This window comes from Scyliorhinus canicula, chromosome 7 (assembly GCF_902713615.1).
Source record: "Scyliorhinus canicula chromosome 7, sScyCan1.1, whole genome shotgun sequence".
Lineage (NCBI taxonomy): Eukaryota > Metazoa > Chordata > Chondrichthyes > Carcharhiniformes > Scyliorhinidae > Scyliorhinus > Scyliorhinus canicula.
The window spans coordinates 44,503,661-44,764,530 of NC_052152.1; the positions used below are offsets into that span (position 1 = coordinate 44,503,661).

The 260,870-nt window shown below is 45.5% G+C and overlaps 2 protein-coding genes and 1 long non-coding RNA gene across 9 annotated transcripts in view; 2 read left to right on the forward strand and 1 right to left on the reverse strand.

The window, feature by feature from the left end:
• The window catches only part of LOC119968914 (POU domain, class 2, transcription factor 1-like), a 249,117-nt gene extending 244,551 nt beyond the window's left edge, over nt 1-4,566 (forward strand). For all 5 annotated transcript variants that reach the window (XM_038801893.1, XM_038801894.1, XM_038801895.1 and 2 more), the window contains one exon: nt 1-4,566. This exon is cut by the window's left edge. The gene's annotated coding sequence lies outside the window, so the exon portion shown is untranslated.
• Nucleotides 4,567-12,702: 8,136 nt separating this feature from the next.
• On the reverse strand, nt 12,703-179,281 carry cd247 (CD247 molecule). 3 transcript variants are annotated; one of them, XM_038801902.1, is made up of 8 exons: nt 179,127-179,281; nt 39,268-39,371; nt 36,306-36,374; nt 28,538-28,627; nt 24,396-24,437; nt 22,629-22,685; nt 20,757-20,792; nt 12,703-15,212 (listed from the first exon to the last, which is right to left on the reverse strand). In XM_038801902.1, exons 1-8 carry the CDS (start codon nt 179,182-179,184, stop codon nt 15,129-15,131), a joined length of 540 nt encoding a protein of 179 aa, XP_038657830.1. In that variant the 5' UTR covers nt 179,185-179,281; the 3' UTR covers nt 12,703-15,128. The 3 variants fall into 3 exon arrangements, with proteins under 3 accessions (XP_038657830.1, XP_038657831.1, XP_038657832.1); XM_038801903.1 differs by lacking the exon at nt 179,127-179,281 and adding an exon at nt 89,354-89,495; XM_038801904.1 differs by lacking the exon at nt 179,127-179,281 and adding an exon at nt 88,810-89,015.
• Nucleotides 133,621-134,554, forward strand: LOC119968917. Its single transcript, XR_005461265.1, has 2 exons — nt 133,621-133,910; nt 134,040-134,554. It is a non-coding gene; the product is annotated as an uncharacterized LOC119968917 (long non-coding RNA).
• Nucleotides 179,282-260,870: the final 81,589 nt, after the last annotated feature.

Below are 260,870 nucleotides of genomic sequence, written 5' to 3' on the forward strand. Positions count from 1 at the left end.
ACCACATCACCAATATTTATATTCCTGAAGAATAAACCTGATGGTTACATCTGTCCATATTTGCACTTCATTGTATCAAGAATTATGGAAACTAAAGCAAAAGAGCATAAAATAATATGTAGATATACTTTTCGGTGGTCTTTTACATGTTTTCTGTAGATGAATTCTGTATATGACCAAGAAAAAAGGGATACTGTTATCAATAAGTAAATTTCATGATTTATTAACTCATTATCTCTGATGTGTAACAACTCAGTGGGTGTAACTAAGATTTTCAACTGCGTTGAACTATCCCCACATGTGCATGGTGTATTTCTTGTACAATAAGACTGCAGCACAGGTAACCTGCGGACGTCCCTGTATTCAGTGCACCTTAATGCAGTACCACAGTTGAGTGTGTTCACATTTATCCTAACAACAATTTTTTGAATTAACTTCTGATAGATGGTTACAAATGTCGGACCTTTACCAGTGCAAATATTCAAAAACAACTATACCTAATGTGAGGTGATATCATCTTCTACTAATTGCTATTAGTTCTTGGCAGGTTGGAATAACCAATCCTGTTTCAAAAAACCCTAAACTGAAATTTAATTGATGGCAACTGAAAAGCTGAAGGAAACTTCCATCATGGTGTCCTGAAGGGTTTGTTGCTCTGGGGCAGTTCTCCTGAAATAAATGCTGAACATTTCCACAGTAATAATAAACAAATCTATTGCTATTATGGTAGTTGAAATTGGTGATTTATAGAATGCTGTCTTCAGAAAAATCTAATAGACTCTGATAAATATAGTTTGCATAAACAAATGTTAAAAACCTGTTTGTCGGACTGTCACTTTTGTCAGAGTGAACTTTTTCAGCAATTTGAATAGAAGGTTTAAAAAAAGACCAGAATTTGTGTAAAAGCCAATATTTAATGGACGGGAGATGGTGCAGGATAGTGCAAAATAAATCACTGTTTGATCTTGTGGAGGATTGCAATACTTGCTTTCCAGTTTCCCAAATTTACCAGTAGGTAATTGAGCTGGTCATAAGCCTCTATAATTAAGAACAGTTGCACTGAATTTGGTCCGTATATTTTTGCATCAGTCCAACACAAATTCAAAACTTGGTAATGAAGACAACTTCCTGTGATGTACTTCTGGGTGCATGGCTTGAAGCTTTTCCAAAAAGCATCACAATCTTGATCTGTAATTGGAAACCTCTAGCCTTGATGAACTGTAGGTGAGATTTCAACTAATTTATAGCAGCATTACTTCTCATTGAGTGATGGCATTGCTTTATATGAAAACTGATGTAGCAAACATTTACAGTTCTCTATTTGTGAAAGTGTTGTCACAGAGCTATTTAGAAAGGACTGATCAAATTAGACAGATTTGTATGCTGCTTATTGAAAACCTCTTGAATGCTCTTTTACTCTTAATGGAAATTAAGCAGTTCTTGATAAAACATTATACTGCATTGGAGAGATTATTACAGGAAGGGAATGTCAGGGCAAGGTGTAAGAGATTAACATATCCAGCAAACTAAAATTGTTACTGTTGGCTTTGTAAAGAGATCCAGTCCCTCCATTTACCAAATTAATGCATAAGTAAAGTTCTACATCTCCATTTAAGTAATAGTTTAAAGTTATAATCCGGTTCCTTATTTAATGTAACACAAGATGATTGTACAAAGTGGCTGTTCAAAACAGCTTGACAGATAGACCTTTATAAATTAGCCCATTATTGGGTAAAGCTCTCGCTGTTTAATTTGACCCTGTGCTTCCACTTTGTTCAGGTACCAATTCTGTTTTCCTGTTGCATTCTGACGATCAGGATCTCCCTGATGCTCTTATCACCTCGGCAGTCTGCTCCATTGAGTGTTAGTGTGATCTAAAAACCCTTGTCCTCAGAATGGGTTGATTTGTTACCTGCCGACCTTCAATGATTTCCCAAAACCACAGATCTAAAGAATTTCAAAACAATTTAAATGAGATCTTCACTTTTTATGTTAAACTGATCTTTTACAGAAGCAGTTTTATTAAAATGGTGAAAAATAATCACGGTTCCCAAGAAATGTTATTGTATTATCGGTGATTTTAAAATAAACCCAACAGAATAATTCTGACAAGGTACAGAATGGAGCACTAATTAATAATTTACAGAAATAACACAACTTGTTTAAAATATCTAGTGTATAACGCTAGAATACAGCAAGTTTAACTAGTTTATAAGAAAAAGTATTACCACAGTAAAAATAGGTGGTAAAGTTTCAAATACTGCACCCATATGTGTACTGTCTATGAATATGAAAAACAAATTGTATTTGCCATTGATTTGCTCTTTGGCGCCTCTAGATGAACATCAATGTCAGTTTGCTAGCAGAGAACTTATGAATAGACAATTGTTCATCAAGGTATGGCTGTGTTGCCTGATCTAAATTAATTTGTATATTAGCTATTGTGACTATTAGATATTTCACTTGGTCAGTTAGCACTTTGTTTAAAATGGCTAAGAATGAAAATTTGGTAGGAGCAATAGTGAGTATGAAAGAGGCAAAATAAGAAAAAATGTTAGGTGAACATTTTACACATTTATATCAACAAGCTAGAGTCATCAAGGTCTATCCATTTTTAAAAAAAATCTGACTCCATGGGATTCAGAATTGTTACATCACAGGATGATATGTCTTTTTATTACTGATGCAGCAGTTTAACCCAGACCTAACTGCAACATTTACTGTGAACTTTTTAATACACTAAATGGCATGATCCTTTTGAAGAGTGGTAATGAAAAATTTTAAATGGTTCTAGCCTTTGAGGTTAGAAGCAGGAATGTGAAATTACATTGTGTGTGAAGTATTTCCAATGATAAACTGGTGTGAATGCACACTTCATTGTAATTGTCTACTGACACATTGCAACAGTAAGGCATTATTGTTAAGCATTGATTTGTATATTGCTGTGTACTGGTATAACCATATGAACTTAAAATGTACAGTATCATTTCTGGCTCGTAATAAACTCAATTAGAAATGCAAAGGTTAACTTTTGGGCAACTGTAAGGACTAAATTGTCAGGATATTAAATTTTACACTTTGACAAATTTAGTTATTTGATTTTATTTAGTGTTTTTGTTTATTTCTGTTACTAAATATTCTGCCCTGTTTGGTGTTAGGTTTTCTAAGTACTTCATTCATTCATTCATTCATGAATGACATAGGTACACATTTGCAGGTCTTTTCAGTTGTGTCTTTTTTCATTGTGTATTTAATCTTTTAACACATTAGTATAAATTTAACTGGAATCGATTAATTAAATCTCAATGATGAAGGGACCTTTAGTATACTACTGATGACTTCAGAAAAATATTTTTTGTCAAATTTAGTTGGGAATTTTTGGGAGATTTTTGCCTTTAAAGGGCTTCAACATTTTGAATAATGGCTGAACCTAAAACAGCGTTTGGGTTCAGAATGAACATTGAAGTAATTGATTATCATTTTTCAAGGCATCAGAAGTAGGCAATTACTTTCAACATTTAAAATTTAGTGGTTATGACATGATCATTTCACTAACAATAGCAATGTGGTTGAGCAAAAACAGTACCATTAATTAAGTTAGTTGGACGACTAATTTGGGAAGGAAATTGAATGTGATGAAAGATTATATACTTCAAAGGATTTTATATCAACAGATGTAAAGATTTACTGCTCTTGATTAAGAATCTATAACCAAGCTTTTATCAATTTTTACCTACCTTTTCAGATTTTAGTTTACAGATTCCTATCTATATTTTCCTCTAGTCAATTAGCTAACTCTGCAGGTCGGGAATGAATCTGCCTCCCTAACATGGAATGCTGTTACGTGCTTTATTTAGAAAATTGGTTCACAAAATATGCATAAGTAGTTAAATCATCAGCCAACATATAGGTAGAAGTTTGAACTGGAACTACGAACCTGTATCGGGAGTTTCAACACAGGAGCCAGAAAAACAAACTGATCTAAATTAGCAGATGACAACTATAACTGAGCATAATTTTCCATTATTCCTAATCAAGATGTGACAACAGCATTCCTTGAATATAATTTTTTTTTAATTGATTTGGCTGATTGCACATATTTCTGATTTTACATGATGCTGCCTGGTTTTAAGATCATGTTAAATGGCTACTAGTCTGGTCTGCTGTACATTGGATAAATATTTGAGCTTTATGGTTTTAATTTATTCCCCACCCTTTTAATTTAAGAAAAAATATCTATTCAAACAAGAGCCTATTTTTCTAATTTATTATGAAACCGGATACACAGCGATAGGTATTCATGATGAACTGCTCAGTTGTATTAGAAATGCAAATTTAACAATATTGCTTCTGTCTGCATTAAGGCACTGTTTGGTTCTTTACTTCCCTTTTCAAAATCAGTTCCATTGTATAGTGAATAATTGCAGATAAAGCTGTCTTCAATAACTGCCATGAAATAATTCCATTGCAGCTAGATTTTTTTTGTATTGTAATGTGGTCATTTTATCTAATATTTTGTATTCATTTTTGTAATGGCGTCTTGATTCATTAAAAATCTGACTCAAATGTTATGGTAAACTTAGTTATTTTCTGCCTACCTTCGTGCAGTCCGTTCTTTTGAAGTTGGCAAATATTGAGCACTTTATTTTATTTTTTTAAATAATTAATCTTAAAACAGATTAATCATAAGAAAAACATGTACCTTATGCCTTCAGGCAGTTGAATTCAAATTTGAAAATATAGTTGAAATAGTACCAGAATTAATCTTTTTTTTACCAGAGCAGCACTGTTTACAACAATCCATCCGCAAAACCTTCAGCACATCCTCAATTGTTACACTTTTAGCACAGTGCCAACTTTAAAAAAATTATTTTGCAGGATGTTGGTATTGCTGGTTAGGCCAGCATTGATTGGCCATCCCTAATCATCAAGAATGTGGTGTTGAGGTGCCTTTTTGAACCGCTCCAGTTCATGTGGTGCAGGTGCACCCACAGTGCTGTTAGGAAGGTTGTTCCACAATTTTGCCCTAACAACAGTGAAGGAACAGCAATATGGTTCTAATTCAGGATGGCACATGGCTTGGAGAGGAGCTTGCAGGTGGTCATCTTCCCATGCGTTTGCTGCCTTTGCCCTTCTAGATGGTAGAGTCACAGGTTTTGAAGTTGCTGCCGAATGAGCCTCAGGTCTGCAGTGCATTTTATAGATCGCACACCCTGGGAGTGAATGTTGAAGGTGGTGGATAGGGTGCCAATCAAGTGGACTGCTTTGCCTTCAGTTGTGTTCAGCTTCTTGAAATGTTTTTGGAACTATACTCATCTGGACAAGTGGAGAGTATTCCATCACAGTCCTGACTACTGCCTTGTAGATGGTGGACAGGCTTTGGTGAGTGAGGATGTGAGATATTCACCAGAGATTTCCGACTTCTGACCTCTCGCAGCCACAGTATTTATATGGATGGTCCAGTTCAGTTTCCAGTTGATGGTGACCCTTTCCTTCCAGCCCCCGGCAAGATGTTGGTTGCAAGGGGTGATAATGCCACTGAATGTCATGGGGAGATGGTTAGATCACCTCTTGTTGGATATGGTCATTGTCTAGCACTTGTGTGGAGAAAATGTAACTTGCCACTTGTCAGTTCAAGCCTGGGTATTTTCCAGGTCTTGCAGCATTTGGGCAGTGACTGCTTCAGTATCTGAGGAGTCGTGAATGGTTCTGAACATTGTGCAATCATCAGTGAACATCCCCACTCCTGACCTTGTATAGAAGGAAGGTCTTTGGTCAAGCAAGTGAAGATGATTGGGTTTAGGACACTACCCTGAAGACGTCCTGAGACTGAGACGATTGACCTCCAACAGCCACAATCATCTTCCTTTGTGCTAGGTATGACTCCAACCAGTGGAGAGTTTTCCCCCTCTTTCCCATTGACTCCAGTTTTGCAAGGGCTCCTTGATGCTATACTTGGTCTAATGCTGCCTTGATGCCAAGGGTGATCACTCTCACCTCACCACTTGAGGACCTCAACTCACTTGTCCATGTTTGGAGCAAGGCTCTGATGAGGTCAGAAGCTGAGTGGCCCTGCCAGAACCCAAACTGAGCATCAGTGAGCAGGTTATAGCTGAGTAAATATTGTTAACAGCTTTGCCAATAACCGCTTCCTTTACTTTGCTGATGATCACGAGTAGACAGTAAGTGCAGTAATTGGTCAGGTTGGATTTTTCTTTTTTTTGAGGACAAGTCCTAAAAGTAAATTTTCCACATTGCCAAGTAGATGTCAGTGTTGTGGCTGTACTGGAACTGCTTGATTAGGGGCACAGCTATTTCCAGAGTACAAATCTTCATTAGTACTATTGCTGGAATATTGTCAGAGCCCGTAGTCTGCAATATCCAGTGCCTTCAGTCATTTCTTGATATCATGCGGAGGAAACTAAATTAGCTGAAAGCTGGCATTTGTGAACCTGGGAACCTCAGAAGGAGCAGAGATCAGTAATCAATCATCTGGCTGAAGATTGTTGCAAATTCAGGCTCATCTTTGGCACTAATGTGCTGCCCCCCATCATTGAGAATCACGACCAATAGATGTCCCAAAGTGCTTTACAGCCAGTGAACTACTTTTTGAAGTGCAGTCACTGCTGTAATGTCGGAAACATGGCATCCAACTTGCACACAGCAAACCCCACAAGCAACAATGTGATAATAACCAGATAATGTTTTTTGTCATGTTGATTGAGGGATAAATATTGGCCAGGGCACCAAGAATAACATCCCTGCTCTTCTTCAAAATAGTGTCATATAATCTTTTACATCCGGATGAGGAAGCAGAAAGGATCTCAGTCTGCTGCACATCTGACAGTGCAGCACTACCTCAGTACGGCACTGGAGTATCAGCCATGATTTTTGTGCCCAGGCCCTAGAGTGGGACTTGAACCCAGAACCTTATGACTCTCGATGAGAGTGCCAGCAAATGAGCCACATCTGACACATATCCACCTTCTTCCTATCCCACTTCTCCACAGCATGTGAAAATGTTAAAAATATTATGAGTAAAAGAAGTTCCAAAGGTTTTTGTGACCTTTCCTTAGGCCATTTGTCTATAATTTTAAGCAGCAAGCCATCATGTTCAATAAACACAAAACTGCACAGGGAGCATATGTAAATTATTAAAATTAGCTGACCCCATTAAATCTGGTGAGCTCCCTTTCCAGAATGTGTTTGCATGGACAATCTTGCGGTCATTTCTACCACTGAGCAGCTTCATTCTTCTGAAGTTATTTTCCAAAGAGTAAGTGTGCTTAAAAGTCATTCTGCTATTGCATCTTTGATTCAGTGCAATAGGTTAAGTTGCACTGCAATAAATTATGATGCAAATTCCATAAAGGGAAATTATTGATGTCCTCATAAATGTATCCCTTTTCCACCATTCAAAAGATATTTTGGTTGACAATTGTAGAAGAGAACTAGAAACAATTTATTGGCTTAACTTCACAAGTATTTATTTCATGTTGTGCAATTGATAAATATGTAGCAAAGTAACCAAAAAACATGAAATCGTACTAGATTCCAACAAATAGTCTGGCACTTGACCTTGTATCCCAGGGAGGCAGGCTGCTTGTGGTGCTCACAGCTTGTCTTTCCACCAAGACTATCCCAACTAAAACATACATGAGTTGAGCCTGCTACATTGATCTGGGCAGATCTAGAGTGGTGGGCCTAAATTAAAACACATTTTCAAGTCCTTTAACACCGGAACAGGCAGATGAATGAGTCTTGTGTGCACATCAATGGGTGTGGAGGTGGATGAAGACTACAGTGTGATTTGACACTCTCCAGACATCATGGTTTGCCATGCCATTTGGTAAAGGTTGCTAACCCATCAAGATTGTGCAGTTGTCACCTGCACACTGACTACCTCGTTGAAATATGTCATGTACAGTCCTCTGCCAGGAACACCAGAAACCGCTTTGACGACAGGCAAGTGGCATCGGAAACATGGCTGTGAACTGTAGAACTTTAATTGCAAACCTGTATATCAGCAGTGGTTTCAAAATGTACCTCAAACATTGGCTTTCCCAAATTGTCCTGATTAGAAAATTGTACTCCGTGGAACCACTACCCTTGCAGTTGAGAGCGCACGAGTAAAAAATGCAAGAATTTCAGTACCCGGAATGTTGCTTTACAGACGAACAAAATAGCAAATGCCCTGAAAGGAAAGCCACTATAGATTCTCAGGAACTTGCAAAATATATCTACTGTTTCTGCTCTCAGTGAATCCTGACACCCAGCACAAGACCAGTTTAGAGAGGAAAGAGATGGGTACACTTTTTTTTCTGGAAGAAAAAACCAGAGAAGGATCATCTTACCCACTGAGTTGGGTTCACCATCAAAAATAGAATCACAGATATATTCACAGAACATCCAACTGGAAGTGATGAACAGTTCATGACTCTATTGCTTTGACTTAATGGCTATCAACAGACCACAATCATAAGTGTCACTTTCAATTCCACTGACTAAACAAAATAACTCTTATGCAGATCTGTTCACGCAAGACAAATTGATTCAACTGAGATTTTAATGCCAGAGTTGGAGTAACAGTACTGTCTGGATGGACACTATCTGGAAAAGAAGGGTGTGGACATCAAATGCAAAGATCTTCTCACCAAATGCACTGACCATAGCTCACCATCACAAACACACTCATCAGAAAGGTAAATAAAACACAATGTGGAAACATCCCCAATCCAAAAGCTCCTAGACTATGTCATTGTCCATGGCCAGTGTAGGAAGGATAATGCAAATGTTTGCTGGACAGACCAAATACTTGTATCCTTTACCTTGAGCACAAACATGACACCCAAAAACTGAAGCTCCTCCAAGAAATTCAGTAGAAGATTTAACATCTTTCTCTGGGATATAAAAGCAACAGTTCCATCTGCATCTTTCTGCTCATCTCGCTCTCACAAACTCAAATGATGCCAGTGTGCAAGGGCTTTGGGGCAAGATCAGATCTGCAATCCAAGAGACATACACCCAGATCCTCAGATTGTAACCTCTCATGCAATCAAGAATGGTGTGATGAGAAGAATTCTCGGTCAGAAATGGCAAGTCTTCAATACATGTCAAAATCTCTACTTCACCGCGGAAATGAAAAGAATGCTTGCTACTCAAATCCAAAGTGCAGAAAATGATCTGCATCATTGCGACGTATGCGACGGGTAAAAGCCAGTGAAATCAAACACCACGCAGGCCAGCGTAGAGTCCCACTCCCTCCAAGTTGAAGATGGCAATGCCATTGTGACCTCCAATTTCTAGATTATAGAATAATGTTTGAACGCCCAACCCACAAAATACAAAGTTGTTTTATTTATCCAAATACTGTATCTTCCATGTTTTCAAAGCATTGCACTGTAGTAAAATGCCAATTGGCAAAGTCGCACTTTATGCTATAATAGGGGAGGCTAAGAATATGAAGATAGATTGGAGCTCAATCACAGAAGGTATCCTTCCCGCAAATACTCACCTACCAGGGTCCACACACTAAGCAGTCATTAAACACTTATGACCATCATGGCCTCAGAAAGTTGTATCTCTGTCGGATGGTGTTGGGGAATATCCCCAACTACTCTGAAGAACGGCTTCCTGCTTATCACAGAAAATAGTTTTGCCTCTACCACTTAAGATCGCCACTGTTTTGATTTCTTGACAACTAAATTCTGCCCAGGAAAGGAAATTACCTTTGCCATGTTAGACAGGTAGCTGCTCATTCCATGAAGAAGATCACTACTCTTTCCTTTCCAGGGGGACTTCACAATTCATAATCTTCCCAATTGAACCATATAAATAAAAATAAAACCCACCAAACACCAAGGTTTTAACCTTACCTTCCTAGCGGAATCTGGGAGAGTAGACAGGTAAATGCCCCTTAACATCGGAACCCAGAGCAGGAAAATATAAGGTCACAGTTGCAGTGTCTCCAGTGATGCATCTGAGAGTTATGGTGCTTTTAAATTTGGGAAGCTGGTGTTTCTGGACTGGAGAGGTTACAGTGGACTCCTTTCTCAAAGATGATGCAGCCATCCAAGATAGTTTCAAGGAGCACTACCAGAAACACATCAATTGGGAGTCAAAAGTAGTGGACAATATCACCAACACACTCAACAGCGCAGGAGATCAAGTTTGGGTTTGCTGCTAACACTTAATGAGATACAGAAGGCTATCCAACAGATGAACAACAAGGCATGTGGTCCTGGCAACATTCTTGGAGAGAGCTATGAGGCTGGTGGTCTAGTTTAAACTCTCGAAATTATTCGCAAAAGTTTGGGAAGAAGATACACTACATCACGACTTCTGCAATGCCATAATTATTTTATTCTTCAAGCAGAATGATTAAAACATTTGTGAAAACCTTTGAGGTTTATCCCTCTGTCCATTGTGGAAGATTCTAATGTGAATTCTCCTGACCCACCTCCTACCATTAGCAAAGATTTTCTTCCAGAGACCAAGTGTGGTTTCCAGCCATCCATGGGTATCATCGTTCTTCGACAAAGCCAAGAAAATTGTCTGAAATGCCAGAGTGTCTACAAGGCCTTTATTAATTGGCCTTTGACTCCATTACCTGTGAAGTGATTTGGAGAGTTAAATAGAATCATAGACTCCTCCAGAGACGTGAATTTCCAGCAAAGTTTCTGACTATCTTGAGTCTCCTGAATGACAGTATGACAGCAAACATGTTTTGCAATGGATTAGGGACTGAGCCCCTTCATAGTGGGATGGGCAGAAAGCAAGGCTCTGTGATTGTGCCAACATTCAGACAACCCTCAGCCTTGTAATTGAAAATATGGAAAGATGTGTCATTTGAAACATGGAAGTCTGGCAATATCTGGTCTGAGGGAAACATGAGAGGATACAGGGAAAGATCCCACGAAGGGTTAATAGCAGCTGCAAAGAACAGGATTATAAAATGCAGATTCCTTCTCCCAAAAAAGCAAACACAGGATTTTTGTATGAAGCTAAAAACAATTGGCTCACACTTTCATTGAAAGTAACTATCTTAGTAAGCATCTGGAAAAGCATGGATGAGAGTTTCAGTTGAGCTAAGTGATAAATGTAAACCTTTCAAGTTATAACCAAGTGATTTTTTAGCATACAGCTAAAAGCAATGTTTCACACCTTCATTGAAATTAACTATCTTAGTAAGCAGCTGGAAAGGGAAGGATAAGGTTCAGTTGAATTTGGTGACAATTCTAGGTGTGAGGTTCTGCCAATATCAGGTAAGAGACTATCAGTCTACGAGAAACATAATTTAAAGTCAAAATCAAAGTCAAAATTATGAGCTGAGAACACAATTGAAAAATAAAACTATAGAAATGACAGGAATTAAAAGTAACACCTCTTGAAACCAAAGCATCTTTGAATATCACAAAGGAACTTTGAACATCACAAAGGAAACCATGTAATCAGAGACCTGAGAGGTGAGGTCATGTCAAAATGAATACTTAGTTGTATTAGAATGTTTATATCAAAGATACTTTTTACATTCAAAATGAAATAATAGTTACTTTACAATAAAGTCATAAAAACTTCATAACTGTTAGAAAGAGAATATAAACCCAGAGACCAGAGCAGGAAGAACCAGAACTCGGAGAGAAGTAACAAGAGAAGCAAGCAGATTCAGCTTGCAGCCAGCTCGGTCATGGGAAAGATAAGACATAGCAGCCGAGCTAAAACAGCTAATACATCTAAGGAAGACTAGAATTTAAAGAGGAGGCAAAGTCAGCTCAGAGATAGCCAGCTCTCATAGCTCAGTACATGGGATCGACAAGACATAGCAACCGAGCTAACCAGCGAATACGTCTAAAGAAGACCAGACTTTAAAGAAGATTGATTGTCAAGTTGGGCCTGAAGGTCCTTTCAACCAACCAGAAGGATCCAGAAGCAAGATCTTTTTACCTTTCTGTAAAGAAAGTGATTGCAGCTTTTAAAAGAAAAAACATAATAAAATAACTTAATTTAACTTGAAACAGTGGTTATTCCTAAGTCTACTTTACTTAGCAATGCGGGACCCAGGATCGATGTACTAAGTGGTAAGTAGATGAAATCTTCAGTGAAGGTATGGGTTATATCGGGGGATAACTTGAAAATATAGTTTGACCTGAATAGCACCCACTGAAGCCTGCATCGGAGTCAGGGAGTGAGAATCCCTGTTCACCATTTAGAATTTTGGCCCTTTTTAGTATAGGGGGAATTCTAAGAATAGTGGTGAGTTTTCAACAATAGCCTCCAGCTCCCAATATAAAAGGTTTGCTTTCTCAATCAACAAAACCAAAATCCTCCACTGGCCGTCCACCAGACAAGCACCTATTGTTATTGATGGGGTGACTTTATAAGTTGTTAATCATTTCCCATATCTCAGCAGCTACCTTTTTATCAAAAGTTCACCATCTCAAGAGCATATTATTTAAGTCTTGCCTGTTTCAGAATTTATGCTATTCAGTGGAAATACATCAATTTACATTACACATTCTGTATACAATGCTTTCGTAGCTCACAGTCAATTTACCAAAAAGCATTTTGATATTCTAACTGTTCTAAAATTTGCATTGATTTTGAAGTTATGTCAACTAATTGGAACAGCTGTTGAGCTTCACTAAAAAGGATTTCCAGATAATACTCCTTGGGAATAAAAAATCAAAGAACTATTAATATTCAAATCAACATTGTTAGCTACCCTTTTTTAATACAGGATGGTTGACAGGCATTACAGACAAAACATCTTAAATACATAAAACTGTAAAATTAACAATGACTAAAAATTATTTTAAACAACTGAAAAATGACGCAGAAAATTAATCATATCTCACTCAGTTAGGCCCACATTCAAAATAAGTTAACAAATAGCATCCTGGAGTCCCTGTTCAAACTAACAATCAGATGGGGCGTTACATTTCCTAAGAATTAACATTTTATGTTAATTTCACCATTTGTAGATGTTCAGGTTGCCCATTCATTTCCAAACAATAAATGAATCATTCTGCCTTTCTCGATCTGCCTGTGTGTTAATTTAGTTATGAATAAATCTTTGATTTGTTCATGGATATGGCTTTTCAAAGCTCTTTTTACTGAGTATTGAAAATATAATGCTAAGATTATGGTTGACGTGATCTGATTGCTGCAATTATTCATAAACAAAGGAAGCTGCTTTTAAAAACAACCAGGAACTTTCAGAATGGAAAACAGAGCATTAAAGTAATTAGTGGTAGCTGTAGTTGAGTCATCTACTCATTATGAAAATGTTGCCCTGAAGCAAAAACTGAACCTTAATTAGTAAATTAATTTTAAATCTTGATGCGACCATAATAATCGTTGAATTTTAAAGCACAGAAACATGCCGTCCAACCCATCATGTCGATACCGACTGAAAAAGACCTATCTGACCTAATCACACTTTCCACTTCTTGGTCTGTAGCCTGTAAGCCACAGCACCTCAAGTGCAAAGTGAAGTATTATTTAAATGCAATCTGGACTTCTGCCTCGACCACCCTTTCAGGCAGTGAGTTCCAGAGTCTCACTCCCTCTTGCTGAAAAACAATTTACTTCACCCTACTCTCTTCCCTCCACCTATAATAAATCTATGCCCTTGGTTATAGACCTATCTGCCGAGGGAAATAAGTCTTTCCCACTCTCTTTATTTAGGACCCTTATAATACACCTCAATTAAATCTCCCCTTAGCTTCCTCTGTTCCGAAGAAAACTGAAAGAGCTATCCAATTAGTCCCACTTCCCCGCTCTTTCCTCATAGCCTTACAAACTTTCCTTTTCAAGTAAATTTCTTTTGAAAGTCACTATTGAATATGTTCCATTGCCCTTTCAGGCAGTGTATTTCAGGTCCTCATAACTTGTGCATTAAAAGAAATGACGCGTACATGAGCTCAGTAGCCATTGCATTTCTTGTATTGAATACATGGGCAACAACTAGAACATTTGGCCAAAGATCCCATGAGTAGCAGAAAATACTGATACAATAAAGACACACAACTCTGAAAAGCACTTGGGTGATTTGAAAAGTTTTATTCTTTTTCTTGCATTTTTGAATATTCCTGATAATTTCTCAACTATTTTTAAATAAATATGTATTCATTAAAAATGCGTTGTCTATATCTTTGTTACTTTGTTAGCCAAGTTCAAAGCCAAGGTGTTGAAACAATGGATGGAATTAGAACTAATGCTTAAAGCTTTTATTGTGGCTAAATACTTATTAGGAACTCTAAATATTTATTTTTTAAATTCTCAATGCTGAAGTCATTTACTTAACACTATATTGTATTTAGCCAACTTAAAGTTTTGAGGACTTTGGATAAATTATGCTTTGCCTACCAACCCAAGTGCTTTACTTTGTCACAAGAAAAGTGAGCCTAAAATGTGCAAGGTAACATCTAAAAACCTATTCTCAGACAATTTCACTGAAAGATATACAATCTCACTGAAGTAAATGAATTCAATTACTAGCTAGAAAAATGTTTACAATTGAAAAAATCTTGTTTCTATGCATTTATAATATTTACATTGTTCTTTATCTGTATAATTGTTTTCATACTCGACCATTCCAAAAATGTCTGTTCAGATTCGGATTCAATTGATTTTTCATAAAGGGATTGAAATCCCTAATTCTGCTTTGATGTCATCTCTTTACTTTTTACACTGTTAGAAACTGTTTATCTTGTAAAACACCTGTTTACATTTAGATATATTTGTTTCTTATATTTTAATATTTTCAGTTCCAGTATAGCATAGCATTTTATTATGACCGCCTATGCAAAAATGCAACAAAAAATGTAACTTCCAAACATTCGTGTAGGCTTAGCCTATCTTTTCCACGTTACCTGAAAAGCTTCAACCAACACAATATGACCCACAGAGGCAAGTCAGCTTGCAGGTGCTGGCACAGTTATTGTAAAGTACTTTTACAATATATTTTTTTAAGATAATGTAAAAAAAAAAATTTTAAATAGGTTTTGTTGGTAAATAATATTGTTGGGAACAATTTCCAGATTAGCAATAACGTTCTGCTGGTCGAATTGAGTTAATCTGAAAGGCTTTCCACTCTTGGTTGTCCTTGCAATAACAATCTCAGAATCTCAGCGACGAGGATGTGGAGGCACGGTTGGTAATTGCTGCATTTGCAGTTGGTCATATGTGTCTTGTGTAGCTGCACTCAGTCCCTAAAAATAATTGCATTAAATTGTTAGCTGATTGGGTGTATCAAAAAGAAATACTTTCATATTAATGTCCACAATGTTCATGTCCACAGATCTCTGAAGGTTGCCACTCAAGTGGATAGAGCCATGAAGAAGGCTTATCGTGTGTTAGCGTTTATTAACAGGGGGCTTGAGTTTAAGAGCTGCGGGGTTATGCTGCAACTATATATGACCCTGGTGAGATCACATTTGGAGTATTGTGTGCAGTTCTGGCCACCTCATTATAGGAAGGATGTGGAAGCACTGGAAAGGGTGCAAAGGAGATTTACCAGGATGCTGCCTGGTTTGCAGGATAGGTATTATGAGGAAAGGTTGAGGGAGCTAGGGCTTTTCTCTTTGGAGCGGAGGAGGATGAGAGGTGACTTAATAGAGGTTTATAAGATGATGAGGGGGATAGATAGAGTGGACGTTCAGAGACTATTTCATCGGGTGGATGTAGCTGTTACAAGGGGGCATAAGTATAAGATTCAGAGTGGGAGATATAGGAGGGATATCCGAGGTAGGTTCTTTACTCAAGAGAGTGGTTAGGGTGTGCAATGGACTGCCTGCTGTGATAGTGGAGTCGCACACTTTAGGAACTTTCAAGTGGTTATTGGATAGGCACGTGGAGCACACCAGAATGACAGGGAGTGGATAGCTTGATCTTGGTTTCGGACAATGCTCGGCACAACATAGAGGGCCGAAGGGCCTGTTCTGTGCTGTACTGTTTTATGTTCTATTAAATTATTTTTCACTGCAGGGATAATCCATTGATGCCCTGTAGGAAACTCAGGCTTGCAGAGAATGTTGGTCAGAGATAACTACAGGTGTATAGCCCTGATTTTCCACCAGACAATTCCTACAGGGGCATATCACACCACCATGAGCACAGGATTACAAAACGTTACTTTGTTTAAGGAGTTTCTAATTTTAATTCTTAATATTGGGCTGGATTACAAAGTTTTCCAATTCAATTCACTGTGGAGCAAGTATGTGAAGAATGTAGTGTAAAGTGCGTAAGTCAGGAATTTGGTGAGAATCAGAATTCGGTGCAGAACGAGAAGCTGATCAATTGCTTCTAATAGATTGATTTATGTAAGCTTCCCGCAGCAAGTATTTAAAGATTTTGGCCAGTGTTGAAGTTAAATGCTTAATGCACGTTAGTCTGTAGACAAAGAAACGACTTAACAACAAACTAAAAAGCGAAATATAAATAATCTGTCAAGAAATAGCAGAGCATGTTGTGTGTCTGTGGTAGTTTGTGGACAGCAAGACTGTCCCAAGTGAACATGTCTGCAGCAGATGTCTCTATCTCTAATCTGCAGCTCCAGCTCAACACATACAGAACAGTCGGCAAGAGATCAGGTTTGGCGATTGCCAGGAGCTAATTTGAAGAATAGAACCTTAAAGGGTTATAAACCCTGGATTATTACCCGAGACACATGCAAATTGGCATTGAGGCAAGTATATTGGGGAGGCGAACACCTGATTTAAGGAGTGGTGTGAGAAAGAATATTTCCATTTCATGGGACGCTGGCACCAGTACTGGGACAGTAAGGGAGCACTATGCTGGGTTCCACTTGCAACAGGCTGGCACCAGAGTCCAAACAAAAAGAATAGATTAGGCAGGTGCAAGGATTTAAACTAGTAAATGTGCCGGGGGTGGGGCTTGGGCAAAGGTGTTAGAGACAGCACAAATAATTGTTCAAAACCAATCAAAAGTGTAAAGAGTAGAGTAACCTTGGAAATTTATGTTTTAGGCACTACAGTTAAAAGAAAAACTAACTGATGTAAACTGTTTAAACCAGAAGAGACAAATCAGAAATAGAGGTGAAACAAAACATTAGAACAGAAGCACAAGTTAGGGTATATGGCCCAAGTAAACATTCTTGTACAAATATTTGGCCAAAAGGAACACACTGAGTGAATTGCAGTTGCAAGGACTATATTATTCATGCAAAACAGTAAGATCCTAGTATATTTTGTTTCCAACCATAAGGTCTATGGGGAAGGCAGGATAAACAAGCTGGGGGTGAGTAGCCTTGGTGATTAAGGATGAAAATATTTCAAGTAAGAGGATCTATCAAGTGATAAGCAAACAGAGGAGACTGGACAATATTAAGAAATTGAAAGGGATTTAACACTGTAATGGGAGTTGTTTATAGGCCCCGTGGTAGCTGCTGTAAATTAATAGATTGTGTAAATACAGACATTACACGAACGTATAGTCACGGCTAAGTGGTTTTAATGGGAGATGTAACTCATACAGACTGAATAAACAATAGCACATGACAGAAAAATGGTGAGTTTTGTGTGTGTCTGGGATAGCTTTCTGTAACAATAAGGGGCAGGCTAAATTAGATTTTGCATTGAGTCACATTTAATTAATAGCCTAATAGTGCATGAACATTTGTCTAATAGTAAACAGAACATGGTGGGGCTCAACATAGTTTTTGAAAGGGAGAAACACAAAACAGTTACTAAGGGCGCTATCTACCAGCCTCCCAGTGGCAGTGTTTAACACTGGTTTCCACAACCGTGGAGCAGGCATACAGCACTTGGGGGGAAGGAGGGTGTCCCAGGTAATTGGGGCCTCTGGACAGGCTGTTTCTCCCAATGCCACCTGGGCACTGTGGCCCTGCCAACCTGGCACCCTTGCAGTGTCACCTGGGCACCCTGGTGATGGCAAACTGGGCAGAGCCAAGGTACCCAGAAGGCATCTTGCTCAGGACGGAGATTGGGCGGTGGGGTGTGGAGGACTCTCAGAGTCCCTAATTAGTATATTGGGCATTGCGGGAGTCCAGAGGCCGGGAAATCAGGGTGTCATCTCCTGCACTGACGGAGCCTTAAGTGTAGCCTTGCCGAGGCCCAGTTAATAATGGGGTCGTTCTTGGTGTTCCAAGCACCTTGCTAAATACACCCAAAACGGGGCTTTTTTTTTCCATTCGATCTCTCTCACTCTAAAGGTGCGATCCAATGGCTATGCTGTGCCTAAAAAGCAGCTTGCCACGGCATAGCCGATGAAAGGTGTGGGGTGCCCTGCATGAGTGTTGGGGCAGTGCCGGAGGGACCAGGGAACCTCCCGTACTGCATTCTGGGGGTGGGTCGGGGGTCGCTTCAGGTGCCTCAGAGATCAGGGTGCCATTTTTAAATGGTGTCCCGATCTCTTGCTACACCGGAGAGTTCTGGTGAATGGAGCTCTCCAGTACACATGTGCGGCCTCGGCTGTGCAATCCCCACTGAGGGTCTGTATACAATGCGATTCGCATTCTGCAGACATGTATTTCATGGTGCTACGAGCGTCAGGGAACACGTGGCTAAACGCACTTGCTGTGGGACTCTGTTCCTAATTAGTTGAATTGAGCCCTAAGGTACAGGTGAGGTGACTTTCATGGAATGTGACTGACACTCCACGGACAATGGGCAAATCCAAAACAGGTTAAATGACAAGATAACAGATGTTTTAAATCAGAACCAGTTCATTCCTGAAGAGACAGGTGCTCTATCTGCAAAAGAAAACACAGCCATGGCAACTAAAGATAAAGAGACAACATAAAACTAAAAAAGCATGCAAAAGTACAAAAGCAAAGCGTAGACCCTGACCAATTGAAAAGACACAAAGAACAGGAAAGGATGAAACCACATATTGAGCTATAAAAAGAGTATAATATAAAAACCTTGCAATGGATACCAAAATCAACACAAAAATATTTTAGTGATGTTCAAAAGATAATTTCTTGAAAATTGATGTGATATTTTCAATAAAAATATGGTAATGGTGGACACACTGAATAATTAGATGGTGGACACACTGAATAATTACTTTGCATCGATATTAACAGTTGAAAAAGAGGTCAGCGTACCAGACATTCAAAAAAAAATCCAAGATTGAATCAGATATTAAACAAAATTAATGTAAACTAACAATAATGTAGGAAATAATGGGCTGCATTTAACAAAACGGTGTACTTCTCACACCTGCCTCGGAAAGAAAGTTGATCGGCAGCGGCCAATAAGCCCGCCACGCAACCATAACATGCTGGAGAGGGACTAAACTAGCTAAGAGTGGGACTTCTGCCCCTCATTGGGAAGAAGTCCCGCCTTTGAGAGCTGTGGTCGGAAGCTCTTGCATTCCTGGCAGCCCCAGGGCTCCGTAGTGGCCGCTGGCAGGACTACAGGAAAGAGTGTAATGATAACTGCAGATCAGTAAGTCCTGGGCTTTTAGTGTGGGGATGGATCCGAGACCCCAGGGATCTGGGTTTTGGAAGGCAGATGGTGATGGTGGGGATGTTCCTGATGCATACCCCTCCCCAAATGAGATGTCCCCTTTCCTGCCGTTTTTCATCAAAGCCACAAAAAACAGCCTGCACGTTCCCGCCCATGCCAACTGCATTATGGTGTGGGCAACATAAGCCCGTGAATAGGCAAATTAATCTTTGATTAATCATGTAAATATAGTAGGCAGATGACCAATTTTGGCACTAACTCATTAGTGTATTCTGGGGGTCAGTTTGGGGGTGGGCAAGAGATCGTGGGCTAGCCGCATAATATATTATGAGGCCACCCACCATGCAACTGAAATCACATCCAGCAGGGGGCTGTAGAATCCAGCCCAAATGCCAGGTACAGATGGTTTCCATCCCAGAGTTTTAAAGGAAGTGAGGAAATTGCAGATGTCCTAATTATACCAAAGTTTCATTGATTTAGGAAATGTTACTTTAGGTTGGAAAATTGTGCATGTCACTCTCCTTTTTTCAGAAAGGCGAGAGAGAAATCAGTAAAATATAGACCAGTTGGCCTAACATCTGATATTCGGTAATTACTAACATACACAATGAAGGATAGGTAGGGTAACTGACCGCCTTGAAAATGTTCAGTTCATCAAAATGAACCAGTATGGATATGTGCAAAATGGTTGATGCCTGCCAAAACTGATTAAATATTGTGAAGAGGTGACTGAAGGAGTGAAGCAGGAGAGTGTCCATGTGCATTAGTTATATGTATTTCCAGAAGGCATGTGAGAAAGTCCCTCATACAGACATGGCTGAAGTTGTAACTCATGAAATTGGTTATTGAAGATCCAAAGAAACTTGGAAACCAGCTACATGGGTCATCATTTATTGTGCCTGTTCATGATATTTTTTATCATAAAGGCTAATAGAATACTGGCATCTAGAGGACTGGAATAAAAGGAGGTGGAAGTCCTGTTTCAGCTATTGCAACGTCCTGCTTAGACCATATCTAAAGTACTGTGAGCAATTCCGAGCACCATATATTAGAAATAATATATTGAATGAGGTTAAAGACATTGGGAGTTGCAATGTTCGAGAGAAATTTGAAAATGAGAATTTTTAAATTGAGGTATCGCTTAACCAGGAACCAGTGTAGCACAAGGGTGATTGATGAATGGGGCACAGTGCATGTTAGTTAAGTTTCCACTAGGTGGAAGATGAGAGGGCAGCCTAATGGCTTATTTATCAATTGTATGTCTTCTTCTGAAGGCAGCAACTCTATTAATTTATTTCCTACCTGGTAAATATCATTCCCTCCTTTGCCTCTTCGCTTCTGTTCAGGAAGAAAAACATACAAATTATTCCTAAAGTGCATATTTATCAGTTTCACGGCTAAATCTCTGCTAAATTTCACATGAACACACTTGAGGATAGATTGTCCAAAGTTTTTGCTCACATGTGACAACTTGCATCTTATGAACATCTACCAGAAAATCAGAATGAGGTACAGACAAGGTCCTTGAATAATTTACCCTTTGTGGTTTTCACTGAATCCTAAAAGCGCAGAAAGCCGTTCTACCCATAATGTCTGCATCGGGTCTCCAAATGAGCAATTCACATAGTGCCTTTTTCTATAGGTCCTCCATATTTTTCCTTTTCAGATAACAGTCTGAAAGATGTTTCTGCAGATGTGCCATAGAGAGCATCCTCTCCGGCTGCATCACAGCTTGGTATGGCAACTGTTCGGTCCAAGATCGCAAGAAACTGCAGAGTGTGGTGAACTCGGCCCAAAGCATCACACAAGCTTGCCACCCTCACATTGATTCTGTCTACACCTCCCGCTGCCTCAGGAAGGCAGACAGCATTATCAGAGACCCCTCCCACCCAGGCATTGCCTTCTTCCAGACCCTTCCATCAGGCAGCAGGTACAGAAGTCCGAAGACCCACACATCCAGACATAGAGGAACAGTTTCTTTCCCACAGCTACAAGACTCAACGACTGCCCCTCAGACTGATCTGTTCCCTGTAAGAACACTACTCACGATGCCCTATGCTGCTCGTGCTCATGTATTTTCTTTGTTTGGCCCCTTGTTCCATACTGTCACCAATCACTGTTTGTCGATGTACCATTTGTCAATGTACTCTGTTGCTTATTCTTTTTGTCTACTCTGTACGTACTGGGGCTGGTTTAGCTCACAAGGCTAAATCGCTGGCTTACCAAGCAGGCCAGCAGCACGGTTCGATTCCCGTACCAGCCTCCCCGGACAGGCGCCGGAATGTGGCGACTAGGGGCTTTTCACAGTAACTTCATTGAAGCCTACTCGTGACAATAAGCGATTTTCATTTCATTTCATTCATTTCATTTCATTTCATTACTGTGTACATTCTCCGGTCGCAAAAAAATACTTTTCACTGTATTTCGGTACATGTGACAATAAATCAAATCAAATCAGTCTAATTTATTTTTTATTGCACCCGTCACACTCTTGTTCCCTTTCCTTTCTATTCTTTATTCTTATTTCTTAGTCCACGCCATGCCTGCCTGTTAAGCTTTTCAGTTGTATTGTTGCATTTTCTCTTATCATCTTTCCCAGCATCCACAATTAATTTGAAAGCATCCTATCAATATTATAGGAAGCAAGCAGTCTGCTGAGATTATTGGTGCATGGAGGCACAATTTGTGGTCCTGGCCTTGCTAGACCTGCTATCTAGCTTTCAAGACTGAACATCTCTTATCTGGGATTTCTTGGTGTTGAAAGATCTGCTAACTGAAATAAATTAATAGTGACATAAATAATGAAGTAGTATGTGTGCATATCATACAAAAACGACACTATCTGCACTGGAGGCAGTGATCTGTACACATTTGCACTGGAGATGTAGGCTGTGCAATATTTATTCAGTTGGTAACATAAGCTGAACAAATTAAAACTGTCTTTGTCACTAAAATAATTTCTTCTTCCCTCCAAACTCAATCCTTCTGCTTTGATGGGAATGCAACTTATTTATTTTGTAATACGCAAATGCATTGATAGTGAGAAAGACAGAATTAGACATGGTAAATAGCTTTTAACGTGATGGACTAAGTGACCATATAATTTATAATTGGTCATAATTATTTACAGGAAGTTACTATAATCTATGCATGAATCAGTACTTCTGATCATACCTGCTGAGTTGGTTTGAGTTCACCATAAGGCTCACTTCTGTTCTTGGGATTCAGTTTCTGCAAACAAAATAAATTTTGACCCTCCGGTTAAAATGCAGATCAATTACAAATGAATGTACCTGTCAATGCAATTCTACCTCGAAGGACAAAGGCAGCAGATGCGCTGGAATACTGCCATCTGAGTTTCCCTCCAAGCCACACCATCCTGACTTGGGACTATAACTCAGTTCCGTCAGTGTCGTTGGGTCAAAACCTTGGAACTCCCTTCCGAACAGCACTGTGAGTGTACCGACTGTCTGCATCGGTTCAAGAAGGTGGCTCACCACCACTTTCTTAAGGGAAATTAGGGATGGGCAATAAATGCTGGTACTGGCCTAGCAAGTGACACCCACATCCCATGAAAGGATTTTTAAAAACACACGTTAAGAGATGTGCAAAACAAGTGCAAGCTCATTTTGTTCTATTGAATGCCAATTGTTTTACATGGCATCTTCTTCAAACATGATCAAGAATTACAATGTAGATGGTCATTGGTATAGCTGTACTAATCTATGACACCTGGTGGATGATGCACACAGCTGATTGACTTGAGAGCTGACAGGGAATTGTGCTACAGGGATCATTAGGGTATTTTGAATGGGGCAGGTGAATAGGGGTGGAGGGGTGATTAGATTAAAATTTCAAAAATCTACCCAACTCTTTCAGGCCTCAAATATACCCACTTGCAGTTTTGATAGTGAAGGGTTCAGGGACACGGGCAGCTCACAAGATGATCCAGATATGCTAATGAGACTGCATGCTTCAAATTTTGACCCTTATGTCTGCAGAGTGGGTTTCACAGGGTTTGGAAAACCCAGCAGCTAAAGTGAGGTGAGAAGAACCAGCTCCATCAGAAATGAGCACGGAATGTAGAACAGGAGTGCATCCCCAAACTCACTTTCCTTCCCTGTGATCGACCTCCCAACCCACATTCAAATCATACTTCCCCATTTCAATCAATGATTCCCACTTCTCCCCTCCCCAGCTGTAGCCTTCCATCTAATGTCTTCCCACCTGTCAGCCAGCCAAACTCTCAATGTGGTTGGACGCCAGCCGGAAAACAGAGAGAGAAAAAAATTCAGTAGGACCAACATTACTCCTATTTCAAAGATTTCCCAGCCATCATTACGCCCCATAATTCTCAGAATGAGATTTGAATTAAGTTCCACAACTTGCAATATTCTGCACATGCCCCTCGGGGGTAGGTGATGATGAATAGGTTTTACATCAGAATCAAAACATACTTTTGATCACATCCTTCACACTTCAGTGGTATAGGGGTATTGTAACTGAAGTAGTATTCCGGAGACCCAGGGTAATACCATGACGACCCACATGGCAGATAGTAAAATTCGAATTGAATAAAATCTGGAATTAAAAGTCTAACAAAGACCATGAAACCAATGTCGTAAAAAGCCACCTGGTTCACTAATGCACTTTAGTTGACTCTTAAATGCCCCCTCAAGGGGCAGTAAATGCTGCCCCAGAGTAACAAATATTTGGGATCGGGAGTCCAGCCAACAGATTCTGCTCCTTCCCACGTTAGTCACAATCCAGCAGAATATCTTCATTACAAGTCAGTTGGTAGATGATTCAACTTTGTGCCAGCTAAATACTAAGAGTTAAAAGTGTGTGCTATTATTATGTTGTTTTACTAGGGAGGGACTAGTTTAGACAGTAAAGATTCTGCAGCATGCATAGTCATTTCTTAAATTCCGAACTACTTACGGAGTAGGTGTCATTATGAGCCGCATCATCTCTCCTTTGGTTCTGTTAAGAGAAAAATAAATAAATGTTATATATTTAACAATGTTTTGCGCAGTTAATACATTGCGTACAGAAAATGAGACTGTTGACTCCCTGGCTACCTTAAGGGATACTGCAGCACTTGCATGTTTCTGGTAGCATGCCCCATTTATATGTATATCAGCATCCTAGGACTGCAATTTGCTATTATTGGTTGGAAATGGTCAGAGCGTGCACTAGGGGTGATAGAACCAAAATGGTGCCCTGCAAAGGTAAGTTTGTAATTTTGCCCTATTCAAAGATCCACCCTCCACATTAATGACCAACTCCTGCATTTACATTGCTGTCAAATGGGACAGTCCGATATCGGCCTGGCCTACTACTGTGAATAACATCAGAATACCTGTTTGGCTCCTCGCAGCTCATAAAAGCCATGAGACATGGAAAGCAATGCTTTGGGTGGACTGCTGTAGGTAAAATCAGACTATTTTGCACCATTGGGACTACATAATCCTTTAATCTGGAACAGGAATTGGACCAGCCAACATCCAGTTTTAACAAAGATGTGATAGGTGAGCAACCAATCACTCACGGGAAACAGGTTGATTATTTAAATATTATAATGAGGTACATAGAACATAGAACAGTACAGCACAGAACAGGCCCTTCGGCCCTCGATGTTGTGCCGAGCAATGATCACCCTACTCAAACCCATGTATCCACCTATACCCGTAACCCAACAACCCCCCCCAACCCCACTTAACCTTACTTTTAAGGACACTACGGGCAATTTAGCATGGCCAATCCACCTAACCCGCACATCTTTGGACTGTGGGAGGAAACCGGAGCACCCGGAGGAAACCCACGCACACACGGGGAGGACGTGCAGACTCCGCACAGACAGTGACCCAGCCGGGAACCGAACCTGGGACCCTGGAGCTGTGAAGCATTTATGCTAACCACCGTGCTACTGTGCTGCCCCTGCTACCGTGCTGCCCCACAGGTATGTGCCTTCACTTTACCAGTCAATCTACCAGAGGCAGCCAGGTTTTTCGGGAATCTCAGCATCTCAAAGCAGGTGACAGGGTCTGAATCCATGAAGTAAATGACTTCATAGTGCTGCTTTTGGGTCAGAGCAAGAGTGTTTACTGGATTAGTTTGTTCGCTGCCCTACCAACGCTACCATCAAAACCACCATGGGACCCTCCCCCACTTCCCACAATCAGGACTCCCCCAATACAACTATTGCTGATCAGCCCTGCAAAGAAGACTTAATGCTCGAAAGGCCTAGGGCCTGTCAACCTGGCTGCTTGAGAGCAAGAATTTCATTTACAGGAACCGTGGAATGATACATTCAGGAAATACACTCTTCCTCGTTTCCCAAACCCTTCCCCCTAACACTAAACAGCTCAGCTTCAGGCTAAAGTAACCTGCTTTCCCCAGATGTGAGGTACACACACCGCTCTCTCCCCGCATTCCACTGTGGTTTATGGTTAGATGGGGGTTAGGTGTGCACAACTTAGTATTGATTTTTGTGTATAATGTCTGTTCTTTCTACATTTTCCGCTCTTGACATACTCAAATAGGTAAACACTGAATTACTCAAGAATTTACTAATGAAAAGACAGCTGAAAGTAAGAAACAGTGACACTGCCCCATTAGTCACCGAAACCAATATTTTAAAATTGATTTACATGCATATCTTTTGTCTTGTTAACTAGAACACGCTGGGAGAAATTAAATTTTCAATTTGCATTTTCCGTATTATCCGTCATCTCATGTGGGACTGAGCAAAAATCTGCTGTTCTTTCTTTCAAGGGCAAGAATCTATTTCCAGATCCATTGTCCTTCACTTACTGCTGACTTCACCTCCTTTTCTAATTTCATCTTTTGCCAATCTCCTCTGACCTTCCCATCTGATAATTCAAACAATCCATCCTCAGCTTCATCCACGTTCACGCCAGCTCAATGAATGCATGCTCAGTACAAATGCTGAACTATTCTGCTGCCTTTGCTTCCACAACACTCTTCAGCCTCTCTGCTTCATCTGGATCCTCTCTTTGGCCTGTAACACTCTCCGTCTTTTTATCGAGAACTGTCAGTGTGATAATCAACCGCTTGTCAATTCCATCATGCAATTGCTCTGGTCTTTTTTCCTCTGAACTTTGGCAAGGATATCTATTCCCCATTGCTTTCCAGTGCCTGTCACTGAAAGTAGATAAATGTGATGATCCAACCACTGTATATATGTGTGCTTGCAGTAGGGGGATGTATGGCCGTACCTGTATTACAGGTTTCTATAGCCCCTACCGGCTAGCTCCGCCCACAGGGAGCTGTATTAATATTCGTAAGTTTCACTGAGATGCCATTCTACAGCTGCCGCCGGAGGAATAGCATCTCACTGTAATAAAGCCTCTCTTGTACTTCACTCGAGTCTTTGTGTACAATTGTTAGCGCCACAATACCTTTGAAAACTGGATGATGATATCCCTTGTGGAGTAACTGATCTGAAGTCACATAGATAAATATTGTCTACTGAGCAAACATAGTAGATGGTTCCTAGTATGCTCTGGAGGAACAAAGGAACAGTGCTTTCTTTTCCAGCAGTTCAATATCTCCATACAAATAAGAACTACCTGTGAATCACTCTAAATCTTTTTTTCTGAATAATGGAGCAATTGTTGTTATGGAATAAAACCCCTTTGCACTGGCCCTGTCAAAAGCCGTGGTTATCTATTATTTGGAGGCATTCATGTTTAGTGGGTTACATATGGCCAGTACCTTGGCCTGAAATTCTTGCATGTTATAGAATCTTAATGGGCTAAAACAAGACCTGGAAGCTCAAAATAACCAGATCTTTCTCTTCAAAAGGGACTACAGAGATTATCATTAAGTCCTTTGCTGGAATCTTGTGAAGGATTTGTTTCACAACGCAGCTGGAAACCTGGGAATCTACAATGGTATATATCAGAACTGCATGTTATCCTCTGCAGTCACCTGAGCTCTCCAGCAACTGGATATCTTACTAGGAAACAATGTCATTAATATGCTACTAATTGAATCAGCACAATATTTCATCTAATTTACTCTCGGAGAGGCTGTTTTGTGCTTTGCAGCAGTTTCAGAACTCGCTGACATGCAAATATACTGTGAATATGAACATTTATGTTGTACACGATTTGAAAGTTCAGGGAAATGTTGCAATGGAATTATTTTGAAAATATTCAGTAGCACAGTGGGTAGCACTGTTGCTTCACAGCACCAGGGTCCCCATTTCGATTCCCGGCTTGGGTCACTATCTGTGCGAAGTCTGCATGTTCTCTTCGTGTCTGCATCGGTTTCCTCCGGGTGCTTCGGTTTCCTCCCACAAGTCCCGAAAGATGTGCTATTAGGTAATTTGGACATTCTAAATTCTCCCTCTGTGTACCTGAACAGGAGCCGGAATATGGCAACTCGGGGATTTTCACAGTCACTTCATTGCAGTGTTAATATAAGCCTACTTGTGACACTAAGATTACTATTAATATATTCAACCTTTTCAGCTTGCCAAATAACTTGCTGTAATTATGCAAAGGTTCCTAAAATGCCTTCTAGATATTTTAGAAAATTCACATATATAGAAATTTGAACACCCATCCTCTTCTACCTCCCAATGAGTACTGATTGTAGTGTTGCTGTGGTCCAGTTAATTCAGGGAGTTAGCATAGCCTTGGCGGCATGTGCTTTTACATGCATGCTGTGGTCTGGAGCTAGGGATATTGATGGTTGAGGTTCCAACATACTTTCCATCACGTGGCTGACCAATAATTTCTCCCATTCTTATCGCTTGCTATTAGTGTGTGATCGAAAAATCTGCAAGTTGACACTTAACATGGCCAAATAGGTCCTGGGGTGGAAGTTGAGCCCGGAGATTCTGGCTCCAAGGCAGCAAAGCTACCCATTGTGCCACAGGAACCCCTTAGTACTGTTTGTGCAAATAACAATTATAGATAACCCTAAGCATCCCAGAAATTGTTATCTCAACATTTAGCAAGATTGCTTTTAATTTTCCAGTTGTAAAATTGTTGTTTGCCTGTCTTTGGAATCGATTATTGCTTTACAAAAGATAGGTTAAAACAACATACCCTTTTTGCTCCAATTCCAGCCTCTGTGTCTTGGTTCCTGTTCTTCAACCTGAGGTGCGAATAGTCATCTTGATCTTTCTTCTGCAAGGGCTGCAAAAATGATAGAAGTTCTGATTACCCTGACAAATTCTCCCAACTATAATAAAATCTATTTCTCGGAGGTTCAGATCAATCATGTTAACCATCTAAATATTATCCTCGGGCTTGTTACTCCATTAAAATTTGATAAATAAACCGAAGAGTATTTTTGTTTCAAATTGAGCAATGACTGAGAGAAGCTGACTTCTAATGCCAGTGTTCTGTCAAATGACGTCTACTAAACTTTCAGCAGATCTCCTGTTGAAAATTTTTATAAACCATGTTTGACACTACACTGGCATTAGAAGTCAGCTTCTCCACTCTCTGTTTTTCGGCAGATTACTTGGATCTGTGTGTGTCAGTGGTTTGCCATAGGGTGTTGCTATCTTTACTTGCTCTAAATATGGCAGTCAATAAGGTTGCCCTTCTTTTATCTAGATATTGATATTATATTGCTTTCAGAGTCGCCAGGTATAAAATGATACCGCCACAAGGTTCAACCGGGTATCGATCAAAGAGCCAAACAACCAGTTAGTTAGTTCAAGATCAATGGTACTTTATTTACACAAGATTAACTTACACATGCAACATTAACATTACGAGCTAAACTACACCTAACAGCTATGACAACCTGTACTTAACTTCAGGCACCTGGCTTAGGTCAGAGGAATAGTGCCCTTTATTCAAATCGGGAGAATGTGCAAACTCCACATGGACAGTTACCCAGGGCCGGGATTCAAACCCGGGTCCTCAGCACCGTAGTCCCAGTATTAACCACTGCGCCACATGCCACCCCTAGGGATCCTATCCTGACAAGGTACCAAATGGGTACCAAAAAGTGACAATTCTCCAGCTTGGAAGCTGGGATTTTAGACCTCTGTCCTAGCATGTGTGTTGAGTTGACCACTAGCTGTAATGTACCACTAGCTGTCTCCAGTGCCTTTGTCTTTCCCAAGCTGGGCCCATGGCAGTAGATATTTTGTGACCCACAGCTGTGACCTGGTTGGTAAACATCAAGGCATGTCCAGACAATGTGCATAAGATGGCATTTTGTGAGTTAAGCAAGTTCAACATCAACATTACTGCTCTCTTAGAGACCAGACTGGCTGACACTAGATCAAATAATGAAGCCAATTATTCCTTCTACTTCCATGGCAAAAGTGCAGGTGATCATCGTAAACATGGAATAGGCATTACTGTCAACAACATACAAGACCATAAGACATAGGAGCAGAATTAGGCCACTTGGCCCATCGAGTCTGCTCTGCCATTCAATTATGGCTGATATTTTCTCATCCCCATTCTCCTGCCTTCTCCCCATAACCCCTGATCCCCTTATTAATCAAGAACCTATCTATCTCTGTCTTAAAGACACTCAGTGAATTGACCTCCACAGCCTTCTGTGGCAAAGAGTTCCACAGATTCATCACCCTTTGGCTGAAGAAATTCCTCCTCATCTCTGTTTTAAAGGATCGTAGCTTTAATCTGAGATGGTGTCCTCTTGTTCTAATTTTTCCTACAACTGGAAACATCCATCCACATCCACTCTATCCAGGCCTCGCAGTATCCTGTACATTTCAATAAGATCCCCTCTCATCCTTCTAAACTCCAACAAGTACAGATCCAGAGTCCTCAACCGTTCCTCATACGACAAGTTCTTCATTCCAGGGATCATTCTTGTGAACCTCCTCTAGACCCTTTCCAAGGCCAGCACATCCTTCCTTAGATATGGGGAAATTCCTCCTTCCAAAGTGCATAACCTCACACTTTTCCACATTGTATTTCATTCGCCACTTCATTGCCCACTTTCCTAGCTTGTCCAAGTCCTTCTGCAGCCCCCTTGCTTCCTCAATACTACCTGTCCCTCTACAGATCTTTGTATCATCTGCAAACCTTGCAACAGTGCCTTCAGTACCTTCTTCCAGATCATTAATGTATATTGTAAAAAGTTGTGGTCCCAGCACAGATCCCTGAGGCACACCACTAGTCACCGGCTGCAATCCTGAAAAATACCCCTTTATCCCCACACTTTGCCTTTTGCCAGTCAGCCAATCCTCTATTCATGCCAGGATCTTACCCTGAACACCATGAGCTCTTAACCTATTTAACAGTCTCCTAAGCGGCACCTTGTCAAAGGCTTTCTAAATAAGTCACGTCCACTTGTTCTCCTTTGTCTCACTTCCTTGTTACCTCCTCAAAGAACTCTAATAGATTTGTCAGACATGACTTCCCTTTGACAAAGCCGTGCTGACTCAGTCCTATTTTACCATGCACTTCCAAGTACTCCGCGATCTCATCTTTAATAACAGACTCTAAAATCTTACCAATGACCGAAGTCAGGCTAACCGGCCTATAATTTCCCATCTTCTGCCTCCCTCCCTTCTTAAACAGTAGTGTTACATTAGCCACTTTCCAGTCCCCTGGGACACTTCCTGCCTCCAGTGATTCCTGAAATATCATCACCAATGCCTCCACAATTTCCTCAGTTATCTCTTTTAGGACCCTGGGGTGTAGTCCATCCGGTCCAGGTGACTTATCCACCTTCAGACCTTTCAGTTACCACAGAACCTTCTCCTTAGTAATGGTCACTGCACTCACCTTTGCCCCCTGGTTCTCCTGGAGCTCTGGCATCCCACTGGTTTCTTCCACCGTGAAAACTGATACAAAGTAAATATTCAGTTTGTCTGCCATTTCTTTGTTTCCTATTATTACTTCTCCAGCCCCATTTTCTAGTGGTCCAATGTCTATTTTTGCCTCTCTCTTACCTTTTATTTAATGAAAAAATCTCTTCTTATCTTCCTTTATATTACTAGCTAGCTTGCACTCGTACTTCATCTTCTCCCCCCTTATTGCTTTTTTAGTTGTCCTCTGCTCGCTTTTAAAGGCTTCCCAATCCTCTATTTCCCACTAATCCTTGCCACTCTGTGTGCTTTTTCTTTAGCTTTTCTGCTGTCGACATCCCTCATCAGCCATGGCTGCCTTGTCCTCCCCTTAGTATGTTTCCTCCTCCTTGGGGTGAATTTCTGTTGTGCCTCCCTAATAACCCCCAAAAACTCCTGCCATTGCTGTTCCACTGTCTTCCCTGCTCGGCTCCTTTTCCAATCAACTCTGGCCGGCTCCTCCCTCGTGTCTTTGTAGTTACCCTTATTTAATTGTAATACCGTTACATCTGATTGCAGCTTCTGCCTCTCAAACTGCAGGTTAAATTCTATCATATTGTGGTCACTGCTCCCTAAGGGTTCCTTCACCTTTAGTTCCCTAATCAAGTCTGCCTTATTACACATCACCAAATCCAGAATTGCCTGTTCCTTAGTGAGCTCTGTCACAATCTCTTAGACATTCCACAAATTCCATTTCTTGGGATCCACTACCAACCTGATTTTCCCAGTCCACCTGCATATTGAAGTCCCCCATGATTATTGCAATATTGCCATTTTTACATGCATTTCCTATCTCCTGATTTATTTTCTGCCCCAGGAGACAGGACTGCTGCTAGGGGGCCTGTACATAACTCCCATCAGGATCTTTTTACATTTGCGATTCCTCAACTCTACCCACAGAGATTCTATGTCTTCTGATCCTATATCGCTCCTTGCTATCAATTTAACTTCATTTCTTATGAACAATGCAACTCCGCCCCCTTTGCCCATCTGCCTGTCATTTCGATAGGACATATATCCTTGGATATTTAGATCCCAGCCCTATCCCCTTGCAACCACGTCTCTGTGGTGCCCACACCATCGTACTGGCCAATTTCAATGAGCGCAACAAGCTCATTTACCTTGTTCTGTATACTGCGCGCATTTAGGTACAACACCCTCAATCCTGCATTGGCCACCTCCCTTTTCACACTCTCTTCAGTCACTGTACCCTGTACTGTGGCCCTTTTTGATTTTTGACTATGGTTTCACTGCCTTACACTTTCCCCCTTACTGCTTTCTGTTTCTGGCCCCATTTTACTTCCCTCCGACTTCCTGCATCGGTTCCCATCCTCCTGCCACATTAGTTTAAACCCTCCCCAACAGCTCTAGCAAGCACCCACCCAGGACATCGGTTCCACTCCTGTCCAGGTGCAGACCATCCAGTTTGTACTGGTCCCACCTCCCCCAGAACCGGTCCCAATGCCCCAGGAATTTGAATCCCTCCCTCTTGCACCATCTCTCGAGCCATGCATTCATCCTATCTATCCTGACATTACTACTCTGACTAGCTCGTGGCACTGGTAGCAATCCTGAGATTACTACCTTTGAGGTCCTACTTTTTAGTTTAACTCCTAACTCCCTGAATTCAGCTTGTAGGACCTCGTCCCTTTTTCGCGTATGTGCACCACGACAGCTGGCTGTTCTCCACCCCCCCCCCCCCCCCCCCTCCCCCAGAATGTCCTGCAGCCGCTCCGAGACATCCTTGACCCTTGCACCAGGAAGGCAACATACCATCCTGGAGTCTCAATTACGTCCGCAGAACCACCTGTCTATTCCCCTTACGATTGAGTCCCCTACCACTATAGCCCTACCATTCTTCTTCCTGCCCTCCTGCGCAAAGAGCCAGCCACGGTGCCATGAACCTGGCTGCTGCTGCCTTCCCCTGGTGAGCCAACTCCCTCAACAGTATCCAAAGCGGTATATCTGTTTTGCAGGGAGATAACCGCAGGGGGCACCTGCACTGCCTTCCTACTCTTGCTCCTTCTTTTGGTCACCCATTTTCTATCTCCCTATATTGATGTAGGTATCTGGGATGCCTGTCGTAATCTCTAAATGCCTCCTATCTCTTTGTCTATCAGGTGTAGGTTTCGTCACCATCATCTGCACTTATCCACCAACCTTCTATTGCAATGGTGAAATCAAAGATTGCTTCTCCAGCACGCTAGATGATGTTCTGGAATATCTCCCACATGGAGAAAAGTTATTTGTCCTGGGACATTTTAGCGTAAGAGTTGGATCAGACTGAGTTTCATGGCAAAGGTCCCTCAGTCACCATGGTGTTGGCAAGATAAACGGAAACAGACGTGGCTATTGAACTTTGTGCACAATGTAGATTTTGTGTTGCTAACAGGTGTCATGATGAAATCCTAGATCTGGTCACTGGCACCAACTTGATCTGATAATCACAACAGAAGTCTGATCTGTCCAGCATTCTTCACACACTTATCACAGTTCAAACTGTGATACTGATCATTTGTCAGCAGCATTACTGAAAGTGCAATCACAAAAAATACACAAGTCTAAGCACAATAGCGTTTCACATATCAACATTCCATACTCAAGCGAAGACGATAAATGTCAGAAGCTCTTGGGCAATCCCTTTCTCCTGAGGGCTCACCAGGTAACTCTGATGAAGCATGGAACTGTGCAGTCAATCATCATTGAATCTGCAATAACCACGTTTGACAAAGGAAGAAACAGGAACAAAGATTGGTTTAAGACTCGCCTTGCAGAAATTACTACTGTTCTTGAAGCAAAGACGGCAATTCACCTGGCTTGCAATATGCCTCCTAATCAGGGTAGCATGGTGGTTAGCATAAATGCTTCACAGCTCCAGGGTCCCAGGTTCGATTCCCGGCTGGGTCACTGTCTGTGTGGAGTCTGCACGTCCTCCCCCTGTGTGTGTGGATTTCCTCCGGGTGCTCCGGTTTCCTCCCACAGTCCAAAGATGTGCGGGTTAGGTGGATTGGCCATGCTAAATTGCCCGTAGTGTCCTAATAAAAGTAAGGTTAAGTGGGGGGGGTTGTTGGGTTACGGGTATAGGGTGGATACGTGGGTTGAGTAGGGTGATCATGGCTCGGCACAACATTGAGGGCCGAAGGGCCTGTTCTGTGCTGTACTGTTCTATGTTCTATGTTCTATATGTCGCAATCTTATGCTAGCCAAAGCACTTCTGCAAAAAAACAGCCAAGTACCGAGCCAATAAGTATAGGATCAATCTATATGAAGAAATGCTGCTGTTAGTGGCACCAGTAATCTTTCTATGACAGTATCAAAAGAGCACTGTCACACCATCACCAAGGTTGCTCCTTTCAAATCTGCAACTGGGGAGGTATTCACTAACAGGGACAAGCAAATGACCCGCTGGTTAGAGCACTACTCTGAGTTATACTTAAATGAGACTGATATCTCTCTGCCTGTGCTTGATGATCTTCTACGTCTACCTGTCACGCATGAGCTTGATGCAGAATCCTCAATACTTGAGCTCCACAAGGCAATTGACTCCCTAGTAGAAAGGAAAACACCTGAAAAGGATAGAATATCAACTCAGCTGCACAAGTATGCAAAGTTCCACCTGCTGTCATACCTCCACGACCACCTCCTCTGCTGGAGAGAAGGTTCTGTCACACCGGATATGCATGACACAAGCACCATCATGTTATACACCAACATAGGTGCTCCAGGGAATTGCAACAACTACTGGGACATCTCACTCTTCAGCGTTACTTGGAAGATCTTTACAAGGGTCAAGGTAATGAGGTTTTATTGACTAACGAGAAGAATATTCCCAGAGGTAGAATGTGGCTTCGGAGCAGTAGATCCACTGTAGACATGACAGATGATCAGGTGGGAAACGCCAAAACCTATCAAGATTGAAAGCCAAGACTAAAGTGCAGCATAGCCTGATAAGAGAACTTCTGTATTCAAATGATACTGAACTAGTTGTCCAGACAGATGACCAACTCCAAGGTCTCATGAATCGCCTGTCCCATGCTTGTGTGATGTCCTCCTTCATAAAGTCATAGAGGTTTACAGCATGATAACAGGCCCTTTGGCCCAGCTTGTCCATGCCACCCAGTTTTTACCACTAAGCTAATCCCAATTTCCCACATTTGGCCCATGTCCCACTACACCCATCTGGCCCATATAACTGTCTAAATGCTTATTAAGAAACAAATTGTACCCGTCTCTACCACTGCCGCTGGCAGCTTGTTCCAGACACTCACCACCATCTGTGTGAAAAAAGTGCCCCGCTGGACCCTTTTGTATCTCACCTTAAACCTCTGCCCTCTAGCATTAGACTCCCTACTTTTGGGAAAGTTGTTGACTATCTTATCTATGCATCTTATTATTTTATAGACCTCTAAAAGATCACCCCTAAGCCTCCTACGGGAATAAAGTCGCAGTCTATCCAGCCTCTCCTTATAACTCAAACCATCAAGGCCCGGTAGCATCTCAGTAAATCTTTTCTGCACTCTTTCTAGTTTAATAATATCCTTTCTATAATAGGCCAGTTTCACTGTGTTGACAAAACACTTAAGTCATTTGAGAGATTTGTGCAATAACAGGATGGGAACTGGTGAACACGGGGAAACAGTGAAAAACGCAGATCTATTTTGGATTCCTCAAAGCAGATGGAATTGTGTTGGTCCAATTAATTTTCAGCAGTAAATATTACAAACAATACTCTGTATGTACGTTTGCCCCACCTTTATCTAGAGCCATCACCAAAATGGTGAGTAATATTTCCGGTAAAGGTGAATGATTTCTGGGTGACAAGCAACTGAACACTGATGCAGCTCAGTGTAAAAATGCACCTCAATACACTCAGGGTTCAGGCCCTTTATTAGTAGTGGGACACAATACCTTCATGATGTGCATAGCCACAGGGATAACAGCATTCTGATTTGCGTTAGGTCTAATAAATTGTATAACACAGCAACAGTCAAAGAGCTAACCGATTTAAGGAAATGAAAACACATGCTTACTTGATATTGGTCTTCTACCTGCATTTGGTTTGCAGGAACATCTTCATTTTTACCTTTTACTTTGGAGAACTTTGAGAACAAAATGAAAAAGAACATTTTGCAAAAATTAATTGAATTTACTAATCCCATTGCCTGCTGTAAATATGTTGCTAATGTAACTAATGAAAATAACCAGTTGGATCCTCATGCTCCAAGAAATTCTAAGTAAAGTCCAAATTTTGCAATAAGAGCAAAATATTGTTGATACTGGAAAACTGAAATAAATAGAAAATGCAGGAAGTACTCAGCAGGTCTGGCAACATCTGTGGACAGAACCAGAGATAACGTTCTGTGTCTGCATGACTTTAGCTCACTGGGCTAAATCGCTGGCTTTTAAAGCAGACCAAGCAGGCCAGCAGTACGGTTCGATTCCCGTACCAGCCTCCCCGGACAGGTGCTGGAATGTGGCGACTAGGGGCTTTTCACAGTAACTTCATTGAAGCCTACTCGTGACAATAAGTGATTTTCATTTCATTTCATTTCTTCTGAGTTAAAGAGAAATGTGATGGACTATATACTCTTTGAATGGGGGGGGGGGGTTGGAGCAAAATAAAAGGTCGGGGGAGTTGGGAGAGATTGACAAAGGTGTCATGGGCAGAAGATAAAAGGAGTGGTAATGGTGGCATATGGGCGATACGGTAGCACAGTGGTTAGCACTGTTGCTTCACAGCATCAGGGACCCAGGTTCCTGGCTTGGGTCACTGTCTGTGCGTAGTCTGCATGTTCCCCCCGTGTCTGCGTGGGTTTCTCCCACAAGTCCCAAAAGACATGCTTGTTAGGTGAATTGGACATTCTGAATTTCCCCCCAAGTGTACCCGAACAGGCACCGGAGTGTGGCAACTAGTGGTTTTCTTAACTTAATTGTAACTTAACACAATAACTTAATTGCAGTGTTAGTGTAAGCCAACTTGTGACACTAATAAAGTTTATTATTGTTATAAAGTTAAGATGGCAGAATGTGTTCATAGCAGAACAAAGGTCAGCACTCTGTGAAAGCAAAACGTCAAAACAAGTGACCGCTGTGGGGTGCCAAACATTCCTTTTAGGTGAAGCAGTGGTTCACTTGCACCTTCTTCAGTTTGGTCTGATGTATACTCACCGTCCGGCTCTCATGCCCATACGCCCATCCTTGACCTGCTGCAGTGTTCCAGTGAATCCCAACACAAACTGGAGGAGCAGCATTTCATCTTCCGATTCGGCACTTTACAGCCTACTGGAATCATCATTGAGTTCAAGAACTTCAGAGGGCGAGCTCCCTCCTCCATCTTCACCACCTTTTTTCATCCAATTTTTAGTCCCACCCCCAGACAACCACCCACAAGACTTCCTCTCACTTTTTCTGAAGTTTCGCTTTCACAGACCACAGACCTTTGTTCTTCTCTTAACACATTCTGCTCTCTTACCTTTATGTCACGATGTGCACCTTCTGTAATTTTTAACACTGCTATTAACACAGCCTTTGTCTTGTGCTCATGGCACCTTGTCAATCTCTACCGAGCTCCCACCTTCCCCTGACCTTTTATTTTGCTCCACCTGCTCCACCCCACCTTAAACATCCATCACATTTCTTCCTCTTTTTCGCTCTGAAGGAGTCATATTGACTCTAAACGTTAACTCTGTTTATCACTTCATACATGCTTCCAGAGCTACTCATGCATTTTCTGTTTTAATTCCAGATTTTTCAATTTGTTTTATGTAATGAAAAACCAGTATCCCAACAGGCACAGTCTTCCACACTTCCGCATTACCAACAGTTATCAACAGTTATGCTTATATGGGAAGGTGGGGGTGGGAGAGAATTTGAAAATACATTTAAATTAGGCCACTTTCCTGTTACTTCTTACAACCAGCGTAAGGGGTGGAAAAGAACTGGTCATGTTTACCCTTTCAACCCCAATTCCTATGTGGCCCATGGAGTGCTGATAGGATAAAATAATTGGGAAATTACAATAAACCGTGCACTTTCACAAAATATCTTGCACTAAAAAGGCATTGTGTTCAGGGGGGGGGTGAAATTTGAAAAGTCTCCAAACATCCTGATTGGATTTTGAGTGATGATAAATAAGTTTTTTTCTTTCACGAGTGCTATCTTGGGTCTGTAATACAATGTAAAAAGAAGTATTTTTCTGCTAAAATGAATGTGTTAATTGTTGTTGACTGATGATGAGGTCCCGGGTCTACTTGCTAGCTTGTCAGAGATACTAACCTGCACCAGGAAGGGAACAAAATACTCCCATCGATGAATGGGCAATCATCCCCTTTTTGTTTTGAAACAAATGTACTTTTAATCTGTATGGTTTTTGTTAGTTTAATACTCGGGAAGAGGTGAAGCACTGAAACCTCAGGATAAATACTCTTTGTGCACTAGTAATTGCCACAGCTGCCTTTGGGGGGGAAGAAATCAGCAGGACTAAATCATGCTGCAATAAAGCAGGAAAAATGAAAAATATATCTAATTAAAAAAGAATGCTTTATGTGCTTCGGGCCACATTCACATTGTTTGAAACATCTATACAATAATTGGAGCAATTGAGGGAGTTTACTTTTACATTTTAAATATTCTTTGCTCTGATGTCTTGTTTCAAGTTAGATTACAAAATTCACAAAATCAAAAGAACCAGAGAGCCTCACTACCTGGATAATTTCATTAAGGAATCACCGTGCTCTCCCACTCAATGCTGCAGCACATCAACATCTAGATTGTGACATCCACTGGGAATACTGCACATGAATCATGGGAGCGATGTCGATTGATTTTCTCCCCATACATTTTGAACTAGTACATTGTCTGTCCATTAGAACAAATTCACAATGATGCTGTAGAATGACCTGGAGACATGTGCACTGTTCCTCGTTTCTAACAAATATTTAATTTATGGTTCCTGTAAAACTCAACAATAGCATATAATGGCAAATGACTTACCCTCAGTTTGAGGTAGAGAGCGGTGATTATAATCCCATACACAAAGAGAATTCCATCGAGAATATAACACAATCTAGGGTCACTCAGCTCCATAACTTCCGCATCTGTCGAAATGGCAAACAGTAAGCCCAGTCAGCCATATTTTCAAGTGTTTTTTTTATATTAATTGATATCTGGAAACCTTCTTCACTAAATATCCCCAGTATCCTGTCCATTTTAAGCTTATAACAGATTGAAATACATTTGCGAATGCATTGAATATTTAAAGCTAACTCGAATGTGATGATTGTTCACACAGTATCAGATGATATCACTTGATCATAGTGAAATAGGGGCTGGTTTAGCTCACTCAGCTAAATCGCTGGCTTTTAAAGCAGACCAAGCAGGCCAGCAGCACGGCTCGATTCCCGTACCAGCCTCCCCGGACAGGCGCCGGAATGTGGCGACTAGGGGCTTTTCACAGTAACTTCATTGAAGCCTACTTGTGACAATAAGCGATTTTCATTTCATTTATCATTTCAAATAGGGAACTCTGGTTAAGGCAACGTACACAGCAAGATACAAAGTAGATGGCATTTGGCATTTCCACAAGTAGGTTAAAAACAAGGAGCATTGTTCATGGAGAGATACACTTAAAAGTGCGCTTCGCCATGGGGCAGGCTTGATGGACCAGCTGCCCATCCAATTTGTATACATGTATTTCCATGTCCGTAATATAATCTGCTTCTGCCCTTGCATTATCCTGTCTGCTGCTGAGACCCTCATTCACCCTCATCTGTTCCGAACTTTTCCAGAAGACTCGCCCATATTCTATAAATTTACACTTATCCTAAACAATGTTTTTTTGCAAACATTTTATTGAGGTATTTATGATTTTATAACAATAACAGAAGAAACAGTGTACATACAAATATAAACACAATGCAAAGGCCGTCTTCCTCTCTCACAGGTCCCACCTTTCTTACACACTAATCTAAGCTAAACTGGACCCTAAACCACCCCCCTCTCTGCTGACAGTTAATTTTCCCTAAAGAAGTCGACAAACGGCTGCCACTTCCGGACGAACCCTAACATTGACCCTCTCGTGGCGAACTTGATTTTCTCCAGACAGAAAAAGCTAGCCATGTCCGATAGCCAGGTCTCCGTCTTCGGGGGCTTTGAGACCTTCCAAGCTCTAATAAATCCATCTCCGGGCTACCAGGGACGCAAAGCCCAGAATGTCTGCCTCTTTCTCCTCCTGGATTCCCGGATCTTCCGAAACCTGGAAAATCGCCAGCTCTGGACTCAGTGCCACCCTTGTTTTTAACACCTTGGACATGACATCCGCAAATCCCTGCCAAATTCCCCTAAGCTTCGGGCATGCCCAGAACATATGAACATGGTTCGCTGGTCCTCCCACATACCTTACGCAGCTGTCTTCTACCCCGAAGAACCAGCTCATCCGGTCCACTGTCATGTGAGCCCGGTGAACGACCTTGAATTGTATCAGGCTGAGCCTGGCACATGCTGTGGACGTGTTGACTCTACTCAACGCATCCGCCCAGAGACCATCCTCTATCTCTCCTCCCAGCTCCTCCTCCCATTTGTGTTTCAGCTCCTCGGTCTGCGTCTCCTCTGACCCCATGGGTTATTTACAAATGTCCAAAACCCTCCCTTCTCCCACCCACATTCTGAAAACTACCCTGTCCTGTATCCCCCTTGGTAGTAGGAGCGGGAAGGTTGAGACCTGCCTGTGAAGGAAATCTGCAGGTACCTAAACTCATTCCCTCCCATCAATTCAAAGTTATCCTCCAACTCCCTCAGGCTGGGAAAGCTCCCCTCTATAAACAGATCTCCCATCCTCTCGATCCCTGCTCTTTGCCATCTCCGAAACCCTCCATCCAGCCTCCCCGGGGCAAACCGCTGATTATTGCAGATTGGGGACCAGACCGATGCTTCCTCTGCTCCCATATATTTCCTCCATTGCCCCCAAACTCAGGGCCGCCACCACCATGGGGCTGGTGGAGTACCGTGCCGGCAGGAACGGCACAGGCCAATGCCCCCAAACTGGTGCCCTTACATGATGCTGCCTCTACTCGCTGCCACATCGACCCCCCCCCCCCCCCCCCCCCCCCCCCGCGCCCTCCACCCACTTCCTGGCTATATTTGCTGCCCAATAATAATTACTAAAGTTCGGCAGTGCCAGCCCGCCTTCCTCCCAGCTATGTTCCAGCATCACCTTTTTTACTCGCGGGGTCTTACCCCCCCCCCCCCATACAAAGCCAGAGATCACCTTATTTACCTGTTTAAAAAAGGCCTGTGGGATAAAGATGGAGAAACACTGAAAAACAGACAAGAATCTCGGGAGGGCCGTCATTTTCGCTGTCTGTACCCTACCAGCTAGTGATAGCGGGAGCATGTCCCACCTTCGGAAGTCTTCCTTCATTTGGTCTACTAATCGGGTCAAATTTAACTTATGTAGCCGTTCCCATTCCCGTGCCACCTGGATGCCTAGGTACCAAAAGCTTCCCCCTACCACTCTAAACGGCAGATCCCCCAATCGCCTCTCCTGCCCCCGTGCCTGGATCGCGAACATCTCACTTTTCCCCATGTTCAATTTATAACCCGAAAACCAGCCAAATTCCCCCAGAATCCTCATAATTTCTCCCATCCCCTCCAGTTGGTCAGAAACATATAGGAGCAGGTCATTTGCGTATAACGAGACTCTGTGTTCCATCCCCCCCCCCCCCCCTCCCCCGGAGCAGCCCCTTGAGGCTCTCAGCGCAATTACCAGTGGCTCTATGGCCATTGCAAACAGCAGTGGGGAGAGGGGGCATTCCTGCCTCGTCCCCCGGTGCAGCCTGAAATAGCCCAATGTCAATCTGTTCATCCGTACACTCGCCACAGGCGCCTGATACAGCAGCCTAACCCAGTCGATGAAGCCCCGTCCAAATCCAAACCTCCCCAGCACTTCCCACAGATAGGTCCATTCCACCCGATCAAATGCCTTCTCTGCATCTATTGTGACCACTACCTCTACGTCACTACCCTCTGGGGGCATCATGATCACATTCCGCAACCTTTTTACGTTGGCCGCCAACTGCCTACCCTTAATGAATCCTGTGTGGTCCGCCCCAATCACGTCCGGAACGCAGTCTTCTATCCTTGAGGACAAGAATTTAGCCAATAGTTTGGCATCAATATTTAATAAGGAGATTGGTCTGTTGGACCCGTATAGCTCCAGGTCCTTATCCCGCTTCAAGATCAGTGAGATTGTGGCCTATGACATAATAGGGGGAAGCGCCCCTCTCTCCCTAGCCTCATTGAATGTCCTCATCAGCAGGGACCCCAGCATCCCAGAGAACTTTTTATAAAACTCCACTGGGTACCCGTTTGGTCCTGGGGCTTTACCCTACTGCATGGCCTTCAGCCTTTCTTCCATCCCAATCGGGGCCCCCAGCCCTTCTACCAACCCTTCATCCACCTTCGGGAGCCTCAGCCCCCCTAAGAATTGCCTCATCCCTTCCGGCCCAGCTGGGGGTTCCGACTCATACAGCCTGCTATAAACTCCTTAAGCGCCATATTAACCCCTGCTGAATCTCCGACCAGGTTCCCATCTCTGTCCCTCATTTTCCCAATCTCCCTGGCTGCCTCCCTCTTTCTGAGCTGCTGTGCAAGCATTCTGCTGGCCTTCTCTCCATATTCATATATCGCCCCCCTCACCTTCCTCAGCTGCTCCACCGCCCTCCCTGTGGTTAACAAGCCAAACTCAGCCTGTAGCCTCCGTCGTTCCCTTAAAAGCCCTGCCTCTGGGGTCTCCACATATCTCCTGTCGACCTGAAGTATTTCCCTTTTCAGTCAGTCCATCTCTGTTCTGTCTACCTTCTCCCTGGGGGCCCGTATCAAAATCAGCTCCCCTCTGGCCACTGCCTTCAGCGCTTCCCAGACCATTGCAGAAGAGACTTCCCCCGTGTCATTAACTTCCAGAAAGTTCTGGATACATTTCCTCACCCACCCACACACCTCCTCATTCGCTCACAGTCCGACATCCACTCTCCTTGCCCACCTTTAGGTACCCTCCTTGCCCACCTGTGGGTCCACCCAGTGCGGGGCATGATCCAAGACCGTGATCGCTGAACACTCAGTGTCCACTACCCCATCAGTAAAGCCCTGTTCAAGATGAAAAATTCAATCCGGGAGTACACTTTATGCACGTGTGAGTAAAAGGAGAACTTCTTCACTCTCGGCCGCCCAAACCTCTACCGGTCCACTCCCTCCATCTGCTCCATCAATCCCTTTAGCTCCTTTGCCATTGCTGGCACCCTGCCTGTCCTTGAGCTCGACCAGTCTAGCCTTGGGTCAATGACTGTGTTGAAGTCCCTCCACATGGCCAACATATGCGAGTCCAGGTCCGGGATCTTCCTCAACATCCTCCTTATGAACTCCACATCATCCCAATTTGGCACATACACATTCATGAGTCCCACCGCCAGCCCTTCCAGCTTCCCACTAACCATGATGTAATGGTCTCCCACATCTGCAACTATTCTTCCCACATCGAATGACACTCGTTTATTAATCAGGATCGCGACTCCTCTAGTCTTTGAGTCCAGCCCCGAGTGAAATACCTGTCCAACCCATTCCTTCCTTAATCAAATCTGATCGGTTACCCTAAGATGCGTCTCCTGTAACATTGAAATGAAATGAAAATCGCTTATTGTCACGAGTATCCTTCAATGAAGTTACTGTGAAAAGCCCCTAGTCGCCACATTCCGGCGCCTGTCCGGGGAGGCTGGTACGGGGGGCTGCCACATCCGCCTTCAATCCCCTCAAATGCACGAACATGCGTGCCCTCTTAACCGGGCCATTTAGCCCTCTTAAATTCCATGTGATCATCCTGGTTGGAAGCTTCTCCCCCCCCCTCGCGCTGATCAGCCATCACCTCCTTGGGCCAGTCTCCACCTCATGCCCCGCGTATTCGCAGGCCTGCCCCCAGGCAGCCTCCGTCCCCGACCTCCCTTTTGTCTCTATTCTCTAGGTCCTCTACCTTCTCCTGGAGCCTTTTCTGCTGGTCTCTCAGCATCCCCACCTCCACCTTCACTGCTGTTTGGTGTTCCTCCTGGTCAGCCAGCGCCTTCTCTACTTTCTGGATCACCCGATCTTGAGCATCCAGACAATGTTCCAGCCGAGAACTCGATTCCCTAATCGGGTCCAAGCATTCCTGTTTCTGCTTGACGAAGCCCTCCTGAATAAACTGCATCAACTGCTCTGTCGACTGCTGGGTCGTCGAGCCAGGACTCCGGTCATCCACCATGCTTTCTCCCGCTGCAGCTTCAACCCAGGCCTTCTCTGTTTGCCTATTTCTTCCTTTGCGAGCACTCCTGGTCCACCTCTCCATGCACTGGTGTGGGACTCGTCCTCACAGTTACGTCCACTATCAGTTTTCCAAGTAAAATCCGAGAAAAAATCGGGGAAAAGGTCCAAAGGTCCGACCCGAGCGGGAGCCACCAAATATGCGACCTACTCCTTCATGGCCGCCACTGGAAGTCTATCCTAAACAATTCTATCTGTATCCTATCCTGAAACAGTTTCATTCACTAACAATCCTCTTCTTTCTGACCTACACGAGCCCCCAGTTCGCCAACTCCACAGAAATTAAAAATTCTCATCCTCATGTTTAAATCCATTCATGGCCTTGCTCATCCCTGTGTCCGTAACTCCCGAACTCGCTATTCCTCTGACTCTAGCCTTTCATATATCCTTCCCTACTTCACCTCATCTTTGGCAGTCATGTCTTCAGCCACCTAGGCTCTGTGCTCTGGAATTCACTCTCTGAACCTAACCACCTCTTCTTCTACTCTTTTAACTCATTCCTTAAAACATTCACTAATCAAGGATGTGATCACCTCTCCTAATACTTCCCTTTTTGGCTTGGTGTCCATTTCTCTTATTGCAACACTGCATTCTTTATTGATTTGTTTCTGGAACGTTAGCATCATTGGTGACACCATCATTACCATTCCTAATTGTCCTCAAAGGTGGGGGTGAGCTGCCTTCTTGAACCTCTGCGGTCCACACGGTGTAGGTACATCCACAGTGTTGTTCGGAAGGGAGTTCCAGGATTTTGACCCAGCGAGAGTGAGGGAATGGCAATATGCCAGGGGCTGGTTTAGCTCACTCGGCTAAATCGCTGGCTTTTAAAGCAGGCCAGCAGCACGGTTCGATTGCTGTACCAGCCTCCCCGGACAGGCGCCGGAATGTGGCGACTAGGGGCTTTTCACAGTAACTTCATTGAAGCCTACTCGTGACAATAAGCGATTTTCATTTTTCATTTCATTTCATTTCATTTTCATTTTCATATGCTTCCAAGTCACAGTGGTTTGTAGCTTGAAGGGAAACCTGCAAATGTAGGTGTTCCTGTGTGCCTACTGTCCTTGTCCTAGATTGCAGAGGTCACTGGTTTGGGAGGTGCTGTTGAAGCAATCTCGTGAAACACTTCAGGATGGTTTTCTATGTTAAAGGTCCTTATATTTGTGACATTTATTGGCAAAGCTACTTGGGAAGTATTTGGTGGAGGGGATGATGGTCTTACCCAATAGCTGAATAGCTGGCAAGAGCTCCATGTGACCACTGTATTAAGTGCCACTCGGGCACTGAACTGCCCGAGGGTGGGCTTTCCCTGGAATCAAGAACCTTGGAGGTGGAAGTCCCTCTGCTGAGGGCTGCCAGCATATCAGAGTTTGGCAACTTTATAGAATAGTAGTGCCATCAGGAGGTGATGGCTACTGCTGGTAGGGCACCGACTTAAGGTCTAGTATCCTCGCCCGATACCAGGTCACTGTTGAGTTGCAGGGTAGGGTTCACAAGGGAGGGCATACACGAAGGGTCAACAGCAAGGACAGGGGTGTGGTTCTCGGTAGCTACCTCGTCCCTGAGCCAGGTCCCTCAATTAGGGCAACGTTGTACTTTGTATAAAGTACCTTTGAATGAGGGACCTCCCCGAGGAGGCCTTAAGCAGCCCTGCACACGTTTGCTTGTCATGTCCCCTACATGGCAAGCCCCCCCCCCCCCCCCCCACCTGCTGCGTGGCCCCTACCAGCTGGACCAGTCATATAAATACTGTTGCTACTCTACTGATCCGCCTGCCATTGCTGAAGGCTCATGCTCCTAATCTGGATGTAAATTCTGCTGCAGGTGATTTAGCTCCTTATTTCCCAAAGCCACCCCACCATCTACAAGGCTCGCCAGGAGTGTGATGGAATACTCTCCACTTTCCTGCATAAACATGCAAGCTGTGCCCAGCATACCCTCTAATTCTATCTTTTACTCTCGTTCTATGCTTCTAAAACTTAATTCTAACTCTTTTAAACTCTCTAACAATGTTCTTATTCAATTACTTACAGATTTAGCAACAAAAGGTTGTGAATGTAGCCCAGTCCATCACGCAAACCAGCTTCCCATCTATTGACTCTATCTATAATTCCCGCTGCCTCAGAAAGGCAGCCAGCATAATTAAGGACCCCACGCACCCCGGACATACTCTCTTCCACCTTCTTCCGTCAGGAAAAATATACCAAAGTTTGAGGTCACGTACCAACCGACTCAAGAACAGCTTCTTCCCTACAGCCAAAGACTTTTGAATGGACCTACCTCGTATTAAGTTGATCTTTTCTCTACACCTTGCTATAACTGTAACATTATATTCTGCAGTCTCTCCTTCCTTCCCTATGTACGGTATGCATTGTTTGTACAGCATGCAAGAAACAATACTTTTCACTGTATACTAATACATGTGACAATAATAAATCAAATCAAATCAATGCCACTTGATTGACACATTATCCACTGCTTTAAACAATGACTCTCTCCAACACTGACTCATGGTGGCAATGGTGTGTACCGTCAACAAGATTTGCTAAGACTCCTTTGATAGCACCTTCCAAACACAATCTCTACCACCTAGAAGTATAAGGGCAGGAGGCAAATGGGAACACCACTGTGTGCGTATTTCCTTTTATGTCTGAATCATTCTGGCTTTGAGCTATATCACCATTGCTTCACTGCCACTGGAGTAAAAGTCAGTGTTATATAGCGAGGTGATCGACAAGACAGTGTTGAAACACAAAAGAACTAAGGCAAACTATATACACCAGACAGCAAACCAAATACAAGGGTCCTGTTCACATGACTCCCGAGCTAACTCTAATCAAGCCCCAATGGCCAGAATCGTGCCTAAACTCCAGATAGGCTTACATTCGCCTGCTGTGTCCCCATAGGCTCTAGGTCCGTCACGTGACCTGTAAAGTATCGGCCTTTCAACGGTCCATGCTACCATATTACTCCCCCCTGAAGTTCCCTTTCAGATCCCTGAATTACAGAAACAGATATAATCTCCTTTACGTGCAAAATAGTTACAGTAAAGGTGCTTAAAACAAAGTTCATAAGGTAAGTCTATCAGGTGACTTCCTAACTCTTGCCAAAGGTCTCAACTTGCTTTTCCAGATTAGGAGCATGAGCCTTCAGCAATGGCAGGCAGAGTACAGTTCACAGGAGGTTGTGCTGACAACCACATCAGCTCCCTCCGTGGCTCTTGAAGAATCCTCTTGAGAGGATCTCTCATCTAACGCACCGCTGCGGTAAGTGGTACACAGATAACTGGGTCTGAGTCCACAGGCTCCTTTTCAGGGATGGTGGATTCACTCCCCAGATGATCAGCATGCTTTCTAGCCTCAAGGCCCTTTAGGTATATGACATAGCATACTAGCCCAGTCCTTTTAACAACTCTTCCAGGCAACCATTCCAGTCCTCCACCAATGTTCCACACATTTACTAAATTGTCTAGAACATAGAACAGTACAGCACAGAACAGGCCCTTCGGCCTTCGATGTTGTGCCGAGCAATGATCACCTTACTGAAGCCAACGTATCCGCCCAATACCAGTAACCCCCCCATTAACCTTATTTTTTTAGGACACTAAGGGCAATTTAGCATGGCCAATCCACCTAACCCGCACATCTTTGGACTGTGGGAGGAAACCGGAGCACCCGGAGGAAACCCACGCACACACGGGGAGGATGTGCAGACTCCGCACAGACAGTGACCCAGCCGGGAACTGAACTACAGTCTACTTGGAACGATCAGTCCATCTTGGGTGTATTGTGACGGGTGTGCTGTGAAGCTTGCTTAGCCTCCACCCTCCCCGACAAATTGTGAAACATAATGCCGAGCCAGGTCCTGAGATGCCGAGGTTGTAGGGTTGTGGCCCACAAACAGTAAGTAATATAACTTTTTGTTTCTCTTCCGTCATTATTTCATTGGCAGTGAAAAAGTCTTTTGACATATTAGCTCCAGCTTTCGACCTCCAGATCAAATGGATCAATTTTTACGACAGTGGTGTCACTATCAACTGCAGTCGATCTTTTACTTTAATATTCTGAGAGAGCTTTTTTCACCAACCCCCCACCCCACATCCAAATTTTTGATGATTTCCTTTGACTAGTTTGTTTTATTCTTGTCGCCAATGTTATAATGCGAAATGATCAATGAGGCAGCGTTGCAACAGAAAATAAGTTTATTGAACTAAGGCGAACCTTATACACTGGATAGCACAACTAATATATACACAGGTCTTGTTCCCATGACTCCCGGGCTAACTCTCACTAAGCCACAAAGGTCAAAATCACCCCTAAACCTGATAGGCTTATGTTTGTGCGTTGTGTCCCCATAGGCTCGAGGCTTGTCACGTGGCCAGTGAAATATTGCCCTTAAAGGGGCCACGTTACCACAATATGGAACTTCTGTATTAAAAACACTGTGGTTCTACCTACACTGTAGACTGTAGAGGTTCAAGAAGGCAGCTCACTACCCCTTCCCGAGAGCAATTAGGGATGGGCAATGATTGCTGGAGCTGCTGGAAATGCACACTTCTCACGAACAAATGAAAAGAGATAAAATGGCTGTGACCACATGCCGAGCAGTTGGTGAGGGAACCCCATCTGCCCCACAAACACCGCCTTCCCTTGACGTACCTGGAAATCAGGGTTATCACTTCCAACTCTGCATTTGTTGTTCTGAATTTAAAAAGGTGCTACCCATCTCCCTTTCTTCCTTGTTTTCTCTTTTCTGTTGGCTGGTGACACCAGGAATTTGGAGGAAGTAAATGGGAAGCCCCAAGACGAAGCACAGGGACTAGGAAGAGAAAATTTGAGTCATCAAAGGAGTTTACTGCGATTGGAAACGAATGGTTTTGAACCACTGAAGAAGAGAGAGTGTGTCATCTAAACCTCAAAGGGGGAGGAAATATGTGGTGGATCCCAAATTAAAATGATAATGAAGTGCATGTGGGTGTCTGCTGAGAGGAGCAGCAAGAACCATTGCATATTAGTATTATTCAAATTAAATTTATTTTGGACCATTGATTTGGTTGTTTCCAGCCTGTGCTTTGTAGATGCTTTGTGACCCACCAGAACCAGTCTGCAAGCATTGCGAGCATAGTGTTCACTTTAAATGTCTTCTTCCATGACAATTCTGCTTTCTCTTCCTCCTTTAATGGAAGACAACTCCGAGAGCCATCTTCCTATATCTTACAAAATGAACATTACTCGAGTGTAAACCTCGGTGGTAAGTGCCAACAGACTATTCACAAGACCAAGCTTGCCCACACATAGGAATCCCAATACGAATCACTGGATATCGCCTCCCTAAACCAGGAGTTTGTAGACTAATTGTGGCACCTTTACATTTGCCCCAGCTGAAATTTGTTGCATCAGAAAGTTTTGGCTCAGCAGTTAACTACGTAAATACACTAAACCAGAAAGATATTTCTAAGAGAATGAACAGTACAATGTCCACAAGGAACACACTTAGAGATATAGGTAGATGGTGCAATCATTTGGATTGGTCCTTTGGGCAGAATTCTACATCCTCATCGCACCCAACTTGGAGTCGAGACACGACGGTTGAATCCTGTTCACAAGCTTCACCCAGCGCCTGGGATTCAACGGCTGCGCCTGCGAGACCTCAACCAGGTGCTGTTTAGTATTGGTTCACACAAACGTGAACCAGGCTTGATGGCACCGTGGGGCGGTGGGGGGGGGGGGGGGGGGGGGGGGGGGGTGGAGCAGGCCTCGTAGGCGATTGGGGGCCTCTGGGTGGTCGGGGACAGGGCAGGGTGGCACCATAGAACTCACCCAGGCATCCTGGCACTGCCAGCCTAGCACCTTGCCACGAGCACCCTTCTCTCAGCAGACACCCACATGCACTTCATTATCATTTTAATTTGGGCTCCACCACATATTTCCTCCCCCTTTGAAGTTTAGATGACCCACTCTCTCTTCTTCAGTGGCTCAAAACCATTTGTTTCCAATTGCAGTGAACTCCTTTTATGACTCAAATTTTCTCTTCCTAGTCCCTGTGTTGTCAACCTTTATCGTTGAATCCCGCCCTTTATTTCAGATGGCCTCTTGAGCTTATTGATCCACAGTAACAAAGCAACAGTTCTGAATTTCCATACCCTTCTCCAGATCTTCCACATTAACTTTACGGAAACCCCGCAGAAACCGTACCAACAGACCATTTTAATCTTCTACTATTTCTGTGGGGAAGGAGCCCCATTGATTTCCTGCTGGAGAACTCCTGAGGAAGTTCCAAGCCTCCAAATCTTAAGGCTCAGAAATCACATCATCATTTTGGTCAAAAGATATGAAAGAGCCAAATTGAATGTAATCTGAAAGATTTTCATAAGGCTTATATGAATCAGAGGTTAATCTGTAAGGGTTAATTTTTTGGGACATATTCTAGAAGCTGCTGTTCAGAGAGATTCTAACCTTCATTCTACATAAACCATATTTGAGAATATCATAACCACAACTAGATATTTATTGTTTTCTGTTGGGCTCTATCCTGTTAATCTTTAACGGTAGCACTGTGGTTAACATTGTTTCTTCACAGCGCCAGGGTCCCAGGTTCGATTCCTGGCTTGGTTACTGCCTGTGCTGAGTCTGCACGTTCTCCCTGTGTCTGTGTGGGTTTCCTCCGGGTGCTCCGGTTTCTTCCCACAAGTCCCGAAAGACGTGCTGTTAGGTCATTTGGACATTCTGAATTCCCCGTCCGTCTACCCGAACAGATGCCGGAATGCGACGACTACTGTGAAAAGTCACAGTAACTTCATTGTAAACCTACTTGTAACAATAAAGATTATTAATTATTAAATTAAAAGAAAAAGGATTAATTAGCCTTAAATGTACAAAGTCCTATCTGAATTTGCTGACCATGTAATGTTGCAGGATGCTCGTGTACTGCGAGCTCCTGGCTCCTTGTCTGTCAGAATGTTATTGTTCCAATAGAGCCAATCTGACCTTCAGCCATCTTCAAAGTGGCGACTGAGCATTTGTAATAAATCTTATGCAATGGGTGACGTTCCAAAACTGTAATGTGTTGGAATCATATTGAGCTTCTTTCCTGCATTTTATATCACTGAAATTTCTCAATTAAATAAGCTCTGAATCACTGTTAGCTATTCACAATTGTATGTAGAACATTGGAAAATATTCATTTTGAACATATATATGGCATAAATATACAAGCATTGCATGATTAAAGGACATATCGAGAGGCTATATGATTGGGGAACATATACTTTTAAAGCAATTCAGGAAACCCGAACAATGGGTTTTTCAGACTCAAGCAACCACATCCTTTTACCAAATAATAGTGTTATATCTCTGCCTCCATGCTGCTAGTCTTTTTAACTTGTGTCTTTGATGTAAACCTGTCCATCAAAGTGGCCGGAAATACAAAGTCAGTATGTTTAGCTGACTGTTTCTTTCTTCAACAGACAGATTATGCTACAGATAGCGTCCAACGATATATGCTAGTGTCATACAGCTGAGAATGAGGCCAACTGGCCCATCACACCTCTGCTGTCTCTATGAAAGAGTTATCCAATTAGGCCCAACCAGCTGCCCTTTCCCTGCTTCACCACCCTTTGAGGTAGAATATTTCAGATCACAACAACTTTTATTTTAAATTCTCCGGATCGCCCCCTTTTGCTTCTTTTGACAATTACCTTTGATCTCTGCCCTTTGGTTAGCCACCCTCCTGCCCGTGCAAACAATTTCTCCCAGTGTCCTCTTCAAAACCCCTCATCATTTTGAACATCTATGTTAAATCCCCTTCCAGCCTCCTCTGTTCAATGGGGGACAATCCCAGCTTCTCTAATTTCTCTACATCCCTCAGAAAATTCTAATAAATCTCCTCTGCATCCTCATCCTTTCTAAAATGTGAGGCCCAGAGTTGGAAATAATACTCCAGCAAAGGACTTCAGTGATTTATAAGGACTTATAATGCAACTTTCTTGCATTTCTACTCCATGCCTCCTCTATTGGAAAACTCGAGGATTTCATACGTTTTTTAAAAAATGCTTCTCAGCTTATCCTGCTGGTTTCAAAGACTTGTGTAGATAACTTGAGTCCCAGGTTTCTGTTTTTAAATTGTATATTTAGTTTATCTTGCCTCTTAATACCAAAAACATAATTTCACTCTTCTCTGTATTAAATTTCATCTGCCATATGTCTACCTATTCCTCCAGTCTGTCAGGCACAAATTTCCCTTAAAAGATTCATATTGGCCGGCATTTATTACTTTCCAAGTGGTAATCAATGTTATCCATAAGGTTGGCGTTGCCAAACTTGCTTCATTATTATTGGGTGGCAAATGTGGACAAGGTACGGCGGTGGTGGGAAGGAGAAGGGGTAGAGTGGGTTAGGATGGAGGAGGAATCTTGTAAGGGGTCTAGTTTGAGGGCTGTGGTGATGGCAGCTTTGCCAATGGCTCCGAGAAGGCATTCAGGGAACCCAGCGGTGCAGTCCACAGTGAAGATATGGAATCAGCTGAGGAGGCATTTTAGGGTGGAAGGGATGTCGGTGCTAATGCCGCTGTGCGAGAATCATGGGTTTGAGCCGCGGGGTATGGATAGTGTATACAGGAGATGGAGGGAAGTGGGGCTGGTCAAGGTGAGGGATTTGTATCTGGAGGAAGGGTTCGCCAGTCTGGAGGAGTTAAGGGAGAGGGTAGAGCTGCTGAGGGGTAATGAGTTAAGGTATCTACAGGTTAGGGACTTTGCACAAAAGGTCTGGAAGGGGTTCCCTGGATTGCCGTGATACTGCCGACTGCTGCTTCCGGATGTGGAAGGGGAGGGAAGAATTGGGGATATATATGAGTGGCTGGGGGAGCAGGGAGGCGAGCAGGTGATGAAGATCAAGGAGAAATGGGAAGCGGAGTTGGGAATGGAGATCAATTGGGGAATATGGAGTGAGGCACTGCGAAGGGTAAACAGGATCTCCTCTTGTGCAAGGATGAGCCTGATACGTTTTAAGGTGGCGTACAGGGTGTATATAACTCGGGCAAGAATGAGTGGGTTCTTTCAGGGGGTAGCAGATGAGTGTGAGAAGTGTGGGCAGGGGCCAGCGAATCAAGCGCACATGTTTTGGGGTTGTGAAAAATTGGGAAGATTATGGGCGGGTGTGTTTGCGGTCTTCGCCAAAGTAGTGGAGGAGGGAGTGGACCAGGACCCTTTGGTGGCGATATTTGGGGTTTCAGAGAAGCTGGAGCTCATGGAAAGGAGGGAGGCCGATGTCATGGCCTTTGCCTCTCTGATTGCACGGTGACGAATTTTGCTGACGTGGCGGTCGGCATCGCAACCGGGGGTAGCTGCTTGGTGGGGTGACCTGTACGACTTCCTGTGGTTAGAGAAGATAAAGTATGAGTTAAGGGGCTCAGCAGGGGAGTTTGAGAAAAGGTGGGGGATATTTGTGACCGTGTTTGAGGAGCAGTTCATCGCAGGGGAGCACGGGGGGTGGGTTATGGGGAGGGGGGGGTGAAAAAGGAGAAAAATCTGTACAAATTGTATAGTTGATTGTTGGGAAGAATGTATCCCGGGGTGTTTATTTGCTGTAACCTACTTTGATACAAGTTTAAATAAAATGCATTTAAAAATGTTATCCATAAGACAGAATTAGGCCATTCGGCCCATTGAGTCTGCTCCGCCATTCAATCATGGCTGATATTTTTCTTATCCCCATTCTCCTGCCTTCTCCCCATAACCCCTGATCCCCTTATTAATCAAGAACCTTTCTTTCTCTGCCTTAAAGACACTCAGTGATTTGGCCTCCACAGCCTTCTGCGGCAAAGACTTCCACAAATTCACCATCCTCTGGCTGAAGAAATTTCTCCTCATCTCTGTTTTTAAAGATCGTTCCTTTAGTCTGAGATTGTGTCCTCTGGTCTAGTTTTTCCTACAAGTGGAAACATCCTCTCCATGTCCACTCTATGCAGGCCCCGCAGTATCCTGTAAGTTTCAACCCCGAACAGGCACCGGAATGTGGCGACTAGGGGCTTTTCACAGTGACTTCATTGAAGCCCACTTGTGGTAATAAGCGCTTTTCATTTCAAGATCCCCGCTCATCCTTATAAACTTCAATGAGTACAGACCCAGAGTCCTCAACCGTTCCTCATATGACAAGCTCTTCAATCCAGGGCTCATTCTTGTGAATCATAGAATTTACAGTGCAGAAGGAGGCCATTGGGCCCATCGAGTCTGCACCGGCTCTTGGAAAGAGCACCCTACCCAAGCCCACACTTCCACCCTATCCCCATAACCCAGTAACCCCACCCAACACTGAGGGCAATTTTGGACACTAAGGGCAATTTAGCATGGCCAATCCACTTAACCTGCACATCTTTGGACTGTTGGAGGAAACCGGAGCACCCGGAGGAAACCCACGCACACACAGGGAGAACGTGCAGACTCAGCACAGACAGTGACCCAAGCTGGGAATCGAACTTGGGACCCTGGAGCTGTGAAGCAATTGTGCTAACCACTATGCTACTGTGCTGCCCTTGTGGACCTCCTCTGGATCCTTTCCAAGGCCAGCACATCCTTCCTTAGATACGAGGCCCAAAACTGTTCACAATACTCCAAATGGGGTCTGATTAGAGCCATATTCAGCCTCAGAAGTACATCGCTACTCTTGTATGCTAGCCCTCTTGACATGAATGCTAACATTGCATTTGCCTTCCTAATTGCCGATTGAACCTGCTATTCTACTGTCCTTGAACATTTCCCCACCACTGATGTTGGGCAGACTAGTTTATAATCATTGGGCGCAATTTGACCACCATGTTGCGCCTGGCAAGGATCTGGACACTCCGGGTAAATAGCAGGAAAGGCCAAAATCGAGATTACGCGAGGCACAAACTATTTTGTGATTCACCCATGATGCTCCCGATGGTAAATTCCTGATCTCACCCAACAATGGTGAGCATATCATTAATCTTCATTTGCATTCATTTCAATCTCATTAGCGAGATTGAAGCTGAATGCAGCGGCCTCTCGGGAATTAACCGACTCCCCAGTGAGAAATCACACGGGCGTGGTTTAGTGCTCCTTTTTAAAAACATGAAGCTGGCAAAATAGCAACTTCACAGCGCAAGGCTAGTGCAGATGAAGAATTGACCTTGTTAGTTGTTAGCTCCTAATAATCATAATAATAATCGCTTATTGTCACAAGTAGGCTTCAAAGAAGTTACTGTGAAATGCCCCTAGTCACCACACTCTGGCGCCTGTTAGGGGAAGCCGTTACGGGAATTGAACCTGCGCTACTGGCATTGTTCTGCATTACAAGCCAGCTATTTAGCCCACTGTGCCACAGTAGCACAGTGCGTTAAGGGGGATCATTATATGGTCTGAGGTGATTGTGCAGAGCAAACTTTCCAACACGACTGGCTTGGAGGGTGGACTCAGAGAAGGCGGCACAGTGGTTAGCACTACTGCCTCACAGCGCCAGGGATCTGGGTTCAATTCCGGCCTTGGGTAACTGTCTGTGTGGAGTTTGCACGTTCTCCCGTGTCTGCTTGGGTTTTCTCCGGGTGCTCCAGTTTCCTCTCACAGTCCAAAGATGTGCAGTTAGGTGGAATGGCCATGCTAAATTGCCCTTAGTGTCCCAAGATGTGCAGATTAGGTGGGGTTATTGGGAGTGGGCCTAGGTAGGGCGCTCTTTCAGAAGGTTGGTGGAGACTCAATGGGCCCAATGGCCTTCTTTTGCACTGTAGGGTTTCTATGGTTCTCTATGGGAGATTTGAGGTTCCTGGGTGGAAGCCCTAACTGATTGTCAGTTTCCCTCCTTCTCCAAATCCTTACAGATACCAAAATGGATGGTGGTGTCAGTCCCGCAGAGGCTGCCCTTGTGGTGCTGGTGGCAGACCAGGTGGCCAGGGGCCAGAGAAGGTGGCAGTAGTGACGACACAGGCTGGAGGCAGAACCCCATGTGCAGGGGGCTGTCGCACATCCTGAAGACCCGGCCACCCATCACACCGAGGAGGAACCCAGAGGGGAAGGCCAGCGAAAGCCCAACATGTACAGGCGTTGTTGGTCTTTCAGTGCGATGACGGACAGCATGTGCCACAGGAGACTCCGTCTCAACAAAGAGACAGTGGAAGTGGAGGGAGGTGGGACTGGTGAGGGTGAGGAACTGGAGGATTATGGAAGAGGTTTGAGTTGCTGAGGGGGAGTGAATTTATATATATGCAGGTTAAGGACTTTGTAAGAAAGGAGTGGAGGACGTTTCTCAGCTTGCCTTATTGGAGCAATTACTGCTCCCGGGAGAGGGTAGGATTGGGGGTATTATACAGGTGGGTGGGGGAGTGGGAGTGGGGGTAAATAGGCTGGGGACTGTGGTACAGAGCGAAGCGTAGGGTGAATTCAACCTCCCCTTGTGCAAGGATGAGCAGTGAAGCAGTGTTTGGGACATTATCTAACATTGTGGGGGTGGAGGTCAGGCCAGACCCAATGGTGCCATTATTTTGGATATCGGAAGTGCCGGAGCTGCTGGTGGGGGAGGGGGCTGATGTTGGGGTGCCACAGTAGCACAGAGCCAGGTACCCAGGTTCACTCCCCAGCTTGGGTCTCTGTCTGTGCGGGGCCTGCACGTTCTCCCCATGTCTGCGTGGGTTTCCTCCGGGTACTCCGGTTTCCTCCCACAAGTCGCGAAAGACGTGCTGTTAGGTAATTTGGACATTCTGAATTCCCCGTATGTGTACCTGAACAGATGCCGGATGTGGCGACTACTGTGAAAAGTCACAGTAACTTCATTGTAAGCCTACTTGTAACAATAAAGATTATTAATTATTAAATGAAAAGAAAAAGGATTAATTAGCCTTAAACGTACAAAGTGGCTTCCTGCCATGTGCGAAAGTTGAGAACAAATGTGCCGATTGATTTGACATGAAAGGAAGCATGTATTTAACTTCTAGATTCCTCCAGGGATTCCCCAGCCCTGCCCTCATCAATATGTGTTCGTCTCAAGATCGCTTCATTAATCAGAAAGCCAATGCGGCTTTTCTGATGCTGCTGAATTTCCACACTCAGTGTGGCTTCATAATATTTTTGTGTTCACTCATGAGCTATGAGCTATCACCCACTTACATCAAATTGTTTCCATTTATTGTTTTGTTTGAACCCCCCCATAAGACATAATACGGACATAAAGCAGAAAGGAGAAAAGATTGAGGCTACCGTTATGGAACAAAGGTACAGGCAGCAATTTAACGTAGTTAGTCCAGTTTTCTTGATGTCATCTATGACCTTTCTCCTCAGTTAGGTTAAATGTTTAAACATGGTGCCCACTATAAACCTGTACCCATGCGTCCATTTTAGTCAAATTGTACCTACATCATGAAGTTAAATACAATTTTAACTAATATATACAGACTTGGTAAATCTTTATTAAAGCTTCGATGAGGTAGGTGCAGTGAGAAATCTTTTCAGAATTTCAATTCAAATTAGACATGTTTTCTGATTGTTGTGCCTGTACGACTGTGCAGCAGAGGTGTTTTGTGCCCAGCTGCTGTTACCCACAGACCCACATTATCCACCCCTTTCCAGCACCAACACACATTACAACACTCCAGTATTTACCACCTACTGGAGGCACCGCAGCAACTCGCCATGCAGCCAGTGCCACCAGGTACAAAGGCATCAAAACTAGGGGAATACTGCCACTTCCAAGCTCCCCACAATCCTGACTTATACGTACCACAGTCCCTTCATTGTCATTGAGCCAGTTCTGTAACTATAATAGTATAAGATTCTTTAAAAAAGTCATGTTCACTGTAGGTCATGCTTTCAGTGGTACTGCTTGAAAGAACGTGTACTGGAGTGATCAATGCAGCAAAGCCTGATTGCTTATAATTGGCACTGAAATGGGTTCAGCCAGAGTCACAGTGCCTTTACGTGAGTCAACAGACGTCTTCTCAGCAGAGAAACCGATGTATAACTGTTACATCTGCTACCAAGGCACATGGAACTATCATATGTGCGGCACAGTACACAGTGGTTAGTACTGTTGTTTCACAGCGCCAGGGTCCCAGGTGCGATTCCTGCTTCGGACACTGTCTGCGCGGAGTCTGCACGTTCTCCCTGTGTCTGCATGGGTTTCCTCCGGCAGCTCTGGTTTTCTCCCACAAGCCCCATAAGATGTGCTTGTTAGGTGAATTGGACATTCTGAATTCTCCCTCAGTGTACCCGAACAGGTGCCAGAGTGTAGCGACTAGGGGATTTTCACAGTGACTTCATTACAATGTTAATGTAAGCCTACTTGTGACAATAATAAAGACGAAAGGCTATTATTGTTGCTTTCACCTCTCTAATTGCCCGGTGAAGGAGCTTGCAAAATTGCGGGTCGGATACACTGCCAGGGTTGGCGGCCTGGCTGGGGGACTTGTATGATTTTCTCCGGTTGGAAAAGATTAAATTTGAGTTGAGGGGGATCACGGTGGGGGTTGTTCATGACAATGTTTGAGGAACTGTTTGTCGCGGGAGGGAGGGGGAAGAGAAGGGGGTAGAACGGGGTGGAAATTATACAAATTGGACTGTATTTTGTATATGTTGCTGTTTTTTATATATGTTTGGAATAAAATACATTTTTGAAAAAACAAAGAGACTGTGCAGCACCTGTGCCATGTTCCTTGCGGACTTGGCACCCACGGAGGAGGAGGAGGACACCTGCTCCCGGTGGCCGTGAAGGTCACTGCAGCCCTGAACATTTATGCAACCGGCTGATTCCAGGGCTCGAGCGGCATTTAACAAGCTAAAGCCCACAGGTGCCTCTGGGAGGTCACGGATGCGCTGTATGCGCAGGCATCTAATTACATCACATTTGAGCTGGATCCGGCCTACCAAGATGCCCAGGCTGTTGGATTCTCCGCCATCCCCAAGATGCCCCAGGTCCATGGGCAATCAATGGCACACGTGTTGCCTTTCACACGCCAGGGCATCAGGGAGTGCCCTTTATTAACAGGAAGCGGTTCCACTCCCTGAATGTTCAGTTCGTGTGCGACCACCGTCTCTATAACATGCATGTGTGGGTCCGCTACCCAGGGAGCATGCATGACCGCTACATCCTGGGGCACTCTGATATCCAGTGCGTCTTCGAGGACCACCCCAGTATGACTAGTTGGCCCTTGGGGGGGACAAGGGGTACCCGCTGAGGTCCTGGCTGATCACACCGGTGCGGAGGCCTGAGACTGAGGCAGAGACTGATATAATGAGGCCCTTACTTCCACCCGTGCTGTCATTGAGCAGTGCATCAGACTGCTCAAAATGGGGTTCCGATGCCTGGAGCACTCTGGTGGTGTCCTACAGCTCTGCTTTGTGGTGGTCTGCTGGGCCCTCCACAATCTGGAACAGCAGTGGGGCAACATGCTAGAGGAGGGATGACATGTGACCTCGTGTGAGGAGGAGGACGACCAGGAGAGGCTGGAGGACAAGCCCGAGGAGAAGCCAGAGGATGGAGGGCAGGGAGCGGCAAGGGTCTGACCGGAGGACCATGGAGGCCCTCATCCTCATCAGATTTTCACAGGACTGTTTCCGTCAGCTCCCCACCCCCCCTAATCCCTCCCCGCCAAACCTCCTCCCCCCCATTTCCGTCCTTCCCCCTCCCTCATTTCCCTATTCCCTAAACCCCCCTCCCTTATTTCTCTCCTCCCCCTTCTCCCTTCAATCCCTCACCCCTATTTCCCTCATTTTCCTTCCCCACCTCGCCAATCGTGCCTAAAATGACACATTGAAATGTTTCCATTAAATGTTGCCCATTGTTTTTATCTGTAAGCCCTATATTTTATAGGGTGTAATGTTTGTAAATTTTCAATCCACTGGCACCACTCACATGTTCAAGGAGGGATTGAGGTTACAGCCTGTGTTATTTCTCCTCTTACTTCCTTTGGCAAACTAAGACTCATCCAATCAGGATCAATAACTTTTCTACTTTGTGCTGCCGATCTGTTAAGCAAATCCACTCCCTATTTGTCTGCATGCCACCTCACCTACCTGCCCGCACCCTCTTTTCTATGACATTGGCAGCATCCTCTTATTTTATGAATACAAATTGCAAAGTATTCTTTGAGTAATTTAGCCATGCCTTCGGCCTTCACAAGATGATGGACATGATCCAGTGACCCCGTTGCACCCAAATTGGGCTCCATGCCGGGCACCGGACCGATCCAACTCGCTCCGCCCAGCATGACCTAAAAGGTTCATTTAAATACCAGGACGCCGGATTCACCAGGAGCCCGGGACTCCGTAGCTGGACCTGCGAGCCCTCGCCGGGCTGCCGTTTAATACTGGTTCACACAAACATGGACCAGGCATAACGGCACTTCAGGCGGTCTCCCAGTCCATTGGACACTTCCAGGTGATCGGGGACTGGGAAGGGTGGTAGTCTGCCATTCCCCCTGGCATCTGGGCACACTGTCAGTGCCAAGATGCCAGCGGCACTGCAAGAGTGCCAGGGTGGCAGTGCAGGTTGCCCGGATCTCAGATTCTAGGGGTCGGGCCCAGGGGTCCTTGTCTATTGGAGGGAAGGTGAGCGGGTGTTCTCAGGCGCCTCATCAAGTTGGCGGGTGTGAGTTGGAGGAGAGGGTTCGATAAAGCGAGGGGGGGGGGCCTGAAAGGGAGAGGGGGGAAAGATCAGAGTCGCCGGTCAAAATGGCGGCTGAATCTGCAAACAACCGCTCTTACTTGCGAGATCAGCTTGCTAGCAGTCAAACTGCGGCCTGGGGGGGGGGGGGGGTTATTATTTGAATGAGTGTAAAAACAAATGTAAAATCTTCTTATTGCCATTTTCAAAATTATATACATTGCTGTCCGTTTTCATTCACTGTACAATACAGAAAGACTTGTCCTTTTCTTCCCTTAAATGTTTCTACATACAATCTGTTGCCATCCGCTTTGGCGTATATCCTCCCCGCCCTTCCCCTCCCCAGCCTGTCTCAGGGCCAGGATTCTCTGACCTCCCGCCGGGGGGCGGGAATTGCGCCGCACCGGTCGGCGGCTGCTCACAGCGGCCCACCCCGGCGATTCTCCGGCCCGCGATGGGCCGAAGTCCCACTGGTTCTTTGCGAGTCCCACCGGCGAAGATCAGACTAGGTCCCTTACCGGCGGGAGCTGGCAGCATGGGCGGGCTCCGGGGTTCTGGGGGGGCGCGGGGGCGATCTGGCCCCGGGGAGTGCCCCCACGGTGGCCTGGCCCGTGATTGGGGCCCACCGATCCGCGGACGGGCCTGTGCCGTGGGGGCACTCTTTTCCTACACATCGGTCGTGTCAGCCTCCGCGATTGCCGATGCGTAGGTGAACCACCACTCGTGCATGCGCGGGGATGACGTCAGCAGCCGTTGACGCTCCAGCGCATGCACGGACTCTCGCCGGCCGGCGGAGTCCCTTCGGCCCCGGTTGGCGTAGCGCCAAAGGCCTTCCATGCCAGCTGGCGGGGCACAAACCACTCAGGCGCCGGCCTAGCCCCTGAAGGTGCGGAGGATTCCGCACCTTTGGGGCTGGCCGACGCCAGAGTGGTTCTCGCCACTCTGTCCCACCGGGACCCCCCGCCCCGCTGGGTACGGGAGAATCCCGCCCCATGTTCTCGAACAGTGTGGTCTCCGGGGACCTGTGATATCCAACTGTCTCTTTGCGGAGGAAGTGTTTTATCAAAGGTCCCTCATTTCTTGTACTGTCGGCAATTCCCATTCTTCCATCAGTTGAATGGTTGTAAATTGAAAGAAGGCAAATGTTATAGGTTTTTAAAAAATTTAGAGTGCCCAATTCATTTTTTCCAATTAAGGGGCAATTTAGTATGGCCAATCCACCTGTCCTGCACATCTTTGGGTTGTGGGGGCGAAACACTCGCAAACAAGGGGAGAATGTGCAAACTCCATACGGATAGTGATCCAGAGCCGAGATCGAACCTGGGACCTCGGCGCTGTGAGGCAGCAGCGCTAACCACTGCTCCAACATGCTGCCCCTTGGCAAATGATATGTTGCCCTTCATAGCGAGAGGATTTGAGTACCGGAATAGAGATATTTTACTGCAATTGTACAGGGCATTGGTGAGGCCACACCTCGAGTATTGTGTGCAGTTTTGATGTCCTTATCTGAGGAAGGATGTTCCTGTTATGGAGGGAGTGCAGTGAAGGTTTACCAGGCTGAATCTGGGATGGCTGGACTGTCATATGAGGAGAGACTAAGTCGGTTAGGATTATATTCTTTGGCGTTTAGAAGAGGATTGGATTGGATTTGTTTATTGTCACATGTACAGAGGTACAGTGAAAAGTAGTTTTCTGTGAGCAGCTCAAACAGATCATTTAGTACATGAAAAGAAAATATAAGAAAAAGAAAATACATAAAAGGGCAACACAAGGTCCACAATGTAAAAACATAGACACCGACATCCGGTGAAACATACAGGACTACAGGAGAGTAAGAGGGGATCTCATAGAAAGTTAGAAAATTCTGACAGGATTAGACAGGGTAGATTCAGAAAGAATGTTCCCGGTGGTGGGGGAGTCCAGAACAAGGGGTCAAGATTGAGGATAAGGGGTAAACCTTTTAGGACTGAGGTGAGGAGAAATTTCTTCACCCAGAGAGTGGTGAGCCTGTGGAATTAATTACCACAAAAAGGCGTTGAGGCCAAAATGTTGTGTAATTTGAAGAAGGAATTAAATATAGGGATCAAGGGATATGAGGATAAGGCTGGATGATCAGCTACCATCATAATGAACGGTGAGCAGGCTCGAAGGCCAAATGGCCTCCTCCTGTATCTATTTTCTTTGTATGGATCTAAGAGGCCAAACAAAACAAAAAAGTGCCACAGTCCAAAGATGTGCAGGTTAGGTGGATTGGTCATGAAAACTGCCCCTTCGTGTCCAAAGATTAGGTGGGGTTACGGGGAAAGGGCGAGGGAGTGGGCCTAGGTAAGGTGCTCTTTCAGAGGATTGGTGCAGACCCAATGGTCGGAATGACCTCCTTCTACACTATAGGCAGCTGCAGCTGCCGAGACACACCCTGCTAAACGCACCAAAGCGGCCTTATCATTTATCTGCTAAGCTGCGCTCAATATATTTTTTTGGTTCCTAACCATCCCCATTTGTCCTTAACCATCTTTATATTACTTATATGTTTATAAAAGATTGTAATGTTGCAGTGCCAGTTGTGGCCCTGATGGCACTCTTGCTTCTCAGTCATGGGGCTGCATTTTTGAAGCGGGGCCCAGGGACCTGATACACAAATGAATTCCAGATCCCGATCCTGTGTTTGAACTGTGGCTCTTATGATGGTAGTTTTAAATGTAAATAGGATGATTGAGGAGGAGGTGGGCTTGGTATCTTTTGCCTCCCAGAGGTGGGAGTTGCCAGTCTACCAAAATGCAGATGGCAACCATGTTGGTGGCTGCCACTGCCTGTCCGAAGAGAACAGCCAGCTTATGAAGTGACCAGGATGATAAAGAGGGCACAAAGTTGCCATGGACACCAAGTAGACGGACAGCAAATTACCTCATTCTAGCTGACCCTTAGCTTTCACGAAAGAAAGAAAAAAAACATCCTTCCACCTCATAGCAACTGCAACAGCAGAAGTCGCTATTCTGAAGGAGCACAGCAAGAAGTCTTACAACACCAGGTTAAAGTCCAACATGTTTGTTTCAAACACTAGCTTTCGGAGCGTTGCTCCTTCCTCAGGTGAATGAGGAAGAAGGAGCAGCGCTCCCAAAGCTAATGTTTGAAACAAACCTGTTGGACTTTAACCTGGTGTTGTAAGACTTCTTACTGTGCTCACCCCAGTCCAACGCCGGCATCACCACATTCTGAAGGCGTGCAGGGGAGTTATCCCTTGTGCCTTAGCCAATATTTATCCCTCAATCAATGTCATAGAAACTGCTAAGTTGGTCATTATCACACTGCTGGTTTTGGGAGCTTGTTGTGCACAAAGTGGCTGCTGCATTTCCTACATCAGTGACTCAGCCAACAGAGTGGGTTCAATTCCCATACCGGCTGAGGTTATCCATGAAGGCCTCTCCTTCTCAACCTTGCCCCTACCCTGAGGTGTGGTGACCCACCAGACAGCTCGAAGAGGAAAGCAGCCTATAGTCCTCTGGGACAGTGGCAACATTTATACTTCAAAAATACTTCATTGGCTGCAAAACACTTTGGGGGCAATCTGTGGTCATGAGAGGTGTTAAGTGTAGTTCCTTTCTTTCCCTTTTATGCTACCCACAAATCGGTACTTCTCTATTTTATTATGCATCTGATATTTATCATAAGCCTTATTTCCTGTTTCATTTTAAATTTCTATATCCTTAACTACCAAGGAGCTCGAGCTTTGAGTGACTTTCCTTACCCCTTTCTACGAATGTGTCTAGTCTGTAAACGATGAACCATCGACTCTTTGAAGGCCTCCCATTGTTTCATTTACTGCTTTCTTGGCAAGTCTTTATTTCCAATCCACCTGGGTCAGGTCCCTTTACAGTTCATTGAAATTAGTCCTCCTCCAGTTGAGTATCTTCTCAAATTGGTGGATATGTTTTTGTGCACACAGTTTTCACTGCCTACGTTTATTGCTAATTATAAATCTGATCTTTTCAAACCTTTGTATCTCAGTCAAAACTGAACATCCGAATGTTATTAAACTCTTTCTGTTCCCTGGCCAGGTCTGAAGACATGTAAAAATCTTTGGCAATATGCTCAAAATCAATAGATTGAGATATCTCCACTTTCTGCAGAGGTGACATCGGAAATGGTAGGCAAGTGAGGCTGTGAGCACTTCCGCCACTTCTCAAAACCATTATTTCCCCAACTTCACTGCCACCAGTACCGACAGGGACACAAGTCTAAACCTATTTCTCTTCTGCTGACCTCTATTACTCTTACTCCTGGAAACTGCCTTGTGGAAGGCGTGACAGATCTCAGTATCAGCAGTAATGGCCCCAATTTATACAAATTCTCTATGCATCCACTTCCATCTTTCTTAAACTGCTATCCTGCCCATTCACATATCCACAACATTACGATTGCATGATTTTACCATTTCCACTGTGGCAGATGTTCATTTACTAAAATAATTTCACAGATTCTCCACAAAACTTTGCTCCCTGAGGTTATAAACTCTAAATGACAGAGTGAGCTGTTTATCACAAAATAAATATTGCTGGAAAGAGAGACGTGTCTCCGCTTATCATCTTGCACCCATTACTACAAACAAGAATGCTAAATTTTAAATGCTCACAATCTCATACTATCGGAGAAAAGTCAACTCTGATTGGCTCAGGTGTTGCCATGGAGAAAGCAATGAGGAACCAAAGGCTCCCAGAGCTCCGAGGTAATTCAAGAAAGGTAAAAGACTTTAACGTGTTGCTTTCATGTACAGAGAATTGGTTTCTGCCTATGAATATATTCGATTTCTAGCAGGCATAAATAAGCCACATTATGAGCTTAACTGGTTATCTTAAATTGGTTGTTAGCGGAGCTATTGCTGCATTCAGGATTGTTCAGTAAGTACAGCCTGATCACTTTTAACAATGTTCAAGTTCTGTGCTGCCAAGTGACTGTTTACAATACATAATTGGCTGTCGAACAATTGAATGAAATTTAGAATCAAGAATCACAGAATTGTTACAGAGCAATAGGAGGCCATTTGATTCATCTTATTTGCATTTGCACTTCAAATGAGCAATTCACCTGGTGTCATTGCCCTCATAACCCTGAACATTCTTCCATTACAAATAAAAGAGTAATTCCCTTTTGAATGCTTCACTTGAATCTGCCATTACCACAGTCAGGCAGTTCATTCCAGACCTTAGCCACCCACTGTGTAAAATTGCTTTCCTCCATGTCACTTTTAGTTCCTTTACCAACTACTTTAAGTCTATATCCTCTTGTTCTTAATCCTTTCTCGCGTGGGAACAGTTTCACCCTATCTATTCTGTCCAGACTCCTCATGATTTTCGATACCGCTATCACATCGCTCAGCCTTCTTTTCTTTAATTCCCAACTTCTTCATAATTGAAGTTCCACATCCCTGGAACCATTCTCGGGAATCTTTTCTGTATTCTCTCCAATGCTTTCACATCCTTACTAAAGTGAAGCACCCGGAACGGGTCGCAAGACTCCAGCTGAGACGTTACTAGTATCCTATATAAGTTCAACATAATCTCCTTGCTCTTGCACTCTATGCCCTTATTAATAAAGCCCAGAATACTGTATGCTTTATTAACTGCGCTCTCAACCGGTCCTTCCACCTTCAATTATTGTGCACATATACACCCAGGTTCCTCTGTTCTTGAACCCCCTTTAGAATTGTACCCTTTATTCTATGTTATCTCTCCATCTTCTTCTTACCAACATTCAAACTCTAAATTTGAAATTATAATGGGAAAGAAGAATTCTCCAAAATTGGTTCTTTGTTGACTGGGTACTTCATATGAAGTCCTTTATCCAGTCTGTACATCCAATGTGGTCCTCTTCTGCGTTTAAAGCATGAAAATATCTTAATGGAATCTAATTTAGGTCAGTGATGTCTCTTCTCCCTCTTTGTACTTTAAATAAGATCATCCAATGCTTGGATCTTCAGATTTAATATAATCGAGTAGGAGTATCAGAAATAAAAATGCTTGAAAGACAAGCTGTCTTGATTTATTTAAATAAAGAAGAATTTTCCCAAGAATTATACATACATCCCAGACTTGAAAGTCCCAGTAGATTAAATTTTTATAGAAACTGACAGGTAAATTCAGCAATTTCTCATTCCCAGCATTGAAGACAGAGCAACACAAGCAAAAGGAGCATTAATCAGCGATAGAACTTTAACAGCGTTAGGCCTAAACGCCTGAACCGTACCCACTTCAAACACGGCCTAGCACTGGGGTCATAGGCTCATTGCATTTGCCTTTCTACTTTGCAATAACAAAGCTGGATTGAAAAGAACAGATACAATTAATTCATATCTATTTCAAGAAATGTAATATGGAAAAAGGATTTTTCTTTCTACTTCGTCAGTCTGATATTTTGGAGCTAAATCATTTAAGGACCTATGAATTAGAACTCAAATATATTTTTCTTATGTGCTTCAAAAGCAGCTACATTGGCAGCATAAATTATTCAAAAACTGGAGGAATCATCTTTTTTTAAAGATCTCAAGAGGGACTCCTTACCAGAGAAAACCTTGCAGAGGAATGTTCTGTGGTCCTCTTCTGCGTTTAAAGCATGAAAATATCTTAATGGAATCTAATTTAGGTCAGTGATGTCTCTTCTCCCTCTCTGTACTTTAAATAAGATCATCCAAATCCTATACACTTGAATGCAATCACAAGCCTTGACTCTCCCTCTTCACAGTGGAGATTTATTTTTGATACATCAGGGATCACATAAAATGTACCTGCCGTCATCCAATGGACTCATAAAAACAAAGGCTCAAGTCTAGGATCTTGCAACCCAGTAGTTAGCAGTGGTCACCAGTCCGACAAAGGCTGGTGGACTCTATCATGGAGGCTGACCGCCAATATTCTGCTGCCCCAACGCTGGAATTACTGATACACAGAAAAAACTTGCAAATGCAACTTGAATTGATCTCCACGAACAAAGTGCCGCATCAGTCACCACGATCTAGGGGCACCTTCTATGAACATGGGGAGAAGATGAGACAACTTTGTGCGCATCAACTCAAGAAGCAGGCAGCCTCCTGAGATATTCCCCAGATTCGGAGCAAAAAAGGGAATCTAGTCTCAGCCCCTCCCCAGGTAAATGTGGCTTTCAGTGCATTTTACCATGAGCTATATGTGTCAGAGCTTCCTCCAGATACATCAGACATAATGAAGTTTCTAGATGGTTTACACACCCAGACCATTGAGGGAGTAAGAAGCGGGCACTGGAATCCGCCTTAAGCCCAGAAGAAATACAGAAATGTATCGGTTGGCTGCAATCTGGCAAAGCCCCCAGTCTTGACGGCTTCCCATTTGAGTTTTATAAGAGGTTCTCAGAGCAACGAATAACTTTAATTTTGGACATGCTCAATGATTCACTGTCTAGAGGATCATTCACTCCTTAACACAGATGTTAAGATACTGGCGAAAGTCCTGGCAACGTGGATGGAGTCATGTCTTCCTGATAGAATTTCAGAGGATCAGACAGGCTTTATCAATTTCCCAATCGCCCAATGTCCGACGTCTCTTGAATATTGTCCTACCCCCCTCATCTGCCCAGGAACCTGAAGTTATAGTATCTTTGGATGCAGAAAAGGTGTTTGATAGGGTGGAGTGGAACTTCCCTTTTGAGATCTTGGATAAATTTGGTTTTGGCCCTAAATTCTCCTCCTGGGCTCGTTTGATGTGCAATTCCCCAAAAGACAACATCCACACGAATATGACCTCCTCCGAATACTTTACGTTGGGAAGGGGCGCTAGACAGGGCTGCCCCTTTTCTCTGTTGCTCTTCACAATGGCCATTCAACCTCTGGCGATAGTGTTGAGGTTGTCAGAGGAATAGAGGGGAATACACCAAGAGGGGGAAAGGGCGCTGGACCTCACTATACGCAGATGACCTACTTTTATATATTATGGATCCAGTCTCCTCAATAGAAAATATCATGAAGATACTCATGAGATTTGACACATAATCAGGCTATAAACTAAACATCAGTAAAAGTGAGTGTTTCCCAGTAAGCTCAATAGCCAGAAGGGCTCAGCTGGGTTCGCTCCTGTTTTGCCTCTTGCCCTTTAATTTTCGATATCTGGGGATCCGCGTGGCCCATAACTGGGCCTTACTCTGCAAACTCAAGCCTCATTATCAAGATAAAAATGGACTTAGAGATGGATTAACCTCCCCCTCTCCAGCGGGCAGGATCCAAACTATTAAGGTGAATGTCCTACCTAGGTTTTTGTTCTTATTACAAAGTATCGCCATTTTTTCACCCAAAGCATTTTTTTATTACGGTCAACAAATTAATATCGGCGTTTGCCCGGGCAAATAAGAGGCCCCAGAGTCCGCATTGCTCTGCTTCAGAGAGACAGAGGATCAGGATGCTTGACCCTCCCCAATATCAGTTTTATTACTGAGCTGCCAACATGCAGAAAACCCAAAATGGCTGACTGTCCTGAAATCAATCTAGAGTAGATTAGGGGCACGGTCTTGTGCCACAGCCTCCTCCCTACAGGCCATAATTACTGCACCGCAGCCCTTCTCCCCGGGAGGTCTTTCCTCGAATCCTGTGGTGATTCCATCCCTCAGGATTTGGAAACAGTTTTGGCACCACTTCAATCTCCTCTCACTGTCCTCACTTATCCCGATATGTGACAACCACCTCTTTGTGCCGTTGGATTTGGATCCATTATTCAGATCCTGTAGAACGTGAGGTTCTGGTGCACTTTGGTGATTTATTCCTAGATGGAAGCTTTGCCAACCTTGAAAAACTCTCAGACAGATACAATCTGTCTGGTCCCAACCTTTTCCGTTTTTAAAAAAAATTTGGGATTTCTCACGCATGTTTTTTTCATCCTTCGCCCTGTCTCCCCCTTCGTCCCTGAAGGAAAAGGTACTGGCCTTGGCACAGCAGGGGGGAGGGTCAATTTCAGATCTGTACAGACTCATTCTATCTTCAGATCCTGCCCCTTTGAATAGAGAATATGAGAAATGGGTGGTGGAACTAGGCCCTGTGCTTACTGAGGAGGCTTGGAGAGAAGCCCTCTACAGGGTGAATTCCACTTCATCCTGTGCCAGACTGAGTTTGGTTCTTCGAAGTGCGACATAGAACACATTGGACAAAGGCAAGGATGAGTGGATTCTTCAAGACGTGGAGAACAAGTATGTCCGCTGTTCACTTACACCAGCAAACCACACACACGCGTTTTGGTCTTGACCTAAGCTTGCTGGATTCTGGGCCTCCTTTTTTGACATAATACCCAAGATTTTGCAGACAGCCTTAGAACTGTGCCCACTGGTTGCATTATTTGGGGTTTCGGACTCCCCATCTTTCTACTCGGGAGTGAGGACGGATGGTCTTGCCTTTGCCCACTTAATAGCCAGGAGGCGTAAATTGCTGAACTGGAGATGCCCCTCTCCACCCAAGGCATTGGCCTGGATGGAAGACTTGATATAGGTCTTGCATCTGGAGAAAGTGAAATATACCATCAGAGTCTCAGTGGGAAGGTTCTACCAGAGATGGGGGCCATTCATTTAATTCTTTAAGGATCTGGACATGTCAAAGGGCTGGGGGAGAGAGGGGGGAGGGGGGGGGGGGGGTAGTAGACAGTGCTAGGTTAGTATTTGGCTGTTTATCAAAGTTACATTGTGTGTGTATTTTTGGTTGAGAATCATAGAATTTACAGTGCAGAAGGAGGCCTTTTGGCCATCGAGTCTGCACTGGCTCTTGATAAGAGCACCCTACCCAAGCCCACACCTCCACCCTATCCCCATAACCCAGTAACCCCACCCAACACTAAGGGCAATTTTGGACACTAAGGGCAATTTATAATGGCCAATCCACCTAACCTGCACATCTTTGGACTGTGGGAAGAAACCGGAGCACCCGGAGGAAACCCATGCACACACGGGGAAGAACATACAGACTCTGCACAGACCGAATCAAGTCGGGAATCGAACCTGGGACCCTGGAGCTGTGAAGCAATCGTGCTAACCACCATGCTACCATGCTGTCCTTCTAGGAATATTACTATTTATATTTGATAATTCAATAAAACGTTTATTTTTTTTAAAAAGTGGTCCCCAGTCACAATTTAACTAGTCAAAGTGAACTAGGAACATTCACTGACTCCAAGAGGAAAATGTGAAATTTCCCCTAATCTCAATCGAAGGGAATAAACCGTAAAGAAATATGATTCTCCAAGTGCTGGCCTCTGCTCCAATTGTAAAAATGCCATTCAACTGATTCAACTGTAAAGTGTTGCATTGCTTCACTGGATCCTGTTGCTCACGAGCAAGGACTAATCCACCTTGATACAACTCGCTCTCCACACACAGTGAATCAAGTGGAGGTCACATGTATGTTTTAATGGGTGATACATATAAAACAGTCTGTAGCACTGTGAAGTAGCATGCTGGCACTGTTTCTTATCTGAGACATATCTTCCTAACAGCCACCACATTAATATTTTGCCCTTGTAAAAATCTTTTCTTTCTTTCTTCTAAGACCAGAAGATGTTGGAGCAGAAGTAGGCCATTCGGCCCATCAAGTCTGCCCGACCATTCAATAAGATCATGGCTGATCTGAAATGATAAGCCTCAACTCCAATTTTCCACCTTATCCCCACAACCCTTGATTCCCTTACTGGGTTATGGGGATAGGGTGAAGGTGTGGGCTTAAGTAGGGTGCTCTTTCCAAGGGCCAGTGCAGACCCAATGCGCCAAATGGCCTCCTTTTACACTGTAAATTCTATGATGATTAAAAGTCTGTCTATCTCAGCCTTGAACATACTTAACAACGCAGCCTCTACAGCCCTCTGTGGTAAAGAATTCCACAGATTCACTCTGCGAGAAGACATTTCTCCTCAATTCTGTCTTAAATCGACGCCCCCTTACACTGAGATTGTGCTCCCTGGTCCCAGACTCTCCCACAAGAGAAAACATCCTCTTAGCATCTACTCTGTCAACCCCTGAGAATCCTATATGTCTCCATAAATTTGCCTCTCATTGTTCTAAACTCCAATGAGCACAGGCCCAACCTATCTCCCCATAGGGAAGCTCCTCCACACCCGGGATCAACCTAGTGAACCTTCTATGGACTGCCTCCAATTACATAAGGGGGCCGAAACAGTTCCCAGTATTCCAGGTCTGGTCTAACTAGTGCCTTGTATAGTTTTAGCAGGACTTTCCTATTTTTATACTCCATTCCCTTTGAAATAAAGGCCAACATTTCATTTGCCTTCCCTATTGCCTGCTGAACTTGCATTCTCGCCTTTTGTGATTTATGCATGAGGATCCCCAAATCCCTCTGTGCTGCAGTTTTCTGCAGTTTTTCTCCATTTAAATAATATTCAGCTCCTTTATTCTGCCTACCAAATTGCATAACTTCATATATTTCATCTGCCAGGTTTTTGCCCCACTCACCTAGCCTGTCTATATCCCTCTGCAGACTCTTTGTTTCATCCTCACCAGTAGCCTTCCCACCTATTTTTATGTCATCCACAAACTTGGCAATAAATACCTTAAATTCTCCCTGGCATGTTCATCATACTCTCTACAGCTTCACTGTATGGATTAAAGACTCTTCAGACATTTTGGGCGGAATTCTCCGCTCCCGCGATAAATCGGGAAGGCCGTCGTGAACTCGGCCGAGTTTCACGACGGCCTTGGAGGCCGCTCCTCGCACCTTATTCACCCCCACCCGGGGGGCTAGGAGCGGCGCTCCGTTATTCTCGGCCGCCGGGCCTTGACGCTTGCGTCAAGGCGGCGTGCCGAGAATGACGCGACGGCGCCGCCTAAGTGACGTCAGCCGCGCATGCGCGGCCGGCCCCAACCCGCGCATGCGCGGTTGACATCACGATGGCTGACGGCTCCAACCCGCGCATGCGCGGTTGCCGTCTTCCCCTCCGCTGCCCCGCAAGACGTGGCGGCTTGATCTTGCGGGGCGGCGGAGGGGAAAGAGTGCGTCCCTTTGAGACGCCGGCCCGACGATCGGTGGGCACCGATCGCGGGCCAGTCCCCTCCCGAGCACGGCCGTGGTGCTCACTCCCCTCTCCGCCCCCCACAAGCCACATAAGAGCATCTGGCGCCCATGTTCACGACGGCAGCGACCAGGTGTGGTTGCCGCTGTCGTGAACCGGTCGGGAACAGCAGGCCGCTCGGCCCATTCGGGCCGGAGAATCGCCGGTCGCTGTGAAAAACGGCGAGCGGCAATACGGCGAGCGGTGGGGGGGGGGGGGGGGGGGGGGGGGGGAATCGTGGGGGGGGGGGGGGGGAAGGCCAGGGTAGCGTGTCGTGAGTCGCCCAGCTCTCCTGCGATTCCCCCACCCGGCATGGGGAGCGGAGAATCACGCCCTTTGTTACTCCAGCTGATTCACTAGTAGCAATTCAAAACTATGCAACTTCACATCATCCTCAGCCCTCCATCCTCCTGAAATGTAATTTCTCTTCAACCAACAAACTTTTACTATATTCTATATTACAATTATTCTAATATAGAATCATGGAATTTACAGTGCAGAAGGAGGCCATTCGGCCTATCGGTTCTGCACCGGCCCTTACAAAGAGCACCCTCCTCAAGCCCACGTATCTACCCTATCCCCGTAACCCAGTAACCCTCACCTAACCCTTTTGGACACTAAGGGCAATTTATAATAGCCAATCCACCTAACCCACACATCTTTGGACTGTGGGAGGAAACCAGAGCACCCGGAGGAAACGCACGCAGACACGGGGAGAATGTGCAGACTCCACACAGACAGTGACCCAAGCCAGGAATTGAACCTAGGACCCTGGAGCTGTGAAGCAACTATGCTTACCACTATGCTACCATGCTGCCCAAATATAGAAAATACTGTAGCCTATTTAAGCATAGCAAGATTGCACAAATAGCAGTACAATAAATGAGCAGATAAACTATCTTTTAGGTATTGGTTGAGGTACAAATGTTAGCTGAGTTGGGTTTTCCTCCTTCAGCTAATGTTATGGGATCTTCCACACTCGCCTGAGAGGAAAGGCATGACCTGAGTTTAACATTTTACCTGAAAGACTCACCTCCCAAAGTGTGACATTCTCTCAGTACAGCATGCAAGAAACAATACTTTTCACTGTATACTAATATATGTGACAATAATAAATCAAATCAAAATCAAATCAAATCAGTATTGCACTGAAACTTCAGAGTTAATTCACAGAATTCCTAGTGATTATTCAGAACCAGTTTCTGGACTGATATATTTTGGAACCATCGCGAGATAAGTAAGATTAGTAATGAGTAACAAACTGGTTCACAAACTGGCTGCAGGATAATTTATTTGTGAATGGTGACATAATCTGATTGAATTTTCTATTCTGTTTGAAATGGAGAAGCAAACTTTGCAGTCTAGAGTTTTAAATTCAATTGAGGTAACTGCAGAGAGTGAAAAATAATTTAATCACAGTGAACTTGGCCGGTCTATTAATAGGTACATCTACAGATAAACAGTGCGAGGCATTCAAAAAAACTCTTGATTCAATGAAAAAGGAAATAAATGCACAGTGCACGCCGATCAAAGCAAAACCTCCACTTGGGATAAACTCAGCAGCTACAGGCCAGGCGGCCTGTTGTCAGTGGTGAGAAAACCATGGCCCTGGACAAAATCATTAATAAACAAAAGCCAGCACACATTTATTAAAAGCAGATGGTCTGTCTGAGTTCTGTGTTGAAGTGACAGAGAGGGTTAATGAGGGCAATATGTTTGATGGTGTGCATTTAGGTCGGGATTTTTCAGCCCTCCCCACTGGCATCTTGCAGTCCCGCGGAAGTCCACCTCTCCACGGAAATTTCCCTTGACTTAGGTGGGGCCGGAAGATCCTACTGCCGGCCAATGCTGAGTCACCTCCATCGCAGGAAACCCTGCCCCCGGGGGAGGGGGTGGTGGGGGGGGGGGGGGGGGGGGGGGGGGGGGGGGGTAACGGTGGCTGGAAAATTCCAGCCTCAGAATTTCAAAAGGAATCTGTTAAAGTACCACATAAATAGCTTATTGGCAATATCAAACACCATGGGATTATTGGGGCAAGCAATGTGTGGAGACAGAATTGAGCTCAGGCAGAAGATAGAAAGTAGTGTTGAATGGTTGTTTCTCTGACTGGAGGAAAGGCCTGGATTTTTGGTCCTAGGTCAGGAGTGCAGAATCTGGACAATTCCCAATTCTGCAAACAAGAACGTGACAAGATGCCCCAGGAGGTTACATTTCTGATCCCAGAAACTCATTGTCAGAGACCCCACACACCCAGGCTTTGCCTTCTTCCACACCCTTCCATCAGGCAGAAGGTACAGAAGTCTGAAGACCCGCACATCCAGACACAGAAACAGCTTCTTCCCCACAGCTACTAGACTCCTCAATGACTCTTCCTTGGACTGATCTCTTCCCTGTAAGAACACTATTCACAATGCCCTAGGCTGCTCTTCCTCATGTATTGTTTGTTTGGGGCAGCAGGGTGGCACAGTGGGTTAGCACTGCTACCTCACGGCGCCGAGGTCCCAGGTTTGATCCCAACTCTGGGTCACTGTCCGTGTGGAGCATGCACATTCTCCCCGTGTTTGCGTGGGTTTCACCCCCATAACCCAAAAATGTGCAAGCTAGGTGGATTGGCCAAGCTAAATTGCCCCTTCATTGGAAAAAATGAATTGGGTACTCTAAATTTTAAAAAAAATGATGTATTGTTTGCTTGGCCCTTGTTCCGCACTGTGACCAATCACTATTTGTTGATGTACCATTTGGCAATGTACTCTGTCGATCATTCCTTTGTTTACTGTGTATGTACTATGTACCTTCCATTGGCTACAGAAAAATACTTTTCACTGTACTTCGGTACATGTGACAATAAATATTATTCAATCAATCAATGGTCCAGGGGCTGTTCACTAAATTCAACACTTTAATCTCTTGTATAACCAAGCACTGAACTTCCTAGTTCCACTTCAAAGAGTATAACCACTTGGAGCTGTCAACTAAACTGTGAACTGAGGGGCGCCCAACTGTGATAATGGAAGATTGTGAAATTAGTTATGCAGCATTAATCAAGTAATGAAAGCTCAACAGAGTGAAATAACAAACACTAATTGTCTTAAAACACTGCAGACAGTTTATATTATATTTAAAGGGCAGATATTTTAAATTGTTTGACAACTTGACAGTTCCTTTTGATAGTTGAAACGAGCTTGACAGTTCCAATGCGTTTATGCACTTTTGACGCATATTCATGTCTGCTTTTAACATCTACAAACGACAATTATCTCTCCCAAAGGATGCTTCCCAAAGAGTTTCCCAGGAGCATATCCAAATGGGTATTTGCATTTCCAAACGGGTACCCCATTTGCCTATACAATTCTGCAAAGCTTAGACCTGCTCTAAAGTAGAACAAAGTTCAAGAATACTATTAACATATATCTTAACATAATCACCAAAGCAGCACCTGAGCTGAGCCTTGAGTTATCTTCATTAAAATCTTTGATGTCAATGTTACTATGGATATGTTCTTTGTGATTTTTACTCTAAGTCAAGCAAGGGCACGGCCGAACATAAGAATTAAGAATTGCAGTAGACCATATGGCCCCTTGATGCTACCTTTAATATGATCATTCTGTCTCAACTCCACTTTCCCATTCGCTCCCCATATTCTTTGATTCCTTCAGAGATCAAAGGTCTATCTATCCTTGCCTTGAATATAAATTCACCTGATGAAGGATCTGTGCTCCAAAAGCTAGTGATTCAAATCAAACCTGTTGGACTTTAACCTGGTGCTGTAAGACTTCTTACTGTGCTCACCCCAGTCCAACACCGGCACCTCCACATCTTGAATATAAGGCCATGATGTGGAGATGCCGGAGTTGGACTGGGGTGAGCACAGTAAGAAGTCTTACAACACCAGGTTAAAGTCCAACAGGTTTGTTTCAAACACTAGCTTTCGGAGCACTGCTCCTTCCTCAGGTGACCCTTACTGTATTGAATATAAGGAATGGTGGAGCATCCACAACCTCTCCCCCCCACCAGAGTAAAGAATTCCAAAGATTCATGTTTGTTTGAAGAAAGCTCTCCTCACCTCAGTCCTAAATAATTGACCACCTTGTCCTGCGATTCTCCCGTGTTCTATATTCCTCAGTCAGAAGAAAGTACCATCCCTTCAGCATCTTAAATGTTTCAATGAGATCACCTCTCATTCTTAACTCCAGCGAATATAGACCAAATTTATTCAGCATCTTCTCATAGAACAGCCCTCTCATTCCATGGATCAATCTTCTGAACCTTTGCTGTATTGTCTCACTAAAGCTTTGTACAATTGTACCAAGACTTCCTTATTCTTCCAATAGAGGCCAATATTCATTTTGCCTTCTTAATTGCTTGCTGTAACTGCATGCTGCTGTTCTACATTCCTCGTACAGATACATCCAAATCTCTCTGAACAACATCATGTAGAATTTTCATGCTTTTAAAAAAATATTCTTGTTTCTAATTCTCAATACCAAAATGAACAACCTCCCACTTCCCCACATTATACTCCAGCTGCGCAATCACTCCCTGTCTGCCTATTTATGGCCTCACAATTTACATTCTCACCTGGCTTTGTATCATCAGTAAACTCGAATGCCTTACCCTCTAAGTCATTAATATTATAATGTGGAGATGCCGGTGCTGGACCGGGGTGGGCACAGTAAGAAGTCTCACAAATCTGTATGGTTCCCTACAGTTCCCCACAGTGAACCGAATGTGTTTAAGCGGTGCCCTATGCAGACACCATGACAATGGCTGAATGGACACCGTGCAGCAATTGCAGGTAGGAGTGCTCCCTTCCAGTTGGAGAACATTACAGCAGTCAAGGGCATTCAACCTCCCATCTTCAGGTAAACATTCTCCAAGGCGGCCTTCAAGACACACGACAACGCATAATCGGCGAGCAGAAACTGGCAGCCAAGTTCCGCACCGATGGGGACAACCTCCACCGGGATCTCGGGTTGATGTCACGTTACATGTAACACCCAGCATACTTCCTGGGTTTGCAGAATCCTACTAACTATCCTGGCTTGAGACGATTCGCATCTCGATTACCTGTGATTATCGCTCACTCCACTCACGCTGTTTGTTTACCTGTAAAGACTCACTTTCCAACCATTCTTCACATTCCAATCAGTAATTATCTTGTACTTGTGTCTCTCTATATATGCTGTGATTGTGAATCTGCCTCCACTTCACCTGCTGAAGAAGCTGTGCTCCGAAACCTGATTTCAAATAAACCTGTTGGACTTTAACCTGGTATTGTTAAACTTCTGACTATTAATAGTATGAATAACTGTGCCCCCTGCACTGATCCATGGAGCACTCCAACCTGCAAACTTGAAAATGCTTCATTTAACTATAACCTTCTGCTTACTACTCATTAACTAATCCTCTATCCAAGCTAGTATATTGCCTCAACTCCATGAGTCCTTGGGCAGGATTCTCTCACCCCGGGGCCGGGCCAGAGAATCACCGGGACCGGTGCAAATCGCGCTACGCCACCCCAACGCCGGTCCGCTGATTCCCATAGAGCGGAGAATTAGCGCCATTGGCGCCGGCACGGTCGGTGCAGCGCCAGTCAGGGGCCGCTCTACAGGGGCCCCCTGGCGATTCTCGGCGCGGGGTCGGAGAATCCCGCCCATTACATCTCCCGGCTCCCCTTTATCAAACCACTAGTAACATCCTGCAGAAATGGTAATAAATTTGTCAAACGCGATTTATCTTCAGAAAATGAAGGGCGGGATTCTCCGGGTCCCCAGCCGCGTGTTTTGTGGCGGCACACTGTTCGATGGCAGCGGGATTCTCTACTCCCACCACTTATCAATGGGAGTCTCCACTGAAGCCACTTTACACTGCCTGGAATCACACAGGTGGGGGTGCACCAGCTGTAAAGGAGGATCCCAACGGCCAGAGAATTCCGGCTCATGTTGACCGTCTGATCGATTTTCACAGTGTGTTAAGACTTCCTTAATAATAGATTCCAGCATTGATGTCCTATCAATTACGACGAGACAAAAGTAGAGAGTAATCGAGGCTTTATTACGCAGAGATGTGCAGCCTCCCGCAGCTGCTGCCGAAATGGCTGTAGCTCGGAGAGCCAACACATTTATACTCCAGCAGGCAGGGATCTACCCCCGTACCTGTAGTACAGGGGCCTTACCGTAATACCCTCGTATGCAGTATATAAGACAACAGTGGTGACTACCATAAGCATTTTCTCAACAATTGACATCCGGGTAACTGGCCTGCAGTTCTCAGTGTTCTCTTCCTCTCCTTTCTTGTACAGCATTATTACATTTGATAACTTTCAATCCACTGAAACCATTCTAAGATCTGGGGAATTTGCATTCACCATCCGTACTGCAAATTCTTTTAGAACCCTAGGATTTGTTTATAGTCCCATATATCTTTTTCTGCTAAAACTAATTACTCTGTTTACACCAATTGGTTACCCACTACTTCTGAAATATTGGGCAGAATGTTTCCCTATTATTTCAGTGTGTCAGTCCCTGACTGAAACTCAGCATGGAGCTCTCCAGCTACACAGCTGAGTTTTTATTCCAGATTTTGAGTTTCTCTGGGAGGAGAAAAACCAGTGAGAGTGGTTTACACTGTCACTGTGTCAGGGTGGGCCCGATAGACTGCCGAGGCCAATCACAGAAACATACACCCTTCCCCCATCCCCGCACAGACACACCTCCCTCCCCCATAGACATTTACCCCCCCCCCCCCCACCACCGTCAGCATTGGTGTTCTCAACCCCACCCCTACCACCATTGGCATCAGGCACTCACCCCCACCACCACAACCAGCATTGGAGCCTACCCCCTATCCTCAAAACCATCAGCATTGCGGCTCTCACCTCTCCCCATCTCCACCATCAGTCATGGTGCACACCCTCCCACAACCACAAGCACCATCAATGGGGGCTCCTCCCAAAGAAAAAACATAACAAAACCCTGGCCCCAATGGGGTTCTTCAGAGGGTCCTTCCCAGCACAGGTGGCACTGCCAACCTGTGTGGGGCACTGCCCGGGCATGTCCCTATACTTTGTGCTCCCCGGGGGAGGACCTCGACTGAATATCATTTTTCAGAGCCGGTTGTAAACCTTATCGACGTGATGTCACATTGGCAAGTGAAGGGGATCATGTGACGGGGGCTCAGCAGGTATATTAAATAGAGGCTCCTGCCCATTCTGGGCATTAACCTTGTTACATCACCGGTGAAAGGCGTGGAAAATTGGAAAACCCAATCTTGCTGGAGGGAATCGCATTTTCCGATTCTCGTGGGATTCTCCAGCTCATCTCCATTCTCACTGATGGCTAATGTGGGTTGAAAATCCCCACCTTAATCTGTGAAGACCAAAACAAATATTTGTTTCACTGTGTATCAATGGTGGAGGGAGTAAATGTTGAAGATGCTGGATGGGATGGAGATCAAGCCTTGTCCTGGACGGTGTCAAACGTCTTGAGCATTGTTGGAGCTGTACTCCTGCTAACAAACTGCGAGCATTCCATCACACTCTTGACCTGTGTTCTGAAGATGGTGGAGAGGCTTTGGGGAGTCAGGAGGGGCGTTAATCGCCTCTGAATTCCTAACTTTTGACCTCTTGTAGCCACAGTGTTTATATGACTGGTCCAGTTTAGCTTCTAGATGCATGGCATTAAGGGTAAAGTAGTAGCATGGATAGAGGATTGATTAGTTAATAGAAAGCAAAGAGTGGGGATTAATGGGTGTTTGTCTGATTGGTAATCAGTAGCTAGTGGTGTCCCTCAGGGATCAGTGTTGGGCCCACAATTGTTCATAATTTACATAGATGATTTGGAGTTGGGGACCAAGTGCAATATGTCCAAGTTTGCAGACAACACTAAGATGAGTGGTAAAGCAAAATGTGCAGAGGACCTGAAGCTGCAGAGGGATTTGGATAGGTTAAGAGAATGGGCTAGGGTCTGGCAGATGGAATACAATGTTGACAAATCTGAGGTTATCCATTTTGGTAGGAATAACAGCAAAAGGGATTATTATTTAAATGATAAAATATTTTTAAAAAGCTGCTGTGCAGAGAGACCTGGATGTGCAGGTGCATGAGTCGCAAAAAGGTGGTTTACAGGTGCAACAGGTGATGAAGAAGGCACATGGAGTTTTGTCCTTCATTGCTAGAGGGATGGAGTTCAAGACTAGGGAGGTTATGCTGCAATTGTATAAGGTGTTAGTGAGGCCACACCTGGAGTATTGTGTTCAGTTTTGGTCTCCTTACTTGAGAAAGGATGTACTGGTGCTGGAGGGTGTGCAGAGGAGATTCACTAGGTTAATCCCAGAACTGAAGGGGTTGGATTACGAGGAGAGGTTGAGTAGACGAGGACTGTACTCGTTGGAATTTAGAAGGATGGGGGGGGGGGGGATCTTATAGAGGCATATAAAATTATGAAGGTAGTAGATAGGATAGATGCGGGCAGGTTGTTTCCACTGGCGGGTGAAAGCCGAACTAGGGGGCATAGCCTTAAAATAAGGGGAAGTAGATTTAGGACTGAGTTTAGGAGGAACTTCTTCACCCAAAGGGTTGTGAATCTATGGAATTCCTTGCCCAGTGAAGCAGTTGAGTCTCCTTCATTAAATGTTTTTAAGATAAAGATAGTTTGTTGAAGAATAAAGGGATTAGGGGTTATGGTGTTCAGGCCGGAAAGTGGAGCTGAGTCCACAAAATATCAGCCATGATCTCATTGAATATCGGAGCAGGCTCGAGGGGCCAGATGGTCTACTCCTGCTCCTAGTTCTTATGTTCTTATGTTAATGTAGTCAATGGTAAGCCCAGGATGTTGATAGTGGGAGATTCAGCGATGGTAATGTCTTTGAATGTCAAGGGGAGATGGTTAGATTTTCTCTTGTTGGGAATGGTCAGCGCCAGACACTTCTTTGGCCGACTGTTACTTGCCAACTATCAGCCCAAACCTGATTATTGTCCAGGTTTTGATGAATATTACCACTGATTACTTCAGTATCTGAGAAGATACTGGACATTATAAAATCTTCTGACCTTACGATAGCAGGAAGTTCATTATGAAGCAGATGAAGATAGTTCGATCTAGGAACCATCCTGAGGAACTCCTGCAGTGATGTCCTGAGATTGAGCTAATTAACCTTCAACAACCACAACCATCTACCTTTGTGCCAGGTATGACTCCAACCACTGGAGAGTTTCCCCCCCGATACCCATCGACTCGAGGCCTGAATTTTTCAGATGGATTTCCTAATGTATGGCACCCAAACTGGACACAATACTTCAGTTAAGGCTGAACCAATGTCCTATACAAGCTTAACAGAACTTCCTTGCTTTTAGATTCAAAGTCCCTAGTCATAAAGCCTAAGATGCTGTATGCTTTATTAACCACTCTGTCAACCTGTCCTGCCATGTTGAATGATTTATAGGCAGGTCCCTCTGCTTTTGTACTACCCCCCCCCCCCCCCCCCCCCCCCTTTAGAATTGTTCTCTTGATTTTATATTGTCTCTCTGTGTTCTTCCTTCCAAAATGAATCATTTCACACTTCTCTGCGTTAAATACCATCTCACAGCTCCGAACAATTTCATCTGAATTTAATCATACAATGATACAGCACAACAACAGGTCATTCAGCCCACCACATCTGCGTCCACCCTTTGAAAGAACAATCAAACCAGTTCCACTCACTTGTCCTTTCTATTTCAGTATTTATCCAATTTCCCTTTTGAAAGTTACTATTGAGCCAGCTTCCACCATCCAGGGATGAGAAACTTCAGTTATGAGGATTGATCAGAGAGGTTGGGATTGTTCTCCTTGGAGAGGAGAAGGCTAAAACGAGATTTGATAGAGATGTTCAATATCATGAGGTGACTGGATCCAGTTGATAGGGAGGAATTGTTCCTGCTTCTAGAAGAATTAAGAACGAGGGGGCGCAGACTTAAAGTGATTTGCAAAAGAAGCAAATACGATGTGAGAAAAAAACATTTTCACACTAGTAGTTGGGGTCTGGAATGCTCTGCCTGGAAGTGTGGTGGAGGCCGGTTCAATCGAGGCATCCAAGAGGGAATTAGATGATTACTTGAATAGAAAGAATGCGTAGGGGTACGCGGAAAAAGGTTGGGGAATGGCACTAAGCCATAATGCTCATTTGGAGAGCTGGTGCAGACACGATGGACTTTAAATCTGTGTCCATGATTACAGATCCACCTGGTACTGGCAGCAGATTCTCCTTGTTTACTCTACCAAAACCCGACAAGATTTTGAACAGCTCCCTTAAATCTTCCCTTGATCTTCTCGGTAAACAATCCCAGCTGCTGTAGTTTCTGAAAATAACTAACGTTTTGCATCTTTTCTACCATTTTAGTAAATCTCCTCTGCACCCCAACTGAGGCCTGGTGGGGAGCTGTGATGGATTGGCTTTCTGACTCTGGGGCCATTGGGGCATTTTATTGAAGTGAGGCTGGGAAGCTAATTGAAATATGCAATGACCCTAGTAAGGGCCATTTACTGTGCTGTCAACACAGGGAGTGAGTGGGTAGTTAGGATACTCTGATTGATTGGAATTAGCTCTAGCTTTAGGACCCAAGTGTAGTGCCCAGAATTAAGCTGAATATACCAGTTGAAGCCTAACCTGTGAGCTATAAAAATTCTGTATCACGATTTTGCTTTTAAACTCTATACCACTGTTCATTAAACCAATAATCCTGTCTGCTTTTATAACCAAATTCTCAACTTGTCATACTGCCCTCAATGATTTTTGTACTTCCTCAGATTTCTCTGTTCCGACACGACATATAAACCATTTGGTCTATATTGCCTCTCGTTCTTCTTCCCAAAATCCATAATTTGACGCTTTTCTGCATTAAATTGTAACGGCAATGTTTCTGCCCATTTCACCTGTCCGTGTTCTTCTGAAGTCTCTTATGATCCTTTTCACTGTTTAATGCATTTCTGAGCTTTATGTCATTTGCAAACTTTTAAATATTAGTCTGATATCCAAGTCCAATAAACCTATTATGTAGGATTATTACATGCTTGAACTTTGGCTTTGTTGATAACACGTACGCCAGTCTCTGAATTGGAAGGTTCTGCGTTCAAACCCCAATCCAGAACTTGAACACAAAGATTAAGGGAATGTAACAGTGTCCTATTTGTCATCTTTTGTATGAGATAATAAACCGATAGATGCAAAAGATCCAATCTTAACATTTCGAAGGGGAGTTATCACTGGTGCCCTGGCCAACATTTAGTCCTCAATGAACATCACAAAAACAGATTGCCTGATCATTTTCACATTGCTGTTTGCGGGAGCTCGCTGTGAACATATTTTTTGTTTGTTCCTAAATTACAACTCTTCAAAAAATACTTTATTAGTTGTACAGTGTATTGAGATGTCCTAAATGCAAACCCGTTTTTTTATTTTATTGTATCAATATCTTTTGTTAGTCCGTATGAAAAAATATTAACTGGACTACCCTTCTCAATCCCCTCCGTTACTTCAGCAAAAAACTCAAACAATTTGTCTTTAACAAATCCATGCTGACCATGGTTTGTTACCCATATTTTCTGAAGTGACAAATAATACTGTGTTGGATTATTGTCTCTCTAAGTTTCCCCATTGACATAAGGCTGACTGTCCTCTCATTGCCGGGTTTGTTTGTCTCCCTTATTTTCTTTTGAGCAGAGTGTCGTAGTTGCTGTCTTGAAGTCCCCTGTCACTGCTCCCATATCTAAGGATGGTTGAAAGACAAGGGTTGGAGCCTACAAAATCTCCACCCTTATTTCCCTCAGCAACGTCGGTTGTATCGTATCCCATCCAGGTGACTTTATCTGCTTTGAAGACTGCCAAATTTAAGTACCTCCTCCATATCTACTTTTTAATCCTGTTCAATATTGCCACTACCTCCTCCTGTGGGAGAAAGAATCCCCATTCTGAGTATTGAGCGTATCAGTGAATGAACTAGACGGTTATGCTCAGTAATGAAATCAATTTTGCAGGTACCTAAGTGTGGCTATGATGTGGAGGTGCCGGCGTTGGACTAGGGTGGGCACAATAAGAAGTCTTATAACACCAGGTTAAAGTCTGACAGGTTTGTTTCGAATCACTCACTTTCGGAGCACTGCTCCTTCATCAGGTGAAGGAGGTGAAGGAAGGAGCTGTGCTCCGAAAGCTAGTGATTCGAAACAACCCTGTTGGACTTTAACCTGGTGTTGTAAGACTTCTTACTAAGTGTGGCTAAATTGAGGAAATATTTGACTTCTTAGGGAGAAACAACAATGCAAAGTAACTGTGCAGATATTTTACTGTGTTTTCAAAATATTAAAATAAAACATTTATGAGCCTCAATTGTCAGATATCCTAAATGTTTTGGAAGGGAGTTGGCTACAAAACCTACTGCCGTATCCTCCAAGATCATTTTGGAAGGTGGTGACCGGAAGCACTTCCTCAAACCCCTCACCCTGCACACTTCATCTTCAACTCCAATCCTAAACCTTGGATTCAGCTTGTGATGAATCAGTTCCCCATCCTGACCCCCATGTTAGTGGCATTGTTAATGGTTCCTTTTACTGGGCCACTGTTCCTGATCACGTGAAAATTGCTGCCATCAATCACTTTTTCAATTGTATACCTAATTAATCATCAAACCATTGTCACTACCTGTTTCATGCCTAACTGGTTTCCAGCCTCTATTTTTTGATTAAGCGAGCTGAGTTTAACCAATTTTATTTTAGTTAATTAGCTTTAACACAAGGTTACATCTCGGCTGTTTCTTTCTTCAATCTACATGTCACTTAACTGAGTCAATGTGTCACCTCCCCACCTTATCAGCATTTAGTTCAAATATCTATAAACACCTATTCCATCTGAATTTCACTCAATTTTATCATGAAGATGCTTTGAAACTTTGTGAGCTTCTGCCTTCCTTGTGGCATAACGCATTTCTCGCTGTTTGCAGTATGTTTTCAGTGTGGTTTAAGAGAACTTTCAAAAGCATCTTAATTGCGGTAGGTTTATGTGAGTGGAACTACCTCTAAGCTTGTGGATTTCCTGTGTAGTAATGGAGCTCTGCACCTTATCATAGTTTCATCTACCACCCAAGTGCAGAGCTGGTTGACAAGCTGAGACACCCACCTTCTTTGCAGAGCAATCACTCCATACATCTGCTTTTCTCAGCAGTGCATACAGCTTGACCCTCAGCAATGGTGTGGCGGTGTCCGAGCTTCAACATGGACACCATTCATATTGGATTACAAATTTGAGACATGTTGCTTATAAGTGAATCCTGGGGCAAGCAATATGTCAGAAAAAAAGGCTGCTATCTAACTATGGCCATAACAAGAATTAGTTGAAATCTCTTCAAGTGTCGTTGAGAATAAGCTGGAACCAAATGAAATGTGCTTATGACATCAGACAAGCATATACAAAAGTGCCCTTTATTTCTATGCTGTGTTTGTAAGGGCTGCATGGGCATTTTCTACAGAGGAAACAATCCAGTTTACTTACAGAGCTGAAACGTGCATCGAGACACAAGATGTAAAGAAAAACTTGTCTTCTCACTGAAAACAACACACCCGATATTTGTACAAAATAAAACACTGCTGTCAAAATAACCTGAGGAAACTAAAGAAAATTCTATTGTTCTTTTCTAGTGAAAATATACACTTTATAGTTTGTCAAAGCAAACTTGAACCTAGGCACGCAATATTGGAAAGAAATGATTTGGCCGACAAATTCTTATTTTTGGGACGGTGTTGCAGTGTGAACTAATTTACTTGATTGTTATTCGAAGTTCACAGAAAATGTGACTGTCGTCTGGTTGCAAGGTTCTCTGTGCCATCCTCAGGGTAAAGATGCACTGCCTGTTGGGCCCTTATCAGGAACACATGAAACACTGTCTTCAGTGGCAAGAAAATCCAAATGAATTTAATTTCACCAATTGAACCACAGTTTCCCAACTGGGTCAATGTCCTCGGTTTCTCACATCAGCTTATTAAAAAATAATTTCTTGAATCTGGAGCCCAGACATCTTAACACTGCTAGAAGTGTGCTAGGATAGAAATTCTATTCGCCACTATTCTCCCGTAGTGATCGCGTCTCCAAATACCAAGAACAGGATCATGGAGTCTGCAGCACTATGGTGCAGTTGGAGGAATGCAAAGTGGCTACTTGATGCCTCAAGAGGTAGAATCCAGGGCCCAGATTAAGCGGACGAGAAATGTTCTGAAATTCATCCCGTAGAATGACAGGGCCGTTCAGCAACGTAGTGATCGATTATCATCGGGCTTTGCATTCTTCGCTAACCCAGAACCTCCTCTGGGCTTTGCATTATGTAGTGGACAGAAAAAAATCCTGTCAGGTTCTATCCCAATCCAAGTTCAATAGTTTAGATGGAGTGAAAAGTCAGTGGAGATAAATTGCAATCCCTTTCCAGAACTCCAGTGGAATTCCACCCATACCCAACCAGATTTCTAAGGTTTGAATATTTGTCTGTGGTGTATTTACATGGCCCGCTGTGGAAATTATGAATTCCTCAACAGCTTAAATGTAGCCTGTGGTTTTAACAAACATATCGCAGGTCCAAGTCTAAACCCCAAATTCACTTGCCAATGCTGGGACAAATTCTACCATCTTTTTGTTGGACTTCTTGGCATAGAAAGAACGACTTGGATTTATGTCGCACCTGTCACAACCAAGGTCCGAAAGCATGTAGGCACTGCTGTAATGAAGGAATCACAGCAATCAATTTGCACACATTAAAAACAATATGATAATCACCAGGTAATTTGTTGTGATGTTGATTTTGAGATGAATATTGGCTAAGACACTAGTGATTAACCCCCCTGCTCTTCTTCAATATAGTGCCATGAAATTTAGCTGGGAAGGCAGATGGGGCCTTTGTTTAATGCCTCATCTGAAAGATGACATTCCTTCAGTATTGTGCTGCAGTGTCAGCCTTGACTTTTGTGTTCAGGTTGCAGATTTTGACTTAAATGCACTACCTTCTGACTTCGAAGCAAAACTGCTCCCAACTGAACCACAGCTGAAAGGGCTTAGTGACTTTTGGAAGTTAAAAATCCTGACGATGGTCTGCCTCTCCACACTCAGAGTGAATGGAGCACCTTTGTGAACACAGACTGTGGATTCGACTAAAATCTGTTTCTACCGGGCAGAAATCAGCCTGGAATGTTTCCCTTTCTATATCCTCAGTGATTTAGTCAAGGGTTTGTGAAATTCATTTACAACTTAAACACACCAACTGAAGGGACTTAAACAAATCCAGAGCCAAGCTTTGAACTCAGGCCATGTGTTTTAGTGTCCAAAAATCCGGAGCTGTTGTTAATGGGCTCCTCTTAACCCTTTTTGGATTATATTCAGGTATTTATCTGTGTCTCAGTTCTTTTCCAAGGATACGGCATTTCTGATCAGTGTTTCAGTAGATAAATGACATAAAGCACATTGAACAGACGAAACAATCAATATCATTGAATAAATATTTAGTGATTAAAAAATATCTTGCTTACCTGAAATAACTGAACCATATATTTCACAGGATCTTGTTTATGTACCAGCTTTTAAATCAGCTTTAACTTGACTGCACTATCCTTCATTAATGAACTTAGAAACACCTCAAACTAATTACAATCCCGTGCTCAAAGTAATTGTGATGGAATATATCAGCTTGCATCTTATGCACGAGTATTGCTGAAGTCAATTGACGACAAATGAGTATTTTTGTTGAATTGAGTGGAAACTAGAACCTAAACCATTTTCTGTCAACGCCCACTGTATTATTTCCTGTTAACCGAGAATCATAAATTCCTGTTAAAGTACATTATTGTGTCTACAATGTGTATCTTAACTTGTTTGCGCACCAAATGACACATCTCGTATATTTTTTAAGTATACTGATAAGCTATGGTGATTTTTTTTCCAAAGAAACCTTAAAATTGTACATCACTGCTTTCTATTTCAAAACCGTTTTAACACCCAGAGAGGTGCCATTTTAAAACATTTTACACTGCATTTAACAGAGTACGCTATATATTTATTTCCTGTCAAACTTACCTGCCAACACTTCAGTACAAATTCTTCTTCAGCGAATATTTAGAAGGGTAAAACCATTAACGAAAACCAAAGCTGGCACACCATCTGTTCTAATGGCACCAGGATACGTCGGGGTCCAGGTGCACATTGGGACATCAGTACGACCCGGAAGTTCTGTTTGCCCTTATTGTCTATGTGCAGTCATTTATGTACATTTTCAGTTCATCAAAATTTTAAAACAATGTACAGGGCCGAATATTCTTTCACATTTAAGTAGCATTTAATTTTATATAACAATGAAATATTCTATCTTGTGTATCGAGTAGCCTTAAAGAGGCAATCTTCCCAGCAAGATCCCTTTTTAAAAATCTGATATGATTGACATTAAGCCTCCTCTGGCCTGTTCATTTATGTTCAGAGTCTTAACATATTTTTTGCAAACAGTAAATGTTGATGACATCCTCTATATTGAGGAGGGACTTGGAGTGGAAGATGAGGGAAGTAGATTATTACAGATACAGTTATAAATGTTGGGTAATTGACAGAACAAAACATTATGATATTAAAATTCATGATAATCATAACTCTTTGGAGTTACATAGTTAAAAAGGGGTCCTGGCAGTGATTAACTCTTTAAGTAATTACAAGCTTCAAAGTTTACCAGCCTACAATTAATAAACTTTAATTATCCTAATATAGACAGAAGACAAAAAAAAGTAAAGGTCAAAGGGGATGAAGGAGTTTCTAAAATCTGTACAAGAGAACTTTCTTAATCAGTGATTCTCTGGCCCAATGAGGAAGGCAGCAGTGTGGAATCCTGTTGTCAGAGGTGGAGTTAGGTATGTATCAGCGGGAGAAGATCCGGGAAATAATGATTGTGATATATGGACCGTAACAGTAGAAAAATCAAAAGTGAAAATACCCAATCAAGGGAAAGACAATCTCAGCAATTTGAGAGGGATCTAGCTCAACTGGACTGGAAGCAAAATGTGTCCAAATTGTAAATGAGCAATGGCAAGGTGGAGATAGTTTGGGTACAAACCAAGCATATTCACATAAGGAGGGAAGATGTGGCATCCAATGTTAGAGCTTCCTGGACCACAAGGGAAAGAAAGATTAAAATAAAATTGAAAAGGGCAGCACGGTGGCCTAGTGGTTAGCACAACCGCCTCACGGCGCTGAGGTCCCAGGTTCGATCCCGGCTCTGGGTCACTGTCCGTGTGGAGTTTGCACATTCTCCCCGTGTCTTCGTGGGTTTCGCCCCCACAACCCAAAAATGTGCAGAGTAGGTGGATTGGCCACGCTAAATTGCCCCTTAATAGAAAAAATAATTGGGTAATCTAAATTTAAAAAAAAAAAAATTGAAAAAGGGCTGATGAAAAATGTCAAGTATTGGATATAATCAAAAACTAGGGAAAATACAGAGAGTGCAGGAGGAAAGTGGAAAAGGATACAAGTAGTGCAAAAGAGAGGATAAGAGACGATTAGTGTGTAACATGAAAGGAAATTGAAAAATGCTTTATTAATACAAAAGTACAATGAAAGTTAAGGGAAAGGGTGGCTAGATTAAATGTAAATATGCCAGTGGAGGCTGATGCTATGATTTAGGTACTGCATCTGTCTTCACAAAAGAAATTGATTAACTAGTAGTAGAGGTGAGGAATAGAGATATTGGATAGGATGAAATTCGATTGGAAGGAGGTGCTAAATAGGTAGGCATCACTCAGAGTAAACAAGTCAGCTGATCTAGGTGGGATGCATCCTCAGTTGCTGAGGGAAACTAGGCTAGAGATATCAGAAGCTCGGACCACAATCCTTCAATTCTTCTTGGATATGGGAGTGGTGAGTGTAGTATATGGCCGAGCATTTAAATGGATAATGGGGGCTGAGTACAGTACTGCCCACACAATGATGGAAGAGAACATGTTTAGTGGAAAATTTAGTGGAATTCTTTGAGGACATTACCAGTGCAGTAGATAACGATGGATGTGGTATATCTGGATTTCCAGAAAGCCTTTGACAAGGTGCCACACAAAAGGTTGCTGCATAAGATAAAGATGCATGGCATTAAGGGTAAAGTAGTAGCATGGATAGAGGATTGGTTAATTAATAGAAAGCAAAGAGTTGGGATAAATGGGTGTTTCTCTGGTTGGCAATCAGTAGCTAGTGGTGTCCCTCAGGGATCCGTGTTGGGCCCACAATTGTTCACAATTTACATTGATGATTTGGAGTTGGGGACCAAGGGCAATATGTCCAAGTTTGCAGATGACACTAAGATGAGTGGTAAAGCGAAAAGTGCAGAGGATACTGGAAGTCTGCAGAGGGATTTGGATAGGTTAAGTGAATGGGCTCGGGTCTGGCAGATGGAATACAATGTTGACAAATGTGAGGTTATCCATTTTGGTAGGAATAACAGCAAACGGGATTATTATTTAAATGATAAAATATTAAAGCATACCGCTGTTCAGAGAGACTTGGGTGTGCTAGTGCATGAGTCACAGAAGATTGGTTTACAAGTGCAACAGGTGATTAAGAAGGCAAATGGAATTTTGTCCTTCATTGTTAGAGGGATGGAGTTTAAGACTAGGGAGGTTATGTTGCAATTGTATAAGGTGTTAGTGCGGCCACACCTGGAGTATTGTGTTCAGTTTTGGTCTCCTTACTTGAGAAAGGACGTACTGGCGCTGGAGGGTGTGCAGAGGAGATTCACTAGGTTAATCCCAGAGCTGAAGGGGTTGGATTATGAGGAGAGGTTGAGTAGACTGGGACTGTACTCGTTGGAATTTAGAAGGATGAGGGGGGGATCTTATAGAAACATTTAAAATTATGAAGGGAATAGATAGGATAGATGCGGGCAGGTTGTTTCCACTGGCGGGTGACAGCAGAAATAGGGGGCATAGCCTCAAAATAAGGGGAAGTAGATTTAGGACTGAGTTTAGGAGGAACTTCTTCACCCAAAGGGTTGTGAATCTATGGAATTCCTTGCCCAGTGAAGCAGTTGAGGCTCCTTCATTACATGTTTTTAAGGTAAAGATAGATAGTTTTTTGAAGAATAAAGGGATTAAGGGTTATGGTGTTCGGGCCGGAAAGTGGAGCTGAGTCCACAAAAGATCAGCCATGATCTAATTGAATGGCGGAGCAGGCTCGAGGGGCCAGATGGCCTACTCCTGCTCCTAGTTCTTATGTTCTTATGTTCTTATGTCCTGCACCTGAGATCAGTTGTTGGACAGAGCTGTGTGCACAAGCATGCATGGAGTCATCTCCTTGCTTGAACCCTTTACTGTATATATGTGCACAGTTCTTGTAGTTAAATACATACAGTTAACCTACTAGAAAGATTTCATTAAGACCTACCGAACATCCAACAACCTACAATCTGGTGGCAGTAAACGAAAAACTCAAATCCTTCGCAACAAATGCACAGAAAAACTAAAATCCAGCAAGACTAAATAAAATATGAAGAATCATCCTGGCTTGAAGAAAAGCTTGGGAAGCAGATGTACAAATGAAAATTACTGGGGGAAAGCTCCAAAAAAGACTTGTAAACTGAAGACAGAAACGTTAACTTTCTTACTGCAGCAGAAAACTCCATAGGTTCTCTTGAAAGACCAACTTTCATTCCCAGAGTGCAAAATTAGCAGATCTAGCAGGGCCAGTTAAAACTTTCAAATTCCAGGATAGAAAAAGGTCCGAGAAACATTTAAATAGTTGTGGTCACAAATTGTCACCTGAGAATGTTCCCGAGTTGGTGCCTGAACACATGGCATCCGAGTTCACCCCAAAAAGGAAAATAATTAATTAATTAATTCATTGATAAGAATCACAACTAAAGAATTAGCTTTAAAGACCAGCAGGCACCAGGATTTAAAAATGTAACACTCCTAACACATAGTGCGGAAAGGGAGAAGTCTGCAGCTAATCGATCCAAGGAGCCATTGTTCACATTTTCTCAAGGCTGAGAGAGAGAGTGCCATTACAATGGAAACCCGCCAAAACTGATAAGTTCAGGAAAACCCTTTATCTTCAAATGAATGTTGGCACCATTTGAATGTCTGCAATTTCTTAAAACTGAACCTACGCTAAGATTTTTAACCGTTGATCAAAAATCCAATTTACCAGGTCAGTTTGGACACATTAAAGGGCCAAACCTTGTGGAAAATTGCACGTCCTGGAGAAGAGAATTTTTAAATTACCAGGTTACATTTTGTATAAGTGGAAAGTCAGAAAACGCCCAGATTCATACCTTTTTTACTGGTTTGGTGCATTTTCTGATGCTAATGCAGTACATTGATGAATCCTCAACCAGTTTGATGAAATATTAAAAGCCTTTGATTAATATTTTAATATTCAACTTGTGGAACATGCAGAGCTTTAAAAGAGGCATGGAAAACCCCAGTAAAGTGGCAAAACAAAAACATGTTTCTAGCCAATAATCGAGCAAACCTCATGAGAGAACCAGAAAAAAAGGGAACTTTCTGCATGTCTTAAAGATATGACCGCAATTTAATGGAAAAGTTTCGAAGTGTGGTAGCGAGCGGGAACTGCTGCGAGTTCTTTGACATTTGAACCGGCGAGGCGATCACTGGTATCAAACGTTAATCGGTCCACTTATCGAGGTACCACGGGCTACACGCTGCAAATGATAGTCCCGTTGGTTGATTCGCTGGGATAATGCCTGCCAGCTCCCTGCAAACAAGGGGGAGCACAGAATCATAGAATTTGTACAGTGCAGAAGGAGTCCATTCAGCCCATTGAATCTACACTGACCCTCTGAGAAAGCACCCCACCCAGGCCAACTCCCCTGCCCTATCCCCGTAACAGCACCTAACCTTTCTTGGACACTAAGCTGCAATTTATCAAGGCCAATCCACCTAGCCTGCACATCTTTGGACTGTGGGAGGAAACCAGAGCACCCGGAGACACGGGCAGAAGGTTGAAACTCCGCACAGTCACCCAAGGCTGAAATTGATAGGTCCCTATCACTGTGAGGCAGTAGTGCTAACCACAATGCCACTGTGTTGCACAGCATCCCACACAGCTCGCAGCCATGCCACCCTGGAGGCTAGCCCCATGATTCAGAAATGCCAACCTGGCCAGGTTGTTGGACGCAGTCGAGTGCAGACAGGATTCCCTGTTCTCCTGAAGGGTTGATAGGGTCAGCCACAAGGCAGTCAGTACTGCCTGGGAGGAAGTGGCAGCGGCCGCCAGCTCAGAGAACGTCACCAGGAGGACCGACACCCCAGTGCCGCAAGAAGATCAACAACCTCCACCGGGCCGCACGCGTGTGTTGGCACTGGTGTGGTGGTATGATTAGCATAGCTGCCTGCCATTGGTGCAGAACACCGGCTTACCATTGGCCCTGGTCGGTCATGTGCCTCTCGACCGGTTGGTTGAGACCAGTCATATGACGGCTTCCCGATTGGTCGAGAGGCTGAGTTAACCCCGCCTCCAGGGCGGGGTATAAATACCTAGTACTCCCGGCGGTCGTCCTTCTACTGTAATCGACCGCAGGGCTAACATCTAGTAGATTAAAGCCATACTTTTGTTCAGCAACTCGTCTCACGTTCAATTGATGGTACATCAACTGGCTGCACACACCCACGAAACCAGAGCACCCGGAGGAAACCCACGCAGACACGGGGAGAACTTGCTGATTCCGCACAGACAAGTGACGCAGCGGGGAATCAAACCTGGGACCCTGGCGCTGTGAAGCCACAGCGCTAGCCACTTGTGCTACCGTGCTACCCACAAAATCTTCCCATTTCAAGTGTTCAATGTCACTATCGAGCCTCCACAAATCAGATTTAGCACAGATCGATACAGAATAAAATTTCCTCTACTCTCCTGTGGCAAGTTGCCACAGCCCCAAATGCAAAGGTCAACAGGTACCACAAGATGCCATTTTGTTCATTTCTCACATCAGCCACCGTGTGACTTCTTTGAAATGAAAAATTAAAATGAATGAAAATCGCTTATTGTCACGAGTAGGCTTCAACGAAGTTACTGTGAAAAGCCCCTAGTCACCACATTCCGGCGCCTGTCCGGGGAGGCTGGTACGGGAATCGAACCATTCTGCTGGCCTGCTTGGTCTACTTTAACAGCCAGCGATTTAGCTGAGTGATTGCTGATTGGTGCCAAATTAGGAACGTTTTTGTGTTGTAGGAAGTTTTACCCAGCGTGGCTGTTAGCCCCTCCCTGGTCGCAGGATCGGTGACGGTTCGGCGCTGGATTTGGCGTCATAAAACGCCTCAGTTCCCACGCTGGCGTCGGCACTTAGCCTGAAAACCGGTGAATCCAGCCCATGTGTTCAATCCTACTCGGGATTTGGGCACGTAGTCCAGGATGCCACTTTAGTGTGGTATGAAGTGCTGCACTGCTGTTTTTTCAGATGACATGTTAACCAAGACCCTATCCGCTTGCTCAGCTAGATGCAAAAGATGCCATGGTGCTGTTGAAGGAAGTGAAGGGAGTTCTCGAAGTGTTCTCGCCAGCATTTATCCCACAACCAATACCACCAGAACTGAATTACCTGATCTTCTGTCTCATTCCAGTTTGCGGGAACTTGCTTTGGCTCCAGCATTTGACAGTATAACAACAGCAAATTTAAAAATCATCCAGTTGTTGTCCCTGAACCAATCCTGCGACTGTGAAGGATATTATATAAATGCAGGCTCTGCCAATTATTTTAACAAAGTCACAAATGCTTATTTTACAGGGATTACTAATGCTGCTGCAAATCCTACCTGTATATTATTCTGACATTGTATTTAAGCAGTGCACTACCAAGGAATCTCAACTCCCAAATGTTTTTGAAATATGTGACAGAAATAAATGCTGAGTTTGTCAGTCTGTTTAGTGCTTAACCAAAAAAGAAATATATAGAATTTTGGTGTGACAGCAAACATGCATATTGAGGAAATTATAAAGGGCATTTGGTCCTCACAGGTTTTAATGAACAATATTTTCCATGCTTACGCATTTTTGCATGTGAAGTTGACATAAACTCCACTGCAGTAATGACTGTGTATTTTTTAACTTTTTATCAAATAATCCATTTTCTGGTCATGTCAGCAGATCTCATAAATTTCTCAGAAGAGAGTTGGAAACATTGTTGGGCTATCTTTCTCAGGTTTGTGTAGCTTTGCTGTAGAACACACCAACGTACTGTTCACCTTCTAACACTGATAGCTGCATTTGTCAGGAACAAAATCCTAAACATAAGCCTGAATCTGCAGGCAAGTGGCACTCAATTAGAATGTTGGTCCTTCATGATGTAGGCATCCTCCCTGCCACTCCATCACAGTCAGTCAACATACCCCAGGTGGTAATGAAAGCAGGCAGAAGAAATATAGCTGACAGTACTATCATTGGCAATGACAGCCCTGTGTCACACAATAATCTTTATTATTGTCACAAGTAGGCTTAAATTAACACTGCAATGAAGTTACTCTGAAAAGCCCCTAGTTGCCACATTCCGGTGCCTATACAGGTACACAGAGAGAAAATTCAGAATGTCCAATTCACCTAACAAGCACATCTTATGGGGCTTGTGGGAGGAAACCAGAGCTGCCGGAGGAAACCCATACAGACACAGGGAGAATGTGCAAACTCCGCGCAGACAGTGTCCGAAGCAGGAATCGAACCTGGGACCCTGGCGCTGTGAAACAAAAGTGCTAACCACTGTGCCACTGTGCCGCACATATGATAGTTCCATGTTCCTTGGTAGCAGATGTAACAGTTATACATCGGTTTCTCTGCTGAGAAGACGTCTGTTGACTCACGTAAAGGCACTGTGACTCTGGCTGAACCCATTTCAGTGCCAATTATAAGCAATCAGGCTTTGCTGCATTGATCACTCCAGTACACGTCCTTTCAAGCAGTACCACTGAAAGCATGACCTACAGTGAACATGACTTTTTAAAAGAATCTTATACTATTATAGTTACAGAACTGGCTCAATGACAATGAAGGGACTGTGGAACGTATAAGTCAGGATTGTGGGGAGCTTGGAAGTGGCAGTATTCCCCTAGTTTTGATGCCTTTGTACCTGGTGGCACTGGCTGCATGGCGAGTTGCTGCGGTGCCTCCAGTAGGTGGTAAATACTGGAGTGTTGTAATGTGTGTTGGTGCTGGAAAGGGGTGGATAATGTGGGTCTCTGGGTAACAGCAGCTGGGCACAAAACACCTCTGCTGCACAGTCGTACAGGCACAACAATCAGAAAACATGTCTAATTTGAATTGAAATTCTGAAAAGATTTCTCACTGCACCTACCTCATCGAAGCTTTAATAAAGATTTACCAAGTCTGTATATATTAGTTAAAATTGTATTTAACTTCATGATGTAGGTACAATTTGACTAAAATGGACGCATGGGTACAGGTTTATAGTGGGCATCATGTTTAAACATTTAACCTACCTGAGGAGAAAGGTTATAGATGACATCAAGAAAACTGGACTAACTACGTTAAATTGCTGCCTGTACCTTTGTTCCATAACGGTAGCCTCAATCTTTTCTCCTTTCTGCTTTATGTCCGTATTATGTCTTATGTGGGGGTTCAAACAAAACAATAAATGGAAACAATTTGATGTAAGTGGGTGACAGCTCATAGCTCATGAGTGAACACAAAAATATTATGAAGCCACACTGAGTGGAAATTCAGCAGCATCAGAAAAGCCGCATTGGCTTTCTGATTAATGAAGCGATCTTGAGACGAACACATATTGATGAGGGCAGGGCTGGGGAATCCCTGGAGGAATCTAGAAGTTAAATACATGCTTCCTTTCATGTCAAATCAATCGGCACATTTGTTCTCAACTCTCGCACATGGCAGGAAGCCTGCTTTTGCTTCTGTGAGGGTGAGCAAAGTGACTGCCCACCAGGTCACTGCTTTTCATGAGCAGGGACTGCAAATGATTTGTGCATGTCATGCAACGCCTAATGTTCAGCAGAAGTAAATTATTCAAAAGCTAATTTAAAGTCTTGTGCATGCTGCACTACACTGTTTTTTTTTTCTGCAGATGACAGTTCTGCCGACATGGATACACAAGCAACGTAAACAGGCCACTGTCACTGTTGACACTGCAGGTGCACACCACCAGAAGATAGAGATTCCAGTGTCACATCTGACACAAACAGTAACACAAAGCAGATTGCATTCGGGGCTACAGGAGCTGTTGCCACAACAATAAAGGCAATGAAACTGCTTTCTAACTGTTTGTCTGTCAGGACATTCTCCACGCACCGGCTTCAGCAGCTGACTGAGAATTAATCCTGTTTGACAATGAGCAAGGTGAACAAGGTTAATTTTTAGTGACATTTTAATACATTGTCCCAAAATATCATCACTTTGACATCAACGTTCCTCAGGCTGCCAGGGTTGTGCTCGCTAATGGCCGCCAGTGCTGATGCTGCCAAAGGGCGTGAGTCTAGTGAGGAGCCACCTAATTAACATGTATCCCATGGGCGCCCCTCCCCACGGAATACCCCCCCCCCCCCCCCAGAACAGTGCTGGAGGCACTGCCAGGGTACGGCCTAGGAGTAACTCTCTCCCCCCAAGGGCTGTACTCATCTGTGCACTTCCTGCAGTTTCTTCTCTGCAGGTACACGTTGTGGGAGGCTTGTCATGATTCACATGGACAGGACCTCATGCCAACATGAATGGACAATCCAACGGTGTTGGGGTGCGGGGAGGTGGAGGGAGGTACTTTCAGGCATAAAGGCCTGTTAATGATATGTAAATTGATGCAATTGGAGATCCCGACTTTCAATGTCAGGATTCTTGTAACACCATTGGTGCGGAGTAGGGACGATCGATCGGGGAAATCCAACCGGTGTAAAAGCCGCTTTGGGACTCCTGGGGGATTTTCCAGCCCCGTCGCTGTTTACACCTCCCCCCCCCCCCCCCCCCCCAAAATGGCAGCAGAACACCCCCCCCCCCCCCCCCCCCAACAACATTTCAGGTCAAAAGTTTATCAAAATAAAACATCTGCTTTGCCCTCCACAGATACTGCCAGACCTTCTGAAAACTTCTAGAATTCCTTGTTTTTATTTCAGCTTTCCGGTATCTGCTGTATTTTGCTTTAGAACAAAAATAAACTGCTCACTGTGTTATTGCAAAGCAGATGCGGCATTTGCCTACATAAGTCACTGCAATTCTTCACATATGAAACGATTTGAGATGCTACTGAGAGATATGATAAGAGCCTTCAGCTTACTTCAGGTTTTGAAGTTTGAGCTGGAAACATTCATTAATGGGGGTGGGGATCACTGACATTTAATATCTGTCCTGACTTGAGCCCGGAATTCTACTATTTGTACACTTGATATTTTTGTCCCCATCTGCTGGACCAATGGCCCCGATAATAAATCTCAAGAGATACATTTGGAAGGGAGCATTTGATAAAGGGTGTGAAACCTGCAAGAAATCCCAGTGTGCTGGTTTCTGACATTTCAACACTGAATACACGACAGCAGGCGGGGTACAGAAACAGGTCTCGGCTTCTTAACTGGAACATTGAAAGGGCCAATCCAAGGATGGAATTTGGAGCAGTTAAGATTTGCAACAAAGTGAAGAAGGTCCTGGACAGCACCAATATTTAATGACGTACCCTTTGGTGCATTGCCTAGTGGAGTAAGGGGTAGACGGAGATATTTCCCTCGCAATAGGAGAAAGAAAGCTGCTGCAATGAAGAGGGTCTGGCTGCAGTTAGCTGAGGAGCTCAGCAGCTATAGTATTGTGTTATGTTCATCGACTCTGTCCTGGAAACACTTTAAAGGCCTAACCAGATCAGGCAAGGTGAGTACAGTTACACACGCAGGTTGCGATCATGGCCATGCAGATTCTGGATCTGTATGGCACTTTAAATAGGATGACAGGCACCTTAGCCTTCACATTATTGCTCCTTACTTATCTGCATCAAGCTGTATTTCAGTAGAGTGATAGGAGTGTAGTTTGCTAGGTCCATGCGAGGGATGATGGTGAAAGGGGACCTGTGAATAGAGCAGCCACTCAAAGCGCTTTCACTGCTCACCTATCTCCCCTTAGACTTTGTCCTGTATGCTGCCTTGTTAGTTAAATCTGGCCCGCACTGGTGCAGTTGGAACAATCTTTGTCTGGGACCTCATGAGCTCCAAAATCCAGAAGATATTCTGTTAAAAGCATGTTAGGAGACAGAGCAGGAATAAGCTGTTTTCCCTTCCCTCTGTTGAGGCTGCTGGGTTTCCACCATATTGATGATGTTGGAAAAGGAAGATTCAATCATTGTAGTGCAAAAGGGAATGCACAGAAGTATTTGAAAAAATATGATGTTTCCAAGCTTCCATTACTTAGAATTATTTTTTTTTTATTTGCACCACCTCTCAGTGTTGCCTATTCTTGGCTGATGGGTGACAACTCACGGTGGCGTAGTGGTTGGCACTGCTGCCTCACAGCGTCAGGAACCCGGGTTCAATTCTGACCTTGGGTGACTGTCTATGTGGAGTTTGCACGTTCTCCTGGTGTCTGTGTGGGTTTCCTCCCACAGTCCAAAGATGCGCAGGTCAGGTGGATTGGCCATGCTAAATTCCTCTGACAGCTCTAATCCTCACTGCTCCACAAGATAGTTCTGAGTGCAAAAAACCACAGTCATTCTGGAGATCCTCCTTGACGAGGACTGAAGGATTGCAACATGCAAGACCTGTCCAGGTACCTGAAGCACAGTTTTTGTAAACTGATCGATTGCTGATTGTCACATTTGTTGTACCATTCCTGGGCTTCATTTGTGGGGCTCCTCAAGAATGGCATCAATGAAGAATGAAGAGGATATCTTTTTTCTCTTAGCTGACACCCTCAATCTGACATCAGGGAGCTTGGATACCTGGAGGGTGACAATATTATGTAGTCTCCCTGGGAAACTGGTACAAAACTTTACTTTGGTTGCCACATCACAACATTGATTGACTAGAATGCCATTTAGGAGTATTCCTTGTTGCCCTGGGTAAATGAGGATTGCTACCTTTGCGCAGTTGAACCCTTCACCTGTGGGAAGCTGGCCAGAGACACAAACCTGGGCATGTACTCTGCCAACTAATGCCAAAGACAAAGCAGACATAATTACTGTCCATAGGAAACAATTCACTCGTAACCTGCCTTATGCATTTAAAAACTACCAACTGGGAAGTCCTGAATAAGTTTCTGATGGCATTCTGGAAGATGCACAGACAAAACGATTGAGGACAGTGATGTCTATCCCATCCACTTGATGATGCATGATCACCAGATCCAGTGGAAACAATTTTCCTTTTGGAGGTTTACTGGTGTCTGCCAACACCTGGAGCAACTACGTCAGCCTCTGCAGGTACTGCTCTTCGGAGAGACCAAAGAAGCTGACCCCTGTGTCACGCAGGATGTGCCTATTGTGAACATGATTCCTCTGGTGTTCCCCTCGCTACTAATCATTAGCAGCTCTCTCCACAACAGGCTGCTGCTGATCGTCATGTTGTTCCTTGACCGAAGTCCAATCCAGGGCAGGTCAGGTGCCACCCATCACGAGCTTGACTCTCAATACCTCCAAAGGGAACACATTAACGTCTCAATACAAGTTGGGGCCAGTTTAGCTCAGTTGGCTGGACCGCCGGTTTGTGATACAGAGCAAGGCCAACAGCATGGGTTCAATTCCTGTACCAGCTGAGGTTTATGCCACACCTTGCCCCCTTGCCTGAGGTGTGGTGATCCTCAGGTTAAATCACCACCAGCCTGCTCTCCTCCTCAAAGGGGAAAGCAGGCTACGGTCATCTGGGACTATGGCAACTTTACTTAATTTTACTTACAATACAAATGGTCTGAACAAACCGTTTCACAGTGGGAGGTGAGAGAGCAGCTGTGAGCACTGAATATTTATCAATGGTCAATCTGCCAGTCTTTGATGAGTCCCAAGGATTATGCATTCCATCCTCCTGCCTTTGTTTCAATGACAAGTTTCAGGAAACCCTGGATATATGTGCATACCATTCACATGCTGGTGTAAATCTTGTTCAGATTGCCTCATTTAAATATCATAAGCAGTAACCTGCAGAGGGTTAAGCACAAGCTTACTTTGGCATGGGGCATGAGCAGGACCTTTACAACTCACTTTTTAAGAGATCCCCTCATGCAGACCAGGCTTCACGACTCCTCTGGGGGACTGTGAACCACAACTCTTTAAAAACCTGGTGCGACTCATTAAAAATTATGGAAGAGTTAGTGCAGTCCTAGTGGAACGGCCATGCCGGGAGTGCCGGCTGTGAGCTTTCAACAGGAACCAAAAGCCAATCCCAAAAATCAGACAGCCTGGATATGGGGTTGGAAATCCCAGAATTAGGCCCCATCCATATTTTTAGTCACCTTGATCGGCGGAATTTCAGCCCCATTTGCCTATTCTATTAAAATTGTTCCCAGTTTGGGTGTTAGTGCAGCAGGGAACTGATAGTCGAATATTCTGTTTCAGCTCATTTGAATCATTATGCATAGGTGCTATTGCTGTTATGCTCCTGACCAGAGAGCCGACCTGACGTGCAAATTGTGAATGTGTATCTGGACTAATTTATGTTTCAACTTTTATCTTTATTTCCTGTGAACACCTCAGCACTATTCCCATGATAACGTAAATCTGTGATTATGGGGACAATTTTAACTTGGGCGATAGTGTAAGACAGACAATATCGGGTCAGCAGGCTAAATCTCTCGCAGTTTTCATTTTCATTATCAGTACATTGCCCCAATACGAAATTACCCTCATTGACTTTTCATATGGGCAATAAATGCTGGTCTTGCCCATGGCACCCATCTCCCATGAACGAATGAAACAATACAGCCCATAAATTAATATGCCAATTGACTCAACGTTGCTCACCCTGGCTGCACTGTGCATGTTTACACTAAAGCTCCAGTTGTTTGAAGCTCAGCCCACAGTGTGAAACTTCATTGGTGGTAATCGTAGTTTGCAAGTTGAGGCCTGAGGCCCTATCAACTCCAACATTTATAAGAGTCTTTGTGATGCAAAGATGGAGGGTAAAGAAGGTGCCTGTTTCATCAAGTAGAACTTTAATCTTGAAAATAAATTCTAATTTTGATAATTGCTTTAAGCTCCAGGTACTCACTTTGGGGCTCGCCAATCAATAAGCTTGCAATGAATCCAGCATTCAAAAGTTTGATTTCCAAAGTCCTCTGTTCCACTACATTTCTCCACACTTTCAAAAGACTTCTTACATCAACCTCTTCAACCATGCTTCGTCTTTCGCCCCTAACTTATGTCTCTTCGTTATTTTATAAAGGCACAATTAATTTGCTTTGCTAACCTATACAGCAACAGACGTACAAATCATTTTAAACATTGAATAGACTCCAGAGAAGACAGAGTGCGTGTAGCTTAACATAATTCTGTCAAATTCTCATCATTGGATTTGAAAAATGTTCAAGCAAGTATTTGATAGCGTATTCATTAAGTGAAAAGTCCATGTTAAAATAATCTTGGTGATTGTGCTATCTGCTAAGAGCACATATGTTGACTTATTTAATGTGGATTGCAGACCAAGCAGGCCAGCAGCACGGTTCGATTCCCGTACCAGCCTCCCCGGACAGGCGCCGGAATGTGGCGACTAGGGTCTTTTCACAGTAACTTCATTGAAGCCTACTCGTGACAATAAGCGATTTTCATTTCATTTTTCATTTCATTTCATTTCATTTTCGGATTGAAGATATGATTATTACAAAACTTAATGTGAGTTATTTATATATGGTTTGGTTAAATAAATAACAAATGAGTAGATTTTGTTACAAAATGTGCAAATACCGTGGTTTGAATGTATACAGACTTGCAATTATGGAAACAACTTCTGTTAATAATTTGAGTCAAACAAACTGGCATGGGTTCTGAGTACAATAAATGAGAGGCGTTAGCTATCAAGATTATTTTGTTAACAGGAAGAAACTGTTACAAAAATCATAAATTGTGCTACCCATCACATACAGCGGTTTATGCATTTTAGTGATATCACTGAGTTTGGATACATAGAGTAGATATTAAAATGTAGATAATGGAAAAGTAACAATTTTGCTATACTTCATTTTCCATTGCAAAAAGCAAACTGTATATCAAAGATAACCAACAGATTTATTTTACATTTATAAAAGAACTCTCAAGGTGATGTGTTTAGTATGTCTGAGTGTATTATTACTTCTAAGGGTTACAAGCAAGCATGCAATATATCCCTTTTAGGAACATTTTATAGTGACTCTCTTTTGATGAAATTTGCTATTATCATGTTAGCAGATTGCAAACTTTAAAGAACGCTCGATTTAAATCGTGTTAGAAAAATAACATTTTGAAATTCTTTTTTAGCTTCTTAAACCCTAACTTCTTTTCTTTCAGTCAACATGTAAAACAATATTTTTGTATATTTTCACAATGAATAAAGCAAGATAAAAATAGAAAAGTGTACAGAAACAATTAATTATACACAGCAATGCTGGCAATTAATTTAGAACATAATCTGATCTCGCGGCAACAATGCAAAATCAATCTTCAAAGTTAGTTGATGTCATTATGAAGCTGTTAAATGTTTCTGAGTTACTTTTGTAAATGTACATATGCCAATCACTAGAAAATAAATGGATCAAAATGTTAGTTTATTATAAAATATATACAACGCATGTATCAAACTGACATACTTCTTAAAATTAGTTCAAATTGTTTATTTGTATTGTTTCTAATGCTTCTCATTATAAACACATTTACACTTTCGGGCAAACAACTCTCATTGACCAATCATTGACAATCTTATTTCGCACTTCAAGGTGCTGCCAAACTGTCCATCTGACTTTTATGGTCAGATAAACTCACACGGCATTACCGGTCATTTAGTACTTTCCACTTATTGTATGTAGTATTTTAGGTTAAAATCCTATGCAATGCAAGTGGGATCCTGTTCTAATTTTGTTTGAAATATCAAAGATACATCAAATAAAAATGAAATGTGGAAAACGGTCGAAATTTGGCTTTCCGATAATGGGCCACTACTCTTTTCTCATTTGATTCAGGTGCAACATTCTGTGGTTTTATTTCAAAGCTTTAAAACATTAACTGCATTGTTCCTCTAGATGCCAGTTTTTGTGTTATTGTTCAACTTCACTGTGACTCTTTCTGAAAATTTCTAATGGGTCTATTTAGACTTACAAAACAAACATTTTGAATTTAGGACATCAATATTCTGTATTCGATCACTTAAATAGATTAAGCTTATTATTTGATTAAGGATAAGTACATGTAAACCTATCTGGTTATAGCAATATTGTAAGAGCACCAAGTTAGATGAGCTGTAACAAACATATACATTTGATTCAGAAATAGTGAATGAACACTGAACTCAAAATATTTAATTGGGGATTTTAAAAAATTAAGGCGGACAAATAGTTTTAACCATTTAGGAAATTGGCAGCAATTTTGTACCAGCGTCTAAAATATAACCAATGTAAACTACATCATGGTTTAAGAATATTATAACTGAGAAATGTTATTTGGCCCATCAGGATTTCTCAAATACATAATACGGTCAGACATAGACATTGATAGAAAATTCTACCTGCAGGTGTGTGACAGCAAAGAAGCGTGGTTGGAAAAGTGGGTCATCTAGTACTCAACTTAAACACGACAGAACAAACACTATATCGATCTTATTGTTAAATCTGATCTCTTCTTTCATATTTTGTACATCAATAGTATTTTGAATCATATTAATCACATTCTTATTTTTGGTTGTATGAAGATTAGGTTGAGCTTCTGTGATTTATGGGGAGTAAGTTAAGACTGATTGACATTTTGCGTTCAGGCCATTTAACCACCTGTCGTACGAATGTGATGGCATCAAAAGCACATAAGAAACTTTGTTAAATCCTACACAATTACCAATTTATGTGAATAAAATCATTAATTTGTTAAAATGATTAGGCTTTTTTCAACTATCTGTTAACTTTCTGATTTCTTCCTCTAGTTTGTGGAGGTTTCTAGCATGTTCGAAGAGGTTCTCTTGATCTAATTATACATAAGTTTTTATTTTATTTTAATCTGACAGAAATGGAACTATTAAGACCCAGTGAGATCATTTAAGTTGGGGTATAAGACTAAAACGAATTGGCAAAGCAAAACAACTAGCCAAAATTTTAGCTCAGTTGGCTGCACGGCTGGGTTGTGATGCAAAGCAACATCAACAACCCGGGTTCAATTCCCATACGGGCTGAGGTTATCTCAACCTTGGCCCTCGTGTGAGGTATGGTGACCCTCACGTTAGATCACCACCAGTCAGACTTCTCTAAGCAGACAGCAGAAAAATTAGATGAGGACTTTTATTATTTGCAAAGAAATTTAATGACTGACAAAATCCTTTAGGATTCGACACTTTGCCACAGTTGTAATATGAAATAGCGCTTCTATCAGATAAGTATATTTGCAACAAACAGTTTTTTAAAGAAAAGTAGTTATTTAAAAAGCTTTTAACATTTATACATCTGCCCTTGATGTGACATTAACAACACCTTTTGGTAAACATTAAAATCTTGTAGCAATGTTTTAACAACACAGATTGGTTAAAAAAAAGCTTGGTGCAGACAGCTGCTTACTTGGCATATAGGGTATGATCAAGAATGATCTTAATGCAGATGATGCATTAAGATACAGATTATCAAAATGCAGATGGGCAGCACAGTAGCACAAGTGAATAGCATGGTGGCTTCACAGCGCCAGGGTCCCAGGTTTGATTCCCCGCTGGGTCACTGTCTGTGCGGAGTCTGCACGTTCTACCCGTGTCTGCGTGGGTTTCCTCCGGTTTCCTTCCACAGTCCAAAAACGTGTAGGTTAGGGGGATTGGCCATGATAAATTGCCTTTAGTGACCAAAAAGGTTAGGAGGGGCTATTGGGTTACGGGGATAGGGTGGAAGTGAGGGCTTAAGTGGGTCGATGCAAACCCGATGGGCCGAATGGCCTCCTTCTGCACTGTATGTTCTATGCATGTTTTTTATGTTCTGTAAATTGATATAATTACCGAAACTTAATGTGCTGTCACATTAGGAAATCCGTGGGGTGGGGGAAGGGGGAGGGATGAAGGCAGTAGGGGACTTCAAGTGGAAATATTCTTCACTGACTTCATACCATTATGTTACCATATAATCATACACGAATCACAGATGAAATCAAAACAGTTCTCCCACATACACTGTAGTGGTCTTCCCTAAATGACACCCATACAAAGATATGTAAAAAAGGTTTCCCAATATAGCGAGATGACTATTTTACCATCCAGATTCTCACAATTATTTGCATATTTAAATTTATTAGAATCTTTCTGTTTCCCAAGGTGGCTGTATTAGGCTCGGTGGAAACAGATAGAAAAGTAAAGAAATAGGATTGCAGTTATACTACAGACACTGGCCTCCACTCTGCTTCCCTGGCAGCTAAATTTAGATTTTGAGCATCTGATAACATTACCTCCCCAATTACGTAGAATCAACAGCACAGAAATAGTTCATTTGGCCCAACAGGTCAACGCTAGTATTCATCCTCCACAGCATACTTATTTTACCCATCAACATTTTATCAACAAATGGCATTAAAAACAAATTCAAAGTAAGTTTATGAAGTTCCAGGGGTCTCACTGATTGCCTGAGCAGATGTAAAATGTGTCTTTGCACAGGCTTGAAGTTGTCATCGCTCAGTACATGATCCAAGACTACCTCATAAATGTAGACCCACAGCTTCCTTGACTGCACTTGGGAGTCAGATCCAAGTTAGGCAATCACTTTTGTGTAGATGCACATCTGAACCACTTCGAACTGGCATGCAAGTGGTAATCTAAAAACAGCTTAGACTGACCAACTGATGCACAGAGTGGTTTTCAGTATGCATCTGATCAACAGCTGTGAAAGTTGGTATTTACACCTTGGGAGCAGTGCTACTCTTAATAAAGGCATGAAAACAAACACTGGGCATGTAAAAGAAAAACACGCACAGATCTAAATGGAGAACTGAGGAGAACAATGCTACTGCTTGTGCATTCATAACATTCAAGTTTATTGCTGAGGGCACAGCTTTGGATACAGGCTCTGGATACAGGCTCAAACAGAGGCGTACTGTCTCTGAGACTAGGTTTAGCGAAATCTGCAGAGTGTAATCAATACGGTGAGTCTCGCCCACCGGCTGCACTGTGCACTATGCATTGTACAAATAAAAGATCAGTTATTTTTTCTAATTAAATTCTTTCAGCTCCAAAGTCTAATTTAAAATAAAACATTGTTTTCTATCACATAATCATTTGACCATGCGTCTATAAAATAATTACATTAATAGCAAGGCAATGAACTAGGACATAATTTCTGCCAGAAGCTTAAAATGTTCCCAAACTTCCCTAGTCCAAAACATGGGTTTACTGTGTTCCTTCAATAATGTAATATAGAATTTATTTTTCCTGGAACTGCTTAAGGGGAAACAATAAATGAAACCAGAGATAATGTACGTCAGTTAAACTTTAATACGGCTGACTCTAACCAATTGAACTCTGAATGAATGACATTTTACATCTATATCTAAATTTCGATTCCAAAAATGTTTCATTCTAGTTTTTGGAATGAAATTGAATGGAAGCTCAATTGCATTTATTGTTGTTACCAAACATTTCTTCAATATGTTTGCTTTGTAATCTATAATAACAAATAGCATTGCTGATTTCCACCATCTGTTTAATTGTTGAAATACTTTTCCTTTAACTTCTGTAAAATTGGCTCTTTAAAAATGGGCGGGATTCTCCCAACGGGAGTCTAAGTGCCGACGCCGGAGTAAAAACCGGAGTGTTTCACTCCGGCGTCGGCGCCCGTACCCAGACCCCTATTCTCCCCCCTCCGTGGAGCTAGCAGGGGTGTTGCGGGATTTACGGCGGCGGGGCCTCGGTGCGGCGCCTTGGGTCCCGCGCATGCGCAGTTGGGCCGGCGCCAACTAGTGCTTGCGCGGTGGCCATCCTCCCCCAGCCCGCCCCACACAAACATGGCGGATGGATCTAGGCTTGCCGGTGGAAGAAAGGAGGCCTGCCGACAGAGAGAGGCCCGCTTGCCGATCGGTTGGCCCCGATCGCGTCCCAGTCCACTCCAGAGCCCCCCTCCCCCAGAAACGGAGCCCCCCCACAGGCCGCCCCCCCCCCCCCCCAAGCCTGATGAGTACCCGCCGGCAGTGACCAGGTGTGGATGGCGCTGGCAGGACTGGGCCGTTTACGCGCGGCTGCTCAGCCCATCCGGGCCAGAGAATCTCGCTTGCCGTTTGCGGCGATTCTCCGAGCGGCCTGGCGTGATTCACGCGGCGCTGGTTTCGGGGGGGTGGGAGAATCGCGTGCGGGGGTCGGGGTGGTGTGGCGCAATTCACGTGGCGTCCCTGCGATTCTCCCACCCGGCATGGGGCGGGGAAAGAATACCGCCCAATATTATTTCTTCTTTTTGCTGTCATTTCAAAGCACAAGCTCTTTGAACATTTAATTTGCTAAAACAATACAAAAGGAATAAGCAACATCTGGCACAATGATTCTTTTAAATGTCGCCACCAGATGCAAATCTTTAATAAGTTAATACTTACTGAAAATGAAATTGTCATGTTGTGAAAAATAATTAAATAGCTACAGGCATAATAAAATATATTGGCTTTTGACGAAGATTAGGTGTTTGTGTGATATCCACAGTCAATTGGAGGTAAGATACGGTACTGAAGAATAAGTGGAAATAGTTTGAGTGGTAAGTGACACTATAAATTCAAAAGCTGGTTATAAATTCTTCTTCAGTCAGTGGTGACTTGCACTTAAGATGTTGAATGTGTTTAATTTGGTTCAATCAGGGCTCTTTTATTAGATCAAATCTACAGCTTTCAACAAACCTCCATAAGTCCATTTTACAATTTATTTGAACAGTACGTCCCTAAATCTAATTCATACATACTCTTCAACAAAAATTAACAACGATAAAATTTAAATATTTTCTTGATTCAGGAAATAATTCAGTGCTTTTGTACAATTGGTCAATTCCAATTTATAATACTGCGCTATTCATGGTTTTATCTTAATAGAAAACAAGTATTTCAAAAGCTTCAAAGGTCAGTCAATTATAAATAGTTGCTACTTACAATCAAAAATACTAACTACGACATATCCTTTACCAGATTACGTAACTATAATGAGTCTATACCCACAATGAACCTAACCAAAACAATTAACTCAAAAGTAGATTATGGTCAAGTTCACAAGCAGAAATACTGTACAGCAATATCTCACTTCTGCCAATCACATTTTCTAATGAGAACATTTATCAGATGCTTTTTGCTATTTTTCAGACCAAGTGAATTGATCTTTTCACTGAAGCCTCACAACAACATAAATCTAATTATAATTTGCACTGATAATTTGTATTTTAAAAGTGTCAGGTATCATGAGCAATATCATTTGGCAATGATTTATAAATAGAACTGAAATGTTTTGTTTATTTGAATTCCCAAAATATCAAATCTGTGGCTGACTACTGATCCATTAAAATACCTTTATTGAGGAAAGCAATATTTCTGAATATGGGTGTCACAAAGTTTGGGTAAAATAAAGCTTAAATAATTGGATAATAGTGAATTGATAAGAGTGCAGCTGCCTGGAGGGTATTGATATGTGAATTAGCTTAACAGCAGGGTAAACAGATATTTACTTCAGTGAAGTGGAGAACAATAGAGTATGGAATTGCAAGTGTTAAAACTACAGAAGATTGAGTTCAGAGTGGAGACGTAAGAATGCATGTCACGCTTACATGTTAAAAGCATGAATTCTAAGGCAAGTTGCTCAGATAGAATAAGATCAAAAGGAAAGAACAATATATGAGTAGCAGGGTTAGCTCTGTACAGCAGTGAAAGCAGCTGATGAGCAGGCCCAACTGGAAACTGCAAAGCTGCTTTTTGAAAACTTCAGAAGTCTACTCTGAATTAGAAGAAACACTTCCCAAAATTAAAGATACAACTCGAGTGCGGTAACAATTTTCTGGGTTTAGCTCAGAGAGTTAAACTGCATGGGATGTTGTTTTGGGAAAAGTGATGTAGTTTATCTCTGCTAGTAATGTCGAGGTTGTGTCTTCTGTTATTTGGAAATAAACTTAAATGGCGTTTATAAGCATTATAAAGATATTGCCCACGACAAAAAGGCAGCGCTGGTGGTGGGTGCAAATCCTGTAATGGCTGCTAAATCTCGACAAAGGGACAAAACGGAATTTGCGCTGGTGAGAGCTTGGTTTGCGTTCTTCCCTGGCCCCTGCCGGTGACGTGATCACCTAATTTCCATACATTTTAATAAATGAACATGTACTTACCATTCTTGACTCCATAATGTTCACCCATGCCTTATAGCAGCGTGATCACAAACAAAAAACAGCTGTGATGACCATGCCGGGGGCAAAGAGTTAAGTATAGCCCCAGGTGGTGAGGGACATGGCCGGCCAGTGCCCCGGCACGTCCCCCTGGCACTGCCAGGTTGGCACTGCCAGGATGCATTCACTGGGGGTCCCCGTTTGTGGGGGGGGGGGTGGATTCCCCTTATAGGCGGTGGGGGGAGAGCAGAGTCTCGATGCTGTAAGAGTAGGTAAGGGGAGAGCATAGATGCCTGCGAGGGGGGGGGCTGTGATGTTGGTTTTGTGGTGGAGCTGTTGCCCCCATGTTGGCACTGTGGCGGTGGTGGTGGTGGTGGGGGTGGGAGATTGGGGCTGTGGGGGGCTGATGCTTGGGGTGGGGCGGCGGCTCCCAATTTCCTGTGGTGGGGACCACTTTTAACTAAGACGGTAATTGGGGTGTCCTTTACAAATGGTGCCCCGATCTCAGGGTTTTTGGCTTCTTTAGGCCTGGCCCCAACGGCTGATGGTGTGAATGGCAATGCAATAAATATTGTGACAACCCAATTAAAACCAATGAAAGTTTGGAATCAAAATAAATTCTATCCTTTTTAAACATCGCTCTGTTTTCATGTTTTTCCTTCATCAAAAATGTCTGTTTCACTGAGTTGGTGCTGAAATACTCCCAGAGCCATGAGTTAAAGACTGCAATCCTATTGTGTATGTTGATTTCCTCTGTTATATCCCGAATTTACACCCACCAATAATAAACAACAATCAGCAACAGATATGTCAATCCCCATAACAATAACAACGATCCCATCCTCCCACCAACCCCGAAACATGAGCCGCATGTTTCCACAAACAAATGACCAAAAAGGAATCAGGGATTACCCATAGTCATCCTTAATATACGCAGCCCCCCTCTCCCCAAACCCCCCCAACTAATGTTCGATGCTATCCAGTTCTTGAAAGTGCATAATAAATAATGCCCATGACTTGTAGAACCCCTCCGAGCTTCCCCTCAGTTCGAACTTAACCTTCTCAAGGGTCAAGTATTCCAACAAGTCCCCCCACCACGCCAGGGGACAGGGTGGAGAGGCTGCTCTCCATCCCAGCAGGATCCGCCTTCGGGCGATCAACGAGGCGAAGGCTATGATATCTGCCTCCGCACCTGTTTCCAACCCTGGCTGGTCCGACACCCCGAATATGGCCTCCCAGGGACCCGGGTCTAGTTTCACGTGCACCACCTTGGAAATTACCCTAAAAACCTCCTTCCAGCACTCCTCTAGCTTTGGACAGGACCAAAACATATGAACATGATTAGCGCCCCCCCGCAACGCTCACACACATCTTCTCCTCCTTCAAAGAATCGGCTCATTCCCTTGTGAGGTGCGCTCTATACACCACCTTCAGCTGTATCAGCCCCAACCTCGCACACGAGGTGGAGGGATTCATTCTCCGGAGCACCTCACACCAGAACCCGTCCTCCATATCCTCTCCCAACTCTTCCTCCCACTTTTCTTTGATCCCTTCCAGTGGTGTCTTATCCTCTTCCAAAATAGCTCCGTACAATTTCCTCTGTTATATTAAAAGCACTGTCTCCATATGTTACTATAGAGATATTGCTTCGATCCTTCACAATAGAAGTATTGATATGAAATGTTATATTGCAGATATTGGTTTGATGTTGCTGAGTTACTGATCTCATTTTAGTTAGAGGTACCAGTACAATGTCTCATTACATGTACTGCCCTGATATATTATTATTACACGTAGTGTTTCTATGGGCTGAATTTAACAGCCTCGCTGAGCTTGAATTGATGTTGAGATGAGGCCTTTGAGTCTCGCGAGGGGCCTCGAAACGCCTCGCAAGACTTAACGAAATCTCACGAGACGTCACAATCTGGATCTCACCCTTGCTGGGCATGATCCAGAGCTGCCTATTTTAATGACTCATTTAAATATGTGTTTGTGGTGTCCAGGATCTAATGGCCGCAGCCAGGGATCTTGTCAGGATGCTGGTTAGTACTGGTTTCCACAAATGCGGACCAGTCGTGATAGCACCTGGGGGGTGGTTCTCCCATTACAGACTCCCAGGTGGTCGCGGACAGGGCAGGGTGGCACCCTGGCACTTGGGCACCTTGGCAGTGCCACCCTGGTAGTGCCAGGTTGAGGGGGTGAGGCTGTGTTCCTGAGGGCCTCCGTGAGGGTTGGGAGGAGGGGTAGGTTCAAAATGGGCGTGGCTAAAAAGGCAGGGGGGTGAGGAAGATTGTGACAGTCATCCAAAATGACACCTAGATCTGAGAGGAGCCTTTCCAGCTCACGAGCAGGAAATGGCTCTGAGTGCAGCCTCGGGAGAGAGAAACTCCCTGAGGCTAAAAGAAAGCAGCAGAATGCCATCAGTACTGCATCCATCGAGAAACAGCCAGTTAAATGCGCCCAAAACCGGACAAAGGGCGCAATTCTCCGGAAAGATTTCTAAGTGTGGTAGCGAGCAGGAATTGCCGCAGGCTTCCCGGCGCTTGGCCCAACGAGGCCAGCAACGCTATTCAATGATAATTGGTCCACTTAATGAGGCCTGGCAGGCATCACGCTGAAAATGGCGGCTCGCCAGCAGATTCACCGGGACCACGCTCGCCAGCCCCCCGCTAACAAGGTCAAGCAGCACTTCAGCTGCATTGCTCAGCCAAGTTAGGGGCAGCACGGTAGCATTGTTGATAGCACAACTGCTTCACAGCTCCAGGGTCCCAGGTTCGATTCCGGTTTGGGTCACTGTCTATGCGGAGTCTGCACATCCTCCCTGTGTGTGCGTGGGTTTCCTCCAGGTGTTTTGGTTTCCTCCCACAGTCCAAAGACGTGCAGATTAGGTGGATTGGCCATGATAAATTGCCCTTAGTGTCCAAAATTGCCCTTAGTGTTGGGTGGGGTTACTGGGTTATGGGGATAGGGTGGAGGTGTTGACCGTGGGTTGGGTGCTCTTTCCAAGAGCCGGTGCAGACTCGATGGGCCGAATGGCCTCCTTCTGCACTGTAAATTCTATGAAATTTAAAAAAATGAAATTATAAGCCCAGGCAGCTCGCAGCAATGGCACCGAGGAGAACTGCCCCAAGGTTCGGGGACATTGACCTGGGGAGGCTTAGATGCTGTGGAGGCCAGGAGGGATGTCCTCTTCCCCGGGGGGGGGAGGGGGGGGGGTACCGGAGGGTGAGCCACAAGGGAGCCATGCTGCCTGGGATAGGGTGGCGGCACCCCGAGTGTGACTGGACTGGCCCCCAGTGCCGGGTCGCACGAGTGCGTAGACACCAACATGACCCCCCCCCACCACCCCCACAAGGGAGCAGCACCCCCCAACAGCCCCCCCCCCAGGTGACCCGCTGCCATTCCTCCACCATCAAACTTCCCCAGCCCTGCCTTAAACCCCCCTTCCCACCACTGAGAACGATGCGCATGTCCAACAATGCCCTCTCTCTGTCTCCTCAGGAAAAGCACTTCCACAAGCGTCGGGAGAGGGCCCAGACTGACGGTGGGATGGCAGACATCAGAATCTCGCCTCCTTCGAGGAGTGCGCCTGGCGGTGACTGGTGTGGCCAAGGACAGGGCGGTCAACAACGCTCAGGCTGGTGGATGCCGCAGAAGTGAGGATCCGCCAGACTCCACCCAGAGGACCTGTCAAACGTGAGTACTGATTTCAGGATGACTGACACATCCCTCCCACTGACCACATGTCCATTCTCCCGCAGGTACTCCAGCCGATGGAACCGGAACATCCCAGGCGGCACACTCTCCAGACTCCAAGGAAAAGACTTCAGGTGGCAGCTCCGAAGATGCAACTGTAGTCACGGCACAGCTGTCATCCTCACCGCCCACCAGCGCAGATACACACATCTCGATGAAATACTGGTGATCAGGCATCTGGGACACAATCTGGTGAGCACCACACTACTGCTGATGTACATCAGGTGGAGGCAGGAACCCCCCAGGGTGAGACAGCAGTAGGAGGGCTGCTGGATTCCACGACCCAGTTGGGTCCCAGCCTGATGCTGAGCCTCTGGAAGTAGGTTACACGGAGCTGATGGAGATGATAGGGAGCAGCCGGAATGTTCAGAGGTAGATGCCAGTGTCGCTCCGGCAGATCCATAGCCGCTTGGAGGAGTCCTGGAGGCTATGGGCGCAGGAGAAGGCGCCGGCAATGTGTGGCACTGAGGCCAACACTGCTAGGGTGGCGACTGCAGTGGAGAGCCTGATGCACGACGTCGGCACCATTAGTGGAGGTGTCCAAGACATTGCACAGTCAGCGACGGCCATGGTTGAGGATCTTGGCTTGCTGGAGGATGTCACCCAATACCAGGCTGACCTTGATGAGGCTCTCAGATAGGCATAACTGAGGCACTGCAGAGCATGTCCTAGTCATTGAGGAGCATAGCATCGACATTGGGAACCACCAGGGCTGGCATAGCCACATGATGCAGGGGAAGCTGGGGCTCAAACCAGCTGCCCTTCTGTCCCAACGTGAACCCCAGGGCCTTATAGGCACCGATCGGGAGCAGGGGTGTGCTGAGTGCCAACCCGGACCCGTCCCATGGAGTGGCGATGGTGGACGCCAGCTCCCAGAGTTCCACCCCTCTGATGGGAGTAGGGTGTTGTACAGCACATTAAGCTCTTTGGCGCAACCATTATGATGCCTCTGTCATTGTCTTCCGCAATATGGGCTGAGCCCTGGAACCTTTGCCCATCTCTCCACGCATCCCCCCCCCCCCCCCCCCCCCCCCCGTGGCACTCACCCACCCGCCAGCTGTGGGCATGTCCCCAGAGCTGTGTCGCATCCCCTGGGTGCTTGGGTGTGTGGTATTGCCTCCCGCAGTGTTAAGGCACAGTGTCCAAGCATGAAGGTTTGATTGGGGTGCTTGGCAATAACTCCCACATGCTACATGGCCCACCCATTCAGGGAAATCCACTTGGGTTGTGTGACGTGCTCACGTAACAACGATTGCTAATTCCAATAGCCTTCAGCCGCACAGCCAGAGGCCTCAGCAGTCGATGGGGGTACGGGTGATCGGTGGGGAGATGACAGGGACAGGTGTTGCCCCAGGAACGGGGAAACATGATCGAGGGTTGGTATAGTGGTGCTGCGAGAGGTTGCCCCTGTTTCCCCCCCCCCTCCAGCGACTCCCTACCCCCCCATGGCGGCGCTCCCCTGCAGAGGGTCCCCCACCCCCAGCCAAGGTTTCCCTACCTCCCACCGAGCACTAGGGTGGCAAACCCAGTACCCCCAGTCACTTTGCCTGTGATCAAAGATGGCTACTCATCTTCTCAGCTCCCCACTGAAGCCCTGCTGCCAGGTTCATGTTTTTAAAAGGAATACTAATTGGTGCTAATGTGAGCATTTGCTGGGGAGGCCAATGAATGACAGGAGGCCGTTGGATATGGGGCTCTCATTAATTGTATGCAAATGGCGCATAAGAGGTCATAATTGGCTTCTCGCCACGTTACGGCGAGATCCCGATTTCACCTATGTGAGCGGGCCGGTTGCATCACAAACTGTTTAGCATCCGGTGCGGATCTTGTTTTTGGCCTCTCCCGCTATTCACCAGCCTCGTTACACTTGAGCGAGAGCACAGTGAGGCCGTAGAATCGTGCCCCTAATTTTTTCCGGTTGACTCGCACGCTATATCTTACGATACTCCACATGTGTTATGTGAGAGTACCTTTAAGAAATAGGTGTTTTTATAGAATAACTGTAGTGGGTGTACCTTTAAGAAATGGGTGTTTATTACTGCAGTGACGTCAGAGTGTGGGTGGAGCTGAGCTCTGGCTCTGCTTTTTAGTTTCACTTTGAGAAAAGCTTGGGTGTGTCTGTGTTTTGTTTAGTTTTGTTTCAGTGTTGGAGCTTCAGTCAGCCAAAGAAGGTGTACTGCTGTTCTCTCTGCCATGTAAAGACTACCTCTTGATCATGTGGTGAATTCAGAGTGATAACTGTTCTCAGTAGTGAATTTAAACCTGATGTGTTTCTTTTAAAAGTTTTTTTTAATGTCTTATGGATGTTAAAAGGAAAGTTGAAGGATTACTTAGTGTTGTATTCTTTGGGGGTTGTATTTGAATTAATGGTTGCTAACATGTTTACTGTATGTTTTAAAAAGGTTAACTTGAGTTCATAGAATAAACATTGTTTTGCTTTAAAAAATACTTTTCCGTTTCTGCTGTACCACCCTGCAGAGTGGCCTGCTCCCCATACCACAATCTAGTAAAAGGTGTGGGTCAGGTGAACTCCATGATACACTTTGGGGTTCTCTAAACCCTGGCCCATAACACATGCATCACTTTTTATGGATCAGGCATAAACACCTGGCATACCATGGGGGAGCTGTGTGAATATATAAAACATAAACATATATCTCTGATCACTGCTGTCCATAGATGAGCAAAATTTACACTATAAGAAAAGAACCATCAGAGTAGTCGTATTTTATATTCGAAACCAAAAGGCTGAACAAAAGGCCACCTTTTTCTTGTTCAGTCCAACAGCAAACAGTGTGAAGCAAAGTTGTTAAACCAAAGATGGTCTCACGCCACTCGTTAATTAATGTCTACATAGAACACACATCTTAAACTGTAGTTGCACTACACAAACTCTGTACCAGTACAATACTAAAATCATCCCGAATTGACTTAAAACCCCTAGTAAGTCTGTCCCTTATTGGATTTATTTTGTTTGCAACCTATATATGAGCTACTTGAATTTTAGCAAGGTCTATCAGTTTTATTTTTACTGCAAAAATTCTTCATTGGCCCATATAAAATTAATGCGGCTAGAGTTGAAAAAGTACATTCATATGAAAAAGGAAAGCTAGAGCAGACGCCTGATTGAACCAGTGACCACATGTATTCCTGAGCTGAGTTGGAGTCAGTGTACATATGAGTTTTTCAGCCAGAAACCAACATGTAAATTCTAAGCTAAGAAGGGACCTCATTAATTCACCTCCTGAACATTTATTATTTTGAATAGCATGCACAAGTTTCTTACCTTCGCCTCTGGCCAGATTTGTGTCAAGGTGTGTTGAGAGAAAAACAAATGAAGTACCAGAAGTGAAGTAAAGGTAAAATATGAAGAGCAAACCATAATCTGCATATATTATGGAAGAATCACTGAATCACTACAGTAAAGATGGAGGCCCTTAGCCTATCGAGTCTGCAACAACCCTCTGAAAGAACACCCTGCCTCGGCCCACTCCTCCTCCCTATCCCCATAACTCAGTAACCCTTTGGACACTTAAGTGGATATTTAGCACGGCCAATCCACCTAACCTGCACATCTTTGGACTGTGGGAGGAAACCGGAGCACTTGGAGGAAATCGACACAGACATGGGGAGAACGTACAAACTCCACACAGACAGTCACCCAAGGTCGGAATTGAACCCGGGTCCCTGGCGCTGTGAGGCAGCAGTGCCAACCACTGTGTCACCGTGCCGCTGAAATACGTTTTTAAAATATTTGTAGTCAGCATATGTCTGCATAGTTTTGATGTGGAGCCATCAGGAACAGTCCTCCTCCTGATACCACATTCAGGTAATTATTTTAAAAAATGGATTTATCTGCACTTTGGTTCTGTGCCTGACAAATCTAACTGTAACATGCATGACTCATGCTTGCATTCACTTGAGACCCAATTTGGCAAAACCACCAGAAAAAGTCAATAGGCAATTTCGATAAGCAAAGAGCATAATGGCAGTTTTGGATAGATACCCTGAAGGATTACAGAGTGCTTTAACCAATATTGTTTGTGGCACACATCAGGTGCGGACTGAATATTTGCCATTTGGTCCAATACGGAATGGACTGCAAGTACATGGTGTGGTGTCACTGGAAGAAGAGTACTTTTCTCATAAGGTTCTCCCATTTCTTGATAGAGTTTCATCCTACCAAGATGGCCACAGGAAGTCAACCTGGAAGTCACATGGCAGACTGATGGAAAACCCCTATCAGGAATCAGTGCAATGAGGATTAGCTGTTTAGTCTTGCATGATTATAGCAGCAGAGCACTGAGCCCTGCTAGGGGAGAAGCCAACTTGGTGAATGCAAGTCAAGTGTCTTGGAGAGTGTAGGAATTACGGACCTTGAACTCTGTGAAATTCCTGATTTGGACTGAACTTTGGCCTGTATGAGAACCTGTAGTGGTAATCTGAATGTTGCTGTTTGTACTATGTTGAGTTTCCCCTGGAAAACAAGTTAGCTGCCCAGGTTTGGGTAGGGATATAATGTGTGTAACGTTAGGTTCAGAGAAGAGCTAGGTGTTTAATAAATGTTTAGTTTTTGGTATCTGGATAACTGTGTGAGCTATTGAACTGAGTGAATGACACCCTGCCTATGATGATCCTCTAGCCCCTTGCAACATCACAATAGTTGTTTCTCCTTTCCTGTAATCAATGACTTTGTTCTGTTAATTGTACCTCCTTGATTTACATAGAAACAGAGAAAGAGCAGGAGCAGGCTATTCAGCCCTTCGAGCCGGCTCTGCCATTCATTATGATCATGGCTGATCATTCAACTCCATAACCTGATCCACCCTTGTATCCCCTTCATTATATCTAACTGCTTCTTGAAAATGTACAGTGTTTTGGCCTCAACTGCTTTCTGTGGCAGCGAATTCCACTGACTCTCAATTCTCTGGGTGTAGAATCTTCTGCTCATCTCAGTCCTAAATGGTCAACCTGTGTCCTCAAGACACTCCCAACATCAGGAACATCCTTCTTGCCTCTACCCTATAGTCCTGTTATAATGTTACATGTTTCTATTGAGTTCACAGAAGTGGCTACACAGGAAGCGCAAGGACAAAATATATACACTGGTCCCAGAATGGACTGCTCACACCTGGGCCAGGGTTTTTATATTCAAGTTTGTTCCTCTGCAGCAAAGATCGTGTTCCACCAGACTCACAGGGAGCCTAATTTGCCTGGCCCTGTGTAGGAACATTCTTTGCCCACCCACCCCCACAGTCCAATAACATGTCCGACAAAGAGCCCTGACAGTGGCATCATGGAGTTCAGCTGTACAACAGTAGTAGACTCGCCAACTTTGAGGGCATTTAAGTGGTCACTGGATAGACATATGGATGAAAATGGAATTGTGTAGGTCAGATAGGCTTCAGATGGTTTCACAGGTCGGCGCAACATCGAGGGCCGAAGGGCCCGTACTGCGCTGTAATGTTCTATGTTCTATGTTCTAAATGGTAAGGCTGTCATTCCTTGCTATTAATAATGTGCAGATCAGACAGAAATGGCTGGTACAGCTAAAGGTGGAAATCTGGAAGTTTCTATCCAAATTATCTTGCTCCCCCAGATGTTGTTCTGCTGTAATATTTGCAGATTGTATCATTTAAAATTGCTGATTATTTATTTATACATTCTCGCTGTGAGGAACAATGATAAAAGGGCTTTCACAGTAACTTCATTGAAGCCTATTCGTGACAATAAGCGATTTTCATTTCATTTCATTTTCAAATGTAAGCATTGTTCAATCAGGAGTAACGGAGGGCTGAATTGTGCAAGGTGCAGGATTCCCTGACCCCACTCTGTAATAATATGTATATAGGTATGCCAGTGAAAGGTCAATTATTACATCTCAGTGTAAATCAAACACTAGAGGGCACCACCAGTTCCCAGTATAAATATCAGACCTCAGGGAATCTTGGGTAGTTAAGTGTTAGCAGAGAAAGAGAAGTATTGATCGCAGCTCAGGGAGTTATTTAGATTAGAGAAAAGTATCGCAAGTACATAATTAGTTAATATTAGATTATAGATTTTACTGTATTAATAGTTATAGCTCTATAGAGTGTGCAAACTCTATTTAATTTAATCATTATTCAATGAATTAGTTTTGTTTTAATCTACAGATTGTTGGTATCTTTATCATCAACTCATCAGACCATTCTGGATCACAAGGCAAAGAATAATGACATATTACCACAAAATGTAATATAACACACCCGATAGCTAAACGGTTGAGGGGTGGAGGGAGGAGAGGAGAGCAGAGCAGCAAAACGAATCAAGGGGAACACCAGTTTCCCCACAGTCAGATGGCCATGAATACACTTTGGGCAAGTGTTCTGCCTCTCAAGGGCAGGAAGTCCATTCTGAGGGCGGCCAGCCAATTGGTGGCCAGGAGCTCTCCAACACGGCGGAAAACAGATGTTGGATCAGTATGTATGTCTGAGGGCATGTGTTTGAGGGAGGGGGGGGGGGAGGGAAATCCAATGGCCCACAGGACCCGTTAAGGAGTTGGATCCCTGTGCCCGTCAACAACCTGTGCAGGGAAACCTGCCGATCTGGGTGCTTGGTGTAAGCCTCTCCCACTGCCGGTTAAATCCTAGTGGCAGCAGGATAAGGCCCTGAGAGGGCATTTATTGACACCCACCGCTGGCAAAATTGCATTGGGGGAAGGATACCCATTGGATTGAACAAGGCCCCCCCCCCCCCACCACCACCACCACCGCTGCTGAACAGACTCTCTGGACATAAAAAAATATATTTTATAAGTCTGAGGTCTCATTACTACAGAGAAACTATAGAAATGTTATACTTTTGATGAAAGGAAAGAAATAATACTTCTTTAAGTTATTATTCTGCTATATTATTCTACTATTTATGTTTCTTCTTTAACCCCATAATGTCCCAATCTTCCTGGGCAACGTTTTAAGTTCCCTGCTTTTTACTTGCTACATTGCCATCTGTTAAAACGATTCAATCTGATTGCCCGAATAGTTTTCCTGTTGTCTACCCTGTAGCTGAATGTGTGCAACTTCTCAACAACATCAGCGGCAGCCATTGTTCCCTCACCGCTGACTACAGAATCTGGGTTTGTGCTGCACATTCAATACATTCCAAATTGCTCTTATAACGTCGCAAACTAATTAAAATTAAATCCATTCATCTGTTTCCTCATTTACCTTTGAAGCCCAAAGCTGCACTTCTGCTTCAGACCTCACCCATCTGTGTACAACAACAACTTGTACCTGTATAGCACCTGTAACAATAATGACGCACTTCAAGGTGCTTCTCAGAGGCATTAGAATATAAAATTTGACATCCCAATTCTTCACCGAAGAAGGCATTCAGACAGATGACCAAAAGGTTAGTCAAAGCGGCAGCTTCAGAAACACATGCACACCATCCATAAGGCAGCTGTGTGTTATAACTAAAAATAATGGAACACTCCCATAATATTTTTAAATCTGTCTTTTCATTTCAGGGATGTGAGACAGGCTGAAGGAAGTAATCTTGACGCGGATTATATCTTTTGTTTCCTTTCCATTGGGTTTGTCAACAGAAATTTAAGGAGGATTTCAACACCAACACAGCAAATATAAAGTCAAACCCCTGTGTAACGCAGATAATTACTGCAAAATCTATTTGTTGAAGCAAAGTTTCCTTGGCTCTGCAAAACCTTGATAAGATGAAGTTCAGATAAACAGAACAATTTGGCAATGACCTCCCATGAGCCTGGTATTTATAAAGGCTACAGTTTTCTATTTATCCAGTAAAACATTTATTCAAGACCTTTGTGCTCGAGCATTTTTCAAACTACTTTGTGTTTTTTTTGTTCGCCGATTATTGTTTTGGGAGAAGGGAAATTTCATCAAAAACTCTCTTTTAGATTTGTTCCTTAAGACCTTAAGTCAATCCTTTGTCAGAGCTAACAGTCACTCAAGGCCGGAATTGAACCCGGGTCCCTGATGCTGTGAAGCAGCAATGCTAATCACAGCACCAAAATGAGTTATCTGGCTAACACATTAAGGAAAGCTGTAGACACAAAGGAGAGCTACAGATTGAGGAGCTGGAGGGTGAAGGTGATCAGTGGATAGATAGATGCAGGCACAAAGGACTGCCCTCCCTCTTTCCTCGCCTCAACCAAAATATCTGCAGTCAGCCTCCCCACTTGAAACCCAGCTGCCCCACAGTGACATTACGCAGTGAGTAGCCTTAATTGGTTTAGAGAGGTCCTCTGCCCCACTCTGGGAGGAATGTCTCCCTCCCCTCTCTCATTGGCTTGAAGATCTCCAGTCCAAACAGTGCCGATTCAAGTGATAGCCACTTCAGGCAGTCCCTGAATTTGATACGGCGTGGATCCCGGACTTCAGGTAAGTCCAAGGATTATGGACCAGCCTGAGTGACAGACCCCAGTAAGTGGAAGGATACTGGGTTTTAGAGACTGGAGCGGTTGGGGAGGTTTAAAGCAGGGTACAATCTTGAAGTGTGCAGTGGGGTGATGCTAATGGGCACATGGCATCCCAAAAGGAGGTAACCCCCCCACGCCCCTTCCTGCCCAACAGCAGTTGTGCAGTAAAAGCTGATGGACTGCCTGCCTTGCCTCCCCCCTCCTCTGTCAAACATAATTAAGTAGTAGATGAGGCCCTTAAGTGGCAAGATCCGTGGAGAAAGCAGACAATTACAGAGATTCTTGTGAGAAGAAGCAGACCACTCTCAGGGTAAGGTTTTTCTTCTGTTTGGTGTAGGGGTGATGTGACTGAACTAGTAACTCAGAATGCACTGGAGACACCATATAATTCTTACAGAAGGAGGCCATTTTGTCCATCAAGAATGCACCAACCCTCTGAAAGAGCACTCTACCTAGGCTCATGGCCTCACCCTGTTCCCATAACCCCACCTAACCTTTTAGGACACTAAGGGCAATTTATCATGGCCAATCCACCTAACCTGCACATCTTTGGACTGTGGGAGGAAACCAGAGCACCTGGAGGAAACCCACGGAGACCCTGAGAGAAAGTACAAACTGGAATTGAACCAGCCCTGGTGCTGTAAGACAGCAGTGCTAACCACTGTGCCACCGTGCTTCCATCAACGCAAATCCCACCACAGAAACTGAATGAATACATCTGGACTTGAAAGTTAGTCTCAGTAATGATGACCATGAAACTATGACTGATTGACATTAAAACCCATTTGGTTCAGCTTAAGGAAGGAAATCTGCCATCCTTAGCCAGTCTGGCCTCCGTATGACTCCAAACCTATAGAAACATGGTTGATTCTGTCCTGCAATCTGCTATGACCTTGCAAGCCATTCAGTTCATAGGCAATTAAGGATGGGCTACAAATTCCTGACTCTTTCACTGAAATCCACATCCCATGAAAGAATAAATAGAAAAGAAGTCAGAAGTTCTTGGGGGCACTGTGTGAGCTGGTTTAAAAAAAGAATAAAACCTGGAAGTTCCATGAATAGCTCGGAAACCATAAAGAGGTTTTCCCAGAAGCTGCCAGACAGTGAACTGGGGTCTTACTCAATGGTTGATTGAAAAGGCTCTCCGGAAAGCTATACCATCAGGGCTGCCTTGACCCAAGGGAGAGAAGGGTCACAGAGTGTGCCTTGCAAATGATAATTGTACCCGTGATGCTCAACCTATTATCAGACAAGACTCCTGACCCACCCTGCGTGAATAAACAACAGTGTGTTGTGGGATTGTGTAGTTACATAGTGCCACATTCTCAGGGGAGTGGTGCAAATGTTTGTGGTTGTCTACAACATATCTTTGCTATATCGACTATTTAAAATCAGGTTTGTTTTTCTTTGAATTAGAATACTCTTGTTAATTCATGTTCAATTTTTGTTGGTTCTGATCTGTGTTAAAGTAAAGGTTACAATGAGTGAAACCTGGTTGGTATTTTCTTCATTTGTGGGGGTCATTCAGTAAAATTGGTTTTTTCGGTTTATGGTTTCCCCACAGGCATCGAAAGCCCTGAGATTAATTTCCTGCTCTGCTTCATTCTTAAAAATATTTGCAGCATTACTGCAGCAAGTTATTGTAAGAATGACCCGCACCTTCCTCAGAGTGGCAATCAACATCAGATTGGCATTCTATGCCCAATTACTCACACTAAATATCTTCTGTGTCTGACACGCCTGACCTTCCGCTTTGGATCTGGTGAGATCCATGTTTTCCCAACAGTCCTTGAGGCCCAGCATCAAAGTCCAGCTCCATCAAAGTCAGGAAGGACCCCCGCTTCTTTTTTACAGCACTAGCTGCCGTAAACCAGGTAAGGTTTAAGGTCCATTGATATTGATAGGTCAGAGAGAAGGTAATGGATTGGATTTGGGGGCTATTTGAGGTCTGGGCGGGAGATTTGGACCTCAGGAGAGTGGGGAATGAGAGAGCGGGTGGAGGATTATAGGTGGTTAGGGGTAGGGTAGTATGGGTTGGGTGGGCCCTGGAATGGGGGTGGGGACTCTGGGTTTTGTTGGACCTTGGGAGTGGGAGGGGTGGTTAGTGGTGGGTTCTCTGGTTGAGAGGGAACAGGTAAGGTTGGACCTGGCTGGGCAGTTGTGTTAGGCTTATGGTGAGGAGGGAGGGGTTTGGGTCTCGGGTCTGTGTTGGGGGTGAGAATCAGGCCCACAGGATGGAAGGAGTCCCGTTGGGTGGGGGAATTTCCATGGGAACAGGGTGGTGGGAAAAATTGTGTGGTCGTCCCGTGGGATGTTGGAGGGTATCCGGTAAAGGGGGGGGGGGGGGTGGGGGGAGTCAGTGTGGGTCTGTGCAATAGTTATCCAGAAGTTAGAAAAGGTTTTAATTCTTCTCAGCTATTCTGGGTAACTATGGGTGTAACCCAACCAGAACCACTAGACGTATGCAATTTAAATTGCATCTTTGGATCATTCCCGGCACGGAATAATTACCCAGAGGAAGTTTTCACTTCTGGGCAACTGCCATGTAAACCCTCACCTGGTAAATTCAGAGAGAAATTCCCCAGCACATCTTTGGGGTACCCCGCAAATCCAATGCTGGGAGCTCAGAAGTTACAGCCCTAAGCATTTCAGTATCAGTCTAAATTCATATTACTGTGAATAAAAAGGAACATTATTGAGATGTATCCTGAGAAGAAACTGAGAGGGGGAAAGAGTTATTTTATGATCCCAGAAGTTTAACGCTAAGATTGAAAGTTGTGATTGATAAAATTTAGTTACATTCATGCTAATAGCCGTGGAAGTACACATTTAAAATCGCTCCTAGACAAACAACTAAGGTTAAAATATTATGACCTTGAAATGTTCGATGATATTAGATGTTTAAAAATGTTTTCATGAGAGGTGGGTATCGCCGGAAAGGCCAGCATTTATTGTTCACTCCTCACAGACCTTAAGATAACACTGCCACTAAACATCTGGCAGAATAATTTCAGATGAGTAATTTGATGAATCATAAATTAATTATCCTGTGGCCTATTTTCGGGAATTAGGCACCATTGTGTCCTTCACTATCATTTTTACCTCATACCTAAACGTTGTAGTTGCAGACTAGAATTGACAGGCCGTTGGGATTCTCCTTTCCCGTCGGCAGCGCACTCCCAGCCGTGGTTTTCCCGGTGCCATGGGGTGGCTTCAATGGGAAATCCCATTGACAAGTGGCGGGAAGAGAGAATACCACCTTCAGCAAATGGCGCGCCGCCGAGAAACACGGGCCTGAGGGATCGGAGAATCCTGCCAAAATGAAGCTATTTCATATAAAGAGGGAATGGTAGAAGGTGATAATGTTCCTGGACTTGAGGCCTGGACTACCACTTTGGAGACATGGGACACGATTTAACAGAAATGAAACAGAGTTCTGTGTCGGGTGCATTTAGCACCAAGAACAACCCGGCTATTAAACAGAACTCTGCTTCATTTCTGGGCCTCAGTCAGGAACTGCACTTAGTCCCATTTCCTGCTCCACTTGCTAGGGCAGGAAGTCTGTCTCTCGATCCCTCACCATGGCCTCCAGACGCCCTTACACCCCAACTCATCAATTAGTAGGTCATTGAGCCCCTTCACACCCTACCTCATAATGGCAGGGCACTCCATCTGGGAGGAGAGCCAACCAGAAGGCAGTGCCATGTGCCTCATGGCATCAGGGGTTTCCAGGGGCCCAAGATCAACTGTGAGGCCCTTCCAAGCACCGGTATGCCTGGTCCACGTTTGTGGAAACCAGTACTAAACATCGCCCGCTCAGCGTCTCGGAGACGAGGCCTTTCGATCCGGGTGCTGGGTGGCTCCGGCGTAGACATATACAAGTGAGGCTAACTGCTCACCTGAATATGCAAATCTGAATCCTGACCTCATTGGGCGGGACCAGATCGACAGATCGCGAGATCTCATTGGATCTTGGCAGGCGTGACGAGGCCGGTAAATCTTGCGAGGGGCACCTCGGGATTTATTGGCCCCGCCGCGTCTGGAGTGGGGGATGATGAGGCCGATAGATCGCGCCTGTGAGCTCAAATCCCATCATGGCAGTTCACAGAATTTGAATTAAATTCATTAATAAATCTAAAATTGAGAAGCTAGCATTTGTAATGGTGACCTTGAAACCACAGGATTGTTGCGAAAACCCGCCTAGTTCACTAATATCTTCTAGAGAAGGAAATCTGCTAACGTTGCCAAGTCAGACCTACATGTGGCACCAGAAATTAATGAGCAGCTCAGCTGCATCAAACCACGACCGAAAAGTGAAAAATTAAACCGGACAGATCACTCGGAACTGATCTAGACACTGGAAACGGTGGGGCCCTGGGACTCCTCAAGCCCACGAGATGTCATGGTAACAGGTCAGACATGGGTAAGGAAACCCCCTGCTGATAATCACCAGTTCAGTGCATTGGTTTCCCAGCAAACATTGTTCAGAATCAGTGAAACCAGTGCAAAGATCAAATAATTCTAAGTGCATATTGCATTCTGTGCAAGGTCAGTTCCTGCCACATTTTGCACGGGTCTTGAAATATCGTACTTGTGGATTGCCTACAAAACTGACCGCACCCACAGATGGAATTAAAACCATTCTGAGTCTCTAATAATTGTGGGTCTTTAAGGAAGCTCTTAAAATTAAACTTTCTTTGATGCATAGGCACCATTTTAAAGCTTTTGAATTCTTTGTAGTTTACTAAGAAACGATTTACTGGTCACCTATATAAATAGTAAATTCTTCATAAAGTATTATAAGTAATTTCCAGTTTTAAAAAATTGGTCGGTCACAAGCGGTGGACGAGACACTCTTACTTTCTGTGACAAGCTTCTTTTTCAGTGGTATTAATGAAACTGTACCAGGTTAGCACTCTTCAAATAATATCTTCAAAAACAACATTTTCTTAAAGCAAAATGACATTCCAAAACACTGCCCAATTGCACTGGAAGATTGTTAATTCAGTGCATGTGAATAAGTTTCAGCAGAAATTTGAGAAAATAAAAACACTTTTCTCAAAACAAGCACCATACAATTTGACCGTACAATCACCAATTCTGCCCAAAGTGGGGCGGAATTCGGAGAATCGCCCAAGGCAGGCGTCAATCCCGCCCCCGCCATGGCCCGAATTCTCCGCCACCCGGGAATCAGCGGGGGCGGGAATCGCGGCGCGCCGGTCGGCAGTCCCCCTGCGGCGATTCTCCGGCCCGCGATGGGCCAAAGTCCCGCCACTGACAGGCCTTTCCCGCCGGCGGGAATCAAAGCACGTCTGGTGTCAGCGGAATTGGCGGCGCGGGCGGGCGCCAGGGTCCTGGGCGGGGGCGATCTGGCCCCGGGGGTGCCCCTACGGTGGCCTGGCCCACGATCGGGGCCCACCGATCGGCGGGCGGGCCTGTGCCGTGGGGGCACTCTTTTTCAACCGCCCCACCATGGCCTTCACCATGGCGGGGGCGGAAGAGACCCCCTCCCCTGCGCATGCGCGGTATGACGTCAGCAGCCGCTGACGCACCGGCGCATATGCGGACTTCCGCCGGCCGGAGAAGGCCTTTCGGCCCCGGCTGGCGGGGTGCCAAAGGCTGTTCGCGCCGGCCAGCGGAGCAGGAGCCACTCCGGCGCAGGCCTAGTCATTCTCCGCACCTTTGGGTAGGCCCGACGCCGGAGTGGTTCACGCCATTCCGTCCTGCCGGGACCCCCCGCCCTGCCGGGTAGGGGAGAATCCCGGCCAGAGGCTGCGATTTTCTGGGCTGATTCACTGCGGCTGCAAATCTCATTATGGCGGCAACTCTCACAAGAGGGTCATAACAGGATTTGCGGCGGCTCAATCGCACTTTGAGATTGTTACTGCCGGTGACATGCTGAATTTGAGTTAATTTTAATATCCATAAATGGCCTAACACCATTGCTTCAGGGGTCGTTAGATCTTCCCCTCCTCTAACTGCATGATGCAAAATGGAAACCAGTCATGGGGGCCACTCTGGAGCGCGGAGGTGACTATAGGACCTATAGGTGGTGGGTTGGCACTGCCAGGGAGCTTTTCCAGGGGGGGACGGGTCTTCTTTGGAACCCTATTAGGGCGGGTCCCGTTATGTGGGGGAGGGCGATGGTGGAGGGGGGAGGTGTTGTGCCTGCATGGCGGTAAGGAGTGGGTGTTCTCCGAGAATGGGAGGGTGTTGCCCTGATGCGGGCTGTGATGGGGGGGGGGGGGGGGGGTTGAGTCACCCTAATGCCTGGGTATTGTGTGGAGAGTGACCTGCCCATTGAGTGGTGAGGGAAATGTTGTCCCTCTGTGTTGGAGGGTTGGGGGTGTTTCCCTGTCTGGTTGGGGTTCCCAATGTGTGTGGGGGGAGCCCTTTAACTGAACTTTGTGAATGCAGTACCCTTTAAAAATGGTGCCCTGCTCTCACTGTAGCCAGCCCTGCTGACCCTGAGACCCACTCCGCTTGAGTTATGGCATAAAACATGCCACCCCTGCTTTGATTTTGACAAAATGTCAGAAGATCGGGAGTGAAAACTTGGCTATGTTTTTGGGAGAAACACATCAGTCAGAACCTGACACTTTGCCATTATCTGGTAACATTCCACCCGGAATACTTATGACTGAATTTGAAAAGTTTTGTATTTGTAAGTATCATCCTTCCATCATATACCCTGATGTCTTGTGGAACAAATTGTGCATTTGGATGCTTGTAGGCAAGTATCATTTCTTAAACATGCATGAAAGCAAATAACAACAGCAGAGAATTACTTCCATTCTTCCTGAATTTAGTTGGTTGATTTAGGGCTACTCATGTCTTCTTCAATCATTCAGCATAATACTTCTGTATCACCCATGAATAATGACTACTTGTGTAGAATTGTACCCCAGCCTACTGATGAGGAGGGAAAGGGATAAAATACACAAGTGTTATATTAGCGACTTTCAGGTGGCTTAATGTTAGTCACTAACTCTTTGTGGTGATGACAGGGGAGTTTGAGTCACTGGTTCTTGTTAAGTTTTGGTGACTTCTTATCCCTAAAGCTGCTTTTTAAAGATTTCTGTGTAACTACTTCCAATTATATCTCTCACGTGGTGAAAAACAGTTTGATTACGTATATTAAAATGCTAATTATACTGATGCACTATCAATTACCACAAAGACGAGAATAGTGGAACAATCGAGGCTTTATTGAACAAGATGTTGTGCCTCCTGCAGCTGGAACCAGAATGGCTGCAGCATCGGAGAGCACACATATTTATACACCGCCTGCTGGGCGGAGCCAGCAGGCACGGATTTACCGTTGTACCTTTAATATGCGGGCAGTGCCGTAATACATATAATATGCTACTAGTGGTGACTACCACACATACGTCATGATGCATCACTTGTTAAAACATTTCCTTGCTAAAGCTGTGGATGTTAAAGTTCAAATATTTCTTAGGCCTCTGACGATTGCAGCAGCATTTGCCTCACCAGGACTACTTTGCAAGATTCCACTGAAGCTCCAACAAGTGGGACAGAAAGCTGCCTGGGTGTCGGTATGTGCTATTATGTTAAACTGTGAACTCGGCAATGCTGTATACAGATGCACATTTTCAAAGGAGGAGAGAGAATCAAATTGTCATCTAGTTGCTGCTCACTTTTCTTTCAAGACCATTTCAGGTACAGCGCTGTTAGGTGGGAGCAGACTGCCAGCCTCTTCTCTTGACCACAGTTATAGAATTATGGAATTTACAGTGCAGAAGGAGGCCATTCGACGCATTGAGTCTACACCGGCCCTTGAAAGAGCATCCTATTTAAGCCCACATCTCCACCCTATCCCCGATTGTTATATGGTCTGGGGATGTTTCTAAATTGGATGTTTGGGAAAAAAACGAGATCCCCTGGGCCGGGATTCTCCCTTACCCGGCGGAGCGGGGGTCCCGGCGTGTCGAAGTGGCGTGTACCACTCCGGCATCGGGCTGTCCCAAAGGTTCTCCGCACCTTTAGTGGCCAAGCCCTCACATTATGAGGGGCTAGGCCCGCACCGGAGTGGTTCTCACTCCACCGGCTGGCGTGAACGGCCTTTGGTGTAAGCCCGCGCATGCGCTGGAGCGTCAGCGGCTGCTGACATCATATCGGCGCATGTACAGGGGAGGGGGTCTCTTCCACCTCCACCATGGTGAAGGCCATGGCGGAGGCGGAAGAAAAAGAGTGCCCCCACGGCACAGGTCCGCCCGCCAATTGGCGGGCCCCGATCGCGGGCGAGGCCACCGTGGGGGCACCCCCCGGGGTCAGATCGCCCCGCGGCCCCCCCCCCCCCCCCAGGACCCCGGAGCCCGCCCACGCCGCCAATCCCGCCGGTCAGGTTGGTGTTTTGATTCCCGCCGCTGGGAGAGGCCTGTCAGCGGCGGGACTTCGGCCCATTGCGGGCCGGAGAATCGCCGCGGAGGGCCCGCAGACCGGTGCGAGGGGCCCACCGACCGGCGCGGCGTGATTCCGGCCCCCTCCGAATCACGGGGGGCGGAGAATTCAGGACACGCCGGGGCGGGATTGACGCTGGCCCCCGGCGATTCTCCGACCCTCAGGGGGGTCGGAGAATCCCGCCCCTGATTTCTAAAAGACAAAAATCTTAATAGTTTACAATTTTAAAAAAATTACTGTTTTCCCTTTGAAGGTTGAGCGAACAGGTTTGTCTATTTGCTTGTGGCTAAAAAGGTTAGACTAAAAGAAGTCAATGGTGTATTCTTCAAATGGTTTACATGTGACATCACTCTGTATAGGGCAATGTGTTAAAGGAAATACATTGTTTTAATGTTTTGTGACGCACTGCAGAAAGGGAGATAGCAGTGTAAGACGTTATAGTGTAATGGTGGCAATGCTTTACAGATGTCTGTGGTCCTCAAATGATTTGCTATCAGTATCTGTACAAGAACTGCACCCACTCATTCATATACAAGGCCCAAACCAACACAACTTCGTATGTAATCCCCCAGACATTTGTTTCAGAATTGCATATCGGTTACATTTTTCCACCCCATTTTTAAAAAGGTTTCTGTTCAGTCGGCAGGAATTAAATTTTGCCGGCCAACAGGGGTTTATAGCAAATATACTGATGAAAGTTCAATGCAGGACAGTTGGTGAGAAAAGAGAAAATTATTTATTCTGTAAATTATAAACTCTATACCCATATTTTACAGATTCCTAATAGGTAAAAATCACTCCTAAATCCCCACTTCTCCAATTAACCAGTTAGATTTAGTATTCTTCCTGTGTGCAAGTCCAAGACGATACTTGAGTCTATTTATTGCATCTTTATTTGTACTGAATATTTTGTATTCACTAAGCCTGTTGATTAATATGTTTTTGCACAACAATATCTTTTTGTGAAAGATTATTTTCGCCCTTTAAAAAGAAATTACTTTGAGCTACTTTTACATATTTCTTAAGATGCAGATGGAAGCTGAATTTAATTTCTCTCATGAACTGTTATGATTCAAAATAAGACATCTTTTTTTAAGCCATCAAAATCTTTCCTTGGCACAAAACAATGCAGTTAAGTACCAAAACTGTGGCAGTTTTCGAAGGGGTTGCCTTAGAGTCTGTTAAATCAAGAAAATGTTAGACGGACTGATCTGCTCTCTAACCAGTTTTATAGGCACTGCATAGGAAGCTTAACTGACAAATTACTTACGTGCTTATCCAGATTCCACTGCGAAGTTACTGAGCGGTGTGGCAATCAGATATAGGTTTTGTTTCTGCAGCTCGCAAACAAGGAAAACATTTTTTTAAAGACAGCTACCTTGAAATAGTCGGCTATATCTGCTGTCTTATCATGAATACGTTCTGCAATGTGCTACTAACTAAATTTGGAAACACGTTTTGAATACATGTTAAAGGTTTCTGGGTCTTGGTGTTTATTATCAGTGATCAAACCACCTATCTGCAAGAGGAAATCGTCGCCTTTGGATCATAAAATTTAAAAAAAAGTTAAATAATGTTGCTGAAAAGGTAAGGACGCTGTAGCGCGCTAGAATCATGAAGTTTGACCAAAGAGTGATGGTGGTGGACGTGTTTCAACATTTTAATTCAATTGTTAACAACAATCGTTTTGAAAACTATTCCTCTTTTAACTTTTAGATTCTCGCAAGAACGCTTCCATCTTGTACAGAAGAGTTTGGCCACTTGTAGTCAGTAAGAATAGGCCACACAAAACAATATCCACATTTTGTTGCAAAAATGTTCATAAACTGGCTCATTCAGGAAAATGACTGGAAACAACAGGAAGGTACAAAGATACAAAGGCATTCAGTCATTTCTCTTTTCCAAATTTAGAGTATTATTTAAACATGCCATTTTAATAAAATCTTAGCAGTGAAGAGATGTATTTTCTGAATATAAGGAATACTGTGTATTAATTTCCCCCGTTATTGCACCACTTTAAACCATAGATTAATGCCATAAGAATAGTCACAAATCAAACATGTGACAGGCTGATTAGCTTATCAGATGATAAAATATCGAGGTCAAAATTGCTGATGAATGGTTTCCATTTTTAATTCTGTAAACTTGGAACTGATTGGCACTATAATTTGATGTTAAGTTGTCAGTTTTGTAATCGTCATTTTTGTCAATTAAAAGTTGCGCTAATCCTATTCATTCATTCCTATTTAGAAGGACAATTTAAAATCAAACTAATTTCATTTGTAAAGAACATAGACGAGGGTGAAAAATTCAGGCATAACAAAGATATCTCAAATTAATATGAAACAAAAAGATACTTGTATTGTAGATACTTTAAAATCATTTGCCCCTCCTGATCAGAGCTTTTTGAAGATGACAGTAAGATTTTTATCATACAATATTTCAGTAAACTTCCCAATGATGCACACTTTTCATGTTCACTATATATATCATTCTATGACAAAATGTTCCCTGATTTACTTTATATACTTTTCAGTGTTAGAAACAGCCATTTCCCACAAGTGACATGATCGGCTGCATGTGCAATCTCTGAATAGTAGATTGTCGTATGAGGAACGTTTGTGGACTCTGGGTCCGTACTCGTTGGAGTTTAGAAGGATGAAGGGGGATCTTATTGAAACTTACAGCATACTGCGAGGCTTGGGTAGCGTGGCCGTGGAGAGGATGTTTCAACTTGTAAGAAAAATTAGAACCAGGCTAATTCTCAGACTGAAGGGATGATCCTTCAAAACTGAGATGAGGAGGGATTTCTTCAGCCGCAGGGTGATGAATCTGTTGAACTCTTTGCTGCAGAAAGCTGTGGAGGCCAAATCACTGAGTTTCTTTAAGACAGAGATAGATAGGTTCTTGATTAAAAAGGGATCAGGGGTTATGGGGAAAAGACAGGGGAATGGGGATGAGAAAAATATCAGCCATGATTGAATGGCGGAGCAGACTGGATGGGTCGAGTGGCTTAATTCTGCTCCTATGTCTTATGGTTCTGATTGGCCTCTGATCATTTATAACTTTCCTTGGAATTACGTAACGAAGTAGTTAACCAGTCAGGAACTTCTATCATAACGCATAACACTGAAAGGTATCTAACAATTTTAAAATCTTAAAATAAAAGTGTCTAACAATTTTAAAATGTTAAAATCTTAAAACATTAAAAAAGTCAAATAATTACATTAAATAGGTTTTAGTCTCATCCATACACTGAAACTTAGCAGAAAACAATATAACAATGTCTAGTCACTGCAAGCAGTCAAGCTATCACAGTCCAAAGAGGGGTGGAATAATAGGGTTACGGGGATAGGGTAGGGAGGGATTGGTCCTAGGTAGGGTGCTCTTTCAGAGGGTTGGTGCAGACACACTGGGCCGATTGGCTTCCTTCTGCACTGTAGGAATTACATGGATTTTATCCACTTCCATATATTTTAATGTTGTAAATTACAGCATTAAAATGTATAGTGTTCAATTTTTGGCAGTTATCATATGGTGAATAGGACTAGATTTCAAAAGCTGTATTTCTTTCCAATGAAATGTTGTTGCATAACCATGTTAGGTAAATGTAAATCCTAACATTGCAAACAGGATCTAGCTGTTTTTGCATTAGGTTACAACTTTAGAGAAGCCTAACCTCTAGCGTGCACGCTTCATATCAGTCAAACTCCAGCTTTAATACTGTAAGATCAATATTGAATGTATTTCTCAGCTCTTAGTACATGCATCTGACAGAACTCTTTAATGCATCTATCACTATTGTTTTCTGCACATTGTAATCCATGCACCATCTCCAAAGACTTAGTAAATTCAATTAAGTGTTTTTGATTTTTAAGCTACTACAGGATTCAACTTCTGCCTACTTCTGCTTCTGATCATTCTTTATATTTATATAAACATCCTCTTCGTACTACTTCCACCATCCACACTTCTCAGAGTTCAATAGCCTTGATTTCAAACACTCCAGAATCCAGCCGTATATGGTATTCATGGTTGATACCAATAGCTTTTGATTCATTGCATATAGCCCCTAAAACGAATAGCCTCAACCTTTGACTCTCCCCATTTGCAATTCTCATTTTAAAAAAATCTCTATATGGTTCTCAAAGAGTTAAAACTATCCATGTATCAGTTCTTAAAAAAAAACAGTCAGTCAGAAATTAATCCAAACTATCACTTAGTCTTTAATAACTGAGCAGTTTTAAGTTTATACTCCCTGGGTCTAGTTCGCAAAGAAATAAATAGTTTCAGTTTGTCACTCTATAATCTATATTGCCTTCAGCCATTTTCACCACAAGCAAAAAAATGGATATTCATCCTTGGAATCAAATGACTGCTCCTTGCTTCATTTTTTGATTATTTAATTGTGATCAAATGACATACCCTCTCTTCTTTCTCGGATATGTATTGTTCACCAAATTTTTATGTTACACCATCAATCAATGACTACATAATTTTGATATGTAGTATTTTTCAGCAGCAAATACTCAATGATAACTTTCAAAGAGTATTTAACCACGGGGATAAATCAGAGGTGCATTTTATAATTTCAGTAACACCTCCTCGATGGCGGAACCACATTTGGAAAAAAAAAGCTACAAGTACAATAAGCACAATTCTGGCCTTTTGAAAGCCTGATCAGGATTAACGCACTACATTTACTGTATTTACCTATCAGCAAAACCAACTTCTGACCAACTGAAAAACCACAAAGTTGTTTTCTTTAACTTTTTTCACTGCCGACTAAGAAATATCTTTACAGAATTCAACTTCCATTATTTTAGAGTCTTCACCTTCTCCAGTTTTACGCGTTACCCCGAAGATTTCACATCAAGATATTTGGATCTTTTAGATTGCCAGCCTTTCAACAGTTACTGCTGAGAGCTTGCTTTAATTTCTTTTAGTAACAGTGAATAAAGTTGTGGTATCGCAATGAATAGCAGAGAGCTACTCACCCACACATTGGAAAAAGGAAGCTGAGAGCGGGGTTTTCTCTGTAAGAGTGCACTGTGTATACTAATGCTATCATCCAAAAACAGATTTTGTATTGGAAACCTATATTTGATGTTCACACTTTGATCAAGAGGAACTCCATGGTGGACCTGAGTGCAGTTTATCAAAGTTATTTGTATCCAGGAGTACTCTGCCTCTGTAGATCCAGAGAGTAGTAATAGCTCATAATAATAGCTCAGTAGTAATAAGGTTAGAAATTGCTAGGTGTTTTTCAAAAAAACACTCCAATATAGCAGTGGGGTAGCTAGTTTCCAATCTACACAGCTGTTGATCTTAATGCTGAAGTTGTGAGGCCCATTTTTGATGTGTCCTGGGGGAGATAACTAAAATCAGCATCGGACCCTCTGAATATGTTAAATACTGGCCTAAAAGGTCTCCAAAATAGTCACTGCCGGAGAGGGCAGGTGGCCTACCCATCCCAGATTCCTCAATGGCCCCTGGGGGGACCACATCTTCCTATAGGGCCAGGAGCAATAGTAGAGCAGCTGTGACTCCACACACATTACACTCTCTCTCACCCACCTCTGTAGCCAAACCCTCCCCAGAACCTACCTGTGGGCCACTGACAATGAGGCAGGTGGCCTGACATTGATGGCTTCTCTTATCTGAATTGCCGGAGCGACCAAAACTGGTAGTTTACCCAAAATAAGCTGATGACATCCCAGGACCAATTCACAGGTCTCTTAGTTTGGATGTTCACTGCTAGCATAAACTGGCCGGGTAAATTTTTACCTATAGTTTTGTTGCCACCAGCAGTGTTGACACTAGTATCAAGTTTTTTTAAAAGTTCCAACGGTAATACAAACAACTTCCTAAGATTTAATGGGAACTAAATTCAATCATCCCAAAACCAGAATTGGGATGTACAATTAACCAACGTTGACTGCAACATGTCCTTCCTGATGTTTTTCACAATTGCAGCAATGGGCCAGCCCTAATCACGCTGTTAATTAGCTGGAGGCTTAAGCAAGGGACCAAGATCATGAGAGGCTGGCGACAGCTGAAGCTAGCCTGCTCTACTTAAAGCTTCTCTGCAATTTGTAAAGGGGAGGTGTAATGTGGCTGAACAGGTGCTGGGGCTCCTTTGTGAGCTGAATCTGACCTGGAGCGACAGGAGAACAGCTCAACATGGGAGTGAGCTGTTTTCAGACTTTGCACAGAAGTCCTTGATGGAGGAGAGGCAAAGGAGGAAAGATGTCCTGCATCCACAGGAGGCCCTCCAGACATGTTCAGAAGGCACTGTGACCAGGTAGCTGCAGAGGTCAGTGCTACAAGTCCAGCCCCTAGAACGTGAATGCAATGCTGCAAGACGCTCAATGAATTTCCACGAGTGGTCAAGGTTAGTGAATACATTTACAAATGCCAAATCCTACCAATTCAACAATAACCCTCAGACACTGCTAGAATTGCCACACTGCCTTCACTCACCTACAATAACAACAACCAGAATTCATAAAGCACCTTTAGCATTGCATCCCAGGCACTTTGCAAGAGTGTGAAAAAAACATTTGACATTGAAGCATATAAGGGGATACTAGAGCAGATGAACAAAAGCTTGGTCAAAATTGTGGATTTAACTGGGACTGCGGCTCTGAAGACCCGGGTTCGAATCCTGGCTCTGGGTCACTGTCCGTGTGGAGTTTGGACATTCTCCCATGTCTGCGTGGGTTTCACCCCCACAACCCAAAGATGTGCAAGGTAGGTGGATTGGTCACGCTAAATTGCTCCTTAATTTAAAAAAATGTGGATTTAAAGTGCACCTTTAAAGATGAAAAGAGAGGCAGAGAGTCAGAGAGATTTAAGGTCTGTATTCCAGACCCTTGGGCCTACACAGATGAAGACATGGTCAAATCAATTAAAATCAGGAATGCTCAAGAGGCCCAAATTAGAGGAACACAGAGATCTCCGGGACCTGCAGGAGTTTACAGAGATAGTGAGGGATAGAAATGCTTGGTGCATTGTAAAGCCTGTCAGAAACTCCCATGGTTAATGTCGAGGAGCATGGAGCGGTCTGCTACTAACTTGGCACAGCATTTTAAGAAGAACTTGGAGTTGATCCTTTTAAGCATAGAAGTAATGGCCATCAACACATTTGTGACCTAACCATACAGTGTCTGATGAGGGACCATCAGCTTCCATTACAGCACAAGCAGCTTCCACCAGAACCTGAGTGGAGATTCAGGCTGAAGTCATGCAAGTGAAACTTTTTGCCATTGAAGCTCAGACCGTAATGCAATTGCTCCACAACTGTCTTGAGTGAGGGATCTGAATGAAACACGTTTACGATCTGGACCAGGGTCAAGCAAGGCTGTGTAATTGCCCCCATACTATTTTCAAGCTACCTCACAGTGGCTATTTACCTCACCAAGTATCAAATGCCCTCTGACGTCAGTGTTAATTTTTTAAAAATTCATTCACGGGATCTGGGTGTCACTGTCTGGGCCAGCATTGATAGCCCTAAATACCCTCCGCTTCAGAGGACATTTGAGAGTTGACCACATTGGAGTCACATGTAAGCCAGACCAGGTAAGAATGGCAAATTTCCTTCCTTCCCTAAAGGAGCATTAGTGAACCAGATGTTTTTTCATGACAATCGAAATTGGTTTCATGGTCATCCAGATTTTTATTAAATTCAAATTTCACTAGATTTGAACCGGGGTCCTCCTATTTTGCTCTGGGTCCCTGGATTACTAATCTAGTGACAACACCCCTACGCCACTGCCTCCCCACCTAGATGGTAAGCTCTTTAATTTTAGTCATCTCTGCGCCAAAATAAACTGACCACCTTATACATGATCTACAGTTTGAGGATAACTGCCGTGTCAATGTCCTCGCTCCACCAGATTTCCAAGCCACTTTCAATCTCTTCAATTGTGCACGCAAGAAACTCAACCTGTTCTTGAATGTTGCTAAGACATAACTCATATCAACTGCAACTTGTTCAGCCAAATATTCCACTTCCCAGATATGTTGAAGGAGACACTCAGCAATATGTTGAGCATTCATCATACCTTGGGAAGCACCTCTCTTAGAAGGCCACCATTGATGAGGAGATCCAACACTGGATCAGCAGTGTCAGCTCAGCCTTCCACAAAATGCGGGATAGAGTGTTTGACAACAAAGATCTCCACGAGTCAAGAAAATTCCTAGTGTCCAAAGCAGATTCATCACCGCACTGCTGTACTGCAGTGAGGCATAGACTGTGTATCAATGACACACGAGTGCCAGGGAAATTCCAACAGCAATCCTTCCACTGCATGCTTCAGATTCAATGGAAACATCGTTAAACAAAAGCTAGGTGACCTTCTTGAAGAAAACTCCAAAGCATCCAGTCAAAGCTTCCTGGCTAGCACAATGGCACAGTGGTTGCCTCTCTGTGCTAGGGACCCGGGTTTGATTCTGAACTTGGGTGACTGTCTGTGTGCAGTCTGCACTGTTTCTGTGTAGGTTTCTTCTCACAGTCCAAGGAAGTGTTTGTTAGGTGGATTGGCCATGCCAAATTCCCCCTCAGTGTCCAACGGTGAGGTGGGTTACTGGGATAGGGCGGGGGCGTGGGCCTGGGTGGGATGCTCTTTCGGAGGGTTGGTGTATACTTGATGGGCAGAATGGCCTCCTTCTGCACTGTAGGTATTGTATGGTTCCATGAGAATCTGTGGGACACTATATCTGAATGGCCGAAAATGGTCTCTCTTACCAGGCCCTATTTTCGCAACTCTCAGACAGCCAATGTTCCAAGGGAGGACAAGAAAACTGTTCAAAGTCACTCTGAAGCTCTCCTTGAAGTGTAGCAGCATTGACATTAATAACTGAGAGGAGCTTGATACAAATCATTCAAAATGGTGACTACATGTCCATTCATCTGCATCGCACTTTAAGCCACAACTTCTTAATGATGAGACAGAGTGACAGCAGTGAAGGAAAGAAAAGAAAGAAAATCCTACACTGCTAATCCCACTACCTTGTGGGACGTTCCTGTGTCCAAAGATCTGCTGGTCATGAATCAGCCTCCACAGGTGCATGAAGACCCATAGCAGAAACTCACAACCCCAATGACATCCTCGAACCAAGGGACAGCCGACGATGGACTGCAGCGGAAAAATCAACAGTCCAGTAATAAGATTACTAGGAATGTTAAGGCACTGCCCTGGGAGAGTGGCTGGGGGAAAAATCTACTGCCCTCTCTCGAGATGACAACCTTAATTGTCCCACTGCTGCCACTCCACCTGTGCCCTTGATGGTGCCCAGCAGCCCAGATCAGTGCCATCCATGCTGAGGGTGGCACTGTAGCACAGGGACCCGGGTTCGATTCCCGGCTTGGGTCACTCTCTGTGCGGAGTCTGCACGTTCTCCCTATGTCTGCGTGGGTTTCCTCCAGGTGCTCCAGTTTCCTCCCACAAGTCCTGAAAGACGTGCTTGTTAGGTAATTTGGACATACTGATTTCTCCCTCAGTGTACCCGAACAGGCGCCGGAATATGGCAACTAGGGGCTTTTCACAGTAACTTCATTGCAGTGTTAATGTAAACCCACTTGTGGCAATATTAAAGATTCAGAAGAATAGTAAGAAGAGATAGTGTAAGCAATAAGGAATGATTTGAGTTATAAATTGGGTTTGAAATGCTTATTTTCTGGTGGCTTTTATTTTTGTATTGTGGCCAAACCACAAGGTGATGGTCAGGGACAGACAGAAGGGAAGGTGTGGAATGTTGGTGAATGGTGAATCAGGGCTGTAGTTACTGGTTTTGCACAGGAATACGTTCCTCACGAGCAGCCTGGTGAGAAATGGGCTATCTGGGTTGTCACCTCTCTTCTTCTTGCACCTCCTCCTCCTTCTCTTCCTCCTGTTCCTGAACTGCTCTAGCTGGTAGCGAAGGTTGTGCTCGCATGATGGTGCATTTATGCAACATGTAACAAGCCACTGCGGATCTTGTCACTTGCTCTGCCAAGTACTGCAGAGTTCCTCTAAACATGTCCATGTAGGGGACAAGATATTTTAGACTAGCAATTGTCTGCTCTATTACATTTCCTGTGGCAGGCAGCATGGCTTTCATTTCAACTGATGTATGCTTGGGTTGTGCACCAGACTCATCATCTATGCGGTCAAGCAGATAGCTTTTGTCATGCGATAAAGACTCTATGGTTTCCCGTGGTGTCTTGAGTACAGCAGGAATGCAGATTGATACCAAATGTAAGCATTATCACTGCTGCCAGGATATCAGACATTACCCTGCATGATTCACTACCTTTAGTCTTACACCAGGGGAGTCGGTGGCCTCAGTGGTATTGTCACCGGACTAGTAATCCTATGCCCAGGACAATGCTCTGGGGACCCGGGTTTGAATCCCAGCATGGCGATAGTGAAATTTGTTGTAAAAACCCATCAGGTTCACTAATGCGCTTTAGGGAAGGAAATCTGCCACCCTTACCCGATCTGAACGATGTGACTCCAGATTTTCTTTTTAATTCACTTACAGGATGTGGGCGCCCCTGGTTAGGCCTGCCAGGGGCTGGCTTAGCAGGGACTGGTTTAGCTCACTGGGCTAAATCGCTGGCTTTTAAAGCAGACCAAGCAGGCCAGCAGCACGGTTCAATCCCCGGACAGGCGCCGGAATGTGGCGACTAGGGGCTTTTCACAGTAACTTCATTGAAGCCTACTCGTGACAATCAGCGATTTTCATTTCATTTCATTCATTTATTGCCCATCCATAGTTGCCATTCAGAAGGTGGTGGTGAGTTGTCTTCATGAACCTCTGTAGTCCCTGAGGTGAGGGTACACCTACAGTGCTAATAGGGAGGGAGTTCCAGGATTTTTGACCCAGCGATAGTGAAGGAATGGTGATACATTTCCAAGTTGGGGTGGTGAGTGACTTGGAGGGGAACCTCCAGGTGGTGGGGTTTCCAGGTATCTGCCGGTCTTCTGGATGGTAGTGATCGTGGGTTTTGAAGGTGCTGCCGAAGGAACCTTGGTGAGTTTCTGCAGGGCATCTTGTAGATGGTACACACGGCTGCCACTGCTCGTCGATGGTGGAGGGATTGAATGTTTGTGGCAGGAGGAGCAATCAAATGGGCTGCTTTGTCCTGCATGGTGTCAAACATCTTGAGTGTTGTTGGAGCTGCACTCATCCAGGCAAGTGGAGAGAATTCCATTGCACTCCAGACTTGTGCCTTGTAGATGGTGGACAAGCTTTGGGGGGTCAGGAGGTGAGTTACGCACCATAGAATTCCTAGCCTTTGACCTGCTCTGATGGCCACAGTATTAATATGGCTAGTCCAGTTCAGTTTCTGATCAATGGTGACCCCCCCAGGATGTTGATTGATCCACAGCAATGCCCCCTCAAGGGAAATTAGGGATAAGCAATAAATGTTGGCCCAGTCGGCAACTCCCATGCCCCATAACTGAATAAAAATCCACCAGTAGTTGTAGGGCCTGTGACATTGGGCGGATTTTAATGTTCTCCCCTGTAGCGAATTTGACATTCAAAGGCACTCAATGTCTGATTGAGGGGTCAGCAATGGGAAGTTGGAGAATCAACCCCTGCCCCTGCTGCTGAACCCCTGCCCCCTCTCCCGAAACCCTCCATCCTGTGACCCTCCTCCCAGCATTATTCATCTGCAACGTGTAAGGTTAAGGGGGGGTTGTTGGGTTACGGGTATAGGGTGGAGACGTGGGTTTGAGTAGGGTGATCATGGCTCGGCACAACATTGAGGGCCGAAGGGCCTGTTCTGTGCTGTACTGTTCTATGTTCTATGTAATGCAACAATGAAGCCTCAGGAGGGTGTAATACCAGCAGCAGCCACCACCTCCCCAGTGGCACTGCTGCTCTCCGATCGGCTGGCAGCTCTCTGCAGGTGGGACCTGCCCCCAGGGTCCTTAATTCACAGGGAGGCCAGCCCCTGTCCAGATAAATGCCTGAAAGAGGCAGTGCAGGCTCTCACTTGCTCTCTAGCTGGAAAGTGAGACCCCTGTTGTCTCCATTAATTCAGCCCATGATTTGTGTGCAGACGATTCATGGGCTGAATTAATGGATACAACAGGGGTCTCACTTGCCAGTTGGAGAGCATGTGAGAGCCTGCACCCCCTGCACCATGGGAACGCCTAAAATCTTAGAAAAGCTGCACCTTTACTGCCTGATTGACAAGAAAATGAAAACTAGTCTTTGAGAGCTTTGGCAACATCCCTTACTCAACTATGGGCAGCAGAGTTGTTGCAAACATCTATAGCTCCAGTCTGGAAGGAGCAAGCCACTTATCACCATGGTTACCCAGCATAGTCAGGAACATTGCAGTCCTTGCCCTGCTTTGAGGTTGGAATGTGAATGTAGCAGGTGGCAGACTGTAGTCAGGACATCCTTACCTGAGTGTCACATTGTGCATTGCTACTGGTCTGAGGATGGTGGCGGTGAAGAGCAGTTTGGCAGCATCACCTTTATACAGTAGGCAGCCAATCTGCACGCCCATCACTGAGAAAGGTGTGATGAATATAAGAAATTGACACTTTCTCTGTCTGTTAGCTTTGACAAAGAGTCATCTGGACTCGAAACGTTAGCTCTTTTCTCTCCCTACAGATGCTGCCAGACTTGCTGAGATTTTCCAGCATTTTCTCTTTCGTAAGAAATTGACTTTGTAGTTTGTCATTTTGCAGTAATTTTATTAAAACATAGTTTAAAATGCTTACAGACAGTCTGTCTGCTAAAGCTGTTATTAAAAGTGAGGGAAGTATGTTTTTAAATAAATTTAGAGTACCCAATTCATTTTTTCCAATTAAAGGGCAATTTAGCGTGGCCAATCCACCTAGCCTGCACATCTTTGGGTTGTGGGGCCGAAACCCACACAAACACGGGGAGAATGTGCAAACTCCACACAGACGGTGACCCAGAGCCAGGATTGAACCTGGGACCTCAGCACCGTGAGGCAGCAGGGCTAACCCACTGCGCCATCGTGCTGCACAGGTAAGTATTTTTTAAAGACAAAGTGCTAATAGATATTAAAAGCCATTTTACCTGTTTGCAGATAGAAAGCTAATGTAATGTTATAACAGTTTGAGCCTGGCTAAACAAACTGCTTTAACCTGCACAGATCCTATTGGGTAGGGACAATTGGTTACCCCATGGAGTATTTTAGTTTAATAACAATTCTGCTTTACAAAAGAGACATGAAACAATATACAGGCAAGAGTACAATGAAGTTACCAGCATGTCCTTCTTACAAAAAAGACAAACCAAACTATAGAACAATGACATAAAACAGTAAACAGGCAGAATGGTGGTGCAGTGGGTTAGCCCTGCAGTCTCACGGCGCTGAGGTCCCAGGTTCAATCCCAGGTCTGGGTCACTGTCCATGTGGAGTTTGCGTGGGTTTCGCCCCCACAACCCAAAAAATGTGCAGGTTAGGTGGATTGGCCACACTAAATTGCCCCTTAATTGGGAAAAATGGATTGGGTACTCTAAATTTTAAAAAAATGCAACAGTACAATGAAGTCACCAGCATCTAAATCAACCTGCCGCTCTCTCTCTCTCCCACTGCTCCCAGCAGCAGACTCAGTGGAAAGCCACTTGGGGCTAACGTGAAGATACACCAGATCGTCTCACTGACGCAGAGCATAGCAGAAGAATGAGAGAACACCCCTCTCTGGGATCCAGGCCACAGATAAAAGGGGCTACAGCTGACAAGCACATGGTCACCAAACAATGACAGTTAACAGTGGGTCTAAATCAACCCACCACTCTCACCCCCTCCCAAAGCACCTAGCTGCAGGAGAGAGGGAGAGAGCACCCCCTTCCGGGATCGTGGCCTCAGATAAAAGGGGTTGTACCTGGCAAACACATTACCTCCAGACAGCAAGCATTAACCTGCCAACAGTAAAACAGCTCTCCCCCCTCCCCACCTCCCACAGCTCCAGCAGTAGACCCGTATCGGTGGGAAGTCATCAGCATAACTATATACACCAGAAAAATCACACTGACATAGAGCATGGCAAAAGTGGGAGAGAGAGCAGCACCACTCTCCAGCACTGGTGGTGGTTCCAGGTACTCCAGTCCACAGAAGTAAAAGCAGCAGACAGGCACACGGCTTCCAGTCATTAAATAGTAAACAATAACATACAACAGCAAGCATACAATTTCTGAACATTAAATATAAACAGGCAACAGTGCAAAAAAAAGGCAGCAGCAATTTACATGGCTTCCAAACTGGAAACAGTAAACAGTCACCAGCACGATAAAGCCACCAGTAGTCCACAATGGCATCCCAAAATGGCCTTCAAGTTGCTCGGTAGAATCGAGCCGAGACCCTTCCTCTCCCACCGGCATCTGGTAATTTCACCTGATGCCACACAGTCCTTGGTACAGGCCACAGAAGCAAAAGGGCTAGTAGCGATCAAACAAACACTTCCAAACATGAAACAGTGAACAGTCAATAGTCAACAAAGTCAAAAGTACTAGCAAGCTGCTAGTGCAGACCTCTCGACCATCTTCAGTCCAGTAGTAGGCCAGCCAATCCTCCCCTCGCCTGACTCCAGTTCAAAAAAGCAGAAGGGGAAGCAGCAGGTAGAAACACAGCCTCCAGGAAATCACAGGCGGGCTTGAGTCACTCCTTCTCTCTCACCCCCTCTGGCAGCTCCCTGCAGCAGACTCTCAAGGCAGGAACAATCATTACATGAAGTCACACCGACCCACAGTGCATAGCAGAACGGGCGAGAAAACACCCATCTCTGTTCTTCAGTCCAATAGTAGGCCAGTCGATACCTCCCATTGCCTCACTCCAGGTCAAAGAAGCAGGAGGGGCAGTAGACCCTATCCCTTCTTCCACCCTGTTATAGACCAGCTAATACCTCTCCCTGCCTCACTCCAGGTCAAAGCAGCAGAAGGGGCAACAGCAAGCAGACACCCAACGTCTAAGTAACTGCAGTAATATCCAAGTCACCCCTCCTTTCCTTCTTCCACTGGCACTGAGAATGCACCCCTCTCCCTTCTTCAGTCTGGTAGCAGGCCAGCCAATTCTTCCCCTTGACTTGTCTCACTCCAGGTCAAAGAAGCGGAAGGGGCAGCTAACAGAAAATAGAAACAAAGCTTGCAAGCTGAAAGCAGAGGCATGCAGGAGACACAACCAGCAACCACATGGAGAATGGGGAACATGTGCTCCCTCAAAAAGGGGGCAGGGCAATCGGTAACCTTTTCTGTTGTGCAAATAGAGCTGGCCAGTTTGTTACCGACTAGAGAGAAGATCAGTAGCAAACTGCTGGTACTATGTAAATATCAATGTAAATAAAGTTAAGTTTGACTCACAAACTCATGTTGGACTCTTCGTGGCCCTCACAAAAGGCACATCATGCAACAAAAGAATGCTGTGTGTTTTGAGTGCAACTGGTGTAGCTATTGGGTGTAGGACCAGGTCTGCCTGGACAAAAGAGTTGCTTTCAGGGCTCTATGCTGAGCAGAGGTTTTCGGCTTGGTCCTAAAAAAGGTTTCCTTCTCCAAGGACCCTGCACCAAGAGAAGCAAGTAAAGCCTGATTGTTAACATTATACATAAGTGGACATTTGAAATATATGGGTTTGCTTAATTGGAATGTAGACTCAGGTTTAAGGAAGCAACAACGCTTTTGTAACTGTTAACTTGAAATCTATTGCGTTGTTGCTAACCTGCTTAATTCTGAGTTCAAATTTGTTTCAATATAAAAGCTGTCTACTGGTCAGTGTTGTCACTCTTGTGGTACAGTAACATATCTTCGCAGTTTTACCAAATAGTAGGATTCTAATCCAGGATCTTCCCCAAAACTGCAGTTCTTATCCAGACCCATAATAAAGGATAGGAATATACTGGTAAATTTTAAATGTTTTGAGAGAATCGACAGTCTCAAAACATTAGTAATGAGCCTGTGCTTCTGTCCATTAAATGGTGAGCAGGTCCAATGGATGCCTGAGCACTTTTCAATTCAGGCTCAATATGACTATAAATTCATATTTCATGTGGTGTGAAATGGACTCCCACAGAAATTTGACTCTGCTCCATTTCAGAATCAAGAAAAGCCTGACTCCGAAGTTAGAATTGCCGCTCCTGCAACACTGGCAGAATATTACACCTTTCCTTTGGAAATCTTTCTGTTCATAGAATTTTGTTTCATTGGCAAACTTCGCCATTTTAATTCCCATTTGTATAGCACTTTCAACACAATCAAATGTCCCAAGATACATCACAAGAGGCAGTCAGATAACATTTGGCACAGATCCATATACAGAAATATTAGGCTAGGTGACCAAAGGTTGAGTCAAAGAGATTGTTTTAAAGGGAATTACAGCGCTGAAGACATAACACTGATGGAGGGGCGAAGGAAAGCTGGGATGAACATGTAGCCAGACTTGGAGGAGAGGAGAGCTTTCAAAGATTTCTGGGCTGGAGGACCGAGATAGAGACATGAGCCCATAGAATGATTTTTAACACAAACATGGGAATTTAAATTTGAAGAACTGCTACACTCATAGTCAATGTAGATCATTTGCAACCTGGATGATGGACAATTGGAACTTGGCAAAATTTAGAAATGGGATACGGAGTTTTGGATAGGCCCAGGCTGACAGAGGATGCAAAAAGTGGGAGAATGACCAGCGGAGAATTGGAATAGTCAAGTTTCGAGGTAGCAAGACATGGTTAAGGATTTTGGCAGCAGATGATGAAGTAAGGATGGAGATGGAAGTAGGCAGAGTTGCATGGATTTGTGGTCACAAACCTAGCTCTGGATCAAAGAGAATACCAAGATTGCAAACAGTCTAGCTCCATGTGCCTATTGGGTGCCTGGACCATCGACCTAAAACAGGTGTTACACCCCTTGATTATGCTAATTAGGGACTTAACACCTGTTCTGAACACAAATGGCAAATTGGACAAAAACTGCCGGGAGCATGTGACTTGCATAGGCGACTCAATTTTCCATGGTCCACATTGCTTGAACCAGCAGTCTGACAAAGTACATTTTTCTTTTTTTTAATGGGGTTGTCGCATTTATTTAGGGAGGCTTTGAGAGGATCCTTTAGCGTTTCCCCTGTCCTCCTTGCCATTAGGGAGCTTGGAATAGAGCACCTTTTGTGGGAGTCTTGCATCAGGCATACAGATAATGTGACCAGCCCATCACAGCTGGTCGAGCATGGCCATTGCATCTGGGAATATTGGTCTGGAAGAGGACACTCCCATTGGTACGCCAATCCTACAAGTGGATTTTGCAGAAGCAACATTGGTGATATCTATCCAGGGATTTGAGGTGTCAGCTGTACATTGTCCATGTTTCTGATACATACAGGAGGGCAGGGACCATGGTTGCTCCGTAGACCATGAGCTTGACGCTGGATTTGAGGTCTGTTCCTCCGGTGTCTGAAGGCTGTTCTGGTGCATTGGAGTCGATGTTGGATTTAATCTTTGAGGTCTGCTCACGCTGAGAGCACGTTCCCATGTTATAGGAAATGGTTCACATTGTCCAGGAGCTCACTGTGGATCTTGATAGTTGGGGGGCAGTGTTGTGTGGCAGGAGAGAGCTGGTAGAGAACCTTTGTTTTCTGGATGTATAGTCTGAGGCCCATTCTTTCTTACACCTTAGTGAATACGTTGACAATGGTTTGTACTTTGGTATCTGAGTCTGCGCACACGCAGGCATCATCTGCGTACTGCAGCTCAATGACAGAAGTTGGGTCTTGGTTCTGGCCTGGACCCGTCAGAGGTTGAACAGTTTCCCGCTTGTCCTGTAGGTTTGTTTCACTCTGGCGGGTAGCTTCATGGCGATGGGGTGAAGTGTTACAGCAATAAAGATTGAAAAGAGCATTGGTGCAATGACGCAGCCCTGCTTTGTCACAATATGTTGATATTATAAGGAACATAATGGGTTAATGTAATCTTACTACTCTAGTCACTAGATGGTGCTATAGAGCAACCATATAAATATCACACGCCTCCTTGACCTCTAGAAGAGAGTGGAAAGGAGCCAGACTGAGTAGATGTGAGATAGTTTAGCTGATAGCATAGTTTAGTATTGTACAAGTGTAGTGTAGTCTTTACTTGTCTAATATCTTAGCAAATGCTGAATCTAATTAAATGCAGTGTAATAAATTAGGTTTGTTTGTTCAACACTGCTTGCTGTTCTTTGTCAACACTACAACCTTCACCATCCTGAAGAACAAGATAAAGAACACAACATGGTACCAGGGGTGATTGCTATAGGGTTTTAGGGAGGTTTAGTTGGTCGAAAATAAAATCATTGAAAAAAAAAACCCCCATCACACTCTACAAGCCAGTTGCATTCTGCAGCACCGAGTGAAAGAGGCAAAGATGGAAGGTCTACAGACACCTAGGCACTTCAAGGTTACTGGTAAACTGGATGTGAATTGGAAAAGTTTTAAACAGCAATTTCAATTATATCTCTCGGCTTCAGCTCTTGAGTCAGCCAGTGACCAGTGGAACACTGCACTGTTTCTCACTGTGGCTGGGCCACAAGCCATAGAACTGTTTCATGCATTTACTTTTGAAAATGGTGACAATCAGAAAAAATTTAATGTGATAATAATAATAATAATTGTTTATTGTCACAAGTAGGCTTCAATGAAGTTACTGTGAAAAGCCGCTAGTCGCCACATTCCGGCGCCTGTTCAGGGAGGCTGGTACAGGAAGAGCACAGACTTGCAATTTTTCAATGCTAACAGATTCCCTCCTCCATGACCAAATCGTGTTTGGAGTAAAAAATGAAAAACCTTGTGAGCCGTTGCTTAGGCAGTACAATTTGTTGTCAGAAGATGCGCTAAGTGTATGTCGGGCGAGTGAGCTAGCCGCGAATCAATATGAAATACAGTCCCGGGAAAAAGGTGCGAAAGAAGACCATGTGGCTGACACCATTAATGCTGTGGCGCAGTTCATAAAAGGTGCGCTGCAGCTAGTGGCCATTTTGAAAATGACGTAAGCAGCGTGGTGATGTGTGCATGTTGTGGCCACGACCACCAAAGAAGGAAATGCCCAGCCATCGGGAAAGGAGGCGCGAACTATGGCAAAATGAAACAGTACACTTTGCATGCCATTTAAGTACAAAAAAGCTTCCAAGTAATATAAAAAACTTTTTTAACAAGGCAAGAAAGATACGTGTGCAAAACGATTCAGATGCAAAAAACAAATTCTCACTCCTATATTGAAACAAAAGAATACGATTTGAAAGACACATTCTTTGTCAACTCAGTCAACAAGATTGACATTGCTGACAAGCAACAGTTAAAGCAGATATCATCTGTTCATTTAAAGAAAGATTGGAACATACCAGTAAAAGTAAATGGGTCAAAACAAATGTTTAAGTTAGATACTGGAGCTCATACAAATCTGATCACTGAATCAGACCACTCTAAGATACAGTATCCCCATCAATTAAAGCTACTAAATATCAACTGAGGGATGACAATGGCAACATCATTAGCACAAGATGATTGTGTTGCCTAACAGTAAGCAACAATGAAATTCACCTGCCAGTGCAATTTGAAATACTTGATGCTGATAAACCGTCTTTAAGAGGTGTTGATGCTTCTTTGATGCTGACTGTTGTGAAAAGGATTCATAGTGCCAATCAATGTATTGGTTCACAGTAAGGTGACACAGAGGACATTCTTGCTAAATTTCCACATGTATTCACTGGAATGGGTATGTTACTCTTACTCTATAAAACACAGCTTAAATAAAATGCTACACCAGTAATACATCCCCAAAAAGAGTACCAGCCCCTCTCAAAGAATGTCTCAAGCAGGAACTGGATCAAATGCAGAAACTGAACATCATATCCAAGATACCTGAACCTACAGATTAGGTTTGTTCCATGGTATGTGTACAAAAACCTAATGGAGATCTGTGAATATGCATAGATCTAAAGGATCTGAACAGGAATATGAGAAGAGAGCACTATCCAATTCCTAAGTGTGAAGAGATTATAGGAGAGATGGCACGTGTGAAAAAAGTTTGTAAGTTAGATGCCTCGAAAGGATTTTGACAGTTACAACTTGAAAAGTCCATCAGAAGGCTCTGTACTTTTAACACACCAAACGGAAGATATTGGGCGGAATTCTCCAAACCCCCCCCCCCCCCCGGCCGGGTCAGAGAATCCCCTGGGGGATGCGCGAATCCCGCCCCGACGTCGGCTGCCATATTCTCCGTCACCGTTCTACGGGCGGGGTGGGATTCACGTCATGCTGGTCGGGGGCCGTTGGCAGCCAGGCCCCGATGGGCCGAGCGACCATCCATTTTAGGCCAGTCCCACCGGCGTGGGTTACCCAGGTCCCACACTGCGGCACCTGGCCGGTGAATATGCGTGGGTGGTTCTCGGGGGGGCGCAGGGTAATCCAACCCCGGGGGGGGTGCCCCACGGTGGCCTGGCCCGCGATCATGGCCCACCGATCTGCAGGCGGGCTCGTTCCTTGGGAGCACTTCTTTCTTCCGCGCCGGGACCCTGTAGGGCTCCACGATATTGACCAGGGGCCGGCGCGGAGAAGAGAACCCCCCCACGCCGGCCGTTCCACACATACGCGAGATCACGCCAGTCGTTCCGCGCATGCACAAACTTGTGCCGGCCGTTTGCGCCAGCTGGAGCAGTGCCAAAAACTCCGGCGTCCACCTAGCCCCCTAGAAAGGTGAGAATTCCTCACCTTGGGGGGCCATTGACGCCGGAGTGGTTGGCGCTGGTTTTCCGGTCGGCGTGGGGAATTTAGTCCCCAGAAGGGAGAATCCTGGCCATTGTTTCAGTCGCGTGCTTTTTGGAATTATCTCTGCCTCAGAAATCTTCCATAGCATAATGGAAGCCATAACAGAGGTATTGATAGGGTAAGGGTGTACGTCGATGATATTATCACTTGTTCTGAAACACCAGAAGAGCACAATTCCAGACTACTACAAGTGCTACGATGCATTGATTCGAATGGATTGAAGCTCAATAAATCCAAATGTCAATTTGGGATGTCCAAACGGAGGATTTTGGGAGATCTCTGAGGATGGTGTACAACCGGACAATGATAAAGATAAAGCTATACACAAAATGCCTATTCCAACAGACAAAAAAACAATCTTAAAAATGCTTAGAGTTGTCAACTTTACATAGAACATAGAACATTGAATGATACTGCAGTACAGGCCCTTCGGCCCACGATGTTGCACCGACATTGGAAGTCAAAAACTAAAGGCCATCTAACCTACACTATGCCATTATCATCCATATGCTTATCCAATAAACTTTTAAATGCCCTCAATGTTGGCGAGTTCACTACTGTTGCAGGTAGGGCATTCCACGGCCTCACCACACTTTGCGTAAAAAACCCACCTCTGACCTCTGTCCTATATCTATTACCCCTCAATTTAAGGCTATGTCCCCTCGTGCTAGCCACCTCCATCCGCGGGAGAAGGCTCTCACTGTCCACCCTATCTAACCCTCTGATCATTTTGTATGCCTCTATTAAGTCACCTCTTAACCTTCTTCTCTCTAACGAAAGCAACTTCAAGTCCATCAGCCTTTCCTCATAAGATTTTCCCTCCATACCAGGCAACATCCTGGTAAATCTACCGTGCACCCGTTCCAAAGCTTCCACGTCCTTCCTACTAATTAGGCGACCAGAACTGTACGCAATACTCCAAATGCGGCCGTACCAGAGTTTTGTACAGCTGCAACATGACCTCATGGCTCCGGAACTCAATCCCTCTACCAATAAAGGCCAACACACCATAGGCCTTCTTCACAACCCTATCAACCTGGGTGGCAACTTTCAGGGATCTATGTACATGGACACCGAGATCCCTCTGCTCCACACTACCAAGAATTTTACCATTAGCCAAATATTCCGCATTCCTGTTATTCTTGCCAAAGTGAATCACCTCACACTTCTCCACATTAAACTCCATTTGCCACCTCTCAGCCCAGCTCTGCAGCTTATCTATGTCCCTCTGTAACCTGCAACATCCTTCCGCACTGTCTACAACTCCACCGACTTTAGTGTCGTCTGCAAATTTACTCACCCAGCCTTCTGTGCCCTCCTCTAGGTCATTTATAAAAATGACAAACAGCAATGGCCCCAGAACAGATCCTTGTGGTACGCCACTCGTAACTGAACTCCATTCTGAACATTTGCCATCAACCACCACCCTCTGTCTTCTTTCAACTAGCCAATTTCTGATCCACATCTCTAAATCACCCTCAATCCCCAGCCTCCGTATTTTCTGCAATAGCCGACCGTGGGGAACCTTATCAAAAGCTTTACTGAAATCCATATACACCACATCAACTGCTCTACCCTCATCTACCTGTTCAGTCACCTTCTCAAAGAACTCGATAAGGTTTGTGAGGCATGACCTACCCTTCACAAAACCATGCTGACTATCCCTAATCATATTATTCCTATCTAGATGATTATAAATCGTATCTCTTATAATCCTCTCCAAGACTTTACCCACAACAGACGTGAGGCTCACCGGCCTATAGTTACCGGGGTTGTCTCTACTCCCCCTCTTGAACAAAGGGACCACATTTGCTATCCTCCAGTCCTCTGGCACTATTCCTGTAGCCAATGATGACATAAAAATCAAAGCCAAAGGCTCAGCAATCTCTTTCCTGGCTTCCCAGAGAATCCTAGGATGAATCCCATCAGGCCCCGGTGACTTATCTATTTTCACCTTGTCCAGAATTGCCAACACTTCTTCCCTACGCACCTCAATGCCATCTATTCTAATAGCCTGGGTCTCAGCATTCTCCTCCACAACATTATCTTTTTCTTGAGTGAATACTGACAAAAAGTATTCATTTAGTATCTCTCTTATCTCCTCAGCCTCCACACACAACTTCCCACCACTGTCCTTGACTGGCCCTACTCTTACCCTAGTCATTCTTTTATTCCTGACATACCTATAGAAAGCTTTTGGGTTTTCCTTGATCCTACCTGCCAAAGACTTCTCATGTCCCCTCCTTGCTCGTCTTAGCTCTCTCTTTAGATCCTTCCTCGCTTCCTTGTAACTATCAAGCGCCCCAACTGAAACTTCACGCCTCATCTTCACATAGGCCTCCTTCTTCCTCTTAACAAGAGATTCCACTTCTTTGGTAAACCACGGTTCCCTCGCTCTACCCCTTCCTCCCTGCCTGACTGGTACGTACTTATCAAGAACACGCAATAGCTGTTCCTTGAACAAGCTTCACATATCCAGTGTGCCCAACCCTTGCAGCCTACTTCTCCAACCTACACATCCTAAGTCATGTCTGATGGCATCATAATTGCCCTTCCCCCAGCTATAACTCTTGCCCTGCGGGGTATACATATCCCTTTCCATCACTAACGTAAAGGTCACCGAATTGTGGTCACTGTCTCCAAAGTGCTCACCTACCTCCTGATCTAACACCTGGTCTGGTTCATTACCCAAAACCAAATCCAATGTGGCCTCGCCTCTTGTTGGCCTGTCAACATATTGTGTCAGGAAACCCTCCTGCACACATTGTACAAAGAACGACCCATCTAATGTACTCGAACTATATCTTTTCCAGTCAATATTTGGAAAGTTAAAGTCTCCCATAACAACTACCCTGTTACTTTCGCTCTTTTCCAGAATCATCTTCGCCATCCTTTCCTCTACATCCCTAGAACTATTAGGTGGCCTATAGAAAACTCCCAACAGGGTGACCTCTCCTTTCCTGTTTCTAACCTCAGCCCATACTACCTCGGAAGAAGAGTCCCCATCTAGCACCCTTTCCGCCACCGTAATACTGTCCTTGACTAGCAGCGCCACACCTCCCCCTCTTTTGCCCCCTTCTCTGAGCTTACTAAAACACCGAAACCCCGGAACCTGCAACAACAATTCCTGTCCCTGCTCTATCCATGTCTCTGAAATGGCCACAACATCGAAGTCCCAGGTACCAACCCATGCTGCCAGTTCCCCTACCTTATTTTGTATACTCCTGGCATTGAAGTAGACACACTTCAAACCACCTACCTGAACACTGGCACCCTCCTGCGAAGTCAAATCTGTGCTCCTGACCTCTATACTCTCAATCTCCCTTACCCCAAAACTACAATCCAGGTTCCCATGCCCCTTTCTTGGAAAATTTATTCAGAATCTTTTGTCTAGGACGACAGCTCTTCAACAACTGGGCAAGAAAAATGTTTCTTTTTCTTGGTCTTCATAACATGATAAGGATTGGTCCGACCTCAAATTCACACTGACCACAACCCCAGTGCTCAATTTTTTTGATCCAACATAGGAGACAAAGGTCTCGACAGATACTAGTCAAGACAGGACAGGAGCTGTTCTTCTACAGAAGACTTCAGAAGATTTGTGGAGACGGGTTGCATATGCTTGTTGAGCCATGATGCTCACAGAACAAAGCTACGCACAGATTGAAAAAGAATGTCTTGGTCTGGTGACGGGTGTTGAAACATTTCAGTATTATATTTATGGTCACCTACATTTGTGATTGAGACTGAATTAGTCCGCTTGTGCATATAATTCACAAGAGTCTAAATTACATGTCGCCCAGATTGCAACGAATGCCAATGAAACTGAGAAGATATGATTTGTGTCTAGTATACACTCAAGGAAAAGATCTAATCCTTGCAGATACATTATTACGTGCTACTGAACATGAAGATAAGATTGCAGATCTTGTGCAGGTGATAGAACCTCAAGCTGACATGCTCGCTGACGCACTACCTGTTTCTGATGTCAAATTGAGACGCGTTAAAGCAGAAACTGCAAAGGATGAAGTTTTGCAGTGAGTGATTCATCAAATGACTGATGGATGACCAAATGCAAGCTGTTCCAGCTCCAGAAGTGTTAAAGATGACCTGTCTGTGATGAATGGATTTTTACTCAAACTGGATAGAATAGTCATTCCTACAAAGTTGAGAAGAACAGATTCTTACCCAGATCCATGAACGACACCAGGGTATTGAGAAATGTAAGCAACGCGCGAGGCAATCCGTGTATTGACCTGGCATAAATTCTGATATTGAAAATGATAGTTCTGAATGTGACATTTGTCAAACTAACCAGTCTGCTCAACTGACTGATAGAAGTATTCATCAGAAGAGAATTCTGACTACATGACAGTGGGGTTGAGAAGATGAACAAGATCAAGAAAGAAACCTGATCGTCTCAATCTATGAACTGTAAAACACTGATTTAACTCTTGAGTAATTTTAATAATGTTCATTATTGTACATTGCCCATACACTGCCTATATGTAAATTTGAATGTAAGATTAAAAATTTTCAAAGAAAGGGGGATGTCACAATATGTGGACATTGTAAGGAACATAAAAGGTTAATGTAATGTTACTACTCTAGTCACTAGATGGTGCTGTAGAGCAACCATATAAATCTCACATGCCTCCTTGACATCTAGAAGAGAGTGGAAGGGAGACAGACCGAGTAGATGTGAGATAGTTTAGCTAATAGCAGAGTTTAGTATAGTAGATGTGTAGTATATACTTCACTTATCTAATTCCTTAGCAAATGTTTGAATCTAATTAAGTGCAGTGTAATACATTAGCTTTGTTTGTTAAACACTGCTTGCTGTTCTTTGTCAACACTACAACCTTCACCATCCTGAAGAACAATACAAAGAACACAACATGCTTGACCCCAGTTTGCACTCATATTGGGTCTGTGGTGAATCTGTTGATAAGGATCACGACTTGCATGTCTAGTGGAGCAGATGGAGAATGGTGACAAATATCTACGGTCAGCCAAATTTGATGAGGGCGTTCCATGATGGTTGTCGGAGTCGAAGGCCTTTGTGAGACACATGTACAAGTATCGGTGCTGCTCCCTCATGTTTTCTGGATTTGTTGCGCCCTGAAGGTCATTTCCATTGAGCCTCTTGACGAGCGGAAGCCGCATTGAGACTCAGCGAGGAGGAGGTAATTGAGGACGGTAGGGAAATCCCTCTATAATTTCCTGTCAGCGGGACAGGACATACCAGGGATGGTGATAGAGGAGCCTGGGACATCAGCTGTAAGGTGCGGTTATGCCAGGTGGTCCAGTTTTATCCTTATTAGATTTTATTTTATTGTGGCTTGATACATCTGAGTGGCCTGTTGGGCCACGTCAGAGGCAGTTAACCCAGTAACCCCAGTGTCAAACTGAATTTACAAAGTGTTGAAAGGATATCTTTGACTTCCTAGGTTCTCTAAAATTACTCAGTCCTTGCTCAAATGTGCTGAGCATCTGGACATTCCTGCCCAGGTACTCTAACAGTAACAATTTCCTGGCTGAGTTCTGATGAAACATAAAGGCATGCTCATGCACAGCTCTCCCTTGGATTTGACAGCATCAATCACATCTCGGCAACACAAACAAGACACACTGATGCTTATGAAGGGGCTCCATTTACAGTTTAGCTGCACTCTAATGACTGAAACCTGTTATCACATAATTCCCAAGGAGCATCAAAAGGTGAATCTGATACCTTACAAAGGGCTTTGACAACTAAATAATAACTTCAGTGATTTTATTTGAATTTACATACAGCGCAGTACAGGCCCTTCGGCCCACGATGTTGCACCGACATGGGAAGTCAAAAACTAAAGGCCATCTAACCTACACTATGCCATTATCATCCATATGCTTATCCAATAAACTTTTAAATGCCCTCAATGTTGGCGAGTGCACTACTGTTGAAGGTAGGGCATTCCACGGCCTCACCACTCTTTGCGTAAAAAAACCTACCTCTGACCTCGGTCCTATATCTATTACCCCTCAATTTAAGGCTATGTCCCCTCGTGCTAGCCACCTCCATCCGCGGGAGAAGGCTCTCACTGTCCACCCTATCTAACCCTCTGATCATTTTGTATGCCTCTATTAAGTCACCTCTGAACCTTCTTCTCTCTAACGAAAACAACCTCAAGTCCATCAGCCTTTCCTCATAAGATTTTCCCTCCATACCAGGCAACATCCTGGTAAATCTCCTCTGCACCCGTTCCAAAACTTCCACGTCCTTCCTATAATGAGGCGACCAGAACTGTACGCAATACTCCAAATGCGGCCGTACCAGAGTTTTGTACAGCTGCAACATGACCTCATGGCTCCGGAACTCAATCCCTCTACCAATAAAGGCCAACACACCATAGGCCTTCTTCACAACCCTATCAACCTGAGTGGCAACTTTCAGGGATCTATGTACATGGACACCGAGATCCCTCTGCTCATCCACACTACCAAGAATTTTACCATTAGCCAAATAGTCCGCATTCCTGTTATTCTTGCCAAAGTGAATCACCTCACACTTCTCTACATTAAATTCCATTTGCCACCTCTCAGCCCAGCTCTGCAGCTTATCTATGTCCCTCTGTAACCTGCAACATCCTTTCACACTGTCTACAACTCCACCGACTTTAGTGTCGTCTGCAAATTTACTCACCCAACCTTCTGTGCCCTCCTCTAGGTCATTTATAAAAATGACAAACATTTGCCATCAACCACCACCCTCTGTCTTCTTTCAACTAGCCAATTTCTGATCCACATCTCTAAATCACCCTCAATCCCCAGCCTCCGTATTTTCTGCAATAGCCGACCGTGGGGAACCTTATCAAACGCTTTACTGAAATCCATATACACCACATCAACTGCTCTACCCTCATCTACCTGTTCAGTCACCTTCTCAAAGAACTCGATAAGGTTTGTGAGGCATGACCTACCCTTCACAAAACCATGCTGACTATCCCTAATCATATTATTCCTATCTAGATGATTATAAATAGTATCTCTTATAATCCTCTCCAAGACTTTACCCACAACAGACGTGAGGCTCACCGGCCTAGTTACCGGGGTTATCTCTACTCCCCTTCTTGAACAAAGGGACCACATTTGCTATCCTCCAGTCCTCTGGCACTATTCCTGTAGCCAATGATGACATAAAAATCAAAGCCAAAGGCTCAGCAATCTCTTCCCTGGCTTCCCAGAGAATCCTAGGATAAATCCCATCAGGCCCCGGGGACTTATCTATTTTCACCTTGTCCAGAATTGCCAACACTTCTTCCCTACGCACCTCAATGCAATCTATTGTAATAGCCTGGGTCTCAGCATTCTCCTCCACAATATTATCTTTTTCCTGAGTGAATACTGACGAAAAGTATTCATTTAGTATCTCTCTTATCTCCTCAGCCTCCACACACAACTTCCCACCACTGTCCTTGACTGGCCCTACTCTTACCCTAGTCATTCTTTTATTCCTGACATACCTATATACCTATACAATTTGTTTGCAGTTTGGGTCAAACGAGAGAAAAAAACCAAGATGAAGTTCTGACTCCTTCTCTAAACTGTCGGTAATTAAAAGCAAATTTTGTAAAGCCGTTTTTGGCACCTAATCTTCATTTCTGAGGTCTTAAGCCAAAAAAAAGAATAACAGCAAGTTTCATCCCTCTGCCATTAATTAAGCCAAAGATTGCTTTGCACTAAAAAAATCAATTTACTGAAGCAGTTTAAGTGGGAATGAGGGTTTAGTGGTACTGTATAAAATATAGAAAAAAGGTCGTTTTTCAATCTTTTGTTTTCCATTAGCATTTCACTGTTTTTTGGACTAAACAGTGAGTATATTACAGCTATCAAATATATCAGTTCTACAGCAATGGTGAGGCCTAATGCTGCTAGTTGATATTTCTAGACATACATAGATAAATAGAAGATAGGAGCAGGAGGAGGCCTTTTGGCCCTTCGAGCCTGCTCCGCCATTCATCACGATCATGGCTGATCATCCAACTCAATAGCCTAATCCTGCTTTCTCCCATAGCCTTTGATCCCATTCTCCCCAAGTGCTATATCCAGCCACCTCTTGAATATATTATATAGACATAAACCTATTTTGCAGCTAAGTACTTCATATAGATGGCAACTATGCAAAATATATCAGTCAATGAGCTCATAAAATTTGTCATGAGTAATTAAAATCCACGAACAGCTCTTTTATTATAACCAAATACAAATGGTTTCTTGAAGAAAAATGTTTTCCTGATTTATACACATCATTAGCGGAGAACAACCCGACTGTGCCATGAAGTTGCTGGGACTATATCAAAATTTCAGCTAGCCTTACCCAAGGCTTGGCATCTTGGATTTGGAGCGGGGATAGGAGAGTGAGAGATCGGGCATCACTGACATTATTTAAAGGTAGCCAGGACCTTTTTAACAGGAAGTGCACTCTGGCTGCAAGCAACAGAAAAACTTGAAAATGGCTGGCAGAGGCCCAGACAGGGAACTCGGACTTTTTGATATTAAGTTGGAGGCCATTCCCCAAATGGTGGACAGCTGGCAGGAAATCCAGATTTCCCCCCCAGGGAGATTGTACAGCAAGTAAATGGCAAGATCTTACTTCCCAGAACACGGCTGCAATACCAAAAGAAGTTCAATTATCTGACCAGAGCAGCAAAGGTATGAAAGTTGCTCTCTTACCCTCTGTTCCTACCTCCAACCTTGCAACTCACAATTCTCCCCTCCTTGCTTCCTCCCTTTCACAGAAGATCACTGCAGCACACATCACTCCTCTGTTATAATACTCACAATTATTATTGCAATCCTCACTTCCACAGACATCATATCTTACACAATCCATACTTATACTATCATGCCAAATCTATCTGCTCAACACCTCCCCTGTGAAAGATAACATGCTATCCATCACAGGCAGAAGGAGATAAAATTTCTGCACAAACCTGATCATTTATTCTCCTACACTGCATGACAAACTTCAGTTATTACACCAACTATGTATTTCCTGCTCTACGGTAACAGTAAAACACTCCTTTCACTTTCAGCTGCCAGAAATGCCACTTCAGGAGGATCCTTTTCACCACATACTTGGCGGTCTCCTCTCCCTTGATGCGTCAGGCATCCCGATGAGTTCTGTCTTCTGGAACGGTTCTCCAGGTCCTCTAATTTCTCTCCCAACCTCTTCTAGCTGTCCAACACCATACCCGACTCCGTCTCCAATGAGGCCATTCACTCCTCGTGCTACCCCACCACCTGCTCCACCTTCTGAATTGCCAGGCCCTGAGCCTCCTGTCTCTGGCCCACTCTCTCAATGACACCTCTGAGTGGCTCCACCAGCCTCAGCCAGGTCTTCCAAAGCCTCCTTCCTCTGCTGCTGGAATTCTCCATTAAAAACCTCCACCAGCTGCCCCTTGCCCTCTGCCATCTTAGCCTGTGCCGCACCACGAAGATTGTCCTGATCCAGTTGATCTCCCTTTCTCGTGGCACTTCCCATCCTCTGATCCATACACCGATCTCACCAGAGGAGTATTACCTTCTCTGGGCACTCGCAAACCTTTAGCAATCAAAAAAAAACACATACCAGTGCGGCACGACCAACAAAATCCACATTGAGTGGGAGCCACCAAAAGTGTGACCACTCACTCCACAGCCACCAGCGGAAGTCTCATTGGATTTTAATTCCAGATTTTTATTCAATTCCAATTTTACCATCTGCCATGGTGAGACTCGAACCCAGGTCTCCAGAACCCATTACCCCAGGTCTCTGGATTGCTAGTCCAGTGGAAATACCACTGTGTAACTGCCTCCCCAGTGCAACTGCCTCTTCAGCTGGGAAAGAGAATCTGGGAAAAGGACAGAAAATATAGAATTACAGGTGCGATCTATCAGACTCACTGCATCTGAGACCTCGCAAGACGTCACAATCTGGTCCCGTCCATTGAGGCCAGGACTCAGATTTGCATATTCAAGTGCGAAGTCAGTCTCATTTGAATATGTCTATGCCGGATCTACCCAGCATCTGGGACCTAACCGCCTCACCTCGGAAATCCCTAATGGGCCTTGTTTAGCACTGGTTTCCACAAAAATGGACCAGGCGTACCAGCACTTGGGGAGAGGGCCTCCCAGGTGATCAGGGGCCCCTGGGTGGTCGGGCTTTGGGCAGGGTGATACTCTTGATGCCACCCAGGCATCATGGCACTACCTGCCTGGCACCCTGATGGGGGCCACTGTGAGGGAGGTCTAGAGATCGGGGAGGCATTTAAAAATGGCACCCTGATCTCTTTCTACACTGACGAGCAGAGATTGTTAGTGCAGGAAACGTCTTCAAATGTGGCCGCGGCGAGGCGTTCCTCGTTGAGGCCCAGAAATGAAGCAGTGTCCCATTTAATAGTTCTCAGCACTGCCAGTGGGCTTGACATGGGACTCTGTACCATTTCCGTGAAATAACGCTCTCCATCAAATTTATAGCGCAGTTCAACCCAACCCAACTGATACATGTTGGAGCTTCAGCATCATGTGAGCCTCCTCCCACTTCACTTACCCCTTCCTATCCTGCCCCGTTTATTCCCTTCTAATCCATGTACACATCAAACCTCCCCTTGAATGCACATAGATTTACAGATAATTTGCAGACAGCGACATTCCATTCTGCAACAGGAGATGAGGCCGCACTCGATGGTGTCATAATATACACACAGGTACATAATGATGTGCAGACAGGCAGTGATTGACACACAGGATGACCAGTGAACACACAGAACACAACAGCCAATCACCAGACAGGACACGGCCACTATAAAGCCAGAGGGCACTAGTTTTCCCGCTCTCTTGGGATCCAGCCTCTGAGACAGTCAGAGCCCGTGAGCAACAACTAGAACATACACCATGTGGTAGTAAGATAGTCTGGTCAGGTCTCCAGTCAAGTCAGCATAGTGTCAACCCACAGTTAAAGTATGTATGATAGTTAAGAGTTCAATAAAATCGAATAAAATAAAATTGCATTTCTTCAAGTGTTGGAAGCCTGTCTCTCTCACTGCTGCAGTAAACGCAGTCCTTGCAGACCCAGCTTTCCCAACACATCGTGGTACCAGTGAGTCATGCTCGAGTTTGACGGACCTACCTTGAGATAATCTGCCTTTGACCAGCGATCAGCCATCCGGTAACATGGACAGCGTCCGCCCTCCCCTGCCGCTCCGCATCGCCGGCTACCTCGGTGCCAACTTAAGATTTTCAAGCAGAAGTTCCAGCTGTATCTTGAAGCCACCGACCTCGAAGCCCCATCGGATGCCAGGTAGATCGCTCTCTTCCTTTCTACAGACGGGGACCACGCTATCCACATCTTTAACTCCCTCACCTTTGCTGAAGGCGAGGACAAGACAAAATTTAAAACAGTCCTGTTGAAGTTCGAGAGCCACTGTGCCATCAAAGTCAATGAGAGCTTTGAACGCTATGTGTTCCAGCAGAGGATGAACCTTTTCAGTCCTTCTTGACCCATCTCCGTATCCTCGCGCAGTCCTGCAACTACGGCTCCATTTCCAACTCCATGATCCGCGACCAGATCGTTTTCGGGGTCCACTCCGAACCCCTTCGCCAGCAGCTCCTTAAAATTAAGCAGCTCACCCTTATCATCGCCATCGAAACCTGCGTCCTCCACGAGCACGCTAACAACCGTACTCCCATAGCAAGGCGGCAGAGATGGCGCGGCAAGGCCCCCACGGTGCGGAGTGGGTGCAGGCCGTAAAACAGCTCCAGGACCTGAGTCTGGATGAGGCCGGCCATTTTGTGCGCTTTTCCCGGGCTCTTGCGCATGTGTGCCACAACCAAGGGGACGGCGAGGCCGACGACCGAGCAGCGCAGGTGTGCACATCGTTCGACTACACCGCGCATGCGCGGTGGTGCACGGAGCGTCCTGACGTCAGCGCCATGACGTGCAACAACTGTGGCTCCGCCCATTTAAAGCGGCAATGTCCTGCAAAATCTTGACGGTGTCTCCAGTGTGGCAAGCTTGGCCACTATGCAGCCCTATGCAGATCTGCTCAACTGCCCAACACACAGCGATCCCAGCCGCAGCGCAGGAACGTCCGGTCAGTACAGCAACCCGTTGCAGATTCCGACTCCGACATGGTTCCAGATCCCGACACCGAGGGCCTCACATCCCCATTCCGGGTGGGCATCATCACCAAGCATACGCTGCTTTCAGCCAAGAAGGTGAAACAACTCCCAGTGATGAGCATTGATCCGGACAATGAGTGGTGTGCCACCCTTACGGTCAACAAGGCTCGCATACGCTTCAGGCTGGACACTGGCGCTTCAGCCAACCTCATTTCAAAGTCTGACCTTGACACCATCCGTGTCAAGCCAAGCATTCTTCCACCGGCCTGCCAGCTCCTCAACTACAATGGCAATGCCATTGCTGCCAGTGGCTCATGCCAGCTTGCGGTATCCCATCGTTCTTCAAAAGCAACCCTGCGATTTGAAATTGTAGGAACCAACAGAGCTTGGTGCTCGGTGCTCAGACCTGCAAAATCCTGAATCTTGTGCAGCAGGTTCACACCATGTCGTCCACAGAGGCAACGGCCTCGCCAGATGTCAAGTTCCAAGCCCAATTAGATGACATCATAGTACAATACCACAGCGTCTTCGAAGATATGGGCACACTCCCATACCGGTACAAGATACTACTGAAGCCGAATGCCACACCTGTGGTTCATGCACCGCATCGGGTGCCGGCACCCCTTAAGGACCGTCTCAAGCAGCAGCTGCAAACCTCCAGGACCAGGGCATCATTTCTAAGGTCATGGAACCCACGGACTGGGTTAGCTCCATGGTTTGTGTCAAAAAACCTTCAGGGGAACTTTGCATTTGTATCGACCCCAAAGATTTGAACCGTAACATCATGAGGGAACACTACCCTATACCTAAACGAGAAGAGCTAACCAGTGAAATGCCTCACGCCAAGTTTTTCACGAAGCTGGACGCCTCCAAGGGGTTTTGGCAAAAACAGCTGGACGCGTCCAGTCGAAAGCTCTGCACATTTAACACCCTGATCAGTCGCTACTGTTACAACCGGATGCCCTTTGGCATCATCTCTGCCTCGGAGGTGTTCCACCGCATAATGGAACAAATGATGGAGGGCATCGAGGGGGTGCGAGTGTACGTCGATGATGTTATCATCTGGTCCACAACTCCTCAAGAACACATCGATCGCCTCAAGCGAGTGTTCCACAGGATCCACGAGCATGGCCTCCGACTCAATAAAGCCAAATGCTCGTTCGGTCAACCAGAATTCGTCGCCCGCCACAGAGACTGAATTTATAGACTGAATGTTGCATTACCTTGTGATCCGTTTACACATCTGTACATATTGTTTCTTCCTAATTTGTTATCTGCCCTCTATCTGCACTAGACACCTTCCCATGTAAATACGTTAACATACTTTGTATATAGTCAGGCTCCTGCACACACACACACTCACTATTTATTGACCTACACACATTTTTTTTTTAAAGTAAAAAAAAAAGGGGGGAGATGTCATAATATACACACAGGTATATGATTGTGCACAGACAGGCAGTGATTGACACACAGGATGACCAGTGAACACACAGAACACAGCAGCCAATCACCAGACAGGACACGGCCACTATAAAGCCAGAGGGCACTAGTTTTCCCGCTCTCTTGGGATCCAGCCTCTGAGACAGTCAGAGCCCGTGAGCAACAACTAGAACATCCACCATGTGGTAGTCAGTTAGTCTGGTCAGGTTAGCCTCAGGTTTCCAGTCAAGTAAGCATAGTGTCAACCCACAGTTAAAGTATGTATGATAGTTAAGAGTTCAATAAAATCGAGTTGCATTTCTTCAAGTGTTGGAAGCCTGTCTCTCTCACTGCTGCAGTAAACGCAGTCCTCACAGACCCAGCTTTCCCAACACATCAGATGGTAGAGTTGCCATCTCACTATCACAGCGGTGGAGCAGTGGCTGGACTTGGAAGGCCGAAGGGCCTGTTCCTGTGCTGTACTGTTCTTTCTTCATGATAATACAGAGTCACTTGGCCTGATCCTAGCAAGCACCAGCTCAGAGATTGGTATCATGTGCACATCAGAGGGCAGGTTATTGATGGGTCTTCACATATTGAATTACCAGTCAACAATGTAAAACAAGGCGGGCAGGGGGCAAGGATGCTGGAGAGAGAGATCATATACTAGCTCAGCTGCAGAAGACGCAGAGTTTGATTACCTAGGTTACTGTCAAAAGCTGATGGGCATGAACTAGGAAATGCAAGGTGCTATGGTCAACTGGCCAGTGAGCTTGAGCAATGGCTCAGAACATACATGAATCCAGTTCCAAATTCTGCGTAAAGTACAGAGAATATTCTATCCAACAGGGACCAAGTACCCAGTTTCATGAACTCAATGGTTGTGCCCACCATGTTAGAACACCTACTGACACCTCTGACAGTTTCCGTGGCAGCTCACACTTCTGCTCAGATGGATGGCATCTTGGTTCTTGGGGCGAGGGTGTGGAGGGTTGGCGTCTAACATTGGCAGGAGTTTTCAGAATGTAAGACCACTGCATTCTCATGCAGTATCATCAGTGCTGAGGTTCCATGGAAGAGGCACCTGCTCTATGTAACTGTAAATTGTTGACAGCAACAGATAAGAGACGCATCATTCTGGCTGTAAATGTTTTTGATGAACATGGGGAACAAACCTGGTGCACTATGGTGTACAATTCGGAAGAAGAACGCATGAGGTTAATATTAATTGACTATTGTAAGGTTGAGAACTGGATCCTAATGAAGACAGAGCAGGATTAATGCTTTGCAAAAGAAGGGACTTGAGTATTGTGTTGGAGGACAGAATGACTAATGCTGAAGTAATGGAAATGGTCTCACTGACACAAATAGAATACTTTACGGCATAAACATTGTAATAAGCAGAGTTTGTGTCCCATATGACTGAAGGTTTGTGCCCTTGAAAATAAATGGAATATGTGTTAGTTTGATAAAGATTGTTTTACCCTGTGCTAGCAGTGGCAAGATGTGCGGGGCTATGTGGAATTAGATTTAATCATTTTATAATTTAAGTAGCATGTACATGACTGGACAAAAGTGAGAAAATGGCAAAACTGGTTAAACTTTACAAATTGTAATACTTTTAGAGGCGCAATATTCTCTTTATTGCCTTCAATTTCAAACAATTATGTTCCAGTATCAAAATCTGCCTTCAGAAAGTGTTTTACAATGTTTCATATTAATGTAGAATTACCATCTTGATTAATAAGGGGATCAGGGGTTATTGGGAAAAGGCAGGAGAATGGGGATGAGGAACATAGGAACATGGGCGGCAGGGTAACACAGTGGTTAGCACTGCTGCTTCACAATGCCAGGGGCCCGGGTTAGATACCCAGCTTGGATCACTGTCTGTGCGACACTGCACTTTCTCCCAGTGTCTGCGTAGGTTTCCTCCCACAAGTTTTGAAAGACGTGCTGAAAGGTGGATTGGACATTCTGAATTCTCCCTCAGTGTACTCGGACAGGCGCCGGAGTGTGGCGACTAGGGGATTTTCACAATAACTTCATTGCATTGTTAATGTAAGCCTACCTGCGACACTAATACAGATTATTATTACATTATATCACCCATGAGCGAATGGCAGAGCAGATTCGATGGGCCGAATGGCCTAGTTGCTCCTGTGTCTTATGGCCTCATTAACATGTCAGTCTAGCTTGGTGGCTTAGTGATGCAATAACTATTCTTTTGAGCTGAGGATATCTTGTTCCCACTAAGGACATTTTCAAAATACCAACTGAAGCGGTGTTGGATAAACAGGGAATATGTAAATACTGGAAGTGTTCAGATATAAGTTGCTTCAACATCACATCTAATTTATATTACTACATTCACATATACACCTTGCAGTGTAAATAATGGTACATGTTTCCTTTATTCGTTCAGTAATGCATGAGACCAGCCTACCTTACACACATCTCATCTTCTCCCTTTTAGGAAAAGGTGGCTGAAAATAATCAGGAATCAGGGGCTATGGGGGGTGGTTCTCCAAAAAAGAGATCTCTGTGCACTTTTGAAAGAAGCTTTGGTAATGTATCTGTTGTGTCTCTGTATTGGTCCACTTGCTGAGGGTGAACTGAAAATTCTGAAAAAAGCCTCGGAGGTTGTGGGGAACCATGTGACCAGGTGTTGGCGAGCAGTTAAAGGAGATATGGGGATAGCTGGAAAGGTGATTTTGATGTGAATACATGGCAGGAAGCCACCAAAAATGGCAATCTAAGGGTGGCACGATGGTGCAGTGGTTAGCACTGCTTTCTCACGGCGCCGGGTTCAATCCTGGCCCCGGGTCACTGTCCGTTGGAGTTTGCACGTTTATATAATCCCTACAGTGCAGAAGGAGGCCATTCGGCCCACTGTGTCTGCACCGACCCTCTGAAACAGCACCCTACCTAGGCCCAATCCCCTACCGTATTCCCGCAACCCCACCTAGGGGCAATTTAGCATGGCAATCCACCTAACCTGCACATCTTTGGACTGTGGGAGGAAACCGGAGCACCCGGAGGAAACCCATGCAGACATGGGAAGAATTTGCAAACTCCACACAGACAGTCACCTGAGGTCAGAATCGAACCTGGGTCCCAGGCGCTGTGAGGCAGCAGTGCTAACTACATGTCTATATGGGCCTCACCCCCACAACCCAAAAGATGTGCACGGTAGGTGGATTGGCCACGCTAAATTGCCCCTTGATTGGAAATTCGATTTAAAAGTTGTCAATCTATAGTGATCTGTGTACATGCAGGGAGTTAAGGGCCGGGATTCTCTAACCCCGCACCGGGTCAGAGAATTGCCGGAGGGGCGCGGAAATCGCGCCACGCCACCCCGATGCCGGCTCGTCGAATCTCCGGCGCCAATTCTCGGGCACGCGCAGGATCGCAGCCCGCCGATCGGGGAATGTTGAAAGCGGCCCCCTCCCCCAGTGATTCTCCAGGCCTCGACGGGCCGAGTGCCCGCCAAGTTCGGCCGAGTCTCGCCAGCTTGACCTCAGAGGTCCTATCCGGCGGGACCTCAGAGTTCTGTCTGCAGGGGCCGTCCTGGTGGGGGGGGGGGGGGGGGGGGGGGGGGGGGGATCCGACCCGGGGGGGGCTCCACCATGGCCTGGCCCACGATCGGGGGGCCTACCGATCGGTGGGCAGGTAGTTCCTTGGAGGCCTCTGTTCCTCCGCACCGGGCCCCTGTAGGGCTCTGCCATATTGCCCGGGGACCGGCGTGGAGACGGGAACCCACGCGCATGCGCTAACCTGCGCCAGCCGTGGCGTGCATGGGCAGACTCGCTCTGACCGTGGAGCGTTGACTTTTGGGCGCCGGAGCTGCGGACACCACTCCTGTGCCATACTAGCCCCCGGGGAAGGGGTGGATACCTGCCGCTTGAAGCCCGTTGATGCCGGAGTGGCTCACGCTGCTTTTCACGCTGGCGTCAGAACTTGGCCGCGGGATTGGAGAATCCCGGCCAATGAGTTTGAATGAGACCAAATTTCCAAAGAAGGGAAAGAGTATCAGTCTGCTGCAACTGTGCAGTCAACTGGAATATATTTCATATGTCAGGTTTGTGCTAAAATATGTCTCTTTCGGGTTGATTAACAAAAATTATCTAATTACTCATCAAAGAAGCAGCCAATCTTAAAACTTACATCTTTTTTAATGCTGATAAACTATCTTATTAGATTATCATGGTATGGGCAATGATATACCGTACTGGTAAAGAAATATATAAAGAAGCAATAAAATAATAACAAATATGCATACTTTTCATGTGAATGTGATTCATTTAACTCGGTAGGGAAAGCAATTCTTTGGTAGTAATTTTCCAAGTGCAAGCTGGCAGCAGGGACTCTACCAGAATGTACTTTAAAAAACCTCCCCTTTCATGTGAACCCGAGTTCTAAGTGGGTAGTTGTATTTTTAATCATGTTACACTATAATGTCATCATTCTATTTATTAATTAATGTGCTGTGAAGTTCTATTTCTCAAACCAAGTTAGGGAAAATTTAAAATAATTCTCATTGCCAGACTTTTACAGTACAGGACTGATGATAGCACACTAATGTCCTGACGAGAAGGAAATCTTCCATCCTTACCCGGTCTGGCCTACATGTGACTCCAGACTCACAGCCATGTGGTTAATTCTTTACAGTCCTCTGAAATGGCCTAGCAAGCCACAGTTTAAGGGCAATAAGGGATGGGCAACAAATTCTGCCCTCATTAGCGACTCCCAATCCCATGAAAGAATAGCGAAAAAATGCCAATCTGATTAATCTTCTAATGACAGTCCTCAATAGTAAGCCTCAGACACTGGAGGTGTATCACACAGATTACAGTACACAGGTAATAGGGTAACATAAAAGAAAAATACTGCGGATGCTGAAGATCTGAAATATTTGGCCGTGATTTTCCCACCTCTTATGCCCGGTGCGGAGCTGGGCGCAACGGGTGAATGGTGGGAGAGGTCCAAATTGGGCTTTGCGTTGGGTGCAGAACCTCGCGCAGGTCACCTGACTCGAGGTGCCTGGCGCAATCTGGATTATGCCCTCGCTGGGCGTGTTCCAGATAATGACATTTAAATTAATCATTATGCTCATTTAAATATCCCAATGCCACTTTCACCCGGTGCCCAGGAATTAACAGCTGTCCTGCGAGGCATCAACTGGGCACCAATTAGTACTGGTTTCCACAAGCGTGGACCAGGCTTGATGGCACCTCTGGGGGGTCAGGGAGGCCACGAGAGCCCAACCAGCTGGTCAGGGACAGGGCAGGGTAGTACACTGGCAGTCTCCCAGCAGCCAGGCACCTTGGCACTGACAGCTTAGCACCCTGACAATGCCACCCAGGCACCCTGGCAGTGCCAACCTGGCACTGCTGGGATGCCAGGGACACACAGCCTGGAAGTGCCAAGGTTCCTGGGTGGTAGGTTGGCACTGCAGAGGGTCAGGGCGAGGGGAGGTTAAGATCATGAGAGGCGGATGAGAGGGGGTAGGAAGGGGCTGCAGAAAGGTCGTGGGCGGTTGAAGGGGGGGGGGGTCCTGAAAGGGGGTGTAAAAATCAGCACAGCCTTTCAACATGGTGCCCTGGTCTCTGAGAAGTTGGTCCACCTGGTGGGTTCATCTCACACAGTGCCAGAAATATTCCAACGTGTGACCTCGACGGGATGAAACTCCCCAGGCCTAATTGAAAGCTGAGTGCCATTGAACAGCCGTCCCCATCTCGGCATTACAACCATTGCAGAAAACCCCGCCAAACATGCCCGAGATTGCACTTTGAAATTTTCCCAGTGAATCCAGACAATGGAAGCTCTGGATAAAGAAATGTAACCAGCAGTTTGCCACCAAGCAGAAGGTTCCTGCGACATTTACACCATAAAGCACCAAGAGGGATGAAGCTAAACCTATACAAATCATTGCTGAGGCAACAATTGGTGTCCTTGCCTTGGGAGAGATGTGAAAGCTATAGACAGAGGAGATCCACTGAGATTCGAATAATAGGAGGCTAGAGAATCTGAACCTCCATAAACAAGGATAACGATGGTTAAGAAGAAATCTGACAGAAGTGTTCAGAATTATGAGGGGTTTGCATTTGGAAAACAGGGAGAAGCTCAGTTCAGGGAGTCAGCAATTAGTGAGCATAAATTGAAGATAATCATCCAAGGAATGAAGCGAGAGGGTGAGAGCTTGGGAAGATTCCTTTCACACAGCTGGATCTTAGGACTTGGAGAGCCCTATTAGAAACATGATAGGTGCCGATTGGAATTTAACAGGAAAGGGGGTAAACATTTGTTAAACATAATTTCCTTTTTCATAAATGGGAGTAAGAGGTTACCTCTTCCAGAGAGCCCGAGCTAGGCCTCCTTCTGTGCTACAAAATTACAGGGGAAGTATGGCTCTTCAGAACCTCTGCAGCCATGGGCCAGCCACCAATTGTGAAATGTTTTCTTCAGCAGGTAACAAGAAATCCCGCTCCATTGTACTTCCAGTGGCAGAGCAAGAATCCTGGAATTTCAGGCTCTCCAAAACTGACACACCAGGATGAGTATTGATCCAATGTGAACCTAGCCTGTGAGTCTAATGCCTAAGTGTATAACACAGCAAAAGTATACACTGACAATAAAATCTAAAAATCAGAGGAACCAATATAGAAATACTTTTCTTTTTAAGGATCACATAATGCAACACCAAAACATAGTTATGTTATGGTGTTAAAGATTAGGCAGAAGTTGCACCCTTTTAAAACAAATACATGAAAATAATTAAATCTATTAAACTTAGGGAACTCACTAAATTATTCTTATGTCCTCTGTTCCACAATTTGTGGCAGTCTCAGGCACATTCTTCATGTTCTTCAGTCCTCTACCTGAAAGCAGATCCTCGGCAATTATTCGCCAAAACCATGATATCTTTACTAATGGCCGAGTAAAGAGGCAAGTCCCAAATGTACCTGTGCCAGAATGGGGATTAAACTCCGTGCTGTTGCCATTAATCTGATCCACCAGCTAGTCGTCTAGTACTAAGCTAGCCAGACTCCCTCGGGTACATTATTGGAACTCAATTTATCTTAGAAATCTTGAAGTCTTGAATAACCTCTTTCCTGAGCACTTCTGAGTAAATAATTTCAAGCTGCTCAATCATAACTCATATGCCTTAAGTTAGGTATCAGTTTTGTTGCCTTTTTCTGTACTGCCTCAATACCTGAGTATTTTGCAGTAGACTCAATATTGCCGAATGAGCACCAATATTTTTGCATAGCTGACAGCTTGTGGGAATAAATGAAGCTGCTTCTGATTGCTTTTCCAAAACCCAGTTTAAATGTTGGATATCTTCTGTTGTAAATTAAGTATCCCTACGAGTTTTCATGAAATTAAAATGTGGATGGAATATAAAAGTGAGATGCCTCATCGCCAAAACTAATTTTCCTTAGAGAACTAAGTCCCTTTAAACTGCTCATTAAGAGTCTGCTGCAGCATTCAAAAATATATGTCCGAGCTCCAGTCATTCCTACTTTCCGTTCACCAGCACCAAACACAATAGGTTCAAATGTATTGCCCCAAGAATTCTCCAAGATTAAACATTTGGAAGAACAAGAAGATGTCAGTCACTTTTTGCAGTGACAGCTACTGCTCTGTTGATGTGATGTCGATTACATTTCCCATTCAGAAGAACTGTGAAAAGCTGCATTTGACTGGCATGAGAAGATAAAATGCATGTAACAATGTACAGGCTGAAAATACCGATCCATAAAAACTGATACCATTTAGTGACGTTATCTAATCAAACAGTGATCGTGGATTCATTAAATGGAATTTGGTTGTAGGAAACTGTGATAGTAAGCAGAAATGGAAAATGATTTCATCCTCATGCAGTACAACCGATTCCAGTCTTTTTTTAGCAGAAGTGCAAAATGGCTACAAATAAATTGGCGGCTTGTTTTACAGCAGGCCCAAGGGGCAAAAGTGGTGTGTTCTATTTTCTTGAACTGTAGACAGGTCAAATTCTAGATTCTAATAAAACCTTATGTTAATTATGCAATAGTAAGAGTAATTTTTACTTAGGCATATTGGGTTGTGATTGATGCACTTAAACAGCTGATTAACTCTCCCAATCTTGCCATCACGGAAATCATTACATTATTATTTTCAGTTCATGTGCCGGTTCAATACCTCAGGAGACAGCAACAATGGGGTACAGACAGTGCAAATGTTATTCTTTGCATATCTGTTTATGCTCCTTTTCCATCTTGATATTGTATACAAAGCAAAGGTTATCTCGAAAGGGTGGAATTTAGTACTTTTTTTGCAAATGACTTCTCATGGATCTGGACATGATTGCATTTCTGTTTGTGGAACCTTGCTGTGTTTATCGCCTTTAATATCTGGATATCTTGCTGTGGACACAGTAACCCAATACTACCAAAGTGCAAAACCGCACCTGTATTCTTTCTGTATGTCTGGGTGCTGTGTTTCCTATGTTACAAAAATGACCACATTTTAAAAATATACTGTAAAGCACTCATAATTAACCTGTCAACTTGAAAGGTACTATATAAATGCAAGCCATAGTCATAGAGGTCCATAGCACAGAAAAGGCCCGTCATGTCGGTGCCATTCAAAAACAACCACCTAAGTATTCTAATCCCATTTTCCAACACTTGACCTTAGCCTTGTGTGCCTTGGCATTGCAAGTGCACATATAAATATCTACATGTTATGAGGGTCTCTGCCTCCACCACCCTTTTCAGGCAGTGAGTTCTGGACTCCCACCACCCTCTGTGTGAAAACGTTTTTCCTCACATCTCCCCTCTGAACCTCCTGCCCCTGACCTTACATCTATGCCTCCTGCTCATTGATCCCTCCACCAAAGGGAACATTTTCTTCCTGTCTACTCTACCTATGTCCCTCATACTTTTATACATCTGAATCATGTCCCCCCTCAATCTCATCTACTCCAAGGAAAACAACCCCAGTCTATCCAATCTTTCTTCATAGCTCAAACCGCCCAGCCCAGGCAACATCATGGTAAATCTCCTCTGCACCCTTTCCCACGCTATCACATTCCTCCTGTAACGTGGATTCTAGAACTGCACACAATACTTTAGCTGTGCCTGACCAACATTTCATGCAGTTCCAACATAACCTTCCTGCTCTTAAATTCTATGCCTTGGCTAATAAAGGCAACAATACCATATGGCTTTTTAACATTGTATCTACCTGCCCTGCTCCCTTAAGGGGCCAGTGTACATGCAGACCAAGGTCCCTCTGATCCGCGGTGCTTCATTCTTTTTTTTTAATGATAACTTGTCCGTACAGACATGAAAAATCACTGCCATGGTCAAGAGTTTCCAATCCTAGCTACTGAGAAATTTACTCAAGTACAGTTCACATGTGTCTGATACAGAGCATGCAGTTTCCCCATAGACGTTTCGACCTAAGTTTAGGGAATTTAGGCTGAGGATGGCAGTGCAAGATTTGGGGATATGGAGAAAATTTAACCAAGCAACACTGCACTGCCCACTGGCACAGAACACTTGTATGCTTCGGCAAAGGCTTTCAAGTTGTGTAGAAAGTATTAGCTCTAATAGTCAGGTTTACTCATCCAGGGTTCATTGGAAGAACTAGACTGTCTGAGAATGACCTGGAACTTCAGAGCTGCCTGGCTCAGTAATCCGGGGCGTGATTCTCCGAAATGGAGACAAAGTCCTGACGCCGGAGTGAAAACCGGAGTGTTTCACTCCGCCGTCGGAGCCCGCTTCCAGCCCCCTATTCTCCCGTCCCCGGGGGGGGGGGGGGCTAGGAGCGGTGTCGCGTATTTTACGCGCGCTGGGCCTTGGCGCCGCATAAAAAGCAGCGCAACGTAAATGACGCGGCCAGTGTCGCGTAAATGAAGTCACCCGCACATGCGCGGTTGCCATCCTCCCCGAGGCTGCCCCGCAAGAAGATGGCGGATGGATCATGTGGGGCGGCGGAGGAAAGGAGGTCCTCTTTTAGAGAGGTTGGCCCGCTGATCAGTGGGCCCCGATCGTGGGCCAGACCCCATCGGAGGCCCCCCCCAGTGCAGGAACCCCCCTCCCTTCCCACAGGCCGCCCCCCCCTCCCCAGCATTCTCGCTCAGTTCCCGCCGGCAGCGACCAGATGTGGACGGCGCCGGCGGGGACCTGTTGTGGGCGCCGGCGGGGACCTGTTTGGGCGGCTGCTCGCCCCATACGGGCCGAAGAATCGCCGCTCGCCTTTTGCAAACGGCGAGCGGCGATTCTCCGAGTGGCCAGCCGCAATTCTCACCGTGCTGGTTTGGGGGGGCGGGGGGGCGGTGGGAGAATCGCGTACGGGTGCCGGGGCGGCGTGACGAGACTCGCGCGGCGCCCCGGCGATTCTCCCACCCGGCGTGGGGGAGAATTCCACCACAGATTTCTAAGTCTGTTTCTGAGGTTAACTTATTTCTGACTGTTTGGACCAGTTTTATCCAGCATGGTCAATTTTCTTCGATGTTCCGTACTTGCAACATAAATAAACGCGTTTAAAAAATCAACGTGTTCAACTTTGCCAAAAAGCCTAATATATTCCAATTGATGTTAATGTGCATTTCACTGAACAATGAAAGTGGAAAAAGAAAATCTTTTACAGAATCCTCAGCAACAATCCTGTCGCTTTGGAAGCCAAGATAGTTCACTAATGTAGACTCTTCTTTAAATTATATTCTCAACAAGTAGATAAAATGGGAAATCTACAACATAGTTAAGTAGGCTGCATGCAGCTAATTGAGTGGACATTCAATTTCAATACAATTTCTGATGCGGTTATTTTAATTAAGATCCAATATTTCATTACAATTGGTTTATGGTTTAAGAGTGCAAAACAGAAAAGTTTTTATTTTTATTGATTGAATTGACTTCAGATACCATGAGCATCAACGGACAGAATCAATGAGTGAGGCCACATTTTCTTTCCAGTTTGGGCAAACGTGATTCATTCATTGTAAAAATGTTAAAAGGCGTACATATGTGACAATCATAATTTCTACCTTACAGCATTTATATGACACCTATACAGCATGTATCAAAGTTCATTCATAATGAATTGCTTTCCATGTGCAAGCATGAAACTGACAGCTGGAATGCATGTGGAAGAGTTGCTACCATTGGGTAATACAGGTAGTTGATTCGCTATGTACACCAAGGTTATTTCAATTTCAAAATCAAAACTAACACTTCAACGCACATACATACATATTAATTCAAAAATCAAGAATAGTACATTTAGCCTAAGAAACTACCATTTAAAGTGAAGGAATAACAGAGATCCAAAATAAGGTATGAAGTGCACACAACAAATCATAACAGCACAGAAAGTATAGGCCCCTCTTCTGGCAATGAGTTTTAATCACGTTTTTCTAAAACGTAAGCTTACCATACCCCACAGTCTATTACGACTAACCATTATTTTATTTTAGTTATAGTTGCTGTATCTATGTTGACCTTGCGGACAGAGAATCTAGAATCATGAAAATCCTGCTTGGAAACACCTCGTTGCTTTCTCTAGGCTTGCTTTCAAAACTGGACACATTAATTTTGACGAGAGAGTATTTGCGGGTGACTATTACGTTGCACCAGAATGAAGAGTGAATGTTATCAAACATGCTATAGCTTCCTATTGGATAACAAATATTGCCCAGTTTTTAGATGTCAAAACATTTGTTGGAAAGCAGGTTTTTGCCAAATCAATGTGCAGTTACACCATGCTGGTTCAGCTGAACTGACGTTTTCTCATCACAAATGAGGCTCAGGTTTGAAACAAACAGATGTGTAAGTTTAATTCATTTCAAAATATCGTAAAGATGTGTTGGATGTGTTAGAAAGTGAGAACATCAAACCTACTCTACTAATACATCCAGTTTCATAGAATCCAGTTAAAGTAACTTTGTCAAATTTGGACTGGCTTAGAAACGGGTACATTTTATTGAAGCATTTACAAGAAGTAAGTACAGTAATACTGAAGACTCCTAGATCCTTAAGTATATGGTTTTGATTCTGAATTAATCACTTGCTCCTCCATTTCTTGAGTATATTTGTTTTGATAAGTATTAAATTAGAATTTTGCAACCATTTAATAAGACAAGAAGAGCATCATAGTATCCAGAAGTAATAAAATAAACTAGTATTTCTGCAGTTATTTTTTGTCCTCCCTCAAACTGAATCATGAAACTGCATCATCTTTTGGTTGATTAGATGATTGTCATGTCATGCTCATTCTTTCAAACTCTTTTACACACTTTTGCTTCAGAACAACAATTCACTCCCGTAACAGTGTGCACGTAACAGTGTGGTCAGACTGCTTGGCCATTAATATGAAGTGTTAAAAAATATGTTCTGGACAATTTCCTCAGACCTTGACCAAAGAGTGTGACATCTTATCCACTTTTTAATTCTAAATTATGGCTATTTTTTAAAGGGAAATTATCTTACCAGCAAGGTGGAATTCAGTGACGAGGCATATTGTGGCACAAATCCACTTAAATTTCATTTTCTTTTCTTTGTTCTTCCCTTGCTTTTTTCCACTCAGGCCTTTTGTTCCTCACAGTGCACAGTGACTAGGTTTCTGTTGTGTGTTCAGGAAGTGGCTAGCAGTTGAACGTGTGTACTGCCGAGAGGCTCCGAACGCGCAGATCTATGTACTGATAACAAATTTATGAATTTATTATGTCTTTGCTTTATTTTAGTTAAACTTGATACATAGTCAAAAAGACATTTAAACTAACCCTGGATCTCTTTTGCTGTCACTTTCTCTGGCAGGTTACTCCACCTAATTTTTTTGATTTAGTTTTGTTCATTGAATGAAACATCCAGAATAATCTATATTATTATAATCAGTGTTAATCCTAAAACCTGTGTGGAATTGTTAAACTGGGGGGGAGGGGAGTAAAGGAGGATTGTATAATAATCCAACTTTTTGCTTAATAATTTTTTTTCTTGGTATTGAGACTAATTAGTGCTCCTGTGACTCTGTTCCTCCATAAAGTACATCGTAAGCTACAATCGTCTAATTAATACACAAAGTCCCTTTTAAACATACAAGATGGCTGTGGGCTAATACATTCTCCACTCTGAACCCCAAATTAAGGTTTGTGGATGTTTCCTCAGAATCCCCCCAGATGTTTGTCACGTGAGAGTTTCCAAACTGCACTCCCAAAAACAGACCTTAAAATCATCTCTCATAAGTATGCTTTCCCTTATTTATTTGCATTCTGAAATCCAGACCAGGTCTTGTACAAAGCTTGCACTCCACTTTTAACAGCAAATTCTGTCCAGGATTCCACACCATCCCCTTTAGGATTTATTTGTCTTGACTGCTGTGCAAACTGCTCACAATAGTATTAACTCTTGAATCCCAGACTGAATTAAAATGGCATCAGACGTTTCATCTACCTCTGAAATCTGCCATCCTAAGTTAAATCTAGTTACTGCAATTGTTTCTTTAACCGAGAACACTTTGGTTGCTCGTCCTTGAACTCTTCTAAACAATACCTTAGCTTCTGTTCTCTCAACTTCAGGTGTCTTAAATGTTCTTTCTGTCCCAATTCCCTGGTTATCTGGACTGCAACTGGTACTTTAGGAAGCCTGCCTCCCTGCAGCTCCTGTCCTGTCCAGTGTTGCTTCGGCAGAGTGAGAGAACTAGGGGACATAGCCTCAAAATAAGGGGAAGTAGATTTAGGACTGAGTTTAGGAGGAACTTCTTCACCCAAAGGGTTGTGAATCTATGGAATTCCTTGCCCAGTGAAGCAGTTGAGGCTCCTTCATTACATGTTTTTAAGGTAAAGATAGATAGTTTTTTGAAGAATAAAGGGATTAAGGGTTATGGTATTCGGGCCGGAAAGTGGAGCTGAGTCCACAAAAGATCAGCCATGATCTCATTGAATGGCGGAGCAGGCTCGAGGGGCCAGATGGCCTACTCCTGCTCCTAGTTCTTATGTTCTTATGTTTTTATTTTCATTCCCAAAGATCCTGGGCTGAATTCTCCATCATCGGGATTCTCCATTGTGCCGGCAGCCCAGGGGTTTCCCGACGGCATGGGGCTGGCCCACGTTTGGAAACTCCATTGACCAGCTGGCGAAACGCGGAATCCCGATGGTGTGCCGCATCGGAAATCTGTTGTGGCGGGACGGAGAAATCTGCCCGCAGTCTCCAACTGCCCAAAAATTCATTAAAACTTATACTTGAAAGCTTTTCTACCTTACAAGGTCCCAATTGCTGAGCAACACCCACATATCTCTGCTAGTCTATTTATTCTTCACATTTTAGTACTCTCTAAGCACAATAGAAACACTGTTGGAACTTAATCAACCCCCACACATACAAACACTTTTTACAGCATTAATCTAATGATAGGTTTTACCGTTCCAGGTACAAAACATTAAATCAAGCACACTTAAAACTATACATTATTTCCCTTAAAACTACCTAGGCGAGATTCTCCGCTTTCCAACGGCGATTTTGTAATCGGTGAACGGACGGAGAATTCCTTTTTACAACCGAATCAGGAGTGGCGCCGGTTTTCAGATGCTGTTTTTCAAAACGGCATCACCGGGGAGTACGCCGCACGCCATTGGGGGTGGCCTCAGGATGTTTCCTGAAGGCCCTCCCACGATGGGCTGAGTTCACTACGGCGCGGTTCACTTGTGCTCTCAGTTTTTGTGAACCTCGCGTGGCGGCTGCGGACTGTGCCCAGCGCCATCATAGTCGGGTGGGGGGGGGGCCATGCCACTGGCCGGTGGGGCTTCGGTGAGGGCTGGGGAGTCCAAGGGTGGCAAGGGGCGGTCCAGGGGGACACTAACTGGCATGTAGGGTCCACACACGGCCAGCAACATGTGGTACAGCACGACCGCTGCAGATCTCGCTCTGCACATGCGTGGCCACAGACCCTGCCATTCTCTGGCCGTTTTCAGCGCAGGAGCTGAGAGTTTTACCCAGCGCCACTGTTAACCCCTCACCGGTCCTGGCATCGGTGAGGGTTCGGCACCAATTTTGGCATCGTAAAATGCCACAGTTCCCACCCTGGAGTCAGCACTTAGCTGCAGAATCGGAGAATCCAGCCCCCTTTGTTTTCCTTATGTTATTGGCCTGTTATCTCAATTAGTTATTCACACATATGCCCTCTTTTTCAGGTGAACTAAAAAGCAAATTCAATGAAAATACATAAATAGTTATATTTGTTACGATTTTTAACTTTGATGCTTGGTGCCCACGATGACAGGTCAGTCAGAAGAAATGGTCCAAAATTGATTAAACACCACGTAATAAAAATAAAAATATTATGAATTACAAAATCAATTTTGAAACCTTAGGTGTCAGTTTACTGTAGATTTTATTGTTTCACCACATTGTAACTGCTTCAAGAAATCTTCTACACCATTTCCTTGTTCTAGATTTGTAAAGGAGGTCAGGATTCGGGAAGGAAACAAATTAGGTAACCAAATCGTATTGCAGATGGATCACACGGATCATTGTGGTATTGCTTCTTTACAATTCATACGTAAACACAGGATTTTGTTCTATTGGCCTTACCCCCAGCTTAAGTAACCAGGTTTGCATATTTCTATCTTTGTCTAAAATGAGTCTGTAGTCAAAGGTAAACCTCATTGTCTATGATACATATAGTAAGGCAACGGGAAGACTATAATTATGAATTCCTCCAATTGCCGCACATTAACCTGACTTGGACATTAAGCACCAATCCTTGGGTCACCGGCTTGGGTCACTGCCTGTGCGGAGTCTGCACATCCTCCCTGTGTGTGCGTGGGTTTCCTTCGGGTGCTCCGGTTTCCTCCCACAGTCCAAAGATGTGCAAGTTAGGTGAATTGGACATGATAAATTGCCCTTAGTGTCCAAAATTGCCCTTAGTGTTGGGTGGGGTTACTGGGTTATGGGGATAGGGTGGAGGTGTTAACCTTGGGTAGGGTGCTCTTTCCAGGAGCCGGTGCAGACTCGATGGGCCGAATGGCCTCCTTCTGCACTGTAAATTCTATGATCTGATCAATAGTTCAATATTCTTGAGTTCTATGTTAAGATCATCACTGGAGTACCATGCCCAGAAGGACTGCAGTGCTGCAAGATCACCCAACAAACCATTTTCAGAATTACCAAAATATTTTTCACATAGCTGCCTTCATACTGACTTATTGTAGCAGGTTTGCAATTCTTGCGACTTAAAATGAAATTCCTGTTTAAAAATTATAAAATCCATTCCCACATATCTATAATTCTGTGTTGCCAATAAAAGTTGCACCGCTCTATGGATTGCCATACAGTGCAACCCAGCTTACTACTAGTTTGAAGAAATCAAATAACCAATTAATACGGAAGCTAAAGAAATTTGGCATGTCTGCATCGACTCTAACAAACTTCAACAGATGTGCCATAGAGAGAATCCTATCCGGCTGCATCACAGCTTGGTATGGCAACTGCTCAACCCAAGATCGCAAGAAACTGCAGAGTGTGGTGAACTCAGCCCAACGCATAACACAAGCTTGCCATTCTCCCATTAATCCTGTATACACCTCCCACTGCCTCAGGAAGGCAGACAGCATTGTCAGAGACCCCTCCCACCCAGGCTTTGCCCTCTTCCAGACCCTTCCATCAGGCAGAAGATACAGAAGTCTGAAGACCCGCACATCCAGACATAGGAACAGCTTCTTTCCCACAGCTACTAGACTCCTCAACGACTCCCCCTCGGACTGATCTGGTCCCTGTAAGAACACTATTCACAACATCCTATGCTGCTCTTGCTCATGCATTTGCTTTGCTTGGCACCTTCTTCTGCGCTGCAACCAATCACTGTTTGCCGATGTACTATTTGTCAATGTACTCTGTTGATTATTCTTTTTGTCTACGATGTACGTACCGTGTAAGAGATACTGCCTGAAGCAAAAAGCACAACCCAGCTTACTACTGAGCTTCATTATTACACAAACCAACAATGAGGGTGATGGGAGGTAGCTTTTCATAGGCCGCTTCCAATGAGCAGGGGCCGGTTGGAGGCCATCGGAAGCCTGGACCACTTTTACAATCGGGCCTTATTTCAATGTAATTGGCCAGTTGTCACCGCTTGCTAATGGGAGGATCTGAGAAACCAGAGCCGGACTGGGTCTGGAATGGAAAAGTGGAGGAAGACCACTCCGTTTGGGTGTCAGTGTGATCTGATGTTGTAGGGCTAGTGTGAGCAGCATAAACATCATTGAAAATCTAACCTGTGTGACTTTGTATCTTTAGGAAAACGAGTTCAGCTGCTCAACCCTTCAACTTATTGAATTTAACACCCTAATGCGATGGAAGTATTTTCACGTCTGCACCTACTTTAGTTTGCCATGATACCTGACTATCTTTACCCTGCCTTGACTGAGCAGTTTCCTCAAGCCAAAATGTTGCTCTTTTTGACACTCGCAGCGGAATTCTCCCATCTGGGACTACGTCCGATGGCATGGGTAGGGATGGGGAGTGTTTCCAGTTTCCATAGGCGACAGGAAATCAGGCCATACCTCCCAGCATGGTATAATTAATTATGCATCCGGGGGTTTACCTGCCATCTCCTGTTGGCAGGTGGGCTCGATGGTACGCCATATTTAAAAGGCACCCAACGTCACTGACCTACTGTGAAAGAAAGAAGATGGGGCCCTTGAAAAAGAAGATGGATTGCCAAGAACACTCTCAGGCTGTAAGATGGACCTCCTCAATGGCACTGAAGCTGGAAGATCCAGCTGGTAGACATTCCCTCCACCCACTGTTTAGGTGGTCCAGTGTTGCTGGTGGCCTCCATCCCAAAATCCAGAGGTAGCCCCGGGCCTCCTTCAGGTAATTCACAACTTCTGCACATCAAGTTGGTCCAGACATGTTCTGCGTGGTTTGTTTTCCCAGTGGTGTAGGGGTGTAGGGGGTGGGGGTGGGTGGGAAGATTTCAGTCAGGCCTTCATCTTCATCCCATTAGCGGGATGCAAATTGGTTTCATGCCGGCTCCAGAGGGATTACCAAACCGCCATGACAGGCAGCATTGGAAGACCCAGCTGTAATTTCACTCTAGGGTGAAACTAATTTTTGTGTCTCCCACCCAATTCACCCACCTGTCCCCACGTGCCATTGATCCCACCAGCAGGGGCATAGGAGAATTGATTGACCCTCTTATGGCTGGCATGATCCATAGATGAATTGTGCACCTATTAGAGAGAATGGGCTGAATTGTCCGATCCAAAGTGATCAGGATAGCCTTGGAAAAGACAGGAAAGAAGTGGCACCTGCCTCAACCCAAATTTTTATTCCTGAAACCCTGTCAACTGCCCCATCACTGTCGACCTTGGAAAGAGGGAGCATCCTTGCCTAATTTTCAACTGCCTGTCTCCCTTACTGCCGCTTCCTGGATGCCATGGAAGGCTGATGGTAGCACAGCTGGAAGAGCCCAGCGTTTTCCCAATCAGGTCTTCTCTTCCTTCAAATGGATCTCAGCACTTTGATCTTAATCTTTGTTGATAAGAACGTGTAATACATAATAAAAACAAGATGTTAGAAATACATAGCAGTTCAGGCCTGTGGAGACAGAAACGAAGTTGACATTTCAGGTTAATGACCCTTCATCAGAAACCTAAAAAGTTAGTTACGGAACGGTTTTCCAAAGTACAAAGGTTTGGGATATGGGCAGTGGCGTGCAGAGGTCTGGTGATGCCCGGGGCAAATCTTGATTGTATGCCCCAAAGACTCAAGTATAAGGCCTAATATATTGAGAAATATTATGAGAAAGGAAAACATTTTGAATATATAAACACAGATGAAACATGAAATAAATGCTTTATTCGATTTTAATATAAATCAATCAAATTTATTAAGTTCTTTTCCCCAAATGATACCTTCTGTCACAAAACACCTGAACTACTTCACTTTTTACATCAGCTGTGAGAAATTCTTTTTCAATGCTTATTAAAGTCAGGTTGGTCAGTCGCTCCTGTGACATAGAAGACCTCAGATATGTTTTTATTAATTTCAGTTTTGAAAATGACCTTTCACAGCTTGCGACTGAAAATGCGATTGTAAGCAGTAATCTGTATGAAACACACAGCGTCGGAAAGACATCCCTCCCATACTGCAGTAAAGACTCCAGAGCATCTTTAGGATCAGGGGGAACTCTATTCCCTCCAGCTCGAAGGAGCATCACAAAATCAATAATTTCGTCATATAACTGAATTGCAACCACATCATTGTCATAATAATTTGCAAAGTCTGAACATTCCTTTTTTAATTTCTCTCTTTCTTGTTCATCTTCAATCACTACTGAATTCAAGTTCAGAAGAAAAGAAAATCGGTCACTGAGTCTTTGAAGACTGACACTGCGGTCTTCAATTTCAGTTTTTAATCTGTTCACAATCTCTACCATTACTCTATTCATTTCTTCTTGTGCCATCAGTCCACTATCTCTTGCTGACTCTCCAGGCATTATTCTTCTTCTCCTTGTTCGTGCAATTGGTATTCCCCAATTTTCACAATATTCATTGGCATTGTGGATAATTTTGTCATTCTTCAAATTCAAGATATGAATAAGTCCTCTCAGATCACAAGAAGCTTCATGGAACCCCATTTTCAGATCCTGCAAACGTTTTGAGACTTTCCACACTGATGATAAAACTGAGTACCAAAAATTTAATAAAGCTATAAACGGGAACTGTTGAATAGAGTTCAGTAGCGATCCTGCATCAGATTTAGTTTCCCTTGAAAATTCTCCTTCCAGCAGGTGTTGAAGGCTTGCAATAACGTTGTTACACTCTTCGTGGATTACTTGCACAGCATCATGGCTGGAACTCCATCTTGTGTCACACTGTCTTTTCACAGTCCGAGTGACAAATGATTTTAACACTTCCCAACGAGAAGTAGATGAAGAAAAAAAAATAAAGAGTTTTTCTAGAATGCCAAAAAATGTAACAACAACGGGTTGCACCTCACTTGCATGAACACAGGCCAAATTGAGGCTGTGGTTCTCGCAGTTCACAAACACAGCTTTTGGGTTAACTTCAAGAATTTTTTGTTGAACACCTCCTCTCACTCCAGCCATAACTGCTGTGTTATCATATGCTTGACCACGGCAGTCATTCATGGAAATTTTGTCTTCTTCCAATTTTTCCTGAATTTTATTTACCAGGCTGACTGCATCTTTCTTGTTGACTTGAAAAAATCCCAGAAATGTCTCCTTTATTTCTACTTTTCTGTTTTCATCAATATGAACGTAACGCAGAATTTCAGAAACCTGATCTTCATGGGCAATATCTGGAGTTGAATCCAGCATTATGCTAAAATATTTTGGTCCTTAATTTCGGAAATTATATTTTTTTTGACAGTTTCACCAAGAAGATTGATTATTTCGTTTTGAATTCTGTTGGACAAGTAGGTGACACTTTTTGGTTTCTCTTTCCCTCTCTGCAAGTGTTTTGCTAAGATGTCATCATATTTGGCGAAAAGTCTGATTGTTGCTAGAAAGTTTCCTGTATTTTCACTTACTGCTCTGATAACCCAGATATTCCTTCTCCTCGATAGGCCAGATTCTGTTTTGCCAGAAAGGATATAACCTCGACAATCCGTTCAGTTATAGCTTTCCATCTTTTCTTTTCAGCAGACATTTGCTGTTGAAGTTCAGCATCTATCATAGTTGAATGATGGAGTCGAACTACGAGGTTCAGGTATTCCCTCATGTGAGCTCTATGAGAAGGGCTTTTCTCATGGTCAGGTATTCTTGGATTTAATTTTCTCCAAGTGGAGAAACCGTCTTCCTTTCCAAAGTTTGACACAGACGACAAATGCTCCTTTGAAAACAAAAAGCAAACAAAACAGTAGCATGCTTTCCGATATGGAGAGTATAACAACCATTTTCTCTCCACAATTTCTCCGTTTGTGGAAACTTTATCAAACCACTGTTTGGAAAATGATCTCCCATCCTTCTCAGAAAATGGACCACTTTTATTCTGATATCTTTCAGGGCCATGTTGTAATATTGTCATCTTCAAATGATCTGGAATTGGTTTCTTCAAACAGCCAAAATCGCTTCTTTGCAAAAATATGCTAAAATCTTCTTTATTTTCGTCACATAGATCATCATCCTGACTACGAGACTGAGGAGAGAGAGTATTATGTTTTGACCGAGCTCTGCACCCACATCATCTTTTACTTCTCCAGGTTCTCCTACTTCTTCTTTACTTCTTTTTATCCATGCATCTAATGACTCTCTTTGATGGGACTCTTCTTCGACTCTGGCCCTCTTTTTTTTCCTGTTCTGTGCTCCACTCGGTTGTACACGAAATACTCGTAACATTTCATTTTCTATCTCAAAAACCGTAAGACGCATGAGAAAATGGGAAGAAAATGGTAAACAATCGGTCAGTTGCAGACGGATAAACCATATTTCATTTCTTTGTTCCTTCGTATCAAATTATTTCACACTGATTCTCCACTGATAATTTTGTGCAATTTATATCATAGACTTGCAAATTAGTGGTATCTGTATTCGAATATTAGCATGTTAAGGAATACATGTCTCCTATTCCGAGATTAAATGCCATAGCAGTCCTCTGATCATCCAGGCTTCACTCTTACTACATCCCACGTAAATATTTCATTAAATATCACCAAAAAACCTATAAAAACGCAGTTGCACCTGTTCTAGAGCTATTCACTGACCTGAGTAGGTAAAAGAACTAATCTAGATGCACAAAAGGCTGAAGAAAAGACGAGTTATGACTCGAGGAAATGCAGGAACGAACAGCCACGTCTGCTTGTTGCTTTTGATGGTTGCACCACGTACATCATGCGCATGTGTGTGGGGGGATGGGGAGAAGCACCATTTTCTCTAGACAGAAAGGGTACACCATGTTAAAGGAATAAAGGGCTAACAACTGCCTCTGCAGTGTGGTGAGCCTCAAAAATTGATTTATCACCGCTGAAATTTTAAAATTACTATGTTATTTCCTTCTCTGGGGCAGCACGGTGGTCTAGTGGTTAGCACAACCGCCTCGCGGAACTGAGGTCCCAGGTTCGATCCCGGCTCTGGGTCACTGTCCATGTGGAGTTTGCACATTCTCCCCGTGTCTGCGTGGGTTTCGCCCCCAGAACCCAAAAAAATGTGCAGAGTAGGTGGATTGGCCACGCTAAATTGCCCCTTAATTGAAAAAAATAATTGGGTAATCTAAATTAAAAAAAATAAATAAATAATAAAAATAAAAAAAATTATTTCCTTCTCTGATTGAATGCCCCCATCCAATGGATGTCCGGGGCCAATGCACCGTCGCCCCCCCCCCCCCCCCCTCTGCACACCACTGGATATGGGAGAAGAGAGGAATGAACAATCGGAAGATCTGAGATAAGATAGAAGGATGAGATTAAATGGCAAAAGGAATGATGGCTAAGTCAAAAGGAGTTAATAATGGGACGAGTAGGGCAGCACGGTAGCGCAGTGGTAGCACTGCAGTCTCAAGGCGCCGAGGTCCCAGGTTCGATCCCGGCTCTGGGTCACTGTCCGTGTGGAGTTTGCACATTCTCCCTGTGTTTGGATGGGTTTCACCCCCTCAACCCAAAGATGTGCAAGATAGGTGCATTGAACATGCTAAATTGCCCCTTAATTGAAAAAAAAAAATGAATTGGGTACTCTAAATTTAAAAAAAAACACACAAAAAACATAATGGGACGAGTAAAGGCAATGGCCGGGCATTTCCACCCCCATTTTGTGCAGGCAGGAAAGCCGGTGGGGCAGGCAAATCCAATAGGAGTGACCAAAGGCTTTTACACCAGCGAGATTTCCCATTCAGATCAGCCCCCTTACACCACCAGTGATGCAATGGGAGTTCCCACGGGAACCCTATTACCATACATTAGAATATCATTAGCGGGCTTCCCTGCGGTATTATTCCTCCACGTTAGGAATTCCGTGCCTGCTGACGTCCCTGACAAACAGGGACCTGGTAAAGAGAAGCAGCCGGGGGCGCAGAGGTGAGTACAGTTCCTAAAGGGGAGAGAGTCATGCTGGATAATACCCTTGTAATGCCCATGCACCATCCCCTGGCACTGCCTCCTGGCACTGTAGTCCCGTGGGGGGGGGGAGCCCAAGTCCATGGGGGAAGTCTTTTCTTTACTTTTATCATTAAAACAAGCACCCAATCTATCAGGGGCCGAGGTTGTTGGCGGGGCAGGCTCATTCAGTGCCCACCCTGCCAACGTGATATCATGGGTCCCGCCTCTTTCATTTCCCCCCCAAAGTGCTTGAAAATTTAGCAGGAACAGCCAGCAAGGCAGGTGGAAGCCTGTCGTCCACTTTTCCCACTTAAGACAACACTTTGAAAAAAATGATAAATTCTACCCACTAGGTCGGTCTAGTGGAGGTGTAAATGGCAATAACAGTATTTCTTATGAACATGTGCTTTCCACAAAAATGGGAGAGTTGGTTGTGAGCTGACATTTCTGCACTTGATCTTGAGTCTAAGAGGCTGTGAAGTGCCCAACCAAAAGCTTCTGCAGCGCTTCATTTAGACAGTGCTGGAGGCCAAACATGGAGCGGTCACAGTGAGAATTATAATGGCAGATGACGGGTAGCTGAGGATCACACTTAGAACCTGAACAGAGATGATTTGCAAAATGATCATTCAATCTGCGTCTGGTCTCCCTGATGTGGGGGAGACCACAAGGTGAGCAGCAAATACATTAGGCTAAATCGAAAGAAGTGCAGGAGGGGCTGGTCTTGCATCTCCTGCACTTACACAAGGACGTGCAATGGGAGTGGGACCTAATGTGTAGAATCTCTATGGGATGGGTTTAAACCACCTGGCCAGTACATACAATAGTGTACCTTCATGTTTCACTGTGTGCAGGCAAGACTTGCTCTCTCTCTAATGCTTCAGACTCTTGGGAAACATGCAGACAATAAAAGGTAATGGGCACGATTTACCGGCCGCATCCCATTGGAATCAGGATGGGATCTGGGGCAGTTCACAGCCTTGCAGAGTTTAAAAGCTCACTTAACCCTGCCGACAGCTAATGGAACCGGCTCCTGGGATAACCAGCCTCGCCAAGGAGACCCCAGCTGGGCCCCATCTAGGCACTACGGAACTGGGGGTGTCTCCCAAGCGATCATAGGCCCCAGGAGGCTGCTACCTGGGCAGGGTGCCACCCAGGCACCTTGGCACTGCCAACCTGACACCCTAGAAGTACCACTTGGGTACCCTGGCAATGCCAAGGTACGCAGGTTGCATTTTGCCTGTGCCAGGAATCGGGCCCAGGGTGCCCTGCCCTTAAGAGGTGGGTTCTGGGGGGCTTGAAGGCACTGAGGAGCTCTGCTCATCGGAGCCCCTCAGTGCAGGAAATTATGCTAAGTGCAGCCTCAGGGAGCATTCCCCGCCTGGGCCCGAAAACACAATGGCGTTCCAAGGCTCGTTCCCAGGCTAAAAGCGGGGGGAACAACCCCTTTAATCCCACTCAGAGTGGACTCATTTATTTTGATTAGATCGCACCCTGTGTCTCTCTTACAGTGTTAAATGTTTCTTCTCCTGGAAAACATGGCACAAGTCACATACTTTATTTTGGAGTGCACTGAAACTAGCTTGGCTGGAAATGTCCCCAGCAGAAGCCAGGGAGGATTTTGTTTTGTGAAAACTTAATAAGCTTGTGACCTTCATAGCTCCAAGTTGTCCTTGAGGTCGCACGTCACCGCACAGCAAATGGCTATTGCCTCTGCAGTGAAATTGAAGAAACAAAGAGAGATCTCCTTCGATACCCTGATGTGGTTTGTAGAGATTTGTTCTTGATTATTGCTAGCATGAACATACTGCATGGGCAATCTGAATGATTTGTCCTCCTGTAAATTCATGTTATTTACTGGGAAAGGAAGCAAATTTGCTGGTAGTGCTGCATCAATTATCCATTTGTGTGGACTACATTAGTTGATAATTTAAGACTAGCTAAGAACGAGCCACAAATATAACAGCTAAGGGCAATGAAAGCTGTCCCAATGTTGCAATTTGACTAATAGTGTTCTTGATGCAGTTGACATAGTTTTGCTGATTCCGAGCAAGCTTAAGCAGTTGTTCTCAGTCATTGATGGGTAATTGTGCCAATAACTGCAGAAACGAGGTTATGGGGCCAATGTGCTTTGTTAATCTGTCCAGCCGACCTTTAGCACCTTTGCATAAAATGCGGTTCTTCAGAGTGGATATTTTAAAAATTGCAATGATTGCAAAAGATGCAAATTCTTAGGTTAAAAAATGGTCCACCGTGTACAAGATTTTCCGCTGGTGTGCTACTCCCCACAATGACTGGGTGAGGTATACAAAGAACAAAGAAAAGTACAGCACAGGAACAGGCCCTTCGGCCCTCCCAGCCTACGCCGATCCAGATCCTTTATCTGAACCTGTCGCCTATTTTCCAAGGATCTACTTCCCTCTGTTCCCCGCCCGTTCATATATCTGTCTAGATGCATCTTAAATGATGCTATCGTGCCCGCCTCTACCACCTCCGCTGGTAAAGCGTTCCAGGCACCACCACCCTCTGTGTAAAAACCTTTCCACGCACATCTCCCTTAAACTTTCCCCCTCTCACCTTGAAAGCGTGACCCCTTGTAATTGACACCTCCACTCTTGGAAAAAGCTTGTTGCTATCCACCCTGTCCATACCTCTCAATTTTGTAGACCTCAATCAGGTCCCCCCTCAACCTCCGTCTTTCCAGCGAAAACAATCCTAATCTACCCAACCTTTCTTCATAGCTAGCACCCTCCATACCAGGCAACATCCTGGTGAACCTCCTCTGCACCCTCTGTAAAGCATCAACATCCTTCTGGTAATGTGGCGACCAGAACTGCACGCAGTATTCCAAATGTGGCCTAACCAAAGTCCTATACAACTGTAACATGACCTGCCGACTCTTGTACTCAATACCCCGTCCGATGAAGGCAAGCACGCTGTATGCCTGTTTGTCTTTGAGTGGGCCAATCCTTTCTCTAGTTACCCTCTTGCACCTTAAATACGAATAAAAGGCTTTGGGATTTTCCTTAACCCTGTTAGCCAAAGATATTTCATGACCCCTTTTAGCCCTCTTTATTGCGCGTTTGAGATTTGTCCTACTCTCCCAATATTCCTCCAAAGCTTCATAAGTTTTAAATTGCCTGGATCTTATGTATGCTTCCTTTTTCATTTTAGCTGGTCTCACAATTCCGACCGTCATCTATGGTTCCCTAATCTTGCCATTTCTATCCTTCATTTTCACAGGGACATGTCTGTCCTGCACTCTAATCAACCTTTCCTTAAAAGATTCCCACATGACATAAATTCCGCTACCTGGGGATCCAAATAGCCCATGACTGGAAAGGGATCCACAAATGGAACCTCACCAGCCTGACGGAGGAAGTTAAAAAGGACCTGCAAAGATGGAACACACTCCCGCTCTCCCTCGCGGGGAGAGTTCAGACGATCAAAATGAACGTACTGCCCAGGTTCCTCTTCCTGTTTAGATCCATTCCGATCTACATCCCCAAGGCCTTTTTCAAAGCGCTGGACAAACTCATCATGGCGTTCGTATGGGGGGGTAAAAATGCTAGGATCCCAAAGAAGGTCTTACAAAAAACAAAAACCAGGGGAGGGCTAGCCCTCCCGAATCTACAATTCTACCACTGGGCAGCAACAGCCGAGCGAGTAAGGGGATGGATCCAGGAGCCAGAGGCTGAGTGGGTGCGTGCGGAGGAGGCCTCCTGCATGGGAACCTCCCTCCGGGCCCTCGCCACGGCAGCACTCCCATCCCCACCCAAAAAACACTCCAGCAGCCCAGTGGTGACAGCCACCCTCCAATCCTGGAACCAACTGCGGCAGCAACTTGGCCTGACCAAAATGTCGAACAGGGCTCCCATCTGCAACAACCATAGGTTCACACCAGCACTGACTGACGCCACCTTCAAAAGGTGGAGGCAGGACGGGGGGACACTGACAGTCAGGGACCTATACACGGACGACAGGATCGCAACACTGGACGAACTGACAGAGAAGTTTCAGCTAGCTGGGGGGAACGAGCTACGGTACCTGCAGCTCAAAAACTTCCTACGAAAGGAGACAAGGACGTACCCACAACCGCCACGACAGACACTACTGGAAGACCTACTGGACGCAAGTATCCTAGAGAAAGGGAACTGTAGTGACATGTATGACCGACTGGTAGATAGGGACGACACCGTACTGGACGCAACAAGAAGGAAATGGGAGGACGACCTGGGGATGGAGATAGGGTGGGGACTCTGGAGCGAAGCACTGCATAGGGTCAACTCCACCTCCACGTGCGCAAGGCTCAGCCTGACGCAACTAAAAGTGGTACATAGAGCCCACTTAACAAGAACCCGTATGAGTAGGTTCTTCCCGGAGGTGGAAGACAGATGTGAACGGTGCCAAAGAGGCCCGGCCAACCACGCCCACATGTTCTGGTCTTGCCCCAGACTCGTGGAGTACTGGACAGCCTTCTTCGAGGTTATGTCCAAAGTGGTGGGAGTGAGGGTGGAGCCATGCCCGATAGTGGCGGTCTTCGGGGTTTCAGAACAGCCAGATCTATTCCTGGGGAGGAGGGCGGACGCCCTTGCCTTTGCCTCCCTGATCGCCCGCCGTAGAATCCTGTTTGGCTGGCGGTCAGCAGCACCGCCCAGAGCTGCGGACTGGCTGTCCGACCTCTCGGAATCTCTCCAAATGGAGAAAATCAAATTTGCCATCCGAGGGTCGGACGACGGCTTCCACAGAACGTGGGAGCCATTCATGCAACTGTTCCGGGACCTATTTGTGGCCAATGTACAAGAGGAAGAATAGTCGGGGGAAGGTAGCGGGAGGGGCTACAGGTTCGGTACGGGGGTTCGATGGCTAGCTAAGGCCCAAAACCAAACTAAATAAACATGTTGGGGGGGGGGGGGGGGGCGGGCGCAGTTACTACTACGAAGATGCTTACCTGTAAATATGTATGTTAATTTTTGCGTGTTTGTTTGTTGTTTTTTTTTTTTTTTTTTTTTTTTTTTTTTTTTTTTTGTTCTTTTTCTCTCCTAACAATTTGTAATTTGTTCAATATAAAATATGAAAACTGAATAAAAACATTTATAAAAAAAAAAAAAAGATTCCCACATTTCAAATGTGGATTCACCCTTAATCAGCTGCTCCCAATCCACATTCCCTAGCTCCTGCTGAATTTTGTTGTACTTGGCCTTTCCCCAATTTAGCACTCTTCCTTTAGGACCACTCTCGTATTTGTCCATGAATATTCTAAAACTTACGGAATTGTGATCATTATTCCCAAAGTAATGTATCCCAGCTTTTCTCCATCACTGTCAGGATTTTCCATTGACATCATCTAACTAATTTCCATCATCTCCGCTGTACTAACGTAAGTGCTAGCAATGCCCATACAATGATACGCAAAGGGATTTACATTTAAAATGGGTGTTGAATCGATTGAAACTCCCCAATTAAATTTGAACAACAAAATGTCCTACTTGGGAGCCCTGAAAGCAGCTCTAACAATATGTATATTGACTGGGATGTAAAGAGTTAAAAAGTCAATGATAATGCTTCTTACCAACCACAGGGAACCATAGAACAGTCATATATATATATATCATGTGACTTTGGGGATTCTGGGAGTCTCGAGTTAGGAGAGAGTTGGATAAGATAGTGAGGCATGAGAGAGAGAGCAGTTATACTTGAGAAAGTTTGCAAGTTAGAGATAGCATAGTTTAATAGAGATACCTTCTACTTCAGGAATGTGATCGAATCTTAGTTAGTAGTGTAATAAATTTATAGTTTTGTTTGTTAACAAAGCTTTGTGTTCTTTCTTCAACATTATGCATCCAAGCCATCCAGGTAAAGCAAAATAGAGAACACAATAGCAGCTGGCTTTGATACACTGTGACCTGTTACAGCCATATCCCATCCCCTCTCATATAGTGCACTCCATAACAGCAGAAAATCCTCAATAAGGGCTTTGTAGGTTAGCTTGATATTAATGTGGCAATTGTATGAGTCTGCCCTCCCGATGGGATTACAAAGAATCTTGTTCATATTATAATGGAGGTACATGAATAAAACTTTTGAACTACATTTTCATATCAGCAATATTTTCTGAATTCTAATTTGGTTAGATAATTTCTAAAGGATACTTTCCGGCTAAGGTTACATTAATGATTATTTGGAATGCCAGTGAGATCCAGAGGGAAGAGCAGGACTCGATGGAAGTTCAGGAGTTTAGAATCAGTCTTATCATCCTTATGTATTTATGATAAAAATTTGCAGGTCTCTGTGGTGCTGCTAACAATATGTTAGAGGATACAGAGGGCGGTGGGTGCCTGGAATGCTTTGCCAGCGGAGGTGGTAGAGGCGGGCACGATAGCATCATTTAAGATGCATCTGGACAGATATATGAACGGGTGGGGAACAGAGAGAAGTAGACCTTGGAAAATAGGCAACTGGTTTAGATAAAGGATCTGGATCGGTGCAGGCTGGGAGGGCCGAAGGGCCTGTTCCTGTGCTGTAAAAAAAAAAATTATAATAAATGAAGCATAATAAAACACACTTAGCGGAGTAGGGATGGGGGGGGGCTGGCGTTGCCCAACCTCTCGGGGTACTACTGGGCGGCCAACGTGTCGATGGTGCGTAAGTGGGTGATGGAGGGGGAGGGGGCAGCATGGAAACGGATGGAGAGAGCGTCCTGTGGGGATACAAGCCTGGGGGCCTTGGTAACGGCGCCGTGGCCGCTCCCTCCCATGAGGTATACCACGAGTCCGGTGGTGGCGGCTACCCTGAAGATTTGGGGGCAGTGGAGGCGACATAGGGGAGAAGTGGGGGGCTCGATGGAGGCTCCGTTAAGGGGGAACCATAGGTTCGTCCCGGGGAACATGGATGGGGGATTTCGGGGATGGTATAGAGCGGGCATTAGACAGCTGAAGGACCTGTTTATCGACGGAAGGTTTGCGAGCCTGGGGGAGTTGGAGGAGAAATTTGGGCTCCCGCCGGGAAACATGTTTAGATATCTGCAGGTAAAGGCATTTGCTAGACGGCAGGTGGAGGGATTCCCTGCGCTCCCCGCGAAGGGGGTGAGTGACAGGGTGCTCTCGGGGGTCTGGGTCGGGGAGGGGAAGATATCCGATATCTACAAGCTTATGCAGGAGAAGGAAGAGGCGTCAGTAGAGGAGCTGAAAACGAAGTGGGAGGGGGAACTGGGGGAACAGATCGAAGACGGGACATGGGCTGATGCCCTGGAGAGGGTAAATTCTTCCTCCTCGTGTGCGCGGCTTAGCCTCATCCAATTGAAGGTGCTGCATAGGGCCCACATGACTGGGACGAGGATGAGTAGGTTCTTTGGGGGTGAAGATAGGTGTGCCAGGTGCTCGGGGAGTCCAGCGAACCATGCCCATATGTTCTGGGCATGCCCGGCATTGGAGGAATTCTGGAAGGGGGTGGCGAGGACGGTGTCGAGGGTGGTGGGATCCAGGGTCAAGCCAGGATGGGGACTCGCGATCTTTGGGGTTGGGGTAGAGCCGGGAGTGCAGGAGGCGAAAGAGGCCGGTGTGCTGGCCTTTGCGTCCCTAGTAGCCCGGCGAAGGAGTTTGCTACAGTGGAAGGACGCGAGGCCCCCAAGCGTGGAGACCTGGATCAATGATATGGCGGGCTTCATTAAGCTTGAGAAGGTTAAATTCGCCCTGAGAGGATCGGTGCAAGGGTTCTTTAAACGGTGGCAACCTTTCCTCGACTTTCTGGCTCAACGATAGGGTACTGGGACAGTAGCAGCAGCAACCCGGGGGGGGTGGGGGGGGGGGGGGACGTTGATTGTGTTAGCTTATTTTATTTAAATTTGATTTATCTAATTTTAATTTATGGTTAAGTTCTCTTGTTTGGGGGGGGGGGGTATGTGATACATGTGATGTTACGGTATGGGGGGAATTGTGGGTGTTATGGGGCTGTTAGTTGCACATTACTGCTTTTTGCTATACTTTTTGTTATATTTTCTGTAAAAAATTCCAATAAAAATTATTTAAAAAAAAAATAAAACACACTTTCAGTGGTGGAGACTGTGTACCCAAATTTCCAATAGGTGGGATCCCCTTGTTGGACTCCCAAAATTACCTCAAAATCTGCCCCAAATTCAACTTGCAGTAAATCTCTAAAGCTCAGATGGATCTTAAAGTTCCCTACGTTTTCAATCGACTTCTTCAAGACTGTGAAGTCTCTAAATCATGTGCATATTTTCAGAATGCGTTTTGACATCTCCTGGCTAATCACCTTCCACCCTCATGCTATTACCATCCCAGCTGCAGCTTCGACCCACCCCTAGTCTGCAGTTCCTCCAGAATATTCCGCACCCAACAGGGAGTCAAGCCAATCAGTCAGGGTGGCGCTGCAGGCAGGAAACTGCTGGAACAAGAAAAGATCCACTGTGAAATTTTGCAGACTGTGGAGTCGCAATTGCACAGCACATGGGAAAACCTGGACTTGCTCTGTTTTCTGAATACAACTACACTTCGCTATACTCAAATTCCTCCCCAGTCACCCCCAATACACATTATATCGGTTTGCAGGGTCTAAATGAAGAAGAGGTTTATTGGTATCAAGAAGATTCTGTGGGGAGGGAGACTAAAATTAGGGATTGGGGCTGAAGAGGAAGAAAGGGATATTAAATAAGGACATGGGGAGTCCACAGCAAGTAAAATAAAGAAACATAGACTTATTTACTACTTGATATATATATATATTATATTCACACATAGCCCAGTAGATCCCTCTCGGGTTCCTCCTCTTGTCAAAGCGTTACTGCCCGACCTTTTACACAAAGATTTATTAGAGATCCCCTGGTCCTAGCAGGGGAGCTCGTATTCTGCAAGAACTATGGAGAAGATAATTATTCCCATCCCGAAGGCCCATGCGGGCTATAACATTCCTCCCCCGCAAAGCCCAGAGATCCCCTCGATGACCAATGAGGTGGAGAAGAAGGAATAGCCGGAGTACGTCAGATTCCTTTTGGCTCTGGCAAATTGTCAGGTGGCTAATGCGCCAGACCAGTCAGCGTATACCTTTCTGGTGAACGTAATTTGTGGCAGGAATGCCATGATGGGTGAATGGCGGGAGGCGGCTGATCAGCATTCGAGACCTCAGAGGTCTTCATTTCAGAAACGGAAGACTCACGTCGGGCATGTCAGCGTCGAGAGAGACTGGAGACATCACAGCAGGCTAATTCAGCAATGAAGCTGGAGGATCCAGGACAGATTTCTTTCCAGGAACCTCACGAGGCAGTAACCACCGTGAGAGAATGTGATCTAAATATTGTTGCATCAGTTGCCCCCGGACTGGAACCTGGTATGAGACTGGTCCTGTTTGGCAAACAACAATCCCAGAGAGCAGCAAGCACCATCGTTGAAGTTGCAAACGAACGCCACGTTGTCAGGTGTGAAGTGCCGAAGATGTTGAATTGGGCAACACCATTGCAAATCCTGGTTGCGGCGCACATTTGCACGTATGAAGCCTACGACCCATTAACATCTCAGCGGGATAACCCAGTTACTGCTTGCGGTGTGGTCCTGCATGCGAATAAAAATCTAGCCAGCCTGTGTCCATCGAGCCTGAAGTATTTTTCTTTAGTCTCAGTTTAACCATCTTCACCACCCTCTCTGGCAAGCCATTTGATGCTGGATGGAATGCGGCAGTGCGCACAAGGTAAATCCCATTGCTTTTCACAAAAGTGGCAAACTCTTCACTCGTGAAAGAGGCTCCATTTTCTGTCACGAATACCTGAGGAGTTCCGTGGGTGGAAAAAGAAATGCGCAATCGCTCAATGGTCACCCAGGAGGTGATTGTCACCATCTTGTGGACCTCCTCGGGGAATGTGCTTAGTACCGCACACAAACCGCCAGACTCCACTTGGAGGATATGTTGCCAATCCAATTGCAGCTGGTGTAGCCAGTCACGGCCCAACAGGATGTGGCTGCTTCTTTGCACAACAATGAGGGGAAGGCAAACTGATTGTTGCCCAGAAACTACCGGAGCAAGGGTGGATCCCACAATATTCAGTCATTCCCCCAAATAAGTGGCCAAATGAGCCGCCGTGTCAGCCAAAGTCAAGATATGCTCACGCTCACCCCATTTTATCAGATCAAAGGTGCTCTGTGCCACCACAAAATGACAACTCCCGTATCCAACTCCGTTTGGAGCATACGGGCATTTATCTGTCTCAGAATGCGAATAGGGGCCAAGCGGAGAGATGCCAAATAGTTCAGCTGCATCTCAGCCTCATCCTCGGCCTCTTTTGGGTCATCAGGATGCAAGGCCCGGACAGAGACTGACGCCTACCTCAACTGGGGTGCCTAGAGTGCTGTCTCTCCTGTTGTCTGCGAGGACGCCTAGAATGACGTCCACACATCACACACAGGCCGGAATCGTCTTCAGCCGAGTCGAGTGACTTCGCACATCTCAGCAGCTGTCTCTTCGCCCAGAGGCCAGAACGCTAGGGCGTTTGGTCTGGGCTATGGAGATACCACGTGAGGGATAACGCCCCATCTCCTGGATGCCACATTCTGCGCTTTCTCAGGACAAGGAGATCTGCAGTGCCTGCTGAAAGGTCAGGAAGATTTCGTCCAATGTTTTTCCTGTGTTTCCATATTGTTTACACCACAGACCAAACGATCGCGGAGCATATCTGATAAAGCAGTTCCATACTCACAAAACTCAGCTATCTTCCGTAGCTGTGATACGGACTCAGTGACGGACTCACCGGGGGAACCTCTCCACATTGTTAAACCGATCTCTTTGAACGATCACTGACGGGGTCAGGTTAAATGTTGCGCCACAAGTGGTACCAGTTAGTCAAACAATTGCGTAGCTGGCACCGCTGGGTATGTGAGACTCCGGATCACCCCGAACATGTACGCTCCGCAGGCCACCAACAGTATGACCGTCTAACACTTGTTCTTCGTGATATTGTTGGCCTGGAAGAAGTAACGCGTCTTTTCTGTGTACTGGTCCCAGTCTTCAACACCGGTGTCGAATGCATCTAACCACCCAAACAGAGGCATGGCGAATTAAGTAAATCCAAACCTGGGTCGAGAAAATCAGGGAGTTAGCTCAGCCGAGTAGGTGACAGCGTCGACAGCAAACCAGTTTACTCCTTACCGCCAGTTTAATAAGGACGTGGGGAGTCCATTTCAATTAAAAGAAACATACAACACAATGTATACACAGCCCGGTAGATTTCTACCGGGTTCCTGTTCTGGTTGGTGCCTTACTGGCAGACCTTTTATACAAAGGGTAGAGAATCCTTGCCCCTAGCAGGGGGGCTCGTACTCCGCAAGGATCACTGGGAAGATAATCATTCCCACCCGTACGCCCCGTGCAGGCTAGTACAGGGTGATTGGCAATGCTGCCAGTCAGCAAAGGACAAAGGTACCTTCGGCTGTTTTTAAGTTTAAGGACTCTCTTCCAATCTAAATCTGGTGACTCTCAGCAACCTTTGGACTCACTGCTTGCACTCGGATCACTGGGTACAATTTTCCCGCAGGCTGCCCACCACCATCCCCAACTTCGCCACCAGCGAGGCCACCACTCCTCGTGCTCCCCCACCTCCTCCTTCACTTTCTGAATCGCTAGGCCCAGAGCCTCCACCCTCTGTCCCACTTTCTCAATCGCCGCCCTAAGCAGCTACACCACCTTAGCCAGGTCCTCCAAGGCCTCTTCCTCTGTTGCTGGAATGTATTATTTAAAACCTCCACCAGCTGCTCCGTCGACCACTGGGTGGGCAGTGCTGCCCTCTTGCCCTCCGCCATCTTTATCGGTGGCGCACTATGAAAACTGCTCTGCTCCAGCTGCACTCTTTCCTGTGGCACTTCTTGTCCTCTGATTCATGCACCAGACTAACCAGAGGAGTACTACCTTCCTGGGCACTCGCATATCCTTTGCCCTCAAAATGAAACCCCTGCAGGATGAGAATGACCAACAAAATCCCGCAGTGATCATCAAATTTAGCGATTATCAGTTCAAATTTAGTTTTATCTTTGCCTGCAGCAAAAATAAATGATTTGGAGATTTCAATAGCTTGCTGCCTGCTAGGGAAAGAAGCAAAGCGATTCGTCTAGCTTTTGAAGCAGTATTTAAATTATTAGCTTCAAGATAAAGCTGGAATTGTTGCTTAATCAGTTTACAATTTAGATTAAGGTTACCGGTTGTCTTCAGATGTCTGGGAGCCTACATGTGGTCCATTGAAGTCGATTTGCTATTGAGGATTCGTTTGCTTCGATTACCTCACCAGTCGAACAGTCGGTATTGGAACTTTATCTTCTTTGTTTGAATTTACTTACTAGTCTTTCTTAAACCTTATTTTGACCTGCTCCCATGTTATATTACGATTTTGTACTACATATATATCACTGGGATTTGCACTGAGTGCTGAATTTGGGTGCATTTGAGTGTGATAGTGAGAGTTTGGTGACTGAGGGATATTTTTTTTTTTTTTTAAATAATTTTTATTGAGAAATTTTGATTTTATACAACATTGACGCACCTTAGTAAAATACCGAAAATAACAATAATATTAACAATCATATACATTCGCCCCATCCCCATGAACAACCCAGCATTTTAACAACAACGCATATTAACACACTATGAAGTTACAGAATAAACACTACAATAATGCACCCCCCCCCCCCCCCCCCCCCCCCCCCCCGGGTTGCTGCTGCTATTGACCCAGTTACCTATCTCTGAGCCAGGAAGTCCAAAAAAGGCTGCCATCGTTTATAGAACCCTTGAATTGATCCTCTCAGGGCAAATTTGACCTTTTCCAATTTTATAAATCCTGCCATGTCACTGATCCAGGTCTCCACACTTGGGGGCCTTGCATCCTTCCACTGGAGCAGAATCCTTCGGCGGGCTACTAGGGACGCAAAGGCCAGGACACCGGCCTCTTTCGCCTCCTGCACTCCCGGCTCTACCGCAACTCCAAAAATCGCGAGTCCCCACCCTGGTTTGACCCTGGATCCAACCACCCTCGACACCGTCCCCGCCACCCCCTTCCAGAATTCTTCCAGTGCTGGGCATGCCCAGAACATATGGGCGTGGTTCGCAGGACTCCCCGAACATCAGGTGCACCTGTCCTCACCCCCGAAGAACCTACTCATCCTAGTCCCGGACATGTGGGCCCGGTGCAGCACCTTAAATTGGATGAGACTAAGCCTCGCACATGAGGAGGAAGAGTTGACTCTCTCCAAGGCATCCGCCCAAGTCCCGTCCTCTATCTGCTCCCCGAGTTCCTCCTCCCATTTAGCCTTCAGCTCCTCCACTGACGACTCCTCCACCTCCTGCATTACCTTATAGATGTCAGACACCTTCCCCTCTCCTACCCACACCCCCGAAAGCACTCTGTCCATCGCCCCCTGCGAGGGCAGCAAAGGGAATCCCTCTACCTGTCGCCTAGCAAACGCCTTTACCTGCAGGTATCTGAACATGTTCCCCTGGGGAAGGCCAAATTTATCTTCCAGTTCCCCCAGGCTCGCAAACCTCCCGCCAATAAACAGGTCCCTCAATTTGCTGATGCCCGCCCTTTGCCACCCCCTGAATCCCCCATCCGTGTTCCCCGGGATGAACCGATGGTTGCCACCCTGTGGAGCCTCCATCGAGCCCCCTGTTTCCCCCCGATGCCGTCTCCATTGTTCCCAGATTCTTAGGGTCGCCGCCACCACCGGGCTCGTGGTAAACCTCTTAGGGGAGAGCGGCAACGGTGCCGTTACCATGGCACCCAGGCTCGTACCTCTACATGACGCCATCTCCATTCTTTTCCACGCCGCCCCTCCCCCCTCCATCACCCATTTACGCACCATTGACACATTGGCTGCCCAATAGTACCCCAGAAGGTTGGGCAGTGCCAGCCCACCTCCATCCCTTCCTCGCTCCAGGAACACCCTCCTCACTCTCGGAGTCCCATGTGCCCACACAAAACTCAGAATACTGCTAGTCACTCTCCTAAAGAAGGCCCTGGGGATAAATATGGGCAGGCACTGAAAAAGGAACAAGAACCTCGGAAGCACTGTCATTTTGACGGACTGCACCCTCCCCGCCAACGACAATGGCAGCATGTCCCACCTCCAGAACTCCTCCTCCATCTGATCTACCAGCCTGGTAAAGTTATGCTTGTGGAGAGTCCCCCAGTCCCTGGCCACTTGCACCCCCAGGTACCTAAAGCTCTCCCCTGCCCGCCTAAGCGGGAGCCTACCAATTCCTTCCTCCTGGTCTCCAGGGTGCACCACAAACACCTCGCTCTTGCCTAAGTTTAATTTATAACCTGAGAAGGTCCCAAGCTCGGCTAGTAACTCCATCACTCCTGGCATCCCTCCCACCGGGTCCGCCACATACAGTAACAGGTCGTCGGCATACAACGACACCCTATGTTCCTCTCCACCTCGCACCAAGCCTCTCCACCTCTCTGAATCTCTCAATGCCATCGCCAGCGGCTCGATTGCCAGTGCAAACAACAAGGGGGACAAGGGGCAACCCTGCCTGGTCCCTCGGTAAAGCCGGAAGTACTCCGACCTCCTCCTATTCGTAGCCACGCACGCCATCGGGGCCTCATATAACAGCCTTACCCATCTAATGAACCCTTCACCAAATCCAAACCTCCCCAACACCTCCCATAGGTACCCCCACTCCACTCTATCGAAGGCCTTCTCCGCATCCAGTGCCACCACTATCTCTGCCTCCCCCTCAATCGCCGGCATCATAATGACATTCAGCAATCTCCGCACATTCGTGTTCAGCTGCCTTCCCTTCACAAAACCCGTCTGGTCCTCGTGCACAACCCCTGGCACACAGTCCTCTATCCTGGTGGCCAGGATTTTTGCCAGCACCTTAGCGTCCACGTTGAGGAGAGATATGGGCCTGTATGAACCACACTGCTGGGGGTCCTTGTCCTTCTTTAAAATTAACGAGATCAGCGCCCGTGACATCGTCGGGGGCAAAGTCCCCCCCTCCCATGCTTCATTGAGTGTTCGCACCAGCAAGGGGCCCACTAGATCCACAAACTTTTTATAAAATTCCACCGGGAACCCATCCGGCCCCGGTGCCTTCCCTGACTGCATCTGCCCGATCCCCTTAACTAGCTCCTCCAGCTCAATCAGCGCACCCAACCCCTCCACCTTCTCCTCCTGCACCTTCGGGAAAGAAAGCCCGTCAAGGAACCTCTCCATTCCCCTCCTCTCCCCCGTTGGCTCCGACCGGTACAGTTCCCCGTAAAAATCCTTGAAGACCTCATTCACCTCTACCCCCTTCCGCCCCACATTCCCACTCTTATCTCTCACTCCAGCAATCTCCTTAGCCGCATCCCGCTTACGCAGCTGATGAGCCAGCATCCTACTCGCCTTTTCACCATGTTCGTACACTGCCCCTTGTGCCTTCCTCCACTGTGCCTCCGCCTTTCTAGTGGTCAGCAAATCAAATTTAGCCTGCAGGCTGCGCCTCTCCCCCAACAGTCCCTCCTCTGGTGCCTCTGCATACCTCCTGTCCACCTCCAGCATCTTTCCCACCAGTCTATCCCTCTCACTCCTTTCGCTCCTCTCCCTGTGTGCCCGGATGGATATCAGCTCCCCACGAATTACTGCCTTCAGGGCTTCCCAGACCATCCCCACCTGAACCTCCCCCGTATCATTCACCTCAAGGTACCCCTCAATACTTGCCCGGACCCTCCTACACACCTCCTCCTCCGCCAACAACCCCACATCCAACCGCCACAATGGACGTTGGTCTCGCACCTCTCCCATCTCCAACTCCAATGCGGAGCGTGGTCGGAGATTGCAATGGCCGAATACTCGGCCTCCTCCACTCTCGGAATCAGTCCCCTACTCACCATGAAGAAATCTATCCGAGAGTAGACCCTATGTACGTGGGAGAAGAAAGAGTACTCGCGTGCCCTCGGCCTTACAAACCTCCATGGATCCACCCCACCCATCTGGTCCATAAACCCTCTCAGTACCTTGGCCGCCGCCGGCCTCCTACCCGTCCTAGAGCTGGACCGATCCAGTGAAGGATCCAACACCGTATTAAAGTCCCCCCTATGATCAGACCTCCCGCCTCCAGATCCGGGATCCGTCCCAACATACGCCTCATAAAGCCCGCATTGTCCCAATTTGGGGCATACACACTAGCCAGTACCACCTTCTCTCCTTGTAGCCTGCCCCTAACCATCACATACCTACCCCCCTTATCCGCCACCACCTCCGATGCCTCAAACAACACATTTTTCCCCACCAGAATCGCCACTCCCCGGTTCCTCACATCCAACCCCGAGTGGAAAACCTGCTCCACCCATCCCTTCCTCAGGCGGACCTGGTCCGCCACCCTCAGGTGGGTCTCCTGAAGCATTGCCACATCCGCCTTTAGCCCCTTCAGGTGAGCCAGTACCCTCGACCGCTTCACCGGCCCATTCAACCCTCTCACATTCCAGGTGACCAACCGGATCAGAGGGCGTCCTGCCCCCCTCCCCCGTCGGCTAGCCATAGCCCATTGACTGCCCGCCCCAGGCCAGCACCCCCTGCTCGACCCCGTCCCCATAGCGATAACCCCTCACCTCTGTCCCCCCAGCCCCCACCAGCTCCTTCTTGACCCTACCAGCAGCAACCCGGTATTCCCCTTTCCCCCCCTCCCTTCCCCCCCAGGCTAGGAACCCTCCCAGCCGCGAACCGTCCTCCATTGTACTTCCGTGGGTCAGCTAACTTCTGCTGACCCCGGAAACTCCCGCCAATAGCCCGACCCCTCCCGAAGTGGGATCATCCCCCAATCTATCCCTCCTCCAGGCACCGCTCCAGCGCGGGGAAGAACCAGTTAAGGCCCCGCCTCCCCCGTCACCATCTCCACCCCCAGCCCCGCAGCACGGGAAACCAGAGGAAAGCCCGCGCTTTTGCACTGCCCCACCACACCCTTCTGACGCAGCTCCCAAATATCAGCCCCACTCCATACCCCCACTCCGGCATAGAATACAACATACCCCCCCGACCCTCCCCTCAAGATACACAGCCAGACAATGTCCCACAGCACAAAAACAAAAACATAGCAGAATAACCCCTCCGTAAATAACCATATCAAAATTGCAAAAGTACTAAAACAAGAAGAAAACAACAGAAGAAAAAGAGAACACAGCAACAGCAGAATCCAGCACTAATATCTTACAGCCGACCTCGCAACCCCCAACCCCTAGTTCAAGTCCAGTTTCTCCGTCCGCACGAAGGCCCACGCCTCCTCCGGGGAATCAAAATAATGGTGCTGGTCCAAATAAGTTACCCACAGGCGCGCGGGCGGCAACATTCCGAACTTTATCTTTTTTCTATAAAGCACCTCTTTCGTCCGATTAAACCCGGACCGCCGCTTAGCCACCTCCGCACTCCAGTCCTGGTAGATCCGCACTACCCCATTCTCCCAATTGCTGCTCTTCACCTTCTTGGCCCAGCGCAGCACACACTCCCAATCACTGAACCGGTGGAACCTCACCAGCACCGCACGCGGGGGTTCATCTTCCTTGGGCCTCCTGGCCAGCACCCTGTGCGCTCCCTCCAGCTCCAAGGGCAGATGGAGAGATCCGGCCCCCACTAGCGAATTCAGCATTACAGCCACATAGGCTGTCAGGTCCGATCCCTCCAGCCCCTCTGCAAGGCCCAAGATCCGCAGGTTTTTCCGCCTCATGCGGTGATCCAGCTCCTCAAAGCGTTCCTGCCACTTCTTGCGGAGTGCTTTGTGCCCCTCCACCTTACTCACGAGGACCACGGCCTCCTCCTCTCGTTCAATGGCCTGCGTCTGCAACTTCTTGATGGCAGCACCCTGGGTGGACTGAATCTCTGACAGCCTTCTGTTCGTTTCCTGCAGAGAGCTCAGTACTTCATCCTTGAATTCTTTAAAGCAGCGCAGGAGATCAGTTTGTTGTTCCTGGGCCCAGAGTCTCCATTCCTCTGGAGCTCTGTCGGCGGCCATCTTGGATCCCTTCCCCCGTTTTTTCTGAGGAGCTGCTGCTGTTTTTTCCCCCTTTCCACTCCGAGTTCGAGTCATGGACTGCAGGGAAAGTCGTTCAGCACACCTTCCCCCACCGGGAGACGTCGAAAAATTTCCGTTTTGGGCTCTCAAAAGAGCCGAAAAATCTCTTTAAAACGGGAGCTTCCAAATGTGTGGCTTACTGATCCATCACAGCCACCGGAAGCCGACTGAGGGATATTAAGGGTTCATTTTTTATCTAAAGTCTAGTCTTTCTTTTATTTACTTAATTAACTTGAAAGTTGCCGTTTAGATTTAGAAGGTACGTTTTCAATCAGTTTGAACAGAGGTTCTACTTGCAACTACTTGCAACTGGAGCTTTGTATTAGTTAATTTGATTAGGCCAGTTTTCAGAGACTAGACAGTATATAGGTGAACCAGCTTACAGTGCTGACTTTGTTTGTACCGAGTGCTGAATTTGGGTGTATTTGAGTGCTATAGTGAGAGTTTGGTGACTGAGGGAGTTAGGTGAGGAGGGAGCAAGGTACTCCTTTAATTTAGTTTCCTACACTTCCTCAAAGAGCATTAAGGGAGTCGGGAGTTTACAGAGAGTACAGCTGACTGGGAGCAGAGTTGGAGGGCGGAGTTCCAGCTGGTTCAGAGTTGGTTGTTTTGGGGTTTTTGAATTTTTAATTGTTTTAAAATTTTATTTTTTGTGTTTGTTTTTGGGCTATCATTGTATCATTTCACAGAATCACCAATTTTAAAAGGGCCTAATGGGTGTCTAATCTTTTCTTTTTTTTCCCCCTTTAAATCACTTTGTGAATTCATATCAGAGGGGATGGAGGCTATGGCAGTTGCATGCTCCTCCTGTAGGATGTGGGTGGTGAGGGAAACCACCGGTGCCCCCGCTGACTACACCTACGGGAAGTGCACCCACTCCAGCTCCTCAGAGACCACGTTAGGGAACTGGAGCTGGAGCTGGATGAACTTCGGATCATCCAGGAGGCAGAGGGGGTGATAGAGAAGAGTTACAGGGAGGTAGCCACACCCAAGGTACAGGACAAGAGTAGCTGAGTTAAATCAGGGGAAGGAAAATGAACAGGCAGACAGTGCAGGAATCCCTCGTGGCCGTTCCCCTTCAAAACAAGTATACCGTTTTGGATGCTGTTGGGGGGGGGGGGATGACCAACCAGGGGTAGACCCTAGCGGCCAGCTCTCTAGCACTGAGCCTGGCTCTGTGGCTCAGAAGGGAAGGGGCAAAGAATAGAAAAGCAATAGTGATAGCAGACTCAATGGTTAGGGGAATGGATAGGAGATTCTGTGGTCGCAAACGAGATTCCCGGAAGGTCTGTTGCCTCCCGGGTGCCAGGGTCAGGGATGTCTCGGATCGAGTCTACAGGATTCTTAAGGGGCGAGTGAGAAACCAAAAGTCGTGGTGCACATTAGCACCAACGACACAGGTAAGAAAAGGGATGAGGTGATTTTAGGGAGTTGGTTGGAAGCTAAAGAGCAGGACAAGCAGAGTCGTGATCTCAGGATTGCGACCGGTGCCACATGCAAGTGAGGCTAGGAACAGAGCGAGTGCAGCTGAACAGGTGGCTACAGGGCTGGAGCAGGAGGGACGGCTTCAGACATGTAGACCATTGGGATACCTTTTGGGGAAGGTGGGACCTGTACATGAAGGACAGATTGCACCTAAACTGGAGGGGCACCAATATCCTGGGTGGGAGGTTTGCTAGAGCTCTTCTAGAGGGTTTAAGCTAGTTTGGCAGGGGGATGGGAACCAGAGCTATGGATCAGAGGATAGGATAGTTGTTAACAGGCAGAAATAGTATGCAGCGAGTCTGTGAGGAAGGATAGACACTTGATAGGGCAACGTTGCACTCAGTGGAATGGGTTAAAGTGTGTCTGTTTCAATGCAAGCAGTGTCAGGAATATGGGAGATGAACTTAGAGCATGGATCAGTACTTGGAACTACGATGTTGTGGCCATTACGGAGACATGGATTTCACAGGAGCAGCAATGGTTGTTAGATGTACCGGGGTTTAGATGTTTTCAGAAGAATAGGGAGGGAGGTAGAAGAGGAGGGGGAGTGGCAGTGTTAATTAGGGAATGCACCACAGCTGCAGAAAAGGAGGTAGTTGAGGAGGGTTTGTCTACTGAGTCAGTATGGGTGGAAGTAAGAAACAAGAAAGGAACAGTCACTTTATTGGGAATTTTCTATAGACCCCCCAATAGCAGCAGAGAGATAGAGGAACAGATTGGGCGGCAGATCTTGGAAAAGTGCAGAAGGAACAGAGTTGTTGTCATGGGTGACTTCAACTTCCCTCATATTGACTGGAACCTCCTTCGTGCAAATTATTTGGATGGAACTGATTTTGTCAGGTGTGTACAGGGAGGATTCCTGACTCTTTTCGGCGGGAATTCTGCTGTTGGAGTGGGTGTAGCTACAGAGTCAAGCAGTGAGTATTTAAACTCGCTGCTTCGCGGATTCAAGTCTTTTCGGCGGGAATTCTGCTGTTGGAGTGGGCGGAGCTACAGAGTCGAGCAGTGAGTATTTAAACTAGCTGCTTCGCGAATTCGAGTCTTTTCGGTGGGAATTCAGCTGTTGGAGTGGGCGGAGCTACAGAGTCGAGCAGTGAGTATTTAAACTAGCTGCTTCGCGAATTCGAGTCTTTTCGGCGGGAATTCAGCTGTTGGAGTGGGCGGAGCTGCTTCGCTGCTTAAGCAGCGGCCACAGGGTCTTTGGGGATAAATTTGAAGAGTGACATCACAGCAAAGCAGTGACCTGATTGGCTGGTAAGGAAAGTGCTCCAATTAGCAGAAGCTGGGAAAAATTTAACTCTTCATGCGTTGGTAAGAATTGTGATTGGTAAGTAAAATCTTTATTCCTTTCACTTATTCATTATTTGATAATATATTTGTAATCAGTTAAGGTAAAGTGTAAAAATGGCAGGAGATCCCAGACCCGTGTTATGCTCCTCGTGCTGAATGTGGGAGTTCAGGATCGCAGCCGATGCCCCTGACTCCTACATGTGCTGGAAGTATGTCCAGCTGCAGCTCCTGTTAGACCGCATGACAGCTCTGGAGCTGCGGATGGACTCACTTTGGAGCATTCGCGATGTTGAGGAGGTCGTGGATAGCACGTCGCTGGCTTTTAAAGCAGACCAAGCAGGCCAGCAGCACGGTTCGATTCCCGTACCAGCCTCCCCGGACAGGCGCCGGAATATGGTGACTAGGGGCTTTTCACAGTAACTTCATTGAAGCCTACTCGTGACAATAAGCGATTTTCATTTTCATTTCATTTCGTTCAGTGAGTTGGTCACACCGCAGATTAGGATTGGTGAAGGAGACAGGGAATGGGTGACCAAAAGGCAGAGAAAGAGCAGGAAGGCAGTGCAGGTGTCCCCTGCGGTCATCTCCCTCCAAAACAGGTATACCGTTTTGGATACTGTTAGGGGAGATGACTCACCAGGGGAAGGCAGTAGTAGTCAGGTTCATGGCACCGTGGCTGGCTCTGCTGCACAGAAGGGCGGGAAAAAGACTGGCAGGGCTATAGTCATAGGGGATTCAATCGTAAGGGGAGTAGACAGACGTTTCTGTGGTCGAAAACGAGACCCCCGAATGGTATGTTGCCTCCCGGGTGCATGGGTCAGGGATGTCTCAGATCGGCTGCAGGACATACTGAAGGGGGAGGGTGAACAGCCAGTTGTCATGGTGCATATAGGCACCAACGATATAGGTAAAAAAACGGGATGAGGTCCTACAATCAGAATTTAGGGAGTTAGGAGATAAGTTAAAAAGTAGGACCTCAAAGGTAGTAATCTCAGTTGTAAGTCTATTAAAGCCACAGTTTACTTCCTATCGTGTCTCGAGTGAATTGATGGTCACATCAATTTCATAGACTTAAGAAAACCACTATGGAATCAGCCCTCAAACCTGATCGACTAGAATTCGACCCGCAGGCTGCAGAAGCGAAGGAAATCTTTCTACACTGGCTTCAGTGCTTCAAGGCCTACCTGGCTGCGTCGACTACCTATGCTACTACTGATGAGCAGAAACTCAGTCTACTGCACGCACGGGTGAGCCATCGCATCTCTATACAACTCAACAGTACCGACTCGTACTCCGAGGCCCTCGCTATGCTCGACCGACTATACGTGCGGCCTGTAAACAAAGTCTATGCATGGCATATTTTCGCTACCCGCCACCAGCGCCCCGCAGAGTCACTAGAGGGCTACCTGCGCGATCTAAAAGCCCTTGCACGGGAATGTAACTTTCAGGCTGTAACTGCCTCCCAGCATATGGAACTCGCTGTCCGTGGTGTGTACGGTCTAAATATGTGCGCCAGCGGCTCCTCGAAAAAGGGGCCCAGAACTTGGAGGACACGGTAGCGCTAGCAACCTCAATGGAAGTTGCTTTTCAAAGTCTTAACTCATTTCCCGCAGACCACGCGACCCCATCTTGGACCCCCGACCAGCGACTGCCCCAGGCCTGCGCCGCACGGCCACCCACCCACTATGGAGCGCCAGCGTGCCATTTTTGCGGTCAGCCCCAACACCCACGGCAGCACTGCCCGGCCCGCAACGCGACCTGCAGCAGCTGCGGTCGAAAAGGACATTATGCCAAGGTATGCCTGTCGAAATCGAAACCCTCTAACCCCCCCGTGGTCCAGAGCAATCGCTCCCCCAACTCGCAGGCCCGCAGACCCCGTAATGTTGCAGCGTGTCTGCCGACTCCGCCTCCGCCCGACATGTGCGACTCATGGGGGCCGCCATCTTGGAAATCCTCCCCCATGCAGCCAGCCATGTGTGAGTCATGGGAGCCGCCATCTTGGGCGCCATCTTCCTCGCCGCCCGCCACGTGCGATCCACGGGGGTGGCCATCTTGGATGCCATCTTCTTCATCGCCCGCCATATGCGATCAACGGGGGCCGCCATCTTGGCCATCACACGATGTTCACCTCGACGACTACGACCTCCACGGACAGTCATCACGCAGCCACTCCAGCACTGCTGATCGAGCCACGACTACTCGCAACTCAATGCAGTCACTTTGGACCAGTCGTGGCCAAAGCACCTCAGGAGCTCGATGATGTCCGTTCAGGTCAACGGATACAAGACACCGTGCCTCTTCGACTCCGGGAGCACCGAGAGCTTCATGCATCCAGACCTGATAAGACGCTGTTCGCTCCCTATCTTCCCTGCCCGGCAAATTATCTCCCTCACCTCGGGTTCGCACTCGGCACCGTTGCGACCCTAACGATACAGGGCACCAGCTACTCTAATTTCCAGCTGTATGTACTCCCAGACCTCTGCGCTCCCCTCCTACTCGGGCTCGATTTTCAGTGCAATCTTAGAAGCCTCACACTCAGCTTCGGCGGACCCCTACCTCCTCTCACGATATGCAGCTTAGCGACTCTAAAAATGGACCCCCCTCCACTCTTCGCTAATCTCACCGCTAACTGTAAACATGTAGCCACTCGCAGTAGGCAGTATAGCCTGCAGGACAGGGTATTCATTAGAGCTGAAGTCCAGCGGCTCCTATGTGAGGGAGTTATAGAGGCCAGTAATAGCCCCTGGAGAGCTCAGGTGGTGCTCGTCAAGACCGGGGAAAAGTTCTGGATGGTGGTTGATTACAGCCAAACCATTAACCGTTTCACGCACCTCGATGCGTACCCCCTCCCCCGGATTGCAGACATGGTCAACCAGATCGCCCAGTACCGCATATTCTCCACGGTGGATCTGAAGTCTGCTTACCACCAGCTCCCAATCCGCCCGGAGGACCGCCACTACACGGTGTTCGAGGCAGATGGCCGCCTCTTCCATTTCCTCCGGGTCCCCTTTGGCATCACGAATGGGGTCTCGGTGTTCCAACGAACAATGGACCGAATGGTGGACCAGTACGGGCTGCGGGCCACGTTTCCGTACCTGGATAACGTCACCATCTGCGGCCATGACCAGCAGGACCACAATGCCAACCTCCACCGATTTCTCCAAACCGCCCAGAAACTCAATCTCACATACAATAAGGAGAAATGCGGTTTCCGCACTACCAAACTAGCCATCCTCGGCTATGTCGTGGAAAACGGAGTCCTGGACCCCGACCCGGACCGTATGCGCCCCCTCTTACAACTCCCTCTCCCTCATTGTCCCAGGGCCCTCAAGAGGTGCCTGGGATTCTTCTCCTATTACGCCCAGTGGGTCCCCCAGTATGCGGATAAAGCCCGCCCACTATTTAAGACCACACTCTTCCCACTGTCAGCAGAGGCCCGCCAGGCCTTCAACTGCATCAAGGAGGACATCGCCAAAGCCGCCACGCAGGCGGTGGATGAATCTGTCCCCTTCCAGGTGGAGAGCGACGCTACTCTGAACCAGGCAGGGAGACCAGTAGCTTTATGCTCTCGAACCCTCTCCGCTTCAGAACTTCGACACTCCTCAGTTGAAAAAGAAGCTCAAGCCATTGTGGAAGCCGTACGGCACTGGAGGCACTACCTCGCAGGTAGGAGGTTTACCCTCATCACCGACTAGAGATCGGTTGCCTTCATGTTCGACAACTCGCAAAGGGGCAAAATAAAAAACGATAAAATCTTGAGGTGGAGGAACGAACTCTCCACCTATAATTAATACATCATATATTGGCCGGGGAAGTTCAACGAGCCCTCAGATGCCCTGTCCTGCGGCACATGCGCCAGCATGCCAGACGACCGATTACAGGCTATCCACAATAACCTCTGCCACCCGGGGGTCACCCGGCTCGCCCATTACATCAAGGCCCGCAATCTGCCTTTCTCCACCGAGGAGGTAAAAGCCATCACCAGGGATTGCCCAATCTGCGCGGAGTGCAAACCGCACTTCTATAGACCAGACAAGGCCCACTTGGTAAAGGCTTGCCGGCCCTTTGAACGCCTGAGCATCGATTTCAAAGGGCCACTACCCTCGACCAATCAAAATGTGTACTTCCTCAACGTCATAGACAATATCTCCCGTTTCCCATATACTATCCCATGCCCCGATATGACCTCCCATACAGTCATCAGAGCCCTGCACAGTGTCTTCACCCTGTTCGGGTTCCCCAGCTACATACACAGCGACAGGGGTTCATCCTTTATGAGCGACGAGCTGCGTCAGTACCTGCTCGACAAGGGCATTGCCTCAAGCAGGATTACCAGCTATAACCCCAGGGGCAACGGGGATAGGTGGAGAGGGAAAACGCGACGGTCTGGAAGACCGTCCTACTGACCCTACGGTCCAGGAATCACCCGACCTCCCACTGGCAGGAGGCCCTCCCCGACGCGCTCCATGCAATTAGGTCCCTCCTGTGCACGGCCACTAACCAGACCCCTCACGATCGATTATTTGTTTTCCCTAGGGGCACTACCACGGAGGCCTCGCTTCCATCTTGGTTGAGGACACCGGGCCCGGTTCTCCTCCGGAAGCACGTCCGGACACATAAAACGGACCCACTAGTAGAAAGGGTACTACTGCTACACTCGAACCCACACTACGCCTTTATAGAACACCCCGATGGCCGTCAGGACACCGTTTCCCTCCGGAACCTGGCGCCTGCAGGATCCACCACCACCACCACCGCCGCAGAGGTACCCCTCACACTACACCCCACCCGACCACTCATGCCCTGCGCCCCCATACCTACAGGTTTCCTGCGCCCCCCTTCGCCCGTCGCACTGGTCAGGAACGAAGCTCGGAACGAACCACCCCCCGGAGTCCACCCTCAGATCCACACCGCCCGCCATCACTCAGCCATCCGAAGCGGCTGCAACCCCGGTGCTCCGTCGATCCCAACAGACGACTCGGCCACCGGACCGACTGAACCTGTAGACCCGTCACCCCCGCCGGACTTGATTTATTTTTACAGGGGGTGAATGTGGTGAATGCTTAATTCACACTGTATAGCATTGTGTCCTTGTGGGCTCTGTCTGTGAGCCATTGCGTGGCTCTGCCCACAGGGGGAGATGAGGAGATTGTACAGGGCTCCACCCTTGGCTCCGCCCATGGCTCCACCCATGGCCCCTCCCACTACCGGAAGTATAAAGTGGTGCAGCCTTGTGAGTCTGACCTCAGTTCTTCTGGTCACAGGCAGGCTCAGTTGTAAGTCTATTAAAGCCACAGTTTACTTCCTATCGTGTCTCGAGTGAATTGATGGTCACATCACAGTGGGGGCTCTATACAAAAGCCGGATCCCAGAAATAAATAGAGGCCCAAAGCCAAACCTACCCAAGAGCTCAAATAAATAGCCCCACTCCACCCAATCAAACATCTTCTCCGCATCTGGAGAAACAATCACCTCCATTTCAGAGGATGGAGAGGGGACAGAACTAGGTTAGGCAGCCTTAGGACATTGACCGACAGCTGTCTCCCTTTGATAAATCCCATCTGCTTCTCTTATATAATCCTTGGGAGGCAGGGTTCAATGCACCTAGCCAAGACTTTCACTAACAACTTTGCATCTGCATTCAATAAAGAAGTGGGGTGCTATGTCCCACATTCCGCTGCTTTTCTTTGTTCAGTGTCAAGGATATCGTCGCCTGCACCAAAGAGGCTGACAATATCCCCCGAGTCAGAGAATCCTCAAACATCACAATTAGCATCGGGGCCACTAACCCAGCAAACGTTCCACAAAATTAATTCAGGAATCCATCTGGCCCCGGTGCCTTCCTCAACTGTATCAAACCCATACCCTCCTTAATCTCCTCCAGAGTCAGAGGAACTTCCAGCTCCTCCCTCTTCTCTTGTTCCAATGCCGGGAAGGCCAAACTGTCCAAAAACTCAAACATTGATGACTCATCCTCCGGGGGGTTCCGACTCATTAAGGTTCCAACACAACACCTCAAACACCCTGCTAATATTGCCCCAGGTTGAAACCGGTCTACACTTCACATCCCTAACTTGCACAATTTCCCGAGAGACCACCTATCGCCTCAGCTGGTGTGCGAATGTGCAACTAACCTTTTTCCCATGTTCATAAAGAGCCTCCCTTGAACATCATAGCAGGCACACCGCCCTATCCATGGATAAAAGCCCAAACTCTGACTGTAGCTTCTTCCTAGTGACCAGCAATTCCAGGGTCTGATTGTTTCAGTATTGATGGTCCATCTCCAAGATGGCATCCACCAACCACAGCGTTGTTAAAGGCTGCACACCTTCTAGCAAGCTCTGAACCAACATCTTGATGTATTCTCACCCCGTGACTCAACACCATCCAGGACAAAGCAGCCCACTTGATTGCTACCCCTCTCACAAACATTCAAACCGTCCACCACCGACTAACAGTTGCAGCCATGTGTGCCATCTATAGGACGCGCTGCAGTAACTTTCCAAGTTTCCTTGGGCACCACTTTCCAAACCCATGACCACTACCATGTAGAACAGGGGTTTTCAAAGTAGGGTCGCAACCCGGGGATGGGTCACGAGTTGGTGTCAGAAGGGTCATGGAGGCAGGATCGAATTGCTGCTCGTTACGCCCATCAAATGGTCATTGGATAGACATATGGATGATAAGGGAATAGTGTAGATGGGCTTTAGAGTGGTTTCACAGGTTGGCGCAACATCGAGGGCCAAAGGGCCTGTACTGCGCTGTAAATGTTCTCTGTTCTATGTGACCCTCCCATCTGCTATTCCGATGCTCCTTTGCCCAATTTAAAATGTTTTCCTTGTCCTAGTAACTGTGGAACTGGACCATAAACACCCGAGGTGATTCCCCAATATGAGGCTTCTGTTTCAGCGAACCGTGGCGGCGATCCAGCTCAGGAGGGGCCGCCATTACCCTCCACCTTCCAGAGCACCTGTGCCATGAATTTCATTGGGTTTGGGCCCTGCAGCCCCTCCAGCAATCCAGCCACCCTCAAATTCTGTCTTGACTGATCTTCAAGGTCATATATCCTAGCCCTTAAAACCCTGGCAGTGGGATTGCCTCTGCCGCTGTTTTGTTCACCCCTCCCCTCCGAGTTACACGATGCTTCAACCTTCGAAGTTGTTTCTTGCTATTGCGGTTGCCTGGATGGGCACTTATTTGGCATCACATTGCTGTGGGATACCTTAGACATCAAGTTTAAAAACTATCGGGATCAATTTCCATGCCGGTCGGACACGTGGAAGCAAAGTTACAATGTCCGACGGGAGTGGCCACAGAGGCGTCTGCTCCGCTACATGCTGCACCAGAAGTCCCCTTAATAGTGCCTTTGATTGTTTCATTTGGCTAGCCAGCACCATTCAGTGGGCAGGCAATCCATATCCAATCTCATCTCCAGGAAACATTCCCAGTGGCGGGAATGCGTCAGAAAGCCACTCTGATGCGACTCTCAGTTTTCCTGGCGCTATGCCACTCCTTCCCCCTCCCGCCCCCACCACCAGCTCCCCTACCTCTCAGACCTCCAGTCCAGGGTCAGGAAAATGCTGCCAATTCAATGCCATGGCCTCAGGTTTCTGAGGTGCGGGGACTCACTATCCTATTACCCATCAGGTTTCTATGCTGTCTTATCCCAATCTCAACAATTTGTATATGTTCTGCCCTGTAATGACTTGTGTAGAGATATTTGACAGTTGTAATTGGGCCAGTCAGACACCAGGAAAGTATCTACTGGAGTTCAAAATGAACCTTCAGTAGACAGGAGCACTAAAACCAGAAACAGGAGTGAGTAAACATTGCTGATTCTAGCCTCTTAAGTTCAACGCACAAGTACAAAATCATGTTTGGCCGTCGGGGTCAATGTTACCTTGGCAACAGGATTGCTCTGCAGTCATTTTATCTCAGTAAAACACATCCCCAGTCTTTGTTAGTTTATTTCTTTCATTATCTCGGTGTTTCATTTTCCATCCTTCTTAGCAACAGCCATTAGCTAATCTCCTGGGCTTTAGCTGAAACTGCTAAAGGTCAAAGAGGTTTCCATCCTTCCACTTGGCGTGTAAAAAAACAAAAATTCTAAATTTAAAAACATTCTATCCCTCCGTTATCTTTCAAATGTTTGTCTTTACTCAAAAGTCATGGACATTTAGAATTTTCCAACATTTGTTCTTGCACAACATCACTTTCTAACGGCAGGGGTATTATCAATGACAGATCCAGCACTAAAATATTGATTGCGATATATAAAAGAGTTATGTAGCTCATTACTTGGTGCGATTTTGGGTCAAACATCAGTTACTCTTATCAATCACAAGGTTGCCCCCAGCCCCCTTCTACCTCAAGTGCTGAGGATTGTTATTGGAATTACAGTCGCTGTATCCCACTGGAATAGTTGTTGCCTGTGCACCTGTTCACTATTGTCCAATATTTTAACTTAAGTGACAGAAGAATATCTTTGTACATTGGACATGAATCTTTAGCAATCTATTGGCAACAAGTAACAGTGCATCTTAGTGAGTACTTAATAACCTCTCATCTGTCTTCCTGGGTTCTCTCTACACTGTAGCCAAGTTAATCTCTGCAACAAAGAGCCCACAGAAGCGTACAGAGACCTGAAATAGGAAAATGTGCATTACCGGTAACTAAGGTACATTTTTCTGCTCTCCCACTCTAATCTTAGATAGAAATCCCGGATGCTATGTGTCATTGCCGTAGGAGTTGTTTTGGAGCAATATTAAAAGGGCAAACAAACGTTTGAAAAAAGAAATCCTGATATCTGGCACCATGTTACACCCGCTTGATGACTTATTTTCTCTTGCATGTTACTTATCTCCACTGTTCTTTTTACATAATAGTCTAGGCTGTGGATTACTCAATAATTGCTGTTAATAGAGCCCTACAATACCTGAGCAGGAGACATATCTTTACCAAAGTCCTGTCGCCATTTTGCATTTGGTGGAGGAGAAATTACTTCCATTTGTGTAAAAAGAGACATTGGGGGACCAGTTAGCCATTTGCTCCTCTCTAACAGAGAGAAAGGTCCAGCTGGTTAGCAACAACAAGCAGCAGTGCATGGAACTGGAAATAACCAATTCCCTAGGCGGTAACATGGGTCAGTAATTCATTGGAGTTAGAAGGCGCAGAGTAAAGTTAAAGAGTTCATTCTTTGGTGGGGTGTGGCAGACATCTCAAATATTCAGCATACGATGATTTAGGTGAAGGGGCAGAGAGTTTAATACACACAAACAATGTTTTATCCTCCTGTAATAGCAACCTTTGGACTGATGGCTGCAACAAATACATTGCAAAATTGCTTCACAAGAAAGTGAAGGATAAATCACATCTTTGAGTAACTATACTAAATTACCGTGGCTTTCTCCCTACTTATGAACATGCTAAATCTCTCAAAGGAAGAGGAGCGAGAAAAAACAGCACATCACATCACTAACCTCAATGACGAGAGAAGCTCCACTTTAAAAAAAACATTCTGCCAGAGAAACACAGAAAGGGAAAAGTAATTTCATAGTGTTTCAAAATTGTCACACAAAATCTAGTGATGCCACACTTAAAATAAAAACTTCAACGGGATGGCATTTTTAGGTTTCATCTGTAAAATGCATAATCGATGGTGTAACAAACATTTGATTTGCGTTTTGGGAGAATTGTTTTTGTTTCATTATAAATTCCATGACACCACAACAGCCCCTGTTTCATGTTTCACTGGCTGGCAATGTCTAAAAATGTCACTTACTGTAATTTCATAAAAAGAACCCACATTGTCTGTGAAAAACATGCTCCTTTTGCAAAATGGGTGGTAAAAGTAACTGTCATTTTGTTCACAATGTCTGGGTGTCTGAAGACTCCTGAAACCCTCTCTTTCCATCAGGTTCATTTGAATAATTACTATCCAGCAGAATTTGATGACGGGGTGAATTGCTGATAGATTTACAATCAAGTGAAATAATTTTAACATAGCAGTCGTGCTGTCAGTTCTTTATAACCTAACCAGTGTCATTTTTTTCTTGTGAAAGTGATATTCCATTTTATGTAAAAATGGCACTTCATAAAATGTATCACAAAATGCATTGTCACGTTGGTCTCGAAGCAAGAAGATTTATTCAATCAATGTGAAAACCTGTTACATAAACGTAATGCCTCGTACAGCAAATTCCTCCTTCAGAAAACATTTACCTCTTATTCACCAGTGGACAACATTACTGACGGATATCACCACCAGACTGGCATTATTGATGTTCATTAATCAACATCTAGTTTTTGAATAATTAAATTTCATAACATCTCACAACTACATTTGACAACTACAATGGGCAGACCGTTCCTTGGAGTGGTTTAATCTTGCAGAGATGAAAGGACTCTCTATTCTCTTAAACCCAACAGCACTGAGGTACAAAGACCCTGCAAAAATAGAACACAGACTATTGAAAGAAAAGTTTGCATTTATGCGGCACCTTTCATTACCACAGGATTTCACAGAGTGCTTTACAGTCAATTAAGTATTTTATTTAAAAAATGTGTTTTTAATGGGTTTTCACATCCTTGGGCTGGATTATCCGATTTTGAGGCAATGTCCGGAGCATGTATCTAGTCTTATGACCAAAATGTCGGCGGCGCCCCCGCATCAATGCTCCGTCTGGTGAGGGGCTAGGAGCCGGGCACGTAAAGCCCACGGCTTTACCTGCAGATATAGACGGAGAATTGCCAAGTCCACAGCCTTCCGTACAACATGGCGCGACCGGATCCGGCCTGCCAAATAGTGCCTCTTGGAACCCCCCCTCGCCACTCCGGACCACCCCCCACCCATTCCCCAGCTCCTGCCAAGCCCACCCCCGGCCAGTGGAACAGCTCCCCCCACCCCCCCCACCCTGACTGTGGCGAAGTTGGACACAGTCCGCAGCCGCCATGTGAGGTCCCCGAAAAATGTGAGCACACACGCCCCACGCTGCCGGGAAGCCGGCCCGTCGGGGGCAGAGCATCGGGGGAGGGCCTCAGATGACCTCCTGAGGCCTTACCAGTGGCTTGCGGCTTTCTCAGCGATGGCGCCGTTTTGGAGGGGGCGGAGCATTCAAAAGACGGTGCTGCCCCCGATTTCAGCATCAAAACGGATTCTCCAGCCAATCACCGAATGCTATTTTGGCGTCGGCAATTGGTGAATCCAGCCCCTTATATGTAACAATTCCAAGATTCCATATTACAAAAACAGGGTCAAAAAATGGAAAATAAGAAAGACAAACAGAAATTAGCACATACGTTTACAGGCAATTGCCTTCCCTTTGCTGTGGCCATGACCCTCCTTTAGTTGGCATACATATGTTACAGTCCCCAACATGACCAGTGCACGTTTTCACAAGTGTCTGCACTTTCTCTACTCCACTAATGCCTCTGTTGATTTGCTCCCCTTGTACTTATTAAAGGACTCTCTTTTCCTTCTCATCGTATCCTGATATATCTCTGGTCATCCATGGTTCCTGAGGCTTGTTGCTCCTTCCTATTACCCCAGAGGTAACATGTTGTGCCTGTACCCTCCCCATTTCCTCTTTGAATATCCCCCACTGCTCTTCTGTAGATCTCCCCACCAGTAACTTGTTCCAATTTACCTTGGCCAGATCCTGCTTCATTTTACTCTGGCCCCTGCCCGAACCCGAACCGCCCCAGCATCTCCCACAGGTCCTCCCGCTTCACTCGGTCGAAAGCCTTCTCCACATCCATCGCCACTGCCACTTCCACCTCCTGCCCCTCCAGGGGCATCATAATCACATTAAGCCGACTCCTCACGTTTGCCGACAGCTGTCTCTCTTTCACAAACCCTGTTTGGTCCTCACCTATTAACCCCGGGACACAGTTCTCAATTTGCAAAGCCAACACCTTCGGCAACAACTTTACATCCACATTCAAGTGGTGCAACCGCCCTTGGTGGTTCACCCACTTGCAGCGTTCTCATCAACGCCCTATGCACTCAGTCGACCTCCAGGGGCCGGTCAAAGACTCCCTCCCCCATCAGCATCTTCAGCATTTTGGCTACATACGTGCCAGCCCCCACTCCTTCGATGCCTTCGGGCATGCTCACGATCCTTAAATTTTGTCTTCTGAAGCTGTTCTCCAGATCCTCCACCTTCTCCTTCAGCTTCTTTTGGGTCTTCTGCATCACCCCCACCTCAGCCACCAACGAGGCCAACTGCTCCTCGTGCTTCCCCACCACCTCCTCCACTTCCTGGATCGCCCGGCCCTCGGACTCAACCTCTGCTCCACTCGGTCAATCCCTGCTTTGAGCAGCTCTACCACCTTGGCCAGGTCCTCCAGGGTCTCCCTTCTCTGCTGGCCAAACTTATCATTTAAAAAGTCCACCAGCTGCTCCATTGACCAGTGGGCTGGCAGAACAGGCCCCTTGCCCCCGACCATCTTAATCTGTGAGGCACCTCGATACTCTCCTGCTCCCATAACTCCCTTCTTCTCAACCCACTCCTAGTTCGTGCATCCATCCACCAGCCACACCAGAGGAGTTACAACTTCTCCAGGTACTCCTACACCTCTTTCCATCCAAAATTCCACCCATCAGACGTGGAAAGGACCGAAAAATTCCACCTTGAGCGGGAGCAACCAGCGACCGCTCACTCCATGGCCACCACAGGAAGTCCCTCCCTAATTGCCGTTGAACAGAGTGGCTTGCTAGGCCAATGAGAATGGTTTCATGGTTCCTATTAGACTTTTAATTCCAGACTTTTATTGAATTCAAATTTCAACATCTGCCATAGTGGGATTCAAACTCTCGTCACTGGAGAATTAACCTGGGTATCTGGATTACTAGTCCAGTAAAAATCCCACTATGCCACTATCTCCCCATCCCCTAGGGCTTGGCCTAATCCAACCCCCCCCCCCCCCCCCTCCCCCCCCCAAAGGCCCAGCCTGACTTGATTGGCTCCCCTTACACAAACATAATTGCCTCCAGCACCAATACACAGTCCGGCCGTGTGTACCATCTACAACAGTGCTTCTCAATGTGTGGTACGCGTACCGGTGCCGGTACGCGAGCCATCGTCTGCCGGTACGTGGAGTGTTTCCAGAAAAGAAAGAGACAGTAATCCTGGATTGGATTGTTTGCTCACCGGTCCCTGGCACATTGAAAAAAAAAACTGCCGGTCCGCCACATCAGATAGTTTGAGACGCACTGATCTACAAGATGCACTGCAGTAACTCACCAAGGCAGCACCTTCCAAATCCACGAATGCTACTATCTAGAAGGACAAGAGCAGCAGACACATGCGAACACCACCACCTGGAAGTTCCTCTCCAAGACACTCTCGTCCCGAATTGGAAATATATCGCCGTTCCTTCAATGTCGCTGGGTCAAAATCCTGGAATTCCCTCCCTACCAGCACTGTGGATGTACCGACATCATATGACTGCATCGGGTCAAGAACGCAGCTCACCATCATCTTCTGAAAGGCAATTAGGGATGGGCAAATATAATTCTGACCTCGCCACATCGCCCACATCCCATAAATGAATTTTTTAAGTCTCTAGTAACATTTGCACCACACAAGTGCCAGACAATGACCACCTCCAACAGGAGAGTATCTAACCATCTCCTCTTGATATTCAACAGCATTACCATCACTGAATCCCCCAAGATCAACATCCTGGTGGTTATCATTGACCAGAAATGTAACTGGACCAATCACATACATATTGGAGCTATAAGAACAGCAGAGAGGTTGGGTTTGAATTCTGCAGGCAGCAACTTGTCTCCTGACTCTCCAATGTCTGTCCACCATCGACAAGAAACAAGTCAGGAGTGTGATGTCCACTTGGCTGGATGAGTGCATCTCCAGCAGCATGCAAGAAGTTTGAGACAATCCGAGGCAAAGCACCCCATTTGATCGGCACTCCAGCCACCACCTTAAACATACAACCCCCCTCCACCATGCAGAGTAGCAGTGATGTATACTATCTATAAGATGCACAACAGTAATTCGCCAAGACTCCTTCCAAACCTGCAGACTCTACCACCAAGAAGAAGTGCGGCAGATGCATGGGAACACAATCTGCAAATTCCCCTTTAAGCCACACACACTCCTGACTAGGAACAATGGGCTGGATTCTCGGGTCGGAGAATCGCCGGGGACTGGCGTGAATCCCGCCCCCGCTGTCTCCCGAAGTCTCCGGCACCAGAGATTCGGCGGGGCGGGAATCACGCCGCGCCTGTCGGCGGGCCCCACCCCCGGCGATTCTCTGGCCCGCGATGGGCCAAAGTCCCGCTGCTGTCATGCCAGTCCCGCCGGCGGGAATCAAACCACCTACCTTACCGGCGGGACCAGGCGGCACGGGCGGGCTCCGGGGTCCTGGTGTTGGTGCGGGGCGATCTGGCCCCGGGGGGTGCCCCCACTGTGGCCTGGCCCACGATCATGGCCCACCGATTGGCCGGCGGGCCTGTGCCATGGGGCACTCTTTTCCTTCTGCGTTCGCCATTGCCTTCATGATGACATGCGCGGGGATGACATCAGCAGCCGCTGACGCTCCGGCGCATGCGCGGACTTCAGCCGGCCGGCGAAGTCCCTTCGGCCCCGGCTGGCGTGGCGCCAAAGGCCTTTCCCGCCAGCCGGCGGCGTGCCAACCACTCTGGCGCGGGCCTAGCCCCTCAAGATTAGGGCTTGGCCCCTAAAGATGCGGAGAAATCCACACCTTTGGGGCGGCCCGAAGCCAGATTGGTTCACGCCACTGCCAGGTAGGGGAGAATCCCGGCCAATATCGCCATTACGTCATCGTCACTGTGTCAACATCCTGGGACTACCCTCCAAACAGCACTGGGGGTGTGCTTACATCATAAGGACTAAAATGGTTCAAGGAAGTGGCTCACCATCTCCTTCTCAAGGCGAATTATCCATCGTCAATAAATACTGGTTTTGGCTGCAGCAAATATAAAATAAAATTCACTGAATCAAAGTCGGGCTGGGGCGGCTGCTGATCTGTTTGGTGACCGATAGCCTGCCTACCAGATTTAAATGAGTCTGGGCCCTCAATCCCAGGACCCCCTCACTGCCAGAGGGGCCGATGCACTCTGCTGTGCAGGCACACAGAAGACAAACTAAACCTCACTGAGTTTGTGACATTCTAAACCTTTACTTATTTCTGTAACCTACGGTCAAGTTCTTAACCAGCTATTAGTACAACTTAATTTTTAAACAATGGCAATGACTTGCATACATATAAAGCACCTTTGACATAAAATGTCCAAAGTGTGATCAGACAAGATTTGTTCATTTTTACATGCCTCCTTCAGTTTAGTCCAGCTCCCTAATTTACAATTCATTCCATGATCTTTAGCCTTTTTGGAGTTTGATCAATCTCTAAACTTTTGTGGTAAACATTTGCTTACGAGGAATTGATTATATTGTGAGAGGCATGAACGTCACCATAATCAAGGGCTTGTGAGCAGCCGCTGTTTACTTTCTGTTTCCGACAAAGAAGGATTGTGCAACGGGTGCCATGTGTTTTTTTTTAACCCCTTGTACATGTTGTGAGTAATTTCAGTTTGGAGAAAGAGGGTAGTGTCTAAATTTGAAGGCCTTTCTCCAGATTTACTACCTGATTTATGGGCAACAGGAATAGACCTTGAGCTGAAACTCGGAATTTTGACCAGTAGAAATTTTGCAATATATGGTTATTTGGGCAGAGACTCTCTTCCCCACATTGGCAAAAGCCGCAGTCTCGCCAGCTACCGTGTTGCTGATCCAGTCACCTTTAGAAATGAGATTAAAATCCCAGCACCATAGGCAGGATAAAGGTCTTTTTTTAAAAAAATCATTTTAAGGGATGTGGACTTTGCTGATTAGGCCAGCATCCCTAGTTGTTCTTTGGAAGGTGTTGGTGAGTTGACTTCTTGAACCTCTGCAGTCCTTGAGATGTAGGTACACCCACTGTGCCATTAGGGAGGGAGTTCCAGGATTTTTAGCCAGCGACAATGAAGGAACGGCGATATAGTTCCAAGTCAGGGTGGTGAGTGACTTGGAGGGGAACCTCCAGATAGTGGGGTTCCCAGGTATGTGCTACTCTTGTCCTTCTAGCTGGTAGTGGTGTGGGTTTGGAAGGTGTTGTCTAAGGAGCCTTGGTGAGTTACTGGAGTGCATCTTATAGATGGTCTGCTCAACCTCGAGCCATGATTTTAACACACAGCATTAATCGGCCAGGCGGGGATGGGGGGACGTGGGGGAATTGCCGATACAGAGATCTAGCACGAGGCCAAATTTAGCAATTTTAACTGTAGTTGCTGATCTGAAACCAGCAGGAAGATATAGTTGGCTGGCAGTGGGAATGTGATGTCGGGTGGCAGGAGCATTCGGCCAGACGTCAATTCAATAGTACCCAGCACTCAGGTAAGTCATGGAAGAGTGTTTCAGAAGGGCCACAAAATATGAGGAGCCCAGGGCAGGGAAGGTATTACTTTCTAGCGAGTGTCCTTCTCCCTTGGTCAGAAGAATAGATTAGCATCAAAGACTGCAGAATGAGAGCAGAACGTCAATCAGGCGGTTTTTTATGCTCTTCCTGTTTCTACTATCATCCCTGTCTTTGAGAATGAAGAAACACATTCTAAATTTATTTTAAATGGCAGTACATTAAAAATCTAATACTCTTCTCATCATAGACAAGCAACTGGGACACTCATGGAAATTAAATTCCATTTATTGATGCTTATTTATGAAGTACCTATCAGAAACTCTTAAGTGCACAGAAAATTAATTGATCTTTTAAAAATAATGTTCTCCATAAAAGAAGAGTGTTGCATCTCCGTTAACTAGGAGTAATCATTGCGAGTCATTACTGGAGAGCCAGAAATTCAGATTAAACAGATATATCACCACCACACAGCCAATTATTCCTCTTTAATTGTTTACCAGAAAGAGACTGCTCTATCAATGGACCAAACAGAGTAACAACAGTTCTTTTTAATCTCAGAGTCATGGAGGCTGACAGCACAGAAAAGGCCCTTCGGCCCATCGCATCTGTGCCAGTCAAAAAAACAAGGGTGAGTAAGAAACTTAAGTAAGCAAGATTACTTCTTGTGAAGTAGTCAGTTTCTGGGTTGGATTCGAACAACAAAATACTTGATTGGATGTATAAATGGTGGGTGGCTTTTTCCGAAAAATTAATAAGTGTCATTTTTGGCCCTGGCGGCGTGATCCAGACTGCAATTTTCAAGCACTTAGAATTTTTTTTCCCCGCATGAAAAGGACGTGCCTGAGATGCAAAGCGTCTGATTCGCCAATCCCAGGGATCATCTGCGGACATCAAAGGAGATGCTACATTTAAACGGCTCCACAGCTGCTGTCAATCAAGCCATCAGGACGGCAGTGAGGAAGCCAGCACCTCGATTCACAGAGGGGGCCCTCAATCTGTACTAGAGAGGCAGGCAACAATATACCTTTGGGCTGGGAGGAGACTCACAAGCAAGGTGACGAATCTTGCTTGGGAGATAGTTGCAGCACTGGTTAGTGTCAGCAACCTGGCCAAGAGGATGGGAATGGAATGCAGAAAAAAAATAAATGACCTGCTCCGTCTGCCAAGATAAGTGCTCCCTGTCTCCTGTCTAATTCCATCTAACCATCACCACTCGGAATGTCACCTCAATCCCACATGCTGCCACCTCACAGGGCCCCAGCACCCAATCCCTCACAAGCTTCCTCACACAACGGAATTCCTCATCAGAATACCTCCCTGCTTAAGCCCAGTCCCCACACATGCCAGGTATCATTGAAATCTAACCTGCCAGCTGTCCTCTGCCATAATGTGGCACCAAGTCTGTAAGGGCGTGGCACAGGTACTGCTCAGCCCCTCTCATGAGGCGGAGCCTTCTACAGCACATTTATCCCAAAGGCTCCATGAAGGACACATAAGTCCTGTGGACCTCTGGTCTCCTTCTGCGTCTTCGTGTCCCCTGTATGGCTGGTCAGCTCTGGCCCCTGGGTCTGCCCTGTGGCCCCCTGGTCTCCTTCTGCAGGGCTCTCCCTCAGTGCTGCTGCACTGCTGCTGGAGGCTGTTCTTACTTAGACTGCATCGTTCCAAGATCTCATTGTTGCCATGCCACACCTAAGTCTCCTGGCCAGCTACTCACAAAGCTGTGCTCCCAAGGGGTGGGGACCATGTTGCCTTCTCTTTCAGGGTGCCATTCCCCCAGCCTATCAGGTCCTTTGACTCCCATCATGCCCCACCCCCACCCCAAGTGTCCTGCAGCCGCCTCTGGCCCGTACTCCCATTCCACAAACAGCAAACATGCACAACCCTAAAACATAATTTAAACAACACGGACAGCAGACTATCACAGCATCAAAAGCTAACTTAAACAACAGACAGCAAACCTCAGGACCACCTACATCAATCCTGACCTCCACCCCGCTGCGCTAATATAACCCTATGTCCCGATAGCTTCCTCCCTCTCACCCTCCAAGTGCCCAACCCCCTCCTCCAGAACCCCAAGCCTCCCTGAACACCCAGGGCCCCTACAAACCCCTCTCCGGAGCCGGGCAGTGGGTTCTATCCCCTTGGACTCCCTGGTGCTCAATGGAGACAATGGTGCTCACCTCCTTCCTTCCTCTTGGAGGTCATGGCCCTGGTTCCCATTTTTAAAAGGCAGTAATAATTTGCTGACACCACACCTGGTGGTAGGGAAGATTCAATGAGGGTTGAAGGTATAATGTTAACCATGCTCAGTACCTGATAATGGACTCAAATTCATGCAAATCAGGTGCACGGCCTACGACATTGAGAAGGGCCTGAGAAAATAGTGATCAGAAATCCCACTGCCGCAAATCCTGCTTTTTGGCCTTGTGTGAGATTAGCGGCCATGACGGGATTTTCACCTGCGGCTAATGTGGCCACTAAATCCCACCTGATGTATAAATGCTAAGCCCAACCATCTTCAGCTGCTTCCTCAATGGCCTTCCTTCTGAATAAGGTCAGACGTGGGGATGTTTGCTGATGATTGCGTCATGTTTGGCAACATTCATGACTCCACAGACGCTGAAGTAGTCCATGTCCAAGTGCAGAAAGACCTGGACGATATTTAGACTTGGGCTGACAATTAGCAAGTAATATTCGCACCTTGCAAGTGCCAGCCAATTACCATTTCCAATAAGAGAGAATCTAACCATCACTCCTTGGCATTTAATAACATTACCATTACTGAATCACCCACAATCAACATCATGGGGGTTGCCATTGACCAGAAACTGAACTGGACACCGGACTAGCTATATAAATACTCTGGCTACCAGAAGAGGTCAAAGGCTAGGAATCCTGCAGCGCGTAACTTGCCTTCTGACCCCCCACCCCAAAGCTTGTCCACCATCGACAAGTCAGGAGTATGATGGATACTCTCCACTTGCCTGGATGAGTGCAGCTCCAACAACATTCAAGAAGCTTAACACCATTCAGGAGAAAACAACCCGCTGACCCCACCCAAAAACATTCACTCCCTCCACCACTAATGCACAGTGGCAGCAGCGTGTATAAAGATTAACTGCAGGAACTCACCAAGGTTCCATAGTTCCAAACCCACAACCGCTACCATCTAGAAGAACAAGTGCAGCAGATATATGGGAACACCACCACCTGGAAGATCTTCTCCAAACCACACACCATCCTGGTTTGGAAAAATAGCTCCATTCCTTCACTGTCGCTGAGTCAGATTCCGGGAACTCCCTCCCTAATAGCACGGTGGGTGTACCTACACCACATAGACTGCAGAGGTTCAAGAAGGCAGCTCACCACCACCTTCTCAAAGGAAACTGGGATCGGCAAAGAATGGTGGCCTAGCCAGTGATACCCCCATCCTGTAAATAAATTTTAAAAATCAAGAACTGAACGACTGTCAAAAAAAGTGGAACCAGGCGACTGGGGCCGTTAGAGAGATTCATCTGTCAAAGCCCCTGGGGCCAGATGGTTTTGGGTGTGAGCTTTTCAGGGAATTTTAGGGCCTGTATTTGATATGTACTGTCATTTGTTTTTGGGACAGCCGAAGCTCAGGGAAGCGAATATTTCCCTTTGCGGGATTCTCCGTTAGTCAACATCTAAATTGGGTGGAGAATAGCTCCCGACGACAAAATTGCGGCAGGCGCCGGTTTGGTGCAGAATTGCGATGCTCCGTCACCTCGGAAACGGCGTCAATGAGATGCACGCCATGCGTACTCTAATCACCGTTTGTATATCATTAGTGGGCCCACCCGCTATTCTCTGGCTCCAATGGGCCGAGGACCCGATGGCGCGGGGTCCATGTGTGCTCTCAAACATTGTGAACCTGGTGTGGTGGCTGCTGGGAGAGAGAGAGGGCATATGGACAGTGTCCAGCACTGCCATACTTCGCCAACAGTCGTGCCGCTGGCCGGGGGGGTTCCGCCAGGGCTGGGGGAGTAATGGAGGGTGGGCTGTGGCGTGGATGGGTATGCAGCACTATTGCCGCAGTCGGCAAGGCAGCATGCTGTTGACAGCCTGCTTTCAACCTGGTGCCCTTGGTCATATAGGTGACCCCCTCCCCCATCCTCCCCCCCCCCCCCCCCCCCCCCACAAGGCACCCCCCTTTGGCCCCAGCCCACCCGTCAGCTGTATGGGCACGCTCCAGCACAGCCTGTCCCATCTTTTCGATCTTGATCAGTGTTGGTGGGAAGTGTGTTGTTTAAGCGCGGCTGCAGCTTATCAGCCCTGAGAGTGTCCGTCACGGACTCAGCGAATCCCGCACTGTTTTTCATGGGATTCGATGGTGTTCCACGCGGCACCGGTGCTAGCCCCTCACTGGTAGCAGAATCGGTGCAGGTGCGGCGCCGATTTTCCTGTCGTAGAATTCCACAGATTCTCCATTGGCGTCAACACTTTGTCGCAGAAACGGAGGATCCAGCTCCCGGTTTTGAAGGCAGGCAAGAGCTCGGAGGAATATATCTCCTATAGGCCAATCTTGCTTTTGAATGTTAATTTGAAATTGTTATCTAAGGTGTTGGTGGAATTTTCCCATTGATCATCTGGGGGAGGCAATGGTGGGTTGGGGGCGAGACTGGGTTCATAAGGGGTCGGTTTTTTAACTATGTCAGAAGGCTACTAAATGTGTTTGAGGTTTTTCAGAAGTAGGCATTGGATGGGTTAGTCATCTCCTTGGATGCAGAGAATGCTTTTGGCAGGGTGGAGTGGAATTGCTTAATTTTTACGTTGTGGAAATTTGGGCTGGCTGAGGAATATGTTAAGCGAATTCAGGTGTTGTCTCATAGGCCTTTGGCAGCATTGCTCACAAACGGTTATACAGTAGATCTGACAACTTTGGCCTTCAGAGAGAGATGTGGGGACTGCCCCTTATCCCTTTGCTGGGTAGGTCTCCTTTGATTAAGATGAATGTGTTGCCTAGATTCTGGGTCTTCCAGATTGCAGTATTATTGGTGTTAATGAAAAAAGGCTGTATGACATCCTAACTTTTGTAACTTGTTAAAATATCCTCTGCTCCTGGATCTGTGACAAGTATCCTTCAATTCAAAACTGACATAAAATAGTTGTAGAATGTATCCCGATGGAATTCCTAACGAATGAGATCCATTCTATGCCTAATACATTCTGTAAAGTGTGAGACTCCTATCTCAAATGTATAGGCCCCGCATTGACTGACCTGCTCCATGAGCCATATTGCGTCACGATCTGGCTATATACAAAGGAGTGCAACTTGGCATATTTTCCTATCTTGTTTATATATGCTGTGGCTGTATTCCTTGCAGATGTTGTCAATCTTATTGTCTGCTAGAGTCATAAAGGAGATTAATGAAATTATTAGCTTGTTTTTTTTGGAATAAAAATAACCGTTGTCTGACGTTCACCAAGCTTCAGCTCCCATGGTCCGGTGGGGGGGGAGGGGGGGGGGGGGGGGGGGGGGGGGGTTCAAGGTCCCAAATATTAGACTGTACTAATTAGCCTCTGACCTTGGGTCTTAAAAGGTCAGGAAGGACACTACCTCCATTTGACTTGATATTGAAACAGATCCGTTGGCTTTCCCTCTGCAGGTTATTTTATGGGGACTTTAGGTAGGGTTCTGCCAGGTGCGGAAATCCTAATACTGTTAATACTCTTAGAGCGTGGAGGATGATCCATCAACTAGAAGGGAGATCTAAACTGACTTCCCCTCTTTCTCCCATTCAGGAGAGTCAGGACTTCCCATCAGGTCTTTTGGACCATGGATTCGATATTTTGAGAAATAGAGGCATTTGTGGGCTGGGCGTTATGTCCAATTGTTCTGCCTTGTCATCCTTTGAGCAGCGATGCCAACATTGACATTCTGAGACACTCCCTTTTAAAATATCTGCAACTTGCAGACTTTGTCCTTAACAAGACAACTTTGCTCTTGACTTTTCTATTTCCCCGATATAAAAGACCCTAATTTCTGCGGAGCCTAGACAGTTAATTATAAGGTTTCATGATACCTTGTGTTCTAGATCCTGTGTTAGAACCTTGGGTACCTTACGATCTTGGGAAAGAGACTTGGCAACAGGCAACTAATATTGTTGAAGAGATACGGTGTAGTACAGGCATTTTCAAAGTGGGGGTCGCGACCCACGGGTAGATCACGGGCGGGTGTCGGGAGGGTCGCGGAGCCAGCCATCGCAGCGTTCCCGATCGCGGGAATTCCCGCGCAGCAGCCGGATTTTAACAATGCCGACTGCGAGCGGATTTTAAAACGGCAGCTGCGACCAGCTAAAAAAAGATGCGGGCACACTGCGTATGCGTGCCCGCCCATCAGTGCGCATGCGGCCCAGGTGTGTTGGGACCTGATCCCGGGCTCAAAGTGCCATGGCGGCGGCTGACTGCGTGGTGGTCACCGATGATGAATAAGGCTATGAACTCAATCTGTTTTGCATCCCTAAACATTACTCAAATCATCTGGAGAGAGCACATATTCCCCATGATTTAATCATGGACAGAACTGAACGTTTGGCAAGGGATATAATGAAAGCCATGGGAAATCATCACAATGCCGCCCTCTGTGTACTGAAGGGTGGCTATAAGTTTCTTGCTGACCTTTTAGACTACATTAAAGCATTGATTCGAAACAGTTTTGAAGAGTTGCTGTAATGATCAGTCAATAGGGGAGCTAGCCAGAGTTTAAGAACCGAGGTTCAAAATCCACACTTTCCTCCTCAAGAAATTGTCCTCTCTGGCTGATTCATTTGCTGATGAAACTTTGATGCCAGCTATGTCTTACCTCTCCTCCTGTGAACCTGATTAGAGTGAGATCGTTCGGACTAAGCAGGCTCACCTCTCGCATTAAAGGTATGAGAAAATGGTGTATCACGTAGGTCCGTCGTCATGGGTTGCGAATGTCGGCCAGCAGGGTCGCGGAAGTCGGCCGGAGTGGGTCCCGAAGGTTGGCCGGTTGGTAAAAATGAGTCCCCGGAAAAAAAGTTTGAAAAACACCGGTGTAGTAAATGCGATTATGCTCATAAGATTTTGGCATGCACAAGAACAAAGGATATGCAGTTCCAGATACTGCATCGCTTGCATCACACCGAGTTTGAGAAACAGGTTTTTCCCCAATATGCCGAAAGTGCTTGTTAGTCGAGGGTGGTTTCATACACTTTGTATGGTCCTGTGTCAAGATTCAATCCTATTGGTCTGGTGTAGGTAAGGAGGATATCTGGCAGGGCCTTAGAATTTGATCCTTTGTTCCTAATCCTGGGTCCATCAGATTGCAGAATTATTGATGTTAATGGAAAAAAGCCTATATAACATCCTACTTTTTCAGCGCATAAAAATATCCTCTGCTCCTGGATCAGTGACAAGTATCCTTCAATTCAAAGTTGACATAAAATGGTCATGGAATGTATCCCTATGGAATTCCTGGCACCTGTGCTCTATTCTAGTAAATACATTCTGTAAATAATGGGACTCCCATCTCCACTTCGTCTGACCTGCTTCTGCAAGGTTTCCCATGAGCCATAATGCAAGTTGTGATATTGCTATACATATAATAATAACTTATTGTCACAGGTAGGCTTCAATGAAGTTACTGTGAAAAGCCCCTAGTCGCCACATTCCGGCACCTGTTCGGGGAGGGCAATATGGGAATTGAACCCACTCTGCTGGCCTTGTTCTGCATTTCAAGCCAGCTATTTAGCCCACTGTGCTAAACCAGCCCCGATACAGGTATAAATTGCATAAAGGTATGCAGCTTGCTATATTATCCTGTCTTGCTTATGTGGCCTCATCCTTTTCCTCCTTCATATTCGGATTGATCCGGTGTTAAAATTGGAGGCACTAGTTCTTGGGAGGCAGCACAGTGGTTAGCACAGTTGCTTCACAGCACCAGGGTCCTAGGTTCGATTCCCGGCTTGGGTCACTGTCTGTGCGGAGTCTGCACATTCTCCCTGTGTCTGTGTGGGCTTCCTCCTGAAAGACGTGCTGTTAGGTAATTTGGACATTCTGAATTCTCCATCCGCGTACGTGAACAGGCGCCGAAGAGTGGCGACTAGGGGATTTTTACAGTAACTTCCTTGCAGTGTTAATGTAAGCTTACTTGTGACAACAATTAAGATTATTATTATTATTATTAAGGACCAGTGTTCTGAATTTATCATGACTAGCTTGTTCTTACATTTTCAGAAATATTTGTTCCGTACTGTACCATTTCTGCCTTGAAAGTTTTGCTGTATTACTTGTAAAACATTATAAACCTCTAGTATAAATATATATTAAAAAATGTGTAACTGTTCATTGTCTCAGACCCAATAGCGTGGGGCGTCCAATAGTTGCATTTTTATTAACTAAAAAATATTGATGAATGTAAAAACATATTTACATTTTCCACTGTGGCTCAAACCACAAGTGGGAACTGCTCACCTAACAAATATATCAACAAACGTGTGATGGAAAGTGATACACATGCACAGAAAAATATTTTGTGTCTACTTTAAAAACCAGGCCAATTGGAACTTTGGTTCAGAATCTGGCTCTGCACTTATATAGTTAATACGGACTGAAATTATGATATTAATGATGTCAATACGACAGTAAATATTGTTTAACTTTAATGCTGTCGCCCAGCCCCAGGATATATACTGATTCGGATGTGAAAAGCTCTGCTCACTGACAACCAAATTCCAGTTAAATCTTAACATTCACAGCTAGCCAACTGCATTGATTGCCTTTGACTGAGACTAAACCTATTAAGCAGTGGGGACTAAAGCAAACCACTGTTTTCTTTTAGGATTTAAGTGCAAACCGAGCCCAGAAAGATTGGTTGTAAGTCTCCCCATGAGGATCCTACTGGTGAATTTCTTTTGAGTATTCTCACTCCAGTTCCAGGTCCACAGTATTACATTACTTTCTTATTCAGCACTATTTGTTCCTGGTATCAAAGAAATCAAAGATGGCTAATGTTAAAAACGACAAGGAAAATGTATCATTGGTGCAATGGAGGTACACTTCAGGTTTACCTGGTACATTATGGCCGGGATTCACCGATATCGCAGCCACGTGTTCACGCCGACGCCAAAACCGCCCCCCGCCGGCAACATGGCGGAGACCTACAGGGGCCCGGCGCAGAGGAACATAGGCCCCTCCCCCGAAATGAGCGCGCCCGCTGATCGGTAGCCCCCGATCGGGGGCCTGGCCACCGTGAATGCCCCCGCCAGAGTCGGATCCCCCCCCTCAACGAGGACGGCCCCCGCAGCCAGAACGCCGAGGTCACGCCGGGTGGGACCATATATAAACCACGCCAGCGGGACTCGGCAGGCATGCGGCCCATCGAGCACGGAGAATCGCCACGGGGGCTGCATTCAATGGCCCCCGACCGGCTCCGCAGCGACCACATGGGCCGATTGCGCCGATTCACCGGCAACCGGCGTGGGCTCGTTGAATCCCGGCCTATAATAGGTCTGATTTGACGGCTGGTTTACCGGTATGTCACTGATTTGGAAGCAACATCCTGCATTCCTCAGACCTGAAGTGTTTTGCAGCTTGGAATTCATTGGCCAATCAGCCAATGCAAGTTTCATCTGGCGGTCATACTCCCCAAACAGAATCTGTCAGTAAATCAAGCACTTCTGGTCTCTTGTCAGGGCTGGGGGTGGGACTGGGGCTAGAGCTGTAACATGTCAAGCTGTCTGGAGTGACTGATCTCTGCCACTTCTCTTGATCCCTTACCCTTGCTCTGGGAGGTGTTAGAGATCTGGACATTGTGCTGTGAGCTCACACAAATTTTGCAAAAATGAAAAGAACTGCCCCAAATCCCACATTTTCCCATAGTCAAGCAGCAGCAGAGATTCCCAGTGAACACATTCCTGCATTGACACTTAATAAAAATAATCGCTTATTGCCACAAGTAGGCTTCAATTAAGTTACTACGAAAAGCCCCTAGTCGCTACATTCCGACGCCTGTTCGTGGAGGCCAGTACAGGAATTGAAACCGCGCTGCTGGCATTGTTCGGCATTATAAGCCAGCTGTTTAGCCCACTGTGCTAAACCAGCCCCTTTGACCTCATATCAGTGCATTTTCATCCTGGAGGCCCTGAAACGTTCTGAATTTTCTACCTTCCAAAACTTATTATTTATTTAGACAAATCAGGAACTGGTGTTTGAAACCTGGTTAGGCTTATTCAGGAGGACAATGGGGCATTTTGTTCCCTTAATGGAAATATAAGCAAGGGCAGGACAAAGTTTCTTAACAACAATTTGTATTTAGCATCTTTAACACAGTAAAGGACCCAAGTTGCTTCACAAAGAGTGTTACCAACGACAAGTTGACACCAAGCTACATAATGAGATATTCGGGCAGGTAGTCAGTGTTGCCAAAGAGGTAGGTTTATAAGAAATATCTTAAAGGAGGAAGGAGACGTGGTGAGGTTGAAAGGTCTAGGGAGGGAATTTCAGAGTTTAGCACCTTGGCAGCTGAAGTAGAGGAATGATTAAACAAAGTAATAATAATAAGAGAACCACATTTGGAGGAGCACAGATCTCAGATGGTTGTAGAGCTGGAAGCGATTACAAACCTATGGAAGAACAATGCCATGAAAGCATTTGGAAGCCATGATGAGGGTTTAAAAGCCAAAGCATTGCCAGACTGGGTGAAGCGTCATATTGAACGAGAAATGTTAACTCTGTTTCTCTCTCCACAGAAGCTGCCAGACCCACCCTTTCTGTTTTTATTCCAGATCACCAGCGTCTGCAGTATTCTCCTTTTTTAATTATAATGGGAACCAATGTTGGTGCGCGAGCACAGGGATGATGGATGAAGAGGTTTTGGCGCATTTTACAATATGGGCAGCAAGTTTACAGAGGGTTAAAAGTGGGAGGATGGACAAGAGAGCATTGAAATAGTCAAATACTGTCGGGGTAACAAAGACATGAAAGGTTTCAGCAGCAAATGAGCTGAGGCAGGGGTGGAGATGGATGTTATGAGGTTGAACTTGGCGATGTTAGAGTTGGAGTGGATATGGGGGTCAGAAACCCAACTTAGAATCAAATATATTACCAAGGTTGCAGGTGATATGGTTCAGTCTTGGACAATGGCCGGTGACAGGATGGTGCTGGTGGTTAGGGAACGGAGTTTAAAGTGGAGACCAATTACTTAGTTGGAAGAAATTTCTGCTCATCCAGTATTAGATGTCAGACAAGCATTGTGATAAATCAGAGAATGAACCAATCGAGATAAGTTATGCTGAGGTAGAACTGGGTGTTACCAGGGATGTACTTCTGAGGCTATATAAGGTTCTGGTCAGACACCATTTGGAATATTGTGAGCGGTTTTTGGCCCTGTATGTAAGAAAGGATGTGCTGGCCTTGGAAAGGGTCCAGAAGAGATTCACAAGAATGATCCCTGGGATGAACAGGTTGCCGTATGAGGAACGGTTGAGGACTCTGCGTCTGTACTCGTTGGAGTTTAGAAGGATGAGGGGGGGCCTTATTGAAACTTACAGGATACTGCTTGGACTGGATAGAGTGGATGTGGAGAGGATGTTTCCACTTGTAGGAAAAACTAGAAGCAGAGGACATAATCTCAGACTACAGGGATGATCCTTTAAAACAGAAATGAGGAGGAATTTCTTCAGCCAGAGGGTGGTGAATCTGTGGAGCGCTTTGCCGCAGAAGGCTGTGGAGGCCAAATCACTGAGTGTCTTCAAGACAGGGATAGATAGGTTTTGATCAATAAGGGGATCAGGGGTTATGGGGAGAAGGCAGGAGAATGGGGATGAGAAAAATATCAGTCATGATTGAATGGCGGAGCAGACTTGAGGGGCCGAGTGGCCTAATTCTGCTCCTAATTCTGCTCCAATGTCTTATATGTAGAACCTGGTGTGTTGCAAATTATGCTATCGAGGGACATCATGTAGCTGAGGAATTGGAAGGGACCATGTCTGCACTGACCCTCCGAAACAGCACCCTACCTTGGTCCACTCCCTCACCCTATCCCTGTAACGCCACCAACCTGCACATCTTTGGACTGTGGGAGGAAACCGGAGCATCCGGAGGAAACCCACAAGACACAGCGGGAATGTGCAAGCTCAATCCAGAAAGTCACCCAAGGCTAGAATTGAACCTAGGTCCTTGGCGCTGTGAGCAGCAGTGCTAACCACTGTGCCACTGAGCTGCCCCATCGGTGCAGACCCAATAGGCCGAATGGCCTCCTTCTGCACTTAGATATTCTATGATGCTATGATTTGACCTTTCCAAGCAGCCATTGCAGGGGATTCTCTGACTACAACTGGATAAACAGGAACAGAATCAGTCAAGGACTGTTCCATTCAGCTGGCAGATGGTGCCGCTTTGGAGGAGGATGGTAATGTTAACCATACAAGAGGCTGCAGACATGTCAAGAAGGATGAATAAAGTTTATGTACCACATGCAGTCACACTGTCATTTGTGACTTTGATTAGGACTGTTTCAAGACTGTGGCAGGGCCTATCATCTAACTGGAGGGATTCAAACATGGAGTTATGGGAATTGGGCATGGATTTGGGAATGTTCCTACCTATTTTTGCTGGAGGGGCACATTGAGCTCTTAACAATTGAATTGACATTGAATGATTTGAACAACTCCAGAATTCCTGCTTTGATTCACTAATCTCCCACCATAACTTTGGCTGTAGATTGATGGAAACCCGGGAGAAAAAAAGTAAACACAAGAACTCCCATGGAAGTTATTGCTTAATTATATGACACAAATTTCCATTGTCTCCAGCTGGGTTCTTTGGAGGATGAACAGCTGAATAAAGCAGGATGGAAATTGATGGTGTTTGTCCCTGAGCCAGGCATTAAGCTCCCATCCAGTCCAACACCAAACTATCCAACCTCTACCCTGGCACATCACAAATCTCTACCTCTATCTCACTCCCAATGCTGATGAAATCCTGATTCATTTCATAGAAACATAGAAAATTGGAGCAGGAGGAGGCCATTCGGCCCTTTGAACCTGCTCGGCCATTTATTATGATCATGGCTGATCATCCAACTCGGTAGCCTTTTCCCGCCTTCCCTCATATCCTTTCACTATATTTCCCATACCCTACTCCCTGGCCTCCTGACCTCCCAACATTCCAACTCATCTCACCCCGCAGATAATCTGACTTGCCTGTTACCACCAAACTTGCCAAACTCAGCAGATCAAGTTTTAATATGCTAACTTTATAATTTGGGCAGAAAATCAGTTTAAATTGTTTCTCCAGCTAATATAGGAGATCGGAGGAATTACCAATGACATTACTCTCAATTTTCTTTAACTTATTGTGCTGTGTTAAACTTCCCGCCATGAATGGTTTTGATCCTGTATGGGAAATTATTTTTAAAATAAGCTTGGTAATGATGCAGCATCTATTTACAGATATAAAGTTATATTACTTTGGCGTATTCAATTGTGCTTAACCAACCCAGTACAAATTTTACCTAATTCACCTCAATCAAGTTCAGTTCTTAATATTATGTTACGGACTGGAGGGGGATTAATTTAAACCAACTTGATTTCTCCTCTTGCTTCCTGTCGGTAAACAGAAAGGTGTTTTTTTTTATTTCTGATTTCCCCCTTTATAAGTGGTGGTGTATTTTCCCCAACCCTTCAGTTTGGTGTGATCCAATCCTTTAATAATAGCTCCGCACCAAACTCGAGATAAGATGAAATAAGAGGGTTGGTTTATTTTGCCCACAAAGCACAGGATGGGGTTTTGCAATATCTGCTCCTTTTTGCACTGATGCAATAAAAGATGGATAAGGGACAGCAGGGCTATTGGGCAAGTCCGCTATAAAAATAAGAGTTGAGGTTTCATATGAGTCCAGAATCAAAAGTCCAGTGACGTATTCCTTCAGAGGTCTGCAGGCTGAAACTATTGCTGGATGATTTGCCTTTCCAGAACCGAGGACTTCCATGATGGAAGAAAGCACACAAAGATTAATTACTCTTATAAACACCAATACAGAAGTCCCAATGTTCCAGCGGTAGACAGTGTAGATGAGGACCAGGAACTTAACCTGAACAGAGCTTGTTCTGCTACTACCTGCTGGGCATAAGATGGTAGACTACTTGGATTCAATATTACAGCAAGAAGTCTTACAACACCAGGTTAAAGTCCATCAGGTTTGTTTCAAATCACTAGCTTTTGTAGCACTGCTCCTTCCTCGGGTGAATGAAGAGGTAAGTTCCAGAAACATATATATAGACAAAGTCAAAGACGCAAGACAATGCTTTGAATGCGAAGCGTGGTATACTGGCGAGAGCATGCAGACACTGCGACAACTGATGAACGGACATCGCGCGACAATCGCCAGGCAGGAATGTTCCCTCCCAGTCGGGGAACACTTCAGCAGTCAAGGGCATTCAGCCTCCAATCTCCGAGTAATCGTTCTCCAAGGCGGCCTTCAGGATGCGCGACAACGCAGAATCGCCGAACAGAAACTTATAGCCAAGTTCCGCACACATGAGTGCGGCCTCAACCGGGACCTTGGATTCATGTCGCATTACATTCACCCCCCACCATATGGCCTGGGCTTGCAAAATCCTACCAACTGTCCTGGCTGGAGACAATTCACACCTCTTTCACCTGGGATTACCCCTCTCTCTGGATCTGTAAAGACTTAATTACCTGCAAATGCTCGCATTCAAAGCATCATCTTGCATCTTTGACTTTTGTCTATAGATATGTTTCTGGAACATACCTCTTCATTTAATAGAGGAGTCGATGTTCCTTTTTTCCTTTCAGATATACCATCACCATTGGCTGAAGCTCTGCTTTAGAAATGTAAAGGGGGTGGGTGCATTTCTTTGGGATTTGATTGTCTGTCGTCACAGGGGACATTAGCACCTCTTTAAACATAACAAGGTCCCTGTTGTTTGTATGAAGGTTAGAAATTGTTCAGGTATGAGACACGGCTAGTTTTGTCCATTTTTTTCAAATAAAAATAATAATTTCAACGAGTAGCCAGGTTGACATAGATGTATATTTTCCTTCCCGTCTTCTGGCTGGGTAAATTAGAAAATAAAATGTCACTTTCCTTGCAGGAGATTTCACGTAAAATGACAATCAAAGGGACTTGATGATCTAAAACTAAAACTAATTTTTGAATGCAAACAAAATAACATACATAATCCTCATTTATGTACCTAATGAAAAACAAGTTCATTACAATAAATAGTGGGGTAAAATAGGTTGGAAACTGACACAGGGTGGTGGGAGGTGTAGATGCACCAGGCTATCAAGAAAACTCCCCATAAACTGGAAATAATGTCTGCATAAACTGTTGGGTGCACTTGACAGAAAAACCATTGTTTGCAGCATCAAAATTGATTCACAATCCCAAATTAATCTCACTTTACAGAAACGCTAATGTCATGTCGCAAATGAATTTACAATAGGTTCCGCAACTGGGAACTCACATTCATTGTCACCTAGTGTGAGAAATGACCAGAAGTTTAAAAAATGCCATCAGCCTCCCTCCTGCTTTATAACAAACGTCTTCCCTTTTCCACACCCACCTAGCTCTTTATGATATCTTTGTTTTCATGTCTCTCTGAGGTTGAAAACAACTCCGATGATGCTTGATATTTTACAGTTGTTTTGCTGTGATAGCTAGTACTTTCCACACACCATGAAGTAGCTCACATAACTGAGTCACCTCACCAGTTAGTTAGAAGTTCCAGGTCACAGGCCCGTAAACATAACAATCTAATCCTCTGTAATTATACAAACATTTTTCACCTGGAATATATGAAACATCTTTTGCAACAAAAATGACCAAACTGTTTTTCGAACGAAATGGACTAAATTTGACCGAGGTCAACTAGCCCAAACTTGAAAGTGGAAGTTGACAGCCCCCGTTGAATATGTCAAGCTCAGGTGTGGCTCAGAAGAACCCGTTGCTTTTCACAGGGAAAGGTTTTTGAAAGACAAGGCTGATTAACGTTTCTGGTGTGGACCCTTCATCAGAATTGGAAATTGAAAGATAGACAAGTCCCTTTATACATATGACTCTCACAAGGGTCTGAGCTTGGTGGGAAATGGAACAGGTCACGGGATATTTAATTGAAATACCAAAGAATCCCCATGAGTGCCGAAAATGGCCATTTATCCCATTGAGTCTGCTCCGGCCCTTGGAAAGAGAACCCTAAATAAGCCCATGATTCTACTCTATTCCCGTAACCCAGAATAACCCTTTGGACACTAAGGGACAATTTAGCATGGCCAATCCACCTAACATGCACATTTTGGACTGCGGGAGGAAACCAGAGTACATGAAGGAAACCCACGCAGACACTGGGAGAACGTGCAATCTCCACACAGACAGCCACCCGTGCTTTGGGTAGATGTGGCTGAAATATACCCAATTTCCTGGCCTTGGCCTTGTTTCACCCCCCTCACCTCCTGGCCAACTCCGCTCCAATGTCCTGATAAATCTGGACTCAATTTCCCTCCCATTCCCAGACTTGTCTCATCCTGGCCCACTTCGAGATCTTTTCTTTGTACAGAAACTTGTGCATTTGCACAATCGCTGCCTGCGATGGCTCCCCCGCTCTCGACCTGCCTCATGGACCTATGGGCCCGTCCACCTCTGGGGCCTTGTCCAACACCATCACCTCCAACAACCTGCCAACATCCTCACAACATAGTTTGTGGCTCTTGTCCCCTCCACTCCCACCGGCAGACCCACAATCCACAGGTTTTGTCGCCTGGACCTATTCTCCTGGTCCTTCATATCTGACTGCAGCGGCTTGCACAGATCCCCCAGGATCGCCACCCCCACCTCTAAAGACACAATTCGGTCACTCTGGTCAGCCACCACCTTCTCCACTTCCTGGATCGTCGTTCCCTGTGTTTTGAGGCACTTTATCACCTGTCCCAGGGACCCACAACGAGGTGCCACTGCCCCCTCAATTGCCTTCGACCAGTCATTCTGCATTTTCTTCCTTTGCTGCAGATATTCCTCTTTAATGAAGCCCATTAATTGCTCAATCTGCAGTTTTCCCATCGACGGAGACCCTTCCCCCTCCATCATTTTCGTAATTGGTGCTGCGGCGTGAGTCTCCGCCAGGTCTTTCACTGTCTCCAGCTGGGCCTGATAGTCCGTGAACATGCCCATCCAGGGGATAACTTCTTCCCCTACACTCTCCGCTCCACTTATCTGCCCAATCTACCTAAAGCACAGATGAAAAGGGCCAAAACCAACACATTCAAGCAGGAAATGAAAATGAAAATGAAATGAAATGAAAATCAATTATTGTCACGAGTAGGCTTCAATGAAGTTACTGTGAAAAGCCCCTAGCCGCCACATTCCGGCGCCTGTTCGGGGAGGCTGGTAGAGGAATTGAACCGTGCTGCTGGCCTGCCTTGGTCTGCTTTAAAAGCCAGCAATTTAGCTCAGTGTGCTAAACCAGCCCCTCACAGGAGCAGTCCTGTGTGCAACCACTCACTCCATGGCCGCCACCGGAAGTCAATCATGCCACCATTGAATACATCCTTGTCAAATTACTCCTTCCAAAATTGTAACACCTCACACTTTTCAGGGATAAATTCCATCTGCCACTTATCTGCCCATTTGACCATCCCGTCTCTATCTTCCTGTAAGCCAAGACACTCAACCTCACTGTTAACCACCCGGTCAAACTTTGTGGCATCCGCAAACTTACTGAACTTACCCCTAACATAGTCATCTATGCCGTTTATATTCATGACGAATAATAAGGGACCCGGCATTGATCCCTGTGGTACACCACTGAACACTGGCTTTCAGTCACTAAAGCAGCCGTCTGTCATCACCCTCTGTCTCTGAAAAGTGACGACACAGGAAAGCTGTGACCTGATTGGCTGGTAGGGAATCTGCACTAAATTTAAAAATTAAACGTCGTTAAACTAATTAAACATAATTAATTAATTACTTAATCATAATTTATAGGCGTATCGAAGCCAGAGACTGGAGAGTACTGTATTTAGCATTTACATTTATAGTAGAAATCTAGTGTGAGGAAACATCTAGTTAATATTAACTTTTTAAAAATGTATTTTTAATTTAATTTATTATTAGTTAACGCAATGTCCGTTAGAGGGGTGCAGTGCTCTGAATGTGAGATGTGGCAGGTCCGGGAGGCTTCCAGCGTCCCGGACGGCTACATCTGCAGAAAGTGCACCCAACTGGGGCTCCTCACAGACCGCATGGTTTGGTTGGAGCAGCAGTTGGATGCACTTAGGAGCATGCAGGTGGCGGAAAGCGTCATAGATAGCAGTTATATAAATGTGGTCTCACCCAAGGTGCAGGCAGAGAGATGGGTGACCACCAGAAGGGGCAGGCAGTCAGTGCAGGAATCCCCTGTGGTTGTCCCCCTCTCGAACAGGTATACCCCTTTGGATACTGTTGAGGCGAGTTGCCTATCAGGGGAAAACAGCAGCAGCCAGAGCAGTGGCACCACGGTTGGCTCTGATGTTCAGCAGGGAGGGTCAAAGCGCAGAAGAGCAATAGTCATAGGGGAATCTCTAGTCAGGGGCACAGATAGGTGCATCTGTGGACGTGAAAGAGACTCCAGGATGGTATGTTGCCTCCCTGGTGCCAGGGGCCAGGATGTCTCCGAACAGGTAGCGGGCATCCTGAAGAGGGTGGGCAAACAGGCAGAGGTCGTTGTACATATGGGTAGTAACGACATAGGCAGGAAAAGGGATGAGGTCCTGCAGCAGGAGTTCAGGGAGCTAGGCAGAAAGTTAAAAGACAGGACCTCTAGGGTTGTAATTTCGGGATTACACCCCGTGCCATGTGCCAGTGAGGGTAGAAATAGGAAGATAGAGCAGCTAAACACGTGGCTAAACAGCTGGTGTAGGAGAGAGTGTTTCAATTATCTGGACCACTGGGAGCTCTTCCGGGGAAGGTGTGACCTGTATAAGAAAGACAGATTGCATGTAAACTGGAGAGGCATAAATATCCTGGCCACGAGGTTTGCTAATGTCACACGGAAGGGTTTAAACTAGTATGGCAGGGGGGTGGGTACCGGAACAATAGGTCAGAAGGTAAAAAAATTGAGAGAACTAGGGAATAGGGCCAGGATGGCTCGAGGAAGAGCAGATAGGGAGATGTTGCTGAAAACAGTGGGACTGGTGGCCTGAAGTGCATATGTTTTAATGTAAAAAGTATAACTGGTAAGGCAGATGAACTTAGAGCTTGGATTAGTACTTGGAACTATGATGTTGTTTCCATTACAGAGACCTGGTTGAGGGAAGGACAGGATTGGCAGCTAATCGTTCCAGGATTTAGATGTTTCAGGCACGATAGAGGGGGAGGTAAAAGGGGTGGAGGAGTTGCGCTACTGGTTAGGGAGTGCATCACAGCTGTACTGCGGGAGGACACCTCAGAGGGCAGTGAGGCTATATGGGTAGAGATCAAGAATAAGAAGGGTGCAGTCACAATGTTGAGGGTTTACTACAGGGCTCCCAACAGCCAGCTGGAGATAGAGGAGCTGATAGGTAGACAGATTTTGGAAAGGAGTAAAAGCAACAGGGTTGTTGTGATGGAAGACTTTAACTTCCCCAATATTGACTGGGACTCACTTAGTGCTAGGGGCTTAGATTGGGCAGAGTTTGTTAGGAGCATCCAGGAGGGATTCTTATAACAATATGTAGATAGTCCAATTAGGGAAGGGGCTATACTGGACCTAGTATTGGGAAATGAGCCCGGCCAGGTGATAGAAGTTTCAGTTGGGGAGCATTTCGGGAACAGTGACCACAGTTCAGTAAGTTTTAAAGTGCTGGTGGACAAGGATAAGAGTGGACCTAGGGTGAATGTGCTAAATTGGGGGAAGGCTAATTATAACAATATTAGACGGGAACTGAAGAACCTAGATTGGGGACAGATGTTCGAGGGTAAATCGACATCTGACATGTGGGAGGCTTTCAAATGTCAGTTGAAAGGAATTCAGGACCAGCATGTTCCTGCGCGGAAGAAGGATAAATATGGCAAACTTTGGGAATCTTGGATAATGAAAGATATTGTAGGTCTCGTCAAAAAGAAAAAGGACGCATTTGTCAGGGCTAGAAGGCTGGGAATAGACGAAGCCTATATGGAATATAAGAAAAGTAGGAAGGTACTTAAGCAAGGAGTCAGGAGGGCTGAAAGAGGTCACGAAACGTCATTGGCAAATAGGGTTAGGGAAAATCCCAAGGCTTTTTACACATACATAAAAAGCAAGAGGGTAGCCAGGGAAAGGGTTGGCCCACTGAAGGGAGGGAAGCTGTGTGGAGCCAGAGGAAATGGGTGAGGTACTAAATGAATACTTTGCCTCAGTATTCACCAAAGAGAAGGAATTGGTAGATGTTGAGTCTGAAGAAGGGTGTGTAGATTGCCTGGGTCACATTGATATCCAAAAGACGAGGTGTTAAGGCATCTTGAAAAATATTAAGGTGTATAAGTTTGTAGCGCCTGATGGGATTTCCCCAGAATACTGAAGGAGGCAAGAGAGGAAATTGCTGAGGCCCTGACAGAAATCTTTGGATCCTCACTGTCTTCAGGTGATGTCCCGGAGGACTGGAGAACCTCGGGGGTACCTCCTGGCCTCAACCACCTCTAGGAGCCTCCCCAAGTCTGCAGCCTCAAATCGTGAGGCAGGTCGTCTCGGCGCCATGCCACTGAGTGGGGTTGGTTCTGCAAGAGCAGTTTATGTGCTGCTCTACCTTGTTGGTTGGCTTCTGGCGAGCACGGTCCTGGTGCATCGGCTGGCGAGCTTTTATTTGCAAATTGAAGCTTCCTGAAGTGGACCAACTAACGTTGGATTACAGTGACGGTCTCGCGGGCCGAGTGCCAGGAAGCTCGCGGCGATTCCCGCTCGCTTCCACACTTAGAAACGTTTCCATTGAACCGTTCCCCCGCCTCGCCTTTTCTGCTTGGTGGCTGGAATAGTGAAAAGAGGTAATTAATCATTGGGTCAACAGGCACCTACACTATAGGACACTCACAGTCAGTGTCCATGTGAGGCCATTGCCTACTGCATGGACCCTCATTAGCTTGTTGGGGAACGCTGGACTCTGTCCTCGCCAGCCAGCTCTGCCATCTGTTCCTTGATGAGGGGGGGAAGAGTGTTCTCAACTCCAGGCTCTTCCCTCCGGTCTTGGCTGTTATTGGGGGATGCCTTGTCCTGCACAAAGACAGATGGCTTGGCTGTGAGCACCATGGATGAAAGAGAAGATGAGAAACATACATGCCTGCTGTGTGTGCTGCTCCCCAGAAAGGAATCAATAATAATAATAATAATCTTTATTAGTGTCACTGCAATGAAAGGGCAGCACGGTGGCGCAGTGGTTAGCACTGCTGCTTCACGACGCCGAGGTCCCAGGTTCAATCCCAGCTCTGGGTCACTGTCCGTGTGGAGTTTGCACATTATCTCCGTGTTTGCATGGGTTTCGCCCCCACAACCCAAAGATGTACAGGTTAGGTGGATTGTTCACGATAAATTGCCCCTTAATTGGGAAAAATTTATTGGGTACTCTAACTTTATAAAAAAATACTGTTTTAAAAACAAACACTGCAATGAAGTTACTGTGAAGATCCCCTAGTCACACTCTGGCGCCTGTTCAGGTACACAGAGGGAGAATTTAGAATGTCCAATTCACCTAACAAGCACGTCTTTCCGGACTTGTGGGAGGAAACCGGAGCGCCCGGAAGAAACCCACGCAGACACGGGGAGAACGTGCAGACAGCGTACAGACAATGACCCAAGCTGGGAATCGAACCCGGGACCCTGGCATTGTGAAGCAACAGTGCTAACCACGGTGCTACCGTGCCATTAAGATGCTATTTATGCAAGACGTTACATGAGATGGTAATTTTAAATTGTTTGTCAGCCATTCAGTGCTGATGTCCCATCTATTGTTCGTGTGTGAGCTCCCTGCGTACTGCAACCCATGAGATGCCAAATGGCCCGCGAGAGTACAGGTTTGGAGAGAGACAAAGGTTTCTTTACTTTGGCGGAGTGGACAAGATCATTCATCCTCCTCCTGCACTGCAGGGCGTTCCTCTTCTGACATCCATGTGCACTGACCTCCCTGGCGACATCATCCCAGACCAGTTATGGTGAGGTTACTGGTCTCCACCTCCCATCCTGAGAGCATAGGACTTCCTGCTGGTCCACAGACTGCCTACTGCCTCGAGGAATCTCTCAAGGGACTTGAACCTGCCCCACCACCCAGCAGGAATCACACTGACTTTCCCACCCACCACAGGACATGGTCTCCAGAGTGGAAAATTCCACCTTCAATGTAGGGAACTAAGCATAGGATTTGAGGACTTTCCCGGCAAGTAAATATATGTTTTGAATGAAAACATGGCATTGATTGTGATCCATGAAAAGCAGTCAGACGTGGAGAGGAGAAAATCAGCGAGAGATGAACAAATTCACCCAGATTGGCATATCTTATATCTCTTCAAAATATAGACATAGCTGCCTATTTTGTCTTGCTGTCTTGCTGTCTTTCATCCTGTCTTACTTCTCTGATTGTAATAACTTGGCCTTTTCATTAGACACATGCTTCAGCTCAAACTTTTTTTGTATAGTACATCCCCGAAAGTTTGAGCTGATAATGGTGCAGTGAGGGCATTGGGGCATCTGGAAACTGAAAATGAAATGAAAATCGCTTATTGTCACAAGTCGGCTTCAAATGAAGTTACTATGAAAAGCCCCTAGTCGCCACATTCCGGCACCTGTTCGGGGAGGCTGGTACAGGAATTGAACCCGCCATGGTCTGCTTTAAAAGACAACTATTTAGCCCTGTGCTAAACCAGTCCCTGTTTGATGGGCAGTCGTACAATAATTGCCAATGCTGACCAATAGACAAAGAACGGAAAACGGACAGAAGTGGAAATAGGGTGAATCAGAGTTAATTCAGGTACGGGAAGAGAAATAAATCAGGCAAGTTGGATTAATTGAGGGACAGAAAAAAAGAGGAGGAAAAGTATTGAAATTTCAAACATCTCTAACTATAATTTACTACCTGTAGGAATGAGTTTATTGAGCAAAATGGTTGCAGTGCGGAATGATAAACCTCCTCAGTGCCATTAAACCTGTTGTTATTTTCACGTTAAATTCTGGACGGTAGCTTTCTATTGGCTTTGTGCAATGCCCCATCATTGTATAATGAAGCTAGCTTGGATCCAGGACTGATTGGCCCAGGATGAGTTATGGAACGATGTGATGAATGTTGACTCAGCCGGGTGTAATAAACACGGGTCTGCACAAAAGTTGGTGACGTATGCTACACAGACTGAAGGTCGACAAAACGTGAGGAAGGGAATGTGCCTGCGATTGCACCACTGAAATAATGACATCATGATCAATCTAGACTGTGTTAATGCCAAATTTTTACATAGCTGTGATACTTTGGGGCAGAGGAAACAGCAGTGGAGAGAAGTGGCAAAAATAGCTGACTTACCTTTGAACTGGCCTCCTGGGGCTGACAAATTAAATTCTGTTTGAGGCACAGCTCCCTTCCATGTTTGAAAACCCATCTGCCCTTCCAACCTCATGAGAAAACAGATCCTATTTAGCTTGAATACTATGGAGGATCTTTGCTGATGTTAGAAGTGGTTTTGTTAATTCTTCGGGCTGTTAAGGTGCACCACAAAAAGGCTTTGGAGGCCAAGTCAGTTGATGTCTTGGGTAAGCTGGGTCTATGTGGACTGCGTTTGATGCAGTGTAGAGAGAGACAGGTTTCCAATACTTGAAAAGATGCAACACGATTTTATTGAACAACTAACTATAATACATGCTTAACTGTGGGTTGACACTATTCTGACTTGACTGGAGACCTGAAGCTAACCTGACCAGACTATCTGACTACCACATGGTGTTTGTACTAGTTGCTGCTCACGAGCTCGGACTGTCTCAGAGGCTTGATCCCGAGAGAGCGGGGAAACTAGTGCCCTCTGGCTTTATAGTGACCGTGCCCTGTCTGGTGATTGGCTGCTGTGTTCTGTGTGTTCACTGGTCATCCTGTGTGTCAATCACTGCCTGTCTGCACTCCATCATATACCTGGATGTATATTATGACATCTCCCCCCTTTTTTTTGTAAAAAATATGTGTTCAGGTCAATAAATAATGAATATGTGTACAGGAACCTGACTATATACAGAATATGCTAACTTATATGCATGGGAAGGTGTCTAGTGCAGATAGAGGGCAGATAACACATGAGAAAAAACGATATGTACAGATGTGTAAACGATGAGCTAACAAGGTAATGCAACATTCAGTCTATATATTCAGTCTCTGTGGCGAACGACAAATTCTGGTTGACCGAACGAGCATTTGGCTCTGTTGAGTCGGAGGCCATGCTCGTGCATCCTGTGGAACACTCGCTTGAGGCGATCAATGTGCTCCTGAGGAGTTGTGGACCAGATAATGACATTGTCGACGTACACTCGCACCCCCTCGATGCCCTCCATCATTTGTTCCATTATGCGGTGGAACACCTCAGAGGCGGAGATGATGCCAAAGGGCATTCGGTTGTAACAGTAGCGACTGAACGGGGTATTGAATGTGCACAGCTTTCGGCTGGACGCGTCCAGCTGTATTTGCCAAAACCCCTTGAAGGCGTCCAGCTTCGTGAAGAATTTGGCATGAGCCATCTCGCTGGTTAGCTCTTCTCGTTTAGGTATTGGGTGGTGTTCCCTCATGATGTTGTGGTTCAAATCTTTGGGGTCGATATTGATTCGAAGTTCCCCTGACGGCTTCTTGAAGCAACCCATGGAGCTAACCCAGTCCGTGGGTTCCGTGACCTTTGAAATGATGCCCTGGTCCTGGAGGTCTTGCAGCTGCTGCTTGAGGTGCTCCTTGAGGGGTGCCGGCACCCGACGCGGTGCGCGAACAACAGGGGTGGCATTTGGCTTCAATAGGATTTTGTATCGGTATGGGAGTGTGCCCATACCTTCGAACACGCTATTGTATTGCCTTATGATGTCATCGAGTTGAGCCTGGAAGTTATCATCTGACGAGGCTGTTGCCTGTGCGGACGACATGGTGTGAACCCGCTGCACTAGGTTCAGGAGTTTGCATGCCCGAGCACCGAGCAAGGAAGCTCTGTTGGTTCCTACGATTCCAAATCACAGCGTTGCTTTTAATGACCTAATGGACACCGCAAGCTGGCATGAGCCACTGGCAGCAATGGCATTGCCATTGTAGTCGAGGAGCTGGCAGGCCAGTGGAAGAATGCTTGGTTTGACGCGGATGGTGTCGAGGTCAGACTTTGAAATGAGGTTTGCTGAAGCGCCGGTGTCCAGCTTGAAATGTTTGCGAGCCTTGTTAACCATAAGTGTGCTCACCCCAGTCCAACGCCGGCATCTCCACATCATGGCAACCATAAGGGTGGCACACCACTCGTCGTCCGGATTAATGCTCAGAATTGGAAGTTGTTTCACCATCATTGAGAACGGCAACGCATGCTTGGTGATGATGCCCACCCGGAATGGGGATGTGAGGCCCTCAGCGTCTAGATCTGGTAGACTGTCGGGGTCGGAGTCTGTCACGGGTTGCTGTACTGATCGGATGCTCCTGCGCTGTGACTGGGATCGCTGTGTGCTGGGCAGTGGAGCAGATCTGCAAAGGGCTGGGTAGTGGCCAAGCTTGACACACTGGAGACAGCGTCGAGATTTTGCCGGACATTGCCGCTTTAAATGGGCGGAGCCACAATTGGACCATGTCATGACGCCGACGGCAGGTCGTTCCATGCGCCACCGCGCATACGCAGTACGGTCGAATGACATGCGCACTTGCGCGGGCTGGTCGTCGGTCTCGCCGTCCCCTCGGTCATGGCGCACATGCGCTGGAGCCCGGGAAAAGCGCGCAAAATGGCCACTCTCATCCAGACTCAGGCCCTGCATTTGTTTGATGGCCTGCACCCGTTCTGCTTCGTGGGGGTTTTGCCTTGCCATTTCTGCTGCCCTGATGTGGGAGTGCCAGTTGTTAGCGTGCTCGTGGAGGACGCAGGTTTCAATAGTGATGGTAAGAGTGAGCTGCTTAACTTTTAGGAGCTGCTGGTGAAGGGAATTGGAGTGGACCCCGAAAGCGATCTGATCCCGGATCATGGAATTGGTTGTCGAGTCATAGTTGCAGGACTGCGCGAGGATGTGGAGATGAGTTAAAAAGGACTGAAAAGGTTCATCCTTACCCGGAAGCCTCTGCTGGAAAACGTACCGTTCAAAGCTCTCATTGACCTGAATGTCGCAGTGGCTGTCGAACTTCAGCAGGACTGTTTTAAACTTTGCCTTGTCTTCACCTTCAGCAAATGTGAGGGAGTTGTAGATGTGGATAGCGTGGTCCCCGGCTATAGAAAGGAAGAGTGCGATCATCCTGGCATCCGATGCGGCTTCGAGGTCAGTGGTTTCTGGATACAGCTGGAACTTCTGCTTGAAAATCTTTCAGTTTGCACCGAGGTTGCCGGCGATGCGGAGCTGTGGGGGAGGGCGGACGCTGTCCATGTTACCGGATGGCTGATTGCTGGTCAAAGGCAGATTATCTCAAGGTAGGTCCGTCAAACTCGAGCATGACTCATTGGTACTATGATGTGTTGGGTATGCTGGGTCTACGTGGACTGTGTTTGATGCAGTGTAGAGAGAGAGACAGGCTTCCAACACTTGAAGAGATGCAACACGATTTTATTGAACAACTAACTATAATACATGCTTAACTGTGGGTTGACACTATGCTGATTGATTGGAGACCTGAGGCTAACCTGACCAGACTATCTGACTACCACATGGTGTTTGTACTAGTTGCTGCTCACGAGGTCTCTGACTGTCTCAGAGGCTGGATCCCAAGAGAGCGGGAATACCAGTGCCCTCTGGCTTTGTAGTGGTCGTGTCCTGTCTGGTGATTGGCTGCTGTGTTCTGTGTGCTCACTGGTCATCCTGTGTGTCAATCACTGCCTGTCTGCACTCCATCATATACCTGGATGTATATTATGACATCAGTGAGTATATTTAAGAAGGAATTGGATTTATAGACATGAAAAGCCTCAAGGGGTATAGGGAGAGAGTGGGATTGTGGCATTAAGGTAGAGAATCAGCCATGATCATCTTGAATGGTGGAACAGGCTCGAGTGGACAAAAGGCCGCCTCCTGCTCCTAGTTTCTATGGCCAGTATTTTACATTACTTGGAGGAGCATCACAATGTCATCACGCACTGGCGCAATATTTCAGTTGGTGGGCACATGCGGGAGTCAGAACCGCGCCAACAATTAAGTGGGTAATTAAGCCCAGTACAGGGCCAACTGAAAGCTATTTATCTACTTTTATGATTTTAGCTACAACCTCAATCCAGATCCAGGGCGGGTGAAATGTCAGGGCTCAAATAAAACTTTAAAAGGTGGACTGAGGTTTGTGTTTGAACGTGCTGCCTCGTCACGCTTTGCTACCTCTTTTCAGAGACAGCTCCACAGCAGCTATCCGCCTTGAGGGAGCCCTCTCTTATCTTAGCACCCCTCCTGTTCCCCCCCCCCACCCCCTCCCATCCCCTGGCAGTGTGGGCCTTTCTTGGTGCGTGTTTCACATTGGCTGCCTGTTAATTGGCCAGCCAGCGTGGTGGCACATCTTTTGGTCGCTCTTGGATGGAAGTGGAAAATTCAGGTGCTTCTGGTCCCGCTCACCATGCGCACCCGACATGGGTAAAATTCAGGCCATGTTTCTCGGTATCAAATGCTGTGAAAGACAACAGAGCAGAAAGAAATAGGCAGAATTTTCCTGGAATGAGCAATGTGTAGAAATCATTGTGGCTTTACATAAGATCATAATGTTCAGGGGAACCCTATTTATTGTGCTTTGATTGATTTTTGTAAGGCTTTAAGTTCTTCAGGCACACCTGCTGCTCCTAGCCCACAAGCAGTGCTGTAAAGATATCCAATGGATCCAGCCTTCCTTGTTCCCTTTTACCTGCCGTGTTTCCTGAGTTCTGGAATATCCAGCCAATAGCATTTAAAAATGGAAACCTGGGGCGGGATTCTCCGAGCCTCTGCTCTGAAATTGCAATCATCGCGGGGGCAGAGAATAGGCGTCAACCCCGGAATCCGGTCCGACGGCGCTCCCGCGATTCTCCGGGCCCGGGAGAATCGCCGCGAATTGCGCGCACTTGATCTACGCTGAGCAGATCGGGGTCCATTGACAGAGCAATTCCCCAACGAAAACTGCCCGAGGTCCCGACGGCGTGGTTCTAACTACGTTTTGCCAGTCGGGAATAACCAGTGGCAGCTGTGGGGTCAGTCCGGGGCCGCCATGGTGGGGGGTCCTTTACCGAGGGGGCTTCGCGGATGGCCAGGTTTGCGATCGGAGGCCACCGATCCGCAGGCACGCGTACAATCCTGAAGGGGCCTATATTTTCGGGCCGATCCGCGGTGTGAGTCCGCCATGTCGCATGGTGCAGCCACCAAAGGCCGTCACCATGCGCATGCGCGGACTCCCGACAGGAAGTGCGTGGCCCCGTATTGGCAGGCGGAGCTGCAAGGAGTACTCCAGGGCCCTGCTAGCCCCCTTCAGGTAGGAGAATCACTCTCGACTTTCTTCGGGAAAGTCCAGAGTGAAACACCCGCATTTTGGCGCTGGAGTGGGGACATAGCCCCATTATTGGAGATTCCCACCCTTAGCATGAGGTGCATCTGGACCTCACTGCTCACCATTGATGGACAGGCATCTAGCAGAGAGACTGAGGTAGCAGCCAGTGTGTTGGTTTTCAGGCCTGAGTGCGACCCCTGGAATCCCTGATTCTGTTCCTGGAGCTGCCGCTCAATGAGAGTCATCACTCTCTCAATGGAGGAGGCTGTGTGCTTGGTGTTAAGAGTCAATGTAGTATTCATGTTCCACATGGACTCCTCCATGATGGAGACCATGGCATGCAGACCCTCATGGATCTCTGTCAGATCTCCATATACATCCACTGAACATCCAGCATTGTCATCTGCCTCGGAGTCAGTACGGTCCTGGTCTCCAGCACAGCTCCCACTGTCTACCTAATGCCCACCGATGTGTGGTTAGTTGCACTGGTGCCTGGATCTGAGAGTCTGCGTGACACGTGTAGGAGCAATGTCTTCCTAGGTGCTTAACGGGCAGTCCTCAGGCTCGTTGGCAGCTCTTCCAGATGGCGCATCTGCAGGAGGAAGACTAAAGATCAATCATCAGTCAATATGTATGCTAGGTAGGCTGAGGAGGTAATGGAGACCTGCTTCATGGTGGCATCAGCAGAGGAACTTCAATGGGCACGGTGGCTGCAACAGCTCACTTTCTGATGGGAGGAGCCTATAATGTGCCCTGTTCCCACGGCGCACGTATCTGGGACCTTCACTCTTACCTTTATCCCAGACCACCGTCTCACCACGACTGGAGGAGCAAGCTGGATGGAGACACTCCAATTCAGTGTATTTCTTTCATGCTTTGTTAGCACCAGCACAAGTAGATTTAAGACTCACCAACTGGTTCTACAGTGCTCTGCTGCATTGGACCTTGCCTACTCCTGATAGGGATCAATAGAAAGCCTCATTAATGTTCTGTCTCTCTGAAGGTCCATTCCAGATCTCTTCCACCTGCCTGGGCCTTAAGAGGGCCATTTCACTGTGGCACACTTTCCCCTTCAATGCACTGAGACCTATTGTGCTGATATTCCAACCTTGGCAGGGCAGGCTTCAATGCCAGCTATCATACACACTCAGACCCCTGAAGGCACAGAGGAACAGGCATCCAACTACATTTCTCCACACAGGTCTATACCATATCCGCACTTACCCTTGCCAACCACAGGAGATCATTGAACCTTTTGCAACACTGAAGCCACATGCGGCACACCACATCGTGTGCACACCACGTTTGTTCCATTGTCGAGCCCACTAACCTGGGCGGTAACCTCTGACCGGATAAGGTGGAGAGGGCTTCACTTGCCATCCATGAGCATGAGAATGTGCCACCTGGCATCGATGGAGAGGTGATGGCATAGTGGTATTGTCGCTAGACTAGTAATCCAGAGACCCAGGATAATGACCTGGGGACCCGGATTCGCATCCCACCATAGAAAGAGATGGAATTTAAACTCAATAAAACATGAAAACATTGTCGATTGTCGTTAAAAATACATCTGGTTCACTAATGTCCTTTAGGAAAGGAAATCTGCTCCCTTACCTGGTCTGGCCGACATGTGACTCCAGACCCACAGCAAATGGTTGACTCTTAAATGCCCTCTGAATTGGCCTAGCAAGCCGCTCAGTTGTATTCCACTGCTATGAAAACACAAAAAATGAATGAAACTGGACAGACCACCCGGCATTGGACCAAGCACCGGAAACGGCAAACCCAGCCCAGACGATGCTGCAAAGCCCTCCTTACTAACATCTGGGGGCTTGTACCAAAGTTGAGTGAACTGTCTCACAGACTAGTTGAGCAACATAGTCATTCACACAGAATCATACCTTACAGACAATGTCCCAGACACCACTATCACCATTCCTGGGTATGTCCTGTTTTACCGGCAAGACAGACCCAGCAGAGGTGGTGGCACAGTGGGATACAGTCAGGAGGGAGTTGCCCCGGGAGTCCTAAACATCGACTCTGGACCCCATGAAGTCTCATGGCTTCAGGTTAAACATGGGCAAGGAAAACTCCTGCTGATTACCACACTGACTACCATCAGCTGATGAATCAGTACTCCTCCATGCTGATCACCACTTGGAGCACTGACAGTGGCAAAGCCACAGAATATGCTCCGGGTAGGGGACTTCAATATCCATCACCAAGAGTGGCTTGGTAGTACCACCACAGACTAAGCTGGTCAAGTCCTAAAGGACAAAGCTGCAAAACTGGCACTGGAGCACATAGTGAGGGAACCAACAAGAGGGAAAAACATACTTGATCTCACCCTCACCAACCTGCCTGCTGCAGATGCATCTGCCCATGACAGTATAGGTAGAAGTGACCACCACACAGTCCTTGTGGAGACAAAGTCCCATCTTCACATTGAGGATATCCTCCATCGTGTTGTGTAGCACTACCACCGTGCTAATGGGATAGACTTCGAACAGATCTGGCAACTCAAGACTGGGCATCCACGAGGCACTGTGGGCCATTATCAGCAGCAGAATTGTATTCACCCACAATCTGCAACCCCATGACCCACATATACCTCACTCTAACATTACCACCAAGCCAGGAGATCAACCCTGGTTCAATGAAGAGTGCAGGGGAGTATGCCAGGAGCAACATCAGGCATACGGAAAAATGAGGTGTCAACCTGGTGAAGCTACAACACAGGACTACTTGTGTGCCAAACAAACATACATAAGCAGCAAGAAATAGTCAGAGCTAAGCGATTCCACAACAAATGCATCAGGTCTCAGCTCTGCAGTCCTGCCTGATCCAGCCGTGAATGGTGGTGGACAAATGAATAACTCATTGGAGGAGGAGGCTTCACAAATATCCCCATCCTAAATGATGGAGGAGCCCAGCATATATGTGCAAAAGACAAGGCTGAGGCATTCGCAACAACCTTCAGCAAGAAGTGCCGAATGGATGATCCATCTTGGTCTCCTCTGGAGGTCCCCAGCATCACAGATGTCAGTCGTCTACCAATATGGTTCACTCCACGTGATATCAAGATATGGCTGAAGGCACTGGATACTGCAAAGGCGATGGGCCCTGACAATATTCCGGCAATAGCACTTAAGACTTGTGCTCCAGGACTTTCTGCATCCATAGCCAAGCTGAACCAGTACAGCTACAACCCTGGCATCTATCCAGCAATGTGTAAAATTGCCCAGGTGCATCCTGTACACATGAAACAGGACAAATCCAACCCAGTCAATTACTGCCCTATCAGTCTACTCTCCATCATCAGCAAAGTGATGGAAGGAGTCATCAGCAGTGCTATCACATGTTACTTACTCAGCAATAACCTGCTCATAGACACTTAGTTTGGGTTCTGTCAGGGTCACTCAGCTCCTGACCTCATTACTTGACCTCAGCCTTGGTTCAAACATGGACAAATGAGCTGAATGCTAGAGGTGAGGTGAGAGTGACTGCCTTTGACATCAGGGCAGCATTTGATCGAGTATGGCATCAAGCAGCCCTAGCTAAATTGGAGTCAATGGGAATCAGGGGAGATAATCTCCGCTGGTTAGAGTCATACCTGGCACAAAGGAAGATGGTTGTGGTGGGTGGAGGTCAATCATCTCAGCTCCAGGACATCACTGTAGGAGTTCCTCAGGATAGAGCCCAAGGCCCAAACATCTTCAGCTGCTCCATCAATGACCTCCCTTCCATCATTAGGTCAGAGTGGAGATGACTGTACAATGTTCAGCACTATCTGTGACTCCTCAAATAGGAAGCAGTCCATGTCCAAATGCAGCAAGACCTGGACAATATCTAGGCTTGGGCTGACAAGTGCCAAGTTACATTTGCACCAAACAAGTGTCAGGCAATGACCATCTCCTCTTAGAAAGGATCTAACCATCGCCCCTTGACATTCAATGGCATTACCATTGCTGAATCCCCCACAATCAATATCCTTGGGGTTACCATTGATCAGAAACTGAACTGGACTAGCCATATTAATACTGTGGCTACCAGAGCAGGTCAAAGGCGAGGAAACCTATGGTGAGTAACTCACCTTCTGACCACCCCCCCCCCCCCCCCACCCCCCACCCCACCCCCAAAGCCTGTCCATCATCAACCAGGCGCAAGTCAGGAGTGTAACGGAATACTCTCTACTTGTCTGGATGAGTGCAGCACCAACAACACTCAAGAAGCTCGACACCATCCAGGACAAAGCAGCCAGCTTGATTGCTCCCCCTCCCACAAACATTCAATCCCTCCACCAGCAACGAACAGGGGCAGCCTGTGTACCATCTGCAAGATGCACTGCAATAACTCACCAAGCACCTTCCAAACTCATGACCACTACCATCTAGAAGGACAAGAGCAGCAGATACCTGGGAACCCCACTATCTGGAGGTTCCCCTCCAAGTCACTCACCACCCTGACTTGAAGTACATCACTGTTCCTTTGCAGTCTCCGGGGCAACATCCGTAACTACCTCCCTAACAGAATAGTGGTGGTACCTCCACCTCAAGGACTGCAGCAGTTCAAGAAGGCAACTCACCACCACCTTCTGAAGGTCAACTAGGGATGGGCAATAAAATGCTGGCTTAACCAGTGACGCCCATATCCCGTAAATGAATTTTTAAAAACCCTCCTCAACCAGGACACCCAGGCAATATTTGGTGAAACAGGCTGCAGAGTGCCATGGAAAGAATAGGTGGAACTGGAGAGATTTACCTCAGACCACAGCAGTTTTTCAGGCAATTGCAATGGCATATTTATAATTAGAACATTAATCGTAGATATACAATGAAATGAATGAAAATCGCTTATTGTCACGAGTAGGCTTCAATGAAGTTACTGTGAAAAGCCCCTAGTCGCCACATTCCGGCGCCTGTTCGGGGAGGCTGGTACGGGAATTGAACCGTGCTGCTGGCCTGCCTTGGTCTGCTTTAAAAGCCAACGATTTAACCCAGTGTGCTAAACCAGCCCCTAAGGCACAGCTTTAAATATTTTGAAGAAATATTTTGAAGAAACCTGGTCCAGAACCAACTATTCCTATTGACTCCAGCCTGGAATTTAAATGGCTATGGCCTGTGGTTGAAATTGAGATTTGGAGCGGGAAGAATGAACAGATAAATTTGACCCGCTGCTAGTTCACTTCACGGTTAGTTCCTGTCTTGCTCTATGTTCCCATTGAGATAAACACACCTGCAGTGGTGGTGAGCTGATATCTTTGCTTGCTATCAGAGGGGGAAGTCATTTTAACCACATTCTTTATAAACAGGTTAC

Coding starts and splice junctions, on each gene's coding strand:
- cd247 (XM_038801902.1), bottom strand. CDS start 179,184: ATGAAATTTAAGTGGATTTGTGCCACAATATGCCTCGTCACTGAATTC. Junction 39,372..179,126: donor CACTGAATTCCACCTTGCTG/GTAAGATAATTT, acceptor CCATTTCGACAG/ATGCGGAAGTTATGGAGCTG. Junction 28,628..36,305: donor AGGTAGAAGACCAATATCAA/GTAAGCATGTGT, acceptor TCATTTTTGCAG/CCCTTGCAGAAGAAAGATCA.